This window comes from Ambystoma mexicanum, chromosome 9 (assembly GCF_040938575.1).
Source record: "Ambystoma mexicanum isolate Mex_15411 chromosome 9, UKY_AmexF1_1, whole genome shotgun sequence".
Lineage (NCBI taxonomy): Eukaryota > Metazoa > Chordata > Amphibia > Caudata > Ambystomatidae > Ambystoma > Ambystoma mexicanum.
The window spans coordinates 694386233-694674590 of record NC_090931.1 but is presented as its reverse complement, the minus strand read 5'-3'; the positions used below and the strand labels follow the sequence as shown (position 1 = coordinate 694674590).

The 288358-nt window shown below is 46.4% G+C and overlaps 1 protein-coding gene across 5 annotated transcripts; it reads left to right on the top strand.

The window, feature by feature from the left end:
- The first annotated feature begins 62031 nt into the window (after positions 1-62031).
- On the top strand, positions 62032-273212 carry CMKLR2 (chemerin chemokine-like receptor 2). 5 transcript variants are annotated; one of them, XM_069615569.1, is made up of 3 exons: positions 62075-62203; positions 154150-154232; positions 271120-273212. In XM_069615569.1, the coding sequence occupies exon 3, from the start codon at positions 271143-271145 to the stop codon at positions 272217-272219; it is 1077 nt and encodes a 358-aa protein (XP_069471670.1). In that variant the 5' UTR covers positions 62075-62203; positions 154150-154232; positions 271120-271142; the 3' UTR covers positions 272220-273212. The 5 variants fall into 5 exon arrangements, with proteins under 5 accessions (XP_069471673.1, XP_069471670.1, XP_069471669.1 ...); XM_069615570.1 differs by lacking the exon at positions 62075-62203 and adding an exon at positions 94118-94226; XM_069615572.1 differs by lacking the exon at positions 154150-154232 and having other exon boundaries at positions 62032-62203.
- The last annotated feature ends 15146 nt before the right edge of the window (positions 273213-288358 follow it).

Sequence of the window (288358 nt, the reverse complement as noted above, 5' to 3'; positions counted from 1 at the left end):
CCATTCATTCATACTCCTCATATCGACCCATTTTCTTGCTGATGGTGAAACTAAAATCCTTGCAAAAATGTTGGTGAACAGATTGCTCAAAGTGATAAACCTTTTGATAAACTCAGACAAGTGTGGTTTTATCCATGTCAGAGCTACCCGTATAAACATAAGGAGGGTTCACAATGCCTTGGCGAAATCTTCCATACTGCAAGGTCCTCACGCAATTATTTCACTAGACTCGGAGAAGGCATTTGACTCGGTACAATGGGACTCCCTTTGGGCCGCAATGCTAGAGGTATGGTTCGGCACCAGAGATATGCCATGGATGAAGCTATCATATGCTAACACACTGGCCAAAGTGCGGGTTAATGGTTTCACATCTCAACGCTTCCCACTTCAGAGACGTACTCGTCAGGTCCACTCTCCCATTAGTGTTTCTTTTAGCCATTGACCCACTGGCTGAAATTATTAAGTCCAAACGGTTGCTGAAAGGCATCAGATGGCCAGGAGATTGGGAAGACCGAATATCCCTATATGCCGATGACTTATTGATAAAGCTAGGGGCCCCCAAAGATCGGTTCCTAGAGTGATAGCATTAATACTTGAGTTTGCTACACACAGAGGCCTTCAAATGAACTAGGGCAAATCAATGTTTGTACAAGTAAAAGAGGGGCCTGGGGCAATCCCAGAAAACTGTCGCCTACAGGTTACCACCAATCCATTCAAGTATCTTGGCATTAAAGTACCCACAGATGAGTCCGTGTTTTTCAAAAACAACCTGAACCCAATACTTGCAGAGCTGCAAGGGGATGCTAAACATTGGGAAGGCCTACCACTATCAATGGTGCGAAGAGCCAATTTATTTAAAACAAGCTCTTTGCCCAAGTTATTGTATTTATTGCAAAATACACCAGCAAAGATCCCTAAACCACTGTCCTAAAAATAGAGACATTGCTTACAAGTATCATCTGGGGTCAAGGAACTCCACAAATAGCACAGAAGACCCTAACGAGATCAGTGAATCAGTTTGGGAAGGTGGATGGGGGTACCAGACATTCAGAAATATTATTGGGCTTTGCAGTCGGTGGTGGCGAATGAATGGGTATTTGGAGGGGTAATTAAGTCTCATACGCAACTAGGGGTGATAATGATGAATGATAGATATCCCCTACAAATATTATATAGGAGCCCAAAAGGGAAGGAAATACCAATGTCAATACAAAGAATCATAGAGATAAGAAGGGAGGTCACTAATGCAATGAGATGGAAGGGCAACGTTATAAGATGCTCACTTCTATGGGAAAATCAGAATATCCCGGGAATGACAGTATAAGCTAGGAAACCAAACACAATGGGAGAACAGGGGAATTAGAAAGGTTGGAAATAGCGTATATCAGAATGAGATGGCACAGTTTCAAGTACTAGTGGAGCATTTTGGGCTAACGCCAAATTACCTATATACGTATAAACGCCTAAAGCACACTGCCCAGAAGCAATTGAGAAGGGAACTGGATATTCAGGATCACACACCCCTGAAAATGAATCTGCTTTCTGAGAAACCTAAAGGGAAAGCAATTGGCATTACATCAGGTGACAAATAATTTGACCTCCCCACCATTAACTAAGTTGAAAAGGAAATGGGATATTGATCTGGGACCACTGGAAGAAAAAGAATGGGCCGAAGCACACATTGCAGTGAGAGAGGTTAACATGTCCAGCAGGCTGCCATTGGTAAAATACAAAATCCTGCACAGAATATATTAATACACGGAGGGGCTTCAACTGATGGGCAGGGTTACCAATGCTGCCTGTATACGATGTAAGAAGAGGTTGGGGTCCTTTTTCGATTTCATTTGTGACAGCCCAAGAATGAAAGTTGGGAACAGTGGAGCAACACATTCCAGTGGGTCCTAAACTGATTCTCCCATATATCTGGGGTGGAAATGAGCGGCAGAATTGGTGGAAAAAAAAGCGAATCTCCTTCGCTAGAGGAAATAACATATAGGAATAGAGGCTTCACAGCTAAACTACAGACGATGTGGGAAAAGTGGGGCATAGTCACCTGAGAGATGTGACAATCACTAGGAGATAGTGGATTGAGATGGCAGCACGTAGCTGATTGTTTCTCAATGTTGACTATATGCCAAAAGAAAGCGAGGGAAAGACATATTACCAATAGACTAAGCCACAGGGAAAACGGGGCTGGGAGGCGGGGGAACGAGGCGAGATCTGCTATTGTTCTGTGTTAATCTATGATTTATGACATGTTAAATGTTTTAAAAATCCAATAAAATTTGATTTTAAAAAAAAACGTTTTTAGCTTGCTATAACTATACTGACGGCACTCAACTAATTTTCAAGATGTCTACCTGCACCGACTCAAGCGACTCCCTCAACACATGCCTCAACAAGATAACATCTGGATGACTAAGAGCAACCTAAAACTAAAGCCAAGGAAAACAGAAATCCTGATGGCTCGGCGCAAAGAAAATGAACCCTAAACTGAAATTGCGGTGCCACCTGATATGGGCATCAGACAAAAAACATACAGTAATAGAGAACCTGGCAATACTCATGGAGAATGGGCCCCCCTAAATTTACTCACAATGGACACTCGCCATAAGCTCACTGATGTTGCCTAGAATAGATTACACAAACAGGAATGCTTGACTACCTCATCAAGAAACTTCAACGCATCCAAAACACTGTGGCAAAACTTCTGCTGAAATTAAACAGAAGGCAACAAATGACCCCGGCCTTGAGACGCATAGACTGCTTACAAGTGAAGAAAGCAATGCACTTCAAAGCACTCTGCATTGATCACAGAGCACTAAATAGGATCTCTCCTGGAAGATGCAGCGTGCCTGCTCTTTTAAAAAACTATGGCTTCCAGCATATGGAATGGTGTGTTTGTTTGTTTTGATGTTTCATATAGCAAGTCACAATTTGCCATATCTGCTTTGGAATCACAACCAGCCCTACATATAAAGGGTGCATCAGCCACTTTTACTTGCTAAAAATTGACAAATAGACCTGAAAAATAAAAGAGGCAGTGGTTCAGATTTATTCAATACCTTCCACCCATCACTTTTTTGGTTTCAGTTGGTCTCCCTATGTGAGAGACGGTATGCCCAGACGTAGGTCCCTTGCTCGCTGCGCCTTAGGACACCAGGCTGCACCTCACTGAGAAGGCCCAACAACGCCGAAACATTTCTCGGGTTGCTTGTGTTTCCGTGCACATGGGACCTGGCCTAGCAGTTCCGGCAGGGCTGCTCCCATTGGTGGCAGTACCTGTCTGATTTGCATATGGTTGGACCCTTTTGCGTGGCACAGACGGGCTAAAGAACTGTGGTGTGGAAGTTTTCCCAGACCAATGCCAGTGGTTCAGATTTATTCAAAAGCTTCCACCCATCACTTTTTTGGTTTCATTAAGAATACTCCCAACAAAAAATTGGAAAAAGACACATAAGAGCTTGTCCCTTTGCACCCACGTAGTTCCAACAATGATATTCTTCATCTTATTCTTATTCTGATTATTAATATTATAAGGGTATTTATTGAGTGCAGACCTAGCAGCGGGAAGCAGCAGAGCAATTTACAAGTCAAAGGGTCAAGGACACAGTGAGGAAAGCAGAGAGATAAAAGGGAGCCGGAAGCTAACAACGCAGAAGGGGGGATGTGGGCAATTTGGCAGCAAGGAATCTGCAAGCAACCCGGGCAGCAAAACATGTGGAGCAAATCACCAAGGGCCTTATTCACAGAGTGTTTTCCAATGGGGTTTTGCCACTATAAAACGCTTCTGTGAATTAGGCCCCTAGTTTCAAGTTAGGTGTGAAGCAGAGCATCTGTGGACAAATGTGTTTTGGGAGGAGCCATTGCTTGAAGAGGGGGATATTAAGCCCCTTCCTGAAATGTACATATGAATATGCTTGAACCAGTAGTACATGTAGTGCCACAGGAAGAAACTACTATTATTATTGCCTGATCCGAAGCGGTAAAAATGCATGTTTTACCATGCATGTATAACTTGGCGCACAGAAATATTTATTACAAAAACTATTTCTGTTTTACGATTTCAATCCTATTTTTTCTATCTTCTCAAGTACTACTCCCCTTGGGAATGGAAATTACTTTTTACTCCTAAAAAATCATTTTATTCCCAACTATAAAAAAAATAGGCAGGCAATACTCCCCTTTCAAAATCGTACGTGAAGCACTGATCACAACACGTTAGGACACATATGGCTCCTCCCTGTTGCTGAGCTAGGGTCCAAGACTGGCTTTCACCCATGCTTATCCGGCAAGGATAAAAGAAATCTTGAACCTAAAGACCCTGCAGCATGAATTGCTTGATATAAACAATTGTAAAAGGGACTATTACTAAACAAAGCCCCTATTCTGGGAGCCATGATGCAATGTATCCATTGAACTACTATCATGCATTCGTTTTTTCTGCATCGCATCTTTTGACACAGGCTTTTTTAGTAAATTAACCAAACTACATTGTTCTTTTGCTTTTTTTTGTCTCACAATATTTCTTTGTTCTGTTTTGAAAAAATTTCGTTTTTTACATGTACCATGTGGATGTACTTATTTTCTTTTCTGCCCTTGGTTGAGACTATAACCATGTTGATCTTTTGTTATGCGTTTTGCTAAAAATATATGATTTTCACCTTTTTGGAAGTAGGAGTTGACTGTCTCTTCTTCTTATTAATACTGTTTACCTATTTGTTAACCACTGTGAGTATTATTTAAACGTTTGCCTTTGAAACATATAGCAAGTTCACTACATGGGTGGACATTTTTGAACAGCGGCTGATCTTACCTTAGGATTTCCGCAGCACGGAAACCTAACTTTATCTCTAAATAATTTAAAATGAATTTTGAAAAAAAGCATTAGTAAAGGTACATTCTTCTGTTTAGATGTTTCACCCATGCTGTCACAATGCATTCTTCCCCTGCTGCATCCCTCACTGCCTTCCTGTGTTTGTAGCAGCTATTTCCCACATTCCCATCCTACAATCTTCCGCACGCTTATGTTCTTTCTTCCAGCAGACTAAGATCTAATTATCCCCAGAAGCGGAAACATACACCACACCAGCAATGAGCCAAGGGGCATTGAAACTGCTGTGATGGTCATTCGGCGCAGGATAAAAGCATATTGATGTAACATACCACTGATGTAGATAGGCAGCCTATAAAGCTGGCAAAACTAAGGCTGATATAGGCCCTTATGTGGTTGCCCTTTCCCATTCTCTTTTCTATACGACTGCCATATTTCTGTTATTGACGGGGACTTCCACTGCGGTCCCGCTGCCACTGAACCCGTTTTTGGCTCATTAAGACTATGGTACTGGGTTGCTCATAAGGCTGCCATGCCCAGGGGTGCATCTAATGCACCCCAGTTGCTCTTAAGGGTGAATCTATTATCCGAAATTGGTTTAGGGAGTTGGATGGTAGAAGGTGTCATTTACATTTGGCTTCACCAGATGTGCAAGCTAATTTTCTTGCATTGGTAGCTCAATGTATCTTTTTGGAAGCCATTCGGGAACCAATGTATTTTGTTCCTACTCTCTGACCTTTTGTTTAAAAGCTTCCTTTGTTCAATGAAGCCACGTGACAGACCTAAATTGCCCTTTGTACACACATGGGCTCTTTGTGAGCCCAAAATCTGAATGCACACTCACACGGCACACGCTTCAGGTTTGACCATTCAAAAACATGGAGTACTCAATTCATGACATAGACAGACGACATTAAGTATAATTAATTTTTTTAATAAATTTAAATAGAATACAATTAGATACATTAAAAAGGTAATCTCAATGCATTCCATGTATACATTACTCAATAGCACAACAAACACAGCCTTCTAACAGATTAATCAGAACAAACGTGTTAACTTGATAATGTTATGCTAATGCATAAAGTCTTGTCATGCCACAAACAATATGCAATTCAAAACATGTGGTACAAAAAATGATGATGAAATATTGTGTCATTATATTGCTTTAAATAATTCTGTGAATAAACATAATTGAAACAGTCCAACATTCAATGTAATTGTCCTTTATGTGAGATTCTGCGTGTTGTGAGCTGACGACCTTCTTCCGGAGCGGAACCTAAGCTCAAAAAAAGTAAATGACAAATGACAAAATATTTATTCAAAATTATGTCAAAAACATTGATGGCCAATAACCAAAGAAAAACAGCTGGGAGCAATGCCTTATTGTGTACAGATTCTTAAACATGAACCTCAAAGTATAGGCAACATTTTCTGTAGATACCACTAAACATAGGACGACTTTTACTAGGCACAGTGCATCTTTCCATAAGTGCACTGGTGTTCTCTGACTAAATATATCTTGCCTTTTGATGGCCTCACTGTGTTTTAGAAATAGTTCCCCAATCTACGCCCTACATTGAGTGGGAGATGAACATTTGTAAATAAATAGGTAGTGATTGCGGTGCCTGCTAGGTTGAAATATACATACAGAAAAAAGAGGATTATATTTATTCATCAAAATATTTGACACATTATAGGATAATTGCTACTTTGATTGTACAGTTGATGCTATTTTTCTAGAAAGGTTTGTCCTGTATAGTTTTTTTTTTCAATGTTTCACCTTTTATACCAGGACGGTAATTTCATGTCTGTGGCACTAGGTTAAAATCTGTATTCAACCAAGTCTGGGTGAGTTGTGGCACGGAATACATGTTATGTGCTATAAATCACACGGCAGTTTTAAAATTCATACGGATGTTTATCAACAGATTTGATCAAGCAGCGCGTTTGAATGTACACTACGTAGAATGGATTTGTCAGATGCTGATTGGCCGTGCCAGAGGTCTCCAGCTAGCCCCCGCTGCACTCTGTGTCACAGCCAACTTGCTTCTTATTCTCTGACTGAATCAAAGCTGTCATAGACTTCACCACCAGAGTTCCATTGTTAGAAAAAAGAACCTGCAAACGTGTCTCGCTCTGCACCAGTTGCTTTTGTTGCGCTCCCACAGCTGACGCTCTACAATGTCATAATTTCACTTCCGGGAACAGAGCTCTGCAGCCTTGCAACTCAACACTGCTGGCCTCCACCCTTCTTTGTCTGCCACCTGGAGCCTCACTTCTGCGCGGACACACACCACCTCCTCATGACACACCTCCATTTAAAGCGCACTGCTAACTGTTATGGGTGCCCACTATGGACACCCAGCGGGCCCCCTGAGTGTCATGGTCACCGGCACTCTGCAGGCCCAGTGCCTGTGGGGGTTGGAGCCTGCCCTGGACATCCGGCAGGCCCCTCTTGGTACTACCGGACATCAGCACCAATGGGGTTGCGGGCACAGCCAGCCATGCCCCTGACCGTGCGGGCCTCTGCCACTGTCTGGCACGAGGGTCCCACGGCATCGGGGCATGCCGGCCTGTGCCTCCCAGAAGAAAGGAGACACGGAGTCAGTCGCTCCTCGCAGGGATGTCATTTCACCAAAATGCCTGGGGTAGCGGAAGTGACATCATGCGACTCTTGACCCCTAATGACATCACAGGAAGTGATGTCATTTGACCCCACCCCAAAGTGATATCATGGGAAGCGATGGAACACGACCTTTCACCCATTGACAAAACAGGAAGTGGCATCACATAGCATTGTACACTATGGTAACGATATCAATATAATGTGATGTACATTTCATACCTGAATGGATCGCCAAATGTATCGTTAAGATCAGTGTCTATAGGCCCATATTACCAAATTACTGTGATTGCAAGCAGACGTCCATGACCAAATGATAATGTGTTATTATATAGCACTTACACTTAAGCGCTTTACATGGAAGAAATATGCACCCGATATCACCCAACCTTTGTTGGTACCCATTTATCGACCTCAGAAGGATGAAAGGCTGAGTTGAGGCGTTTGAGAACAGACTAAATCAGTGACTCACCCCCTGAAGTGTGCCTGAAATAAACCTTTAATGAGTCTAGCAATTATTGGATAGAATTCCAGAAAGACACATTTTTTGGCATTCCTATTCTTTCTTATTTAGGTTCAGTGCTGAAAGTGTTAGACTTCTGGCCCTCATGTTCTTATTTTTCTTCTTTTTTTAAGGGGCCTGAACAAGAAAGCTAGCCACTCCAGAATTTTTTTTTAGAGGTCGCAAGGGAGCCCACAGAGGTCGCAAGGGAGACCTCAGAGGTCACATTTGCGACCTCTGACGACCCCCAAATGACGTCCCTGGCTCCTCTTCTGGAGTCTGCAGCCTTCTCCAGCACGTGCCTGCAGGGCTCCCTTTTATTAGCTTGGGCCATGACAAAGTCATGGCCCATCTTAAAAGGGCAATACACTGGGGAGAGACACATCCCCTTAAAGGGGCAACACACACTGGAGGGTTCACTACACAACACTAACTATCCACAATGCTCCGAACAGTCCCAGTATGGGTTTGCTCACACCAGAACTAGCAGACATCTCAGTATGTCTCCAGAATGCTGCTCGAATTGTGCCAGACAGCCATGCCCCAGAGCTACAAGCAGATACCTTTGCCACTGTGCAGTAATGGCCCTTCTTCTTACAGACACCTTACTACAGTAACCTATTCCCACAGCACTGGGCCACTCTTCCTGCCCCTAGCAGCAATTCCTCTGTATTGCCTGCAGCAACATCACTGTCTGTCTCTTGCAGACCGAGATGGCCCCAGGCCCTGAATGCTGACTCCTACAGCACTCCTCTGGCTGCCCCTTGTATGATCCGGCTGGCCCTTGGGCCTGGCGCTGGCACTTACTTCAACAGCTGGTTCTTACTCACCTCACTGGCAGTGCTCCTACCTCGAGAGAGGATCTTCTCTTGGTTTGGGGGCCGGTGGGTGTCCATTTCCTGGTGTCCCTTCCCAGTGCTGTCCCCCCCAGCACAGCCCACGCAGGTTCCTCCAGCCCGTTGCATTTGTGAAGGTGGGGTCCTGGCCAAGCATGACACTGACACTGGTGTAGGAACAGAAAACATCTTTACTGAGTTCCAGTTCCAGGTACAAGGCATAGGAATGCATTTAGGGCACATCAGGTAAGTTACATGGGTAAACATCCACCGGCATCCTCTCTCAGTCACCCCATCTCCCAACTGACACTCACAGAACCATTCAGAACATAACATTCTCACGCACATAATTCCATGTCAGACACTCCTAGCATTCCATGCATAGAGGGCAGGGTGCAGGGAAAGACAAGACACAACACTATGGTATTGACAAATGTTTACAACTGCATTGAGCAACTGTGAGAAGGAGACACCTCAGGAATACCTTGTCTGAATGTGAGCCCCCCCCAACCCTCTACTAGCCCAACGAAAGTGTTAATGTTAATGTTAAAGGACATTTGTACCGCTCACTATCACCACCGGAGTGGACAAAGGAACTTTAATAGGAAGCCAAACCAACAAGAGGGTATCATGTCTTGGGTGGCAGGAACATCTGCCCACACACAATTCCCCTTTATGAATAAGACAGTAGGAAAGAAAAGGTGTTCACTCATTAGGCTGGCATCATGCTGGTGTGGCGAGACCAACAACTTTTGCAAGGAGGAGGGTTCTTAAGACTTCTCATGTAACCTGTCTAGACTCTGGCCCTAGAAGTGCCCAGTGGTCACTATGTTTTTAACACTGGAACCAATAAGGGCCTCTTTGTGTCACTGAAGTGAAGACTTGGTACCAGCCTTAGATTATCTTTACTGAGGGCGGAGGGACAGTACCCTGACTTCTGTAGCTTACTTCTAAACACTGTGATGGGAGCCGGCTGCAGTCCCTGTGCACCCGGTAACTCCACTGGTCAGAGGTACGTGGGCTGGGGGAGCGGGGTAAGTGGAGAAGCTTGCCCCCCCAGTGGCTTTTTCAATAGCCAGACCGGGACATTTGGCAGTGGGACACCTTTCCCGTTCGAATAGCAAAGGTGTCACGCTGGCAGGACAGAGAGGGTGCCGAGCAGCATGGTGTTCCTGCTCAGTGTCCTGGTAGCAGGACACCTTTCCCGTTCGGCACCTTCATTGTCAATGAGGGTGCCACATTGTGGAGGTGTCCCTCTGCCCTCTGCCAGGACAATGTCCTGCGGAGCTCGGGGCACCAGAGCGGTTGTCCCAGGACCTGACACTTTGCCCTGTGTTTCATCAGAGCATTACAACGTGGCCCATTGCGGACTGATGGGAGGGAGGGGGTCTAATGGCAGTTCAATGTGAAACCCTCTAATTATCAGTTAGCCTGAAGTAAAAGGTAACCCTGGGCCCTTCCAGAACATTCTGCAGTAGCAGATAATTTTGAATATCAAACAAGTAGAGTAAAGACGCAACTTGGGCACAATTCTCCTTTTCTGACATGTCAACCTGGGGAAACTTTCATTTTTTTAAATTTCATATAACTTTATTTTGATCAAACAGATCACAAAAGTTGCATGTGAAATTCATCACATAAACTGCAGAATAAAGGCGCAAAGAATGTTTAAAAAACAATAAAATGTAATGATTGATAGAAATGTTAAAAAACCAAACAGGTTGTTTTACAACAATGGCGCAACATTCGACAATCGGTTTATGTGCTTTCGTTTTTTCCTCCAGGCCTGGCAAATACAATTCCCTATGCAATGAGTCGCTAGTTCGTTCCCCCCGACAGGCATAAGTAAAGGATCTTACTCAATTCTCCTATACAAAGTTGTTTAAAAAGAGGTCACAGATATTTCTTTCTAATATGAGAATATTCGGGGCAAAAAAAGATAAAGTGCAAGGTGCTCTCAACAACATCTGGGCAAAAAGGACAGACTGATGAATTACTTGGGTTCCATTTGTGCTTCAGGCTAGATAGAGGGAGGATAGCAATAGGCAATCTAAGGAAGAGTATTCTCATGGATGTCGGCACATCCTATCTAAGTAGCATTCAAATCCCGGTTGGGTCTTCCACAATACATATGAGGCTAGACTAGATGAATTTGCTAAGGTCATATGGGTTTCTCTCTCCCATCTTATCACATAAGCCTATTTTAGTTGCAGCTTTAAATTATTTGGTATAAATTTGGGATGGTACCAATAAATTCTCGGACCCATAGCAATCATCTCTTTTTTTATAACCATCAGCCACAGTAGTTTTGAACTTCCTGGGTGGGATCGAACGTCTAGTACAGCTTTTCTTTAATTAACCAGATTACTGTTTGTCTACAGACGGATCCATTGGAACACTGGCCGTGCACTTCAGATGAAACCAATATTCTGCAAATTCATCTCTCAACAAACTGGAGAATTGGGAGCATTTGTAGGCAGGCCCAGAATGTATTTTAAGAATTTCCATTCTGCTATCTGTAGCAAGTTGGTATTACACATGTCCCAGAGCTCAGCCCCACAGAGTGCCGCCTGTCTGGCTTGGCTCTTATAAATCTACAGAGTTACACTCGTCGGTCCTGATCATGGTCCTGGATGAATCTTGGCACAGCCTCACAGTAAGTGCTACCCTATTTATCTAATCACCCCAAAAGCAGTTGACCTTCAATCATCTCAACCCCAGATAGTCATATGGGTATCCTGCACAACTGGGCTGTCCTTGAGTCGTATTACAAGACGGGGTTAGCACTTAGCCCAGTTTTTTCTAAACACCAATGATTGCATTTTCTGAACGTTAATGGTCAACCCATTATCCTTATAGAAGTTCTCAAAGGTGGCCAGCTGCTTACAGAGACCCTCGGGGGTAAGAGAGAGCAGAACAGCACAGTCTGCAAATATGAGAATCGGAATCCTCTCATTTACAACATGTGCATCGGTGGATTCGACCACAAGTGAATAAATAAACCCATTAATAAACAATCGAAACAAACTGGGGACCAGGACACAGCCTTGCCTGACTCCCACATCGATTTTGATTTTGCCCGTTGTGCGGTCATCTAAAGCACACCTGATTACGGGCTTGTTGTTACCGTACAGGAATTGAATCGCTCTCTGGATACCAGATGGAATACCCATGTTCATCAATACCTGCCACATTCTTGCCCTAGGGACACTACCAAAGGCAATTTTGAGATCAATGAATATTGCATAAACATTCATGTTCTTCAGTGTGACAAATTTCTCCAAGATTAAATAAAGCCTCATGACTTGGTCAATGGTACTAACATTGCACTGGAACCCCCTGAAATTAGAATATCTTTTCCATGCAGTACCACTGTGAAGGACTGTGATCTGGCAAGAGTACGGTAGCCCTGTTATTTTTATTTATTTTATTAATAATAAAACGATGTGGGTAATCCATCTCAGAAGAGGCGATCTTCTAAATAGACAGACCCCTTTTAACAAGCTCTGTACCAAAAACAGTGTACACCTGTGCCCAGCTCCATCAATCTCACTGATCTGCAGCGCCTGCTTTCCAGTGCTACAGAGCAGGGTCCGAGGTCACATGTATCCCCTTTGACAGCGGCTGTGAAACCAAAGTCACTGCAGAGGCTGCATTTAAGTAGGCATCTCTGTTACAAAACCATACTAATTATGCTAAACTATCACCTGGTGTCAGAATAATCTGGAACTATAAACCATTCTTAGGAATTGGTATGGTGGCTGATAGTTCACACAATTATTAAAGCCACATCTGATTTGTAGGATACCAGTGTCAACCCTGTGAGCTCAAACCAGCTGTGAGAGGTTATGTGAATTCCAGGCACCTGTCTGCATCGCAGTGAATGGGACAAAAGGTAGAATGCCTGCCTCTGTTGACATCAGGGAAGATGTTTAACTAATTAACTATATTGTGCATGATAAAGAGATTCTGTCATATTAAAACAACTGTCTGCAAGATTTTTCATCTAGTGATTTATGGTATATATACAAAGTCATCATCTATTAACTTTTTTTTGTAGTTTTCGAATACCAGGGAGCGCATAGTACCAATAAAGTGTTCCTTGGCCTTCTTTGCATTGCTTCAAAGCGCCTGACATCAGACATTAATATAAAATGACATAACAAAACATAGCAAAACATGACATAACCAGCTAGTATTACACAACCAACATCATATCACAAATAATAAAAAGATGTGAACACCTACATAGGGGAGCAATAGTGGCAACAACTGTGGACCCAGATACCTAAACTCACTAGATCACTTCAGGTCTGGGAGACCTGGCTTAAATTAATTTTCCAGTGGCACTTAACCCCGGTCAGACTGCATAAAATGTACCCAAATTCTTCTCAACTATGCTGGAGAGACTGTGGGGGGATGGGCATGTGGGCGCACATCTGGTGGGAATGTCCAAAGCTGGACACATATTGGGGATGCACACACCAGGCTATAACACAGGTCCTGGGGAAGGTGTGAGCGAAAGATAAGGGGCTAGATGTGCTTTGCCTGAATGGGATCCTGGCGGACATTCCTACGAAATCACTCTGCAAAGTATACGTAATCATGATGATGTCGGCAGCTATGGTACTGGCTCACAAATGGAAGTTGAAAGCACCGCCCCAAGAACATGAGTGGATAGCCAAAATATGGACAGTGGTAGCCATGGAATGGCTCACATACTCCATACAGAGAGATCACTCAAAATTTACAACAGACTGGTCCGCCCTACTGGCATACCTCGGAGGAGGGAAGTATGGTGCCCTAAAGCAACAAGTCTGATAGGAATCATTGGCTCACAAGAGGACTCCGATCCATGAACAGGAGGGAACGGAGACAAGTCCTTAACTACAAGCGAGTAACCAATGGAATAGGGACCTCTGACTCCACAATGGCAGACAAACAGAGAGAGAAAGACAGTGCATCTTGCTCCAGGATCAAGGGAAGGGGGGGTAGGGGAAGGGCGTAGGTGGGAGAGATGGGGGGACGTTTACAATGTTGATTGTTCTTAAAAAATGCCAATAAACACATGTTTAAAACAAAAAAGAAATGAAAATTAAAAAATAAACATAAAATCCCTTAAAAAGAAATTCAAATTTGTTTACAATTTTGCAATTGAGGAGAAACCCTTAAAAATGAAACACACAAGATCAGAGCAGGTTCGGTTTTAGATGCAGATGGAGGAAGTGGAATTCCAAACAGTGGTGTGTGTGACAGGGAGGAGGGAAACTCACATTAAAGGAAAAGTAAAATGTACATCACATTCAAATGTACATCATATTCAAAATTCAAGTCAACATGTATTTCGATTCATGAAACAAACTGTTTCATCGTGAGTTTAGTGCTACAGCAGTAAAGTAGTGCTAATTAATGCCACTTTACTGCTTCATTACTGCATCATCGGACTGCGCGCTTTGGTGGCAAAGGGCTGGCAGTACACCCTCCACTTTACCACTGAAAATCGTTGCAATTACCTAAGCAGAATTTTCCCAGGTGGTAACGGCAAAAAATACCCATGGAGTCCTATGGACTCCAAAAATGTGCAATTACACCACAGTGACACCACTTACAACCCTGTGGTAATGCCACACGTGTGAATGGTGGTAACAGTAAATGAGTTTGGCAGTAATTCTATGGATTTACCACCAGCTTACCCCCAAAAGCTTAATTAAGCCCTCTGATTGAAGCCGAAAAACATTGGACAGCATGCCACTGCAGATTAAACATGGCATGGTGAAGCATAACATAATACAGTGTAGCATAGCAAATGTAGAAGATCTTAGCATGTCAAAGCTGGGCAGAGCATAGCATAGATAGACGAACAGAGCCACATAGTAAAATCATGCCACAGCTTATCATATTGAACAAATAAAAATGTAACCCAGCGAACACCAAAGGCAGCATGTCCCAAATACGATGTTAGAGTGGTTGCCTCACACACACAAACACCCTGCTCCATACTCGCCGCTTCTGGATGTGAAGTCCGCTGCTCTGAAGATTCTGGCGAAAACCCTCTGTCTGGCTCGCCAGGCCTTTCAAAACTCAGCCCCTACAACATTATTTATCTTCTCAAGCACTAAGCAGAGGCGTAGACAGGGTAGGGCCTGAGCAGGCAAGGACCACCCAAAACCTGTAAATGCCCACTCAGCAGCGCTTTGTAGGCATTTGCAGATGTTAATGCCACTGTGGTGGGCCCAACTGCATTAGCTTCAGGACCCCCTTGTTAGACAATCCCGGCTCTGCCGCTGGCACTCAGGTCTTTTAACTCTGCTCATGAGCACTCCAGATAAGAACAGAGTGGACCTAGCTTTTCGGTCCACACCCTCGTCTCTGGAATTTACTTTCACACTTCATTCAGTTACTATTGACTCTTCTCTGGGTCTACTGAGCCGGCTATGCCATCCACTTATGTAAATGTATGTTTTCCTTCCCTTACTTTCTCCTGCCACAGCCTGAGATCTTTAGCTGTATAACTGCTCTGTGAATACCAACCCTAACCATGATTTGACATGTCATGATATGCCATGATATATGTAATAATGTAACATGTAATGTTATGTTATGATATATAAAGGCACGGCATGGTATAGCATGGCATGGCATAACATGATGTTGTTGAGGTAAGTCGATGCGGAGCAACACAGGTTCGATCCTTGGGTCTGAGCTTAGAAACCTCTGGGTATTAAGCGTGTTATAAATAACCAATTAAATAAATAAATAAGTTCCCAGATGGACATTTGCAGTAGGGTCGCAGTTTGGCATTCTGATTAATCCTAACAATCCCTGAAATATCCCGGTTTGACATTCCAAGAAAGCCTAAAATTCACAACAAGATCACAGTTTGAAGTTCCGAGTAAGCTCATTCACAGTTACCTTAACATTCCCAATATGGACCCAGTCTGATATTTCCAGTGCAAATGACATCTCTGATTACCACAGTCAATCTGAGGCTCTTGTTTAAATGGTAACAGAGAAAGAGAGAAAGAGCGAGAGTGCACAGCTTTTTTCGTTTCTTATGTTGTATTATTTCACTTTGATATGCTTTGTCAATTAAATGTTCATTAGTAGGGTGCAGCCCTCTATCCAGTGCCACCGTGTGGGGCACAGAAAGTAAACTGAAACAGAAGAGAGACCTAGGCTACTTAGCCTTCGGTGTGGGCCGCACACCCTTAATACGCACTATGGGTTGAACAATTTCTTGATACTTGTATATGAACTTCAATATGACTGTAACCATTTCAAAGTGGTTTTATTTTTCAAAAAGTGATCTGTATCTTTGAATCATCAAATTATTGATTCAATTTCATCAATTAGGCTAGCGCTGAGACAAACAGTAACTCATTGGGCTAATGCATTTCGGAAAGTTTCCTTCTTCAGAGCCCGGTTATCAATACTAGTTTAGTGGTATTCACATATCCAAAAGTATCATGTCAATTAGTGCATTGTAACAACCCCATATCATCATGTTGTGTTGTAATGCAACATAGGACAATATTGCACATGACAATTTTTCAAACCAACAATTATTCAAAAAGGCAATTTTTCAAAAAAACAATTTTTGAAAAGAACAGGGCACCCACAGGTACAAACAAATATTTAAACAATATATAGAGAGAAAAGGTGAAAGAATTGTCTTGGTTAATCTATATATTCCATGAAATCTCCAGTTGCAACTTTGAGCATGGCCTTAAACCGGTTAAATCAGTATTCATAGCTCAATATCTTATCTGCATGCATACGTGTGCTTTATTCATTCAATATTGGCCAATAGTGACACTGCGGCGTTCGCGTTCATTAGTGATTATGGCAATGCTTAATATAAAGTGACACTGGTCATGCAGTGCGCCCCATTGTTGTGATCAGATGTTTGTTCCGTTAGTGAACTATTCTATTTAATGGGTAGTTAACGTGACTGTGCATTGTCACTGACCTGTCTGCCATGGATTTTACGGGCACGGAGGGTTCCGTGTTATGCCGATCGATTTACACTGTTAGGTAACCAAATAGTCAGAGTTAGAGTTTCTCAATATTCTCTTTGTGTTGTCTATTGCCACATATGATCACACGTTCATACATTCAAATCATCTTACCTTAAGGAGTACGGAGCCAGCTCCTGCTAACACGACCGGCGAAAACTGATCGCGGTTCGTGGCGTTGCTATGGCAGCGTTGGGTACCAATATGGCCGCGCGTGTGTTGCCACGTCGGCCATGTTGGTGGGGGCAAAGTTTAAATGTTTGTGTGTAGTCTGTACCCTGATGACTATACACTTAAGTCTTTATCTTTAGTGCGGTCAGTGGTGCGGATGGCAACTCCTTACAGTGATCACGTCCTAAAACTAATTATGAAAATTCATTGCCATGTTATAAACTGTGACACGTGGGTTTGTCGGCAATGTGTATCACAAACAATTTTGAGTGTATAAATAAAGTAATTGAGGATCAAGTGTTAGTATTTATTCAAATCACGGAAATTTTAGTTATATTTGCCTGTGACAACATTGGTCAATGTGACCAATCAGGCAGTCTCACCATTCTTCCATAGCATAAATATTGGTTCCGCTGTGCATCATGGAATACCGCATATTCGCATTGCATTTGTTGTGTGGGAGAATTTCAAACTGAATGATGCTCTGACCGTGGTGCATTCATTCCTCTCACATTGACAGTGTTACATTGTGCTTGACATGAACAAAACAACGATATTGTTTCCCACAAACAATTATGTTATTTACAAAAAGCAATTAAGGTGAAACTCCTCATTGAGTCCTCGTGGCGATAGTGCTTCTAAACGGTCTATCCAGTATGCTTCTTTTTGCTGTCTTCTCTTCTTCGTGTCTGTGTGTGAGCCATGTGTTTCAATGATTTCTAAGACTTGAAATTTGACCTGAGAGATGTTATGCTTCTTCTCATTGAAATGTCTTGCGACCGCAGAGTTCATGTTGCTGCTGCGCATGCATGACTTATGTTCGTTCATGTGAATTCTCAACTTTCGTCCTTTTTCTCCTACATAATAAAGCCTGCATGGGCAACGTATGCAGTAAATGCAGTTTTCTGTGTTTGCATAGCATCTGATTGCTATTTTCTCTCCAGTGTAAGGATGTGGGACTAGTCCACCTTTAATGATATTGTTACAATTACTGCAATTAAGGCAGGGAAAAGTCCCTACCTTCCTTGGTTTGTTCCTTTGTTTTTTAGTGTCTCTGGTGTTCACGAGCAAATCTCTCAGATTACTTGATCTTTGATATGCAAATGTGGGGGTTTCTGAAAAAAAGAGTCTTAGTTCTCTGATCACTCCTGAGTATTGTCCAGTGTTTATTAATGCACCGTTTGATCTGCATACTTTGTGAGGAGAATTTCGATACATATACTAACCCTGGAGATTGTTTCTTATCTTTGTGTATGAGTGTGCTGGCTCTTGTTTTGGTGGACAACTTATCCTCTGCTGTTTGCAAATCCTCATTAGGATAGTCTCTTTCTTTCAGTTTTGTGCTCAGTTTCTCTAACTCTTGTTCACATTCTCTCTCGGCACTAATGATCCGTTTCAAACGCAACATTTGCCCATAAGATTAGTTCTTCACTGTGTTCTGTGGGTGAAAACTCATGCGGTGTAGTAAATTATTTCTGTCAGTTGGTTTAATAAAACAGGGAGGTTGTAATCTGACGATTGCCTACATTGACATTGATGTCCAGATAGTGTATTCCTAGGTTACCGATTTCTGAGGTGAACTGGATCCGAGGATCTATACTGTTAATGTAAATCATAAATTCATCAAGTGACTGTCCTGTTCCTTGCCAAATGCCGAAAATGTTGTCTATGTAACGCACCCATTTTTTCAATTTGTTTTGCCATTCTGCTTTTTGTAGAATATGGGTTATTTCAAACCTGTGCATAAATGCGTTCGCATAGGCAGGTGCCATTGTTGCACCCATAGCAGTGCAGGAAGTTTGAATATAGAATTCCTTTTTGTACTCAAAGTAAGAGTTCATTGAGATGAAGGTAAGTAGTGTCAGGATAAATGGTGTCAGAGCCCTAGGGGGGGCTATTTTAGGCAGACCAACCTAGAGGGTAAGCAGTCAAAGGGACCAATGTATGCACCCTTGATAAGGAGATTGGTTCCGGTCAAGCACAAACGCTCTGAGTAATTCAGGTTTTTCTAAAACAGAAATCTGGTTAAAGGGGATTGGGGGGAGTCCGGGGGAGAGGAGTCATAAGTCAGTTCCTTTCCTGGTGATGACAAATGAAGGAAAATCTGGTGATGCTGCCAAGCGATGTTGTAACAAACAGCCTTGTTCCTTCTCTTTCAAGCTATGACTTTCATGGTCACTCGGGGGCTAATCTGGGTGTTGTCTTTTTGCACGCGAATGCTGGATTGTTTAGTTGTGAACTCACACCAGGGACTGGAATAGAGTGGAACTTGATGACTTCAGTTTGCATCCAAATAGTGTTACTCTACCACATCTCAGGTTTAAAAATGATATCTCGAGAACAAATGAGCATTGACAACGCCAACAATTTTGGCTTTTGTGTAGGCATGGGAAAGGCATTTGCCAAGCACTGTCGTAGTGTTATTAACTGGCCATCAATGGGAGTAGATACTAAATGTTGTGAGTATGAGGTATGTAAAAACACTGCCTAGCAAATGCTTAGTACTTATATGCAAGAGAAACGGTTGGCTTTGCCATTGCTTCCTTTGCCCAGGACTTCAGTAAAGGACATGTGTAGTGATTTTAAACTGAGTGGCTGAAGGCAGACCTTGTTAAGACATTTGTATTACAATGGTAGTGTGTTTACAACTCCAATTAAGTAATTAGCCTGCAGACACTTTGAACACAATGTTTGATGGTAAGGCTTGAAAATGAAAGCTCAAAGAGATCCCAGAAGAATGTTTTTAGGCAAGGAGTGGGTGGGGATGGGGATTAAAATTGCCATTTGGTGTCAATGGATGGGTAAATAACCAATCAACACCTACAAGCTGTGTGTCCCTCCACACATGCCATTTCTCCCTAGCTGTACCCTAATGCAGTAGTTTTGTATTACAGGTGGTGCCTTAGCACCACCTAACAGGTAAAACTTAACACAAATGCATATCACTTTTTGTCTCACTCAAAAGGGACCTGTTGGATTTGCTGACTCCTATCGGGTGATGCATTCTGTCCTAAAATTTCTAAATAAGATTTGATCAAGCAATTTTAAGTGCTGCAGTCTCATGGGAGTCAGCAATCTGATATCCGACATGTTTCATGTTTCAAACAATGAACTGTAAACCCATGTCAGTTCTCGGCTCCTCGTGTTTATTGAGACTGAGAGAAATGCGAGCATGCATGAGGAAAACTTGCAGCTTTCAACAATTCGAACAGGTGCAGCCAGCCCTACAGATAAGGGGTGTAGTGGCTACGTTTACTCCATTAAAATAAGCAAATACTCCCAAAAAATGTAAACAGGGAGTAAAAACACTCCCAACAAAAATGGAAAACCGACAAATAGGAGGCTGCCCCCTGCTTCAATCCACACAGCTCCGAAGATATGTGTGGACCAGGGATGTGTGTGATAAAATCAAATCTGATTTTATCGCGGGTGAACTAAGCAAGGCTGGCATTTTCGCAAAACGAACATTTTGTATGTTCTTATCCCCACTACACACCACTTTACCCCTTATAATTACCCCTAAATACCCCCACTTCCCTGCATTCACCACTCCGCATTGGACTTCTCCCTGCCACGTCAGTTCCATCTCCCAATTATGGGTGGGAACTGACGCGGCAGGGGCCCTTACTCTTATTTTTCTGGTCCTCCGCTTTCCAGATAATGAATGGAAAGTGGGGGACACCCTGGCCACGCCCGAAATGCGATAATGTCGAAGAAGGGGAGCAGGCGATACCCCAGAAAAACCCTGCTCCCCCTATCCCCTTTTCGCGCCCTGAAACACTTGTGTACGAGCGCAATAGAAATAAAATATCAATTTCAATATCCGACGTTATCGTTTTTTCTTACATTTTTCTTGTGCGGAATTCGCCATTTTCTCCAATTCGCCTTCTTTTTAACAATGCTTTCTACAGGTTCCGTGGGCCAGTAGTACACTTAATTATTTCAAAAAAGGTAGCAGGCGCTCCTCTCCAGAAAGAACATGGCATGATAAGCTGTTCTGAGATGAGAGTTTGCAGCACACGTTTTTTGCTCACTGTACCTTTCACAGATGGGAAATATCCATTTGCATATCAGTCTTTGTCCCGCCCACATGGGCAGTCCAGCACCGAAATGCTATGGCAATTCCTCTCTGAACAAGAGTACCAAAAGCAACCCCATACACGTGTTTCAGCCTTGTTGGGCCTCATCAGTGAGGTGAAGCTGTGCCTCTCTGAGCACAGTGAGCAGGGAGTCCACGTGTGGTTGCCTCCAGGTAACTCAGGGTGACCAACCCCAAGTTCCTTTCAAATATTTCAAAAAAGGTAGCAGGCGCTCCTCTCCAGAAAGAACATGGCATGATAACTTGTTCTGAGATGAGAGTTTGCAGCACACGCTTTTTGCTCACTGTACCTTTCACAGATGGGAAATATCCATTTGCATATCAGTACACTTATTAAACATGAATAAAGTCTTCTAGTCTTGTTGCATGATCTGAAGATGCACGCATGTATTTGTTTAATGTGCATGAATAATTTGGTGCAAAGAAATATGTATTACAAAACATTTCAATTTTAGAGTTAAAACATATGTTTACCCGCGTATAAAATACTCCTCCTGTTCCGAATGGGACTTACTTTTGCACTCCCTAAAAAAATCATTTTACTCCCAACTTTAAAAAGTTGGTAGTAAAATACTCTCACTTCAAAATCTTATCTGCAGCCCCAAAGTAGAAGTGCATGTGTGAAGTGCGAGCACGAAGTGGTGGCCAAATAAAAGATTAAATTGCTTATTTTGCGTTTGTAATGATTGCGGCTAGTGGTATGCTAATGGGCTGCAGTGGTTGAGCTGCAGGTTGGTGCTTGGCCATGCTGCACACTAACATGCTCAGGCACATTCTGATGGATAGTTGGCATGCTGTCATTACAATGTCCGTCCATCCATGAAGCACGGACACAACTATGTTCTACCACATTGGGGTGGAATTGAATGCTGCTGCCATTGCAAATGGCTACCCCACTGTCACTAGTAAAGGTTGATTTTCCCACCAATAGAAAAATAGTCCTTACATCGCTGAAAGAGAAAATGTCATAAGGCAGCTACTCAGTTTTTTAATTCAAGGGGCATGAACTTTTCCCATAAATGTCTGCAATTGATTGACTGCAGCGAGGAGCCCCAGCCAATCAAGGTGGGGGTTCAGGTGCGGTTACCAACCTGAGACACCTTTTAAAATATTGGGTTTAAATATTGCATTTTACAGCACACTCTCTGTGAGAAATTAGCTAAATGCTGCACAGTTTTGTATTTATTTATGTATATATTTATTTATTTATTTATTACATTTGTTACACACCCAAACCCTTGGGTATCACGGCGAGGTTACAGACAGCATATGCATTCATATGCATTTGAAACAATTACAGTCAGATACAAGCAGTAAACATTATGGTAAAACAACATGTGACAAGTTGAGAGCAATCGGGTTGACATATGTACAAATACAGTGGTGTTATATTTTAATCAAATTGGTCAAAGAGCCAGGTTTTGAGAGCCTTTTTGAATCCCGTAAAAGATTCCTCTTTTCTGATGCCAAAGGGGAGGGAGTTCCAATGTTTATGAGCTAGGTATTGGAAGCTGCTGCCCCCTGCTCTGGAGTTTTTGTACTGAGGCGTGGTAGGAGGTTGTTGGATTTTAGGGATCGGGAGGATCTTGTAGGATAACAAATGAAAATATCAAATAGATGCCAGGGCACCAACAGTGCACAGGAGCATTTTCCAAAGCATTTTCATCATGCCTTTACCCACAATATATACCAGTATACTTCCAGTGTCAAAAAAACGTTCTTATGCTGTGTCCAAACATGTCCGTGCGTGCTGTGCCACTAGATGCCTGTATCCCCAAGTAAAGAAATACTCATGTTTTCCCATAATGCAATTAATGATACTGTAATAATATTTCTGCAGGTTGTTCCAATATAGGCCAGTATCCCCATGTTTGAACTATAACACGCATGCTGGTTTCACCCATGATGCCAGCAAAAATGGCAATGATGCTACAATAAAACATGTTCATGCTGACTGCACCAATGTAGGCCAGTTTCCCAAAGTAAGAATGCTCATCATGTTGTCTCTGCCAATAATGCCTGCAAAAATGCTATGTCACTGTAAGAAATTACGTCCACAATGTGTCCACCATTGCAGTCCAATATCCCCCACATCTGAACACTCATCATGTTGGCTTTGCCCATAATGACAGTAAAATTGCCATGCCACTATGATGAAATATGCTTGCAATGGCTGTAGGCCAGTATTCATATGTAAGAACACTCATCATGTTGGCTTTTCCTATAACACCAGTAAAATGCTTTTGTTTTTGAATCTAGAAACCCTCCTGCCCCATTCAGTGCTTCTTTGCCCCACAGCATGCACACTCATTCCTATACATCAAACAAATTTAGACAGATATGCATCCATATACACACATATGCACTCATACATGTAAGCAAACTCACACAAAAACACACATAGATACATGAGTATACATATACACGTATACACACAAACAAATAGAACACACTTGAACACAAACAGGCTAGAAAGGTTGCAATTTCGTTCCGTGGTCACATCTAAAGCAACATCTAGTATCATCAGCTAGGAGAAATAGGAGCAACCATCACTCTTTTGTGAATAATCAATTTTTGAGGGCATATTTTGTATAAATGTATAGCTTTCTCCACAGTGCATATAACTGTCGGTAATGCATAGAGGTGTTAGCCCACCCGAAGAAAACAAAACTTGCCTTTTCATGAAAAAAGCAAATTTCTAGGTTGGGTGATGTGATGTTCTCCCAACATCGGGTGACGAGGGGCAAGCACCACAAATGAGGCCCGGCACATATATAAACGGAGGCCACACAGATAAATCTTGGCACCTCACCCTTCATTCTCTCATTGAGGACTTCCTGTCCTCCAACGTCACTCCCCCTGTTCCACCCGCCCCGAACTCCACCTCTAAACATAACACGGCTGATTGCCAACAGCCCATCTCCTACTTTCGTAAACACCGAGTTACAAATCAGCCCATGTCTTCAATTGGTCTTGCAGGCTTTATTTTTGCCCTGGCAGGCTGCCCCTCTCTCTGATGGTCTGGGCTTCTTCTCAGTGTGTTGTGTTCTGATTCCTCTGACACTTCCTACTCCTCATCTTATGCCTCACTGCCTCATTGCTATGAATCTTTGGAGTGCCATGCACTTTTGTCTCCTCTGGATATACCCCATGAATTATTTTCCTCATGGCACTCTTTGAAGTGAGATATCTTTCTCGTATTGTCCTCCCTTCCTTGTATCCTGCAGTGACCATGGTACCTTTCTTCCGAGTGACTGTCCAGACGTCCGGTGCAAACGTGGATTCTTCCTTTCATTACTTTGATTGTTTTACCACCACGCTGTCCCCAATGATGAAAGACTCCTCTCGGGCACCCCTTCTGGGGTCAGCAATCACTTTCATCTTCCTTTATCCAGCAGTGTTCTTCTCATTAACTCACTGGTCACAGTTCCTCTTCTTACCTGGCCATTAACCTTGTGGGATTCTAGTTCTGATCCTCCTCCGAAACCAGAGATACACCGGGCACATACCTGTGGTGCTCTGGTTCGTGTGGCAGTAATCCCTCAGGAGCTGGTATAGCACCTGCTCGAACGGCTTGCCAGTGACCTGTGCCACCTGCAGTGCCCTTTTGATATTTCCAATGAACTGTTCAACCATGCCATTGGCCAGGGGCCAGAGAGGCCTAATTGTTTAGTGCTTGGACCCCCACGTACTGGGCAAAGTTGGCCAAATCTTGACTCGTGAAAGGTGGGCCATTGTCCGACTTAATGATCTTTGGATGCTGCATGTTGTAAGGATGCAGTCCAGTGCCAGTATGACGGAAGTCGGCTCTGTGGATAATATAAGGTGCACTTCTGGGAATCTTGCATGTTCATCCATTACAGCAAGGACATATGAGCCGTCTCTGATTGGGCCAAAGACGTCAATGGCCATTTCTTCCCAAATACCTTCAGATAGCGGCAACAGTTGTAGAGGGCTGGTACTAGGGCGCCAGGGCTACTACACAACATGTGGTGCAGTTCTTCAGTGTCTCTTCTACTCTGCTATCCAACCTGTGGAACCAGATATTTTGTTAAGCAGTTTCATGGTGCACAAAACTCCCTGATGGTCTTCCTGTGCCAAATCAATGACTTTCTGGCATAGCAACATGGACAACACAATCTTGCACCCTTTCATAATAATGTGGTCTTCCGTGACTGTGAGTTCCTCATGCACTAGGGTCATACTCCTGGTGTCCTCCTGGGTGAGTTGGCCATAGTGTTTTGCCATGTCCTTAGCGTGTCTCATCTTCCCTGTGGTTATGCATTGTGCGATGATGGCCAATGCAGGATCAACTTCAGATGTCTGTTAGAGTGTTGCCCGGGCAATATGGATTGGCTTAATTTGGTGGATAACGTAATTCAGGTACGCCTGCGCAATCAAATGTTCTGGTCATGCGGGTCCTGTGGTGTGGCGGGACAGGTAATCCACTGGAGTTTTGTCTTTTCCTGGTCTGTGGCAAATTGCACATTTATAGTCTTGGAGCCTGTGCCACCATCTTGCTATTCTCTGTGGCATCCTGGCCTTTGGGTTGCCATATATGGTGAGGAGTGCCTGGTGGTCCCTGATGATTAAGAAATCTTTCTCATATGGAAAACAGTGAAAATGTTTGCATGCCCAAACCACCAGTAGGCTCTCCTCCTCTGCCTGCTGGGCAAAGTTGGCCAAATCTTGACTCGTGAAAGGTGGGCCGTTGTCCGACTTAATGATCTTCGGATGCCGCATGCTGTAAGGGTGCAGTCCAGTGCCAGTATGACAGAAGTCGGCTCTGTGGATGATATAACTTCTGGGAATCTTGCATATTCATCCAGTACAGCGAGGACATATGAGCCATCTCTGATTGGGCCAAAGATGTCAATGTGTTAGGACACCCACCTGGAGGACTGCGGGACGACGTTGTCACTCCTGGCAGCTCTATTCCAGATTCCAGCTCGCCGGGAGAGGGATCTCCCGACGTCCGAACTGGCTGCCGTGTTCCAGTCGCGGGCACATGCATGCGCCGCGGACCACAGAGATTGACAGCTTGTGTGCCAAGCCTTGTTCCCGCTCCAGCAGGACCACGGCGCATGCGTGGCCCGATCTGCGCTCCAAGCCTCGGCTTCATGCGATCTGCGCTCCAAGCCTCGGCTTCATGCCGTGTGGCGTAAATAGCACTCGAGTGCAGAAACGAATCGCGTCTTAACGCGGTTTGTTCCTGACTCGCCGCTGCTTCACCTTGTGCTTGCCTGCTCCTGCTTTGCTTCCCTGGGTTCCTGTTTCCGTGTCTGCCCTCTTCTCAGTTCATGCCTTCCCCGGGTCTGGGTTCCTGGTACTCCTTGGGCTCCCAGCTTCCTTCTGGGGGGCTCCTTCTCTCCTGGGGCTCTGCCCTCCCTGGTTTCCCCTCCTTTGGTTCCCTTACTGTCTGCCTTGCTAGGGTACCAGTCTCTGGCCTGTTTTCCTGCCTCTGTTCTCGGCTCCATCTGGATTCCAGCTCCTGGACTGGGGTGCATCTCCAGGTTTCATCAGTCCCTTCAGAGACCAGTTTTAGACTGTTTTAGACTGTTTCCCTTTTATTCACATCCTGAACTGTGTGTGCTCCTCACTTCACTGCAAGGATACGGAGGGTCTCCTCTTCTGTCTTTAACCAGCATACCTGAACTCTTGGACTTGCCTTCAACACCATTTATCTTCCCTGTCACTGTCTTGAAGTCACGTAAATCTGCAGGGAAGAGCCCTCGTAGCGTCAGGAGGTGGCTGGAGGAGGTTGTGGGGGAGCAGGGTAGAAGAATCAAGCAAAACAGGCAACACCTGTGTGCGAGAAGGGGGGGCACAAGGGAACATCACAGGGGGATCTGAGGGAGGGGCGATGGCCTGTGGGGAAAGAGGGGGTAACACATGTTGGTGCATGCTTACGTGCTGTCTGAGCAGGGGGTCAGGCCCTGGGGAGTCCTGGTCGGAACAGAAATTGCCCTTTTCTTCATCTGCCCTTCACTGCAGACACCCGGGCGAGAGACGCCCTTGATCTAATAGTTAGGAACAGGAAGGAAGAGGCAGGGCTAAGAAGGTGGGCGGTGCTTGGACCAGGTGACCTAGATCCACTTGCACCTGCTCCCCATCTGCAAAGGAAAAGAGGCTGGAGGGCTCCTTAAGTAGGGAAACAGAGCGGCAAGCAGGAAGGCATCAGTGGGCGGGGCTTGCTAAGTGGTGAAAAAGTGCAGCAAGCTGCAAAGGAAAAGAGGCTGGAGGGCTCCTTAAGTAGGGAAACAGAGCTGCAAGCATGAAGGCACCAGTTGGCGGGGCTTGCTAAGTGGTGAAAAAGAGCAGCAAGCAGGAAGGAACCAGGTGGGCGGGGCTTGCTAAGTGGTGAAAAAGAGCAGCAAGCAGGAAGGCACCAGGTGGGCGGGGCTTGCTAAGTGGTGAAAAAGAGCGGCAGGAAGGAAGGCACCAGGTGGCCGGGGCCTAGGCCAGGGGACCTAGATCCACTTGCACCTGCTCCCCATTTGCAAAGGAAAAGAGGCTGGAGGGCTCCTTAAGTAGGGAACCAGAGCGGCAAGCAAGAAGGCACCAGTGGGCGGGGCTTGCTAAGTGGTGAAAAAGAGCGGCAAGCAGGAAGGCACCAGGTGGGCGGGGCTTGCTAAGTGGTGAAAAAGAGCGGCAAGCAGGAAGGCACCAGGTGGGCAGGGCTTGCTAAGTGGTGAAAAAGAGCGCCAAGCAGGAAGGCACTAGGTGGGCAGGGCTTGCTAAGTGGTGAAAAAGAGCAGCAAGCAGGAAGGCACCAGGTGGGCGGGGCTTGCTAAGTGGTGAAAAAGAGCACCAAGCAGGAAGGCAACAGGTGGGCGGGGCTTGCTAAGTGGTGAAAAAGAGCAGCAAGCAGGAAGGCACCAGGTGGGCGGGGCTGGCTAAGTGGTGAAAAAAGAGTGGCAAGCAGGAAGGCACCAGGTGGGTGGGGCTTGCTAAGTGGTGAAAAAGAGCGGCAGGCAGGAAGGTACCAGGTGGGCGGGGCTTAGGCCAGGTGACCTAGATCCACTTGCACCTGCTCCCCATCTGTCCCCCGTTTTAGTAAAACAATCCACCACCACCATGATACAAGTGTTGCCTTCGGAAAGTGGAAGATCCACAATAAAGCCTGTGGTAATTGTGTGCCATGGGTATGGTGGTCTTTCAGTCGGATGCAACGGGCCCAAGGGTTTCTTGCGCAGGGTCTTCTTGACTTGGGCACAAACAGGACATGACTCAACATATTGCTTAACTTGAGTAGCCCATCCTGGCCACCAGAATTGACAAGCTATTACTTTCTGCGTAGATTGAATATCACAGTGCCCTCCTATCTTGGAATCATGTAAACCATGTAACACGGCTCTACGGAGGCCTTCAGTGTGTAAATACAACTTACTTCGGAAGAATAGTACACCATCCTTTTCACTTACTTGTGGATGTTTCAGTAAGGTAGACCTCCTGGGGTCTACTGAGGTTTCTTGGGCAACTTTCTGTAGATAGCGTACTAGAGCCAGGAGGAAATGCTTCTGGGCTAACACAGGTTGATCTCGGCCTTCTTATTTGATATCATCCTCCAAGGAGCGAGATAATGCATCTGCTTTCACATTTCTGGTGTTAGGTACGTAGGTGATATTGAAGTCAAAATGCGAAAAGAAGAAAGCCCACCGAGCCTGTCATGAGGTCCTGCACTGAAGAGAATGCAGAAATTGTAAATTGTGATGGTCCGTGCGTACCTCCACTGGGAACCGGCCTCCCAAGAGGTGGTGACGCCATTCCTCAAATGCGGTCTGAATAGCCAGAAGTTCTTTCTCTATTACTGGGTAATTTCGTTCACTGGCTGTGAGTTTTCTGGAAGAATATGCCAGTGGGAATTCCGCTTCCAATCCCGGATCATAATGTAACAAAACGGCTCCTACTGCAAAGTCAGAAGCGTCGGCTTCCACTATGAAAGGCCTATCCTCTTGGGGATGATGAAGTATCGGAGAAGTGCTGAAAGCTTCCTTCAATTGCTGAAAAGAGATGGCGGCCTCCGGCCCCCACTCAAAGGTCTTCTTGACACTGGTCAAACTGGATAGTGGGGCAGTCAACTTGGAAAAACATGGTATGAAACGGCGGTAAAAATTGATGAAACCAAGGAAACATTGAAGAGATCGCCGATCACTGGGGGACTTCCATTCCAAAATAGCACGGACCTTAGCGTGGTCCATATGTATGCCACAGGTACTGATTATGTATGCAAGGAATTCAATATGGTCTTGATGAAAAAGACACTTCTCGGGCTTGGCGTATAGATGATTCTGTTGCAACCTTTTAAGAACCTCTTTCACCTGAGTTGTGTGTTCCTTAAGATCTTTTGAAAATACCAAGATGTCGTCAAAATACACCCAAACAGAAATTCCGATTAGATCGGCAAATACATGGTCCATGAGGCGCTGGAAGACTGAAGGGGTATTCCATAAGCCAAACGGCATAACCCGATATTCGTAATGTCCCAATGGTGTCTTAAATGCAGTTTTCCATTCGTCACCGGGTTTTATGCGCACCAGATGATAAGCCCCTGGGAGGTCAAACTTGGTAAACATTCAGGCATTATGCAGGGATTCCATGATTGTTCCTATCAACGGAAGAGGATATCTGTCTTTCCTGGTGATGTCATTTAGTTGCCTGAAATCGACGCATGGTCGTAGGGTATCCCCCTTCTTCTTGATGAAAAATAAGGGAAATCCCGCTGGAGAATTCGAGGGTGCAATATATCCTTTCTGGAGACATTCCTGTAGATACTCCTGTAATACCTCCTTTTCCTGTGTGGTTAGAGAGTAAACCTGGCCATGTGGAATCACAGAATCCGGTAATAGATCAATGGTGCAATCATAGGATCTGTGAGGTGGTAATGGAATATCTTTAGGTTCACAAAAAAAAACCTGGAATTCGAAATACTCAGATGGTATTGAAGCAACTGAATAAAGGCAAGATCTGCCACTTCCATCAGTCTGAGTTGAGGTAGATACTGGCATGACAGAGGAATCGCTACCACAGCATTCCTGGCCACAACCGTCAGAACAGAATACTAATGACTGAGTTTCCCAATTGATATTTGGATTGGGATGTAGCAACCAGGGTAACCCCAGGATTATGGGATACGTGGGTGTCTTGATAACATCCGTCCCTTAATCTGTAGTTGCAGGGTTCTTGTATGTTGGTGGACTGGGCCAGAAGACAAAGGAGTCCCATCTATAACTTCCACCATTGAAGCCCATTTCCTCTCAAGCAAGGTGATCCCATTTCTGGCCACAAAATCGATATTGATATAATTACCAGAAACTCCGCAATCCGACAACCCAAACACCTCGATGGGTTCTTTACCCGGCCAGGAGACCTTGTTACACAAGGCCATAAGTACCACTGGTTGCATGGGTTGTCTATCCAGTTTATTATCCGGAAGGACTGAAGAAAAGGGAGAAGGGCCTCTCGTTGCCTTCCCTACATACGACAGGCCATTTAGTTTTCCGACTTCCGGAGTGCTCGTAGAGGACAGGTGCTGAGGTAATGCCTGGAGGCCCCGCAGTACAAACATAATTGGAGGTCTCTTCTTCGTTTCTTCTCGACATCCGATAAGGGGCCTCTGACAGCTCCGAGTTGCATCGGTTAAGGTGCAGACTCAGAGGAACCAGAAGCCTTGGATGGTACCGGCAGGAATCGTGGAGTTGTTCTTTCCGAACGATGTCTCTCGCTCTGTCTTTCAGCCAACCTATGGTCAATTCGTAAGACTTGTTCTTGGAGGGACTGCAGAGTGTCGGGTTCAGGAACATGCAACAACTCGTCCTTGTATTCCTCTCTTAGTCCCCTTCGGAACAATGTTTTCTGAGTAACTTCTGGCTATTGAGAATCGGTGGCCAGTTGTCGAAAGCGACTAATGTAGGAAATGATGTCACTTGATCCTTGCTTTAAATCCATGAGCTGATTCTGGGCTTCATGTGCCAAATCAATGACTTTCTGGCATAGCAACATGGACAACACAATCTTGCACCCTTTCATAATAATGTGGTCTTCCGTGACTGTGAGTTTCTCATGCACTAGGGTCGTACTCCTGGTGGCCTCCTGGGTGAGTTGGCCGTAATGTTTAGCCATGTCCTTAGAGTGTCTCATCTTCCCTGTAGTAATGCATTGTGCGATGATGGCCAATGCAGGATCTACTTCAGATTGCTGTTGGAGCGTTGCCCAGGCATTATGGATTGGCTTAATTTGGTGGATAACGTAACTCAGGTACGCCTCCACAATCAAATGTTCTGGTCATGCGGGTCCTGTGTGGTGGCGTGACAGGTAATCCACTGGAGTTTTGTCTTTTCCTGGTCTGTGGCAAATTGCGCATTTATATTCTTGGAGCCTGTGCCACCATCTTGCTGTTCTCTGTGGCATCCTGGCCTTTGGGTTGCCATATATGGTGAGGAGTCCCTGGTGGTGCTTGAAGATTATAAAAGCTTTCCCATGGAGAAAACAGTGAAAATGCTTGCATGCCCAAACCACCAGTCGGCTCTCCGCCTCTGCCTACGAGCATGCATGTTTGATGGCTGATAAGCCACGACTAGCGTATGACACAATCAGCTTGATGTATGGCTTCTTCTTCTCATATTGTGTCAAAATGGTGCCCACACCCACCGGACTGCCATCTACTGTCACTTCTGTTTCTTTTGAGGAGCAGTAATGTGCCATGTTTTCAGCCAAAGAAATGTTTGCTCGCATGGTTTTGAAGCTCGTTTGGCACTCTTGAGTCCACATACATTCTTGCTTATCCTTTCCGAGTTCCCAGAGTGGGGCACTCACTGTGGCATAGTTCTCTTGATATCGTGAACAATGACTGGCTAAACCTAAGAATGATCTCAGATAGAATATGTTATTCAGCCGTGGAGCTTCCTTCAATGGAGCCACTTTGTCAGGGTCTGGCCGTATGCCTTGTTCTAAAAAAATATGGCCAAAAAATATGAGTGTTCATTTACGGAACTCACGTTTTTCTTTATTCAAAGTAAATCTGACTGCCTCTAGTGCCAGGCACACACGATGTAATGTGTCGTCATATTCTGTCATTGATTTGCCAAATATCAAAATGTCATCACTGTGATTTAGACAACTTGGTATGTGTTTGATGACCTGATTAATTTTTTCTTGGAATATTTCTGCTGTCAGGATATTCCAAAATTAAGCCGCTTATATCTGTACAACCCCATGGAGATTACTAATGTAGTAATGTATTGGGACTGAGGGTCGAGTTACAGCTGATGGTAACCTTTGTTGATGTCTAGCTTTGAAAATGCTGTTGACTGTTGAGTAGATGGATCATGCCCATAATTCTGGGAGCCTTGTGCCTCCCCTTCTGGGTGGCTTAATTTGGCCGGTGCATGTCTACACATAGGGCCTCATTCTGAGGTAGGTGGTAAGGGATTACCGGCACCGGTAAGGACACCGGTGCCGGTAATCCCTTACCACCCTATTCCGAGGTCCCTTAGCGGGTCCCTTCCTTAAAACCTGGTTTTACCAGGCGTTATGGAAGGGACCCGTTAAGGGACTTAAGAGCTAGTAACGGTACCGCAAATTGCAGTACCGTTATTAGCTCCATCCCCATTCCCATTGAGCCCTATGGGGGCTCGAATGGGGGGCGTGGCCAGCGCTGATGGCGTAAGGACGTGACTGTGTGGAGCTCCCGTCTCGATCCTGGCCTAGATCCTTTATTCGACCTATATTCTCGATCCGATCAAGAGCCACACTCACACCCAGGAGGGGGAAGTGATTCCGACTCCACCCGGCGTGGGATCGAGAAGAATCGGAACCGGCGTTCCCGAAAACGCAGCTTTTGTATCGGTGCCCCCGGGTGAAACAAGATGGCGGACGGCGGCAGGGCCTGACGGAGGGACGGATCGAGCAAGCAGCGAGGCATCAGGGAGACAATCCATTGGGCGCCGCCTCCCCTGTCCCTGTGAACTGAGCGGAAGGTCCCCGGTGAGGACACCGCCCGTAAGACCGGACACACTTGCATCTCCCTGCTCCTCGGGAGACGTCCCGCTGCCGGGGACCCCGAACACACGAGATACCCTCTGCATTGTCCAGGGGGGCGGAGGGAGCCATATCCGCGGCGCCGGGACCGTCGCGGAGGAGACACGAGGTGCCACCACCGGGGATACCCGTCGGCGATCTGCTGGCCGCGGGGTGCTGCGTGGGTCGAGGCGGCGGCGACCCAGGCGGGCCCCTGTCGCCGCGGCGTACTACGCGGGCCCTCCTCCTCTCGCCCTGAACGGTTGACCGGGCGGCCGAGGCGCGAACAGCTCATACAAAGATCCACTGGTAAGCCTGCAGACCCTAACTACTGGGGGAATATTCTGAACCGAGCCACACAATTACCTACACCCCTTGTGCCGCCAAAGAATACCGCTGAACTTCACTGAAACACGCCGTTCTGTGTGGCTCACTTTGCCTTACACTGCCTGGGCGCTGTTTGGGGGCCCATTCCTGCCGCCACAACACCAGGAGGGCCAAAAATGTCTACTTCTCGCAACAAGAACAGGGGTGCAACAATCATGGACTCGTTCTCAGGGGCTAAACCCAAACTGCCCAGCCAATTTGAGATCCCCACACAGACTGAACCCCCGACAACCGCTGCAGACCCCAGCAACGCCCAGGTGCTACAGGCTATCGCAGCGCTTCAAACGTGCATGGAGACCAGGATAGATGAACTCAAGGTGGACATGCAGCTCATCCGTCAAGACGCCCGCAACTTAGCGGAAAGAATGGGCAAGGTGGAAATAAACTTACAGGACACCACAGATACCGCCAAGGACTTAAAGCAAAAAGTCATCACACTTGAGAGACAAGTGGCTCATCTTGAAGCGAGATCGGAGGAAGCAGAGGGAAGGGCACGCCGAAATAACATCAGAGTCCTTGGCGTTCCGGAGGGGATGGAAGGCACAGACCCCACAGAATTTATCGAGTCCTTACTTATGCAGGAAGTCGGGGCTGGTAAGCTCACACAGAGCTTCTCTGTCGAGAGAGCCCACCGCGCCCTACAAAAGCGACCCCCTCCGGGATCGCACCCTCGCCCAATGATCGCCAAGATCTTAAACTTCCGTGACAGGGAAACGATCCTCAAATTCTCAAGGGAAGGAGGTGTGATCAGACGAGATGGCTCCAAGATCGTAATCTATCCCGACTATACCTCGCAAGTGCAGCGAGCCAGGAACTCATTCATTCCCGTCAAAGCCCAACTGCGGAAGCTCGGCCTCAAATACATGCTCCTGTACCCCTCGCGCCTCAAGATACTATACAAAGGCAAAGCCGTCTACATGGAGACCCCGGCCGCAGCCACCATGTGGATGGAGCACAACAATTTGGCAGAGGGAGAGGATTGCATCCCGACACCTAACGGCTAACTCCAAATAGTCCTTTTTACAGCGACAATTGACTGACTCCTTCAAGGACGGGAGCTCTACGGACCAACCCACGGGCATCGCCACAACCCACCCCAAGCATGGCTGGCCCAAGGCCTACACCACAAACGCACCACATGACCTGGACAGGCCGATGGGTAGCGGTAGCCCCCGAGCGTTGTCCTCCCAGAACAGCTGCTGGGGGCAACACACAGTTAACTTTCTTGTTCAATCCACCTGTTCGAGTGGGAGTTAAATTTGTTCATAAGTCTCCGATTGGCACACCAACGCAACAATCAAGGTCAGCAGGAAGATTGCAGAGCACAGACCCAGGGGGCAGCTGCACAGCACATGGAGCTGGTTTGAGGAGGGTTGAGACCGCCACGGGCTCAGTGCCCCAGCCCCTTTGCCACCATCATGTCCACACACCTTAAAATCGCCACCTGGAATGTGAGGGGTTTGGGTACCTACTTACGCCGGAACAGAATAAAATCCTACCTACACAGAAAAAAGATAGAGGTGGCCCTATTACAAGAAACCCACTTAACCAAGGAATCCATGGCGGCACTTGAATCATACTGGGGCGGACAGGGGTTCGGGTCCACATACTCCAAATTCGCCAGAGGGGTGTTCACCTGGATCAGCCCCCACATCCCCTTCCAGCTCACCAAGGCCGAACTGGACCCTGATGGAAGGTATGTTATACTCTTGGGCCACATTGAACAAACAGAGATATGCATTGTAAATTCATACCTCCCCAACAACAACATCCCCGCGCACCTCACTATGCTATGCACAAAGATTGCGCCCTATAGAGATGCATTCCTTATCTGGGGAGGCGACTTTAATTGCGTCAGCGACCCTGTGCTTGACAGGTCGGCCCCCCCCTTGGCGGGCCCTTCAACCGCTACCACCGCCATGAACGCCACGCTACACCAACTAGACCTGGTTGACATCTGGCGGGAGCAACACCCCGGGGATCGGGGCTATTCCTTCTACTCCTCGCCACATAACCTTCACACCAGAATCGACTATCTCTTCACCGGCAGAGAGAGATTCCCCCAGATTGACTCCTCTAACTACCTGGGTCGCACCATCTCCGACCACTCTCCCCTGGTAATTGAATGGAATATCACTGGACCCAGATCTCCCATACCTACATGGAGGATGCCCACCGAGGCACTTAAAGACCCGGAGTTCAAGGAAAGCCTCAGAGAATCTCTAGAGAACTACATCAGTGAGAATAAAGACAGTGTTGACCACCTAAGCACGGTCTGGGATGCCCTCAAAGTGGTTGTAAGGGGAGAGATCATAGCAAAGGCTGGAGGCACGAGGAAACGCCTCAGAACCGAACTTGAATTATTAGAAACTGAAATTGAACAGCTAGAATCCAACACCCTGGACCCCCATCCACAGGAGGACAAGCTGGCCAATGCTAGGGCCGCCTGTAAGGAAGCTTGGGACAGGCTGGCCAAATTTGATTATATCACCAGAACCAACAAAGCGCATGCCCATGCCGACAAGCCGGGTAGGCTACTCGCCTGGCTGTGTAAGAAAGAACACCCTAAGTACTCGACCACAGCCCTAAGAGATGCCGATGGCAAGCCACAACGTTCCCAACAGGGAATTAACGACACCTTCGGGCAGTTCTACACCCGACTATACTCCCACACTGATATGGTGCCCCCCGAAGAAATCGCAAACACCCTGGACGAAATTGGTCTGCCCCTACTCCCGCTGCCACATAAGGAGGCTCTAGATGCTGATATCAACATAGATGACATAAAAGACGCCATCAAGTCTCTGGCTACCTGCAAAGCTCCGGGTAGTGACGGGCTACCCGCCGAATTTTACAAAACCTACGAGCCAGAACTGTCCCCGCTGCTACACGAGGTGTTCCTAGAAGCTTATGAGTCGGGCATCCTGCCTGGGAGCATGCGCGAGACTTTGGTGGTTCCGCTCCTCAAGCCTGGTAAGCCTGCAGATGACTGTGATTCCTATCGCCCTCTCGCCATGCTCAATTATGATGTTAAAATCCTCACAACCATTCTGGCTAAGCGGCTGTCCAGGGTGATCGGAGAGGTGGTACACCCCGACCAAAGTGGCTTTGTGCCGGGCCGAAACACCACTGCCAATCTGCGCAGATTACAACACGTATTGTCACATCCCACTCACACAGGGAAATCCCACGCTTTGCTTTCTTTGGACGCCATCAAAGCGTTCGATTCAATTTTTTGGGAGTGGCTGATTGCGGTACTTAGGGAGTTTGGTTTCGGTGAGCGATTCATTCGATGGATCACAGTTCTCTACACCAAACCGCGAGCACGGGTGAAAACTGGTCGGCTCATCTCCACGGCATGGGATATACAAAGGGGCACAAGGCAGGGCTGTCCGCTCTCCCCCATGCTATATATAATCGGGCTTGAACCCATTGCCATTTACTTTAGGAAACAATTCTTTGATGCTGGTATAAGGATTGACGGGGTGGACCACATAATTTCCCTATATGCGGATGATGTTCTCCTTTATGTGAGGGACCCGCAGCTGAATGTCCCAACCATGTTGGAGGTCCTCGGCAACTTTGCCAAGGTATCAGGAATACACTTCAGCAAACACAAGTCTTGCCTGTTTCCGTTGGGCGCCCTCCGGAATACACATGTTGCTGAACTCCCCTCCCTGGGTATAGGTTGGTGTCCCACCACTTTCCGCTATCTGGGCATCAATATTTATCACACGCCTGAACTCATGCACGCCAACAACACGGTAGCGGCGCTGCCTCCCTTGCGCAAGTCAATTGGGTTCTGGGCTCGCCTCCCCCTATCCATGATGGGCAGGGCTGCCATCATTAAGATGATTGTTCTCCCCAGATTCCTCTACGGTTTCCAAAATATTTTTTACTACATCAGAACTCCCTTCTTCCGTCTTTTAGGAAAGATACTTAAAGACTTCCTGTGGGGCACTAGTAGGCACAAGTTTGCATTATCCACGCTGACCCTCCCTTACGAGCAAGGAGGCATTCGGCTCCCTGATCTGGAACGTTATTACCTGGCTGCCCAACTAAGCTTCGTGGCCAAATGGCTAGATGATGATGTTACCTCCGAAACACTGCTTTTACAACACCCGATTGCTCCATTCCGATTAAACGAACTCATTTGGGCCCCTCAACGTCTTGTAGACGGGATTCCTTTCTTAGCTACCCTGGGCCGTCAGGTATGGCAAAGGGTTAAAAGTCTTCTTCACTTGAAACACCGATATAACCCGGACATACCGCTCTTAGCCGACCTATGCCAGAACTCGGTGGACCTTGCCTCCATTCGACACTGGGAAAGGATGGGAGTATACACTTGGGGGGATCTATACAATGAGGGCACCTTCCGGGATTTCTCCTCCTTGCAATCTGACGATGGCGTCCCGGCTGGTCAATTCCTCTGGTACATAAAGATACGTAAATTGGCTAAGACTAAATGGGACACGTGGCCTGAGGAGCCTGAAACTGACCCCTTCATAACACACCTATATGGCCTGGGGGATGGATGGAGGCCTGTCTCCCGTATATATAGTCACCTAATTGACAGGCCCAACCCCCGTAGTCAAGATCTCAAAACCAAATGGGAGAGAGACCTGGGTCACGAACTGTCCGAAGCCGAATGGGGCAGAGCACTAGCGTTCCCTAATGCGGTATCCAGAAATTCCAGATTCAAATTGATACAACTCAACATGCTATACAGAACATACTTGACACCGCTTAGAATAGCCAAAATATATCATCTACCCCAGCATAACTGCCCATGGTGTGGCAGAGACGGAGCAAATCTTTTACACATGTTCTGGGGATGTGTCAAGGTCCGACGACTTTGGGCGGGAGTGGAACTCCTATGTAGCGAGGCAGGCATGACCAGATATGAATGGACCCCGAAAGAGTGCCTTCTTGGAACGTATCCCAGACTGGCCAAGTTCAAACACTCAGTCAAGCTCATGGACCTGGTATGCATTCTGGTCAAAAGGACCATTGCTATGGCTTGGAAGCGACCTGGAGGCCCACAATACCAGGTATGGCACAACGAACTGGAGCGCTGGATAGAGGCAGAAACCTCAGCTTGGGAGAACGGCCTCACCACATCCCCTGAAGACACTAGCTTGGGACTTGCTGCCTGGAAAACTCTTACCTGGGCCTTACTTAACCCCTCTAACGATGATAAACCCCCTTGAGCAACTAGCCCCTGTTGACACAAGATATCTGGTAAATAATACTGGCACAGCACCTAACCTGTGCTCACTCGCTGCTTGACCCCCCCATGTTGCTTACATCATTGACCATATGGAGACTTGTTAATGTTGTTATTGTTTTGTTTTGTTTTTTCTGTTTAATCATTAATGTACAAGTGGCCTATTTTGATTACTCCTGATTATTACCGTTGTGATTGCTTGACTCAATGATTTAACTGTTTTAATACATAAATCCCAATAAAGAAATTTGAAAATAAAATGGGGGCTCGAATGGGAATGGGGAATGGTTCCCGGAATGGGGACTTACCGGGTCCTCCAAGGTTGGAATGACCCGGTAAGTCCCTATTTCGGGAACCCAGTCCTGGAATGCGGTAAGGGGGTAGCCATGGTGCTAATAGCACAGCAACATGGCTACCTCCTACCTCGTAATGAGGCCCATAGTCTTATGGACCCTTACGCTGTCTTCTTTGGAACAGGCACTATCGGGGAAACCCAGGGGGTGGGCCGGTCACTAGCTCGATTATATTTTGATCCAGAAGATAGTGGATTTCTACCTCCACTTGTTTCTGGGTGTTCATTGGTATTCCCTGTAGTGCTGGGCCAGAGGTATGACAGATGGATCAGTGTGCAGGAGCACTTTGCAATAACAAAGCTTTCACAGACCTTTGAATAACATGGGGAATGCTTTCACCACATGGCCATCTTGAGCTATGTATTTGTGAAGTGATGAATCTGATGATGTCATCACTTCTTTCCCAGAGGTAGCCTTTTCCCATGTGGCCAGGGGACGGCAGCCGCTACCTCATTCTGACTCTGGGGGAGGCTATTTGAGGGAGGACCACATGGGATTAGGCGACCCTCAGGGAAATGAACCGGCATCATCAGATGAAAGCACATATCACACTTTGGGCCTCATTCCGAGTACGGCGCTAACCAATGGCGCTATTAACGCCTTGGTTGACGCCGTACCCGGACCGGCAGCGCCTTGGTGGATGGCGGAATTACCGCCCCATTCCAAGGTTGGCGGGGCGGTAATTCCCCATTCACCAAGGCTCTTCCCCATTCCCAAATGAGCCCCCATAGGGCTCAATGGGAATGGGGAAGATGCAAATAACGGTGACCGTTCATTACGGGACCGTTCATTATTGGCTTGGAGGCCCCTTTGCGCCCTCGACTTTAACACCTGCTCAAAGCAGGCGTTAAGGGCGAGGGCGCAAAGGGAACTCGGAGTATGGCGGTAAGGGATCACCCGCACCGGTCTCGTTACCGGTGGCCGCTATCCCTTACCGCCATACTCGGAATGAGGCCCTTTGCCTTTTAGGGATATCCCCTCTATTTCTCATGCCTTGATGGCATAATGTGACAGTCTTCTTCAACACCCATAAACCTACTGATGACATCTTTCAATATTCTGTGACTAGAATACCAAGGACTGTCTATCATTCTCATGTATATAGAGGCACTGGGATGAGGAGGCTGAATAGAGCAATGAGGATCGGTGAAGCTGAGAAGCCCAGGATGCGCTCCAGTGGTTCCAAGCATATGAGAGGTGCCGGGACATTTAAAAACCCTGACCAGCATGGAGTAGAGAGACACTGTCTGGAGGAGCTTCATCCTCTCAGTGCTGTCTGAGGGACTGTCGAGCTGCAGAGACGACTGTGGAGCCTGGAGAAGAAGAAGGACTGCTGGAGTGGGTTTGCCATGCTGGGTCCGAACCAGGAAGAGAAGTCTTCCAGCGCTGCCGGAACATGGACAAGGGCTCAGCAATAGAGTGGGAGCCGCAAAGGAGGTGGAAGCCGCTAGGAAAAACCGGTTTACCCATGAAGTGGACAAGGGACACCAAAGTGCTGATTGACATTTACCCCAAGAGTACAGGAGAACACCACAAAAAGCCGGTGAGTCCTGCAAATGGAAGCTGGAACAACAGGGCGCTTCTGCAATGCTATCAAGGACAGATAAGAACAAGTGAAGTGAATGAAAGGGATTTGAAACCCGATATGTCAAAAAGAATAATAATGGAAGTCAAGTTTGCAATTTTATAAAGTGAACTGTAAAAGAAAGTTCTTGCTGGAGAGTATAGCAGGCAAAGTCGAGTTTGCAAGTGTGTAAAGGGAACCACATGAGAAAGCCCTGGCAGGAGAGTATACCACGCAAAGTGAAGTTGGCAACTTTATAAAGTGAACTGTACCAGAAGGTCCTAGCAGGAGAGTATACCAGACAAAGTCAAGTTTTCAAGTGCGTAAAGTGAACCACACGAGAAAGTCCTGGCTGGAGAGTATACCAAGCAAAGTCAAGTTTTCAAGAGTGTAAAGCGAGCCACATGAGAAAGGCCTGGCAGGAAAGTACACCAGGCAAAGGCAAGCTTGTGAGTCAAGTTGCATTGAATGTGAAGATGAATCTGGGAGGGGAGTGTACCAGGTGTCCTACAAGCCTGAGACCCACATCCAAGTTGTTTTGCATCCAAGTTGGCTTGTTGAACAAAGAATCCCAAGGTAGACTCATGCCCTTAGAATTTTGAATTGTTTGAACAGACCTGGGGAAGGGAGACACTTCCCTAGGAGTGGAGTGGAATGCCAAGAGGAGGGCGCTATCCTCTTGGGCTATAAAAGCCTTGTTGTTTTGTTGATCTGTTGTATTGGAGAAGAGAAACATTGCGAACAAAGCCATTCCCTGGAACTGTGAACACTATCTATTGGGAACCTTTGTGTTGGTGTTGCACCATTCTTTTGAACTTGAACATATGTGCACTTTCAAGGCCAAAGACTTTACCCTTAGCACCTCAGAGTCACTTTTAGAATGTGAGGACTACGAAAGGATTTTGGACACAGGACATTTTGCTTTTTTCAACCTGACACAGGACAGACCCTTAGTTTTCCTTGGGAAAACACCCTTTGGAAACAGAGCTCTCTCTATGATCCCTTGATCTAGCACGTGTATGACACATGTGGCGGATGTGGTCTCAATCACCTGGGTGTCCGTAAAAAAGGAGAATGTTCGTCTGTCAGGACTAACACATATGACCCATTTTGCAGCGGTCCAAAGAAATCCGTGGCCAACTCCTCCCATATTCCCTCTGGCAGTGGAGACACGTGTAAAGGGCTGGGATGAGGTGGCGGGGCCACAGCTTGACATGTGGCACAGTGTTGTACTGTGTTCTCTACCATGGCATCCAGCTTGGGGAACTCGCTGCCACTGCATGCTGGGCAATATAACTCTACAGCCCTTCATGACGATGTGATCCTCCACCATGGTGAGTTCATCGTGCACTAGCCCCCGGCTGCGTACATCCTCCTGCAATGTTTTGTTGTGACTTTTAGCCTGCGATCTGGCATGTTTCATCTTTCCTTTGGTCACGCAAGTAGCGATGATATGTATAGCAGGGTCTTGCTCCGATTCATTTTTGAGGGTAGCCCTGTCAACGGGGAATGGTTGCATATGATGTACTACATAGGTGAGGTATGCATCTGCATTGGATGGCCCCCCCCTCGCTGGCCCCGCCGGGTGACTGGATAAGTATTTAGCTGGATTTGCTTCTTTTCCGGGGTGGTGAACAATATTAAACTTGTAATCCTGTAGGCAGAGGCCCCACCTTGCAATTCTCGGGGCATTCTTGCTTTTGGGTTGCCAAAGATAGCCAGGAAGGCCTGGTGATCATTAATGACTGTGAATGCTTTCCCATAAAGGAATACATTAAAATACTCACAGACCCATACAAGGATAGGCTCCTCTTCTCGGCCTGTAAGTATACTTGTTTGGTGTATGTGAGGCCCCAACTGGTGTATGCCACTATGAGCTGATTGTGTGGATTGTCTTGATCCTGTTGAGTCAAAATGGCACCCAGTCCTTCCGGGCTGGCATCAACAGCCAGTTCTCTGGCCCTCCCAGTGTGAATGTATGCCATGTACTCTGCCTTTGAAATGTTATTCCGGATCTTCGCGAAGGCATCTTGGCATTCTGGTGTACATTGGAACACTTGGTCTTGCCTTGTTAGTTGTCTGAGGGGTGTGCTGATGGTGGCGTAGTCCTGCAGGTATCTTGAGCAGTAGCTGGCTAGCCCAAGGAACAAGCGTAAGAGGTCAGACACATTTTGCGGTCTTGTTGCATCATTGAGTGCTGCCACCTTATCCGGATCAGGTCTCATGCCTTGGTCCGATAAAATGTGTCTGAAGAATCTCAGCAAGCCCATGGGAAACTTGCACTTGTTTTTGTTCAATGTCAGTCCAACTGCCTCAAGTGCTGAGTATTCGGAACAGCCACAGAGAACATGACACTGCACTGGGTCATGTTCCTCTGTGGCTTTTCTGAATACTAAGATGTCATCCGAGTCGTTCAAACAGTTAGGGATATGCCGTATGACTTCATGAATTTCGTCCTGAAAGATTTCGGCTGCAGACGATATCCCGAAACTGAGCCGTTTATAATGGAATAGGCCCATGTGTGTCATGAACGTGGTGATGTATTGCAACTCTGGGGTGATTTCTAGTTGGTGATATCCTTTTGTGAGGTCTAGTTTCGAAAACACCTTTGCTCTGTCGAGGAGGTGTATCATGTCTGTGATTCGTTGGGCCTGATGTCTCTCCCTTTGCATCGCCTTGTTTGCCCTTCTCATGTCTACGCATAGCCAGATGGATCCTTCATCTGCTTTTTTGTGGACTGGCACTATAGGGGACACACAGGGTGTGGGCCCTAATGCAGGCTCAATGACAAGATGTTCTAGTAGTTTCTTGAGTTCATCCTCCACCTGTTTCTGAATGTTGACTAGTATGCCCTGGTAGTTTTAGACTATTGATTTGACGTCGGGGTCTATGTGGAGTTATATTTTGCAGTTCCTGAGCTTGCCAAGACCTTTGAACAGTTTCAGGTATGCCCTGTCAATGTCGTCCACCTTTGCCAGGTATTTATGTGCCATCAGTTGGAAGAGGATGTGTACCAACCCCATGTCACCTGCAGTCTTGAAGCTAAGGATACAACCCGCTGTTGTCTCTGTCTTTAGCACATGTAACTGGAGGAGTACTGGTGGGATTGGTGTGAGCAGACTGACAATATTAGTCCCCTGCATGGCAAAGGTGAGGTGGACCCGTGTGGGTAGATATCTATGGTCGACGGTTTTAGCCTAAGAGGCTGTGGGAGACTGTTGTATGCCTCCTCACTGAGGATGTTGACTGTTGCCCCTGTGTCGATGGGGAACTCGGCGGGGGTGTTGTTGACGTGCATGATTAGCGTTGTGCTGTGCTCCTTATCCACGCTGTTGTTTAAAGTCCACATGTATCAATTTTTCCTCTGATCGTCCGTGGACGATGCTGAGTCACTGCTCAACAGTGATCCCACCTCTGTATAACCGACATGTAGCCTGGAGTGGCAGGGTCCATGCCCATCTGATGATCGTTGTTGATCCCAGCAGTGTGCTCTGGTGCTCTCACAGTGATCCAGTCTGTATCACTGCTGGTCCCAGTCTCATGCAGGCCTGTCTGCACGGCCCTCCATCTCTCGTTCGGCAGTCTCCTCCTTTATTTCGGCACAGGTGCGTTTTTGCAAACGGCCGTGGAAATGGTTGTCACCACTGCAGACTGCACATTTTTGTCCCAGTGCAGGGCGCACACCTACGTGGGGTTATTGGTAGCCACACTTGAAGCATGTTTAGTACCACGCCTGGCACCATTGGTAGTGGACAGGGCGAGTTTGTTCATGCTATCCCCTCTGCCTGTTGGGGTTGTATGCTCACCTTATTCGTAGTGTCCATTTGTTGGTCAATGGCCGATTCCACGCAGGCTAATGCAAGTATTTCCCTCGAGGGACCTTTGTTTATGCAACAGCTTCTTGCAGAACGCCTGGGACTCGCACCCCACAATGACTTAGGGGCGCAGCGCTTCATTGTTGGAGTATATGTGGAACTCGCAATGTTTGATCTTGATGCGTCATGATGAAATTGTCCATTGTTTCTTCTTTCTCCTACCGTGTCATGTGGAATATGTGTCTCTCATTGTGAATATTCATGCAGGGGCAAAATAGTTTGACAGTGTCTCATGTATGTCATGGAAAGAGGCTGTCTCAGTGTCAATCAGCTTGCCTATGATATCTCTCACTGCTGGACCCACAGTGAGTGAGAGAATGTACCTTACTCTAGCATCATTTACGGGCCCCGTGACTCCTACATGGAATTTAAAGTCGCTTAGCCACTGCACCCATCTTGGCCCCAGATTGCTGGTGTTCCTCAGATCAAATTCAAGCAGTAGATGCATTACTTGAGCTTCACTGGAGGGTGGCAGAAATAAGCCAGATGGCTGTGCGGGCACCTCACAGTTACACATTGTGAGCTCCTGTGCTCCTCCTGGGTGGTGTTGCAGTTATTCTGCCGCTACTGCGTTTCCCCTGTCCAGGCAGGCCTCGCCACCGTGCTGCACACTGCTGCTATGTTGCAGGCCAGGTGAATCCCATGGATCTGGAGGCCGCGTGCGTTTGATTCCTGAGCAGCTGACTGCTGCTTATATGTGGCGTGTCCTGACGTTTCACCTGGCTGGGGCCTCACAGCTCTGCTGCTTTTACCGCCAACATGCGGGAAGGAGGGGAAGCGAGGGAGTGCGCTGACACGCCGGTAATGATGCCCGGTAGCACTTTCCCTCGTCTCTGCCGCCAGCCTTCAGCGAGAGTGGGGCGTGCCGGTTTTGCCAGCAGGCTAGGCGCCTGCGCTGGCATCCTTCTGCCATCCTCCACACCTGCCGGGGTGCTGTAGTGAGTCACGGGCCGAGCGCAACGTTGTGCGGGTCCATTCCTGCTCGCCAATGTGAAAGTGTGCGACGCAGGAACAATAACGGAGGACAGCACTGTTACTTAATAAATGGCAGGACACCGCATGAGGTTACCAACCTATCTTTATTCGTTTACAAACGGAACTTCCCAATGGCCCGAACCCCTCCCTAGCCACTCGTCACTACCCATCGCCGCACTGTGGCCTCATACATAACCCAACGATGGCGATGGGCCACACCATTTGCACGACATCACACTTCCCTCTGCATGTTATTTGCAGGCCTTTAACCGTTGATCCGTGTGCGTGCGTGTGTGTGCGCGCGCACGCACGCGGACTAAGGAAAAGCACCAAACAGAAAGCTGCGTATGTGCCTAGCTCTGAAGCTATCGCTGGTACAGACACTGCTGCTCACGTACTGTGAGGTGTTTCACACTTTGTCATGTTGCTCCCCACTCCCCCTTACAATGGGAACAGATGTAATACTTTGGTGTCCAACATGGATAGCCCTGCTGACCCCCTACTAAGGGAATCCTAGGGAGCTGCCTACAATTATTTTGTAGCAGTTTCCTATCTGCATTGGCTACAGGTACTTTTCAACATGAAGTACAAGTTGGCAGTGTTGGAAATGGACACAATTAGTTGAGGGGCTGGGTTGAGGAGCAGAGCTAGGTGTCCAGTAATGGGGTGCCCTGATGTCAAATAAAGTGCATTTTGGGAACACAAGAGTGACAGCGAATCTAGTCATACAGCATGCTTTTGTTCTGAGCATGCAATGAAAATTGAGTATTGTACTAATTTCATCTATAAGAACACTCACCGTAACAATGAAACGTGTGCAAAGAATGAGACATACACAGCTTAGGAGCATTTCACTGTTAGTATTTGGAGTGCCTACATCAGCACGGAAACTAGGGGTACATTAGGGGCAGGGAGATTCCTCAGTTTAGTGGGGAATTGGTCCACGGAACGGCCCAATTCCTTCCCTGTGAATGGACTATTTTGGCCTTCAAAGATTTGCAGAAATAAGGATCACCATGCTATGCTAGAGGCTATCTATGAACAAATGAAGATTCTCATAGGGACTACGTCTCATTCTGCAAGCAGGGCTGGATCGGAAACCAAAAGAGGCCCTGGAAATAATGTTCACAGTGGCCCCAAATTACACATTTTCTGCAAGCCCAACCCTTTTCCTATGAGAAAATGTGGAAATAAAATAGGTCTCCACACAAAAGAGGTCTACGATGTAGAGGCCTATTGGGAAATCTCCAAAGTTCCCTAAAGGGCAGTCCACCCATGTGTGCCAGGGTGTGCCACATTATGCTTGTGTTTGGGGAGGTTGAGGCATTCTTGGGTGTATCTCACAAAGTGTGCAATGCCCTGCCCCATACTTTAAGAAACACACGGACACCAGCCCTGTTGAGGGCGCATTGTTCTGCCAGACCAGGATCATGCATGCTTGTCAAGTGCCTTGCCTTGAGGTTGTGGACAAGCGTGCTTGGCTTGGAGTGTTTTAGTGTTATGCTGGTGCAGAGAGATATGGTATGAGTTAGGCTGGGACGATGGAATATTAGTTGGTAATCCGTTTTAGCTTTCGGCAAGAGTAAGTCACAGGGGTTTCAATCTATCTGGCCAATTGATGTGGCTGCTGGTGCTTGAAACCTAGACTTGGGTATTGACTGGATCACGCAAATGGTGTTTGTTGTCGTTTGCCCATAAACAGGTCAACCTTTGGGTGGGTTGGTCTGCCTTTTGTCTGCTAGTTCCAAACTTGTCCAAGTTGTTTGGTGTCTGCTTGAGTGCATATTTACTTGCTCAAGAGTGAGGTGTTATATTGTATCCCACATGGCCCACATGGCTCAGAGTGCCAGCATATGTTGACCACTGCACCCAACCCGAGAGAAGACCACACCCATCTATTGGTATTTCCAGGGAACTTACTCCATGTGACCAGGGGTCTCAACGTTGGCAGTGCACTGCTTTCCTTTTGAAAACCTTTGAATTGTGGCTTTTTTAAACCAGGGGGTTCATTAAAAGGGACTGGACCACAACTCCCACTATTAAATAAAATGTCAAGACTGGTAAGCATGTGTTTGCAGATAAGGCTCATGACACTAAGGCACAATGACATGTTCAACATCATAGAGTATTGGGAAGCAAACCTGGAAGGGATTTGAATCCTAGGCATAGTTCAGCAAGGGAATGCCAGTCGTGTTGGCCTCACGATGGGGGTCGCCTGCAGCCTGTGGGAGAGGGTGCCTGAAACTCTTAACTAATGGGATGACCTGTGGAGGGTCGACACCCTCCCTTTTCTTTCTGAATAGTGGAGCCAACACCTGCCAGGCATCCTTTTAACAAAGAGATGCAGCGATTACCCCAGGGCTATCCCTGCATCTCTTAGTTAAAGGGATCTATCTATCTACCTATCTATCGGGCACTTGTAAAGTGCAACAGTCGCCAGAGGCATCATTGTGCTGAACGATGCAGATGGACAGACGAGACTTGGTTAAAAAGACAGGTTTTCAGACAGCTCTTGAAAAAGTTAAGGTCCTGAATGTGACAGAGAGACAGAGGCAGCGAGTTCCAGAGTCTGGGGCTAGCTACAGAAAAAGTCTGTCCACCAGTACGCTTGCGTTGATAAGGTGGAACCTCCAGAAGTACTGCATCTGTTTATCAAAGCATGCGACTAGGGCAGTAACGCCTGATTTTCTCTTGACGGGATTGACAACCTTTTCTATATAGGGTGCGATCGATAATGCACATGGATTTAAAGTCAATCCAAGCAGGGACAGGAAGTCAGTGCAAGTCGCGTCAAGATGAGGAGACAGAATGACCGTATGGAATACCATTTGCTTTTGTAGAGAAACCGCTCAACGCTCACACCAGAAAAAATGAAATCCACTAGGGAAAAAGGCACAGCACCCCTCTTGCAAGAAGAACAAGGTTTATTTCCACAAAACTAGAGATGCACCAGCATGCGCAATACTTTAAAAATGCATACAGCATCATCAATGACGTAGTTACATACAGTACAAATCCGAGTGGCTGGTTGGCGCGACCGTATACATAGGCTACCTGTTTCATAAGGGATACTAGGTCATTAGTCCCAGCCCCGTCTGTCTGTCTTCTTCCACATGGGCTTCTATTTTTACATCATCAGGCAGGAGGCTACAATTACTTGCTCGTTAGGTGAAGAAAAACAATACAATCTTTATCTCTAAGCTAGTCTGCACCTGGTACTGCAGACAATGGCTGAGCGGATCCTTCAAGGTCACCCTAACTCGAATCCAGACACGACAGCACCATTCCAAAGCTTCCCACCCTCGTTTTAGGTATGTTGCTTTGCCCCTCCCGGCACCTCACAGCACAAATCACATGACCCATGGTGAAGGCAGCCTGTCCCTGCTTTCTGATCTTTCTGATCGATTGGGGCTTCTAACAGCTTTATGGTCAGGGGTCTGGGTCTGATTGGTACCTTGGAATATTGAGGTCTTGGGACAGGGGCAGATGGGTGCTATTACTTAGAGCTGGGACGGGGGCAGAGGTTGGAGGTTTGTGCCCTCCTTCTCGTGGGATCAATTTTTGGAAGCAGCTCTCAACCCCCTCGTGGCCTTGCATGGCGCATTCTTCCTTGGATACGAAATGCTGGCAACATGAGAGAATGAAAGGTCTATGAATCTCTGCAGCTCTGGCCTTTTTCACAGATGCCCACGATAAAACCTATTTTACACTTATTTCCATGTTTGTGGCCTAGGCCTGCAGCCCTGGCTGCAGTGCAGTGTCAAGCCTCGATTTCAATATGGCTGCTATTACCTAGGATGCTGTCTGATTCCCAGTGTGTTCTAAACCCACAACATGCACTATGTTCTCCACGCAAAAGCTCCTGCTGCCACCCCTTCCGCCCTGTACCCTCCTTGAGCCCCCTATTGTACACTTCTGGGCCTTTGCCTCATTCAAAACCGCTTGGGGAACTGGGACGATCACCCCCCCTTCCCAACATCGCCCCCTTTCGTTAATACTACAATAACAAACTCTCATGTGAGCTTTTGCTCCTCCTTCTCCATTCTTTCCCGTTCCAATCTTTCTGCAGTATGGCAGTGAACCTTCCTTTGGCACCCCTGCTCTACATACGGACCTTAAACTTTCCCCCACTTAGGCATTTTGCTCAGGGGTACACGTCATGTATATACATCCCCAGCTAGATCTACCCAGTGTTCTACATAATTCTCAGGATCTGGTGGGGGAATTGCGTGTGTGCCTGGAGGGTGAAGGCATTGCTCTATTGCAGCCATGCCTGGCTTGTTTGGGTCATCAGTTTGGACTACACTATCTTTTGTACCGCGAGGTGCACCATGTACCACAATTGAGACCATCATCATTGCGCTGCTAGGCACGGCTTTGACATAGCATAAGAGAGCCAGCTGGCAAGTACAGTAGTTCACCAACAAAAACTCGATCACAGGAACCAGTAGCTTCACAATCGCCCCAATCCAGAATGGTGCCCAGGAAAAAAGGTTGTCAAACAAGTAAGTAATTTTGTAATTTGTAATGTGTTATTTATAACACGCTTAATACCCAGAGGTTTCTAAGCGCGGACCCGGTGATCGAACCTGTGCTGCTCTGCATCGTCTTGCTTCCAAGACAAGTGCGTTGCCCTTGAGCTATCCTCCCCAGTCTTCTGTTTGCCAGCTTCTGTTTGCATGTGAGTACCAAGGGTATGCAGGGCCCCTATTATATTGGTGAGGGACCCATTGTCTGCATTGTTAGGAGGCACGTAGGGGCAACAGGAATCGCACATTTTTCGGCAAAACCCTACTTCCATAACCACGAGGAGTTTCAGTAGATAACGGTTCTACAACGTCATCAGCTGGATTGCGCGCATCTCCATCTTGATTGTGTTTAGGCCTTGCTCAGTATCATTGGCCAGCTGGATCACTTCCCAACCCACGATCTGAAGCCATTTGGCGTTTGCTGCGGTTTGCACTCCTGGTAAGAGTAGCGATGCAAATAACGTTTCCTCCTTGCTGTATAGTCGATATTGATTTGGTATTTCTTTCATTAACTGTAAGGAATTTTGAGATAGATAATTAGACCTTCTCCTTCTTTGCAATGCTTCTCTTTTCTCCTTATCGGACATGTTGCGGAATATAGGCCGCTGTGGCAGCACTGTGGTGGGGGGCATCAGACACTAATGTTGGTTTTGGGGCCGACAAGCCAGCTGGTCCCACTATCAGATGTTCTTCAGGGACCACCAGGAGCGCTGAGTGCAGCAAGGCCAGTGAGCAGGTGCCCCTCCATGATGGCGGGAGGTGCAGAAAAGCCTGCTGCCCGCACACCCAGTAGTTATCCATCACGGCTGCTGTCCTTTTCTTGAGGTCTGGGATGTGTAATGTCTTGCTGCACCTGCTGTTTGTCCCCACAAGGACGCTCCCTTCATTATAAAAACACAGTTCCATTTCTTCCTGCTTTTGCAACTTCACTGGTTTCTCCATTGCCTCGACCCTTGTGAGTTTTGCCACATGCTCATTTCAATACCCACTACATACAGCATTCACCTTTTGGATCACTTCCTCTCCAAATCCTGCAAGTCATCCTGCAATACAGCTAAATGTAGTTTCTTGCCATTCTTGCCATCTGCTTGCTACGAACTTCATGCCTTCCGGCTTTAGGAACAGTCTTTGCAAGCAGTGCATACTTTTGGGGTTTTGGGCACATTGCAGTGGATCAGGATCCATCATTTCGAGCCACACGCTTCGTACCTGGAAAGTGCTTCGCAATCTGCACAAAGTCAGATGGAGTAAACATTGATCCTCCAAAATCAGAGATTCCTGTGGCATTAATACCTTGGGGGCTCCCGACACGTGGGGTATCAAGGAACAAACATAACAGCTTCCATTAGCCTTCTTTTTCCGCACTGAGCTCATGTCTGCGTACCAACTATTACTTAACTCTGGATGGTGCACATTTTCTATTGTATCTAACCCAAGTCCTTGGTACTGATCATACTTAGCCCTTCTAACTTGTCTTTTAAAAGTTTCGAACCCGTAACATGTGGAACACTAGAAGAGAAATTAACATTTGCAATCATGTCGGGAAACAAATTAGGAAATAATGACAACATTAGTACATTTCCATGTTTTCCCATGTGCTGCTGGGTGACAGATTTATTATTATTAGTAATTGCATTATGCTTGGTAGCCAGGTCCGCAGCCGCGGTACTATTAATTTCAGTCACTTTCTTTGATAGACATATATTTACAGCATCGTTACATGTTGATGAACCATTCCTTTAGGAACCATTAGTACTGTTTGCATGTCGTATTCCCCCCTTTTATATGACCACCCCATATAAAACTACACCTTAAAGATATACCTAATCCAAACATACAAATTGCGAAAAGAGCAGCTACACAACGCAAAACACAGGTATACGTGGAGGAAAACACTGTTATGAGATAGTATTCTCGAAAGCGAGAATGTTGCTTGTTATAAATTGAATGGTTGGACCTGTGTACATCCATTGCAAAGTAAAAGAAACAAACAAACAAACAAAGAAGGAGTGAGGGAGAGAGAGAGAGAGAGAGAGAGAGAGAGAGAGAGAAATAGCGTTTCTGCAAATATTGCATAGCAGCGTTGTTTTATTTATCGCAGAGGTAGATCAGTTGGTTAAGGTGCAGCAGCACGTGTTTGTTCAGAACGCCAGTATGGTGTGAGACAAGGTGCATGACCGTTCTTGCCACCTTAATCATTTACTGGACATGGGCGGGAGGTGGGGTCTGGGAGTGCTTTAGGAACATCAGACAGATGCACCCAATATTGTAGCTCTCAAACTTTCAACGCAAGGGAGTAGCGTAGACAACCTCATAGAGGCCGTTATATCTAGGCTCACTCCACCGGTGGACAAAGTTTCTTATGTACACATGGTCTCTTTTTATGCCTTTTGTTAGAGCAAAATGATAGCTTTTAAATTTGTCACCCAACACGGACACAGCCGTGTGAGCATCAGATGCTCTCCTGATGGGAGATATGGGCGTGTGCATCCGGTGTCCCATTACTACCTCATGGGGTGACAAATGGTGATCCTTACAGGGCTGAGTGTGCATGCTAAATAGTGCAAAGGGCAAGCAGTGCACCCAATTCTTTTAAAGTGGTGCAAAGCTTGGACAGCTTGCTCTTCAATACCCTGTTAATCCTTTCTACAACCTCATTGGCCTGAGAGTGGGAAATTGTACACTTGCATTGCTTGATGCCCAGTAATGCTGTTATCTCCTTGAAGAGCTCATTGAAAAAGTATGTGTGTTATCAGATCTTATTACATCGCACATGCCCTAATGAGAGAAAACCTCTCAGACCAAAATCCTGGCCGTACATTTAGCATCTGGATGTGCACAAGGACCAGCCTCCACCCACCGGGAGAAGGGACACACAACCACTATTAGATAATGCAGCCCAGTACATCTTCCACTTATGTCCGCATAGCCTATGTGAAATTCACGGAACGGCCCAGTAGGGCAGGCCAGAGTACCTGGGATTGTCCTTAGGGTATGACCAGTGCTGTAAGTTTGGCATGTGGTACAGTTAATAACAATTTTAGTTACTGCCTCCTGCAGATTGGGGACAAACCAGTCCTGCAGTATATCCGCAGCAATATGTTGTTTTGACACATGGGAAGGATGATCCAGCTGGACGAATGCGACCATCAGCAATTCATGTGGCATAACTGCTTTGCCCGAGGTTTCCTGGCACCACAATAAATCTGAAGGGAACTATTTACATCCACTCTTTAACGATAAATCTTTCTCCTCCTTTGGAGCCTGTCCCTGCAGCTCAATTAGTTGCGCGATCAGTATGGAATGATAAGAGTCTGGCAGCTGCTCTCTGATCTGCGCTACCACTGAGTACTCAGAAACATTTGGCACTGGTAGATACGCTGCTTGCTTGGCTATTGCATCCGTGGCAGCGTTACAGAGTGAGACCTCATCTGCAGGGTCAGACTGGGATAAGAAATAGGCCCGGACACCCAAAAGAAAGTGGCCCACCCCTTGTCTCAAAAAAGTGGCCCACCTCTCGCCTCACAACCCTTGACCTCTGAGGACATCACCGGAAGTGATGTCATTTGACCCCACCCCAAAGTGACATCCCGAGAAGCAATGAAACATGACTTTTCAACCCCTTGACAAAACAGGAAGTGGAAGCAAATAGCATTGTTCCTAAGTTCAGTACGAAAAATTTGGTTGTGTGTATAGATCCATAAAGTCAAATTACTGTGAATGCAACCAGATGTCCAAGGCCAAATGATAATATGTTATTGTATAGCACTTACGCTTAAGCTCTTTTTTATAGAACAAATATGCATACAATATCACCCAACCTATGTTGGTACTCACTTATCGACCTAAGAAGGATTAAAGGCTGAGATGGCCTTGGTGGGATTCAAACCTACAGATCACACACACATCACAGCAGCTAGCGCTCAACCCACTGAGCTATCATATCGGATATAGTAAAATTAGCAATTACTCTGTAGTGGATACCATTAAACTGGTAACTGCGATTTAACTGCAGACCAGTTAAGTGCATCTGCAGGTCTGGTGCAAAGTTGGCCGCATGTCAAGCCTTCATGCATCTACTTTCAGGCTTCAGAGGTTGGCAAAATAGGGAAAGCAGCACACTCACAGGACATTGCATACTCTGAGCACTTGTTACCTCATACATGCAAACAAACAACCTGAACAGCATGCCAGGGAGATGGGAAAGATAGACACATTACAACAAAGCATTCATTGTGGCACAATGAAGTCAGTGGCCACTTGATGTGCTATAGTCAAATATTTTTACACTGTACAGAAGCTTTTAGGCACAAGGATTTTGTCAAGTGACCGAGGACACCGAGATGGAATGTCTTGTGATGATCGTAACAGAGACAATGGCAGAAAAATTTAAATGCTAATAGTGCAACTTGCGAAAGGCAAAATATATGGTCCAAAATGGATGCTTATTCTACACTAAAATTGGTCATTTGTCACTAATATCACTAATACATATTTATTATTAATACAACAGCACAGACACTCCAGCGGGCACCGTGCCCCCTGGAGTGGCGGCTCAGTGATAGCCGCCAGCGCGGGAGCGGCCTCGGCCCCTCGGCCCCTCAACTTTGCATGCTGCAGCAGCATCTGAATGATGCATGCATCATCATTTTGATGCACACATCATGCATGCAAATCAATCATCAAAGCAAGGTAACATCTGTTACCTTGCTTTGATTAACTATTCTGTTGCAGGTGGGTTTTTTTTCAAGTTTTTTTTCAAACCGGCCCAGGCGTGGCCAGAAACTGGCTCCCACGCCCCAGGGACGATGTTGGCCCTGCCACGGGCCAAGAGGCCGAGGGGCCAATCCGACCCTGCTCATCTGTATCATTAGTATGGCCGGTGCACTTTACCACTGCCGTCAAGGAGGGTTGGGACAGTGCATTGATCACTTTGTCTAACAGTGCTGCATGATATACCAGGGACCCATCAGCCCTCCTAAACCCTCTCCTCTTCCATTGTGCATGACTTGCATGCTCAGTGGTGGTGACGTAGGCCAAATCAGAATAGATGATCACTCAGCACCCTTGAGACGCTACACATGGCCACCCTCCTATGCAATGGTGATGACATGGAACATCTAGACCCCTGCCAGACCAAGCACAAACCCAACATGCACCACCTGGACCTACCACTATGTCACCCATCAGCATGTGCCTTGCCCCTTCTGTCTCCCCACCACTGGACACTGCCCCCTTCATATCCCAGCTCTCCCGTTCCAGCAAGAACTGCATGTCACTGTGCCCTGCTAATTCTAAGTCACCATGCTAGAAGACCAAATACAGCTGTGTTGCATTTACCAACACCCACCAACTTTCCACTGACGCCCTGTAAAACATGCATGAGTTCACCATGCCATGTTCCACAACATGACCCCTCAACACCATGCCACACGATGTCCAATTGCATGTATCAAGGTAATGGGATGCCACAGAGGTGTCTAACGTCATGGCTTTCTTCCACCCTCAGGCACATCATCTGACAACAATGGTGCTGGGCAAGGCACTTCTAGCGGCACCAGATGTGGCAGGAGGGCAACTCCATGCAGCACCACCACCCGTTACATGCTGGCACAACACAAGCCGGCCACAAACCCAGAGAGAAGGCTGCCTGCCCAAGAGCCCACTCCTCTACCAGCTCAAATTGCAGAGGCACGGCTTGCAGCCACTGAAACTGCACCAGCCCAAACTGCAGAGGCATGGCCTGCAGCCACTGAAACTGCACCGGCCCAAACTGCAGAGGCACGGCATGAAGCCACTGACACAGCTCTGTGTGCCACAAGGGTTCCAGCAAGAGGTTAACCATTTCCCCCCACAACAGCCTTCACCATACATGCCTGCCTCCAGTGAAGAGGAAGCTACACAGGATGCTGGGGACTCAACAGAGGGCACCTCAGATCACACTGCATACCAGCAGCCAAGCTTCAGCCACTCCGACATCCACGGCCCTCCATGCCCACCCTTCCCAATGTCAGGGACATAGACAGCTGTCTCCGTCCCATGGAAGAACGACATGAACACATGGCAGGCCTCGTGCAGCAGCACCTGGAGGAGGCCTGTCTGATGCTGGAGGAGGCCACTTTGCTGCGTGCTGGGGCACAGCTCATTAGGGAGAGCGTCCAGGGCACTGTGCGCAGCAGTGCACTTGCCATAGGACGGGCTACCTTTGCCATGGTGCTGCTTGCTCGGAGGGTCTGCGACGGGAATGGGGCCATTTCGGCCATGGCCGAGTCTCTGTCTCTGTCCCTGCAGGCGGCCCTGGATCAGCGTACCATTGACACGTCCTCAACCAGCACCACGCCCACATGCTCACTGCAGGGCAGCCGAGGCGCAGGTCCAGGCGATTGTTGGGGGCACCTCAAAGGGGCAAGGCTGCCACGGAGAGACCAAGGATGTGAGCAGGGCCGATACTGTAAATGATGGCATTGGGGGTCTGTTGGTGGTGGGGTACCCTTGCCATTCTACTTGGGAGTGACTGGGTTTGGGGTTGTTTGTGAGGGGGCAGGAGTTGCATGGGTAGTCGGTTGTTGGGGGGAGTTGGTGGTAGTTTGCGTGGTGAGGGTGGTGGTTTGGGGTGTTTTTGGATTGTGTTTATTGGGCCACATGTTTCATTTCCGTTTTCATTGTTCAATACACATGGGGTAGCATTCATAATCACGACTAGATATTTCATTGTGCTCATGTATCTTTTTTGGTGTGCAGTAACATGTGCAGGTGCAGGTGCAGGTACTGTGTGCTCAGAAATGACCGGATTTGAGTTCATGGCGGGCTGTACATCCGTCCATGTCGTCCCTTTGACGGTGTGCATGCATGTGTGCAGAAGCTCTGTCATCACTCTCATGTACATCATCTGCTGGGGCATGTCCATGTCTGGGACAGGGGAATGTTGCACCTGATGCACATGTTATTATCTAACATGGCACAGGCTAGGACAATTTTTCTGACTTTTACGGGACTGTACATCAAGGCACCACCCGAACGGTGCAGGCAACGGAAACAGGCCTTCAACAGGTCGAAGGTCTGCTTGATTGGGGTCCGGGTTCGTATGTGTGCGTTGTTGTAGGCTGTGTCGTGGTGGTCATGTGGATGACTCACTGGGGTCAACAGCCATGGTATTAATATTGATATTGATATTTCATTTGTATTGCGCTCGTGTTTCAGAGCGCAACAAGGCAAGGGAGGGGAGCAAGTGAGAACAAAAACAACGATCTTACTAGGTCCAGTGACATTGAGAACGTGCAAGTGCATGGGAGAGGGAAAGGGGAAAAGTGCATGGAAGGGGGGGAGAAGTGGAAAGTGCGGAGCAAAGGAAAAACAGATAAATAATAAAATAAACAAATAATAAAAGCCACCAAACAGTAATAGTGCAGCGAGCAAGTGGCAAGTGCTGGGTTTAAGACAGCAGACAGGGTATGTCTGATAAGTGCAGGAAAAAAAGGGGGGATTGTATGATTACAGATACAGACCCCAGTCCAAGGGGTTGCCAGGAGTCAGTGTGGGTGGGTGGCAAGGTGAGCAGGTACCTGGGCCCGGAAGTCAGAGGGTAGGCCAGGTGCACGGGCTGAGAGAGAAGATCAGCAGGGGAGAAGAAGGGCGAAGGCAGAAGCAAAGAGGAAGGTCTTGAGGTGCTTCCAGATCCGTAGCTGGTTCACCTTAAGTTTCAGAGTGGCAGGGAGGCTGTTCCAGAGAGCGGCCCCAGCTGAAGACAGAGATCTACCCCTAGCTCATTTCTCGTAGCAATGGATATCCAGAGTCACCTGCATGGAAAGGGACACAGTGATGGACACATCAGTGTGGGTATATTGGAGTGTTTCAATGGTGCATGTAGATGTATGACATATGCACCTGTGTCGGTGCACTTGCTGGATGTGCGACACCTTGCATGTCACAGTGACCGGCACTGCTGGTCAGGACATGCGTAAGACTGGTACCCTGAGGTGACTTTTGGAGTTGGGTAATGGTGCGGTCGTGCTGTATTTTGTGCCTTGGGTGTGATGTCCTTCAACATACCCAGGTATTGCGTGCCTCTCCTTGTCAGTCATTCAAGCATGTGAGTGGGTCACTGGCTTTACTTGCTGCCTGTGTGACATGCACTCCTGACAGTCTACATCCCACTCCAACATTAACTGAACATGCAATGTGGTTGATGTTACTGTTTATACTCACGCAAGAGCCAGGTCTGCTGTCCAGCATAACGTGTCATGTAGCTGGGCAAGGTGCTGTTACGCAGGAACATTGAGTCATGAGTGGAGACAGGAAACCTGGCACAGCAATGTGTAATGGTCATGCCTGCGTCGCATGCCACCTGCATATTCAGGGAGTGGTACATTTTGCACTTGCGGTAGCCCTCATCTGTGGCATGCCATGACACCAGCTCCCCGTGTATGCAATTGAGGGCCCCAATCACGTTGGGCAGGCCACCAAAGCATAGAACCGTACTTTTGTGGCATTGACCTGGCCTTGTGTCATTGTCTGGGGAAATGTGCTCTGACACATGGCAGAGGAGGGCATCGAGGACCTGACCCAGCACTTTTGAAAATCCTGGCTCTGATATGCCATGTAACTCTCCGACTGTGCTGGAATGTACCAGTTACCAGGAAATGCAGCACTTAGAACACCTTCAGCAGGAGGGATATGGCAGTGCGGATCCCTATGGCACTGTGGATGTCAGCATGGATGAGCTGTACTAAGGTCAGGATGGTGTCCGTGTACAAGCAGTAAAGGGTATGGATTTGGCTGTCCGTCAGGTTCCAGGGTGGGCCCTTGTCCGGGGTATCGGTGTGCACCTACGTGGCACGGCTTGCTGGCCATTGTTCCACGCCATTTCCATTTGCCTCCCCCTCCTCCTTCTCCGCCATTGCCTGTCAGCCTGTTGCCAGTTATCAGCGTCCTGTGCATGTAGATTTTCTCCTGCATGGAGCACCTCTAACTCCATGGCTGCAGCTACGAGTGGTTTTAGTGTGTGTGAGGTGTGGGTATGGTACTTTTCAGCAGCCACAGTGCTCATGGTGTGCAGCTGGGCTGATTGGGCCCACCTGTGGCCTGTTAATGCACACCTGATGCTGCTTACCACCTGCCCTGCACTGCCAGTGTTTCTGGTGTGATTTTCACAGTGGCACTGGCATTATAGTGATGTTGTTTCCGTGTGGGCAGCAGTCGTGATGCTGCGTTGCTACAGTCGTGCCAGTGTTTCCGGGATGCCCTCTGGGGTTGTCACTATTTCCGTTGAAAGGGCTTTCGACGGCGGTAGCTATGTGCCCTGGGTTTGCGCCACTGTTGTTTCCAGCATCAGGGGTGTAAGTTTGCCGGTCGGGAAAGCGTGCCGGTAATTGATGTTACAGGTATATTGATTCCGGACCGGCAGACTTGTAATGAGTGCCATTGTTTCACACAGCTTGTTTTGTACCCCCATAAAATCTAATCACCCAACAATCACACTTAAATAGCTTATTAAAAGCTTATATAATTTAAAGAAAAAAGCGCCAGTTACCTTTTCCCATCATTAATCACTTCCTGTTTAAAATAATATGATGCCGAGACATGATAAAAAGATAATGCTTCACTGGGAGGGTCTGTGCAGCCCTGGCCGACTTTGAGAGGAGAAAGGCAGGGCAAGGGTGCCCCATGGGCATTTCTCCCTTGTCCGACACTTAACTCCACCTCTGATTTCACACTGCAAGACATATTTTAATACCCTTTTTTTAGAGTTAACAGATGTACATCGTTTATACTTTGCCAGCAACAAAATAGGATATGCTATTTTCTTGTGATATTTTCAAGGTTTCATGATTAATATTCTGACTGGCAAATATTGATTTGGGTGTGGGGGTGAGGTTAAGAACAATCCTCTAGTCTCACTCCCCCCCCATCTCTGTCAGCGGTGGGATCCCACAGTAAATAATTTTCACTTCCGGCACTGCCTGAACACCCAGCAGTTATATCATCCTTTTCAAACAAGACCCATAATACACATGAAGTATTCTGTTTCCACACAAACATTGTTAGAGGTTACTCCAACAGTATGATGTTATCAAGTCAGTACTCATCTGTTCATTTCATGAAAAGTACTGGCCAGCCAGCCTTGGCTTCCACAAAGATACATACTATTTTGGTCAGATCCCCACTGGTAAATATGCATGAGAAGAAGATCCGAAGCTGGTCTATACTTGCCATCCTAGTCTTGATATGTTTAGTTAGGTTCTTGTTGGATCAACTCAGTGAGGCTCAGTTTCATTCCATAGGCGTAGCAAAGAAGGCACCCACATCTGGGCATATATACCTTAACTTTGGGCGACAAACTGAAACCCACACGCATTGGCCAAGCCAACAGTTTGGGCTTTGGGCACACATGGGAAAGTCATGATAAGGGCACCACCTGGCAATAAAGTGGGAACATCTTGAAAATGGTGCAAGCACCTAGGCATATGATGTCATTGTCTGGCAAATGCCTAATACCTATACACAAGTCAAAAGAGTTGGCTTTGTGATTGCTTGTTTTAGGACTCCAGTGCAAGGAACAGATGCAAGGACATCCATATTATTTTTAAATCTGGCTAAAATCACACATTGTTAAGAGATTTTTCATTACAACAGGAGCTCATTTACAGAGGTAATTGAGTCATTACATTCTCAAAGGAATGCTTAGATATAACACAAGCAGGCCCAATACAGCATAACCTTTGATGTTACTTTGAGACAGAGCTAGCTCAAAGGGTACCCAAGAGGGTATGTTTCAGCAGGGTGGGGGGGGGGCAGGCAGTTAGTGGGAATACCATAGGGATTAACATGGCAATGGATGGGTAAACAACCAAACATGTCCATAGAATGTTCGTCCCTCCCAACATCCTCTCTCCATCCTATCTGTGGTCCAATGCAATCGTTCTGGCTTACACCTAAAAGCCTAATTCAAAGCCTTACATCAAATCATTTTTTTGATTTTACTACACTGTCCCATCCAGGATTACATTTCTCTTACTACCAACATTATTGTTTCACTTATACTCAAGTAGTTCATACAGCAGAATATATACTTCAAATGTAATCTGTAAGGGCCCTCAGCCTGATGGAAGTAAGTCTCTGAATCAATCATAACCACTGGCATTTCTTTGATTAGGCTTCCATACCAATGTTTGTAAATCCACCATGGCCTCCCTACCACTAATGCGAGTAGCCCTGCCCAAACTGCTGGACCACAAGGCCTAAAAATGCTTGCAGTGGGTGTTCCAGGGAATGTCATTTGTCAGGGTCTGCAGCCATTTATGCACCTGCTGAAGAAATCGGTGACCAAGCATCACCTGCCATTTATTGTCCGCTACAGTTCGCCATCATATTAAGCATGATGGGAATAAGTTATATTCCCACACATAGCTACCTTGTAAATGAGAGTTTTGAAATATGTAAGATGAACAGTGCAGTTAAAAACAGGCAACACAGGATTTTGCTAGATAGTTGTAGGCTGCCTGCTTGAGCTAGTGTGCTACCTCAGAGGTGTGAATGGCCCTCCATCTCCCTGGCCATTTGTGCTTTCATGTCTGTGGGGCATAAATCATTGTCTAGGGAAAGCAAACAAATCCTGGCCAGGCCTCCTGCAGTTCATCCTCTGAATGATGTCTCTGAGGTGAAATCCACCCACCACACCTGCACTCCCTCAAGTCCCTGTGGCGTTTAACCGCACTAGCATGGCCTCCATTCTAGGGGAGGACAACGGGGTGGCCTTGGGTGGGGGGTGGCCCCCCTGCTGGAACCGGTCCTGGTTGCCAAACGTAACTAAGAGCAAAGGACTTACATGACTAAAAAATACACAGTCTGGAGACTTGACAGCTTTTTTGTCACAAGCTTGGGATGGGCTCATATCCTCTTTGGGCGACCTCATGCCGGGAAAGGTTGTATAAATCAGAGCTTCCTCTTCATAAAACGGGCAAGTCGTCACTTCAATTAGCCAGAAAGTGCCTCCCCAGGAAAGGCACGCGCCTCTTAAATGCCCTCCCACAGGATGGAAAGGAGTAAAGGGAAGTGGCGAAGGAAGAGAAGAGTGCGTGTTTGGGAGGGGCACAGACAGAAGAGGTCAGTTACTAACAGGCTGCACAAAACACTGGCTCAGCAACAGAGCGCGGCTGCAACTCTCGAAAGGCGCCTGGAAATCTCCACCCGGAGGTAGGACCGCAGAAGCGTGTTTACTCTGTGCTGTCTTAATGGATGTGTTTAATAACTGTTCCAACCGTTTGTTGGCAAAGCTAGGGCCAATTGCAGCTAGTGCTGGGGGCATGCGCAGAGTGGGCGGGCTGGGAGGCCTTTCCCTGATGCCACTGTATATCAAGGGCGTACACGTGAGTCTAAAGGAAGGGGCCCTCCCCAGATTCTAAATGCTATCTATACCCTCAACCCACACTCCTCTCTCTCCCCAAACGCCAGCAGGCCAGAATGCCCTCATAGAAGACATGTTAAGGGCGGTAACAGCCTCTTCGTTTGCCTCCGAGAATTCCAGGCCGAGTTCCCCAGACAACGAGCCTCTTTAAATCCTCCGTATTCCAGTCTCGGTTTTTTTGGGTCCTTGGCTGTGCTCTCATTGTCTCAGGGAGCTGTGAATCAATCGCCAGCTGTCATGGTTGCTACACACAGAAAATGAAACGCATCTTTGAAAAGTATTTTATCCACTTGAGGAGCTTGCCCGCGGGACTCGGCTTAGTTTCCTTATTTGCCTTTGTGTAATGTATACACTCGCCTTTGTGTGCTTTACTTGTGCCCAGGGCCGGCCCTTGGACATTCATGTGTTTTTTTGGGTTAGTGGGTTCAAATCCTGGTGGGCGAAAACTTGAGCAAACAAGCTTTTTTTGCATGCTGGTCTCAAAAACACCCAAGTGGATGGAGCCGGCACTGTCAGCCCACATGTAATCTCAACTTGCATCCTGAAACTCATCACAGGACCAGGCAGAACATCTTCAGTCCAGCAACCTCTCTATCATCACAACAAATGTGCCCTCTGATCCTTTTCCCCCTTCACCACGACGTTTGGTTTTCAACAATAGTGTTTTAGAAATCGTACTTGAAAAATATACACATCATAACAGGCGCGCAACGAAACCTACATTTCGGGAGGGGGGCTAAGTGGTGATGGGAGGTGCCACTTCAGAAAATAGGCAGGGCAAATTTGGAGGCTCCACCCCCACTGTTCTACCTCCTACCCCCATGGTTTGGTGTGGGGACCAACTATCAAATAGTACATTTTAAAGCGCAATATGCTGAGAGGCGATGGAAGTCTTTCTTGAAAGTATCAGCTTTAAAGTTTTACTGCGTTTGTTCAAGGATATTTTTCAGAGGAAACATAACACCGCCAGTTTCAGGAAAGGCTTCCCTCACTACAGAGACGGTGGAGGAGTGTCAAACATACTTGTGTAGGGGCATCTAACTTCTTTACTCATTTTAATGAGACTATTTGAGTGCAGCTTTAATGTTACAATCAGTTAACTCTCTCGTTTAAGTCTAAAAACGCCCACTTCTTGTAGACACTGAAGGTTCTAGAAAGTGCGAAAATGGCAGATGGTGTGCAATTAAAGCTCAATATCATAGCATATCAGGACATAGTAGAGTGTGGGGCAGTACTTTGGACAGCCCAAGCAACTTCAGTGGCTGGGAGCAACAGGGGAGAAAACGTAATGTTGGTTCTATCACAGTTAGTCCGCTATACTCAAATCTCTGGTGCACTGACTGGCTGGTGAGAGTGTCAGTCTGTCAAATCAATTGATGCGAGACTGGGGGAGGGCCAGTGCAGCAATAATGCGACAGTATTGGAGACACTAGCAGAAGAGCACCAGGGTACACCAATTTGTCCCTACACTTATCAAAACTGTCCTATTGTAAGGGTGTAAAAAATGTATTTAACACACCAAATGCAGACATGTGAATACTATCACTCTTTTTCATCAACATATTCTTATTGTCTTCAAAGAAGACAGATTTGTGCAATAACTAGTGTGCTTTCAGAATAAAACGCCTCTTTTCAACCAACGGTTCTTAAATGGACCATTACTTTAAACAAATAGCGTGATAAGCCCTAACTGTGAGGCCCCATGGGTCTGATGGGCTGCTGGGAAGGTGAGCGGGTGGTATTTGTCGCTAGAAGCGCTTCACAGGGGGTTGGGAGCTGACAGCACAGCCTCGCTAAAACAGTCACAATGAGAAGCAGCCCAGCCTTCGTTACTTCTTATACTCAAAGCAGCAGGTAGCTGTGGGGCCCCTAAGAGCTCGGGGCATAGGGCGACGGCACAGACTGCCCATTCCTCAGATCAGCCCTGCTTGTGCCTTTTGGCGATGATCGCCAAACGTACTCTGTCGTGCAAAACAGATATTGTGAATCCTCCTGTGTCTTGTTTGTTTGTCAAATGGTTGGATGAAAGACCTGCACAGGTAAGACTTTTCTTAGAATACAAATATGGTCCCACCACAATCCATGCCCCTCCTGCTCAGTTCATATGCTGCATAAAACACAGGGCTTTAGCCGTAATATCTAGGTGCTGTAATTCTCACAGCTTAACGAGGGACCTATAACAGTGGCAGCCGGACAGGCAGTTTAGCTTAGGGCAACAGCTGCAAGATCTTGGTATTGTTAGTGCTGCGGGTGGGAATCCTGGCAGAAATTACCCTCGCTGTTCACCCTTCTGAAATCGAGACATTGGGTATTAACATTAGAGGGTTGTTAAAAATGGTTGCTTTTGTGAGAGAGAGAGAGACAGAGAGAGAGAGAGAGAGAGTGTGTTTTTTTGCATGTGTGCATGCGCGTCTGTGTGGTGGCGAGAAAGGGCATGAGAGTGAGAGAGTGGCGAGAAGAGACTTGCACTTTTGCTGCAGGAACTGTACCTGTTTTCTGTCTGTGGGTAAAGAATGCACTGCTGAGTCCTACGCTGCCTCTGGTCTGTTTGTCTGTGTGAGCGAATCTTGCACTTCTACTGCACTTGCTTTAAGTGCTCTGTCTGGGGCTGATGCATGTGCTATTCTTATTTTCTTTGTGCAGGTTAACTTTGAACTACTGCCTCTGCTTTAACTTTTATGGGTGGGTGAACCCTTACACCGCTGTTATCTCTCTTGCTCCAGTATGGTGTGTAAGAGCACAGCTTGCCTCTCTGCTGCCCTTGCGTTGCACGTTCCATTCGTGAAGGATTTGTGTGCGAACGCCACCTGTGCTGTACGTGCTCAGTGTGAGTGAAGCATGCAGTGCTCTTGTATTTCCGCTTGAATGGCTGCCACCTTTTATGTATTCGCTGTGGGGACATCATTCTCTGGTGCCTGTACTGTGGCTATTCTCGGTGAGTGAACCTTGCATTCCTGTTATCTGTAATCACAATGGTATATAAGAGTGAAGCTTCCCCTCTGCTGACCATGGTGTACACGTTCCATTTTTTAAGGATGCTTGCACCGCCGCTGCCAGTACTTGTGTGGTGTGCGTGAAGCTTGCCGTGTAGCTTCCTTTGTTGTACCCATTGTAGAGGGTAGCTTGGACTGTTGCCGTCGGTGCTGTGATTTTGTTTGGAGGAAGACGGCTGGTACCTCTGCTGCACCACTAGTTCTGTTTATTCGTGGGAAGCTTACACTGTTGGTACTTGTGATCTACATGTTCTTTGTAGTGGAGTTCACACTCTTACTATCCTATTACCAGTGCTCCACATGTTCACTGTGATTGAAGGTTGCACTGCTGCTGGCCGTTATTTACATGTTATGCGGGAGGGAAGCTTGCACTGATTCTGCCTGTTCTGCCCTAAACATTGCTGGTTTTGTTAGCAGCACCCCTCCACAAAACACCCTTAAGATTCTATCTTGCATGTAGTATTTGGCATGAAATGATAGACCGTATCATTGTGTCACTTTGAAGCGCCCAAGACAATTAATGTTTGCTAGTGGGCAACCCTTCAGGTAAGTGATGTACCAACCACTTTTACTCTCGAAAAAAGAAAATGCCCCCAGCAAAACAATAAAGAGTTCAAAAGCCCAGCCCAAAAAAAGAAACAACACATATTCTTTTTAGTTTTTTTGTTTTATTGTTTAAAAATGTATTCAACCTTTAACAATTTACAGTTTACACTAAAACGAAATGTAATATGTTAAACACTTTGCATACTCAAAATATCATGCAAACAAAAAAGAATAAAACAGAAGAAAATAAGAAAAAGAAAAAAAAAGATACAAGGCAATGAAAAAACCCAAAATTACTTGCACGAAAAAAAGGAGAGCTTTGCACGAGAGAAAACACGTCAACTTGCTTGATCAATCATTACGGAATCAATGTAGGATACAACTGCATTTACAGTGGATGTTGTGATAGCTGATAAGCAATAATTCCACTTTGATTCAATATCCATGGTGACTTTGCATCTAAGTTTGTAGAGCGCTTTATCATGCAGTTGTTTCAAGGTAACACAGTCTAGTAGAACATGCTTGAGTGTTTCTCGCACAGATTCATTTTTACAAAATCTGCAAAAGTCTGCGGCCTCCGTTATTAAACCGTATCTTAATAGTGGGTTCCTTGATTTCATCAGATGTTAGCGGAATCTCAAAAAGGTAGATCGCACAGCCTTGCTAGAATATATGGATAGATATGGGGCCAGACATTTCTGTCTTTTGGGGTCAGCCTTAAGATGATCAAGGACGGAATAGAAGTGGACCAGTCCGCCCTGAAAGCATCCTTCTGAACTTTGTCAGGGTTCCCTTTCAGGTCACTCTTAGAGCAGCCCGTTTCGGCCAATGATAGAAGTGCAAGCCCCCAAAGATCTTGTAGGGCTTGATAACCGCCCCTCTCACATGCCTCTGCAAAGTCCACCATCAGGGAATTGGCTGTTGGTAGGAGCATTTTCCTATAAAAGGACAAACATTGCCAAAGGGCTCTGGCCTTCAAGGAGGTGATGCCAAATTCATATCGAATAAATGTGTGCGGCAGAGAAGATGGTAAATGTAGAACTCCTTTCCAGATCACGGCTTCCAGGTTTGTTAGGTAATATATGAGGGCCAGATTATATATTTCTATTCCATAGAGCAACTTTGGGACAATCTTGCCCCCATACTACCGTAGACAGGGCAACAGAGAGAATTTGCAGAATTTCTAGCCTACCCTTTGGAGTTGGGTTGCGAGTTTGGGGGATTCAGTGTGAAGCCAAGCACACAGTGGAGCAAGAGAAGGTTTAGAATGAATCATAAAACCCAGGTAAACAAACTGATCAATCCTCTCCACTGGTGCCGATTGTATTTGCCACTCAAAAGGAACCTGCTTACAAATTGATGAAAATTGCAGGACCTTTGTCTTTGCGGGATTCTGGTGTAGTGAATTCTCACTTACAAAGGCAGAGAAGGTGTAGGCAACACATATGAGCCTGCACCGTGCTACAACCAACACAGCCCACAGATATAATGGATCAGTGGACCAGAAAAGCAGTTCTACAGGAAGGAGCTATAATCTAGCTTAACTAATGCCTGCGCTGAAGAGCATCTTTTGATTTGCATGGAATACAAGGTGCAAAGAAGTATGGGTCACAACAGGATCCATTTAATAGTTACAATTTATTTTTACTACCTAACAATATCCCCAATCACCATATTAATTACTTTTTACTCTGTAAAAAAATCATTTTATTTCCAACTTCAAAAAATAGGAAGCAACATACTCCTACTTAAATATACTATCTGGAGCTCTGTACACGGGACAATCAGCACTAAAAACTCCAAAGACCAGAATCCTATTGTACATTTACTGTTTCGGATATGCATATGATTCTCTTAGGATGTCTGTGCATTTGGAACTGAGTATGTGCATAGTCACCATTAGCATGAGACCCAACTGAAACTCTGCACGCAGAAAGGAAACATTGGGCCTCATTACAAGTTTGAAAAACCAGCATGCTGCCGCTAAACTTGACATTTTGTCCGGCGCCCTCAAATGGGAAATTACCGGGTCATTACCGGGTCATTACGGCCCTGCCGTACCCCATAGGGCTGAATGGGAATGGGGAGGTTGGATGTACCGGCACCGTTTATAACGGTACCAGTGCATCTGACGTGCTGTGCTTGCGGGTGCCTTTCTGTCCGCCAGGTCCGGCAGAAAGGCACCCACAAGCACAACTAGTAGTTTGCCGGTCAGAGAACTACATTACCGGCATGCTTACCGGTACCATAGTTCCTGGACCAGCAAAATTATAATAAGGCCCATTGTCTCAGGAGGATAGCTTAGGGGCAACGTGCTTGCCTTGGAAGCAAGACGACACAGAGCAACACAGGTTCGGTCCCTGGGTCCGCGCTTAGAAATTTCTGGGTTTTAAGCTGTTATAAATAACATATCATATCATATTATCCTAGGATGGAACTTGGAACCCAGTGGAGTGACTAATGTTGCTACCGTTCTGTCCTCAAATCCAAATCGTAAGGCTGTCTGAACCCGCATACATGTTTCCATGTGCAAACATTAATTTTCAAAATATATTTTTATTATTTTTCACCGTGCACACATAATAATCCCCATGAAACAACCAACTACAAAAGTCCCCCCGGCACACCCTTCCTCCGGGTAAGCATGGTAAAAAATGAAATGAGAACCAAGCTCAGTGTTCATTAGGTCTGTAGTGATTCATGCATGCCACCTTTTTATCACAGTCATGTATGTCAAATTTAAAGAGCACAGATAGACTGAGAGATGGGAAGAGGTAGCACTAGACCGGCAAATGATATGGTGGGAACAGTTAGTTTAAACATTCTTTGTGAAGTTGGTGCTCGTGAGAGATAACAGTAATTTTCAGGGAATTTCTAGGACTTTCAGTTATGCCCACTGACCCCCGATAGCCCCAGTGTCAAACGTCTCTGTTTGTCCTCTGTCCCGTGCATTTGTTGTCTTTTGTGTTGTTGTGGCGCCCCGATACCTGCGGGCTTTCGGCAAATTACAAATAAATAAATAAATAAAGATAAACAGTGAAAAGGGAGCAAATGTTAAAAAGCAAGCCACAGAAACATTTCAAATGACAGTGGCCCTCATTACGACCCTGGCGGAATCCGCGGTGCTAAATGCACCGCGGAGCATGGCGGAAAGCCGCCGATAGCGCCATGGGGGTTGGCGGATTTACCACCCCATGCCGACCTTGGCGGAGCGGTAAATCCCCAATCCCCATTTTACCCTTCCCCATTCCCATTCTTGCCCCATAGGGTATAATGGGAGTGGGGAAGGAGTTAATTACGCCGCCGTAAAGTACGGCGGCGTAATTAACAACGAGGTCCCTTAGCGCCATGGTTTTCTCCGCCCGGTAAAACCAGGCGGAGAAAACCTCCATGGCGCTAAGGGAACTCGTAGTACGGCGGACGGGTCCGCCGCGATTAGCGCTGGCGGAAACCCACTCCGCCAGGGTCCTAATGAGGAGTGTCCCTATAGCCGGCCCTGGTGCGCTAGTGTGGAGCAGGTAGGCATGTAGAAGTGCAGTGCATTTGTGGAAACAAAATCGTGTGGGCAGAAATCACCACAGCTTGCCCTGATCATTCTATATTATTGGGCTATGATCAACATGAGCCATGCCAAGCAGCTGGAGTGATGTGGAGGGAGTGATCTGCCAGTGCTACTTTTATATGAAAAATAAAGTCCTAATTGGCTCCCTCACTCACAGTTTTGGACTCAACTCTGAATAATTTGGTATTCTTCCCATGTGCTGGAAAATATATGTATTATCCATTCTTCGATTCAATACATTTCTCAAGGCTAGTTACATTTGAATCAACTAATAAAATAATCATAAAGATGAAACCGAAACATAGTAGCATAGCCTAAAGCAAAGATTGTTGACAGTATTATCATTTGAATCCAAATGTGTAATGAATTCATAATTATTACAATCTTATGATTTATCTTCAACATGTATCTTCAAACATACATTTCTAGTGTGTAAATATTAATGTGCCAAAGAAGATGAATTTCAATACGTTATCATGTTCCTTACAAATGGTATTCACATTGTTACTTAATTTAAAATAGCCTTTTCCCCTTTCAGCGTTTATTAAATATCATGTATCTTTTTGTCTGTGCTAATACAGCCACGACGTGTGAGGTTATGCCATTTATATTAAATGTACATTCACTGAAAACCATGTTGTCAGTTTGGCATTTGTGTTACCCCTTGCCACGTGTTTTTTTTATGTTAGAAAATGTAAATGACTGAATGCATACTTGCATGTCTGATTTAATGCTGGCTACATCTTTGTTACTTCCTTGTTTCAAAGTTAGTTATGCTTGTGTGCAGTTTCATTGCTTTTGGTGCTGTATTAGCATTTTAGGTCCATTTATACTAGCTGGAGTTATTTTTAAAATGCTTCACTTAAAGGATTTTTCAGGAGCTCTTGGATGGCTTTTTCACGTGAAATTGTGTCATCGTCGAGATACTTTCAATGTCAGAATTGGAGCATTGGTCATTTTAAATCACAGATTTTAATTTCTACATGAGATACGCGCATCACACAAACTCGTTAACCTTCCAGATATCTTGGAAGCATTTTGATAAATTCGATGTGAGAGCCATAGTCAACCCTTTTGGGGGATATTTTTATTTAGAGAATATTTATACATGTATTACTTATCAGATAAGATACATACTATCAAGTGCTTACATGGACACTGATCACATGAGTATTGTGAATGTTCTATTCGTTATCACATTTTGAATCAGAAATATAGCATGATATAATGTGCAATATGAACCATAGCAATTACATGTCAACAATACCATGTATCATTGGTCACACATTAGATTCAAAACCAATATTAACGAGACTTTTGCCATAAAATGTACCACCCAGGTCTTATGCATGCCTGGTTGGCAGCCATTGTAACCTGTTGTTTTTCTTGCACTTACTGTAACCGTATTATTAAATTAAAAGCTCCTAGATACCTCTGGGTTTTCTGCGCTATATAAATGATAAATAAATAAAAAAAATTATGTATTACTCACTTTGTCATACTTAGTCTAATAATACTGCCAGGTCAAGTGACACAAGAAATATTGCCATTTCTGCATCCTTAACTAAACCAGTCTTTACAGCACCAAAGAAAAAGTTCCAGTCCACTTCTCACAGCTGCAGGCAAGGTTCTCTGTTACTACCTCTGAGAAATGACTCTATATATTATATGCCTATGAACTTGAGATTGGAATAGTTGACATTGTGATGGTACGTGTTCCAATTCATTGATAGTGGATATTTGGATGTTCTTTACACTCCAGATATGGTTTAAGATTATTTTGTGAATGGGTCTGATGGTGCTACCAATGTACACTTTGTTACAAATGCAATATATTGTATACACACAAAATTTAGAAGTACAATTCATAAAGCAATTGACTCTCCTGTCTCCCAGAACATCAAACCAGGAGATCTTCACACGTCAATCATTAAAGCCAAACCTTGCTCAACATAATGCAACCAACAGAAAGACCAATAATTTAAAAGCACTTCGGAAACCCCAAGAACCCTCCCTACCTTTTCACGGTGTCCAGACATTTGGTCGACACAAAACTGGTCGAATGACATTTGGTCGACGCAATTTGGTCGAAAACCAAATGGTCGAATTTCTTTTTTTAATTATATATTTATTTTTCAGGTTTTCGTTTTTACAAAAAAGGGGTTTTTAGAAAAAAAGGGGGTTGAGGGCCCCCCCCCCCAAAAAAGGGGTGAAAATAAAAAAAATAAAAAATTCAACCATTTGGTTTTCGACCAAATTGGTTCGACCATTTGTCTGGTCGACCAATTTTTTTTTACCAAATGTCTGGTAACCCCTTTTCACTAAACCTCAATTTCTCTTCACTGTACCACACACAAATGCAAACCAGTCACGCGTGCACAGCTTTTAAGAAAGGTGCTCTCCACAGACTTCCAATATCACAAACCTACACCTGTATACAAATGACAAGCTCAGCCCTTGGCCAACACATGCCCACACATGAGACTTCCCCTCTGGACACAAATCCTTCTATGCCTTCTACACGTTACACCTAGAATTCCTACAAGCATGCAGAGCTCAGAGTGCATCTGATCTGAAACTTCAACATAATGCATTGCAATATCACCTTTCACTCTCCTCCCAATTTACCAAACCCACCCACTCTCTTCCAGAGCATCACAAATCCCAGTTACATAACATAGGCAGCCTATGGTAGGCCTAGGCAGCCTAGGCAGTCTTTCCGCAGCCTTCGACCTGGTTGACCACAACACTTTGTGCCGCCACCTAGCAACTGAGGCCAATTTCTCCTTGAAAGTATGTGAGTGGATCACCTACTTTCTCAAAGAGAGGGCTATGAAAGTCTTCTCTGACTCCGCCTGTGACACCCCCAACCTCAACAAACGTGTTGTTCCACAGGGCTCCTGTATCGCCCCCACGCTTTACAACCTCTTCAACAGGCTGCTGTTCAGCATCCTTGACTCCCTGTGCATCTCATATACCAACTATGCGGATGACACGCAGGTGCTCATCCCACTTACGGGTGACTTTGATGCGGATATGAACACACTCACCACCATTTACTCCACTATCCAATCCTGGATGGCAGACAACTGGCTCTGCCTTAACAGTAAAAAAACAGAGCTTCTGCTTATAGGGTCTCCCACTACTCTTGGCAAACTCGACAAGCAGTATACATCCTTCACCATTGATAATATTCCTATCAAGGTCTCGAAATATGTCAAAACACTTGGAGTTTACTTGGACTCGGATCTGACCATGGATAGACAGGTCAATGCCATCCCCTCCTCTTCAGCCTACTACTCAGAAGTTCTTAATGCAGCTAGACCCTTCATATCCCGCCAGAACTGCTTTACCATTGCTAGGGCGATTATTGGTTCAATGTTGGCTTACTGCAATCCCTCCTCGTAAGAACGTCTCAAAGAAATCTTGCCAAACTCCAGTTGGTTCAAAACAACGCCCTCAGGGCAGCCACAGGTACATCAAGAAAAGACCATATCTCCGAAATGAGAAGGCAGGCCCACTGGCTCCCGGTCAAAGAAAGAATCGTCTTTAAAACTCTTACCTTCACTCACAAATGCCTCCATGAGCTCGCACCTCCATACTTGTCCCAGAGAATCACAAAGCACACCGCCACAAGACCCCTCAGGGTGGGCTACTCTAACAAGATTCTCACACCAAAAACCAGGAAAGCCTGCGCAGGGTGCTCCAGTTTTCCTACACTGGCCGCTACCCATTGGAACGCACTCCCTACTCATCTAAGAATGGTCGAGTCCCATCAAGCATTCCACAAAGCCATTAAAACTAAGCTCTTTTTATGAAAGGTAAATATATATGTGCACATCCCTGTATAACTGCCTTACTCTTATCTTACGGATGCCTGTAACACTGATCATACTTGTACCTCACTGAGTCTGTATTTGCAACTAAGAGAACTATGATTTCCCCATTAACCTGTGAATCAAAACTTCTTACAAATTCTTGTAACAGCGCCTCGATGCCTCCGGGCTGCAAGTGCGCTTCACAAATGCAAATAAATAAATAAATAAGCGTGTGTTATAAGTGTCATGTTTTTCAAGAAACTCAGACTCACTGGGCCTCATTACGACCCTGGCGGTCCGGAAATAACGGTGGCGGTAAACCCGCCGCCACCGTTGTTTCCGGACCGCCTGATCCCGACCCCTGCAGGCGGGAGGTGATGTTCCCGCCAGGTCTGACCTGGCGGGTTTAACACCTCCCTCATGCAGGCGGACGAGGAAACACCGGCAGCATTACAAGATGCTGCCGGTGTTTCCATGATCCCGATTCCCATTGAGTCCCACAGGACTCAATGGGAATGGGGATTTACACCATTCCGCCTCCGTGATTCCCGGAAAACCGGGGTTGTAATGTCCCAGTAATTCCGGGAATCACGGAGGCGGAATGGTAATACGAGTCCGGCGGTAACCAGGCAGTTTTACCGCCGCGGTTACCGCCGGACTCGTAATGAGGCCCACTATGTTTTTAATGTTGATGCCCTAATGCGTTTATTTTTTGTTTCTCATCAATGCATTCAACTAAATCCTTGCCTTTTGTTATGCTATGCTAGTGTATATTAGGGATGAGGTGCAGTGTAGGCGTGTGTACTGAATATGTTTTAATAAACCTAATTTCGTTGATAATGAATATTTCTACCTGAAGACGAGCAGTAAGAGAGCTGTCTCCAGTTCTACACTCAACATATTTCACAGCTTTTCCAATTACATTTTGATTGTATCTGTGCCCTATGCATCTTTTTTAAGACCCTCCACTTGTATTTTACATTTATTTGGTTCACTGCGATTTCATTTCAGTAGTAAATAATACCCCATTTGAAATATTGCTGATTGTATTTCTCTTATTGCCAAGGTTAGCATGAAAAACAGAGGTTCCTTCAGTTGGCTTTCTAAATATACTGCTTTCTAATAGATTTCTATATGTGGATTGAGCTCCAGGGAGGGTGCCTTATAATTGCCGAATGTGATTGTCAATTTGATGTGAAATGTATTTCTGTTGAATGATTGTACATGTTCCTCTCGACGTTTTGGGTGCACTCCCAGATGGCTATGATATTGTCTGTTTATCGTGCCCATTAGTTTGCATGTTATATAGCTTTTTGTGCAGTGGCCTTCCAAGCTTGCTGAATCTCAAAGTTGACATGAAAATGTTTGCTACGGTCAGGGCATACTTCAATTCCACGCTACTGCCCATACAGTTAATGATTGAAAATGGATATATCGTTTTCCCAATGACTTTGATCACATGCAGTCCCACCAGATTATGATCATAAGAGCTTGCTGATTTGTCGTTTGTAAAATCGTTCACGGTTGCCAATTCTAACGAGTGTCGAATTGAGGTATGCAATTACCAAATATCTAATGTGTACAATAAGAGTTTGTGTTCCAATTTAATTTGCTGCAGGATGGTTAGTATATGCATAGTGTATCAAATATATGACGTTTGATTCATTGATAGTGGATTAAGATATATATCTATGTATTTTTAAATTAGTTCGCAAACCAATGCCACTTATTATGGGTCGAATGGTGGAAAGTGATATTGTTCTTTGTGTATTTTGGGAAACAGATTGTCAGCATAATTGGATATGTTACAGAAAATCGTTCTCATCAATTCTTAGTAAATCTCCCTTGTGCCATTCTTACATTTTGTTTTGTCGATATTCTTCCATCTGTGGTCCGGGCTCATTAGGCAATGGTTCATAATGTGTACATTCATTAGGTCTGACGTTTCTTGTGCAATGTGCTTTTTGCAAGTCCTTATTACTATATTCCCTGCTTTATCAGATACTTTTATGTTGTTCTAGGACCTTTACTAAGTTCATTCAAAATCTACATTAACTTATTGGAAAGAGTATGTCTTGTTGTTTTTTCAGTGTCTTATGTCAATAAACTTTTATACTGCACCCAGCAGAAACCTACTGGTCTTAAGGCTTCAAGGAGTGCCTGGGTAGTGGTGTACTGTGCCACTGCTCAGAGAAACGAGTTACTGTGGTCTGTGTGGCAAAGGAAAAGGTCAAAAAGGTCTCAAGAGCAAATAAGTGAGAGTAAGATAAAAATTAATAACAACTGGAAACGTCCAAGACCTTTTAGCAAGAGGGTTGATTGTGGTAGTAGGGATGCAGATGTAATCACTTGTTGTGGATCAAACAAATGTTGAACAGGAAAAATGGGACTAAACCTACCAGTGATGCTGAGCAATTGTCCGTGAGAGCATTCCTAATACATTGATTATGTGGTACTAGCTTTACTCAGATCATGGTTGTGTGATCGATTCGACAGTGCTGAAACCTGCAGTTGAAAAGTGACGCTCCTTCACCTGAACCGTTAGTTGTCTGTATTATGGTGAAAGTAGGGAAAACAAAATGGAAAGAGGGAAGGGGACGAAGGGATCATCTCAATCCTCCAAGAGTCGTATCTGTTTGGTGCTTGTGCAATGTAATCCTCTGCATTCCTGATTGCTAGCGATAAGTTTGAATGTTCAATGTTACGTGAAGTGAACAAAATGTACAGCAGAAGTTGGGAGTAGGCTATGAAATCCCATTAATATGGCCATCTATAGCAGAAAAATAAACCATGTACTCCCTATCCAGGTTGCCTTAACAGACAGAGCAAAGACATTCCTCCCTTTCATCACATAGAGAAACATCTTCGGTGTGTTCACACCTACTTTAGGTGATGCAGGTAAACTACCAAGTGGGTATTCTTATAATGCTCAAAACCCAAGTATGCAATATTGTCATAGATGCTCTACAAATTACAAGAGCAGACCAGTGGCTACATGTTGACAACTGTTACATGTTTTTTTTGTTGCAATGCATACAGTTGTCAAAGCATACAATTGTGCAATGGGGTGTGTCATGGTTTATTACGCAGTCATACTCATCTCAGGGATTTCCTTTCCCCCCAATGAATGTGGCGCACAACAAATAACTATGATTTTGATTCAGGTTCTAGTTGGTAAGGCCTCCAACTCGTCCCGCACCCAACTCCAACAAATACCTGGTGCCACCATGGACTAGGAACCAGGCCGGTGTGTAGTAAGTATATATATTTATATATTTATTTAAACCAAATTTGACATAGACTAACATCAGCCACCAATGCTGTGCAACACAAGAGCAAAATGACTTCCATAATGGCACCAACACAGAGGTAACACTAAGATATGCAGTCCCAGTTTCCCACAGCTTTCTTTTCAAATCACCCACCAATACAGAAAAAAGAACAATTAAAAAAACACAGTGATTGCTGATTCGGTTATAATACTTTTCTCTCAGCAACCCCCACCCTCCAAACATCAATTAGACTTGACCCCTCTGAATTGAAGGCCAATGGCAGAGATTGGGAACACATTGGGGAAATCGTTTGTAGATTCTGATCACAGATGCAATATGAGGGAAGGAAAAGAAATGGGAAAATTCGTTTTGCCACACCTTAAAAGAACAGACAGGGCTTTGTGGTTTGGGTCAGTGCACAGTGGGAACAAAGGGGCAATTTTGTTTTTCCCACCACAAATGCAAAGGAAATGCAAAGCTTCACACTTCTGATCTACAATTTAGGGCATCAATGGGGAATTTCATTTTGCACCCTGTACACTCAATTGGGAACAGGGTTTTGGGATTCATTATTTTGCAAATCTTTATGTCTATACCGACTCAAAACACACTGGGAAGGGTTTCTTGGTTTTGAATGCCAACAAAAGACATCCCATAATTTCTATAGGGGAATTGATTTACTTTAATTAAATATGCTAAGGATCTACACAAACAGGATATTTTGCTATGGGGAAATAAATAAAACAATGCTTGTAAAATGCAGTGCCTACACAATCTATGGCTTTGGGGATAGTTTTACTTACAGGAAAGGCCTTGTAATTAGCATCAGGGCAAAAAGGGCACCTCTGGGACAGCAAGAGTGTCAGTCAAACATAGTCTCCTCTGATTCCTCCAAGGGGTCCCAGTCCGCTTCTATGTCTCCTGGTCCCTCATCTCCAATGCATAATTTGGGGCCTCTCTGCTTGGATGTTTCTCGCAAGAGTTCAGCAGCAGGTTACCTCCCAGAATAAATGGAAAAATCCCAGTTCTAATGCAAACTAGTCTACTTATAGGGCAAATGACATCAAAAACTTGTTATGATTCGAGGCGAAAGGGATTGGTTGGTTTTCTCTACCCACCTCCCACCCGTGTGCTAATAGGACAAGGAGATGAGGGGTGTGAATTAGGAAAGTCGTCGGAGGAAAAAGCTTCATCATCCCAAACTGACACGTGGGCTCGGCATGTTCCAAACTCTAAAAATCTATCAACATGGCACGTACCCTAATTATTCAAATCTTTGCATGTATGAATATATTTTTAAGAACTATATTTTAAGGCAAATCAGATGATGCTATTCTGAAGTCAGCACACCCTTCCTATGCAGAGACATGTTTTTTCTTCAGTTACTCAGGAGCCGTATCAGTGAAGAATATGCCACTTCATAGTTCCCATGTTAATTATTTCATTCACCATCACACAAACTTCAAATCTCTCAGAATCAAGGGAAGGCCCAAATCAAATGTTCATTGATAACTTTTGTTATATTTATCACACAAAAAATCGTGTTAGAATGGTTTAAAGGGGGTTACTGTCACCTTTAATAAAAGTCTGGAATGACAAGTTGTGACATATACACTGCCCTTTTTATGTAATAATATGTATTTTTCTATTAACTGAACTCCAGCCTTTTCGTTTGTTCTCTTAAGTTGCATTTACCCTTAAGATTGTGATCAACCCGAGACTGGATCATGTTTATGTACGCCTCCCCCTTCTAGGCCTGTGCTGGCCTTGATTGCAACTCTAATGGACATTTTATGGGAATGGTGATCTCAAGGTCACTTCTGCTGAAAGAACAGGCATGGCCTTTTCTTGTTTCCACCATGGTTTAAATCTAAGCACTGTATTTTTTTCTATGTTTTTAAGCAATGGCCCTGATTGATGTTTGACAACCAGACCTCTCTCTCCAGGACAGCAGAGGAAATGTCTTTGAAGTCAAGTTTCATCTTTTAAGAGAAATGACCAGGTTGCATGTAAGATTCTGCAAGCAATGACTTTTAAACAATGGCTCATTCTTGCTTTCTTCTTTCTGCACTACGGAGGCTACCTTTTTCTGCTCCTGTAAACAGCTCTCCACCTTCAAGCCCCTCAGATTTTCTGCACACAGTGAATCATCGGTAAGCCCTACAAGTTGTGCTTTTACAGCGCGTGTTGCGCTCATCACAAAATTCACCCTAAATTGTGTTTGTCTGTGGGCATTGTGAAGATTGCACAGGAGCAATCATTTTGAACTGATTTAAAACCCATTTTCTGTTGTTTTTTTTTCTCGCAATGGGCTTCTCCATTCCTCATTGTTTTCCACATGTTTCTCGGCCCATCCAACATGGCCGATCTTGCCTAATTGCTGTTACCCTTCTACTTGGCCTGGACCTGGCTCCCTCTCCCATTGGTTGCCGGGCCTAAATAGGACAATCACAGCATCCGGGAGGCGGGAGCTGGCCCAGACCACTGGGGCCTTCATTAACTGTTCTGTTCATTCTTGCTTTCTTCTTTCTGCACTACGGAGACTGCATTTTTCCGCTCCTGCAAACACCCCTCCACCTTGAAGCCCCTTGGATTTGCTGCACACAATTAATCATCGGTAAGCCCTGCAAGTTGTGCTTTTACAGCACGTGTTGCGCTCATCACAAAATTCACCGTAAATTGTGTTGGGCTGTGGGCATTGTGAAGATTGCACAAGAGCAATCATTTTGAACTGATTTAAAACCCATTGTCCTTTTTTTTCGCATTGGGCTTCTCCATTCCTCATTGCTCTCCACGGGTTTCTCAGCATTTCCAACATGGCCGATCTTGCCTAATTGATACTGCCCTTCTACTTGGCCTAGACCTGGCTCCCTCTCACACTGATTGCCCGGCCTAGATAGGCCAATCACGGCCTCTGGGAGGCAGGAGCCGGCCCAGACCACTGAGGCCTTCATTAACTGTTCTGTTCATTTTTGCTTTCTTCTTTCTGCACTACAGAGGGTGCATTTTTCCGCTCCTGCAAACAGCACTCCACCTTCAAGCCCCTTGGATTTTCTGCACACAATTAATCATCGGTAAACCCTGCAAGTTGCGCTTTTACAGTGCGTGTTGTGCTCATCAAGAAATTCACCCTAAATTGTGTTGGGCTGTGGGCATTGTGAAGATTGCACAAGAGCAATCATTTTGAATGGATTTAAAACCCATTTTCTGTTTTTTTTCTTCACATTGTGCTTCTCCATTCCTCATTGCTTTCCACGTGTTTCTCTGCACTTCCTACATGGCCGATCTTGCCTAATTGCTGCTGCCCTTCTGCTTGGCCTGGACCTGGCTCCCTCTCCCATTGGTTGCCGTTCCTAGATAGGCCAATCACAGCATCTGGGAGCCGGGAGCCAGCCCAGGCCACTACAGGCCCACGCAAAGGCCCCTGTTTGCTCCCTGTCCACTTCAGGTACACCCCCATGGTCGCCTGTGATGTATTTGTGCATGTATTTGCCCACTGATTTGACTTTCACATCTGTGTGCTGCTATTGCCCTGCAACATGGGGTAGGCACCATTTATTTGGCCACTGATTTGGCTTTTGCATCTATGTGCTGCTGCCGCCCTGCAACATGGGGTAGGCACCATGTATTTGCCCACTGATTTGACTTTACATCTGTGTGCTGCTGTTGCCCTGCAACATGGGGTAGGTACCATTTATTTGCCCACTGATTTGGCTTTCGCATCTGTGTGCTACTGCCGCCACCCTGCAACATGGGATAGGCACCATGTGTTTGCCCACTGATTGGATTTTCGCATCTGTGTGCTGCTGCCGCCGACCTGCAACATGGGGTAGGCACCATGTATTTGCCCACTGATTTGACTTTGCATCTGTATACTGCTGCCGCCCTGCAACATGGGGTAAGCACCATGTATTTGCCCACTGATTTGACTTTCACATCTGTGTGCTGCTGCCGTCCTGCAACATGGGGTAGGCACTATGTATTTGCCCACTGATTTGACTTTGCATCTCTGTGCTGCTGCCGCCCTGCAATATGGGGTAGGCAACATGTATTTGCCCACTGATTTGACTTTGCAGCTGTGTATTTTGCTGCCGTCCTGCAACATGGGGTAGGCACCATGTATTTGTTTGCCCACTGATTTGACTGTGCATCCGTGTGTTGCTGCCACCCTGCAATATGTGGTAGACACCATGTATTTGCCCACTGACTTGATTCTGCATCTGTGTGTTGCTGTTGCCCTGCAACATGACGTAGGCACCATGTATTTGCCCTCTGATTTGGCTTTCACATCTGTGTGCTGCTGCCGCTCTGCAACATGGGGTAGGCACCATATGTTTTGCCCACTGATTTGATTTTCGCATCTGTGTGCTGCTGCCGCCGCTTGCCCACTGATTTGACTTTGCATCTGTGTACTGCTTCCGCCCTGCAACATGGAGTAAGCACCATGTATTTGCCCACTGATTTGACTTTCGCATCTGTGTGCTGCTGCCGCCCTGCAACATGGGGTAGGCACCATGTATTTGCCCACTGATTTGACTTTACATCTGTGTGCTGCTGCTGCCCTGCAATATGGTGTAGGTACCATGTATTTGGCCACTGATTTGACTTTACACCTGAGTGCTGCTGCCGCCCTGCAACATGGGGTAGGCACCATGTATTTGTTTGCCCACTGATTTGACTGTGCATCCATGTGTTGCTGCCGCCCTGAAATGTGTGGTAGGCACCATGTATTTGCCCACTGACTTGACTTTGCATCTGTATGCTACTGACACCCTGCAATGTGTGGTAGGCACCACGTATTTGCCCACTGATTTGACTTTGCATCTGTGTGTTGCTGCCGCATGGGTCAGGCTCAATGGATGTGTTCACCATGTACTTTTCTTTTGCACTTTGCTTATGATGTATTGCACATTCCACAATGTTGAATCCATGATTCTATACATTCCACAATGTTGTAATTCATCTCTTACGCTTCCTTTTCTGTAACCCGAAGCACTGAAACGAATCTCTTAAGTTCAAATGCCTAGAGACCTCAGGGTTTTGTGCGCTATATAGATAAATAAAATAAATAAATAAACTCACACACAATGCATTTCACATGACATTTTCTAAGGCACCTAGGCCTTATATCCATATGTAATTTACTTTTTTAATCTCACAGTTGCAAAATACATGAGTATCACTTCTGGATTATCCATATGTATAAGGGAGTTATATGAGAAAACCATGTTCAAACTCTGAAAGTCTAGTGAGCACTTCTCTTAGCATACTGTCATTTTGATCAGGGGAAAAGGAAGTTCTTTTACTTCTTATAATTGCAATAAGCTTGGTTTCAATTACTATTTCGGAATCACAGTCTCCTGTTACATAAGGATATTGTACACACTGCTGTCTGCCTCTTTAGGTAAAAGTCCTGCTCTCCATGGATTTAGTAAAACAGCATTGTCAGCCACATGTCTTTCTTTTCCTTGCTGAAATGCATTGCGCATGTCGTCGCACTTTTGAGATTCAAGCCCACTTTCTTTTTTTTTAGATTTAGGCCTGTTTTTGGTTCAGTAAGCCTTATGTCTGAGATCACCATTTCTGTGCTGGCCTTATACTTCAATGGGATTTCACAAATCACTCTGGCCTCTTTATTTCTGGCATTCAGGGGCTCTATTTCACCCCACACGTGCAAAATATGAATGACGTTATATAATATAAACAGATACCTGTGGGAATTACATGACATAAGAGCTGGCACAAAATGTTGATCCGACCACCAATTCAAACCACTGGAAGCCACCATGTCACATGCTGGCTCGACCCACTGGAACTATTGTCTCGACCCAACTCGACTGCTGACTCCAGGTTTTTGAATCCGTTGAACCACATTGACTTGAACACTGTCTCAAACTGTACAGTGCCACATCTTGGTGGGAACTTGATGCCGGTTCAATGCCACTCACATTGACTCGAAACCGGTTTAATCTCAAGGAAGGCACAATGAAGCCTAGTTTTGACTCAAGACAAGAGAATAATGTACAGCCTTCTCCCCAGGTCCACTTTCCGTGTCTATAGTGACTGGTAGCTCTCTTTTCAATCATTTTCTTGAAAGACACATTCATTGTACAGTGAATTTCTGCAATTTCTTGCTTGTACACCCCTGCTCAAGGACCCAGTGTGCTAGGATGTACAATGTCTGCATTTTCTGTGTTCTCTTTACAGGGGTGGGTTTCTGCTAGTGTTTTAGTTAGCTGATAGCATTTTTAATTGTTTAATTAAACACTCTAACTCAAAGGTGCTGACTGCACCTTCAAGGGCTGTTATGCTGTGGGACTCTGCACATTGATCTGTTTGAAGCTGCGTTTTAATATTTAAACGAACCTGCGATATATATTACTGGATGTTTGCTTTTAAATTCATGACCACACCCCTTGAATACCAAAGCCTGTTAAAAGGAAAGATGCAAGCGCACCAGCATGTGCGCACCTGCTGAGTGCACCTTCAAGTGCTTAGGTCGTTCGAGCAGTTGTAGTTGACTTTCTACCGCTCATTGTTCAGGTACCTGCACACTTATATTTGTATCCTATGTATGCAGAAACTTTTTGGGATATTTTTTGTCAGTTAAAATGTATTTTATAGGGACTCCTATCTGGACTGCATCTTGTGTAGCAGCACTTGCGTGTTTGAAAACTAGGTTTCACTGTACCCGCGTGTGTGATGACATACTTATAGCCATGCCAGCAGTTAGTAATAAATGCAGAATGCGCTGTTCCCTAAAAAAGACTTGTAAGTGCACTATAAATAAGACTGCTGGTAGCAAGGTAATTGCCAAGAAAAAACAAACGGGTAAAATGGACAATAACCTGAAATCAATTGGAGCTGCCATTGGTGTGATTGAAGCAGTTTCGAAGAAAAGAGGTGAACCCCAACCGGGCCAGGATGAAACAACTACTTATCTTAAACCAGTGAATACTTCAACTTTAGGAACCAACAAACAAATTGTCAGTGAAGTTATGATACACCCAGTAGGGTGCGGAAGCGACTGCTCTCTCTGAGGTCGACCCAATTGATAATAACTCGCTACTAAAACTGTGTCTTAACCTTAAGAGCGTTACGACTGAGAATAGTGTGAATGTTGTTCATAGTCAGACATTAGATATGCCATTTCATCAAATACCACCAACCAATTTGTAGAGATCTGCTGATCTGGCAGATATTGCCTTAAAGGCCTACGCGTCTTCGCCTATTGATGATGATTCGTACTCCTCTGCTGATGTATCAGATGATAGGGGTATTTCTGAACCTGAGTCTGTTAAAATCCTAAAGGCATTATTCACTCTCTAATTCTTTACAGAGAGAATAACAATCTTTGAAGGAGGGTGTAGGAAAGTTGGTAGATGTGGTATTAGACATGCCTACACAACTTGATACAATAACATCTGGGGTTGAAAGTAGAGAGGTAACTTGCACTGATGCAATCAGTAGTTGTCGAATCACAGGGGACTGATCTTAATGAGGACATAAATAAAACAATAGCACAAGATGTTCATAATGTTAGTTCAAGTCACAAATAAAGATACAGCCACTATAAATCTGAATAGTGTTACATTATTGGTAAGGATTAGGAAGAATCATGGACCAACTAAGTATAAAGTGAAGAGTTCTAAGAAAAAGAAAATTCCTACAAATACTTTGTCGCTGTCAGAGGTAGCCTCTGCTAAATTCGATTGCGTTGAGTTGGAAGATCATTAGACTATTGTTGAAGAAATTCAGCATAAAGATAAGAGATCTAGGGTGAGAAGAATGAAAAATACTGAAGAAGGTGAGCAAGGGACCATTAAGAAGTGGCTGAAAACGAAGATAGTGGATAAGGAGGAAATTAATAAAACTGTATCTGTCTCTAATGAAAAGTGTCTATTTGACATAGATAATGTATCCTTGAAGAGGCTTGGGATAAAAAAAATGAAGCGGATAAGATAGAAAACATTGCACAGATCAGTAAAAAGGATATTCCAAAGGTCCTTAGAATTGGTGATATTCTAAGCTCAGCTAGAAGTAGGGTCACCAAAATCAAAATTGTGGCCACATTTGCAACTGTACATAGTCCTTTCCTGAATAGGAGCAACATAATTGTTACGCTCACCTGGTATCCACAGGGACGCCACCCAGCCGGGTTACTCGCTGGTATGCTTCTCAGCTTTGCCCTGATGTGGTCTGCGGGGAAGGTTCTGCCTGAAAATACAGGAGGACTGTGTTCAAGACTGACCGACTGGTGTAAGTATCCTCCCTCCAACCCCGAATGCTTTCAGTCCCTCTGGCGCCCTCTCCTCACCTTGTGGTAGAATTAGGCGTGCTCTCCATCCTGCCTTCTTTGCAAGGGCGCATTGTCTTTCATGGGCGAGTGCGGTCCAGTTACTTCACTGACGCCGGCCCGTTTGATATTGTTCAGGTAGGTCTTATTGCTGTTCTTTAGTTTTGTTGCTATCCTGCATGCCTTTCTTTGTTTAAAATGTCTCCTTTTTCTCCATTAGGTATGCAGAGCTTCAGCGCGGCGAACTGGCTTGGTTGAGCCCCGTTGGTAAATGATGGCGCATTAAGAGCGCTATGATGCGGTAAGTAAGCGCTATGCGCAGCGCTGCAAAGTCTTGCCTTTGATAACCTGTGTTTTCCTTCCTTGTAGGTCGCGGTGTTCTTCAGCGTGAGTGTAATGTCTGGAGTGGTGCCAGCTGAGAGGCGACCAGCCAGGTAAGCCTTTTGAGCAGTTCGTAATTTGTAAATGTCTCTACAGCTTTCTTTAATGTTGCCTCTACGTTCCTCTTTCAGGTCGTTCTGTCCGGGAGGCGTGCAGATTCGAGGAAGCTGTTCACAGTAGCTGAGAGTGTTTAAAGATGAAGACTGCAGGTAAGATGCTGCTGCTAATGATGTTCCTTTTGTCTCCTTGCAGGTTCTGCTTCTCCGAGGTTCGAGGGAATAGCTGGACACGGTGAGCGTCACATTGCAAGCTGCAAAATAACACGAAGCATGTTCTGCAGTCAGGGTGTGGTTTATATAGCCCAGGTAAAGTAGTACCAGGGAAAGTAGTTCCAGGCCTGCCACACCCAAAACACTAGACCGCATAGCTTGGTTCTTAGGGAACCAAGCTATGTGGATGCCTCCATGTTGGCTGACAATACAATAAAGTAGTTCCCAAGCACATTGTTGTTCATGGTGTATGAGCCTGGCACCATAGGCGCCAGGACTGGCCCCATGAGGGCTTTTGAAGAGGATGCCAGGCTGTAGAGGCCCGAGTCCTGACTCCACCTGGCCAATGGGTTTGCCAGAGGAGGTTTTGGGCGAGAGTCGTGACAGTAATTGAATTATTGCATGAAGCCCAAGATTTAAAAGTGATTACAACAAAGGAGATAACGTTGGTTGAGATCCCCCAAACATTTAGGCAAGCAAATTGGTCTATGATACATTTAGTTTCTCGAATTATTTTGGAATGTATATTCGCGTATGCCAATTTAATTTAGGAGATGGGATACATACTTACAATGGTAGAAGATAAAAAGACTACGGGCCTCATTACGAGTCGGCCGGAAAATCCAGCACAATTACCGGCATGGCGGGAAGTGCGTGTCCGTGCCCTCGAGAACCCGCTACCAGTGGCCGATCACGAGTGCGCAAGCATGCGCGTCCCCCCATGCCGGTAGTGGAAAAACCGCCATCCCGGTAACGTCCCACCAACCCCCCTAGACCGGCATTGTGGCTTGCGTCCACTCTGTAACCGCCTTCAATGAACCCCTAAACACCGGCACGGAATAACCGTGTTCGCAAAACCGGACCAGGAAATTACGTCATCGCGCTGGAACAGGAAATGGGCCGGCGGCCATCTTTAAAAACACAATCCATTGCAATCCTCCACAACCAACACTCCTCCCGTGTCGTAGTGTGTCAGAGGAGCATCATCATGTCCAAGGCCAGCAGGAAATCCACATGGAGGAAGAGGAAGCAGCGTTTCTCGGACGCTGAGCTCACCATGCTCGCCAACACCCTGGAAGAGCATGCGGATGTAATACGCAGCACAGACCTAAAGCATGCGGCCCAAACCCGCAAAAAAGAGGTCTGGCTTGAGGTAGCTCAGAGGGTGACAGCAGAGGGGTGTGCCCCAAGGAGTGTGCGCGACTGCCAGGAAGCGGTGGGACGACCTCCGCCTCCGTGTTCGGAGGATAATGTCTGAGAACCGGAGAGCCGCAATGGCGACAGGCGGTGGCCCACACTCCCCAGTCCAATTGATGCCATGGGAGGAGACGGCAAGTGGCTTCATTGACCCCAAAACCATTGAGGGGATCGGAGATCAGGAGGTCGGCGCAGCAATCACCACAGGGAAGGTGAGTGTACCATCACAACCACGTATCACGACACATGACGTGGCCCAACTGGGGAAGTTAGAGTGGGCAAGGTGATGCATCAACATATCCATAGAATAATCATTGTCACTCCCTGTACCACATGGACGCTGAGTGACGACCCCAATCCCAACAGAGGTTCCACATGACCCAACCATGCCCATGCACCCACCACACAGAGACCAAACTAATGCTACCCCACCAGCCATGCATTGATTCCCCACATACCCCCTCAGTACACCTAAAGCAACAAACCAGAAATGAAATGATGGCTGAATGCATGAACATATCCCACCGCAATTCAACATAGCTGCCATTTGACAACATCACTGATGACCTGCATCTCTTCTATCCACAAGGCACCGATGATAAAGATGGACCACTGGACAGGGGTGCGAGCACGTCCAGTGCAGGCAAGGGGACCAGGGACACCCCAACACAACCGGCCAAGCAAATGATACCTGCCAAAGCCAGTGTGCCACGCAAGGCACCAACCCTGCAGGGGACACCTGCACCCACTGCCCAACAACAAAGAACCACAACAGTGGTAGCCCTGCCGCCAGCCAACAGGGACGTTGTGTCCACAGAGGTGGAAGAAGAATCAGACATGATGCCTGGCACACCCACCCCAAGCCACATTGCCAGTCCCCAACCTCTAGCAGAGTCTGAGTGCCTCGATGATCCGTGTCTACATGATTCCGACCTCGGGGAATCAGACAATGCGCTGTTTGAGGACAGTGCCCCGGAGGATGGCTCCGCACAGGCCCCTTCCTCCACTCTGCCTTCCTCCACTCTGCCTTCCTCCACCCTGCCAGCAACCTGCAGACCTGCGGACGACACCTCATTTGATGCCTGCCTGACAAGGGACGAGGCCCGGCAGGAGTACATGCTCCAGATCATGCGCCAGCAGGTGGAAGCAGGCAATGAGGCCATGAGTGCCATCGAAAGGGCAATAGCAGCCAATACTGCAGCAGTGGAGGCATCCACGCGTGCCTTCCGGGAGTGCATGGGGACACTCACAGAGGCCATCCTTGCAGGTAACGCTCCGATGCAGCGGCCACACCTTCACACAGACAGTCGATTGACAATAGACTGCTCCGCAACTACTAGCCCTACCACCTCGGCGCAATCCAGTCCGGTGCGTCACATAAGGAGGAGCCCACAACAGTCGGCCATGGCACCACCCGACACTAAAGTCCGAAAGAAGGGAATGCACAGACAATGACATTGTGGCAAAACACATTGTGGAAGGGAGCACTGTCCGTTGAACACATGGGGACACTTTGCATCTGTGGGGTGGGAGAGGGAGTTAACAGGGGTGTTTTGAGGGTTTGTGGGGAAGGAGAGGGAGTTAACAGGGGTGTTTTGAGGGTTTGTGGGGTGGGAGAGGGAGTTTGTTGGGGGATTGTGGGAGGGGGGAGTGGGCACAGTTTTGCACTTTCATATAATACACAAGTTTTCTGGAGAACAATCCATGGCTGGACATTGTTATTTTTGGTGTGCATCCATTTAATGTGTTACGGTGTTCAATGACCAAATTACAACATTCCCTTTGTGCATGTTCACATTGGCCCAGTGTCTGACTGACAAAAGTCATTCATGGTCCCTGTATCTTAAAAGTATTTGTCAATTAGTGCTTGGCGTACAGCCTGGCCGTCCCGTGCATCACGTACTGGCAGGGGGGCTCCTTCACCTCCGTCTCCATCCCCTTCATCCTCACCCGGGCCATGCATGTCAATGTCAGGTGGCAGTGGTACATTCCTTCGGACGCACATGTTGTGCAGCATGACACAGGCCATGGTGATCTTTGCCACCTTCTCAGGCCTATATAGGAGTGCCCCACCAGACCTGCTTAGGCAGCGGAACCACCCCTTCAACAGGCCAAAGGCCTGCTCAATCACAACACGGGTACGAGTGTGCACACGATTGTACTCCTCTTCATGGCTGTTCTGTGGGATCCGCACAGGGGTAAGTAGCCATGGCCTCAAGGGATATCCTCCATCACCTGCAAGCAGATACAAATAGGTGTGTGTCACTCTGAACTGACACCTTCAGGGAGCACGGTCCTGGCAGCAGCTATTAGGTGTGAGCATGCACATGTCCCTGTACGTGTACCAAATAGTCACCAATATGGAATGTATACTGTAAAGAGGTGTGGAACACTGGATGGGGTTGAATAGATGATGCAGGGTGTAATCATGCATGCTGAGGCATATGTGCTGTGGCAGTGCGACAATGTTTAGCCTCCAATTCATGCTGTATACTCTTTACTATGCATGGTCACACAGGCCGCATTGGCACAGTTGCCATCCTTTTCAGTCATGCATTGCTTGCCAACACCATGGTCCCGGTTGTGCCTCTTACTTGTTGTCTTCCATTTGCATTATTTGTGATATGTGGCCCAGTGATGTGTCATTTTCCGTTTGGCTGTGTCAGGTGAGGAGTGTTTAGCTCTGCATTCATCCTCCACTCACTGGCTATTGCCACCCAGGTAAACTATCCCCCCCTTTCCCAATCAGGTGTACTATCCCCCCCCTTCTGCATCCGCACACATGAGTACCCCACAGCATGGCCATGGGCCTGTTGTGCAACTCACCGAGCAGCCAGGCACGTGGTCCAGCATGTCGCTCCATGTGACAGGGTACCGTGGAGTTGCGCAGTACCATGGCATCATGTGTGGATCCACGAAATCGGGCGCAGCAATGGGTGATGATCTTGCTGGAGTCACATACCATTTGCACATTGATGGAGTGGTATTGCTTGCGATTGCGGTACACCGCCTCTATGGCATGGGGGACTACCAATTCCACATGGGTGCAGTCGATGGCACTGACACAATTGGGCATGCCTGCCAGTGCATGGAAGCCTACTTTGGTTTCAGCTATCTCCTGGGCTGTCCGTGGTAGGGATATGTGGGTGCTTGCATGCTTCAGGAGGGCATCCAGCACTTGGTTCAGCATGCGTGAGAATAGTGGGTGTGAAATGCCATGTAGCTGGCCCACTGTGTGTTGGTAGGTGCCTGTGGCCAGGAAGTGTAGCACAGACACCACCTTCAGTAGTGGGGGGGTGGCAGTGCGTATTTGTATGTGGCTGGCAATGTCGTTGTGTATCATGTCCACTATGGTGGTGATGGTGTCACGGTCCAACCGGTACAGGGTGTGGATCTGCTCAGGGGTTAGGTTGAATGGGCTGGGTCTGGTGCGAGGGATTGGTGGCTGCCTACGAGGCGCTGGTGGCTGGGCTGGTGGTAATTGCTGGGCCTGTCTCACCCTCCTTCTCCTCCTGCGTCTCCTCTGTGCTGCCTGTTCTTGCAGCTATAGTTGTTGTTGTTGTTGCTGTTGTTGCTGTAGTTGTAGCAGTATAAGCATGTCCTCCAGCGCCATGATTGCAAATGCTAGTGGTAGCATTTTGGTGTAGGAAGGGGTGTGGTGTGTGGGTGTGCTCCTTTTGTACTGGGCCACTCTGCATTGCCTACACCTGTGGGGGGGTGGAGGGGGGTGTGCTCAGTTCATACTGGCACAGCCTCCTTTGACTCCACCTGTGGGGATTGTGTGCACCTGTGGCAGCTGCCTTGTATCTTGGCTGCTGTTTGCGGGTGGTCCGCGATGCCTGTTTTTCCGGCATCATGCAGCCCGTTATTTCCGTGTTCGCGATGCCGGTATTTGCATGTTTGCGTGGGTTGTGATTGCCCCCTATTACCGGCATGCCGGTATTTACTACCCGAAGAGGCGCGTGTACGCCCCTATGCTGCTATTAACGGCACCGTAGATAACGGTGCCGTTAATGCCGGGTTTGCGGGTCAGAATGCTACGGGACGTTAAATGATGCCGGTATTTACATACCGGCATCATTTGTCCCTTACCGGCATGACTCGTAATGAGGCCCTACATCTGTAGTAAGTAAAGCTAAGGTTACCGGAAAAGAGTCGGGGGTAGACATAGACATTTTAGTGAAGAAGATTATTGCTGGCCCAAATATGAATATGTATAACACTGATAACAATGAGGGTTTTGAAGAACAATATGTGAATTGTGAAGAAATTGATTTACAAGATCGGAGGATTGTAAATAAACTATTGTTAACATCATGGAACTCTAGCGTATACCACTAATTTGTTTCTAACCCCACAGGGGACTGCATTTCTCTTAGAGCCTGATATATTTTTGCTTCAGGAGACATGTTTTCTCAATGATTTCGCTTTGGACAGCTTCACTGTTGTATAAAGGGAGGCCCTAAAGAATAATAAGGGCAGACCTTTTGGGAGACTGATGATGGGAGCAAGGAATCATTTGTTTTTATCTGAGTTCTACCCTTTATGTAAATGCCAATATATATTGGTGCAAAGAGAGATGACAAAAGTAATCTTTTATACTTAATGTTTACACCCCCCCGAATTATACTCATACAATTAAGATCATGGAAAAACTGGAGAAATTATTGGATTGTTAGAGAAATGTAAATCCTGAGGGTTCCTTTTTGTTGATGGGGGATTTGAATTATAAGTGATTCAAGAACAAGCACAATGTAAATTTGAAGCCTAACATATGTTCATTGAATAAATACGGTGCAAAGATTTTACTGCCAGGTGTGGAGAATGCCAATGAACTGGACCCCTGGTTAAATGTTATTAATACAAATTGTCTTAATCAATTGTAGGTGAACAATCATTCAGATATGTCTTTCCATTATACTTGATTCAGTGGGAAATAATCCTCTTGGATCGAGTATATATTATTTTCCAATTCTTTTCTGGACGGTATAGGTCAAATGAGCCTTATGCCCACATCTATTAGTGACCATGCTTTACATAAATTTGAATTTCCTGCTCAGGCAACAAGAAAGAAAAAGAGGTGATGTTGGGGACACTCTCTCTAAATAGACCAGGAAATTCTATGCACTGGTCTATTAATAATATATATAGATTTGTAGGCTGTTTTGAGGCTATGGTCTCAAGAATAGATGAAAGTAACTGTATTGACCTAAGAACTTTTGGTGAAATTTCTGTGGCTGCCAAGCAATACACATATGATCGATCCAGGAGTATTTCAGCCAAAATGATGTATAAAGGAAAGACATTTGATATTGTAATTGCTAAGGAAAAAAAGAGACACCACAAGGAAATTAATGCAGTTAAGAGTGAATATAGCAATGAACATGAGAATAGGAGGATAATGAAACATCTAAAAACGGGTTATAAAAACGATATGCACCGCGGGTGTATATGAACACTTTCATATACACCAAAGCAAGCAGCTTCAAAATTGCAGAATACAACGTGGAAGCTGCTTGCTTTGCAAACACCCGATTTGCGGGCTGTAATCAATCTGCGGGCTATATCAGTGCGTATAGCCCGCAGATTGATCAATCAGCTTCCCAGAAACAGCACTAGTGTTCTAATATGTGTTATTGTGTTAAAAGGTTTATGTAACCATAAGAACACAAATTAAACATTTTTTAAAATTAAAGGATATAGTTGCATAGAACCTTAATTGGACATTCTTTTTTTCTGGAGTTGTTACACTAGTGCTCTTTGGGTTGCTACTGTTATCACTTCACGCCCCTCCTCAGAGTATAGCCTGCCCTCAGCCTATGTTACCACAAAAGGCAGAGGCATAATACACGCTCTAACAAGTGCTCATCGAGGTACGTTGTTGAGCGTGCTTAAGATTGAGTGTTACCCGTAAGCACAATTATGCAAACTTTATCCACCCTATACACAGTCGTACAGTATCTGATTATCACAATAGCTGTGAGCATGTGTGCTTCTGAGAAGAGGCTCGCTTTATGCAACAAAATGAAACACCTGCCCCTTGGTCTGCCTCTTTAGTGGGTAGAGGCTACTCGAACCCTCAGGAGGTGCCAAAAGGTGAAGGCACCAGGGTAGAACCCAGCCATTCTCCCCCACCGAAGAAAGAGCCTTTTGAAGTTCTACAAAACTTGCCTCTCCAGCTGTCAGTTATGGTTGCATTCATACCCACACATTCCAGTCACTCTGAAAAAGAGTGTGGTCCATCACACGTTTGTTCTCCTCAAACTGTTGCACATTCACCAGTCACTCAGTAGAGTGATCCGGGGGCCACCTTTAGCCGGCAGGTTATGCAACCCGGGCCTTGGACCCTACTCTACATGGACGGCTGTGCATCCCGCTCCAGCTCAGTGTGGTAGTTCCATTGTATCACAACTTACGCACAGTAATAACCGCTTCCCTAGCCAAGTGACGAGGAGTCCACCCTGAGCTCCAGCAGCTATCAGAAGGCGGCACCCTCCCCACACACAAACCCATCACACTCCACATCACCTCTCTCATAATGGTTTGGATTGCAAAAAATTACATTAGCTGCTTTGCTAAGGAGATCAAATGGTTGCATGTGTTAATATCCCCGCAAAAATATTGCGATACAAAAATATTGCCATATTTTTGCGGCAATATTGAGGCATGGACCCTGCGGGGGACACCTCCGCAACCCTGCATTATTTTTAAATGTGCGGGGGACACCCCCGCAACCCCTGCTCCCACAAATTATCCCCCCGAAAAATATCGCCTATGGCGAGACAGGCGACCATATATGTGCCGATATTTTTGGTGGGGATAATATGTAGGGATACCGATCAAATGACTACATTTTAACTTATGCATCTTGGCAGTTGGATTCTTGGCTAACTTCCTATAAACAATGTGTAGATAAGCACGTGCCCCATCTCTCTTAAATATCTGTTTACAAATCAAGTGGTTTCCACGCCTACCCACACATTTTCCTTGATTTGTGTATAGGTTGATCTGAAATACCAAGTGTGGATACGGTTAATGAAATGAGTGAGGTCCCAGCACTGCCCTACAGGTTTTTAATTCCGCATGAATCTGTTTTCATTCCGTTTCAATGCACACAGTCAAAGGGATTTAGCGGAAACCGCCCCAGTCGCATAACATCAATTTACCCGGATTTGCGCACTGGAATCCCGGTTCGAGGACTTGTCGGGGCGGTGTTACTTGTTGCATGTCAATGTCAGACATGCCAATAAACACAGCTGCTTATTATTTAAAAATTCAGGAAGGGCGCGATGCCCCGCCCGTGTCAAAGTGGCAGTGACTCTAAATTTCAACCAGACGCCGTGAAGTTCCAGGAGACGACCAATAGCGTCCTGGGACTGCTAGCTCCTCAATTCTCATGTTTCACCACTGTCTGCATGCGGCCAGAAGCAGCTACACTACAAGGAAGTCTTCATTAGGCCGGGGCCTCCGAAAATCTGGTAGGTCGGAATCCTTCACAATGATTTGTTTGCTGTTGGTTTATCTGCGGTAGCGCAGTGCTTCGAACAGAAACACTGCACAGCAGGAACAGCACTAAGGCGAGCAATCCTGTTTCCAGCCGCTTTACAATAGTGGTGCATAGGCATCAATCTGAAGGTGAGGAGGGATTTGGGGAGGTGAAAGGGGGACATACTGTGGCTGAGTTTGTGTACACCATGAACATTAATGAGTACGCTGGGACTCTAATAAAATGCATACGTTTGCAATAATACACAGGTATATACATTTGGGACCTGGGGAGATAACAGATAAAGGCCTTTATGGGGTAGTGAGAATTAAACCCATCAGTACAGCTGTGCCTTCAGGAGTAAGCTGTGCAGTTTGCAGGCAAATTTGAATGGAAGAGTGCCAGTGATGTTCTGGATGTCTGGAAAGAGGGAGCTTTAGTGGTGTGGGCAAGAAGGGTGGATTTCCCGGGAGGATAGCTCAGCTGCAACGTGCTCACCTTGGAAGCAAGACGACACGAAGCAACACAAGTTCGATCCCCGGGCCAGCGCTTAGAAACCTCTGGTATTAAGCGCGTTATAAATATGCAACTGAGACATACTCCTGTAACAGCGCCTCCATGCCCCCGGGCTGTGTGAGCACTTAAAAAAGCAAATAAATAAACAAAGGGCAAACCCGGGTATGGGCACAGTGAGCTTAATCAGGCTATCAGTAACAATGGAGCTTCTTGGTGTTAAGTACCGTGATTATGCCATTGAAAAGGTCAAGCAGCCTTATTCCATTGACCGTCTAAGGCCCACGGGAGCTGCAGAGAAGCTTCTTGTGGGGCCCATGTGTGACACTGACGCTGTGTGGCAGAACCTTCATCATGCTGCGCTGGTAGAACACACGAGATGAAAAGGTTTCAGGGAAATCGGGTCAGACCTTTTGTCAGCATTATTACTCTCTAGCTTTACCCTGGCTGTGTCCCGCATTCTACGGCCCGTGGGTATTTTAATTCTGTTTCTGTGCAACCCTTTCCTTGTTACCCAGTGGGGCCTTCATTTATTTATTTATTTCATTTATTTATTTGGTCTTGTATAGCGCCAGGTGGCCCTTGGGCATCGTAGCGCTTGTTACAGAGGGCTTTTTGCTTACATTCTTAGTTGCATACAAAAGTTACATAGGTGCAAGCAAGCTTATCGGTTCCATGCAGGGTTACAGTGGAACAACGGCTTAGTTTTGCAGTTATGCAGAGTACTTTAAATAAACAGTTTGGTTTTAAGCATTTTTCTGAACACAGTGTAGGATTTTTTATTTCTCAGGGCTGTGGGGAGGGCGTTCCAGTTTTTTGGTGCTAAATGATGGAAGCTGGTGCCACCCGCTTTGGCTCTTTTGAAAGAGGGGACGTGGATCTGATTAGTGAGGTGAGATCTGGTGGGTCTGGAGGAAGTGGTGCAAGGGGAAATCCTTTCAGAAAGGTAGGGAGGAGCATTCAGTGAAAGGCATTTGTGGGTAATGGCCAGCGTTTTGAAGAGAATGCGCTCTTTGACGGGAAGCCAGTGTGCGTCTTTCCTTGTTTGGGATATGTGTTCCCTTTTGGGGATACTTAGAGCAGTTCTCAGGGGATTGTTCTGTATGACTTGTAGTTTGTGTAAGTTTTTGGCAGAAGTGCCTAGGAAGAGGGCGTTGCAATAGTCAAGTTTGGTACCGACCGTGGCTCTCGCAATGGATAAGCAGTTTTGTATGGATAGGAAAGATCTAAGTGCGTTGATGATTTTTGTAGCGAGTGCTGTGGATGAGGCTATGGCATTAATCTGTCGGGTCATAGTTAGGGAGGAGTCGAGGTATACACCTAGTGTTTTTACTGCTGAGGATACTGTGATAGTGGTGTTGTCGACGATAAAGGTATTGTATTGTGGAGAGAGTTTGTTTATATTTTCTTTGGTACCTACAACAAGGATCTCGGTTTTATCTCCATTGAGGCAAAGTCCATTGGCTGCCATCCAAGTTTGGATTGTAGCGTAAATATTGGTTAGGGTTGCTGCATCTTGCTCATAAATGCCAGTGAGAGGGACTAAGACTTGTGTGTCGTCAGCATAGTTGGTGTAGGCTATGTTGTGATTGTCAAGATCATTGAACAGTGGGAGAGTGAAGATGTTGTACAGCGTGGGTGCCATGCAAGAGCCTTGTGGCACTCTGCAGTGTATGGTGATAGGTGGAGCAGAGGCAGAGTCAGAGAACACTCTCATGAGTCTACCACGGAGGAAAGAGTCGATCCAGGCTGCAGCTTCTGGAGAGAAGTGAGCAGCATTTTTTAGTTGCTTGCCTAGGATATCATGGTTGACGAGGTTGAATGCTGCAGACAAGTCTAATAAGAGGAGAAGTGCTGGTTTGCCTTTGTCCATAATATCACTGAGTTGTATTTTTAAATCTAGTAAAGCAGATTCTGTTCCATGTCCAGGACGGAATCCTGATTGCCTTTTGCCTAATATTTTGTTTTCTTCAAGGTGTTGCTGTATTTGTGTATAGGCCACCTTGTCCAGAATCTTGAGCAGAAACGGTACGGTGGTGATAGGCCTGTATTGGGGGCAATTTCAGGATCGAGGGTGGGTTTCTTAAGTAGTGGACGTACCCAGGCTTCTTTTAGACAATCGGGGACTGTGTTCGAGTTAAAGGAGGCATTGATGAAGGTTTTGAGGAATGTGGCTAAAGTTTCGGAGCAATCTTTAACTAGTTTAGCTGGACATGCGTCGCCTTTGCAATTGGAGGGTTTGATTTTTTTGACTATTTCTATTACTTCAGGTATAGTGACTTCCCTGAAGGAGAATGGTTTTATTTTCACGGAATGGTCTTGTTTTCTGGGCTGGATGTGACATTGATGCGAGATTGATCCTTCATGGATTTGTGTGCTTACCATCTGCATTTTGGCTTCTACTCTTGCTTAAGAGTGGACCCTTCCGAGGAGGGATTTGCATTGGGCCCCTTCCTCTGCCCCTTTCCCGCCCTCGTATACTCCCAAGTGCAGCTGAGGCATCACTAGGGCTCAACTGCAAATGGAAGTCTACAGTTGAAGGAATGGTTCAAGGATATCTTAAGTTATGTTATTAAAGATTTATTTATTTATTTATACGTTTTTAGCTCACAGAACTTTTACGTATTTTTTTGTTTAGAAAGAAAACATTGCATACTTTCAGGATTTATACGGTGCCCATCACCACCATAGTGGTCTGACGGGGCCTGACTTTGACGGAAAAGCGGCACGTTCTGACCCCGCCAGGGTAACGTTAGACCTGGGTCCATGGATATACAAGAAGAAGGGTTGGGGGGAGAAGAGGTGGTAGGAATGGGGGATTAGCCAATGAACACACACCTTAGGGGGGGTTAAAGCACCTTGAGGTTTGAGGAGGGATCGGGTTTGTGTTTGCTGGGATGCATGTTTTTTAACTGTGTTTAGTTACTGTTACGCATGAGAGAAAGTTTAAGGAATATGCAGTCCTTTTTCCAAGCAAGACTTAAATGTGATGGAAATATCTAGAACAGATGATACCTGGTGCTAAACGTGGTTGGCGTGTGGTCGAATGAGCAAAATAAAGGTTTCTCATAACTTGTTTTAGGGTTGACAGATGACTCCAGGTCGTGGCGGACACCTTACTCCACCCCTGGGCTTTGCTTTTACCTTTGTTTTACTTCAGTCCATTTTGTTCATTTGAAGTGACCAAACACTCCAACTCCCAGGGTGCAATTGATGGAGAAGTGCAAGCCCAGGACTGGGAACTTGTATCTCTCCTGATACAGAGTCCTCTAGCAATCGTATTCTGATGCTTCATGTCTACCAGCTGCGATGATAAGGTTTTCCTCGACATAGTCCAGGCTTCCGTGAGTGCTGCGTGACTCTTTTATGAAGTGATGTGTTTATTATACTTGTAATTGACTCGCGGGTGATATAAGGCTGCCTTGATTTGATGTACGCCATAAAAACACTGCAGGTAATACTGAAGAAAAGAACGTCCTTGCTTTATCTCTTGTATATGTATTCACTGTGTAAATAATAGGCACTTTCCTAGAGTGTTTCTGAAGGTGTCGACGAAGGCACCACAAAATGGCGGAGGCACCCCCAATAACCCGGGCAGTGACCCCCTCCTGACCTCCCTCTCTCTGGGAAAAGGGGAGGTGCCGGGCTCAGCGCGGCAAACACCAGCAAAAGCCAGCGAAAACAAGGAAGCACAGCAAAACACTGGGAAAGCCTGCGAAGGGCAGACAAAAGAAAGGGGAGGGGTCTCCCTCTTTATAACGGGCTGGAGCTGCAAGGGAAGCAGCATCCAGCCTCCACAAAGGACACCCGCCTGTATTTGTGGAAGGAGCTTTTCGTTTGTTGAAGGAGCAGCGTTCCGTGCAGTCCAGCGTGAGGAAGGAGTCTTCTGGAGAGTCAGCGCCAGCGTGAGAAGACGAGCTGCTGGGTCGGAAGAGCGATCGAGGAGCCACCGTGTTACTGGAGGTGGAGGACATCAGAAGAAGACTCCTGGATCACCTTGCGGCTGGAGCGGGATCGCAGCGAATAGGGGGAGAAGCCGCTGGGTGTCACAGCGACCAGGGGGAGAAGCCGCCGAGTGCCGGAGAAAGGCGGGGCGACCGAAGATCTCACTCAGACAACAGAAGGCACAGCGGTTCCCTCCGGCAGTAAGTGGAGCAGCGTTGCTTTGCTGCAGGGTGCCACAGGGGGAGGCGGCACAGCAGCCGGCGCTCGCGACAGAGCGGTGGCTGAAAGGGCGAGCTGAGCGCAGACGGAGGAGGCGGCCGCGGCTCAGCAGGGCCACTCGGCTGGGAGCTGCTCGCTTGGATCCTTCGGCCATACCACCCAGAAGCTACAACAGAGCGGGGCTGAAAGGGCAAGCTGAGCGCAGACGGAGGAGGCGGCCGCAGCTCAGCAGGGTCACTCAGCTGGGAGCTGCTCGCACTGACCCTACAGCCATTCAACCCGGAAGCAACAACAGAGCGGTGGCTGAAAGGGCACCAGGGGTCGAGGAGTCGTGCAGCAGAGGTCGCCGGTGGGGCCATAAACAGCATTGTAGCAGGCATTTAGCTTGTTGCCTCACAAACAGCAGTAGATCAGACGGACTGGGGAACACGTGTACGGCAGGGGCAGCTTCACTAGGCAAGCCCACTTCGCTTCACCCGCTGTAAGGCAAGAAGGGGCTGAGTGCATAGCCCGGGTGGTCAAGAAGGACAGGCAAGCAGTGGCTAAAAAGCAGCCCCCGCCAAACAGCAGCGACGAACATGGATCTAGAGGGCTTTATCGCCATGGCCAAACTGGTGGTGGCCAAGCACGGCTTCAATAGGATGGAGGCGTTGACTGCACAACCTGAGGAGGAGCAGCCAGGTACAAGTGAGTGCCCTGATTCTCCATTGATGTTTCCGAATGAAGAAGACCTGCAGGAACAGGAAGGAGAGGGGTGCAAAGAGGAAGAGGAAGTGCCAACTGGAAAAAGGAGGAGAGTTATGACTCAGAGGGCCGTGGCGAGCAAAGAGCAGGCGGCCAGGAACAAGAAAGCCAAAGTGACCGGGGCAAGAAACAAGAGAAAGACACAGGAGGCTGTGGCCATACCGGCGCCTGGACCTGTGGAAGCACCAGGGAGACAGGGAGCTCCCAGCATCCCTGCAACCAGACCGGTGGCTGCGAGGGAAGAAGGTCCCACCTCCTTGGAAGCCATAAAAGGTATGGTGATGCAATGTATGCAAGCTTGGGGGAGCGGGGGCAATGGTCAAATGTTAAGCAGGAACATAAATGCATTTAACCAATTGGGAAATGGGGCTGTGGTATTGCAACAAAGCGGGCTGGCAACGGGCCCGGCGGTAGGGGGCCTTGGGGGCTATCAGCAACCAGGGAGCCTCCCCAGCATGGGAATCCCAGGGTTTGGGAACCAAGGGCTGGTGGTATGGACAGCGCCAACGAGCCATTCCAGCATGGGGGTTGCACAGTCAAGGAGCCAGGGGCTGGGAATGTGGCCAGTGCCTGCAACTTTGAATGGGGAGTACAGCAGCCAATCAACCCAGGAGTACTAACTGTGGTTAATGACAGTGATGGGGGCGTCAGTGCGTTGCAGGCCCCACAGATACAACAGTCCACACCGGTGACTGACACAGGTTCAATAATTGGGGGTGGCCCAGGGAATCAGCTAGGGTTAGCTGCTGGGGGGACAGCCCAGCCCCCCGCAGGGTGGGGGTAGGATGTGACTAACACAGGGTTACCCCCGGGGACTAGTTCCGTTGTCAGCCAGGACGGGGTATGGGGTGCAATGACGCAATATGGGAGAACAATGCCTGGGTTCGCTCCGGTTAGGGTGGCGGTCAATTCTTTATCATGGCACATACCACTATCAGTCAAGGAGAGGGTATGGAGGAAGAAATTCATAGAAATTCTTGAACTAGTGGGGATGGAACCTCTGGGTAACGGGTTGAAAGAATTATCTGAGAAGGAAAAGGAAAAGAGGGATGAGGAAACACCAAAGACAGAGGCTACCATGCATAACTGGTTAAAGGCTTTTTTAGTTTACACTTCAATAATGATAGAGAAATACCCTCAGGATGCTTTAGCAATGTTGGCATATGGTCATTACATCCAGGACATTTATTTGAAACGGGGTGGCGATGGTTGGCTACAATATGATCGTTCATTCCGCTTGAAAATGCAGGTATGGCCAGCGCAATCCTGGGATGAAATGGATGTGGGTGGGTTTTTGGATAAGTTGGTGCTCCCAGGAGAGGGAAACGAAAAAACCACGGTAGAGAAGCCCCAGGTTTGGAGGGGCAGGGGGGGTTTCACCCGGCGGGGGAGGGCGTCCTTTCGCGGGCACTCCTCCTGCAACAGCAGAGCCAGCTACCAGGGGGAGCAAGCAGAATGCTGGAGGGTCAATTCAGAGGAAGGGTGCCCTTTTGGTAAAACTTGCCGATTTAGGCACCCTCGCAGAGCCAGCGGCAAGGAGCGCTACACCGCATCTAGCGAAGGGAAGCACAGGAGTAGTCCAAAAGGGAAAGACAAGGTCAAAAAAGAGTGATGTGGACAAAAGAATGCCAAAAGCGACCCCGAAAGTAAGATGTAATGGTGTGATTAAAATTGGGCTGCCAACCCCAATTAATTTGCAAGCAATGACTCCATGGTTAAATGTTTATCATAAATATAGTGATGCCAGAATGTTGTGGGAAGGTTTCAGGTGGGGGTTTAAGATCCCATGTACAGAGATAAGAAAGGGCACAGAAGCGCGCAACCTGCGCTCGGCACTGGGGTTGCCTGAAGTGGTGGCCCGGTAGGTGGCCAAAGAAGTGGCTTTAGGGAGAGAGGCAGGGCCCTTCAAGCAGCCACCGATGCCAAACCTAGTGGTATCACCTCTAGGCCTGGTGCCCAAGAAGGAGGAGGGGCAATTTCGGTTGATCCATCACCTCTCGTTCCCCGAAGGGGAGTCGGTCAATGATGGGAATAGCGAGGAAAGGTCCAGAGTGCATTATAGTTCTTTTGAGAATGCAGTAGAAGTGGTGAAAGCGGCCGGGAGGGGAGCCCTTATGGGGATGTCAGACATAGAGTCAGCATTTCGGTTGCTACCCATTCATGCAAAAAGCCAACATTTGTTGGGTTTTAAGGTGCAAAATCTATCTGTGTTATTACGATAAATGTTTACAGATGGGGTGTGCAATCTCTTGTGCCTATTTTGAAGCATTTAGGACCTTTCTGGAGTTTACGGTGAAGCAAGAATGCCCGGAAGGGGCAGTGGTCCATTACCTCGATGATTTTCTGTTTATCGGGGGGGAGGGGTCTAAAGAGTGTTAAAACCTCATGGGCACATTTGAGAAGCTGATGGAAGTCATGGGAGTTCCTCTAGCCAAGGAGAAAATGCTGGGCCCAGTGACTTGTCTTACCTTCTTGGGGATAGAGATTGATTCTGTGAAAGGAGAATGCAGGCTGCCACAGGACAAAGTAGCAAAACTGAAAGGGATTATCAAGGGGCTGAGAGGGAAGAAGAAGGCAACCCCGAGGGAGCTCCAGGTCCTGGCAGGTTCCCTTAATTTTGCAGGGAAAGACATCCCGGTGGGCAAAGCATTCGCAAGGAGTGTGGAACTGAAAACAATCGGCCTGCAGCATGCAGGTCAACACGTCAGGCTAGGGTCAGAGGTACAGGAAGACCTGGACATGGGGGGATACCTTTTTGGACAATTTTAATGGGGTATTAATCTGGCGTAGCAAGGGTAACAACGAGGACAGGCGCAAGTTGTTCACAGACTCATCGGGAGAGTTGGGGTTCGGGACAATCCTTGACAACAAGTGGTGCGGAGTGGCATGGCCAAAAGAATGGCACCAGAAAGGGGTCACGAAGGACATCACACTTTTGGAGCTGTTCCCCATCGTGGTGGCATTCAAACTGTGGGGGGAACAGCTGGCAAACAGCAGAATCATACTCTGGTCAGACAACTTAGCGGTGGTCCAAATTATTAACCAGGGATCCGCCAGTGGCAGAAGGGTTCTGCGGCTGCTAAGAGAGCTGCAGAGATGCATGTTAGCAAGAAATATTGAGGTACAAGCCAGGCACATTCCGGGGGTACCGAACGCTGATGCTCTCTCTCGTTCACAGTGGGAGAAATTCTGCGAGAGCTGCCCGGGAGCAGAGAAGGTGATGCCCCCGTTCAAAACTCAGTGGTGGGACATAATTGGGGTAATCTGAGTACCCTCATCCAGGCGGCTCTGGCACCAGGCACAACAAGGAGGTATAAGGCTTGCTGGGAGCGGTACCTGAATTTCAAACAAGAGGTACTGGAAGTAAAACAGCAAGAATCACCGGTAAGGGCCTTTGTGGGCTGGGGGTGGCGTGAAGGCAAAACAAGGTCTTGGATGGCTTACCATCTAGCAGCTATCGCCCACTTCAGTAAACTGAAGGGGGTGGACGACCCGACTAAGGAACACTATATTGGGATGGCGATGAAAGGGTGGGCCAAACAGGTAAAAGTGGGAGGGGATGAGAGGAGGCCCATTGATGTGGTCAAGTTACAGAAGGTGGTATGTTGTCTAGGGCAAATCTGCCACGGAGAGTACGAAGCGGCATTATTTAAAGCTGCTTTTACCTTGGCGTTCTTTGGGGCATTCAGGGTAGGTGAACTGGTGCCAGAGAACAAAGATACAAAAGGGTTAGGTTTTTACAAATACAAGATGTACACTATTCAGAGCTGCAAGTGACTATGGTTAAAGAAGTCAAAGACAGATCAGGAGGGCAAAGGGTGCATGGTGTCATTACATCTCATTGCAGGCAGCACGATATGCCCAGTCAGGGCGGTGTCAGGATACCTCAGGCTGAGACCCCCTTCAGGAAGCGAGGCTCCACTGCTCATCCACCAAGATGGTTCAGCTCTAAGTCGCTTCCAGTTTAAAAGAGTGATGGAGCGGGCATTAGAAGGAATTGGTGAGACGGAAGGGGTTTTTGGGGCACACTCATTCCGGATAGGGGCTGCCACATCGGCTGCAGCTGTCGGCATGGGGGAAGTGGCGATCAAGCAGATTGGGAGGTGGAAATCAGGTTGTTTCAAGAGGTATATCAGGCCCAATAAAATGTAAGGATACGTTTTTTCCTTCTTTTTTCACCAGCGCCTGCTCAAAGAAGGAAAAGATTGGTGTGGGTGGTAGGAAACTCTTTTGTAACTAGAGCAGGGGCAAGCTGGACAGAGGAGCAGAAAAGCTGATGGCAGGCGAGTTCAGGATAGGCTGGCACGTTGTGCCAGGGATGAAAAGGGCACAATTGCAGAAGCAGGTGCATAGGTTGTTGAGCAATGAGCAAAAGCCAGACATACTGGTTATCCACTTAGGGGGTAACGACCTCACAAGCTTGGGTATGGGGGCGCTGATGCGGCAAATGATGTTCTCATTGCAGGAGCTAGCAGGACAACTGGGGGAAACAGAAATTGTTTGGTCTGAAATCATCCCGAGGCCGGAATGGAGAGGTGCAGTTAAGCACGCAGCAGTGGAGAAATCCAGGAGGAAGCTGAACTGCGCAATGGCAAAGTTCTGCAGGGGCAGGGGCTTTGGGCAGATCAGGCATGGGCTGATTAATCTGAAATCCCCAGAGTACTTTCACAAGGATGGGGTTCACCTGGCCCTGTTGGGCATGGAGCTATTCTTCTGGAATATCTGCACAAAAATCCTGGAAATGTAGGATTTAGGGGGAGCCACGGTGGGCGGTAACCCACACGTGGCGTGGCAGTGTTTGGCCGGACAAACACATGAGACAGACTCCGGATGAGCCAGGGGAAAGCAAGAAGGGTCTTCGCTCTTCTCAGACCCAGCACCCCTTGGGAGACTAAGCGGCAGGGGCGTCTGGGGGGAACAACTAAGGCTCAGCTTCCCCCAAGGAAACGGCACTCTCCTCACCCAGGAGCACCTGCAGGGGCAGGAGAGGCTCGGACGCAAAGGTTGGGAGAGTTGGGCCTATTCTGGATGCTTGGGGAAGGAAAGCGGGAAGCAGGTAATTTTGGACACAGAGCAATTGCCGCATTTTATGAGTAATTGTTTCCACAAATGTGTGCAGTGTGGTTTTGGTTTGCTGTTATTGAGGAATAAATCCGCGGCTCTTTATGCCAAAAAACAAACAGGTCTCATTCTACAGTTTTCTGGGGGGAAAAGGAATGAGATATGAATATGTTGGTGATGAATGGACAGATGCCAGGGTTATGAAGGTGTCGACGAAGGCACCACAAAATGGAGGAGGCACCCCCGATAACCCGGGCAGTGTCGCCCTACTGGCCTCCCCCTCTCTGGGAAAAGGGGATGCGCTGGGCTCAGCGCGGCAAACACCAGCAAAAGCCTGCGAAAACAAGGAAGCGCGGCAAAACACTGGGAAAGCCCACGAAGGGCAGACAAAAGAAAGGGGAGGGATCTCCCTCTTTATAACGGGATGGAGCTGCAAGGGAAGCAGCATCCAGCCTCCACAAAGGACACCCGCCTGGTATTTGTGGAAGGAGCTTTTCGTTTTCCCACCCACCAACCCTACGGACAAGAAAAGCAGAAGGGTCTGGTCGTCGACGTCGCAGGACGACAAGGCGGTGTGGCGGTGTTTGGCCGGACAAACACATGAGACAGACTCCGGATGAGCCAGGGGAAAGCAAGAAGGGTCTTCGCTCTTCTCAGACCCAGCACCCCTTGGGAGCCTAAGCGGCAGGGGTGTCTGTGAGGAACAACTAAGGCTCAGCTTCCCCCAAGGAAACGGCACTCTCCCTGCCCAAGAGCACCTGCAGGGGCAGGAGAGGCTCGGACGCAAAGGTTGGGAGAGTTGGGCCTATTCTGGACGCTTGGGGAAGGAAAGGGGGAAGCAGGTTATTTTGGACACAGAGCAGTCACCGCATTTTATGAGTAATTGTTTCCACAAATGTGTGCAGTTTGGTTTTGGTTTGCTGTTATTGTGGAATAGATCTGCGGCTCTTTATGCCAAAAAACAAACAGGTCTCATTCTACAGTTTTTTGGGGGGAAAAGGAATGAGATATGAATATGTTGGTGATGAATGGACAGATGCCAGGGTTATTGCTGCTGCGCTTGCTATGTTTTGATCATTTCACTTTCAATTTAAAGTCTAGTAAGAGCCATTAATCTTTCCTCAGCCATGAAAGGCTCTGCAAAGGTTTCTATCGGCCTTACTCCCAGAAAGCACTGTCACAATTAGCAACAGCAACCGGAAATGTATCCAAAATCCCCACAGAAAGCCACAAATTTGGAAAAAGGTTTCCACATTCACTATGTTGAGACAAAGACAATATTGTCACTATGCACAAGCCAAAATTGTTGACTTTGTCAATGAGATTGCTCTACCTTGCCTTTTACATGTTTTCCCGCTAGAAATTACACAGAGTCGGGGAATTTCACCCTGGCATTTGCACCACCAAACATCACTGGCAGTTACAGGATCTCAAGTGCACGCCCACCAGCCTTCCAACCCATCGCCCACCCATTTTTTCTAACCTCCGTCTCCTGTCTGCTTAAAAATTCAAGAGCAGCACATAACACGAAGTGTCAATACAATTCTTTTTTTCCTCGAATTAAGCAAATATTTGTTGTCTTTCGTTTCGCGGTGCACAGTCTAGGTGTCCAGAGGACTCCATAACACCATCACACATGTATTTACAGTCTACGGCTTGCATTTAGCAAATCAATGCATTCTGGGAGTTGGGGTCAAGGTTATTGCATTTGGACTAAACTACCAAACAACAATGATTTTCAATCGAAAACTCATGTTTGGAAAATAATTGTCTAGATGGCATTCATCTGGCAGTTGCACAACTAGACCGTAATTTCAGGATTGGGCAAACACATAAAATGGCGGGCAAGCATCAACCTTCAAAGACTTGGTGTGGGTGGGGCAAACTAACTTGTATGGGGGCCCCCTTCCTGTTCTCCTCAATGAATGTTTGTGGGAACTAGTGTCAAATTAACAGAACATGGTGTAATTGTCAGCACATTGGGACAATAACATTGCCCAAAAACACGAGAAGATTTAAAAGCAACATGCGCATGTTTAATGGTATCTGCCGTGGTTGTGGTGTGGTTTTTGCGATTGGCTTTGTCACTTGCTTGTTCATGGTGCATGCTTCATTGTACCATAATTTTGTGTAAGATCAAGTGGTGTGGCAGTTAGGGTTTCTTTGAGGTGTCGGTGTGCTGTCAGAAGGGTAACTCGGAGCAACTGACCAAACTGTGGGCCCTGGAATAGTGTCACCTGATGTAGCATCGCTTATCCTAACGTCTCGGGAGGATAGCTCAGCAGCAACGTGCTCGCCCTGGGAGCAAGAAGACATGAAGCAACACAGGTTCGATCCCTGGGTCTGCATTTAGAAACCTCTGGGTATTGAGTGCGTTATAAATAACCTATCGTATCACCTAACAAGGCATAAAAGCTGGAGAAAGGATGTTTTGCATATATAAACAACTAACTGTGATGTTTCCACAGTGTAAAAGGTGGCCCTCAGCTGTTAATGAGAGGTATGGTAAAAACACCACCTCAAAATCGTTCTGCCTCCCACCCTAACCGATGACGCACAACTCCAGCAATGACACAACACAGGTTACACAATGGAACGTACCCCACCTAAAGACACTGTTTACTGTAAATGTCCCTAAACACCACACTGATCCACCACAAATACACCAACACAACTCTACATACTCCTTTAACCCCACTCTGACAGACACAACAGACAACATCGCAAAATATTTAAATGAGCAATTTGGAGATCACATTAAACATTGCTCCAGAAAAATTGCTAAATATGTTGAACTTGCAAACTGGAGAGAGCTCTGTCTTTTCAGATATGCACACATCCGCATTACAGCACCACACTCCTGCTTTGCTTTCCTGGCTTCCCCTGCTCCTTTGCCGCCTAGCTCATGCCCTTTTACACAGTACCCCTCCCACCCTATCCCCCTGCTGCACCTCTTGCAGATCTTGAAGCTCCAGGAATCCGTACAAACGTGCCATAGAAGATTAATAATTTAGCAGACGGGGCAGGGGAAAGATGTTCACTCATTCTTTTATGGGACAGGACTGTGGGCGGCCCAAGCAACTTTGGTGATTGGCCAGAACAAGGGAGGGAGGATAGCTCAGGGGAGGATTGACACAGGAGGATAGCTCAGGTGCAACGCGCTCGTCTTGGAAGCAGGACAACGCAGAGCAACACAGATTCGAACCCCTGGTCCAATTATAACCAATTATAATAATTATAAAGGACATGACTGTAGCACCTTCTGCAGTCAATCCACTACACTAGAATGTCTGATGCACTGACTTGCTGCTGAGACTATATATCTGTCTCTCTGAAATGGGACTCTGGGCAGGCAGTGCAACAATAACAAAGTTCTAGGTGACAGCCTCAGGGGGGGTGTCATAACAGGGGACCACAAGGGGGCACTGTTCTGTCCCTGAAATCATTAGATATGTCCCATCATGAAGGAGTATTTTTTCCAATAGTATGAACATAATCACTTTAAAGGACTCTCATTTTGCTGTTGCTGGGATTAAATTGTGTGTCCAGAAGCACACAGTTAAATTAAGCAATGACTCCAGGATTTTAAGCCAATCTGCAATTTGGGCACCACCTACATTCTGAGCTCCTTGGTACAAATATTTAAGTTTTGACTTTCAAGGACTACAATGATACTTGCACAATACACAACTCGCTTAGTGAAGCCACAGGGCACTTTGTAAATCCTTATAGAAACAGTGTAAAACAAAAGAATATAATTGCAACTTTATTTTCCACATCCTGAATGGACAACTGCAAGTTCCAAATTGTAAATGATTGCGCACTAGAAAAACCACTTGTTTTACACCACTGCACCTTGAGCACTTTAAGATACGCAGTAAAGGAAAGTGTGTTCAAAGGCTGCATGTGTACTATAGAGATTGTTCGTTTCAAACTTCTAGCTTGCTGTTATGCATGATGTTAAAAACATTTCACTATCCACATCAAAGCAAACTTTGTGAGCATGCCAAGCTAGTGGACTTCATGGATATTAAAGGCATGATCCGGTACAAAATGTTATTGTCCCTACGGGTCGGCCATGTTTTTTTAAGCCTAAGTGGCTCGATTTTAGAAAAATTTCCTATGGACCTTTCCCGAGTTTTTGTCCATTAAACACACGCGAAAACAGGCACCTGGGCGCTGCCATTTTGTGATAATTCTATCATTTCCCCCATTGCCCTGGATGACCTGCTTTTGCGGCACTAAATCAAATTCCCCGCCCCTGAGCCTGTCATCAGCAGACGCGTACCGCCCATTTCCCAACGCCAAAGAACGTCTCAGGGTAAAAATCGCTGCGCCTCAGCTAATGACGTGTCGCCATGGAAATGGCAGGATGCCTCTTTCCTCAATAAGTATAAACAGACCGTTTCACAACACACAGCAGCAGATTTTCGATTCCATTCCTCTCTCTGTGTTACTTTGAGTATTCTGTGACCCGTTTCTGTGCTCTGGTCAGCTACCTTCGCTGCTTGTAGCCTGTGTGAACACCTGTAACAACCCTATAAATTATTGTACTTTGTTTACCACACAATGGCTACAATAATGCCCTACATGTACGAGCCCGAGTATACCGAGGAGGAACTACTGGAAAGGTAAGCACACGAAAACGATGGGGATTCGGACAACAGTTGGGAGGACGATTCAATAGATGAAGCGCCTGGGCCTAGTCGCATGGACGGCGTCTCCACCTGGTGCACATGCAATCGGTGTGAGCTAATGCCAACAGAGGATGAGAACTGCTGCTGCCGAGAAAACTCAGGATGCCTGGCCTACATTTCGGAAGGCGAGCCACGACCGCAATGCATCACCGAGCTGCCAGACTTCAGGGCAGCCTGCCTCACACGGGCCGTTTTGAGAATAATGATGGTGCTTATGCACGAACTTCGCGCAACTGTTCGTCCTCGTAATCTGAGTAACGAGTAAGTATACTCTGCTTGTCATGCCACTCCTATTTCATGGTCTTCTACTATATCCAAAATTATATATTCATCTCATAGTAACTCATGAAAGTCATTCAATAGTGTGCATTGTCTAGATAGCATTTGTCCGTGCTTAATGCCATTAGTTACAAGAATTGTCATTGACAACAAACGCTTATTAACCTTTTAAGTGCCAAGGACGAGATATCTCGTCCTTGGGATTACCTCCACAGTGCCAAGGACGAGATAGCTCGTACAAATCCCGGTTTAAATAATTGCAACACGATTGTCTTTTTGTAAATAAATGTTACTGTACAGTGTACCTGGAACCCTAACCCCTACCTTCACCATCATGGGTGGCGAAATTGCTGGGTGTCATCTTTGAATTCTCTCTCTATTCACCTCATATATGTGTATGTATATATTTTTCTCATGTCTCATCTCATGTAAATGTAAATGCTGCGCACTGTTGCGCACTGTTATTGGAGGGGAGGCTTGCGTATTGCAAACAATAAAACAAACAAACAATAAATCTCACTTTTAACTGAACTCCTCTGGTACTTTATACTTTCCCTGACCTTCATCCAAAAATTAAATGTCTCCATAGTTAGGATTCTTTGGGGCTGCAAAGCTCGCAGACAACGGGGACAAAATTGGGGGCCTTAGAATACGCCAAGCGTGCCGTGGCATTTGGGAGAGAAACCAGTTCGCATTTTCACATTGAGGCGCACTACATAGATGGATTTGAAACTTCAAGTTCTCACAGATCCCTTTACTACGGGATGTTGCAAATAAAGAATGCGAAGGACAGCAGCTTTGATTTTCAGCTCGCGGCCAGAAGAGGCCCACAAGTCGCACTGGAAGTATAAGGTTGTATTGTTTTTTGACCTTGAGACAGGGACCATGGCGAAAGAACTTCATTTGAAGGGGGTGTGCAATAACGTAAGAGACGATAAGGCAGAAAATTCAGAAACTAGACCGAGTTTCATTTTAGTTCAGTATACGAAAAATCGTTGTCAAGAGCACGGTCCGTTTTACAGACTGCATTATGAAGAGACACAATGGAAATTTCAAATATAATGTGAGTAAATCTTTAGACGCTTTTATACCGGAATGAAGAATTAATGAATGGATGCATGAATAAATGAATGAATGAAGAGCTAGGAAAAGAAAGGGAAACGTGTTCGTAGTGGGCACATGGGCATGCAGGTCCACAGGTCTCAACTATCTCGTTCCTTGGCCCAGCCACTCTTCCCTGCACTGCCTACCTGCACTACGGGACTGTCTCTGTATCCTTCAGCCCCTTCTCCCGGCACTTACCTTGCACTTGCCACCAGCTGGCCCTATTATTTATCTTGTATCCTACTAACCATGTACAGCCCTTTTGCCCCCCTCTCCCCTTCCCCTTGTGCGATCTGAATGACACCTGGCCTAGTTGTATCGTTGTCTGTCTCCCCTTGTTCCCCCCTGCCTCGTTGCGCCTTGAAACACTTGTGTATAGGCGCGTTACACATGCCATATCATATACCATATCATTACACAGGCATGTAGACAAACAGTTGTTTCTCATTGTGTGTTGGCCTCGATTTATCTCGTTACTTTTCGCATTGATTTTAGAGACGAACATACTCCATTGAACTATCCTTGCAAGCAAATAGTTTCTGATCGGCCGTAAAAAATAAAATGAGTAATATTAATGAAGTTCGACTAGCGTGACTAATTATAATTTTTTTGTTTTCATAACAGGTATTTGATCCCATTCTGCCACTGCCATCTGTTTGAGACACCGGCGGATGGATTCTTCAGCAGACACCTGCAGCTTCGTGTCAACAACTGGAGCACGATCACCATATTATGGGATGATCGCCAAGGGCCCACATGCCCTTACGCTGTACTAGTGGCTAGAAGCAACATATCAACCTTTACGCTGGACTAGTGCCTAGTTGATGGAACAGCCTTGCGGTTCACCGTGCTTCCAAAGTGATTCTTTTTACGAAAATGAACACCCTGTGTACCATAAAGGAACAGCGCGTGACTCAAGATGAAACGGAAAAGTTATTGCGGATACAGATAAAAGAAAATAAATGGCTTTCGGAGTTCATATGGAAATTGCTGAATATTCTCTAAACATTTAATGTCAAATAAATGTACTTTACCAAATGTACCGTGTTGCTGTTTCATTTTAAAGTACAGTTTCATATTCCGGATTGTGGCGCGCTGTGTTGTGAGTTGATCTGTGTTGGTTTCTGGGTTCTGTGTGAGTCGCGCAGAAGACGACTGGGCGCGTTTGCCTACGCAGCACAGTAACGTCACGGAGAGAGGCGGGGAATATGAATTTTTTGATAATGTCAGGCTCAGGGGCGGGGGATTTGATTTAGTGCCGCAAAAGCAGGTCAGCCAGGGCGATGGAGGAAATGATAGGATTATCACAAAATGGCAGCGCCCAGGTGCCTGTTTTCGCATGCGTTTAATGGACGAAAACTCGGGTAAGGTCCATAGGAAATTTTTCTAAAATCAAGCCACTTAGGCTTAAAAAAACATGGCCGACCCGTAGGGACAATAACATTTTTTACCTGATCATGCCTTTAACTCTCCTTTAAAAGGAGGCTTCATTGCGCTACTTGAATTATCTTGGAAGCAGACACGGAGTTTATAGGCCTGGGGAGCTGTGTGTAGTTTTTTCAGTTGGAAATGTCCTGTTACATTGCCAACTGACATTTGCACATAAGAAAGGAGCTGCTGATAACCAAGCAATGCCATTAACTGGTAGGCTCTTGGTAAGATGCTGGCTGGCAGGCCGAGATGCTGTTTATTGCCAGCATTTGGACATGCTCCTGGCAGCTCTGAGGGTGAGTGGGACCCTGCATCCACTGCCCAGAATTGCAGGCGCTGCGGGGGCTAACGCCCAATTAGCCCAATGGTGGTGAGCTTGATCTGATCTGATCGCCCTAAATCAGCAAAAAGAAGGGGGATTTAAACTAGTTCCCTGCTGTAAAATCACAAAGTAGTAGCATTTCCCCACTTCCCATATACTATCCCTTTCCTTGGAACTTACCTCTGTCTTCACTCTCAACCTGCTCTTGGCACTTACCTCTGTCTTCCTCCTCCACCTGCTCTTGGCACTTACCCCTGTCTTCCTCCTCAACCTGCTCTTGGCACTTACAACTGTCTTCCTCCTCAACCTGCTCTTGGCATTTACCTCTGTCTTCCTCATCCACCTGGTCTTGGCATTTACCTCTGCTATCCTCCTCAACCTGCTCTTGGCACTGTCCTCTGTCTTCCTCACCAACCTGCTCTTGGCACTTTCCTCTGTCTTCCTCCCCAACCTGCTCTTGGCACTTACCTCTGTCTTCCTCCCCAACCTGCTCTTGGCCCTTACCTCTATCTTCCTCCTCAACCTGCTCTTGGCACTTTCCTCTGTATTCCTCATCCACCTGGTCTTGGCATTTACCTCTGCCATCCTCCTCAACCTGCTCTTGGCACTGTCCCCTGTCTTCCTCCCCAACCTGCTCTTGGCACTTTCCTCTGTCTTCTTCCCCAACTTGCTCTTGGCACTTACCTCTGTCTTCCTCCTCAACCTGCTATTGGCACTGTCCTCTGTCTTCCTCCCCAACCTGCTCTTGGCGCTTTCCTCTATTTTCCTCCCCAATCTGCTCTTGGCACTGTCCTCTGTCCTGCTCCTCAACCTGTTCTTGGCACTGTCCATTGTCTTCCTCCTCACCCTGCTCTTGGCACTGTCCTCTGTCTTCCTCCCCAACCTGCTCTTGGCACTTTCCTCTGTCTTCCTCCCCAGCCTGCTCTTGGCACTTTCCTCTGTCTTCCTCCTCAACCTGCTCTTGGCACTGTCCTCTGTCCTCCTCCCCAACCTGCTCTTGGCACTTTCCTCTGTCTTCCTCCCCAACCTACTCTTAGCACTTTCCTCTGTCTTCCTCCCCAACCTGCTCTTGGCACTTACCTCTGTCTTCCTCATCCACCTGGTCTTGGCCCTTACCTCTATCTTCCTCCTCAACCTGCTCTTGGCAGTTTCCTCTGTCTTCCTCATCCACCTGGTCTTGGCTCTGCCATCCTCCTCAACCTGCTCTTGGCACTTACCCCGTCTTCCTCCTCAACCTGCTCTTGGCACTTACCTCTGTCTTCCTCCCCAACCTGCTCTTGGCACTTTCCTCTGTCTTCCTCCTCAGTCTGCGCTTGGCACTTACCTCTGACTTCCTCCTTAACCTGCTCCCTCCCACAAACCACTTTCTGCCCAATGCAGCACCTGGCCCCCTTGCTTAATACCCCCGACAATATCTAAAGCAGACCATTTTATTGGACACAAACATCCATTTTAACAAGGCATTGCTTTTGAGAGCTCCGGTAACCTATAGCACTACCATGAATAAGAGTCTAGGACTGCTGTGCATGCAGGGAGCTGGACAGGTTACATTCCTCTCCAGGACCATCTTGCGCTAGAGGTAGTTTACCTGTGAGTGGCTATATTCAGAAATGTGCAGCATACAATACTTATGATGCACACCTCTTCTGGTGTGTACAGTAATTCTCCATCATTGACAAGCAGAGACCAAATCTTATTTTGAGTAGGCCAAGTGTACTTTAGATGGTATTCCTGGTCTGTATGAGGGCCACATTGTAAGCCACTGCACTGGGTCTTTATGGTGACAGTACATGGCTGAGTAACCGCAGCTGCAAGGGGCAAGCACACCCTCACCTGTCGAACTCCGGAGTATAGAAGGGAATGATTGACCTTTGCAACATTATTGCCTGCTGTTTGTCATGACAATTTCGGCATTCAGATCAGAGCTTGTGGGTGCAGCCCGTGTTAGGAGGGCCCACCCAAGTTCCAGGGCCATGCACACGGAAGAAGTGGGGATGGTTACTGAGATATTATAGCGGCGGCGCAGTGTAGAATTCTGACATAGCGACACTGCTTCTGGGGCTGTACGATCCCTGACTGTAGCAATGTGACATGTGTCTCATGACTACATGAGCGGATGCTGAGTATGCATGTATGGTGAAACATCCTTGGACCACGGTGTCTGACATCACTGCAATGAGGCAGGTACCATGTGAAGACAGGAGCTACGTTAAAATAACGGGGGTAAATGAGGCCCAAAATACTGACTGTTTTTTTTCTAATTTCAAAAATGCTTCTGCGTGGGTTATCTGCACTTTTTTTTATTCTTTAATGCCGGGAGAGCCCCCCGCCTCTCCCCCCTTAACTCCCTTTCCACTCTTTTTTATTGCCTAACCCAGCACCCATTTAATTATTCAGAAAACCTGTGAAAACATACTGAAAAAAATACATTTTCTTTTTAATTACGGGGGTCGCCCCAATCCCCTCGTTTCCCTTCATTTATAATCCCACCTCAACCCTCTCCCCACTCGTCTTAATCCCTTAACTCTACCACCGTATATATATATATATTTGTAAAGGTTTTTTTCTGTAAAAATGTTAAGGTAAAAATCTTGTTCGTTATTTTAAATTCGGTAACATCACTGCATACCGTGACACTCATGATCCAAACAGCAATAATACTAACGTTTGGTGTGAATACATCTCGGAACTTGCAGGACTGTTCTTCGTTTAGGAGGAGCACCTTAGGTACCTGCTCAGTACTCTGGTTACTCTTCTGCAACATTTGCACCCTTTTCGCCTTCTATTAGCTACAGCAGGCCTTTCATGTACTGCCTGCTGCACATCGCTGACGTCACCAATGTCCATAGCATTCCCTTTTTTTTGCCCAATATTATGATATGATATGTTAGGTTATTTATAACGCACTTAATACCCAGAGGTTTCTAAGCGCAGACCCGGGGATGGAAGCAGTGGTGCTCCTGAGCTATCCTCCAGAGCCATAGTGAGAAAGCAATTGCCATTGTGGCCATGATGGATACCTATCCTGGACTGCACAGTGCAGCACTTCTAGGGGAAATCATTTGCAGAATACACCTCGTTCACCCAGATTCCCCTGACTTCCCTGATGAGAGAAAGCTGATACGTGGCAGCAGTCGAATGAATTCGGCCAAAACTACACATTTTCTAAAATAAGTGTGAAATGACTGCTGTGGCGCCTCTACACATGCAGGCACATTTCACAGATCCCACGTCACCTACATCACCGGCTTGCGATCGTATTAGTTAGTGCAAAACAATCAACGAATCACTCAAATCTCCCCCCCCCCCTAAAAAACAATGTTTAATAAGGTGCACTATCTGTCTCAAGCCCAGAGGCGGAACAACGCGATTCACTTGCCGGCCCGCGTGACTCCAGCTGACAGTTGCAGCTGCTCCTTTGCCTGAACATCTAGATCAGGAGTCTATTTGAAGGATTGCAACCGACACCGGCCACTGTTAACACGACACCGGCCACTGTTAACATTTGCTTTACACGGCCTGATGACACAACGTCCTTGAATTACACAGACATTTCCTTCTGTGGACCTGAATAATGAGCCCAACAGACTTCCTGGTAACCACCAGATTGGTCCGGACACCTGGCATACTCCCTGTGCAGGCAGAACCCGAGCGCTTGGGATCAAGCACTGGCAGGGTCCCCAATTAGGAGCCCTGATGAAGGCGGACTTACCACTGTGCATCACCGCCGAAACATGAAGAACACAGGGGATATCCGAACATCTGCACCCCTGTTCTCTGATTCTTATGTTTAAGCAAAATCTCATCACGTCGGCAGAGATTAGATATCTTATGTTTAATGACCCTGCAGCATTTATTGCTCTCCCATCAAATAACTCTGCTATACTAAGGATAACTAAAGTATCTACCTTGGGATCAATGATGCAATGGGCCTACTGAACTTTGCACGTGCATCTGCATCCCTTCATGTCAATACTACTTTGTTAGTGATTTAACTACGAAGAACTATCTTTCTATTTTTGCTATATGCTTTTTCTCTAACACTTTCTTTGTAAATTCTGCTTATCACTCTGAAAGTATCTAACCAAATGTATCATGTGAAATGTTCTTTCTTTTCCTTTGACTGTTATTTTAAGTGTTGCAAAAAATTATATGATTGAACTCTACTCTTGCTGATTCATAGTTTTTTCTCCTTCTTGAATTTAGAAATATACTCTAGAACCATTATGTACAACTAGTGATTGGTGACACGTTTTATGCGGTCAACTCATTTAGAGGATCTCTAGAATCAAGAACCCTACTTTCTTTTCATAAATACTCCAGTGGACAGGTCTAGTGCCTATGTTTACCTGTCCACCTTAAATCACTGTGGTTTAAAAGAAACAAGCAAGGGTACATTCCTTGTTTAGCTAATAAGGTGCAAACCACACATTTTGCAGTTTGCACGCAAATGAAGGAAAATTGAGGAAATGCCTGTTTTTTCGGGTACTGCACACTTTTCACGCTACAGCACTACTTAACAGGCCACAATATACCACCTGGAATATGCACTACAACAACAAAAAACAATGCAAAATTGTGCAGTAACCGAGCCTAAATTGGGGCCTCGATGGGCCATATAGAGTTTTATAAAAGCGCATGCGTGGTGCCACCCCACTAAGCAGTCAGAGCTGATTGGTGTGGAATTGCAACCGGAACAATCAGGCACTTTATCATATACTCAGAGTACCTTGAGTGAAGCCTTATCAGTGATCTGTAGAGGAGGTGGTGTTGCAGGCCCTTGTTGTCCCCAGTGGCAACATGCGATGCAGATGGCCTTGGGCTTCACAGCAACAGAGGCTTTGCCCACCCTACTGGTGGATCCAGTGGGGAGTGGAAGACAAGAGTGGATGAGTGCTGAGGGCAGGCAGATCTGAGGGTGATCTGAGTGCAGCACCGCATGTTCCAGAAGTGCCGAAAGCTTGACGAGGTGAGTTCTTGAGCAGTTTTCCAAATGATACAAGGTCTGTGGTATCTCTTACTGAGTCTCAGTTCGTGGAGCTGCAGGGGTGTTGCTAGGTCTGAAAAATATCCAGGGCTAGGCTAATGTCGGGACTCGGGGCTAGCTAGCCTTTTGGTTGTAGCCCCTGAGCTTCTATCCGGGGCTACAGATCCGGGGCTGTAGCCCTCCAGTCCACAATTAGCAACGCCTCTGGCTAGTGGAGATAAAATGTCTTTGATATTGGAAGTCAGTATGAGTTACAACAGACCCTTTTCAAGTTTCATCTGACCCTTCAGAGGAGACAAACATGGGAACAATTGAAGAGGAACTGTCAATGTGAGTAGTGAGCACCGGTAACTGTACAACTATTCGGTACTGTTTGTACAACACAAGATATTAGGTTCACACCAGAGCCCTCTTGCAGCCAGAGGACATGAGGAATCCGCAAATACTGCCTGGCATGTGTCTGTCAGGAACCGGGTGAACCCATGTAGTAACTACTGCTTCGAATTCATTCCATTCAATTAGAATATTAAACTCAATGCCCTTCATATGCTACACAATATGTATGTATAAAATAAGTATTTTTCACTGCAGACAAAGACATGATAGTTAGTCCAATGCATTTCGGATATTAGAATCCCTTCTCAGGAACATATATTCACCGGTTTACTATGACAATGTAGACTTTTAGGTGCTCATCGCGCAAGGGGTTGCATGACCCCAAAAGTGTGCCCAGTTTAGTCGCGGGCTCTCTGCTGGACTTGCCAGGGAACCGCTGACTCATGGGGCTGCATTACAAGTTTGCCGGTCTGGAAATAAGGGTGCCTTTAGCACCGTACCAGCACCCTTTTCGGACCGCCAAACTACGAGTCTGCCGGCAGGGGTACGGAACACCCGGCAGGCCTGACCTGCTGGGAGTTCTGGCCCCTACCAGCAGTGTGTTCACTATGGGACTCCACGGGGATGGCGATTTACCGTTCTGCCACCTGCCATGATATCCCGGTGGCACCGGGATGTCAGGCGGTAGAAATGAGGTTACGGGGTCGACGGCAGCCCACCACCTACCTGCGGGTTCTACCGCGACCCCGTGAAGAGGCCCATATTGTGTAGCATATGGAGGACATTGAGTTTAATATTCTAATTGATTAATTCTTCACCTACTTCATGGCAAATATATGCCAGGCAATATTTGTGAACACCTGAAGAGGACCGATAACTGTATTCCACATCTGCACACATTTACAGTTACTCTATTCAACCTGTACCTTTGATCACCTGATGTACTGGCCTAGTACCATCTTCTGTGAGAGGGGGCACGGTTGTGGGCAAGCGGAACATCTAAGGGGCATTAGCATAATTTCCATATGAGAGTGTTGAGGGCTGGCTAATGGCAGCGGATGACATAGGCTCCTGCGTCCTTTGGTAGGGCAGTGTAAACTATTACATTTGTACTTGAAATCTTGCATTAGTTGCTGTAAAAGCGACTCTTGCTGAAAAGCAGGTGGCCAGTTGCAATGCGCAGCACGAGGTAAGGCCTTTGGAGTGTCACCTCCCTCTTTACAGTTACTATGGGCAAAGTATTTCTGCCGATTTTTGGAGGAAAACTGGAAGGTTTACCTCCAGATTATTGCTGGGGGTAAAACCTCCACTTTTCCTCCAAACTCAGAATTGGGCGGTGCAGTAATAATGGGGGTCATTTCATTATTGAGAAAAAGTGGCAGTAACGAAATTACCATTACTTTTTGCCGACATCACCAAATGTATATTAAGGCCCTTGTTTAAGAAAAACAGGGTGAAACCATGCAGTTCACAACTGGTTGTCTCAGGTAACATAAGAACAAATCCAGTTCCGTGTTCCCCACAATTTAAACCAGCGTTACTTTGTAAATAACTTTAAAGGGATGGTCTAGTAAACATTTTTATTTAAAAAATAGATAGGCAACATAAAAAAAAATACTAGCATTCTCCGTTTTAAAACTTCCTATGTAAAATTTTGAGCTATTCAAGCTCAAAATTCGCAAAAGCAAGCACAGGGGCGCAGCCATTTTGTGAAATGGAGGCCCTCCTGTGCTGGCTTTTGCTTTTGCGGCACTAATGAAGGAAAAGCCAGCCAGCTGTAGTAAACAAAGGCTACCGCTGGGTGACTTTCCCTTCATTAGTGCTGTAGGCGGAGGACGGGGACCGGAGACCATAGCAGGAAAGCTGCAGCTGAATCTCGGTAAGTGCTATTTATTTTTTTTACAAAAAATAAGCACTAGCTGCGTTTTTTTTTCTAAGTTTTCCGGGCTAGAGGAGCCCGGAAAACTTAGAAATAAAACCGCAGCTTTAAAAACGTATTTATGTTTGCGGTCGCTTTTGAAGCGACCGCAAACATAAATACAACGTTATTGTGTTGGAAAACGCTGCAGTTTTTCTTTCCAAGTTTCTCAGGCTCCTCGGAGGAGCCTGAGAAACTTGGAAAGGAAAACCGCAGCTTTTTCCAACACAACCGTGTGTGTTTCTGCCTGCTGTGGCTATCACTTTGGGTCTCCGGTGCTCCAGGAGCACCGGAGACCCAAAGTGAAAGCCACAGCAGGCAGAAACACACGCGGTTATGTTTACATGCCGCGTAGTGTTTCTACCTGCAGATGATTTCCCATTTGGGGCTCTCGGGCTCCCCGTGGGGAGCCCGAGAGCCCCAAATGGTAAAGCAGATTCAGGCAGAAACAACGCGGTTGTGTTGGAAAACACTGCGGTTTTTCTTTCCAAGTTTCTCAGGCTCCTACGAGCTGGAGGAGCCTGACAAACTTGGAAAGAAAAACCGCAGCGTTTTCCAACACAATAAAAGCGACCGCAAACATAAATACGTTTTTAAGGCTGTGGTTTTATTTCTAAGTTTTCCGGGCTCCTCCACCCCGGAAAACTTAGAAAAAAAAACGCAGCTAGTGCTTATTTTTTGTAATAAAAATAAATAGCACTTACCGAGATTCAGCTGCAGCTTTCCTGCTCTGGTCTCCGGTCCCCGTCCTCTGCCTACAGCACTAATGAAGGGAAAGCCACCCAGCGGTAGCCTTTGTTTACTACAGCTGGCTGGCTTTTCCTTCATTAGTGCCGCAAAAGCAAAAGCCAGCACAGGAGGGCCTCCATTTCACAAAATGGCTGCGTCCCTGTGCTTGCTTTTGCGAATTTTGAGCTTGAATAGCTCAAAATGTTACATAGGAAGTTTTAAAACGGAGAATGCTAGTATTTTTTTTTATGCTGCCTATCTATTTTTTAAATAAAAATTTTTACTAGACCATCCCTTTAATGGACCAGTGCCCATGATATATACAAGCATTGCCACTGTAAATTATTTTCAAGAAGCTGTTCCCACAATATATGCTATCATTCACAGTGTATATCACTTCACACAATGCATAGCAGGATTCCCAGTGTTAAACACTCAAGAAAATGAGCCTCAATATATCCCAAAAATGTCACTGTAAATCACTTGTGTGATGCTGCACCCCTACAATATATGCTACACAACACAAAGCAGCATTCCCAGTGTTAAACACTCAAGAAAATGAGCCTCAACATATCCCAACAATGTTACTGTAAATCACTTTTGTGATGCTGCACCCCTACAATATATGCCAGCATTCCCAGTGTAAATCACCTTCATGATGTTGCACCACCAATATATGCCAGGCAGCATGCACACAATAAATCACTTTAATGTTGCACCCCAATACATGCCATCATTGCCACTATAAATCACTGCCAAGAAGCTGCACCTACAATGTAGGCCATCATTGTCGGTGTACATCGCGGTCATGATTCTACACCCACAAAGTATTTGTCATCAATGCCAGTGCCACTGTTTATCACTTTCATGATGCAGCACCCATAATATATTCCACAATGCCCACTGACAATCACTTTTATATCTTGCTTACATTATATACTTGCATTACCACTGTTAACGTCATGATGCAACTGACCGTCGCAAAACAAATATACACATTGCTTTTGCAGACACATAGATGCTATCAGTCACACTCACACAAAACATACACTTGCATAGACACACGCATACAAACACCTTTTTTTACTTCTCTTCATGTGTTGTCTTCTGACTTCTCTTGGGCTATACATGGCACTGGTGATTCGTCAGAACAAGCAAGAGACCGGGCATGATCGCAGATTGGTTTCCTACCAAGCAGTGGGCGCCAGCAAGCAGTGTCTGTATTCTACCAATGCCACTCACACCTGCATGTGTTTTTTCAGTGATTTGTTCCCGACTAAGGTGAAGAGAGGGTGCAAGGAACGCCCCCTCGTCCCCATGAACCTGACGGCCTGAAGAGTCAAGAATGCACAAAGACACTCAGTATTCGGACAGCCCCCAGAAGCACCAGTGACTGAGACGTATGTGGAGAGATATTCTCTCAGACAGCCATTCAAACCTTATTCAGTGAAGGTCTTTATGGATACAGGTGCTTCAACAGTGGTCAAATGCCATGATGGATGACATTGACTAATGCCAAGAAACCACTGTGCTGACGTCATTAGTAACTCTACGACATAGCCACTTAGTTATAAAGTACACTCGCAACCATGCACAATTCTACACAAATACACACTAGTGTACATGAAGAACATGCTTACAGTTCTGTAGATAGAAGCGGATACATGTTTATACTGTCAAAAGCTTTTATTATTGTTCTCATTAGCCAAGTGCAGAAACGCTGAATGCAAGGCAACGAAGATATGCAGAGCAAGCTTGCAGATGCTTATGTCAACTAACCCTATGGAACTACAGGATCACATAAGGGGCCTGGCAGGACCAAACACGACTAACCTATAGGAAATGTAGCACTATATAAGTGTGTAGAAATCATAGTATAAGTCTAATGTAAATCACATGAGGCAACAAGCGGCGGGACAAGAGACGAGGGGAAGCAGGACTGGGCTGCACAGAGCAGGAGGGCCATGGCTCACAGCCAAAGTCAGAAACAAGCAGCACATTCCAAACTTAAGACAACAAGGGACCCTCTGCAGAAAAACAGAAGAAATCCTCATAATTGAAGAGCAGGAGAGCTGCATTTTGTTGCCCTCAACCACATGATGCGGCCGAGCTAGACAATGTAATTCACTGCGGTGGGAAGACAAACAGTTCTCAGCAACCCAGACATGAAGTGAAACACGAACAAGTTAACAACGTTGAAACATGGAGAGCACTCTCACAGGCAAAAGTGGTGTTGCTAACAAATACATTGGGAACACATAGTCATTGACATCAGCTTGAAGAGGTGCACAGAGAGCTACAAACAGAACTGGATCCCAGACCAGAGGAGACCAGTTCAAGCCAATCAGCGGACAGAAACCCAGGGGTGGATGGCAGGGTGCAAGGGCCAATGGTAATCCTGTGACCATGCAACAATGTAATAGATAGTTTCTCGGGGAAGGAGCAAGCTAGCCACCTGACATGTAAGGGCCAATTGAGTAAGAACTACAAGGGCAATCCATATTGTATACCACTCCTTGCACCCCAGTACGTGTGATAGGTTTTTGGGTGAGCACGCATGTTGTGACGCCATTCTGTACCAAAAAGGGTGGACATGATTGTGGGAATGGTGACTGCTGATTTTTGAATGTCCTGTATGATCCCTGTCGGTCTTTGTAATAAACGACACTATAACTTGCCCTTGGCTGAGTCCTCCGTTTGTTCTGGGGCAGGGTTGTTGGGCCCTTGGGAGCTGAATGGGGAAGCTTGTAGTAACCCCCAGACCTCTGGCATACCAGACCTCACCAATAAAGGCAACCCCATCAGAGGAGGGCCCCAAGGGGTTGACTTCTTCCTCTCCCCTTGCCACTAAGGGCACAGCGTTGACAGAAACCTGTAATCTTTCATGACAACACAAATATATATCACAATCGCCCGAGGACATTTTTTATTTTAATCCTTGAGTATTGTGGTATGGAATGGTGATGTTATAATAAACATTGGCCTCCTTGACAGGTCCCACACACTGTACCATTTAAACAATGGGCCTCATTACACGGTAGGCGGTAAGGGTTTACCGGTACCGGTAAGGGCACCGGTACCGGTAAACCCTTACCACCTTACTACGAGTTCCCTTTGCGGGACCCGACCTTAACGGCTGGTTTTAACAGCCGTTAAAGTAGGGTGCCGCAAAGGGACCTCGATGCTAATTATGGTACTGCAATTTGCGGTACCGTAATTACCACCTTCCCCATTCCCATTATGCCCTATGGGGGCAAAAATGGGAATGGGGAAGGGCCTTGGTGAATGGGGAATTACCGGCCCCGCTCACCTTGGAGTAGGCCGGTAATTCCGCCACCCACCAAGGCGGACACGTTAAAATACTGGCGGCAACCATGGCGCTAATGGCGCCATGGTTACCTCACAACGTGTAATGAGGCCCAATGTGTTTAATAAGAATGTATATGGGATTACGCAAAAGGATGTATGTATGTATTGGATTTTATATGGTGTGAACCTAAATGTGAAGCAACGGAGCGCTGTCCGATAAGGGGATATAATAAGAGGATACAATCATACGGATACCCCTAGAATGATAGACTATTAAGGATAAAGAGGGAGGGAATGCAGAGGATTACCAGCAGGGATACAGTTTAGTCACGGAACCGTTGACCCTTTCTGGGTTCAAGAAAGATTCTACAGATTATCGTTCTGCGAGATGTTCTTTGAAGAAGTTCAACCTCAGCATTTCTCTAACTTGCAGGATAGAGAAAAACAGTCTGATGTCAAGTGAAGTGTTGTACCATATTCTCTATGCTTTGCTGGGGAAAATGTGCTTCCTAGCCTTTTCATGCTTGCAGTGCTTTGTTTGCAATCTGGAGATGTCCAAGCTTCTGGTGTTGTACTGGCCTCCGTGACCAAATGCTTCCCTAGATGGAAGATGATACTGGACCATCCAATAGGAAACTGGGTACAGTGGCTATGCATGGGCAAATACAAAATGGAAACACAACAGTTTGATATGAAATTGGCTACAAGGGGTTTTCTATATCTTGCAATTACAAAGGGGTAAGGAGGGTGCATTTTAACCATTGTGGTTGAATACTTCCTCCTTTAGAAACATAGCAAAGCACTTAGTTGGGCACTATCATATTGCAATCTTACCATGCAAAGGGTGCCATGACCTGCTTTGTTCCAGTCTATATTACGATGTTACTGTGCAAAGGGTGCCATGACATTCTTTGGTCCGGTCTATGTTACGGTTACTATGCAAGGGGTGTCATGACCTGTTTTTTCTGGTCTATATTACGGCATAACTTTGCAAAGGGTGCCATAACCTGCTTTGTTCCGGTATATAATACGGTTACTGTGCAAGGGGTGACATGACCTGCTTTTTCCGGTCTATATTACGGTTACTGTGCAAGGGGTGACATGACCTGCTTTTTCCGGTCTATATTACGACGTTACTGTGCAAAGGGTGCCATGACCTGCTTTTTCCGGTCTATATTACGACGTTACTGTGCAAAGGGTGCCATAACCTGCTTTGTTCCAATATATATTGTGACGTTACTGTGCAAGGGGTGTCATGACCTGCTTTTTCCGGTCTATATTACGGTTACTGTGGAAGGGATGAAATGACCTGCTTTATCCAGTCTATGTTACGACGTTACTGTGCAAAGGGTGCCATAACCTTCTTTGTTCCAGTCTATATTACGACGTTACTGTGCAAGGGGTGCCATGACCTGCTTTGTTCCGGTCTATATTACGGCATTACTGTTCAGGGGGTGCCATGACCAGCTTTGTTCCGTCTGTATTATGACGTTACTGTGCAAGGGGTGCCATGACCTGCTTTGTTCTGCATCTACTTCTAGTGAACCAACAATAAAAAAGGACTCTGGAGAGAGATGTCTGAAACAAACTTGGAAGGGTAAGCTATGAAGACTTTTTTCCAAGCATGGAAATTGACAGTGCTGGACAAAGTTTGTCAGCTAAAGTTTAAGAGCATTTAACGGCCTCCTGTGCCTGGAAAAAGAGGATGATGGCCAGGTAACTAGGGAACTCTGGAGAATTCCCAGGAGCATAGCGCTCGAATGGTCAAGATGGGGCCTTCTAGTTAGCCTCAGCCTGTTGTTGTGCAAGTCTTGCAAGCAGAGCCTTGCCCTGACCTTGTAAATGCATTTTAACACGTCTGAAATTGAGCTGTTTACGTTTTGTTTTGTCAAAAGTTGTCGACCAGATGTTAATGACTCAGTGATTACAGTTCCTATGTTTGCCTTGCCTGACTCAGGCTGCACACATTTCTACTTAGATGGTAAGATGGCTCAGCCGGTTAAATGCTGGCTGTGATATGTGTTTGATATGCAGGTCGCAGGTTGATAAATGAGTCCCAGTTTCGATTGGGTAATAATAGTAATGTATATAAATATGTCCTATGTAAAGCGCGATACAAAAACAAATTATTATTATACTTGGCTATCATTTCTTTGCTTTTTAAAAAATCTACTTTAAACTTTAGTCCCAAAATTGCACACCATTCTTTAAACTGTCTTTTGTTTGGTGTGTTTGTCTTCAAAGTTGGCACAAGAGTAACATCCTAGAAAACATTTTGTTGGCTCCGGTCAATTATATAAATATGGATGTGTTTAATATTCTTAGGTCAGATATATAAAAGTAAAGTTATGGTTCTTGAAAAGAAAACGTGAATAAACAATTGTATCTTTTTGTACAACTAGGTCTTAGGTTTTATGTGAGCAAGTAGCTAAACAGCCTGGACCACTTAAAGTGTGGGATCTGGGGCATATCATTGAATCTCACTGTGCCTTCCCTTTCCAAGGCTGAAACATGTCTGGGGATGCATGTGCTCTCGTGCAGAAGGATGTGACCTAGCAGTTCAGGCGGACTACCCTTTAGGGGTGGGACCAAGCCTGATTTGCATATGGTTTTTCCCCTTCTGTAATGGCTTGTCAGGCAAAAAAACGATGGTCTGGAGGGTTGCCCACAGCAATCCTAAACCTTCCATCCATCACCTCTTGTGTTTTCCGTTTGAGGAGATAAAATTGAATTGAAGGCTAGGTTTGGAAAGAAAGTCAACATTTTCATTCCAAGATCAAACTTACTTACAAGGAGTCGAGGGTTCAACAAGACGATTGATCACTGAGTTGGCGCTGGGAATGCTTGCAGCAGAAAGCATAATTGAGGAAATGAAGTTGGACCAGCTATTGGAGGGTGCCATGCACACCAGCATATCAGGGATGCTCCACTCTCTTATTTTTTGTCGTTTTGATAATATTCAACAAACTGGGTGACCACTTTAATAAATGAACAATTCGTCATTCCTTCAATACCTGTATACATTTATTTTACTACACACATTTAACAATTACAAACAAAATCAAATTCTTTTTAACAGCAAATGTTTCACAAATAGTGTAAAAATGGGTGCCTCCAGGTATGTGCTACCTCTTAGTCTTCAAACTAGGATCAATGTTTCTGTTTGGAAATGTCAAGATGAACAGTCTTTACAGTTGTCAAATAATTTCCCACTGAAGTTCATTCTCTCAGTCAGATCTCCACATCATCTGCTGTTGTATCCTCTCAACATGTTTTGGCTCATTTACGGTTTCATTGCAGAACCTTCATCATGAGTACTATACAAAAATCATACAGCACATCCTTGCACTCTTATTCCATTAAGAACATAGGGCATCTCCCTTGTGTTACCCAATCGATGTGATGTACCCACCACTGTTCAATTCTACAAAGCAGTCCATGTTATACGCTATCATTCTAATGGTCATTCAATGTGTAGATATCTCTTCTTTTTACCTCACTTGGTCACCTCAATATTATAGAGGACCTGCACAACGACAATTGGTTCTAAATTAATAATCACCATTAAATCACATCGTTTTATATGCATTAGACTGCCATTAGCTAGTGTTTATTCTGCACACTTATGAATCACTAGTTATGTATTTGAAACATGCGTCTAAACTCAATCTTCCTTCGCTTTTCATCAAAGCACCGGAACTCCAATCTGTCAACAGCACAGATGAATAGCCATGAGTGTAGAGACCTTCAGCACACAGCACCCCAGTGCTACCAAAGTCCATTGTGCTCATCAAGCACATAAGTTAGCTCTTTGATCTGTTCGCCTCTCTCTGAGGATTGCACGCTGCTTGTGCCTTCAATCTGTGTGCATCAATTGTAATTATAAAAGGCTTGTCAGTGCTCTATAACAAGATATGTACTCACATATAACACCAACAGTATTGCACATCGCCTCTGCCAAAAGAATGAAGCTACTTTTAATGACAAAAATTCGAACTGTAGCTTCCCACATAACTCTCCTTAGACAAAATCCCCCCATCCCCCTTTAGTCCATATTATATCTCTGCTGCGCCCATACACATTTCATTTAGACATGGGCGACTACCAGGGTCTGAGCTCCTGTTTTTATCACCTCAAACTGTACCAACGCATCTTCCCTTTCTTTTCTTTTTCAGACACACTCGCCACTATCATTATCCTGCCTCTCTTACTGCACCGGCCCATAAAGGTACCCGGGCATCCGAATGGGCAAACTGCAATGCCTCCCTCATTCAAAATGCTACAGCCAGAATTGTACTATGCATTGACCAGCATGGCCATCTCCCCTGTCCGCACACGCCCACATAACTTTACCAACAGAGTCCAATTAAAATCAGTCTGCATCATTTACAAATCCCTCAAAGCGCCTGGTTGGAAATTCTTATGCTCCAAATTCCCTTACCTTAGCCCACCCATATCACTCTGCTCGCTGATACCTGCAAAAAGAAATTAAGAAGAGGACAAAAGTAGACAGAGCATGTCTGTGCTTTGGAGTCAAGTAAAGGAATTCCCTCCATCTGTGCCTTTCCATGGAGCCCGTTCCCATCCCAAGAGTGCATTTTGAAGCCTTTCCTGACATTTGGCACATGACCAGAAGGAACATGAATTCCTGCTTTAATGTAGAACCTTGTTTCAGTGCTAGTTAAGAACTCCTCGAGATTCATGAGTCAGAAAATAAAATGCCCTCGTAATTGATATTATATGAAAGGGTACAGCATCCACGTGGCAGGGAATCACCAATACATAGCCTAGCGTTTCTCAATTACTCAAGGGTTCTGTTATAATATCAGGGTGTTGCTGAAATAAGCCAGGTTGAACCTAGTGATGGGTTCCCCATTGTGGTAACCTGCCTAGGGTGCTGCTCACCTACAACATGGTGCTCTGCAATAGACCCGATTTCTCAGCTAGATATGCGAAATGCCAATGTCCACATTGCCATGCCAGTTTCACATTGCCACAGAAAACCATGCATTGCAAGTCAGCTAATACATTCCTCTCAGTACTGCAGCACATATTGACATGCCAATTTATAGATATATCGCCCGCACAAATTTGCTGTGAAAGTTTCACATTCCAACAGAAAAATGTAATCTCCAATTGTCTTGCTAGTTTCAACATTATCATTCCCTATTCACATTGCCCAGTTAAGTGCATATTGCCCTGTCAGATTTTGCATTGCCCCCAAATCATTTCCATGCTAGTTTCAACACCTGCTTGCCATTTTCACATGCATTGTCATACCAGATTCTTCCTTACCTACAGAAATGCACCGTGTCAGTTTCACATACTCACGCTAGTAAAATACACATTAAGGCAGTTTCTAATTTTCAGTGGAAAAAGTGAAATGCCACTTTCAACTTGGCACCAGGAAATGACATGTCAATTTCCACATTTTTATGGCAGTTCCTACACTTCAGGTACGAGCTGAACAACCCTTCTCTGTAAAGAACATCTCGCCAATCACTAATCGCTGCACCCAACTGTAATACTCTTCCTCTGGACCGGAGCTCACCCGACCATGCTTCCCCTTTCCATCCAAACTCCTCCAACAAGGCATCCTTACTTATAACCACCTGGGCGTGTACCCTATTTACAGCTCTCTATTGCTTCCCTGCTAGGTTCGCTCTTTCACATTATCCGTCCCCAGAATATTGCCATACCTGTGTCCATTATGTCACTCCAGTTTCACATTGGCTGATGCCAAATTCAGTCCCCCCCCAAAACAAACACACACACACACGTGCCATGTACTTAGGTTGCTCTGTGGTGGTGGTCCATCGGACTGGTTGAGTCAGTAATTAAATGTCATCCTCTGGCCCTGATTTGGGGAGCCATGCAGGCCTCATACAGAATGGAGTTAGCCCTGCTTATGCCACTAGCAATACCTTTATTACAATTCATACACTTAACATGTACACATGTCGGAAGCACAGAGTGGCATCCCGGATAAAGAAGGACATGTGCAGTTATTGTCTAGCAACAGAGACACTGCCTGAATGCCTGCAGAGCAGAGAACGAGCTCATCTCACTACTGATGCTGTTCTGCGGCTGAGGTTTCTCTATGCACTTGCCTCGTACTAGGTGGACTAGAAGCCCACCTAATACTCTGAAATCGCCGCCAGAAGAGATGGGACGCATCATTTCAGACATGTGATTGTTCTTGCATCTGCATTTTGTGTCATTTGAAATAGGTAAATATTTGACTCTTTCAAGCTCTGGCATGGTGGCAGAGGGCATTGCATTACTCGCACGTGGACAGAACTAGGGGTTTGATGGCTGCCCCGTGGTGATCTAGGAGGTGGAGGAGTGTGAATTTGCTTAGCAATTTCACAATGTTTTATCAGAAGCCAGCAATTAGTCGAAGGAGAAGTTACAATTATGAAATTGGGTGCCCCTTGAAGCTTTGTCACTATCAATCCATGCCAGCTATATCATTATACACCCCAACTAACCTGCATTTGGTTGGTCACGCCCGCAATAACCCTGCGTTAATCCTCCCACCTGCCAGCTGTGAGCTTTCAACCAACCTGACTTCAGGTGAGCAACACAATATGGGCAATTTTGAATGAGACGCCACCATCCCGCCCTCCTGCTGAAATACTGTGACGATGATCTAGGCCCCTCTTTGATTTACAGAGCTGCCATAAAAATGATTGCTCTTCTGCTGTCTTCTGACATCTTGCAATACACATCTTTATCCCGCACAGTGATGCTGTTCCCAGTATCAGCCCTCCAGCTAGTACTTTCAGGCCATCAGCCAGCCAGGAGGGCATCCAGGACCATAGGTAGGCGAACCAGCTCTTGTCCTTTCCCATCCCCCTTGCTGCTTCTTCCATTTTTGCGTGCATGTGGGCCAACTGTGCTAATGCGTCTAACAGTGTCCTGTTATCTTCGTCGTTGGCAGGTATGAACGTGCACCAGGAACTTCCTATTTTCACTCAAACTTCTCCTTCCATCGCTGTGAGGAGGTCTATGACATATCTGTTCTGGAGTGCCACCAACCTTATTGCTCTGACCTCTTCTTTTATTGCGTTGAACCCGTTTACCGTCAAATTTATGGTGACCATCAGCTCCCAGCGTGTAATTTGCAGCCATTTGGCATTTGCATACGCCTGTACTCCAGGAAATAGTGATGTAAAGAACATTTGTGTCCTGCTGAACAGGCTGTGAGAGGAAAGTAGATCGTCCAGTGCTGCTTCTGATCTTCCCCATAAGTAGTTTCCCTCTCTCTTCACCCTGCTGAGCGTCTCGTGCTGGTTGGCGTTCTCTGGTTGGTCAGTTGCGGAAGTGAGTGACCTTTTCTTCCTCTTGTTGGATTGCATTTTTGGAAATTCATCGAGTTGAAGGTCCTTCCTTGGCACCACTAAAGAGGGCATGTTCACATGTGCTAGGGAGCATATTCCTCCCCAGTTCGGTGGTAGCTTGTCATATGCCTTCTCTCCACAAACCCAATTGTCATCCATTAGAACAACCATCGCTGTTCCCATTTCTGGTATTGCTTCTATTCTCTTGCATCCGACGTTTTCTCCCACTTCCTCGTCACCATTGTGTTGGAAGCACAGAGCCGGTGTAGTTAGTGGAATTATTGACACAGGTCCAGCTTCGTTGTCTACCCATGTCACTAGTTTTGCGCTTTTGTCCCACTCCTTGAGGCACTTGTCATTTTCCTCTTGCACCTTATTCACTGCTGCTTTTGCCAATGTTACTGCTTTGCTTCCCACTACTCCGTCCACCCAGCCATTCTGTTATTGTCTTTGTCTCTCCTTTCTCAGGTCCTTCTGTAATTTACTGCAGGCCCTCAGCAAGTTGCCAGTAATTGTCCATCATGGGTAACGTCTTAATATAATTGTCTTCATATGGGAAGGTCGCCTTGGACATCCATTTTAAGGTGGCTGTTTTTCCTTGGAATCTTCCCCATGTTTGGAACATTGCTAGATACATAAGGCATTGTGCTGTTGCTGCGGGTACCTCTCTTGCTACAAAGGTCCTGGAGGCTCTCATGGCATAGGAGATCAATGAACAAACATATTAGCTCTCCCCAGTTGTGTCCCTTCCAATTTTGGACATGTGCTTATACCAGATGTTGTTTGTTATATGTGCAGTGTCTGTAAAATATGTTTCCACTGCCTTCATGTCTGTGCCAGCACTGCGCTTACCTATCCTTACCTATTCAGCAGTGTTGTCTGTACCACCTGACACAGTAGTCCGTGCAGCTTGGGTCGGGAAGTGTTAGTGTGGGATACAGCGCAGACATGCAAAGCAAGGTATAGCTGCCAGAGGGCAGTGGCTAAGAGCCCAGTAGATACTAGTAACCACACAGTAGACATGACTATTTTAATTACATTTACCATTGTTACTTACACTGCTGTTGTGCAGCTGGTGAGATGATAAGGTTGCCCGCATGAAAATCGCGATAAAAGGCATTATTCTGTTAGTATTTGTAAGTACAGTCAAGCTCATGCAAATATGTCTTCCCAAAACTTCTGTATAGAGGGATTTCGGAGTGTGGGCAGGACAGGATATGCACTCTGCTCAAGTTGGGGGTATGTTTAGGCTAGGTATTCTATAAACACTAGGAAATACATTTCAGGTGATAGGTCTCTAAAATGTCTGGTCTTCTTATAGCATGGACAAATTCGTTGGAAAATGCTTCAGGGCGGTCAACAGGAGGTAACATCAAGGAATTCTGTAACATTTGCACTTCCCTAACAGTTTACATCAACTGTTGCCGAACCCTGCATGTGCGAGGAAGGAGAACTGTTAAGACAGTGTTACTACTGTAGTCGGTAGTACGAACTGTGTGTGCGGAATGACAAGTGAAATCATGTTGCTACAATGTAGTTGTCTTATTTGTTCCAGGTTATGGGAGGGGATTTGGGCAGGGCAATATTACAAACTTCAGTTACTAAATGTCTTGGGGATAGGGGCAATGGTCGTCACTGGTCAATTTGCACCAGTGTTGCTGTGGGAATTTCAGTGACTTGGGAGCGCCTGACCAGTAGTCTCTAATTTAATGGAGTTGGGGATATTTGTGCTTTCTTGTTGATTGTTGGTTGATGCAATGTTGGCCCTGTCAGTTTCTGCAGTTACATGTTGGTGTGAGGCCCATGCTTTATTTGGCACTTTAAGAAGCAATTCATATGCTTCTTTCATTTCTTTCACCTTTTATTTTTTACTATGGGAATTTTTTCATTTATTACTTTCAGTTTAGAAATTATTGATTGCATTCCCAATTATGTTTATTTTTCATCAAAAAGCTTTTCAACTTTTCTATTGTTAACTTGTTAAACTGTTCTAATATGTGTTCTTATGTTTTTCTAAACACAGGTTTTTTTTTTATGTCAAACAATGTTTTTTCAACGTTCGATATAATTTTGCAATTTTCTTTACTTTCCTTGCAATTGAATAAAACGATAAAGTCTACATGACACAGTCGATTTGATTACTTTCAGAATCTTAGATGGCCTAAATTTGAGATACTGGGCTACTGTGATATCATACAAAGATATACATAACATTTAAAGTCTCTAAACAATTGAACTTCGTTTCGTTAGCACGCTGGTCTTCAATGCTTTTGGTTTCAATGCTTTATAGGGCTTGATGTCCTGCTGATGGATCCAGACAGTTTTGCCTTGCAGCTTCACTGTCTTGTCAGTCACCGCCTCCACCCGGTGAAGTGGGGTGCGTTCCAGGGGCCAGGTGAAGTTCTTCAGAAGTACGTAATTCCCAATTTGAATGGGTGGTTCCTTGCGTATTTCCTGATTGCTAGTGTCTACTTGTGTGTCGTCTTCCGGCCTTCCCTGTGTCTGCTGTATCTGGCGAGAGATAAAAGAAGCGCTAGAAACAAGTGAAGTTATGTAATCATACATCTCTTGTCTTAACACATCAGGTACATTCTCATAATCCCTTAGGGCCCTTGTGAGAGGAGCTAACGGGAGGTGCATTCTGCATCCTGTCACCACCTCGTGGGGTGTTAAATGGTGGTCGGACCCTGGTTTATGAGCAATTCGAACAAGGCTAAGGGCAGGCAGTGGAGCCAGTTCTTCTTGGTGCTGTGCTGAGTTGTGGCAATGCAATCCTTCAGGAGGTCATTGAGGCATTCACACATCCCGTTTGCTTGCGGGTGGTATGCACAGGCAAATGTGTGTTTTATTCCAAGAAGGGCAGTGATGTGCTGGAACATTTCATTGGCGAAGTGAGGACTATTGTCAAACTGCAGGACCTCACAAATGCCCCATCCTGGGAATACTTCCAGCATGGGAACATGGTCCAGCCTCTATCCATCTTGAGAAGGGACAGACCACCACAGACCACCACAATCATGTAGCGGTACCCTTGACATACCTGGATCATGTCCACTTAGTCAACATGGAGGTGTAGAAACGGGCCTTCAGGTCTGGGTATTGTTCTTCTCACTACTCTCAGCGTGTGCCCAGCAGTAAACTGCTGGTACGTCAAACAGTTGCTTATAAAGTATGCTACATGGGCGTTTAGGTCAGGACAGAACCATGATTCCCCAATGCGTGCTGCAATTACCTCTTTCCCTGTGTGCGTGGGATAGTGCAATTGTTTTAATGCTGTTTTCGGTAGTGCAAGTGGCATGACCACATTCCCTGTGTTGTTTTGCTGCCATAGAGCATCAGTAGGGGACATTGAGCATCCTCTCTTTACGCAGAGTTCCTTCTCATCTCTAGGTGCAGCCGCCTGTAATTCCATTATTTGTGTTTCTGGTAAATGAGTGTATCCTTCCTTCAATAGCAACTGTCTTACCCCTCCCCTTTGTTTTTGCTTCATCTTTAAATCCCACAATTCTCCAAAATATGATGCATATTTCACCTGATAGTCTGCAGCTTCATTACCCCTTGAAATTGGGTCCTCCCCATTTATTACACAAATGGGGAGGACCCAATTTCAAGGGGTAATGAAGCTGCAGACTATCAGGTGCTTGGAACTTCACCAACGCTAGTTCTTCTGGGTATGTTATTACTTCAATTAGTTCTCCTAACAGCAGAGCATGCTGAACTGGGGTCCCATCTGCCCTCCTGAACCCTCTCCTGGGCCATCTTGCCAACCCTGAATGTACTGTGGAGGTAATATAAGCACTATCTGAGTAAATTAGTACATTGTCACTGTTTCCTACACTATGTTGTAGTGCCAATATTAGTACCACTAGTTCTGCTGTTTGTTTTGAGTAATGAGGAGGTAAATGAGCGCTCTGAACAACCTCACTTGTCCAGTCTTGCTTCAATCTCACTACAGCTACTCCAGTTCTCTTGATCCCATCACTTTGATCGATAGTTGAAGACCCATCAATGTACAGTACCTCTCCCCCCTCACGTGCGTCTTCCTCTACCTTACGGGTTTCAGTAAAGAACTCAATGTTTTTAGTACAGTCATGAGCCCATTCTCCTGGTTGGTAGACATCTGCCATGAATAATGCTGGATTGACATTTTTACATCTCACTATCTTTAATTCTGGTCTTGATAATATTATCTCGCACCCTTATAGTCTTTGTGTTGTCAGTGTGCTCTTTGGCTTGTGCAGTATCGCAAAGTGGGCATGTTCCACATAAAGGGTGGTCATGCACCCCATTTTTATTGATGAAGCCCTTTCTACTGCGAAGGCTGCAGCAGCCACGTGTTGTTCAAATGGAAAGTGCTCTTTCATTACTGAGTCAAGTTGTCCACTGCAATAAGCAATTGCTTATCTTCTGAGTCAGTACTGCTTTCATAACCACACCCTCGGCGTGTGAAAACAGGAATAATTCTTTTTTGTGATCTGGGGTCCCTAACACTGGAGCTGTGCTTATTGCTTCCTTTACCTCGTTGAATGCCTCAGTCATTTCTCTTGTCCGACCCAGTGGTTTTGCTCCCTTTTGTGCTTCCTTAAGGGCAGTTAGAAGTGGACATGTGGAAGTGCTGTAGTCGAAAAGCTCATGTTCTGCAGTAATCACACAATCTGAGGAACTGCTGCAATTCTCTTACTGTTTTAGGTTGTGGTGTGTTCTGTATTGTCTGAGCTCTTTACAGTGTTATGTGCCTACCATCTTTGGATATTAACTGCCCGATATATAGCACTTCCTTTTGAAAGTACTGGAGTTTGGCCTTATCTACCTTGTACCCCGTTTCTGCTAGTACTGTGAGCATGTGTACTGAGTCTTTTCTGCATTCTTCCTCTGTCTTTCTACAGAGAAGTATGTCATCTACATACCGCAAAACTGTGCTTTCTGTCTGGACAATTCCCAGATCCATCTGTAGTACTGTGTTAAAGATAGAGGGTGATTTGCAGTACCCTTATGGCAGTCTAGTGTGTTTCCATTTCTGGTTGCGGTGCCTCATCTGCCTCTTTCATCAGGGGGCATTGTTTTACCCATGGTAGTATTGCATCAGGTTTCAATGTTATCTTCACTCCCCCTATGCTCTTTATGCACCTCACATCATAGGGACTTGTGGTCCATAAATTGTCGGGTACCTTGGCCAGGTCCTCCTTCCAGAATGGCGGTGGCACTTGTAGTGCCATTGCCATTTTCTGTGCAACCTCTCTGTATGTTATGTGTAACGAGAAGTGCACACTCATCTCCAACATCATCTCTGCCTCCTCTCTGTCTTCTAAGAACAGTTCCTCGTCCGTTACTTGTATCAGCCAGCATCCTTCTGCTACTGCAATGATGGCCTTCTATGCCTTCCCCTGGTCATCTATTGCGTACACTGCAATCCAATCCTCTCTTGCTACAAACCCTTTGATGTCTAGGGATACAACTGTTCCTTCTGTTTCATCTGAAGGTGTTTCTGGTCTGAATAGATACTCACCTGGTCTCCTCCATACTTTCCCTGCAATCCCTGGCAAACATACAAGGACCATCTCTGTCCCGTACTGGAACAGCTCAGGGTCAGTTGGCTCCCCCTTCTGTACTGTCTTCCCGCAATATGCCTGAACAATTTGTCTTACAGTCAGCATGTGTATTCCTGGTGTGGAGCATATTATGCCTTCGTCTGTGAATGAGATGGTCATGTTTAGTATGCTCATTATGTCGCGTCCCAATATGTTTACAGGTGCTTGTTTGGAGTAACGTAAAGGTAGAGATAAGTCATGATCTCCTATAGATAAGGAGATGTTATCAGTAAAGGGGACCACTTCTTGAGCCCCAGCGAATCCCTGAGTGTTCTGGCATAGCCTGACAACGCAATGGTCCCTTCCCGGATACATGACCTAGTGGACCCAGTGTCAACAAGAAAGGAAAAAGTTTGTCACTTATCGCCACCCTTATGAGCGGTTTCTCCGCAGGATTGGGTGTGACTGACAGGATGGGACACAACAAGTTTGTATGTGGGCTGTCCTGTTGGGGGGAAGAGGGATAACTCGTTCCCTGTGTAAGGGTTGTTCCCCACTATGGTTACTCCTCCCATACTTCATACTGGTACTATTGCCGTCGTGCCCATGGGTTCTGGGGAGTGGATGTGTATTTGGGTTAGCTGTTGTGCTGCTTGTAAATATTGGGCCTGTGGTATGGACGTTTGGGGCACTGTAGCTTGGGGTGGTGGTGCTGCCATGGGTGGTGCATGTTGGGGCAGTAGTATTTGTTGCTGTGTGTTCTGCGGCTGTCCTTGTTGTTGCATGTCTGGAGCATAATAGTCGTTCTGCCCTCCCTGATAGCCCTGTTCTCCCCACCCTTGGTGGGTGCCCCTATTTCTGCATGCACTGGAAATGTGTCCTAGCTGCCCGCAGGTCCAGCACTGTGGTGGCTCCCTTGCTTGCCATGGGAATCCTCCCCCTCTCTCACCTGGTCCCTGAGACATTTGCTGTGGGTATCCCTGAAACACCCCTATGTATTGGTGCAATAGTGGTCCAAACCCCCACCCTCTTTGGAAGCCTCCCGTCCCTCTCAAATTGTGTTGGTAGCCGCCCCTCCACATGTATCCTCCTTCCATGGGTGGCACGTATGGTGGCATGGTGCTGTATTGCTGTTGCTGTTGCGGTTGGTACTGAGGCTGTGGCTGAAAGGTCACCGTCTGTGTGTGTGGGCTGAGGCTCGTTATTAGTGCTCCTTCTAGAGTGTATTTTGACAGTTCCCCTTGAATTAACTTTGCTTTGTCTGCCTTCCTCTCTTCTGCCTTTTGTTTAATCGTTTCTTGCCATAACCTGCAATGATGCACTATGGTGAGTTGTATTTCCAGCCAGGCCTTTGCCTCCATCCCTAATAGTTTTTTCACGTTTTTCTGTACTGGCTGTGATAGTCCCGGCAGAACCCTTTTTTGGACTAAGGACTTTCTAAAAGACTCTGAGGATACAGAAATTCAACATAACTAGTTTGCTGTACTATGGCATCATTCCACATGATGAAAATGTTTTTCATTTGAATGTCTTCATTTATGTTTCCACATGATGAAAATATTTCTTTATTTAATGTATCTACTTGTGCTTATGTGTAACTATTACTTTTTGGCCCTCATAGTTACTTCATACTGGGGTCTAGACTTTTGACACATTTTTAGCCTTTTTCATTACTAACTTTTGGTTCTTATCACCATTTCACATGTTATCTTTGTTAAATTTGTGCACAAAGTGTTTGCAAAAAGCAAACATATAACTCTTTTTTAATCAAAATACCTGCTTGGCCATCTGTGTGTTTTCTTCTGACACCTAATGTGAATGATTTGTTCCTTAGTCCTACTTTAATTACTGGTTGAACCAATTGGGCTTCAAACAATACAGCCACTTCGGTTGTACACCCCTAGGTAGCAGCAAACCCTTTCTGCTCACACTTGTGGTAGTCCTTGCACCAAGATATGATATAATATTGCTATTGTTTTGTCCCATGGCTCTCAAGTTTCGAGGCGCCCAAGCTGTTGCATCACCTGAATGTAATTAACGGGATCCTCATCGTCACACATCTTGCGTGACATAAAAGCTCCTTTGTCTGATGTGTCAGAGTATTGTGTCTGCAGTGCCATACTGCGGCTCTGCAATTTGCAAATGGTGACCCGTTGTGTGCTGTGTTTTGTGTAGTCACCCCCAGAAACCCTGCCCTCTTCCAGATGTCATCAGCTGCATCACCCAGTATGGAAACCAGCAACCCCTTGACGTCACCCACTGCCATATTGTGCCCCGCAGTTAATTTCTCCATTTCGTAAATCAATTTCCCAGCTGCCCCACTTAGTGAGGGCAACCTGTGTGTTTCCAGGGCACATACTGGGGTCTTGTCCCTCCCCTTTCAAATAACGGCATCTGTGAATATGCCCCCTTTTCCTCCGGTGTCCGTCTGTACTGCCTGGCCTGGATGGGCCCTCTCTCGTCCTCAATTTCCGCACCTATGTCTATTGGCTCTATTATGTGTGTTTATTGGGATGTATCCTGTGCCCCAGACAGCCCTCCCCTGGAGCAGGAATGTCCTCTGGATTGTGTGATCGTTGCCCCGTCCCTCCTGCGCCCCGGGAGGTCTCTAAGTCTGTTGCTGTACATTGTCTGAGGGGCTACTCCTTCTGCTAAGTCTTGGTTTGGTTTGTCTATGTTCATGTGACCTGCACTCCCGGGAGGTCCCTTTCACCAGTGCTTGTTAGGTAGAGTTTGCTGGGCCCCTCCCTCTCCTCGTCACTATAGTCATCGTAATGTTTAGATACGTCGTCCATGTGACTGCAGAATCCATTTGAAAAGTTTAATTTTTGTGTTACTAGGTTGGGATCGTACAGTGCATTAAGATCAATGCCTGTTAATTTGCATGTGTTCCCCTTCTCTCGCACCCCCAGGCGTGCCGTGCCGTGTCCTCTTGGCCCTCCCTTGTGTGCACCTGCTCTTTCCCTTTCTCTTTGTTTCTCCTCATCTCACCTTTTCCTTGCCAATTCCACCTTAATTTGGTCACTTACCCGTTCGAATGCCCGGGCATCCTCATCCTCTCTATATTGTTCCCTTGCCCACCTTTCTGACCTCAACTGATTCAGCTGCTTCTCCTTATAGTTACGTGATGCCTACAATAATATTTCTTCCTCCATAATGTCAATTCCATCTCCTTTTCCTCTTCTCCCATCTTCTCTATTTCTTCCCTCTTCTTCTCCATCTCTTCCCCTTGTCTGTCCTCTTTCGCCTCTCTCTCCACTGTGTCTCTTCGCTCTCTTTCCAACATTGCCAAATGCTCTCTCCGTCCAACTCCAAGCTTTGTATTGCTTTTGTTGCACCTTCTGCTTCCCCTGTTGTGGCCCCTTTTAGTTTTAGTAGTATCTGTGCAGCTATCCATTCTTCTGGTCCTATACCTGCAAATACATTTTTTGCGTGCCACAGCCCTTCCTCATTGAGGTCAGGGCCGCCGGCCGCCTGCCCTATTCCTCGCGGTTGTTCACTTTGGGCATATGGGGGTGGTTTGTATGTAAGGTTTGAGTATCCCTCTGCTGCCTTTAGTTCTCTTAATTGGTATATGCCCTGCTCCTCCTCTGCATCATTGGATATTATGTTAAATGGCGCAGGAGGTGGAGCAGAAGGATCCGATCCCTTCTCCTTCATCTCCCGTAAACTCATCATCCATAGCCTGTCCTCCTGGAACATACGCCACAGTTCAGATATTTCCATATGGTTAGTTAATTTCTTTCCCTTGTATGTGCTCTGTAAGAGGGTCAATAGTGATTGCAGAACATCTTTGGAGAAACTGCCGGTAGGCGGCCATGGCCTTGCTGTTTTCCCTTCCGTGCTCTTAGACCATTGTATACTATATTTCACTATCTTATCTTTATACAGGTGCAGGGTCTTACAAAGGTGTTGTATGGGTGTTACTGCCCCACTACACACGGTCCCCGTCCCACCATATGAATACATAACAACTTTTATCTGTTACCTGACCTCTAGTCGAGGTTTTCGATATTCCGCTGTCAAGGGGGGGGGAAGGGTTATAATACAATCTTTGTCATTGTGCTTCACTACGAGCCTCTGCTGCTCTGCACCTTAGACTGCGGGCTCCGCGTACAGCCCCGCCTTCACCAGCACTGCCATTGGCCTGCAAACCACCTCAAACCTGTGCAGGCGCCTTCCACGCACTGCCACTTGTTCACCTCTCCTCCACTCCCAGTTCCACAATGCTAGCTCCACACCGTTGTAACACACTGTCCTATGCACCAACCTATGGGCAACGTCACCAAGCTAAAGTTCAAACAGATGAATAGACAATATGTGCGCGCAGAACAATGACCTGTTGATTCACCCCCACACCAAAACCCCACAAACCCAAAATCCCACAGCTGTCTGCCCACCTCTCCAGGGTGGAGTAAACGCCTTATTCTTGTGATTAACTGCACACGCTGTGTCGCCTGACGTGTGATACACCTCTCTCCAGGAGGCTTAACCAGCTAAACACCTTCCACAATCTAGGATAGCTCCAGCTAGCCCGTACAGGAGTCCATCATCTATGCTCCGAACTAGAATGTCCAACTCATAGGAATACCACATATACACATATTTTCACAGTCCGAGCCTATCGAGCCTATGGTCTCTGCTTAACACCGGAGCTCTTTGCCTCGCAACTCAAATGTTTTCTAAACATAGAAAAGGGACTTCTACCTCCGCACAGGTCCCTACCATCATGCAAGTGCTAACACTACTCCAATACCGATATTGATCACAAGTTACACCTCCCTAATCCCGCATACATGAAACCCACCCACATAACACATTGCCTTTTATGTGGACCGCAACTTACGTTCTTCTGCATTCATCGATGTTGCTCGGCCGCTGGCTCCCCGTTAACCATACGTCTTGCCCCTCTGGACTGCATGGACACCTCGCCGACTGCGGGCGGATATATTCTCAAGACAGCTCCCGACGGCCTCTCTCTGGTTGCGCTGTCTGGTTATCTCACAATTCCCGCGAGGGTCGTGCAGTCTTCTGGAACCGACCACTAAGAAGGCAGATTCTGGCCGGGCTGACGTCACGAACAATCTCAGCAGTGCCTCCCACTTGTTAGGGGTGGACCCCCAGGCAGGCCGAGCTGTGCTCTTAGTCCGCGGGTGCAAACTCGTGGAAGGCCTAACTCCATCCCTTGCCCAAACCAAGAACGCCAGGTCCACACAAGAAACAAGGTACGACAGAGGTTTATTACAACCAGCAAACCACAGGGATCACATGCGTGGAGGAAAAGTCCATGCATCTCTTCACTAACTCTGGCTCGCAGACCAGTTTTGATGACATGTGACGTCACAATTCGCGTCACTTTCTAGGACCTTCTCCAAAACCTACCTCTACTTGGGATAGGTTGCTGAGTGGTAAGTCCCATATAGGAGCCTATAGAGAAGTGGTGGTATTTGACAAGGATGTGTCAGGTGCTATGCTTGGACCATCCCCGAGAACTGTTACTTCAGAATTGTTACAGTGAGTGAATGGTCAGTGACCCTGCTATCCACCCCTAGGGTCCTTGATTTAGGTTGGCTGAGCCACAAGCCCGCAAGCATGGGACAAACTCTGTTCCCAGCCCGCAGGTCACCTGTGAATGGTGCATGTGCAATTATGTGTCTGCAAGGTGCAACTATGTGTCAGCATCATAACCGTGTGTAGCCCATAGCTGCAATGAGCGTGCTCCATTTCCCAACGCAGAACTGTAGCGTGAATGTAACAACTTTTTTGCGATCATTGTCTGGTAGGCGAGACAGGTTGCTCCTCTCAGCCACCAAATCTTGGCAGATCAGCTCGACCAGATCACATGCTTGTAGACCACGTTTGAGAGCACCTCTCCAGCAGCCGGTGTTACTTTGGTTCAGAGTGAGGAATGTCATTTGCAACATTAAAACCTTGCCAGTGACTTAATTCCCGCTGTGGTGGTTCTGCTTGTACAGCATTCTGTGAGGCTTGTGGTCTCTCTGAGTCGATCGTGGCCTACTAGATTTCCTAAGCCATGGTCTGGCTTCTATTATATGTGCCTTCCATAGTGTCCATAGGTTAGTGCGTCATGGCTGTCAGGTCCCTTCAGTGCTCCTGTCACACCATGGGGTTGTTTGCACGAAAGCATCTGCAAGCATTTACACAAGCCCTTCTTGCTTCTTGTGTTCCTGTGTTGCTGTAGCGAGCCTAATGGCAAAAATAATAAACATGCAGAAAGTATGTATATGTCACTGTCCTCTAACTCATAGAGCTGTATACCTGTGTTCTTTGTGTAGTTGGGTGTGTGAATGTCCTGAGTGTGCGGGTAGCACGTGTGCTTCATGTCTAATGTAGCTATTTCGTCATGATGTCTGTAACGACTCGTGGCATGGCTTCTTGGTGCTTTAGTTGATTCTGTCCATGTAGCTGTCTCCTGCACCTTTGTGTGTGTCTTCGTCCAATCTGGGTAGGGTTTGTACTGCTGCAGGGTTGTAGGTCCTGCTGGGAGGGTACCTTTCGTGATAATTGTCATCATAGGAGCAGTGGGAATTGACATGAGCTCATACGAATGGCAGCCATATTGTCTTAGGTGCTTCTTCCGGTTGGAGGGTATTTTGGGACAGAAAGCATATTCTGGCCTTCCCTCTTCAGTGAGGCAGGCTCTTCCTGTCTCTTCATGCGTACAGAACAGGTTACCATTTCTGGACGGAAGCCCCAGAACCTGTTCTGGATGGTAGACAGGAGACCCATGGTTATGAAGGAAGGGTACCTCGCACCCAAAAGGTATGGATGGGGAAAGAAGCACTATGCATGTGGTCCCATTTTGCATTGCATTTCGCAAACACTTCCTGTGATGCCATAAAAGGATGGCTGAGTCAAAGGTCATGTGGTGCCTGCTATTCTGACCAGGCTCTTATCCACCAAGCTGGTGTAAAAGTTGGAAACTATTAAGAAAAGCGAGGGTGCACTGCTGTTTTAACCCAATTTCAACAATTCACATACAATTTGAAAGAAAATATTTCAGGTGCAAACGGATAATATCCCCAACCCAAGGGGATACAAAAACAATTACCAAACCCAGGCTCATCAACATTATGAGCAACCCAGGTGCACTGCTAATAGGATAATGGGCCTCATTACAAGCCTGGCAGTCTGGAAATAAGTTTGCCGGTAGCAGTGTACCAGCACCCTTTCTGGACCGCTAGACTACAAGCTTGCCTGCAGAGGCCGTTGCTCCCGGGCAGGCCAATCTGCCAGGGGCTCTGGCCCCTAGAGGCATGGTTTTCACAGAAGCAGCGGCACCGTTAGCAACGGTGCCAGTGCTTCAGTGTCCCCATTCCCGCTGAGTCCTATCGGACACTTTCCGCCACCTGACATCACGGCCCGGGACTTGTAATGACGTGGCGGAACAGTGTTACAAGTTCAGCAGCAATCCGCGGGTAGCATCGACGGGTTACCGCCAAACTCGTAATGAGGCATAATGTCCCTTCTTGAATGAGTAAATACAATAGTTAAAATTAAATCAGCATCAAAAAGCAAACGTTAGGAAAATTCCCACAAGACTTTTTGGAAAAAAGCTTTTATATAGCATTTTCAAATTATATGTAGAGCAAGTATCAGACCACAGTCTGACAATTTCCTCACAATCAACATAGAAAATGTAAGCGTTCAAAAGAATTAACATTCAGAAATAATAATATAACAGAGTGTTCCACAAAGTGTCACAAACACATTTACAAATGAAAGACTCTTAGAAAATCCATAAACAAATTATTAACAGGGACTAAGTACATATTATCCCATACACTGTATGACTCGTGTGTTGTTCAGAACACAAAACTACATCAAAGTAGAAAGCAACGTCAGTGGAAAAATAGACAGGTTTCCTGTCTTATGTCCATTTTTCAGATTTTCCCAACGTGTTTCCGATAGAAAACGGTACCTTTTTATAAGGGCCACACACATGATGTTATCAGACTCAATTACACCATCCCATGAATTCCTACAATGAATCAAAAATACATTCAATTCCCCCAACTGAACTCAAGCATCAGTTCCTGGACGTCCAAAGTTAAAATTAAACAACATAGTGACCTTGCCGTAAGTCGTATCACTCTTGGCGAAGCCTACAACCAAAAGCAGAGGTTGAAACCAAAACTCAATACTCCAAAGCATGTACTCATACAGAGTCAGGTTGGAAGCTATGACATCAGTGTTGAAACACGAACAGGCTGTCAGTCCATGGCCCTCATTTCACAAAGTTGTGGTCAAAATGGTATTAAGGGCGTCTGTCCTTAATACCATTCGCTGCAATGTCCCTTCTTTGGACTTATTGTGACTGTCCACCTTGAATCACTGAAGCTTAACATGGTGCCTGCCGCAGGGATCATTTGCTCATTCTTTGCTGCTGCTTTATTTGGGAGGGATCTCCTCAGCAGGGGTGTTGATAAGTCTGAAAAAGGTCAGGGGCTAAGATAATGACAGCACTGGTGGGATTCGGGGCTAGCTATAGCCTTTTCGTTGTAGTCCCTGAGCCTCTATCCGGGGCTACAACCAAAAGACCCGGGGCTATAGCCCCCTCAGCCCCTCCCCCTAGCAACGCCTCTGCTCCTCAGATAGGGAAATAGAGACCGTGGTGTGTAGATGAACCGGAAATGTATCTTTGCATTGTACATTTCTGTTCCAGTCAGAGAAGGGAGATCGAGTCCATTCCAAACGGCTTCCACAGTTGCCCTTCTGTTAAGTGAGATATTGGGCCTCATTACGACCCAGGCGGTAAGGGGTTTACGGCGGCGTAAACAGCGCCGACCCTTACCGCCTGAGTACGAGGTCCCTTAGCGCCATGGCGGATTTAACACCTGCTTTTAGCAGGTATTAAAATCCATGGCGCTAAGGGACCATGGAGTTAATTACGCCACCGTAATTTACGGTTGCGTAATTAACGCCTTCCCCACTCCCATTATGCCCTATGGGGCAAAAATGGGAATGGGGAAGGGTAAATGGGGATTGGGGACTTACCGCCCCGCCAAGGTCGGAATGGGGCGGTAAGTCCGCCAACCACCATGGCGTAAACGTAGTTTACGCCATGGTGGTAAAGTCACGGCCCAGGCGGTAATTTACCGCCTGGGTCGTAATGAGGCCCATTGTGTTTGCCGCTGCAGCGGAAACGCCTGGAATCCCCATCCTACCCCCCACCCCCCATGAAGCCCTCTCTGCCTTCTTTCATGCTGGCTGGAACTAGTCCACTCCAGTTTAGGTCCTGGGGAGGCAATTAAGAAATCTGCAACAGCATGGCTGGGAGTCACTTAGAATGCATGTTATAAGATAACATAGGAGGGTAAGGAATATCTCAGAGCCCGAGGGCGAAACATACACAAAGCAGTGAGCCAGGAGAAGGACTGACATCAAACTGCTGCGAACGAATGCAGCAACAGATCGCTAGTTCGGGATCTTCACGACGTTACTCGATAGAATCAGAGGTGACTGACCCATAGGGAACTCTGGAGATTTTTCCCGGTAGGCCTCTTCACCCTGGTCCTCTTTTTGTGGTAACCTATTTTGTTTCCAAATGTTCTCATAGGTAAAGGGTTAGCTTGCTGACAATGTGTAATATGGGGCCACTTTGAAAACGAATTCCAGGGCCTCTTTTGGTTCCCAGTCCACCCCTGGATAGAATGCAAAACTGCACATGTTTTTTCAGAAAACCGATGAGCTGTTCTTGAAATCACTCAACACTCCTTGTGATTGCTGTGTAGCTCGGGGTGCTTGGTATCGGAGGGGATTTGTGTAGACTGGAAGGAAAGCTACCATTCTACGAAATCCTGGTAGTCATTTTGGCAGCTTAATGCAAGGTATAATTTCTACAATTACCAGGCTAGCAAAATCTCTCCTGTCTGGGCGGATGCGGCTCTGTCTGGTGGGCGACTTTGAGAGAGTAATTCCACAGTGCATCGGAGCATGCGTTAACAAAGCCTGTGTGCAAACATTTCAAAACTGCAGGCCTTTCCACATGCCTACAAGCACGTGTGCACATTCAGGCGCGGCTGAAGAGGTGTTGGCGTGCATTTCAACGTCATGGTTTGCCCCCCCTCCAGCCCTTGCTTAGAGTGGAAAACAGTCTGTGGCAACCGTGGGGTGCATACATTATAATGGAGACAAAGAAATACAGCTGGGGGTTAATAGCTGTCGCTTATCAGAAGACGGGCAGCGAGCATGAAGCCGAAACACTAAATGCACACTGAAAAGCTATAAACCCTTCTTTGTTAGCAAGTGGCTGATGTGGAGGAAGCTTCGTTACAAGGTCACGAGGAGATACCACCTTCTGTATACCCCCAGGGAAGTGACAGCCAGAAGGGCTCCAGTAAACGCAGCTTGTAAGGTGAGCGCTGCAAAGGGCATATTTCAATCCCCAGGATGAAAGTAATTTAGAAAGGACTATATCGCTCTGTCATAAGACTGCTTACTGGAAACACGGGGCAGTTGCTGGACTCAAGGCCCCTTTCAATTGAAAACTTTGAAAGGCCCTGATGCTGCCCCTGTTAACAGATTTTGTCATAATATGTCCAGTCACCCTTTCTGCAGTCCATGTATTTGTGTAAAAAGTAAGGAATTCTCATTCTACACGTGACCGGCCCTTGTTGACCTTTTGATGGTTTGTATTTCTAAAGCACTTTTGCCAAAGTGGCGAACAAGATCCTAAAATGACACACTATCTCAAAAGGAAATAGTGAAAGCATAAAACAGATCAATGATTGGGGGAAAGTGGCTAAGAACAGTTAATATTTCCATAGTGTGGGAAGAATATGGAAGATGAAAGAAAAGATGGGCAGGGTGTCTGTAGCAAATTTTATGCCACAGCCAGAAGGGCAATGCATTGTGGTTATGCAAATTAGCGCAAATGTCAAACCTTTTCTCCATGAAAATGTCTTTGTCTATAGGGCAGTGCTATTTTATACATAGCATTTTTCAGCCAAACACAGTATATATATCTAGAGGCGTTAGCACTGATGGAATGGATGTGTGAGTGTGCATTCAAGCTTGACAGCGTGTGATCTTGGAGAAAAAAAGAGCAGAAAGTGTGATGTGGTGAATAGAGAGGGTCAAAGAAACACAAGTATGGATTGTCAGAGCATGACAAGATTTGAAGTCAAGCAATAATACTTATAATCTGACACAGAAAGAGATGGGAAGTCCGACAGAAAAACTGTGTCAAGGAAGTGTGGGAAGAATATGGAAGGTGAAAGTATAGATGGGCAGGGTGTCTGTAGCAGATTTTATGGGAGACTGAACGTAGAATTTATGTCTGATGAAAAGAGAATAGAAATAGTCCAGGTGAGCAAACAAGAGAGTTTGAATATGGAGTTCAGAAGCAGAAAGGCAACTAAAGGTCTTGACTTACCAGGATGTAAATGTTGAAAACCATACGAGTAAGAAATAGAGAAGGTTTGTAAAGAGAAATGTAGGCACCTCATTTAGGACTAGGATGCCTGCAACCCCTACAATATAGCCTTTCAAACTTTTGATCTTTGAAACGTAGGAATGCCAATAGCTTCTGCTATTCATAGCTATTTTTCATTAACTTGCTTAAGCCTCAAGTTTGCAATACATTATTTTTTAGTTTTAGCTATTAGGCGGTGCTGAAAGCACTACCTATAAACCTGAGACTATTGTCATAAAAATAAGAGCTTTAATATAAGAGCTTGAAACAGGGGCTCTGAATATAGGTGTGTTTAGCTTTTCAATGCAGATGACATATGAGGATCGATTTATGTAGTTTGGCTATGTGTCCCACCCATTTAATGAAGTGAAATCTAAAGGATTGTCCTCCCATTCCCACCCATTTTCCCTCCAACCACACCTCTTTTTGCACTCTTTCACCGAATTTGTACTGTGTGATGAATTAGTCAGCCATTTTACTTCCAAAATGGCAGCCCCCTGCTGTTGATGTTAGTTAAATGATTGATGATTTTAAAAATATTTACTACAGCTTTTAATTTATGTTAAACATTTTAATGTATTTTTTATCATAAATAACCAAGTTACTGTTCTAGTTATGTTTTTATATAAAAAATGGCCATGGAATTCCTTGTGGATGTGGAGGTCTAGTGTTGTCCATTGTAAGCAGTACCTTATTGGCAGTACAGTATGTTGTGATGTCAGTAGTATTTGATTGGCTGGAGAGTAGGCGCATTTTTCCCGAGGGTAGCCATTTTGTTACAGCCTTAGAAGATAAAGATAAGGCTGTGCCCGGGTCCCTGCACACACTTTCCCTGCTTGTGCCAGTCCCAGGGTTGGACTGGCCGCATCGGCCGATCGGCCACTGGCCGGTGTACTTTGAGAACCTGGGGGCCGGTTTTTTCGTGAAGCCACCCCCTGGGCCGTTTTTTTTTTTTAATTTACACAGTACACTGTGGCACAGCAGTGCATGAGTGCAGTGCCATGGCGCTGCGCTGCTTGCGTGAGAGTGTGCCAGCAGTAGACAGTGCCACACCACCACGGGACTGGGCTGGGCACGGGCCGCCCGTGGGTGGCCCAAGCTGCCGGGCCCGGGCCGTGTTTTTTTTTTACATGTTTGCATCGACTCAGGGCCTGGGCCAGGCTGGCTGCTGCTGCCTCGCTCGCAGGCGCAGCACGGATAGGAAACTGACACCGACTGCAGCAGGGGGCGGGCAGGGGTCAGGAGGGCTGTCACGCATCATCAAAGCAAGGTAACAACACACACGTTGTTGTTACCTTGCTTTGATGATTTGATAAAGCAGCACATTAATTAGCAAATTTGCATGATGCCAATCGATGCATTATAATTTATGCATCATGCAGATGCACCGTGCCAGCCATGGGCGTAGATGGTGCTCACTGCTCACTCGCCTTGGGCCTGGGGGGCCGCCCCCCCCGGCTCGCTCTGCTAATGAAATTAGCAGGCCTGCGCCGGCTGCGGCCTCCTCCTGCCGCCAGGGCTGGGCCGGGGGCTGGACTTGGGCCACAGCACACAGTCTTGCGCCGGCCTCCACGCCCGCCCGGGGCCGGGCCCCAACAAGTTGCTTTCAACTTTTCAGGAAGGTGTTGCCCTTTGTGCAAAGTTGAAAGCAACTGTTGTGCCTGGGGGGCTGGGCCGGGGGCTCTGGGAATATGGATGTGGCTCAGGCTGCGGCGCTGTCCCAGACTCTGTGTCGCCGGGCGGCAACCACATAACTCGAGCTAGAGAATAAATTGGGCGTTCGTTGGGCCTCTCCTCCATCCCACCACGAGTACGAGAGACTCAGAGACAGCGAGACCGCAGACCGAAGTTCAGCAGGAGGAGCCACCGAGCCAGGCTGTGCTCAGGTAAGATGCACCACAAACCTTGCGCCCCCCCCCACACTTCTTTGCAGTTGTGGGTGGGTGTTTGTACAGACTGCCTGCCTGGTTGGGGTTTCCATTTCCCTGATCCCTTTCTTTCTTTTTGTAGGGAGTCTTTGCCACCTTGTCCCACCGCCTCTCTCTCTTTCAACTTCTTGTGGTGGGGGGCTCCTGGGGCCTGCGACCCCTGCCCCCTTTACAGCCGGCCCAGGCGGGGAGGTGTATGTAGGCTTGGAGTGGAGCCCAGTTTGAGCTTAGCTAACTCTCTTCTTGCAGGTGGCGGGTGCTGGCGGGCACTGGCTCGAAGTGGGGCATATAGCATTGTCTCGGGCAGACGGGCACGCACCAATGTGCCCACAGCTGGAAACGGAAATGTGTTCCTTTTGTGGCACTGTTTGAATAGTGCCCAAGGCGGAGTTTTCTGTTAAAATGTGATGCAAATTGTGCAATTTAAGGAACAGGGTGTGCGTGCGGGGCTGGGGGCTTGAGCTGGAAACGGCAATGTGTTCCTTTTGTGGCACTGTTTGAATAGTGCCCAAGGCGGAGTTTTCTGTTAAAATGTGATGCAAATTGTGCAATTTAAGGAACAGGGTGTGCGTGCGGGGCTGGGGGCTTGAGCTGGAAACGGCAATGTGTTCCTTTTGTGGCACTGTTTCAGTCTGTTTGAATAGTGCCCAAGCCTCTTGTCTATGTAGCAAGCATTGAACTCGCTGAGCCTTTTTAATATTGTATTTGGTAATGTATATGCTGTTGCCTATCTCCAAATGCACCACAGTATCCCTATCTAAATGATATGTGGAAGTGTACTTTTTCATGAGCGTTGTCAACTTTTTACATAACTGGCCATTTTAAATATGTAGAGTGTACTATTTTAACAAATACAGTTGATTAACTTCTGTACATCTCGCTTTTTACTGTGGAGAACGGCATAGGCACATTTAAAATCCACTTTGCTGGATTGCATTCTAATTGCGCATACATACGTTATCTGTCGGGCTCCTTTGCCTTTTCTAAGTGTATAGCTGGTTTGCCTAATGTTTAGCAGTAGGTGGTCCACTGCCTAAATTGCAAACTCTATAATCTGAACACCTGGGTTCAAACTCCTCCATGCCAACTTCACTATTTTACATGATACATAGTGTTAATGTTCCTATTTCACTCATCCCGGCATCCATTGTGACCCAGGGTTAATGAACGACGCCACACCGTTGGGTGGGTTACGGGTAAGAGGGTGGAGGTGGGGCAGCGCCCTTCAACAGTGTTCTGTCAGTGCGGCCGACTTTCAGAAGTACACTGCCAATGCCTTGGGGAACTCGCAGTATGAGCAGTCATACGTAAGAATGCACAGTCACCGCTAGAGTTTATCTATGGTTTGCCAGTTCTGTAGGACTCTTAACTGTGCGAGCTTACTTTACCGTTCGCTTGACAGCCGTGAAGTTTTCTGTTAAAATGTGATGCAAATTGTGCAATTTAAAGAACATTTATCCATAACAATGGAAAACTAAGAAGTAACCCATGCCCCTTTGACTCCCCAAAAAGTGGGCACACACGGCTCACACACACCACTCACTGAGACACCATTATTTTTCGTGTTTGGTTTTGGCATTGCCCTATTGTCCTGTAGGACAGTCCGAGTCTGTTGCTGGGGGGCTAAGCCCTCAGTTCTGCGCCCCGGTTTGTGGTTTTAGGGACACGGGAGTAGTCTGACGAGGCTGCTGCCCCCCCTCGTTCTGTTTCTGGGCGTGTACTGGGCCCGGGCCCCTCTCCCGTTTCTCAGGAGTATGTCTGGGTGTCAGGTGTGCGTGCAGGGCTGGTCACAGTACGCCCCCCCTCCCCGGACCTCACCCCTCCTCGACGACGCTGGCCCGCACACCTGGTAGCGGCGACCTCGTGCCTTATTTCAGTGCCCGTTTCCACACACCTGTATTGCATGTTGATATTGCTGTGCGACATTCGTTGGTGTTGTTGGGGGTGTAGTGGTAAAAATATCAGTGCGCAAGGTTTTCATTTTTGAAACCAAGGGAGTGTGGGGGCAAGCGGGAGTCTAGACCTTCACATTTTGGGGGCGGGGCTAACTTGAGAGACTGTGTAGGAGGGGTCAAACTTACTTGTGTGCTGGCATCTAACTTCTTTACACAGTCTAATGAGACTATTTTGGTTCAGCTTCAATGTTACAAGCAGTTAACTCTCTCATTTAAGTCTGAAAGCGCCTACAGAAAGACTGCCGTGTGAATCAGCTGTGTCCTGTCCCCCACCACCCTTCCAATCACTCCCTTGACATTTTAGTACTAACACCCCATCACGATTTCAACTGCCTAAAAATGTATGCATTCAAATGCAGTTTCCAACAATGAAATGCTTTGCATTACTAATTGCAGGCCTTTGTTAACTGTGCAGCTGCAGGCGTTGTCTGTGTCTTGTTCTGCCAACGCTGTGTAGATCACCCAGGACAAATCAACTTAACCCAAAATTTAGGGGGCGACTAAACCCCAATCTGCACAATGGTCGTTGCACCACTCGAGCATGTTGTGGCTTTGCTGCATGTCCACCACATACATGCCAACATGTAGGACCCATTCGATTTATGAGATGGTAGTCCATTCCTGTTTTTATCTTTGCCTTCTGTACCTTGTAGTCTTGGAGTCATAAGGGGCAATCCTAGACTACAAGTCCCAGAACGCTAAGAAACAAGCAGCACCTGACTACCATCTTCTGAATGGAATGGGGCATATTGACATGTATGACCATACCCTGTCTCCCCGACCATGCTCCACTGCGCCGGGTTCCCTTTGTAGGGCTGAAAGGGAGAAAGATGCCTTGGTGGTGTATGTTGTTCCAGAAACAGGGCCTTTACTGACAGTGTTTTACTGACGTGATGTTGTTGTTTTCAGGCTGGCTTTGACATCCAGCTAACATCAGCCTACCATCAGGTGCTCAAGGCCCTGGGATTGGCTGGCAGCTTGTCATGGACGTGATTTACTAGAGACTGCACGTTGGGATCTTAGAAACTACCCTCAACAGTCAGGCGCCATTGCCTTGTGTCATGCACTTGTATTTGCTGAGGCCCTTGTCACACAAGCACTACCGTGGGCAGAGCCTGAAAAGTAGATGCATTGCACACAGTCTTGAAATGCGGCCAAATTTGCACCAGACCTGCAGATGCTCATTTTACTATAGCCGATATGATAGCTTAGTGGGTTGAGCGCTCGCTGCTGTGATGTGTGTGTGATCTGCAGGTTCGAATCCCAGCAAGGTCATCTCAGCCTTTCATCCTGAGGGCGATAAATGAATACCAAGACAGGTTGGGTGAAATTGTATGCATATTTATTCTATAAAAAAGAGCTTAAGCGTAAGTGCTATACAATAACATTATCATTTGGCCTTGGACGTCTGCTTGTATTCACAGTAATTTGACAATATGGATCTATAGACACAGATATTAATGATACATATGGTGATCCTTTCTTGTATTAAATGTATATCACATTAGTGAAATCATAACCATATTTTTCATAGTGTACTTAGGAACAATGCTATTTCATGGCCATTTCCTGTTTTGTCAAGGGGTGAAAGGTAGCGTTTCATTAATGGCACTGATTCTGTAGAAACATCTGTGTTTGCGCAGTGAGAACCGTGGTAGGCAATGCATTCCTTTCTATAGCATTGCGCTTTGCTGGGCACAGATTCCTCAGTCAGTGTTCACTCTGTATCAAGTCTCACTCACACACATTGTTTTTTACAAGCCCTTGTAGTTGATGTCTAGTTTAGAGCTTATATTCAAATGACCTTTACCTGTTTACTGCAATCCCAGTTCCCTGCAATAGCACATTACTATCTGGAAATGCTTTAGCAATTTGCATCCTCCAAATGAAACAAGGAATACATCAACACATCACAAATCATCCTCTATTGTTTTTAGCTCAATTTGCATATAGCCTTTATGGACCTGGATGCTCTACTCCTTTTTTTGTGACAGACTACGGTTTAGCCCCTAGCTATTGGGGGATGCTTCGGTGCCCATCATATCTTTGTTACAAGCCCTGCACTGTATTTATATGCTATATACTGTGTTTATTGGCTTTTCGTCATCTTTACCTTGTTTCTTTTTGCAGGCAGGTCACTGTTCAAGTATCCACTCGAGTCAGGCCTTAGCGCGGAGCTACCAACAGCCAGCCAGGCAAGCTCACCCCTGTGGGTAAGTAACCACTAGTGACTGTACATATTCAATGCAGTGCAATGTAAGGTGGTCCTGTATAGCACACTCAAACTACTTTGGCAGCCTTTATTGTGCACACCTGTTGTCTCCCCCCAGATGCACGGCCACCCTAGGCTCCAGTCCAGCATATAAGCAGAACAGTGACCAGGCAGAACTCCTAGCCTATTCCTCCTGTTTCAATCTGGCCACGTTTTGTTATTGTGAATTTGCATCCAGGCCTAATGTATGCTAGGGCAAAAGGAAAACCTGGATTATACCACTCTCAAACACTGGGGTGGAGGGTAGGAAGATTACACAAATGTGTGCATTTGTGTGCATGCAGCAGGCATTCACTTGCTATATGTATGTTGCTGCATGCACCCTTGGTGTTTTTCATAAGTTAATTACAATGCAGCTTTCCTTTTTGGGTACTATTTTTTTCTGAGACGTCATGCCATAATACAACGTCCAGGCCACTGCTTGCTCGCCTGGAAAAATAAGATGCATGCATCCAGTTCATTTACCATGCCATGGGACTGGATTACTGTTAGACTCAGCATTTTATAGACCCAGCTGGATATTGTTCTCTTTTTTGGGAGGGAGGTTATGGTGAGGCTGGGGACAGTCGCATCTGAAAATGCTGACAAGCACTTGTTTCCTCTTACTGAAATTATATTTTGGATGTTGGCACTGGCAGCCAGGTTACTTAGACCTACTGTGATAAAGGTAGGAATCCGATGCACAATTAAGCTAATTTTATTTTTTAGGGGAGAAATGGATTCAAAAAAAAGAAAGGGAGGAGCAGATAAACTAAGAGAAAAGAAGAAAAGGCGAATTGAAGAGGAAATCCGGCAAAACAAAAACATTGAAGATCTGTTTACAGGTCAGACCATCAAAATGTCAAGTGGTGTTGCTGGGAGAAAAGTGGATGAGGGTTACCAGCCATCTTCTTCAGGTATAAGTGTTAAACCTGGTTCTTCACTGGACCCATCAACAAGAGATCAAGATGTGAGAAGACTAGAAGCCAGAGTCTCTGCAGTTATTGGAGACATCTCAACAGAGGCAGATGCTTCAGCAACTACAATGTCAGCAATCATTGAATGTGCCCCCCAAGAGGAAGTGTCGGAATCAAGTCTGCCAGAAATAATTGAGGCTGTACATCTCGAGGAAGAGGCAGTCGGTGGTGGTACCAGTCTGCCACAAACAATTGAAGATTCCCCCAAGGAAGAAGTTTTGGAATCAAGTCTTCCAGAAATAATTGAGGCTGTCCATCTCGAGGAAGAGGCAGTCGGTGGTGGTACCAGTCTGCCACAAACAATTGAAGATTCCCCCAAGGAAGAAGTGTTGGAATCAAGTCTTCCAGAAATAATTGAGGCTGTCCATCTCGAGGAAGAGGCAGCCAGTGGTGGCACCAGTCTGCCACAAACTAGTGAAGATTCCCCCAAGGAAGAAGTGTCGGAAACAAGTCTGCCAGAAATAATTGAGGCTGTCCGTCTCGAGGAAGTGCCAGCCGGTGGTGGTACCAGTCTGCCACGAACAATTGAAGATTCCCCCAAGGAGGAAGTGTCAGAATCAAGTCTGCCAGAAATAATTGGAGACAACATCATCTCCCCAGAGGAAGTGGCAGGTACTAGTCATTCGGAAGAATCTTTATCTGCTTTACAACATACTGAAGACTCAGGGAACGGGGGTGTGAAGCACAGAGCACGGAAAGATGATCTACAGGTGGCAGACTACTTGTTTCAACGTCCAAAACCAGATCAACTTTCCTATTTCTTTCAGCACCATCCAATTCAACCTCCCAAACATAGACACATCAAAGCCAGCTTAGCCTTTTGGAGGAAAGATGGGGGAAAACGGTATTGGTTAAGTTACTCTGAAATACAAAAGGCCCTTTTTTGCACAGTTTGTTTAGCGTTTACTAAACGTGGAGAGAGGGGTCTTTTCATCAACGGGATGAAAAACTGGAGGCGTATTTACCAGCGCATTGCAGAACATGAGGCAGGCCAAGGTCACCGGAGGTGCACAGATTCATATATGTTAAACTTTTCAGGGGTTGACATAGGCGGTTTACTCTTTCACCGACAGAAATTAGCTCGAAGTGAGCAAATCAGAAAAAGGAGAGACATATTGGAGCGCGTTATTGATGTTGTAAAAGTCATTGGGAAAAGGGGGCTCAGTTTTCGTGGGAAATCAGAGTCCATGTCCGAGCTGGATAATGAAGAGCTGGATCATGGCAACTTCCTTGAAATCCTTCTGCTCCTAAGTAAATATGACAGACCTCTAAAGGAACATATTGAGGTAATTCAAACCAAATCCAAAAAGAAAACTGGGCAAGGCCGGGGTGCTTCTGTGACCTTCATGTCAAAGACTACAATTGGGTATGTGATTGAAGCCATTTCCAAACTGATCGAAATGGTAATCTGTCAAGAAATAAAGGAAGCAGAGATATTTTCCATTCAGATAGACTCAACCCAAGATGTGAGTGTTACTGATCAGTGCTCTATAATTATTAGATATGTTACTGACACTGTACATGAACGCCTACTAGCAGTAACCAACTGCACTTTGTCTACTGGAAAGGGGCTGTTTGAGTTGGTGCAGAGTGTTATTAAAGATAATGGTCTGGACCTACGCAAGTGCATTGGGAATTCAACCGATGGTGCATCCAATATGCAGGGGCAGTACAATGGTCTCACATCCTGGCTCAGTAAGGAATCCCCTGGTCAAATACATGTCTGGTGCTATGCACATGTATTAAATCTTGTACTTGTAGAGGGGACACAAGTATCAAATGAATCCATGGCTTTGTTTGGCCTGTTAAACTCCTGTGCCGTTTTTTTCAGGGAGTCCTACAAAAGGATGGATGTGTGGCGTGAGCTGTCTGTGGAAGGCCGCACAATCCAAATAATAGGAGAAACAAGGTGGTGGGCAAAGGATGCAGCACTACGGAAAGTTTTTGGCTCCTTTAATAACCCAAACAAAGCAATGTTCATTGATGTGGTTGTTGCACTCAATAATATTGGCTCAAATACAGATAAATTCAATGCAAACGTCCGTTACCAAGCTTTAAACTTTTCTGAATCTCTGTGCAAATTCCAAACAGTGCTCACAGCTCAGTTATATCTCAGAGTATTTAATTCGACAACTCCATTATCTAAGTACCTCCAGACAAGTGGAATGGACATCCTACAGGCACAAAGAATGGTCTTGGACACTACAAAAGCGCTTGCTGCACAGTCAAGAAATTTTGATTCTGTGTATTCTGCAGCTGAAAAATGTGCAGAATGGGCCAACGTGGGCTTGGAAGAGAGAGGCTATGATAAAAGAGTAGAAACTGCACTTCCAGAGGGGATAGTGGCCCACAAAAAGAGGATGCCTGGAATGAATGCAAGGGATGAGCCAATCACCTTGGCTAAAGACCGGTTTAGAGTTACTGTACATAATGCCATTATGGACAACATTCTTCAAAGCCTAACTAGTCGTTTTAAAACCCACTCATCACTTGCCGCAGATATAGCATGCCTGGATCCCAAAAATTTCAATGAAAGTCTACCCGACAATGCTCTTACAAATATGTGCTCCTTGCTTGAAAGACTGGATGACTCCATAACGCTACAGGGGTTAAGGGAAGAACTCTCAGACTTTGCAAGCAAGTGGACTAAACTGAGGAGGACACTACCAGAAGAGTATGCCATTGAAGCCCTACACAGTGAAGATCTAGCACTACAAGATTTTGGAGAGCTACCTTTAGTACAGAAATGCAATACATGCCGTAACTGTGCAATATGTTGCTATGCAATTCTAAAAAGGTATGAACTTTTTAGTAGTGCTTACCGGCAATTGTATTTGGCATACAAGTTCATCTTGACCTTATCTTGCACACAGGTAGCATGTGAAAGAAGTTTTTCAAAATTGAAGAATATTAAAACCCGCCTAAGAAACCACCTCTGCCAGGACAACCTCGAAGCCTTTATACTCATGTCAGTGGAGCGTAATGTGCTTGTCCAATTGCAAAATCCAGACATAATCGACCTGGTTGCACATAAAAGTGCATTGTTGCAGGAACTCTTGATTGAGTGATTTCCAGGATTTTCATGAAGCTGGAAGCAGGATTTCCAGGAGCTGTGGACCCTGTCACAGAACTGTATGCAACGTTATGTTATTTTATGAGTTGTGTTGTTATTGTGTCATCATTTGGCTGTGTACTGCTTATTAAATGCAACTCTATTTTCATTACTGGTGTCAACGAGTAGACATGCTTTGAGTCTGGTTCTGCAAAATAAGTATTTTACTAAGTGATGATGTTTTTATTTTTTAAAAAGAACAAAAGGAATGTTATAAAATAATAATAATAATGATTTAGCATTTATATAGCGCTACGAACCCTCAGGTATCTGAGCACCGCTTATTAATACCCACGGTGTGTGGTGCTCATTTATCGACCTCGGAAGGATGAAAGGCTGAGTTTGATCCTGCCGGGATTTGAACCTGCATCAGCAGGCTCTGCACAAATGTCAAAGCAAGTGCTCTAATTCTAATTTTTTTTTTATAGTGCTTTACTCGCTGTGCTATCGGACCGGTTATCACTTTCCCAGGCGTTTTACATAAAACATAACATGCAACAGACACATGAACCCTCCATAAGTAGCATTTTCTGTTAAGTTGTGAATTGACGCGATTCACGGATGATGGTTTGAGGGCCACTTTTTTTAGGTGAGGGGTGGGCCACTTTTCTGAGGCGAGGGGTGGGCCACTTTTCTGAGGCGAGGGGTGGGCCACTTTTTTTTGTGTGTCCGGGCCTATTTCTAGTCCCAGTCCGACCCTGGCCAGTCCCCCCTCCGAACCCATTCTATAAAGTGAGCTAAATGTCTTTTTGGTTTTGTTGTCGAGTAACCCTCTAGTATATTTGTGCAGACTCCTGTTGTGTGATGTCCCAAGATGCCAGCTTCAAAATGATGCTCCTTTTTCGATTTCCTTTCCCCTAGTTAGTTGACCGCCACAAAGCACATAGATTAACCTGCTAAATAAAGCCGGGACACACTGTCCAGGATGCTCCCTCTGCGGGCCCCAAGGGGAACAATACGTACACCCCCACTTTACCTGGTTGCAGAACCACCTTTATTCCGCCTTGGAAAACCAATCTGGAAACCTTCCATTAAATCCGCAGGGTGCCAGGAGAGCGGCTGCGGAGACTAGTCCCACCCCGGTGTCTGTTATTCTCACACTGCCCATTATCATCTGATCAGAGTGAGCTTTCAATAATTATGGTGGAACCGCTATAACAGCAAAAGCTCACAGCTGCTGGCAAGTCCGTTATCAAGCCCAGAGAGCAGCACTCGTCAAGCTCTGGAACAATGCACTGAGAGTAGCTTTGCGCCGCTGGCTGCAAATCACACAAGAATATCTACTTCTCCGACAAGTATACAGACTAAGCCTTTAAGTACAGGTAGCCATCCATGTCCATGCATGATACCTCAGAGATGGTGCAATCCTAGAGTTAAGGCCGTGCAAAGTGATTTATTGCACAGAGAGCTGTGGAAACTGCGCGCTTGATGTCGTTCTTGAGCAGCGGAATCCAGATATATTTGCCATCAGTCGGTCATTCCCGAGACCTCAACGTGAAAGCTTGAATCCTGTGGCAGGAGCATGAGCCTGGTCCGCCCCTCCTGAGGAAATGGCAGCCTGCCATCGCTCTCCTGGGCCGGTTTTAGCATTTCAGCAGCAGCCGGGGCACATGACACAGCCTATTTGGGGGGCGGTGTACAGTTTTGTTGGGGTCACAGCTGGTTGCAGTCACGTAGTGCAGGGACTCAACGTAGCGTCAGTGCTCTGTAGATTACTTGCAGTGCAGAACTAGTAGCTTTCAAGGCTTATTCCAAAAAGTGTACTTTTTTGTATGGCAAGAGTTGCTAGAGATCTGTCAAATACCTGTGCACGTTGCAGCACTTGACCCGTTAAGTGGGGCTTGCTCCCGTTTCCGTTTTTGTATCTAAACTGTTGGACAAGGATCTTGGTCACTTATCTGAGCGTAACATTTAAAAAAGCACACTGTGCCCCATCATTTAGTTGTAGGGCTTTTGATCCGAGATAGATCCCTAGTACCACCAAGCTGACCTTTTTTGAAGATCCCATTGGCAAGTTTCATGGACACATGATGCTTGGGGCAGTGAAGCCTGAAGACTCGATGACAAGGATGTACGTGTTGGTGGCATGCGATCTCCATGTTTTCCCAAGTCCAATACCATATGGCTCTTTGTGACTGCTGTTGCTACTGTGGAACATCAACTCCAATGCAAAACATTGGCCCTCATTACGACCCTGGCGGAATTCGCGGTGCTAAATGCACCGCGGAGCACGGCGGAAAGCTGCCGATAGCGCCATGGGGGTTGGCGGATTTTCCACCCCATGCCGACCTTGGCAGAGCGGTAAATCCCCAATCCCCATTTTGCCCTTCCCCATTCCCATTCTTGCCCCATAGGGTATAATGGGAGTGGGGAAGGCGTTAATTACGCCACCGTAAAGTACGGTGGCGTAATTAACAACGAGGTCCCTTAGCGCCATGGATTTCTCCGCCCGGTAAAACCAGGCGGAGAAAGGCTCCATGGCGCTACAGGAACTCGTAGTAGGGCGGACGGGTCCGCCACGATTACCGCTGGCGGTAACCCACTCCGCCAGGGTCGTAATGAGGGCCATTGTGTCTAACCCACCCACCCCACTATATTTTAGTCGACAGTGACTTAGTAATGCCATCTGGGTTCAATACTGCCGACAAATGCTCAAACTGTATATTCATGGTTGGGGTAATTGTAAGAGGGGACACTCATTGACTGAAGTATGTTCGCTTTGTTTCAATCAAAGGATAACTGGGAAAATCAAACTTTATTGAAGCTGTTTGTGCATTCTGTTTCAGGCAAACGGTAATCTGAACTCATGTTTTCTGTTTTGATTGTTTGCTGTGAGCGGCTGCTTAGTTTGCACACAGAAGTTTTGACCTTGTGTGCATGAGCCACGTTGTATCTAAAGGTGCAACGTTTTTCTTCTTTTAGAGATAGCTCAGTGTATCAAGCGCCTGCTGCCGGATTCACAGGTTTTAAAGACTCAATTATCTTTATTTGCTGATTGGTTAGCTAGGAAAATGCATCCATTGTTACTGCAGCGCCACGTCAATGGATCCCATAATACCCCTTCAAAAGTCTGAAGATGTTGGATGTTAAAATGACTACTTTAGGCGCTAGTGCAAAAGGCAGGTTTGGATTGGGTTTCCTTGGGTCAACTTGAACTGTGGTCTCGCAGCCCTTTAAGATGAGGTAGCAATACTTTTGAGATGGATGGGGATGCAGAAATGATTCAAACATCAATAATCAAAACGACTCAGGTAGTTGGCAAAAGGATAACTTTTTCAATATCAATTATCTAAAACAGGGAGTACAACGGACATCAACGGACGGCTCAGCGTAAGAACTCTCAATGCATCTTGAAAAAAAGCTTTCTTTTATAGCAAAAAATCATCATAGGTGACGTCAACCTATGTATTACTGATGTCATCCTACGTGGCAAACTACAAAAACCTATTGAAGAAAGTGATAGGGTCTAAGGGAATATCTAAGTATATGATCCATACTCGTCTAAGGAAGTGAAGAAATGTGATCGGTTTCTTAAGATCAGGTGGGGCAACTAAGCCCTCCCCTAAAACAGGTCACTATGAACGTCACTAAATACACAACGTCTCATTGGCTACACAAACTATAGGACCCTTAATCATGCAGTCCTTTACCATTGGTTGGCACTCTTACCTCCATCAGTACTTTTCCACCTACGTTAGCAGCATGCAGACTGGGCTTCCAGGTGCTGGTGAGCTAGTCTCCAACCATAGCTTCCCACTAATTAGCATATTCATCCATCATCATCTCAGTGGTCTGCTGTCAATTAGGGCTTTGAAATTATCCTTGGGAGTGTTCTTTGCCCTGGAGAATTCAGGGGAGTGAAGGCACGCTCTGCCCTCATGCGTAGGTGTGACCATCATGTTCGTCCAACTTCATCCCTCCACGTGACTGAAGACCACAAAACCGAGTCTCTCGTGTATTAAAAATACTAATTTCTAATAGACCGCTGACGTCTTTCTTGTTTTTGTCCATCCCTCCTGAACTGGATCTCTGTTCTTTCACACGATTTCTATCCAATATCTGCTCACTCCAGCGTGATAAGACCTTGGCTTCTTGGCCCATCCAGTCTCGACTTTCTGAGATTCACTTTGTAATTCACTTGTTTTCTAACTGCGACACACTGAAAACGAGGCCTTCTTTCTTTAGACCAGCTCTACTATAACACGTAGTGGAAACATCCATTCTTTATTTGCTTTTATATATATATATATATATGTATATGTTGGAGCATGCCGCAATCTAGTCACTATAAAGCTAGCCTCAAGAATACTTTGTCTGCTTGCATTTCTTTGCATCTGTACACGTATAAACTGACTTTACCTCTTCAGTTCTGTAGCATATGTTTCTTCATCTTGATCCCGAGATGCCACTTATCTTCAATACCTTCTTGATGCCTTATAGAATATCTGCATTCTTTAGTCTCTGCAACTCTTTCATGTGCATCAGCTCGACTCTGCAAGACGTCACCATTCATCTTCATCATTCATTGGTCCTGCTTCTTCCGGACGTTCTTTCAAATGGCCATCGTACTGTCTCATATGCAGGTATGGTTTTCTCAATGGGAACCTCCAGGATTCTCCTTTGTATCTGTATTTTCACGGGTACCGCAGGTGTCTCACACTCTGGTTCCCAACAAATAGGCAAGATGGGCGAGATGATTGAGGTGGGGGTACTTAGCTCCTTCTCTACAAACTGCTTTGCTTGGTGCTGCTGTCGTAAACGGCAAAGGTGTGCCTAGTTCCACGAGGACTGTGGCATAAGAAGGCCCCTCGGAAGCACTTTCGGTTCTCCATGTTTCCCATTAGCTATTTGTTTTTTATTATTTATTTATTTGTTGCATTTTTCACACGGCCATACCCAAGGGTATCACAGCATTGGTTACTTAAAAACTTCACTTCATTATAGATTTAGGATACAAGTTACATACATACATTCTGTTACAACATATTAGGAGCATTGACAGAGTTAGTTACGGCCTTAATCGAATTTGTCAAAGAGCCAGGTTGTAATCATTTTCTTGAATCACTGGTGCGATTGCTCCTTTCTAATATGTGCTGGTAGAGTGTTCCAGACCGCTGGAGCAGCTACTGGGAAGCTAGAACCTCCCACCTTTTTGTTCTTGTAGCATGGAACGATCAGGTGTGTGCTGGTACATGATTTTAGGGATCGGGTTGGAACCTTTTGGGTAATGCTGTTGTTCAAATAGGAAGGGGCGTCATTAAGGATGCATTTGTGCACAGTGAACAGGGTCTTGAAGAGGATTCTCTCTTTGACAGGGTGCCAATGCACTTCTCTTCTAATACAGGAGATGTGATCATTCTGTTTTAAGCCAAAGACAGCACATAGGGCTTTATTCTGGCGTAGTTGCAGTTTGGCAAGATTAGTTGTCGTGGTACCCAGTAAAAGGATGTTGCAGTAGTCTAGTTTTGAGAGGATGAGGGCTCATGCTAGTGTAAGGCAGTTCTGGGGTGTGAGGAATTGTTGGTTGAGTGAGATAGGTTTAGTGGTATAGGCGCTGGAAGATGTCAAGGCGTTGATGTGCTTGGTCATGGAGAAATTAGCATCTAAGTGGACGGCTAATGTTTTTACTTGTTTCAAGACTGGGATGGATGTTCCATCAATATTTATAGTGGTATAGCTATCATCTAGAGATTTTAGGCGGGCAGGGGAACCTACAGTGAGGATCTCTGTTTTCTCATCATTCAGGCACAGGCTATGGGTGGCCATCCAGTTTTGGAAGATATTAAATCTTATTGATAGTGGCAGTATCTTGTTTGTGGCCCCAGTGATAGGAATCAGTATCTGGGTGTCATCTGCGAAATTTGTGCAGATGACAGCCATGGTATTGAGTGCTGCAAATAGTAATTTCCAGTGCTTTAAGTGGGGTAAGAAATTGAGGGGGGGCCCTCGTTTGGGGGCGTGGCATTCACTGTGGGCGTGGCCTAAAAGTGCACAAATCATAGTGAGGTGCGCAAACAAATATATAAATGTATGTGAGCATTTATATGTTTGTATGCGTACTACTATGGTGTGTGTACTTTTCAAACCATAGTTTATAAACATAGCAATGTTACATATTTCTATGTTTATAAAAGGTGGCTTGAAAAGTGCACAAACCATAGTATTTTACGCACACTTGTGTGCTTACCTTACTATGGTTTGTGTACTTTTCAAGCCACCTTTTATAAACATAGATATTTGTAACATGTTTCTATGTTTCTAAAAGATGGCGACACGTAAACAATTCAAGGCATCTTTTATAAAGCGTTGATGACGGACAAAACAAACCGCAAGGTGGCTTTGTCCATCGACAAAGCTTTATAAAAGATGCCTTGAATTGTGCACGTTTCAAGCCGTCTTTTATAAACATAGAAATATTTCTACCTTTATAAAAGATGGCTTGAAACGTACACAGTTCAAGACATCTTTTATAAAGCTTTGCCGACGGAGAAAGGCACCTCGGGCTCTGTGATCCATCTGCTCAGAGCACATAGATCACTGAGCCCGAGGCGTCTTTCACCCTCTGCGAACCCGCGGGCTCCGTGATCTAATCTGCATATTAGATCACGGAGCCCGCGGGGGTCAGTGACCTGGGGAGGGAAAACAAAGGGACAGTAACTTCCTCTGATGACCCTGATGAGGGGTCATCAAAGGGAGTTACACTAACTGACAGAAGTGCCGCCAGCCTCAGCATCGCTGTGGCTGGCTGGCACTTCTGTCAGCTTGGCCGACATAATGACGGGCGCATCTCCCGTCGCGGCTGCGGCCGCGGCGGGATAATGCATCCCGCCAATGTTGTGTGGGACGGGGGCCCCGGCTGGGCCCCGGCTCAGCCCCACTTTCTGGAGACTGCCGGGGCCCGGCCCACTTTAAGCACTGAGTGTATGTATTGTAAAGTGTAGGTAAAAGGCAGGAACCTTGGGGGGCTTCACCACTTATGTTATGTTATGTACATTTATTGAGTGCCAAAGCCCGTAGGCATCAAGGTGCTAAAAGAAACACACAGGAGACAAACATCAACCGAAACAGTCCAACAAGAACTAGATGGGTCTAGGAAAACAGAGTTTTTATCTTTTCCTAAAAGTAAGGTGGTCATTTTCTTTGCACAGGGTACTCGCGAGCTTGTTCCAAGCCTGTGCAATCAGCACAGGGAAGGAACGACCATTTCCTCTAACTCTCCTAAACCGTGGTATTGTGAGACATAGTGCATCGCACAACCGTAAAATGCAGCTAGGTTTATAGATTGCCAATCTCTCCTCCAAATAAGAGGGAGCATTTCCAAACAGACACTTGTGGCCCATAGTAAGAATCTTAAATTGTATTCTTGCTGTAACAGGGAGCCAATGTAGCTCTTTCCGGGCCCTCAATATTGGCTCTCTCCTTGGAATGTTACATACCACACGTTTTGCATCGTTTTGAAACCTCTGCAGGTAACCGAGGCACTTATCCCACCAGCAAGGAGTTGCGGTAGTCAAGTCTTGGTAGCATAACCACTCAAACAAGCTGCTGGCAGTTTTTCTGGGTAACCAGGGAGCTAATCTGCCTCAAGACCCTCAGGTAGTAATTTGAGTTTTTGACTACTTAGTTTACATGGGCTTCAGCATTTACGATGCTTCCATGAACATCCCAAGTGGTTTACCTTGTCCAGGACAATGATACTACTTCCCTCTATGTCAAAACTCTTGTAGTCATGATTTAGCAAACCTCTTGCATGCACCCAGAGATCAGCAACCCAGTTTTAGAAGAGTTTAGACATAACCAATTTGTGGACATCCAATCTTTCACATTCCTGTATACTTGGATCAGCTTTTGCTGATCTATTTCACTATTCCCACTGAATTCACACCATTATCGAGGTGATATGATATGGCATTTATAACGTGCCTATACATAAGTGTTTCAAGGCGCGACTCGGCAAGGGAGGGGGAACAGAGGGAAGACAGAGATAGTGATCCTACAAGGCCGTGTGTCATTCAGATTGCGCAAGGGCAGGGGAAGAGGGAAGAGGAAAAGTGCAGAGTGGAGGGTGGTGGGGAAAGTGCAGTACAGGGTGTAATAGAATAAATAAAACAATAAGAGAAGTAGGGCCAGCTTGTGGCAAGTGCAAAGGGTAAGTGCAGACAACAGGTGTCAAGTGCAGGTGGGGGACTGTAGGGATACAGAAAAACAGTCAACAAGTGCGGGTGATGCCAGTGAGGCAGTGCAAGTGTGTAACTGGCAGGGTAGGGGACCTGGGCCAGAGATCAGAGGGTGACCAGGTGACCAGTACAGTTTCAACCAGGAGTTCAGCAGGGGAGAGGAAGAGAGAAAGCAGAAGCAAAGAGGAAGGTTTTGAGGTGCTTCTGGAACCGGAGATGGTTCTCCTCAAATTTCAGGGAGGCAGGGGAGGCTGTTCCAGAGGGAGGCCACAGCCAAAGAAAGAGATCTGCCACCAACTCGTGGTGTGTGATCCTGTGTGATTATGTTATTCTTAATGTGAGACTGGTGGTCCCTATGAGTGATTCACGTCAAAGTATAGCCTGTTTAAAAAAATATTAAAAACTCAGTCATGTTCTAATTTGCAATATTGTCGCTACATACAGTAACAATTGTGAACATTCATATATTGGGCACAACAACGTGCGTTGACTTTTGGCTCACTCTTACAAAGCCACTTGAAAACCATGGTCGTTTCAGGCTGAAAATTTAAATAAATTGTTTATTACACTAGTGGTACCTTTGTTTTAATTATGTGTATATTTAGGAATAAAAACACATTGGTCCCTCTGTGCCACCCGCATCCTCTTATGTGCTCCCTAATCAAGGCCATGGGTAGATGGGGTAAAGGTTCAGTATATAGTGAGGGGGGAAGAATGGGGTTTATATACATGGAGAAGCGCCCCCTGGCCTACTATATATTGATGGTGGAAGGAAGCCCAGTCCACCAGAGATGGGCATTGGCAGATCAAAGGTACTATGCAAGGGGCTATTTTGCAGTGCAGACCATAGACAGGCGCTCTCTCCAAATGCTTGAAAAATAAGTTGGATCGCCCTACACAGTCATATACACAGGGCCAGTTGATCGTTTGTCAGGGCTAATGTGGGCCATTTCTACATGATGTTTGGGGCCTCCTTGCCTGCAGTTCAGGAAAACCGTCCGAGGCACCCCTGGGGGCTTAAACAACAACGGATACAAAGGAATGCAGGGAGGATGTTAATGGCTTCAGGTCGTCATGAGGCAAGCAGCGAGAGGGGAGCTGAAACATTAATGTCAGCTAACAAGCGAGTAATTGGTCTTTGTCAGCAAGATGCTAATGCAGACGAAAGTGGAATAAAAGGCAGCAAGATGACGCCACCACTGCTGGACGCTGGGCACCAGCAAAGGCAGTCTGTAACGTGTGTGGGCTCCAAAGCACACATTTAACAGACTGGATCAAGGGGAAAGCAGCCAGCAAACTGTAGCGTGCGGCAAAGCACACATTTAATGTCATGAATAAAAGAAATACGTTGCCTGTCAACATGGGAGCGTCTGCACGGCGGCCTCCCTGAATTCGAGCACATTTTAGCTGAAAAAGGTGAAAGGTCCTGACGCCACCCCTGCATGTACGCTATCATACCTTGGACACAGCAAAGGCCGAGCCAGCCAGGACTCCACACATACTTGCCAACCCTACAGATTGAGGCAGTAGGCTACTGCTTTTGAAGCAGCCCTACCGTCTACAGATTTCAGTGACAGATCCTACTGCTTTTTACAGTGGCAAGTAATTTATAGGACAGAGAATGCAACACATTAATTAGTCTGCCTATACAGAGGGCTGGTAGGTGATTACTTTGATTGCACTCAGGCCAATCCACTGACCCGACAGCTGCGCGACTCTGTCCTGCACTCTTGCCGGGACAACCCTTAGGTGAACCAGCAGTGAAAGCAAGTGGCAGAGTGTAACACCATCACACAGCATCTGCCGACAATTTGGTGTTAGCATTCAGAATTATACATTTTTAACATTTCGACATCTTTCCATGTTGTGCTGTTTGTATGTTTTGTATTTTCCTGTGATGTCATTGTTATGGGAATGATTATTTTTCAAGCTTGAAAGATGCTGCATCTCTTTGCTCACAGAATGTTGGCGAGTATGCTCCACACTGTTATTTCAGATGCAACGTTGGCTAATTGTGCTGACCTTCCCTGGTGTGATTTCACATTATGTAATCTTCCTTCCCATGACTGCATCCAGAATCAAATACTGATGTCGCTTCCTGTCACATCACGTTTGGGAATTGCTCTTCTGGTGACATCACTCCCGGCAGAGGTGTTGCTAGGAGGGGGTTAGAGGAGCTAAAGCCCCGAGTCTTTTGGTTGTAGCCCCGGATAGAATCTCAGGCCCTACAACCAGAAGGCTAGCTAGCCCCGTGTCCTGACAGTCCCAACATTAGCGTAGCCCTGGGACTTTTCCAAACCTAGCAACGCCCCTGACTCCCGGTTATGTCACGGCATATGTAAATTAGGGGACATGCATGCACTTTGCTGCACAGGCCTCGACGCCTCATCTCCAGAGGAATAGACGCAGAACTGAGACAGTCCAGAGGTGCGTAAACATCATGCAGAAAGAATGCGTCGATCTGTGAATCGCGTGAGGACGTCTCAATAACCTAAACATTCACTCTGGAGGGACGGGGATTGGTAGAAGCATCCATGTTCACAAAGGGTATAAATAACGCAAAAGGAAGAGAAGTGCTAGGAAACGTAGTCACAGCATTAGACCGGAGTGGGGGGAAACGTAGTCACAGCATTAGACCGGAGTGGGGCAGAGGGGCTCGGAAGTAACATACATTGTAGAACTTCACTTCACAAGACTGCACCCAAAACACCCAGGAGACCCACAGGGGGACAACACACTTCTGATGAAGCCAGGGAAAAGCTGGAGATCATGTACAGCCAGATTTGAAATGAGACAGCCCGGTGAGGCGTAATGCTTTCACGCCTTCATTTAAATTGCCGCCTCATTTTTCAAGCACTGATGAGTCGGTAAAGGAGCACGGAGCGGAGATACGGTCTCTGGGGCGCAGTCCTCTTTCTAGCCAGTGCACCATGTGTATGAAATCTTCATCCCGGCATAAAATGAATGGATTCCTATGGAATCCGCCTCAGTTTGGCACTTGGTCAAGACCAGGTGGCTTCCATAGCAATCCGTTAGGAACGCTACCTGCAAAGCCGCGTGGAACCTGGAAAGAGTGCCCTCCACCCGGCAGACCTGTAAACTGCGCGTGCAGGGGACCCCACACGTCGCCATTGCTAACGTTGGGGGTCCCCTGGTGTGCAGTCCTCATAGGGTTTTGTGAATAGTTATGCACGAGACTGGCAGGCGCAAAGGTTCTTTTTTGACACCGTGTTTTCTGTTACTATGATTTCCTATCCAGGCAACTTGGAAAACATGCCCACTGTCGCAAGGACAGGCACACCCTGGGCGTAACTATCCAGAAAAGCTTTCATTAGCTCAGCTGTGCCGTTTTTCTTGGGTGAACCATGATCTTTAAATAGCCTCGACAAAAAAAGTTACATATACAAGGAAATTTGGACGGTGAAACTGGTGGCTTTGACCATTTTGCAGCTGCGGTTGTTCCGCCCGCCTGTAGCTGGGTGAGGCAGGCAGCCTCTGGCGTGCGCGCTCTGCTGGGAGGGCGTAGTGCAGTGCTGTGCTCGCAGGGCTGTGCGCGCAGGCCTGGGGCGCAGAACCTCTCAGCTCCTGTCCCCGGGCCGGAGGAGCAGCGGAACGGCAGAGGTGAGTGAGTACCTTTCATTATTACTTCAAGTCCCCAGACTCCCCGCTGCAATAGGACCGGTCCGCCCCTGGCCCCAGCGCGTACTGATAAGCATTGGATGTGCTCAGAGTTCCGTGTCTCGGGAGAGTTTTAGGGCACGCCGCCATCTGCGAGAGATTCCCAGGCTCCAGCGGGGCAGGCTTTCCCGTGCCTTGATTTGCATGTGAAAGCGGCAGAATTACAGCCCGGTAGAGTTCCTTGAAGAAGGGGAGACCAGGGCTTAAGGAATGGGGGTTGGCGAGTGTGTATGGGCAAATACGCGGTTCGCAATATAATGTTTTCATTTAATGAACAAAGAAAAAATAACACGGCCCGGGGCGCTGCTCGCTCTCTAGGGCAGCGTGTTTCGCACTGTGAGCAGTTACCTTATGGAATAGGCTCCAGACAGACGCACCCCCTCATTTTAAAACGGTAAGTATGTTAAGTGAATCAGTCTTACGCCTCAATGTAACACTTCAGCCCAAGTTCGAGCATTGATGAGATGGAGGACGGATTCGGAGTGGCGACAAGATATCTGCGTGCCTTTCTCCCCCATCTCGCCATTGCCTTTCCTTTCACGCCGGCACGATATCTAGGGGCTGGGACTGCTGATGGGAGTACTACAGCCCAGGGTGGACTGGGAACTTAAAGAGGCCCTGGAAATAATTACTGGGGGCCAAAAGAGGCCCTGGAAATAATTACTGGGGACCAAAAGAGGCCCTGGAAATAATTTTCTAAATGACCCCATATGATGAGAACATTTGGAAATACCACACAAAAGAGGCCCAGGGTGCAGAGGCCTGCCTGGAAATCTCCAGATCTCTTTTATGGGCCAGCCCACCCCTGTCCAGGGCGCAGAGGCCTGCCTGGAAATCTCCAGAGTTCCCTAGAGGCCAGTCCACCCCTGTCTAGGGTGCAGATGCCTGCCTGGAAATCTCCAGAGTTCTATTATAGGCCAATCCACCCCTGTCCAGGGTGCAGAGGACTGCCTGGAAATCTCCAGAGTTCTATTATAGGCCAGTCCACCCCTGTCCAGGGTGCAGAGGCCTGCCTGGAAATCTCCAGAGTTCCTTTATAGGCCAGCCCACCCCTGTCCAGGGTGCAGAGGCCTGCCTGGAAATCTCCAGAGTTCTTTTATATGCCAGCCCACCCCTGTCCAGGGTGCAGAGGCCTGCCTGGAAATCTCCAGAGTTCTTTTATAGGCCAGCCCACCCCTGTCCAGGGTGCAGATGCCTGCCTGGAAATCTCCAGAGTTCCCTATAGGCCAGGCCACCCCTTTCCAGGGTGCAGAGGCCTGCCTGGAAATCTCCAGAGTTCCCTATAGGCCAGCCCACCCCTTTCCAGGGTGCAGAGGCCTGCCTGGAAATCTCCAGAGTTCTTTTATAGGCCAGCCCACCCCTGTCTCGGGTGCAGAGGCCTGCCTGGAAATCTCCAGAGTTCCCTATAGGTCAGCCCACCCCTGTCCAGGGTGCAGAGGTCTGCCTGGAAATCTCCAGAGTTTCCTATAGGCCAGCCCACCCCTGTCCAGAGTGCAGAGACCTGCCTGGAAATCTCCAGATCTCTTTTATGGGCCAGCCCACCCCTGTCCAGGGCGCAGAGGCCTGCCTGGAAATCTCCAGAGTTCCCTAGAGGCCAGTCCACCCCTGTCTAGGGTGCAGATGCCTGCCTGGAAATCTCCAGAGTTCTATTATAGGCCAGTCCACCCCTGTCCAGGGTGCAGAGGACTGCCTGGAAATCTCCAGAGTTCTATTATAGGCCATTCCACCCCTGTCCAGGGTGCAGAGGCCTGCCTGGAAATCTCCAGAGTTCCTTTATAGGCCAGCCCACCCCTGTCCAGGGTGCAGAGGCCTGCCTGGAAATCTCCAGAGTTCTTTTATATGCCAGCCCACCCCTGTCCAGGGTGCAGAGGCCTGCCTGGAAATCTCCAGAGTTCTTTTATAGGCCAGCCCACCCCTGTCCAGGGTGCAGATGCATGCCTGGAAATCTCCAGAGTTCCCTATAGGCCAGGCCACCCCTTTCCAGGGTGCAGAGGCCTGCCTGGAAATCTCCAGAGTTCCCTATAGGCCAGCCCACCCCTTTCCAGGGTGCAGAGGCCTGCCTGGAAATCTCCAGAGTTCTTTTATAGGCCAGCCCACCCCTGTCTCGGGTGCAGAGGACTGCCTGGAAATCTCCAGAGTTCCCTATAGGTCAGCCCACCCCTGTCCAGGGTGCAGAGGTCTGCCTGGAAATCTCCAGAGTTTCCTATAGGCCAGCCCACCCCTGTCCAGAGTGCAGAGACCTTCCTGGAAATCTCCAGAGTTCCCTATAGGCCAGCCCACCTGGAAATCTCCAGAGTTTCCTAAAGGCCAGTCCACCCCTGTCCTGGGTGCAGAGGCCTGCCTGGAAATCTCCAGCGTTCCCTATAGGCCAGTCCACCCCTGTCTCGGGTGCAGAGGCCTGCCTGGACATCTCCAGAGTTCCCTATAGGCCAGTGCACTCCTGTCCAGGGTGCAGAAGCCTGCCTGGAAATTTCCAGAGCTCTTTTATAGGCCAGTCCACCCCTGTCCAGGGTGCAGAGGCCTGCCTGGAAATCTCCAGAGTTCTTTTATAGGCCAACCCACCCCTTTCCAGAGTGCAGAGGCCTGCCTGGAAATCTCCAGAGTTTCCTATAGGCCAGTCCACCTCTGACTACAGCCATAGAGCAATGAGAAGAACTACTGTAGCAATACTGCTGGGTAAACCCAGTGAGAACGTAACGAGCCCAAGGGTAAACTCATCGGGTCAATGGGCACACTGTATAGCTGAAGTGAGTGGTGTGGGTCCTCTTCAATTTGGATGGGCACAGGGACGGTTGAGATCAGCCAATAGGCCGGCTGGATGAGTCAATGGGTGAATTGCATTGGCCAATTGCTAGATGATTGCGTTGGCAGGTGAGAAGAATAGATGGGCCTATGGACAGAACGGATGGACAAATGGATACTCGGTAGGTGGGAAAACTAGAAAAACCTGGCAAACGTCATCTGCTGTAAAATACATGTTTTGTCTTGTACGTGTATGGTCTACGGTCTTGGAAACCTGGGGTAGCTTTTTAGCTCAGTTGATAGAAGTGCTGGTGAACATTGTTCTTCACATTAAGCCAATGCCACTATTTCATTTCGTCCCCAGATCCATCACTCTCATTTTAAAGCACTACAGCTTTTCCCAGACAATGCGTAAGTATTCCCCATACCAGTATATCCTAGTACCAGTTTCCAAAAGGGGGACAGAACAATTCTGGCTCTGAATCACCCTATTTCTTTGCTTGATGTCAGCGCCAATATGCAGGGGAAGGTCTAGCTGGATCACCCTCCGCTGTTGGAGGCGGGGTGCCCAAGCCTTTGCTCCTAGGCAGGGGGTAGGTGCGGTGGAGCAGTGCTTCCTCCTTTCCTCGATTACGGTAAAGGCTGTCACATTACAGAAGGGCAACCCATTTGAGATCATTTATTCATCGAAGGCAAGCTTTTGACCTGTCTCTATCTATGGGCTGTCTAGCACAGGTTCAGAGCCCCTGCCCATCGTCTCATGGCCATCAACATTTGCCAAACTGGCACTCAATCCTCAAAGCCATAAGGACGGGCTGGATGGATCCAGATTGTCTGAGGAGTGGCCCAGGGTGTATAAAGACACAGCTGTTGTTCAATCTATATATGAATTGGCTAGTCACGGTGTTGTCTGGCATATCCACTGATTTGCCCATAGTGGTCAGGTGGCGCATGCCTCGCTTACTCTTTTCCGAGTATGCAGTGATACGCTGCTTGTTGCGGGAGGGGTTTTCCAAGTATGCAGTGATACGTTGCTTGTTGCGGGAGGGGTTTTCCAAGTATGCAGTGGTACGCTGCTTGTTGGGGGTATGAGAGATAAGATATTTCTTAGATTTGTCTAGGGAGGATAGCTCAGGGGCAACATGCTCGCCTTGGAAGCAAGACGACGCAGAGCAACACAGGTTCAATCCCCGGGTCCGCGCTTAGGAACCTCTGGGTATTAAGCGCGTTATGAATAACCTATCATATCATATCATATAGAAAGCTCCAGATGAACACAACAAAGTCTAAGGCTTTAGACACGTGTCCGTTTCCCCTTCACATCATTCCTTCCTACGGCTGCCATGGTGTCCGGTTGTCTGCATCTCATGGTCCATGGGCTCGGCCATGAGTCCAAAGCAGAAACATCCCTCACTCTTGAGGCCAGGGGAGTCCTGGTTTGCTAGCCCTGTGTTTAGCAGGATGATTGATGAGCAGTGAGCAAAAACTGTGGCTGGGGACGCCAATGGGTCTAAAATGTGGAGAATGGGTCTGTCATGGCCCTTGATCAATGATGAGAACTCTTTTGTCATAGTCTATAAGTGATGGCGGGGGGCGGGGTGCTCCTTTAGAGGCCCCAAGTGCAGTACCTGAAACCAGGTTGATTATTGATGCTGTACACCCAAGGCGTCCTTTTGGGGCGGAGCACTTAGACCAATCCTTTATGTATTTATTTATTTATTTGTTTGTTTATTTCGAATTCAAACAATTTTTATTGGTATAATTCAATACATAACAAGATAAAACCAAGCAACATGACAGCGCATAAGTCAAAAAGGTCACAAACACTTAACAGCTTTATGAAGAAAAGACAAACTCTGTCTTGTCAGCCCTATCTGAAGTGATGGTGCTGGGCGCAATCACAAAGGCTCCCCGGCTTGCTCAAGTCAACAAATGTTTGACTAATGTGGGCCTGCAACATTTTTTTACAGGAGTATGGAGAGCTAGATGGGTTAGCTGCCAAAGTCATAGAGGAGTTCTAATGGAAAGTAGCGACTCAGGCCTTTCAAGCTGTTTGGCCTCAAGTCCAGTTAACCTCCATTACTTGGAATATAAGATACATTCTGAAATTCAATATGACCTTTTGTTTGTTCAGAATCACACAAGCGGGCCACTATTTACTCTCTTATAACTTGAGCAGCTATGCATACTTACGGGATAAGGCACAAGGCCGGGGCTTTACCAGTTGGCAATGGCCCAGGGATGACGTCAGAGGCCCGAGCACAGCGAGAGCTTTAGCACACTCCTCTGTGTCTTTACTAACAGGTAAAGTTCCCCACAGGGGGTTTAATGATTAGCACACTGGTACAGACTGCAGTGGGTGATGCATCTTGAGGTGCTAATTAGGAGAGGTGGCTAGCAGCAGGTGGCAGAGCCTCTGAGCAGGGAGGCGGGGCAGAAGTGCACATCTCCAGTATCATTAAGGGCTTCCGCGGAGTAAGTGAGCGTGGAGGTGGGCCGTTGGGGGAGCCAGAAGACGGGTGGGAAGTGGAGACCATCGAGTTGGAAAAGTGTAGCTGTGAGATGGCAACCTGCAGCGGATCCAGCACAGCAAAGTGAGGGAAGGTTGCAGAGAGCCCAGTGAAGTTGGTGGCATTTCCACATTTACCAAGAGGTAAAGCCAGGGTTTTAAGAGGGCTGGGGCTAGCTGGAGCAGAGCCCGGGTAGGCTCAGAAATGTGGTTATAAGATGGGGCCCTGCCAGGCCTCCCTAATGTCCCCTGGCAGCCCCGGTCGCTGGAGGACAGTGCATTATTTTTCTAAAGCCTGAATCTCTGGCTTGTGTATGAAAGGCCTTTTCTCCATAATGGTGGTGCCAGCACCTGCATGGCATCCCTCTAACCAAGAGATGCCTGCAGGCCGGTGCCATCGTTATTGATGAAAGCGTGAGGCCACAGGCAGCCAAGACCTTTTTTTTTCTAAAGCCTGAAGCTTCTGCTCATTCGCGGGAGCTCCAGGCGTTATGAAAAAATGCATCGACTTTCTGCGGCCTCAGCTTTTCAGCATTAATGGTGCTGCTAGCCCTCGCCAGGCATCTCTTTAGCTAAGAGATGCAGCGACCACCCGAGGGGCAGCACCGCCATTAAGGCTGAAAAAATGTGGCACCTCCCCCCGCCAAGCATCCCTTTAGTTTGTAGATTCAGAGATCAGAACCCTCTTCTGGGGGGGAGAGGGGAGAGGGTGCTGATCTCTGCAAAGGGCCACCTGTTGGGGGTTCCTGTAGCCCATTAAGCCGGGGTTCATCAAAGGGGCGTGGCCTAACGAGCCAGCAGGGGAACTCAGCCTTTAGGCCATGCCTGCTTGATGAGCCCAGGCTTTTTTCCCTTGCCCCTTAAGGCACTGGGTAAAGCTCAGAGTTTAACCAATCAGATTTGAGTATGCCACTAACCGAGGTACTAATTAGCCTGCTGGGTCTATGGTGACAAAGTGGAGGACTGGCTGCCTGTATCTTTGCGCTAGGGAGGAGATTGCGAGAATTGCACACTTTTTCCTGTTCTATCACTGGGATACCTACTTCATTCGGACCAGGTCGGTGCCCATCTTTGGGGATAGGGGAGTAGGTTCAGTCCAGGACACTCTTGTACCAATCAGCAACGCAGAGGACCAATATGTCAGTTTTGCATCACTAAATCAGATTTAGCACCGTTTAAACCATTTCTACCATAATGTAATGTAAGTGGTGTTGTACAGCGCCTCTCTGCCACAATTGGTGGCTTCTCTGCACTTGGCTCTGTAACAGAAAAGGAGGTGGAGGGGTTAATTGCCCCATTTCGAGAAATTGAGTACCACATGACCCCCTAGTACTATGAGACTACATTCATGGTGAAAGTGCCAGAATTATTGTTGAAATCGCTAGAATCAAAATCAGGAAAAGGCAGTTGGTTTGCACTGGAACTAGTGCCTTGCTTCCATTGGTGGAATAGTGCATTTCCTCTCTCCAGGCGGAGAAGGTGTCATTTGCCCGCAAACGATAAGAAAGCAATTCTGCATTTCCTGATGTTTCTCTTTCAAGATGAACTTGGACTAGCAAAGCTTCCTTTTCCTGTGCTTTAACCTTTTGGGAAGTGCGCCTGGAGTTGAAACCCGGTTCTCTGCTCTTCTGTTTAGCAATCATTTTCTGCCGTTCATTACCCAAAGGATTCCATGGCCTGAGGCTCCCGCCAGAAGATCAAGCCCCCAAAATATTAAGCAAACCTAAAGACCCATTTTATTATTGTACGAGCATGGCCTGCTTTTCCACATGGACAGCCCAAGGCGCACTGGCAATGAAAAGTAGCCCCAAATGTTTAAATTCAGTCCTATGACCTCCCTTTTCCACCACTAAGAAAGCAGGTATGTTGAGCATGGATATGGTTTCCTGTGCTTAATGTGAAACACGTGGCCATCTTTATTCGGAGGACCCTCGCAGAGTCACACTGTGAGTACACATTGCCCAGACTCGCCCTCAGCATAGGCGAGGAAGGGGAGCGAGCCGTTGCCTAAAGAGGGGGCGTATGCAACAGACTTGCACGTGCTGCTACCTAATATGTGAAGATACAGGCTTTCCTCGGCCACGCCCACTCTTTTTCTGAAACCATATTGCATATCCGAATATATTGCATGCCCCTGGCTGGGCCATGCCATCAGTTGCTCATAAACCAATTTCCAATGGAGGCTGGTGAATCGAACAGTGACGTGGGGAGCGATCTATTGCACTTTCCATTTTTTTCTTTAAAATGGGAAAGTCAAGACTGTTTTTCAGCACGTAAGAGCAGCAAACAAATGATACAGTTAGATATTCTTTGGTTTCTTTCTCTTCCCCTTTTCTGTTCTCTTTTCAATTTTTTTCTTCTACTTTTATTTCTGATTGTATTGCAAACTTTATTGGTGAAAATAAAAAATGAAAATGATAATCTGAGGTTTAAAAAAAAAAAAAAGAGTGGCAGGCAGCATAGTGGGGCATTGCACTCATTGCCTTCAGTAAAACAGGATCCCAAAGACGTCTATGCCCTTGGGAAGGTCCCACTGCACCGGCTGCTCCCAGGCTTGTATTGGAGGCTTGCGATGGGAGGAGTTTAGGGATATGAGGAGCCGAAGTCCATCAGCGAGGAAGAAAGCGTCTTGAGCATGGAGAGTGGCCAAAGGGGAGCCCGGTTTAACACTATATAAAGAGGTGCAATGGGAACACAACTGTATGCAGAGGCGTTGCTATAAGCCCTGGGTCTTTTGGTTATAGCCCCAGATAGAAGCTCAGGGGCTACAACCAAAAAGGCTAGCTACCCTCGAGTGCTGACTGTCCCAAAATTAGCGTAGCCCCGGATGTTTTCCAAACCTAGCAACACCCCTGGTATGGAGCCGCATTCACCTGGCACGACATGGAATGAACCTTCGATAACACCAATTGGCAGAGCTCAGAGGTGTCATTGAAGGGTATTCTGGAGCTGCGGCCGAGTACTGAAATCTAAACCTTTCTTTCTTCCAGAGAAGAACATTTGATAGGTTTTCTGTCCTATGATTTATTGCACTTGGGTCTAGCAGGGTTCCATGTTCTTTCATCGCCTGCAATTACAACGCTAGGCATTGGAACGTGTACATTCTAACGAAAACGTTAATTGACATTTTTTGTTTTTGTTTTTTGGGGGGGTTATCCCCAAGCAAGTGCGTTGTTAGGGGGGGGCTAAGAGGGCTATAGCCCCTGATCTTTTGGTTGTAGCCCCGGACAGAATCTCAGGAGCTACAGCCAAAAGACTAGCTAGCCCCCAGTCCCAAAAGTTCTGACATCAGCGTAGCCCCGGGTCTTTTCCAGACCTAGCAACTCCCCTGTCCCCAACCCTCCTCCTCCCCCACCCATCTTTACCTTTTCCCTACCCCCCCACCACCTTATCTGCCCTTTCCCACCCCCCCTAAAAAATGCGATGAACGTTTTAGTTATAATATACACTTTGAAATGCCTGGCGCTGCAATTGCAGGCGATGAAAGGACATTGTACCGTCTTTAGCAGTGCCTGTATATTTGCCCAAAGAACTATCAGTCTGTTTGTGCTGCTTTCAGAACCATAGCCTTCTATCTGCTCCCTCTCTCTAAACCTTTCCTTCCACTGATGACAAAGGAAGGCTTGATTTGTTCCAAGAGAGGACCAAAAGCTCGCTTTATTCTACTTGTTGCGGTATTACCAAACAGCAGTCTCAGTCTGGCCTATAGGGCAACAGGCCCAAGGCCAAACCAAAAACCCAAAGTGCTGGTGTGGGCCACTTTTATTGGTCAAAGTTTAATGAGTTAATTCACTAGTAGTTTTGACCAGTGTTGTTGAATAGTCTTTAAAATGCACAATTTGCATCACACTTTACCAAAAACGCTGCCCTTGTTACTGTTCAAACAGTGTCACAAAAGGAATGAATTGACATTTGCAACCGTGGGCCACTTCTTCATTGGTCCCCGAGACAATTGTATGGCCCAGTCCGACCCTGCCTAACAGGCATTGACTGCCCACAGTCATTGTTCACCCAGCTACGCAAGAGAACCTAGGCCATCAGCAACGGTCACTAATGTGTCATGGGTCAGGAATTGCACCCTGTACACTCTCTTCTTCCCTAATGACGCCTTCTCAGTGGCCACCTAACAACTTGAAGGGAAGTCCTGGGATTGGTAGGTAAGTGTCTTCATCTGCCCACTCCATAATCCTAAAAAATGGGATTCCTTTAACTCTTCACTCTGCAGGTCATCCAGATCTCCTGATGGCGAGTTATACATTATCAGAGGGGAATTTCCTTTAATGTACAGCATGGCCTAATGTGAGAGGACAGCAAACAGATACAGCTCCCATACTAGGGGTATAATGTGTACATTATTTAGGATTCAATATGTGGAACAGTGCTAGGGGTTACACCAACCACTGTCAGAGTTATAATGAAAGTTGACTCTCACACTAGAGAAAAATGGCCGGACCCACAGTGTGATGCAGCTTAATGTTTTTATTCTTCTTTGATTGCTTATAGTGAATCGTCTATAATGTACCAGGATGTATGCTCTTGGGGTGTCTTTGGAATGGAAATGCTTGCCCCCCTCCAAGTTGAACTTTTTTTTATACTCTGGGATTGAAGTAATTTTTGTTGAAGCACCCTGTCTTTACCCTTGTTCACAACAAGCACCTCTGCACCCCACCTTCGTTTGGATCTCTGTCTTCAGTCGTTTTCACTGTCAATCGGGGTTGTGCGGTTGATGGTTTCTGGTTAGGAAAATGCAATTCCCCCGGAAGGTGTTCCCTGTGGGACCCGCCCACACAGCTCATCTTGCCATTGGAATATGCCTCTGATCAATCGGCCTATCCTTCCTTAGGGACTTCAACAGAAAGACTTCTTCTCAAGAGGGGATTGTCTCCTTTGGGCCCCTTGATAAGGGAGCACCACCTGAGTACCATCGCCAGAGGTGGTACTTCAGGGCGAGACGATGTGCATATTATTGACCACTCTCCCGCTCGCTTCGTATCAGACATCATGGCACTGAGGATGGCCGAGCACTTAAGAGAAAGGGGTTGGCCGCACATATCAGCCATTACAGGTTCATTGCCCCTATCTAGTGTATTTGGATGAAGGTTTTTTACCATCGAAGCATGTGTATCAGCATCAGCCAAGCACGGCTAACCCGTCCCGTGTTGCTCTTCACCGTGATAGAGCACGGCCCGCCCGTCCCGTGTTGCTCTTCACCGTGATAGAGCACGGCCTGCCCGTCCCGTGTTGCTCTTCACGTGATAGAGCACGCCCCGCCCGTCCCGTGTTGCTCTTCACGTGATAGAGCACGGCCTGCCCGCCCCTTGTTGCTCTTCACCGTAATAGAGCACGGCCCGCCCGTCCCTTGTTGCTCTTCACCGTAATAGTTCAGCCCGCCCGTCCCGTATTGCTCTTCACGTGATAGAGCACGGCCCGCACGTTCCTTGTTGCTCTTCACCGTGATAGAGCATGGCCCGCCCGTCCCTTGTTGCTCTTCACCGTAATAGAGCACGGCCCGCCCGTCCCTTGTTGCTCTTCACCGTGATAGAGCACGGCCCACCCTTCCCATGTTGCTCTTCATTGTGATTCTCTGAAATCAGATTGCTTAGACACTTTATAGTCGGCTTTTTTGCCTAATGATGGTTCGTTTTTATTTTTACATCATAGTAAGTTGTCAGCATTGACCTTTTCTTTAGAAATTTCAGTGGTATGTGCTTCGATGGCCTCAGTGTATTCTACTAAATTAAGAAGCATGGATAGAACCGGCTTTGAGTATTACAGACTCCAAGGCAGTGGTATTCAAACATGTTTATGCCAAGCGCCCCCACTTGAGTACAAATATTGCTGCTGGGCCCCCCTTAGATGTAATTTCTGCTTACACTTTCTATCACCGTACTCCCTTCTGGAAGAACCTCGTGTCCCCGTGGGACACCGTTCTGGCCCCCGGCCCAAGAGGGCCAGCCCCACAGTTTGAAGACCACCGCTCTAAGGGAAATCCTGCATATATGCGTTCCATGAATACGGATGTTTGCTTAGTTAGGGAGAAAAAGCTGGGTCGTCCCTTTGTGTCTTGTGCATGATGGCTGAATCCCTCGTATGTGTTTTTCCGGGCATCCGCTTGCCACACCCTGCTCTTTGCATTGGTGTGAGGATTTTTTTGTACATTTGTGTGTGCCTGTTACTTGGGACAGAGAGTCTTTCGTTCCACTTGCTCCCGCCCTGCCCTACTCCCGCCACCCAGCGCAGTCCGATCCAGAGGATGGCTGTGTTAGAACGTGAATCCTTTAACTCCGGGCATAGGGCCATGCCAGGCTCCCGCTGTTGGAGGATGCCCCGGTGTGGCTAATCTAAGCAGGAATGGCAGTGACTCCTTGACGAGGGGAGAAGAAGAAACAGCAGAAAGAAGACTGCACACCTGTTTGGGCGCGGTTGCTCTAGCCCGTCAGGAGGGAGCTTGAATGTTCGCTTCAGCCAAGAGTTGTGCTTCACCCTGCAGGCTTAGGCCCTCTGAGGATAAGCACTGATCTGTTTTCAGGAATTGATGAAGAGTTTCTCCTACCAGTTCCTGCTTTGGGCCTCCACTCCCACTTCGGCTCCCGCCTCAGTGTTGCTTTGGCCACATCTACTGGGACATCCATCCATCATTAAAAATCTAAAACAGTGCCACGGCATTGAATTGTCAATCCATCTGAAGTGGGTGACCATATCTCCGCAAATCATTTTCATCCCTCTCCGAAATATCTACCGTTAACCATAATCCTCCGGAAAATGGTTTTAAAGAATCAGTACAGCTACTAAGGTAGCTCAGTAAGATGATGTCAAAATGTGTTGTCGGAGTTGCCGACTGACTGCAGTGGTTCTATGGTTTTTTGCTGCATATTTTTGGCCAAAAAAACTCACCGACATTTTTTATTTTTGTATTTGGGGTGTTCCCCAAACCCCTGTTCCCTATTATCTAGTCCCTATCCCCCCTACCAACTGCCCGGCCTGAGAAACAGAAGCTACTGGGGCTCCGGCCACACTTCAGAAGCACTACTCAGTGCCCATCAAGTTGCCAAGCACACTACTACCCTAGACTCCAGTTCTCCCACACTATCCACTCGTCTTGATAAGGTCCCCCAAGTGGTCGAAACACGTGTCGGCACCCTAGTAACATTAAAATACTATGCAAAATACATCGGGCCGTGACCTTTTGTAACCACAACATGACAATCGCAATTCAAGTTTTCTACATTATATGAATTGTATGTACAGCGCCTACTTCGTAAAAATTCACAACCCCTCTACCTATTCCCCCTACCCATTTTATTCCCATAACCCCCCACCCCCTATATTTTTCAGTGAGTTTTTTCAGCCAATAATGTTCAGCAAACAACTCCGAAAAAAAACAGCTTGGCGATGTAACAATGTCGTACCAGCCGCCATGACACCAGGGTCGCCGTTTCACAGTATGATTTTAACATTGCTTTGCATGCTGGGGCCAAAGTTTCATTTTTCTCATTACAAGAAGTCCCAGCATGCAAAGGTCTGCTAGGCAGAGCAGCATCAGATCCCGCAGCCTGCCGCCCTCCGAGTATAAGCACCAATTAGAAGTTGTGTCTTCTGCTGTCGGTGATTCAAAGGTGTGTACAATGTCGCCAGTCATGGCCCGAAGCACCCCCTATACCCCTGATGAAGAGGAAGGTCCTACTGCTTTGCTTCTGAATGGCTTGCTCAGTCAGTCACACTGAGCTGCTTGTATATTTTGTGTTAGAGATGAAAAACGTTTGACACATGGGGCCTGTCTCTAGTGCCCTTTTGTAAATGCTCCCATTTATGCCTTCCACTACAGGAACTCCATTATGAATTCCAATCCCCCACCCTCCCGCCACCTCTGGTTGGCTGTTTGCGGTGCAATGTGAGTGTGGGCACAGAGCCAGGCCCCCAGGCCATAACTTCGAAATAAAAGGCGAATTAGTCCAGTGAAGGCTGATGGGCAACGAACTAATGGCACTGGGGTCCTTTATGGGACAAAAGACACATAACTCCCAACTCACACGCTTTTGGCGGGTGTCACCCGCCTTGTAAACAGCGGACTCACCCGCCAAACCTCATGCACGCCCATTCATTTCAATGGGCCTCTCACCCGCCAAAAGTAAAATCGGGTGGTTTCACCCGCTTTTGCGACATAAATGGTTGAGAGCTATGAAAGACAGCATTTAAAGGGGTTCCCTTGGGTTGCTGTGCTTATCAGAACGCGCATGATTGAACCGGCCCGAGGGGAGTGACTGGAGTGCGGTGCTGCATCTGCACCCATATCTCTGATAAAGTTCAGCTGCCAAAAAGCGTTCGCGCTGCTTGGCAACATTCAGTGGTGGAGGCACGTGACAGATGCCGCGGTGGGTCACTACTAGAGACGCAAGCGTGCACGCAGCCTCGAAGTCACGTGGTGCCCCCGACTCGGCCTTTCGTCTTTCTGATAGTAATTCGCTACGTCCCATTAAGATGAGAGATAATGGCCCCTTTGATTCTGTTACAAATAGATCATTCAATTGTGGTGCTTGTTACAAGTATTTGATTATGTGGCATGTGTGAAACTTGCTGCTCCCAAGTTCACTTGTCTCTAGGCAAGAGAGAAGCAAGCCAGTCTTGAGGGGGGCGGGGAATCTGATAGAGGGGAGGGAACTTAAAACCAGTAATGTCTTTAAGGCAACGGCCCTGTGCACAGCAATGACAGCGAGTATCCTGCGGAAAAGAGGCCCGTGATGGATGGGGTGGGGAAATACACAATAGTGACCTAATCCAGATTGAAACCAGTGGCCGAAGTCTACGAAAAAAAGTAGTGAAATATGTCCCCAGCTGGTCCGCCCCACACAAACCCAATCCCCACACCCCTCCCACACCCAATACAACCCCACACCTGAGTCCCCCGCCTTTCCTCAATTCTACCCCCACCACTGTGTAAAGGCGGAAAGAAACACAGCCAAAGAAAATGCAAAATTCATTTAAAATGACCCCATTAACTTTATTTGTTGCCCCCACGGCCTGCAGCTTTACGCACCCTACCCTTTATAATTACCCACCATTCACATCTCTGAAGGGGCATGCTAAAGATTAAAGCCACCCCTCCCACCTATCCCTGATGCAGTGCACTGAAGTGCAAGTTTGAACTTCTTCTTACACTTTTATTTTAAAATGAAACCGTTCTAGAACGGTTTCTTTTTAAAATAAAAGTATAGGAACAGTGAAGCTTATTTTAAAAAAGTAGAGGAGCACCGCTCCCAACCGCTCCCACCCACTTTGAACACTGACTGAAACCTTGTTATATAGTGCATTTTACACAGGAACGTTTCAATGGATCTTGTCCAAGGACGTCATTTGGGGGTCGCCAGACCTCTGAGGTCTCCCATGCTATCCCTGTGGTCTCCCTTGCTACCCTTAAAAAACAAATGTTTAAAACATTTTTTCCCCCTATGTGAAAACAAAATCAAAATATCGAGGCTGAATACCCCAAAAGGAAATACACCGAACATGGGTTACAAAGGAACATACAAAGATCTTTATTTTATACTGAATAGTTTTCCAAGAAAAGTAACAGATAGCTATCGGCCCTCAGTACAACACAACGAACTCCAGCGTGGTTCAGTGTGCTTAGTGAGAGACGTTGTACATTAGAATTTGTAACCCTTTTATACCATTTGCGAACATGATGTCCAAACCTACTTCGGGTTAATATTCCTCTAATACATTACTGATCTAGGGTTCATGCCGAGTTCGCATATCCACATGCAACTAGTTTCCCTACACGGCAACTGTGTATTTTGGGATTTCCCATACAGGTCTTCTCAAACATTAATACAATGTAGTTAAACAAGTATTCTTAGTTCAGTATATGGATACATTGTTCTTAACATATGCTCGTGGATTAGTTTCATTGGCGCGAGTAATCCTTTACACACAGGTCAACGAAGGACAAGGTCTCAGTTCACGACCTCAACAGGTGGCCTGCAGGCAAGTTACATATTAATTACACACAGAGGTCAAGACGGCCATGTTGTATTTCGAAATGACATCGTCCACCATTTTAACTCACAGGGTGACTTTACAGAGAGAACCTAAAATGGCGGATTGACCTAAAATGGCGGATTGACCTAAAATGGCGACTTACATTGATTCTAAGGTCAGGACCTTGCAACATGGATTTCTTCGCAAGTGGTTTATAAGCAGCTTGGCGTAGGCAATATACACATATTTGTTGCAATAGGAGGCACGCTATAATTTCCCATTTGACAAACCCTCCTTTTGGCCTATGCCAAGTGCTAAACTACTTTGGATCTCCTTGCAAATAAATCCATGCATCATCTTCCATGCACTCAGAAATATCTATTGCCATCAGATAATTCGCTAAAATATCCTTTAACACGTATTCCTTGGAGGTTTTATCCGGGGCATACACTTTGTGTCACATCATACATATACTAGGTAGACACTGGATACAACAACAAAGGAACAACATAATTCCCAAAATGATCAGTAAGATCAAAAGTACCTTCCAACCCCAAGATCGCAAGAAGTCCCAGAACCAAGCGCTAAGATCCCAGTTTCCATCGGGAACATGCACTTCTGAACCAAGGACGTGCAGATTCTGTATTGCCTTGAAGATAGTTGGGGAGGAATCTGGCCCAAAAACACAGCAAGCGGACCCCACTAATCTACTCACTCCACCACATTCAGCCAGAATGACATCTAATGCCATCCGGTTCTGAAGCGTTACTAGTCTTATCGCTTTCTGTTCTAATGACATATTACAGAGTATATCCGTGGTCCAGTTGATGGTTCTCTCCAGTACTCTCGCTAGTCTTCTGATATCTTCGGAATTCGCTATCTGTCCCCAAAATGGCACAAATGATTTTGCTACATCTCCCAAGATCTGTGCTGGTGTGTCACCATTCTGGTCCCGCCGTGGACGAGCCTTTGAAACCTCTACTGTACTAGCTATAAATACCCCAGGTAACAGGATCCCTAAATAATAGGTTCCCTGCCAATCCCTGGGCAACCATGGAAATGCTACATTACCGCAAACAAAGTAGACAGGTTCGCTTACATACAAAGGTCTGTCTTCACCAGTCAAATTTGCAACGTTGGCACAACCTCTAAAATCTCCCATTGACTGAGTACCATTCCTCTGTATGCAAAAAAGAAACTGTAACAGTGTAAGAAGGCGGCATGGCATCCTTATTGCCTATCGGAGCCCTCTTGAAGGAAATCAAAGATTGGAAAGGACGAGACAGTCTATCAGAAGGCCTAATAGAAGCAACGTTAAGCTTACTCCTATTTGCGAACAGCGAGCATCCCAGGGGAGTCAGAACACATTTCTCAAAGCTATTCAAATTAGTGCCATCAAAGTTCCCTGAGATGCTATCGTTCCAACGGCCAAAGAACAGTGCTCTAAGAGAAGCATAAAAAGCAGTTGTGAAAGGTAAAGGATGAATATACTAACCTAGCCCCTTATCCCTGTGTTGCGGTAAATGTGAGCAGACCCAACAGTTGGACTTATTAAAAATGGCATGCATGGTATTCATGATAAGTAGCAGAGTATTATTGTGGTACCTTTGTCTATGCTGGGAGTCCCTAGGGGACAGAGTATGCAAATATACAAAGGGAGTAGGAACAGTAAGTACATTTTCAGTCGGTAACAAGGACTCTAAAGGATGAGTTTCCTCAAGGTAACATAATCCTAAAACAGTGACTATTATAAAACCAAATATTATTATGAAAACGGTATTACCCAAATTGTTCGAACACAATTGTTTGAATTACCTAATTGACCGAAAGTCGAGGGTCCGAATTGACCTTTGCACAATTGACCGCATATATATATATATATATATATATATATATATAGGTTTGGTTTATATATATATATATATATATATATATATATATATATATATATATATATATATATATATATATATAATGGGGGATTGCGGGGGGGTTTCCCCCGCATATATGTAACAATTGACCTTCACAATTCGGTCAATTGTGCAAAGGTCAATTGTAATTCGAACAATTGTAGTTCGAACAATTCGTATACAACCATAAAAACACAGCAATATGTTTTCGGGGTCCAAGTGCTTTGTCCATTATCCTGGTTGGTCACACAATCATTTATAAGTCCCATACGAGCAGTGGCAGGCATTGTAGTCTTCAAACGGAAACCCCCAATGTTCGTTGCTGGTGACCTCCTGGCCGCGTGACTTCTTAGTCCTTCCACAACCCTAGCCAACAGAATCCCCTTTCTCAAATTTGGGCAAAAACAAGCCCTCGATGACCCTTTCCTTCTCCGAATGCACAGCCCAACCGTGCCGTAAGTCTATCAGATGCACAGCAAAACCGTGTCATAAGTCTATCTTCTTGGACGCAGATTGTACCTTGCTTTTCCCGGTACTGATTGATCCGGAAACAATGTGTCGTCACTTACCGTTGGAAGCAACGTATCAAGAGCAAGTGAAGATGCTGAATTTGAAACAACTATTTCCGGAAGCAAAACTTTTGGAGAGTGTGGAGACAAAATGGCAGGTTTCCCAAGCCTTGCACGCTTAGAAAGATTCTCCGATACACTCTCAACGCTATCTACTGCTTTGGGATTATTGGTTGCAACGTTAGCGAGCGGTTCTGTTTCTTCTGTATCGTGTGGCACTGGGTGAGGAAGTTTCTTGATGTGCGACGCGTAGATCCAGTTCTTTCTGCCAGAAACCCGCACCGCCATCTGTGTGACCAACAGGACCTGGAATGGGCCCCGCCAATGAGGTGCAAGGCAGGATGAGCACTCAAATGCCTTGATGAGCACCCAGCTCCCAGGCCATATGCTGTGGCCCAGGCCCTCGTATCACACAGGGAAAGCCTCTCGCACCTGGTGATAAATCAAATACAGGTTTTTAGTCAACTGGCTGCAATAATCTGAAAGTAATACATTTTCAACATTTCTCAAAGATCTACATTTAGGAAGGTTCCAGATATTGGCAGGTCTCCCCATTACCACCTCAAATGGAGAGAGCCCAGTCTTAGTTTGAGGGGTTGTACGCATGGCTAATAACATGATCAGTAAGGCATCCGGCCATTTTAATTTATTGTCGGCACACGTTTTAGCGAGCTTGTTCTTGATGATACCATTGTGTCTTTCTACTGGTCCGGCACTCTGAGCGTGTCTGGCCAAGTGAAACCATTTGTCGATCTGTAATGCCGCACGTATCTGCAGAATTACATCAGCGACAAAATGTGGACCATTGTCCGACCAGATAACTCTTGGTAGCCCGAACTGCGGGAAGTAATCTTTTAACATGGTTATCACAGTAGTCATGGCTGTAGCATCTTTGGCAGGGAAAGCCTCAACCCATTTACTAAAAGCACAGATGACCACTAATACATACTTCATATTGTTGCACCGTTCCATTTCAATAAAGTCGAAATGGATGACTTTAAAGGGGACAGAGGGTGGCCCAAAACTTCCCCTTGGAGTTGCTGTCCCCTTTCCCACATTATGTTGTAGGCAAATCATGCAGTCCTGAACATAGCGCTGGGCAATTTTCAAAATTTTGTCATTTGCCCAAACTTTCTCTAACATTTTCGTAACTTTCTGGGCACATATATGCGTAGGACCATGGGTCATGATGACCATCATCATTACATAAGCGTCATGGAGTAGCCATTTCCCTTGAACTATATCCACCTAATACCCGTCATCATCGAGTTTCCCCAAGCCTTCAGCCCACCTCTTGGATTCTTCTAATGTGGCATCAGCTTGGATATCCCGTACAGACCCATCACCCTCGTCCATTGCATAGGCATTTACAGTCTCCCTTGAAACATACATCTCCGTAAAGAGATCAGTAGCAGTTTGTCTAGCTACCTGATCAACAAAAGCATTCCCTTTTCCTATGTCATCTGTAATCTTTCGATGTGCTGCACATTTTATGACGGCTAACTGAGTAGGGAGCGCAAGCACTGAGAGCAGTTGTACTATTAGCGAGCCATGTTGGATTTTGGTGCCATGTGAAGTTAAGAACCCTCTCTCTGACCAAAGTCGTGAACCACCCCAAAGGCATACTGACTATCAGTATATATGTTTACTGTAAGCCCTTTGGAAAGTTCACAAGCTCGGGTCAATGCTATAATCTCTGCGGCCTGTGCTTAATGTGGTGATTGCATAAGCAGCTGTGGATGTACCATCCAGAAGTTTGAAGCAGGAGCCATCACAAAACAGCTCTCCTTGCGGATTATTCAAAGGAGTGTCTTTCAAATCAATTCTACCCTTTGTCTCTTGTTCGGTAGTATACAGTCATGTGACTCTTCATTGCCGCAAGCAATACCTTGCGGGAAAGGTAGGAGTTCAGCCGGATTAAGAACACAACACCTCTTAATTTGGATGTGAGGAGCAAACAAGATCAATTCATATCTCGTCAACCGTGCGGAAGTGAGGTGTTGCATTTGGGTTCGGTTCAGTAGAACATCTACAGAGTGAGGCACCATCAGGGTTAGATCATGGCCTAGGACCATTCCCTCACTCTGTTTTACAGACGCAGCAGCAGCAGCGACAGCTCGCAAACATCTTGGCAAAGCGCATGCTACAGGATCAAGGGCGGAAGAAAAGTAACCACACGGCCTATTCTTCCCTCCATGTTCTTGCGTTAATACAGCCAAAGCACATCCATTACATTCATGCACAAACAACACAAAGGCCTTTTCATAGTTTGGTGTGCCCAAAACTGGTGCCGAGCATAATGCAGTCTTGAGCAAGTCAAACGATTGCTGGTGTTCCGCGTTCCACGGCAATGGCGAAGAAATGCCCTTCTTTGTCAAAGCCAACATCGGTTTGATCACTAGTGAGAAATTCGGGATCCACAACCTACAGTAAGAAGCCATTCCTATCAAGGCTCTAACTTCCGTCTGTGTATTTGGGACAGACATGCCAGAAATGTGTTTTATATAAATTCAGGTGTCAATCTTTTTCCCTCCTTTGACAGGAGATAGCCTAAATAGGCGACCTCCTGGCAACAATATTGAAACTTTTTAAGCGAAGCTTTGTGACCATGTTCAGCTAGATGGATAAGCAACAATACAGTGCCCTCCTTACAGGCGCTCTCAGAATCAGCAGTTAAAAGCAAGTCATCAACATACTGAAGCAATGTACAAGTAGAGGGCAATTCAAGAGTATCAAGCTGTTCTTTCAAAGCCCTACTGTAGATGCTAGGACTCTCTGTGTACCCTTGAGGTGCACAAGTAAATGTGAACGAGCGTCCCCCTAAGGTGAACGCGAACAAGTATCTACTATCCTTGTGTATAGGAATACTAAAGAAAGCATTCTTCAGATCCACAACACCAAAGTAAGTAGCTGTAGCTCGAACCATGGTCAATATTGTCGTCACATAAGGCACAATTGGAAATTGCGGAGCGACGACTTTATTAATGGCACGTAAATCAATTATGAAACGGAATGGAATTGCATTATCGCCTTTCTTGTACACGGGTAAAATCAGACTATTACACAAACTTCCTGAAATTTTCTGAATCACCCCGCGATGCACAAAATCGGAAACAATGCATTTCAAAGCTCGCTCGCCCTCAACTGAAATCTTATACTGGGGAATGCGTGGCAGCTCAATTCCATGTTTCAAGACTATCTTAACAGGCTCAATCTGCAAAACGCCGACATTATTGTCATCAACAGCCCATAAGCACTCTGGTACATCACTGAATTCTGCCAGCAAAGGTCTAGTTAAGAATTGAGAGACAGAAAGTTGCTGTGGTGAAATCGTCAAGCGCACACCATCGGAAGAACAATACATTATTGCATTTAATTCTTTCAATAGATTTAAACCCAACAAATTCTCTCCACAATTTGAAGTCAAAAGGAATGGACAGTGGTCCGTAAAGGGACCCAAAGAAATAGGTACCGGAGAAGAAACTGGACAAACAACTGGTGTGCCAGAAAACCCTACAGAAATATTGGTTTGCCCTGACAGTGGAATGTTTGGAACCCGAGAATGATCAATGGAACACTTCTGTGCTCCAGTATCTATTAAAAACAGATGTTTCCTATTTGCCACTACCATTTCAACATAGGGACCTTTCTGATTGACGGGAATAGGTGTAGGTTCCAAATCCTGCTTCGGGCAATCCTAATGAAACAGAATATCATCAAAAGGAAGCTCTTCAGATAGATATGCAGCAGAAGGATGATCAAATATGTTCCTAGAATCCACACTCGGTGTCTGATTATCCTGTGAAAAAGGTTGCTGAGGATCCTGTGCAAACTGACCTCTACCAGGGCCCCCGACACCCAGGCGACCTCTGGATCGTCTACCCATATTCCCAAATGTGTTATTTGACCTCTGTCGAAGGACGGGGCATTGTGCACGCCAATGACCCTCTTGTTGACAATAGGCACACTGGTTAATGTTCACAGGACCCAAGGGCACATTCCCTTGCGGAACATACTGACCTATAATCTGCGAACTACCCCCTCTGGGGCCTCTAACAATTTTCTGTAATAATACTTTAGTCTTTAAATCACCTTTTCGTTTTTCAACTCTATCTTTTTCATTGTTGACACGATCTCGTAGTACTTAGCCATGTGCAGTGCTTCTGATTGAGACTTCGCCTGCCAAGCGCTCTCAGAAGACATCATTTGTGACTGGATGTCGGGCAGCAATCCACGCACAAATTTGTCCACAAATAATCTTTTCCCTGACTCTGTGTCTAAGTCTTGTCCGCTGAAATCTGAGAATACCTGTTCAAACCGATAAAAGAACTCGGTAGCACCCTCAGACTTCCCTTGGACACAGGCCGTAAGTTTGTCCCAAATAATTCTTTTCTCAGGAATTATGGTTTTCAATTTTGCAATAATTCTATCAGGCCAATTTAGTATCACCTGGGGCGATCTTTCACCAGCTGGCCTTTCTCCATCGAGTCTAGTTATGTTTGCCCATGTATCTCCCAACCCTGGTACGTCGTCTATAGCCCTAACTTGTTTCCACAAATCTACGGGCAGGAGTACAGGAAATAACAAATCAATATCGCCTAGGGTGAACATTGATGACTGCAAGACGGACTCCATTTCTTTATAGAATCCTGTCGGATTTTTCCTAATATCAGGAATAGATTGTCTAATAGTATTCACTTCCTGTCTTGAGAATGGGACGGGAACAATCTGTGATACATAATGTGCAGAAATGCTCACAGCAACTGGATTTGTTGCAGGATCAGCCGCAATCTCAACCTTCAGGACAAATGTCAGAGGAACCTCTCTCATAGGCAACTGAGAAGTAGGCAACTCCGAACGCTTACTAAGCAACAGAGCTAAGCCGAGCGCTAAAGCAGTCGAAGAAGTGTCAAGTGAAAAAGCTCTCTTATAAATACTCAATAACTCTGTGGGACAACAAATTTTTCTCTTTACTCAATCGTCCTGTAGGTACTCTATCATTACCTGTATCACTTTCCTCTACATTTCTGGCGTATACTAACTGTATGTGTCATATACGTCAACTGGAGTTATCGACGTATCTGAAATCCATCTAATTGCGTCTTTCGTACAAATTCGTGCTTCCTCAGATATCGGTTTACGACAAGGAAGGAACCGTTTCTGTACATACATACTTTCCCCCTCATCAACCTCATTCTGTAACCTTTCCAACACCTTTCTATACTCAAATAACCTCTCTACATGCTCATTAACTTTCTCCACAGTGTATCTTGAAAACGCTAAAGTGTTTAGATCCCTTAACCCTTGCGGGAGATTTGTTATTTAATTTGCCCCACATTACACATAAATGAATCCCTAAACCTTCAATAAAAACATTTTTCTCAGGAAAATTATCCATATTAAAAAGTGTGGCAAAAACATTAGCTTGATCATCTCTCTCCATACAATGCTTAGCCCATGCAATCAAATCCTGTTTCTTCTCTGTCGGTACAGTATTGCAGGTGACAACCCTTGACCCTGCACCCTGATCGGCTACAAGCGGCACAAGACCACTTGGAAGAGGGGGAGCAGGCAAATTCAATGGAGGTACTTTTACTGGTGCAATAGGAAGGGGTGGAGGAATAGGTGGAGGAACAGTAACTGGAGCAAGAGGAACATTAGGAGGAGCAGGAACAACAGGAACAACAGCAGGTAGAGCAGGAATAGCAGCAGGAAGAGGCAAAGCAGAAGGAAGAGGAACATACGGAGGTGGCGCAGAGGCACCAGGCCTTTGTTCATTTAACAATTTGTCGATGAATTTGTCGGAAACATGAAGGTCATTGAATACATTTTCTGAATTCCAAGTGAGAAAGCCCTATCCATGTTCCTATTCGACCCCGAATGTTTATCTTGGTCATACAATAATGCTTTTTCGGCATTCGTCTTATGACGGCACGCATGTTTTTCTCTACTCTTAAATTGCTGCAATGCTTATTTTTTCCAATTCTGCAAAACATTGAATGCTGCAGGTCTAGCCTTTTTCTTTAATAGAATTGACTCTAAATACTCAATACGAGGGATTTCAAAACTACCATTGGTTGGCCAATGAAGTTCAGAGCTATATCTGGTTTGTCTGTGCCAAATATCATTAAACACTATACTTCCAATGCCATGCTTACAGTACATAGTACACGCCGGCGACCCCTCCTGTGGTGCTGGTACGGCTAAATTCCAAAGATTGTCTATCACTGCAGAACAACGCCCTGAATCAGGTAGACAATTTCCCGGGCATATCAAATTATTGGTGTGACCTGGTCAATAATTGTGTCTGCAGAAACAATACGCCAAAATCAAATTATAAGGATTATTTAAGAGTCGGGTCATGACTCACCTGATCGATTCCTAAGGAGGTCCGATCGGATTACAAAGAATCTTACCTAACTAATCTTACCTCGTGTTTGGTGATTTCGGCAAATCTGCCCGCCTCAATAAGTGAACCCTCGTCAAGATGCCGTCTCGGACTACAAGCTAATCGTCCAGGGATCGGGTCGTACAGCGCTGCTGAGGTGTCGCGTCTCGTTCAGAAGGGGACCCTTATTTTGTCACACCGTCCGATCCCGGTCCAATAGCGTGAGTCAACCTTTGACAATCCGGCATCAATCTTCAGGGTCCCTATTCGGGCGCCAACTGTGAAAACAAAATCAAAATATCGAGGCTGAGTACCCCAAAAGGAAATACACTGAACATGGGTTACAAAGGAACATACAAAGATCTTTATTTTATACTGAACAGTTTTCCAAGAAAAGTAACAAATAGCTATCGGCCCAAAGTACAACACAACAAACTCCAGCGTGGTTCAGTGTGCTTAGTGAGAGACGCTGTACATTAGAATTTGTCGCTCTTTTATACCATTTGCGAACATGATGTCCAACCCTACTTCGGGTTAATATTCCTCTAATACATTACTGATCTAGGGTTCATGCCGAGTTCGCATATCCACATGCAACTAGTTTGCCTTTAATACATACGTCAACAAGCCTAACCAGCAACTGTGTATTTTGGGATTTCCCATACAGGTCTTCTCAAACATTAATACAATGTAGTTAAACAGGTGTTCTTAGTTCAGTATTTGGATACATTGTTCTTAACATATGCTCGCGGATTAGTTTCATTGGCGCGAGTAATCATTTACACACAGGTCAACGAAGGACAAGGTCTCAGTTCACTACCTCAACAAGTGGCCTGCAGGCAAGTTACATATTAATTACACACAGAGGTCAAGGTGGCCTTGTTGTATTTCGGAATGACATCGTCCACCATTTTAACTCACAGGGTGACTTTACAGAGAGAACCTAAAATTGCGGATTGACCTAAAATGGCGACTTACATTGATTCTAAGGTCAGGACCTTGCAACACGGATTTCTTCGCAAGCGGCTTATAAGCAGCTTGGCGTAGGCCAATATACACATATTTGTTGCAATAGGAGGCACGATATAATATCCCATTTGACACCTAAATCGAAGCTCCTGGTCTATGGCAACGCCATGTGGCTCTTTGTTTCTGGAGTGGCTGGCATTCGTGTCCAGGCCTCTTAAAAAATAGGGGTTAGCATAATTGTAACACTTTGAGCAGGGACCCTAAATAAGAAAGAATAGGAATAACAAATAATTTTGTCTTTTCAGGAACACTTCAGGGGATGAGTCACCAATTTAGTCTGTTCTTAAACACCTCAAATTCACAATGCAGACAAAAATCTCCAAAAGCATTTAGAGTAGAGTAAGCATCCATTTCGTACTTTGTATTTTGATTTTGCAAGTTGCAGTTATAGCATGTTCTTTCTTCCGTCGTTGCTCCACTCCTCACAAGACATTCCATTTCGGTGTCCTTGGTCACATGACAAAATCCTTGTGCCTAAAAGCTTGCGTACAGTGTAGAAATGTTTGACCATAGCACATCAAGTGGCCATTGATTTCATTGATATGATATGATATGATGATATAATATGGCATTTGTAACGCGCCTATACACAAGTGTTTCAAGGCGCAACGAGGTAAGGAAGGGGGAACAGAGAGAGGACAGAGACAATGATCTTACTAGGCAATTGTGCCACAGTTAATGCCTTGTTGTAATATGTCTTTCTTTCCCATCTTCCTGGCATGCTGTTCAGGATGTTTGTTCGCATGTATGAGGTAACGAGTGCACAGAGTATGGGATGTCATGTGGGTGCACTGATGTCCCTATTTTGCCAACCTCTGAAGCCTGAAAAGTAGATTCACTCAGGCTTGACATGCAAGCAACTTTGCACCAGACCTGCAGATTAACTGGCCTGCTGTTAAATCTCAGTTACCAGTTTAATGGTATTCACTACAGAGTGTAATTTGCTTTTTTCACTTTGAGAATATTCAGACATGTAATTGCTCATTTTACTATAGCTGGTAAAATAGCTCAGTGGGGTGAGCACTCACTGGGGGGGTGTGTGCGTGTGCGAGAGAGAGAGAGAGAGAGAGATCTGCAGGTTCGAATCCTGGTAAGACCAACTCAGCCTTTCACACTTCTGAGGTTAATAAATGAGTACCAACAAAGGTTAGGTGATATTGTATGTATATTTGTTCTATATAAAGTGTATAAGTGTAAGTGCTACATAATAACACATCATCATTTGTCCTTGGATGTCTGCTTGCATTCACAGTAATTTGGTAATATGGGCCTATACACATTGATATTAACGATACATATGGTGGTCCATTCTTGTATGAAACGTATATCACATTAGTGATATCGTAGCCGCAGTGTTCTTAGGAACAATGCCATGTGATGCCACGTCCTGTTTTGTAATGGGGTGAAAGGACGTGTTTCATCGCTTCCCGTGATGTCACTTCGGGGTGGGGTGAAATGAAATCACTTCCTGTAATGTCATCAGAGGTCACCAGTCGTGTGATGTCACTTCCGCTACCCCGTGTGATGTCACTTCCACCCATGGCATGTTGGTGAAATGACATCCCTGATCGTGTTGTTTCCAATGCTATTTCTGATTTGGAGTTGGGTGGGCAGATTGAAACCTCAGCTGTGACCTCTTTGATTTTTTTTTTTCTGAATGTTTCCCAGTAACTTTGGTTGAAAGGCTAAACACTCATTTGTACTCCCTATGTTGATTTTGAGTCTTCTGGGTAAGAGAACTGATGCTTTAAATGGGGATTGGTGTTGCTCAGAATATATGGTTTGTCATACTTGCATCTGTGTCAGGAACTACAACGTTCAATATAACAATATTAATCGTTCAATATAACAATATAAATGTCCTTTGCTTCAGGATTTAGAAAGCTCTGTCTGCATCTTTCATCATGCAGTTTGTGTGCATGTCAGCAGTAGAACAACACCCCCAACTGCCAGAAACGTCACCCCAAGGGATAAGAAAGGTCCATGTACATGGCAGATTTTGTATGAATTAACATCCCCTCCAATTAACATTGCAATAATATTAAATGTCACTGAGGCATTCTATGCGGCCTCTTGGGTGACTTTTAACATCCTCATGATGTGAATTTTTGGGAATGCCTATCTTTATGAAAGAGAGTGAAAAATTACAAATGATTGTGTGTTTTCATTATGCAAAATAGCATTGTGGTGGTAACACAGTGAATCTAGACCTGTTCGATGAAACGCCATTTTATATTGTTCCCCAATTCTGTGAGAAGCAAGGATGAACCTGAGGGCAGGCATGGGCCTCAGGGTGGGAATGGGCTTCAAAGCAGAACCGGGCCTTGTGTTGGGAATATGCTAGTCCCAAGATGGGCTTTGGAATGGCAACTGACTTGGCTGCTGGTGGTAGTAGACACAGAGATGGATCTTGGAGTGGGGATGGGTCTTTGGGCAAGGGTAGTTCTTGAAGTAAGGATAGGCCTCAGGGCAGGTATGGAGACTGAAGCAAGGATAGAAATGGGGCAGAGGATGGGAATTTGAGGTGGGGATGGTGCTTGGGGCATGAGTGAGCATCGAGAAATGATGTGGCTTGAGTGGGGAAATGTCTCAGGTGGGGATAGGCCATATACAAGAAGCAGGGATGGTCTTGGGCCTTAGGGTAAGGCGCCACTGGGGGCCCAGGTTGGATGTTTGTTGAGGTTAACTTTGACTGGGGCGAGCAGTGAAGCAATTGGCCTGATTTAAAAAGTGTTTTTCAATGGGATTGCGCCATTGTAAAATGCTTTTGTAAAATAGACCCAATGGGCCTCATTCCGAATTCAGCAGTGTGGTAAAAGATTGTGGTAATGCAGTGATAAGGGAGTTACCACTGTGTTACCACTGCATTACCACACTGCCGAACTACAGGCTTGGAGGTAAAGGAGAGGAAACATCACCAGCAGAATGCAGGAGGTAATTCCTCCACCTTACCGTCCAAACACAGCCAAATTGGTGGTATTACTACGAGTCATAATTCTGCCAAAATCCCCATGGAGTCCTATGGACTCCAATTAATGGGGACTAACACCACCTACCAACACTTGTAATCTGGTGGTAATAGCGCTGTACCCATTGGTGGTAATACCGTTTGTTGGTATCTCAGTGGTATTACCGCCAAGATACCACCAAACTCATGAGTCGTTTATTGACACAGTGATGAGATCACAACTAGTTAATATCAGAAACGGATAGTGATGTCATAAATATCTATTTATCAAATTATTCTGAACTGTAAATTGTCTTTTACATTAGACATGATGAGCCTCATTACACGGTAGGCGCTAAGGGATTACCGGCACGGTAAGGTTACCGGTGCCGGCAATCCCTTAGCGCCCTACTACGAGGTCTCTCAGCGGGTCCCGTCCTTAGCGTCTGGGCTGACCAGGCGTTAAGGACGGGACCCACTGAGGGACTTCAGAGCTAATAACGGTACCGCAAATTGCAGTACCATTATTAGCTCCTTCCCATTCCCATTGAGCCCTATCGGGGCTCAAATGGGAATGGGGAATGGTATTTGGAATGGGGACTTACCAGGTCCTCCAGGGTCGGAATGACCCGGTAAGTCCCCATACCGCCTACCCGGACCCGGTAACCGGTAAGGGAGTAGCCATGACGCTAATAGCGGCATGGTTACCTCCTACTGTGTAATGAGGCCCGATATCTACTTACAATAAAAGGCCAGATGTATGTTTGTCAGATTACGTCATGTGCGGTAGAGGCTGCCCCGAACGCACAGTATGCTCGATAGAGGGAGCTGTTGCCTTAGGATATACAGCGGTCCAAGTCGCATAGCTTCACCTGTTGTCACCACTAGAGGGAGCTGTAGGCTTAGGATGGTACAGCAGTCCTCCTGTGTCAAAGAAAACCTGCACTTTGGCCTGTGGCTACGTACACTAGTTATTTCACGGTCTCTCAATTGTGACTTCCGAACTGGCTGTACGAGTTTCCATTTTTTCCTCGACTTGCGCAGGCAATGCACACTTGCAGGCAGAGATGCTCATGGCAGAGGGCCGTTACTGTTACTATTGGGGGCCCATCCCCCACCCAGGGTAAAAGAGCCAGGAGTGCTAACTCACAGACAGATGCACTTTTCAAACACAACAGGCAGCCTTTCTAAATGCTGCAACAGTGGCATAACCTGAAAACGCCCACCAAGTTCACAAGAGTGGAAAGACGCCTTTTCACTTGTGTATAAGGAGGCCACGTGACATATGCTTAAGAGCTCATTTCCTAGTCAGTGACGTTAGCACCCAAGCTTAACTCCTTTTCGGCCACATCTCAGACAAGTCTGTAGATCAGACCAGACTACTGCCATCATCAAGAGCTTGAGAAGATGCACCGGGGACCATCAAGCCAAGGAAGGGCTTGTGGTGTGAACCACAAACACTGCACGCGGCTGTTGCAGCATGTACAGAGCAGATGTCATGCTACAGAAGCCCAGGAGGTGGGCTTAGGGCCTTTGGGTGTGTAGCTGGAGGCATCACTTCATCCGCCGAAACCCCACTGCGTATTCCACAAACATTTCCAGATGCTTTCACAGAATGTGTCTGTGTGCAGCAGGACGCTGTTAAGACTGGAAGGGTGGGGCCTGAGGAGACCAGAGACCAGCCCAACAGCGGATTACTCCAGATAGAGGATAGGGCAGTACAAGGAACAACACTGCTGCACCGCTGCAGGCATCTTCGGACTGGGTCAGAAAAAAAGGGAGGCCACAAAAAAAGCAGCCCCCTTTTGTTACCTTTTCAAGTAACTGGTTAGAAGGGGTATCTTTCAAAACGTTTGCTGCACGGTGTGTGTTTTAAAGCACAATTTCCCAGTAACATTTGGTGCAAAGTGCTAAATCAAGAAACTAAATCATTAAACCGGCCATCACTGACCTGTTGGGGGTTGGCCATCCGGCAGGCAACCCTGGTGCTATCATTTATAACACATGACAGGCCCAGTGCCTGCGGGGGTTGGGGCCCCTTGGTGCTATGGGGCATCAGCACCATCGGGGGGTGGAGCACAGCCTGCCAGGCCCCTGACCATGCGGACCTCTGCCACCGTCCTGGCACGAGGGTCCCACGGCATCAGGGCCTGCAGGCCTGGGCATCCACCCTACATCATTAAATGAGACACGGACTCAGAAGTTCCTCTTCTGGAGTCTGCAGCCGTTCGCATTCACGTGCCTGCAGGGGCTCCCTTTATTAACTTGGGCCATGACGCAGCCATGGCCCATCTTAAAGGGGCAATACACGTGCGAGGGACGCATCCCCTTAAAGGGGCAATGCACATGGGAGGGTCACACCTAACACTCCTCCTTTTTCATAACGAAGAAACAAACAAACATTGCTAAAACATACATGCATCCCACCCGCTACAGAACAAAATACTTATCCCTTAGAACTTGCAGCGTAGACCAACAATAGGATATGCCACTAACACATACATAGCTAACTCCACCAGTTACAGACATAACATATACCAACCATTTTCTAAACTCACTCAATAGGTGACAGTCGTGGTCGGTGAGCTGCCGGAGGAGTATAGGCAGGTCCACCAAAGTTTGCAAAACCCTTTATTAACCTGGGATTCGGAATGGCAAGTACACAAACAACGCCCCGGCTGGCACTACATGCACACCTCGCGACTGCGGGATCACAGCCTCACCTTATTGTTCTTTACTGAGACCACTTAAAGCATGTAGTTACTATGCAGGTTCACAGCATCAAAACCCACAGGATTACTGAGCCCTCTTTAAGCATTTGCAGGACAGCAGGAAGCCAGTTCATCCTCCCTCAGCGTCTGTTCAGGAGTCACTTCCCGAGTCCAGGTCCATTGATGGTACAGTTCACGGCCGACAAAGCTGCACCTGGCGGCTGCCAGGGGCCACCTAGGCGTAGTCCCTTGATGTTCAGAGCAGAGCAGCGAGACACCGGTCGCAGGACATCCAGGCTGCTCCATGTGCTGTTGATAGGGCACGGTGTTGTTGATGGGGTGTGGGTCGATAGGACATCGCTAACTCCATCCATCAGCGATGTTCTCCCGATCTGGCACATCTCTTTCCTCCAGTGCAGGACCCTGCCTCACACGCAACAGATGCACACCTCCTCTGAAGTGGGCCCTACTCCTCTTGGTGGGGGAAGGGCAGCTCACCTCCCTGATGCAGCAAATGACTGCACCCTACTTTGTGGGTGAGGCCGCTGGGCAGCCCTCTCCTTTGTCGGAAGGGGGGGGCACATCCTCCTCTGCTGCACACGCAGCCTCCTTTCTTTTGTGGCAGGATGCCGCCTCACAGCAGGGTGGCCCGGGCCTTCACCGCAACACATACGGTGGGGGGCAGGCCAATCCTGGCAAGCGGTGGGGGTCGGGCATTGCAATTCTCGCTACCCACCTTTACTGGAGTCCACGAGAGCCGCAGAGATTGCACTTCATGTGCTCGGCATCACTCTTCCTTTCCTTATGAAAGAGCGACTTCCTCGTCCCCATTGTTGGGGGTTGCCTGCCATGGCCATCCGGCAGGCAACCCTGGTGCTATCATTTATAACACAAGACAGGCCCAGTGTCTGTGGGGGTTGGGGCCTGCCCTGGACATCCGGCAGGCCCCTTGGTGCTATGGGGCATCAGCACCATCGGGGGTGGAGCACAGCCTGCCAGGCCCCTGACCATGCGGACCTTTGCCACCGTCCTGGCACGAGGGTCTCACGGCATCAGGGCCTGCTGCCTACATCATTAAATGAGACACGGACTCAGGAGTTTCTCTTCTGGAGGCTGCAGCCGTTCTGATTCACGTGCCTGCAGGGGCTCCCTTTATTAACTTGGACCATGACGCAGCCATGGCCCATCTTAAAGGGGCAATACACGTGGGAGGGACGCATCCCCTTAAAGGGGCAATGCACATGGGAGGGGCACACCTAACATGACCTACAAAAGCAGCCGCCATTGTTCTGTTGCTGCGGCCCTTTGGGCATTTCCCTCCTGCCCCAGAGGCCAGACCGAGCCCCCTGCTTCCAGGCATTCGCAGAGATCAGAGGGGAGTGGCAGCACAGGGCAAGCTACCAGCACACATGGAGCCAAAAGCTGCGAGTCATCATCATCGCCATTTTAGTTCATTCAATAAAATCCACCTACCATAAATACAATGGGCTATGTCATGTTACTGGGATGTGGGAAATCCAGAATCGGCATCAAAATATGAACTCATAACATACTAAAGAATAGATAAAAGCACAGAAAATATACCTTATGTTACGTCAACGAAATCTTTTCTAAGGCCAGAAATATTAACGGGAAATCGTGTTGTCGCCGCAAAGCCTCTATCGCAGAGCCCACCTGTGTTCATAAGTAGACACACACAGGCCTGGCATGGACCAAACAGGGAGGAATAGTACTGAACAACCCTTGCCCCCAAGCATCAATAGATATGGGGGCACTGCTGTGTGCATTTTAGAGGAGGAGCCAGAAACTATGTTGGCGCAAGAAAGCTCCGAGAGTTGAGCACGTGATGCCGCGTGATGCCTGTGTGCGTGTCATCCGCAGCTTGCATGTATGCTTATTTTATTTTCCAATCTGCTATAGATGGAACATGGGGGAAATACATCTGAAAATTGCACAAGAAAACACGTATAATAATGACAAAAACAGCAACATAGCACACCTCCTGCGGGAAAGGCAAGCGTGGATTGGTGTAAGAGGTCAGGTGAGCTCGGCAGCCAATGGGGGAGTGGGATGGGCGAGAAAGGCACTGAGCAACCAGCCCTGCATAATAAGAACATGCAGAAGGAAATGAAGGGTGTAGGTTGTAGGGATTAGGTCACAGAAGGAGCTTAGTAACCAGGTGGAGGAAGGACAGTGGAGCGGAGTGTTTGAGAGCTGGTGGCACAGCTTAGAAAAGGGGAGGTACTTGAGAGAGAGTGGTATCAGTGATGTATAGTGTAGTGTGTGTATTGTAGAAATTTGGCAGGGAAGGTTAGGAGATGAGAGTGAGAGAGAAAGGTGGAGGATAGTGTGGAAGATGGCAGTAGTTAGAGCTGAGAAGTACAAGAGAGTGTGGGTAGTAGAGAGGGGTAGAAGTGGGGTGCAAGATGACAGGCTTAGTAGAGAAGTGGGGAGGATGTGAGAGTAGTTAGATTAGGTGCAGTAGAAGGGTGAGCAGGGTACCATATCCCTGAGTTTTGTGGAAAGGAGATCAGCAGTAGTGTGGAAGGAGTGGAAGTAGTAGGGCGGACAGAGTAGTGGCATCAAATGGTGGAGGTGAGGACTAGGAGTGAGAGCCGTAGCTCTGAGAGTAGCAGCCGAGAGCGTAGTAGTAAAGAGAGCAGAATTAGTAGTGAGCATGCTAGAAGTAAGGGTAGTTGAGGGGGCGCAGTAGTAGTGTGTAGAAGGGAGAATAGTAGTAGTGTGGAAAAGGGAGAATAGCAGTAGTGCAAGAAGGTAGAGTAGAGAGTGGAGGGTTGCAGGAAGGAAGGTATTACATCAGAGGGACAGAAGAGAAGGACGGGGAGAGGAGGTGAGGTATATGGAGTTTTAGGACGCTTGAGAGTAGTAAGAAGATAGAGGGCTGGAAGATCAGACAGCATAAACATACACCACCCCTTTTTGGAACTAACCACTCATCGTTGGGGCCAGTTAGAAAGTCCCCAAAGGAGTCGGTGAGCCTGCTTTTAGAGAACCCATTAATAGTACAAGATCAGTGTTTTAGACAGTAGGGGTTATGGGTTGGTAGCACTAACTGGGGGTACGAACACCTGGGCTAGGGTGGGAATCCCACGGGTGATTAGAGAGCGAGGGGCGGCCCTAGTGATACTCCTCGTAGCCCTTTCCCAGCACAGTGCAGTTCACTAATCTATCCGCCTCCCTGATTACTGAGATCAGCTTGTATTATTGTCAAACCAGTTTGCTCATATCTGGACAATTTGTGTTACTACCCATTAAAAACCCTTGAATTCTATTGGAGGCTAGGTGAATTCGTGTGTCATCTGTAAGACCCTCTAAACTGGAAAACCAGGAGCCCTGAGCTTATATCCAGCTTCTATATATGCCTATGTTATGTAATCCCGGGCAAATCACTTTTCCTTGGATGGCCCTCATTTTCTTAACTTTTATAAAGAGATGAACTCAAAGTAATTCACTTCCGTTTGCGACCTAGACAAATATAAGCTGATCAATTGAACTCTAAATACACTATTGTCACACCGATGACCACCTGAAACCAGCACACCCCGATCACTTGCCACACCTCCACATGCTGTCCACCGCAGGTCCTTTTTGAATTGTGTTTATGTGACCCTTTGATCACAGCTGGGACTGACGCTGGAGCATTTTGTATCTAGTTGCACAACTTTGTGCCTGGGCGCATGCGGCTACAATTTAACCTATTTGTTATGTTGGCAGTACCTGTGCATGAGAGGTTGTATCTTACACATTAAACCTATAATTGATACATCAAGCTTTACAAGGCATAAGAAGGTTGATTAAAGCTGTACTTTGTCTATTATGACAAAATATGCCCAAAGCAATAGAGACTGTTTATCTTTCATGGCTATACCGTCCATGTAAGGCCTTAACTGACAAAGGATGGCAGTACGTTTGCTGTTTGGCTGGCATATGAAGCCAGTTACCTTGGTCTGTGATAGCTCGACTCAGTATTGTAAAGGAGCAGACGTGTAAGTCACTGATATTTCCCCCCCCCACCTCCGTCATACTGGATGAACGACAGGAAGACACTGTGCATGATACCAGGTATCATCCCAATATCACATTGAGTGCATGAGAGACATTATGCACTCAGACAACCGTATCGAATGTACCCTCGTACTGAGGTAGTAGCAGGAGATTTGCAGACACCACTGAATAGCGAGGAGTTGTGAAGAAGATTTGACAAGTGCAAAGTCATGTCATAAGGAGAAGATACAATGATGCACCAAAACGATATGAGAATACTTAACGAAAAAAGATGTAATTGAAGAAACAAGAGTGAATATACGCACAAGCAAGAAGAAACCATAAATATCAAAAAGATAAATAACCAGATGAATAATACATATACATATAGACAGAAACTCTAGTTGAGCCATTTAGAAGCTTGCTGTAGTAGAAAACATAACACAGGTGAAGCGGTCATGTTGAAATAATGGACGCCGGTTCTCAATGATAGTAAGCAAAGAGCTTGAAGGAGTGAGATCAGAGCTACAGAGCTGACAGAGGTTGGAAATACAAATTCATGCATGAATAAAGAATAGCTGCTGGCCAGAGATCAAGGATGCCACAGAGAGAAGCTCCTGAAGGATGCAAGGGGCATTATCGCGCATAAGCAATTTACATAGGACATATTTCTCTTAGAATAAGTAGATGAGTGAATATTTGCAAGTGCCAAGTATTGACAATAAAGATGCAAAAAAGCCTATGTGAGACGGAGCAACCAAGTCTTTGGAGACCAAAGAGGGTAATGACACCTGAAATCATTGTATCAAATAGCACTAAATTAAAGGCGAAATAGGCAGAATCATGGTCTCTTCACACGTGGTGCAAGACCAGAAAACAAGGCCTATTCATAGGCCCTGGCCAAAGATAACGATGTATCTTAACTCCCTTTAAAGTTCCAGAGAAGAGAACGTCCAGCAAAGTCAAGTACTTAGGAAAGGCCTTGGCTGATGAGAGATGATGGAACTAATTGGGCAAGTGGGCAGTAGTCTGACGTTGTTCTCTGCACCTGAGTTTCATTCTGCTTACGTGCTGCTAATGAGCCGAGTGTCTAAGGTTGGGAGAAGATGCCAACCTATTATGAGGGCCTATGCAACAATGAGCATACAATGCTGCATGAGCCAATCTGCTACTGTTATGCTACTATAATCCGTATTATACATAGTTAGAGGGAAGTTCGAGACTTGCCTGCCAGAAAAGGGGCAGACAATAAGGTTACTAACACTTATTGGGCCTCATTATGACCCTGGCGGAATGGGGTTAACGGCGCCGGTAATGGTGCCGGTGCCGGTGCCGTTAAACCCATTCCGCCCTATTACGAGGTCTTTTAGCAGGTCCCGCTAAGGGCAGCTGGTTTTACCAGGCGCCCTTAGTGGGAGCCGCTAAAGGACCGGGGAGCTAACAACGGGCCCATTATTAATGGGCCCGTTGTTAGCTCCCTCCAAATTCCCATTGAGCCCTATGGGGGCTCGAATGGGGATGGGTAAATTGAATGAGGAATTACCGGGTCCTCCAAGGTTGGAATGGCCCAGTAATTCCTCATTCAAGGAACCCGGACCCGAGTTTGGAGGCAGCCATGCCACATATAGCGGCATGACTGCCTCCAAACTCGTAATGAGGCCCATAGACTCTATAAGTAGACATGTTCCCCCAACCAATCCTCAAGACCGACATTGAGGCATATAGTCTTTGTGTACCTTTAATGTAACTGTGAGTGTGTGGACTGCAATTCGTTGTTTGCCAGATTGCCCTACTTTATTGAATTGATAATACATTTTTATTTTGCCATATTCTTTGAGTCTGTTTGGTTATTTGGGTCCAAGATTATTTGTTATGGTAATTCCATTCTGCACCTAGATATGCCCAAAAAGTGCCATTGCACAGTATGCTCTTGGTATTTCTCAGATGCATTCATGGCACAGTAAGGCTTTAATAAATTAATAATGCCTGTTATTTTAACAATCTGGCGCTTATTGTTGGTTTTTACATGTGGGAAGCCACTTCCTGTGATGCTATCTATCATTAGTGGAAGGGGGTCAAAGGTAATGTGATGTCACTTCCCATGATTTTGCCTGGTGTGTGAGGTTTCTTCTGCTATCCCTGATACGTTGGTGAAATGATGTCCCTGGTCCTTTATCTGAACATTATGGAATCTGCCCTCTGCACTCTTCTACCTGTCACCACAATAAGACTCTCCCTCCAGCACCTGAATACAAAAAAATCACCTTTTTACACCAGTTCAAGGCACCACTTCCATAGTATCACAGGGTTTAATGTTCAGCAGAAACAACTGTGAGATTACAAATAATGCCCAGTTGCCCCATAAGTGCCACCCTTTAGAAGCACATGAAAGTCAGGTTTGCTACAACTGCATGTCATTTATGGCATATCTATTTTCTTATATATACATGAATGAGTATAGTCTTAGCATATGTCACAGTCTATCACTGACATTCTCTACTTAGGAATAATTGGCACTGTGTTATAAAACGTGTGCAACACACTGCAGTACCCATCGCAGGCACTGCGTCGTGACATTCCACACTCTGCTCTAGGCCGACCACAGCATCAACTCAGAGCAAAGGCCAAAAAGGCCCGACTAGAATTGCTTCCTGATCCAGACATGCATACCTCAGTGACTTCTAAATGGGCAGCGCTGAGAGTTCTGGGCCTGCATTTGGAGAATTAGCATTCAGGTAATAGCCGTGAACAGTCTTCAAAGAGGGCAGGAGAGGTTGTGAGCAGTGCTCCTCTACGTTAAAAAAAAGGGGTTTCTTATCCTATACCTTTATTTTAAAAAGAATCCATCCCCGAATGGTTTCGTTTTAAAATTAAAGTGTAGGGAGAAGTTGAAAGTTGCACATCAGTGCAATGCACTGAACGTTCCTTTAAACAGCAGGTGTGTTTGTTTGCGGGTTTCGTTTGCGAGTGGGAGGGTTTGTGGCAATGGGGTTTGTGGTGAGCTGCCGCAGGCCAGCAGGGAACAACGTTTCACTACTTCTTTTCGTTCTCTTCCACCACTGGCCGTGCAGCATTTACTTTTCATTTTGAAACGCCACACTTGTAGTGCTCGGAGCACTTCGTGCATAATACATTCCTCGCGGCTGATGGTAAGTTCCTGTTGATGTCTGCGGTGTCCAGTGACTCAGTGGATGTGGGAGCTTTCATACAATCCAGACCTTGGAGTAAACAGAAATCTGGGTTTGTCAACCCGCTGAAGAAAAAACAAAATGGCGCCCTCGGTATGAGGAAAGTGAATCAAGGAAAACAGGGGAAGGCATGCGGTACCATCCGACCCCTGCTTCCTTCTGATGGTAAGGCTTTGCTGCTTATGGCCTGCAAGCAGACTCGTTGCCCATCTTTTAGCTTACATGGGTGAGAGAGGGTCATGCATTCACCATCAGTATGAACAGAGCCGTTCAGGCAAGGTGGAACTGGATTTTGTCCCAAAACGTCACAGAAAAGTGGCCCACAATTGCAAATAGCAATTGGTGGCTTTTATTTTGTCTACAAACTGCAAGAATAGTAGAAGAGGGCACATATTTGGTACAATCTGTTCTGAATTGTACATTTTAAAGCATCTTGAGTGAGAAACTTTGGTCACAAGTACTTGCTGCACAGTACATTAAGTAATCAAACTAGCCAAGTTGTCCACAAAACCACCCTGCACAACAACCTGTGGAGCTTCGGGAATTGCCCAAGACTGGTGTTGTCCCTGTGCGCTGTGCAGCCACCCTCAGGGGCAAGAAAGAGAGATACCAGATAAAATGCAGACTGGGGCCTTAATAGCAGAGGAGTGTCTGCTAGAGAGAGGCAGAATTGTGGGCCTTGAATAGGCAAATAAATATGAGTCCTCCCCACGAAACACATGAACTAGGAAACAAAAGGCAGTCAGATACCACTACATTTTTTGAACGAGGCGCACCGTTAGGCCTTAGGACAGGGCCACACAGGCGACCACCCCGGCCGACATTCGCCCCCAGCCACCTCGGGAGAATCTTTCAAGGTCTCCCCCGAGCTGGCGTGGGGGGAGAAGGTGAAGGCAGGCGCCCTATTGACGCATCAGCGCCTATTGAAAAATGTGGTGCCCCTCAACTCCCCACACATGACATGGAGCACACGGGGGAGGGATGCCACATTTTTATTTTGATGTCTGGTCACTAACGCTGCTAAGGCTGACCCTGCACACCATCAGGGGTTGTACATAGTTCAGTACAAAGATAGCTCCAGTCTCAACAAGTGAGTGAGTGTATAGTTTAGTATCTAGTTCTTTCATTGACCTCTGTAATTGTGTTTAGGAACTGGTTGCACCTTAAATGTCAACGTACTGAATCATGGGCCTCATTACAGGTGTGCTGGTCTGGAAACAACGGTGCCGGTAAGGCTACCAGCACCATTGTTTCCGAACCGGCACACTACGGGTTTGCCTGCCGGAGCCGCTGTGCCCAACAGGGCTGACCCTGCCGGGCACAGCGGCCACGGTAGGCAAGCCGTCACGGAAGCACCGGCACCGATAACAAAGGTGCCGGTGCTTCCGTGGTCCCCATTCCCATAGAGTCTAATAGGACTCTATGGGAATGGCGATTTCCAAATTACCGGCGCCTGAATTCCCGGACCACCGGGATGTAATCCCCAGTGTTACCAAGAAGTCAGGCACCAGTAATCTTTTTCGGGTATGGCGGCATCCTGCCGGCCCCGTAATGAGGCCCAAAGTCACTTAATCATCCAGTAGAAACAGTTGGAAAATGTACTAACATTTATTTCAATTTATATAATGGAGAACAAGTGAAATAAAGGGTCCAAAAAGGGCAAGGGGACAGGTGTGGTGATGGGTGAATAGAGCAGGCGGGGGATCAAAGAAGGGTATGGCGTGTAGAACCCGTGTTTGTATGGGTAGTATAGTTCAGTGGCAACGCGCTCGTCTTGGAAGCAAGACGATGCAGAGCCACATCGGTTTGAATCCAGGGTCTTCGGTATTAAGCGTGTTGTAAAAAAACAATAATAATAACTCTCAATAATCAAAAATTTAAAAGGAACGTCAAAAAAGGAAGGTTGCACATTTAGCTCATTTTTCAGGTAGTCACAAAAAAGGCAATGCTAAGCCAGTGGTCGAAGTGTATGAAAAGAAGTAGTGGAACTCTGTTCCCTGCTGGTCTGCCACCGCTCCCCACAAACCCGAAAGCCAAGCCCGCTCCCACATGCAATACAAACACCCAAACCAATGCGCCTCTTATTTTAAAACAAAACCGCCCACTTTGACCACTGTGCTAAGCAATTGCTCAGATGTAACAAAATAATTGCTGAGACTAATTTGATTTGCATTTTTTAAATTCATAGGTCAAATGTATAGATTGCTCGAAAAGTTAAACAAAATAATTGTATATCATAAAATTGAGGTCAGTGAAACCACATAGAATCATATAATTCACCTTTTGGGGCACCGTTTTTTTCTTTGTCCGTTTCAATGACTCCTTTGACATTAATGGAGAAGGAGGCATCATTTTGTTTTTGTTCATAAATCACAAGAGCATTCATTCTCTTGGTCCCCGTGTTGAACTACCCAAAAAGATGCGCACAGTGTTGGAGTAGCAAATTACAGGGAAACAAGAAAAGGAAAATATAAAATCCATGTGCTTAAAAAAAAACTAAAAATGCAACAAAGGTTCTAAAAGTGACTTAAAGCACTATTGAACCAGAGCTGTTACTCTCTAGAAATAGCAGAAGTACATTTCTTCACCACTCTTCCTGGAGTCTGAATAAATGTGGTATTGTATGGTGTATAACCTCAAAATGACATCTGTTAACAATGATAACAGAAAAAGCAAATGGTAGCCTACATAAGCTCTTTCTTTGACACATATTTTTGTAATTCTCACCACCAAAGTGAGTAATGAATGCCTATTTGTAAAGCAAGCAAGTTGGTTGTAATCTACTGCTAGATTGCTTGACTGCACCACTGTGGGTCCCAACTCCACTGGCACAATGCACTGTAAGCATCTACCTGCATACCTTTCGAAGAGAACTTTGAAACAGCTCGTAAACACTAAAGAGAACAGAGGTCTATCGGTATAACGTGTTTTAAAAAACAGCGGGTTGTAGGTTCTTTGTTTGATCCCTTCCCTCACCATGCCATTTAGAAATGTTTAGCATACAGCACGGGTTTTCAATTTGTGGCTCCAGGGAGTTTTGGACTATGACTCCCATGATCCCTCACGATTCATTATGTTGGCCAGGGCTGATGGTAGTTTTAATCCAAAACATCTCAAGAGGCAGAGGTTGTAGACCACTGGTATACAGAATAACTATCAAAACACAACAAAAATATACCCCTCAAACCGTTCAAACTACGCAGGACATTTAAACAAATTTTTTTGTGGAATTCTGGGGATGAGAATCTAGCATTTGAAGGTGTTTGTGAACTGCGTCTTCAGACAGCTATGTGTGCCGTTTGTGTGGCGATCCTCTTCTGTCTGGCATCTGTGTACCAGGAAGACACATCTCTCAGTTAGTGGTGCACAGTATAAATCTCAATAACATTACATGCGGGTGGGGAGGGAGCGCCTTCTGTAAAGGAGTGGTGTGCTGCATAAGGAAATGTGTGGTTCTCAAATGTCATTTAAACAACAGAGTATGAATTTGTGAATGAGGGTCGATAACCCATTTAATCAAGAGTATATAACATTGTGAGTGAGAGTTGATAAATGAGTGACAATTAGATGACTGTGTATGAATGTGGCGTTAACACACCATTCCAAGGGCTGGAATGGGGGGTAACACTAACAAGGACTCTGAGCCGTTGCCCCCCGTTCAAAACCTTGGAACGGGGTGTTAACGTCATTAGCACCCCAGGTTACCAAAGTGGAAACACGGAGCGCTAAAAAAAAATATTTTCATTCATTGAACGGGAAGCCGCGCGCATCCCATTCAGTGAATAAAAAGACTATGCCAAGATGGCTGCCATGGAAAGGGAAGGCAGTGCTCTGCACAGGGCCCCTCTTCCCTTTGAATGATGGGCAGCTGGGCCACTGAGGACTTAGGGGCAGCAGCAGCACTAGCCGCCGCCGATGGAGCAAAATTAAGCAGGAGTCAGAGGGGGGTTGGGATTTGGTTAAAAAAATTAAATAAGAGAGGGATGGTAAAGATGGCAGCCCGCAGTGGGGAGGCAGTCGGCGGTTCTGTGGAATGCGGGCTGAGATCAGAGATTTCAGCCTGCCTTCTGCAGAACCTGATTGGCTGCGCCCCCCGCCCCGGGTGCTAATAATGAAAGAAACCCGGGTGGGGATTATGCCAGACAATTAAGTTCACATGGCGGTATATTGTTAGCTGTGTATGAGCACAGATAACAATACATTAATGAGAGTACATAATTAGGGGTCTTTGGGGGAAGATTATTGGCTGTGAATAATGGTTGGAAGTGCCATGCATATTTGTGTGTAAAGCAGAATAGAACAGTGAGTGCGAGTGAGGGTAGACAACCATTTTTTAAACCAGACTAGAAACTGCATTCGAATGTCAATGCAGTGGTGCAGGGGATCGGATCAAAATGAGAGATGATAGTCAGGTGTCATTTAGAATGAGTGCAAATAACTAGATATGAATTAGAGCAGGAAACAAAGTTTCTTTAAGACTTCAATTAGAGTAGGTAACCGGATGTTAACGAGTATTGGTTTTGTAGTATGAGGCACATAGAAGGTGATTTATCACTAATAACTAAGACCGGACCTTTCACCAGAGTAGACACACTGGGCCTCATTACGAGTCCGGCGGTAACCGCGGTGGTAAAACCGCCTGGTTACCGCCGGACTCGTATTACCATTCTGCCTCCGTGATTCCCGGAATTACCGGGGCATTACAACCCTGGTTTTCCGGGAATCACGGAGGCGGAATGGTGTTAATCCCCATTCCCATCGAGTCCTATTGGACTCGATGGGAATGGGGATCATGGAAACACCGGCAGCATCTCGTAATGCTACCGGTGTTTCCTCGTCCGCCTGCAGGCGGGCGGTGTTAAACCCGCAAGGTCAGACCTGGCGGGAACATCACCTCCCGCCTGCAGGAGTTGTGATCGCTCGGCATGGAAACAACGGTGGCGGCGGGTTTACCGCCACCGTTGTTTCCATACCGGGCGATTTGTAATGAGGCCCACTGGCTTAAATAGGGTGTCTTACAATGTTAGGCTTTAGACCACGTTGGGGTAAATTGTGCAAAACAAAGAACAGTAATTTACACACTGATTCTAGAAACGTTGATCTCAATAAAAGAAGCCAAGGGAATCCTAGTAACCTTTTCAGGAAATTGCCTTGACAATATAATCATCATCAAAATAAGTTTATTTGGATAAAATCCATTAAACGTTGTACACAATAAAATAGCAGCCGTGTGTCAGCATTAAAACAATTCATATGTTAAAACAATTACATCATCTGATTTAAAATTATACACTGACTAGAACATTCCCATTCATGTGATCAGCTGGAGCAGCCTGCCCCAAACAACCTTTACTAGCACTCCAAGCCCTCCCTTATGCAGTTTAGAAACGCCCAGGCAACAAGAACTGGCTCTGTCTGCAATAAAAAGGTTAGTGCCGGCCGACATTGGGTACATTTCTCTCTTTTCAATATTGGAAGAATCGTTTGCCTTCTCAGTTCCATCTAATACGGGCAAAACAGACCAAAATGCAGGAGATTTTCAGCTGTTAAATTGCTGCAAGGGCATTCTGAGTCCTGCACATAGTCCTGCCAATTCGCTGCGTTGGTTCCCAGCAACAGAAGATCAAAACTCGCTCTAGTAACAGCCCAGCGATCTATTGGTTTGTTACTATGTGTCATGTATGATTGCATGGAATCTACTTTAGTCACAATGGCATGTTTACGATTTGAAACCAAAGACAGACCCATTATTTCCCATCTCTCCTTGCTTAAGGTACAAACATTCCTATTGTGGGTATTTCTCTCCCTCTGGCTCAACACATTATTTTGTTGATATAGGCTGGGGACATTAAGCTGAATCACACAAAGAGAAACAAACTTCAGCCAAGGTATCTTTCTCCAAACATCACTACCCCTCAAAACTTGGATAATTTCTTGTGTTACTACTGCTCTGGGGTTTGCCCAAATGTTCAACCAATATTAAAAATAAAAGAGCCTGATGCCTTTCATCTGCCAGATGTTTTGCTCCCAGCTCAGCATGCACCGCAAAGGTCGGGGCTGAGCACGGCAGACCCAATAACGTCTTATAAAACCTGTTTTCTATATCTGTGTAATGAGGAGACATTTTCGTGCCCCCATAGCGAGGCCCCGTAATTGGTTGCAGCCCTTGTTTGTGGATTGTAAACTTTCATTATCAACTCAAGTGGTTTCCCCTGACACAACTGCGTAAAATTATACAACTGCCCACACCCCAGCGCATGGCTCAGTTTATTTCTTTGTTTGTTTACATGTGCAACCTCCCTCCAATTTTCTGCAAACCGAATTCCTAAGTAGTCGAACTCTTTTACCTGTGGAATTATGGAACCATTACTGTGCATCTTGATCATTTCCATTTTCTTTTTCCGCCCGTCAGCACAGATCATGACAGCAGACCTCAGTGTGTTTATTTTCAAGTCCAACGTTTTCATGAAATCTGTGTAGGCGTTACTTAATCTCTGAAGGGCGTTCGGTGTACAAGCAACAATCACTGTATCGTCAGCATAAGCTAACAGAGGAAAACGTTTTTTGACGACCCGGGGGTAATCTGCCTTTGTCCCTGTGCAGGGACAACAAGGGCCCTGTGCAGACCATGTACAGACCGTTTATATATAAAGTGAACAGGATCAGTGCCAGGAAAAAGCCCTGTTGAACCCCTGTATTAACTTCAAAATATTCAGTACACTGACCCTGTTTCCCAAAATGGACACAGCACTGGTACCTTCATGTGTCAACCACAAGACCCTCAATATCCCTGCTGGGCAACCCATGGATCCAAGCACCGCCCAGAGCTTGGCTCTATTTACCTTGTCAAAGGCGGTGTTTAGGTCCTTAGGTGCATGAAGACCAGATAGATTGGTTCACCCTTCAAAAAGACGCATTCTGTTATCACCAGATATAACTACAATGCCTGATCGCAAGTTCCCATGCCGGGTCTAAAACCATATTGGACGCCTGAAAGCACTGAGTGCAGTGAAATCCAATCCTCAGTGCGACCCAGTATAATACGTCCAAAAAGTTTAAATGAGGTATCTAAAAGCGATATGGGTCCGTAGGCCAAAGGGCTCTTAAGATCACCCTTCTTAAAAATTGGGTATATAATGGAATTTTTCCAAGACTGCAGGAATACCTCTGATTGCAAAAATGCATTAAAACAGATGGTCAACAGAGGCGCCCATAGTTCTACCGACACCTTATAGAGGTCTGCAGGGGCCGCATCTGGGCCCGGAACTTGATTACATGCTTGTGAATCAATCGCAGCCTCCACTTCCTTTAAGGAAAAATAAACCATTGGGCCACGCACCTCAGGGCTATTCTCATCAGCCCTAGCCCCATGCAAAAAGGAGACATTATCCACCCATGCCCTTGCCTCCACATACGTTTCCTTCAGATTGTGCTTGTTTCTGTAAGGGTGACCTCTTACGACAAACTCCCAAAACGTTTTAGAATCATTTGAGGAAACAGCTAAGTGTAGATCTTCCCATGTTTGATTTTCCAAAAACTCTCTCCTGGTTTTTAGAGACATTTTGTATCCTGCCCTTGCCCTAATGATCCCCCCCTGCAGCTATCCTGTGCCTTCAGTACCTTCAATAGATCCCTCTTTGATATTCTATATTCTTCATTAGACCAGCTTTTATCCCTGCATTTTATCTGTTTAAAATCATACTGCAAAGTATTGATTGGAGACTCCATCAATTCCTTAAACAATTCCACCACCAACTCAGGGATTCAGTGTGATCAAGAATGGGAAGAATCAAATGCAGATGGTAGTCACCATTTCTGATGAAAAATCAAAGGGTCACCATTGGCCCATTTCATTCTTCTTTTAGAGTATGGAGGCTTATCCTCAGAGGGAAATGATCACTGCACATTTCCTTTATAACCTCAAATTCCTTTATCAAGTGACAGTGGCACACATGCATGAAGAAATAATCAATTGTGGAAGACCCCTGAGTATTTCTAAAATTCACTGACCCTGGAACATCAGATGCAACTCGTCCATTCAGGGTCTGCAATCCTGTTCCAGCAACCACAACCCAACTTGTAAGCCCTTGGGGCAGACCCGAGTATCCAACATACTTGCATGAGAAGTGTCATATGCGGCATCCTCACAATCATCATACAAGCCTCCCGGGATCCCTTTTCCCAGTTTAATATTAAAGTCTCCTCCCATTACTAGGACTGTCTGATGGTCTAATTTTTCAAGTATCCTACCCTCCACCAGATCTTTCAGCAAGCCGAGCCTGTTGGATTCAGATATATGTGGGCTGTTATAAAAAATTCACAATCAGCAAGTCATTACCTGAATCGGGGGTCATTCTAATATACTGCATACAGTTTGTGCAGGTATCTATCATGTTGGTGCAATAACTCATAGATGCTTTGATCAATATCGCTAGACCCCCAAAACAACACCCTAGTTTATTTTTACTTGCCGGCACTGAAAATTAAACACACCCATCCATCAACAGCTCTTCAGTAGCCCATGTTTCCTGTAGTAGGATGACATCTTGTTTCAGACATGCCAATATGTTGGGGTCCCTCAGTTTGGAACTGGCCCCCGCTTATTGCAACTAAGAATGGCAGCAGAATGTATTACCATGGGACCAATCTGTTTTAATTCAGAAAGATGTACCACTGGGTCTATTGCCGCTGCCAGTTCGATAGTGGTCTCTGGAGGCGCAATCCCCAGTCAATCTAATTCCTCAATGGTGGATAGAGCTTCAAACCGATTAGATGTTATAACCAATCCCGTCCCACTTGCTTGTTCCTGTCCCTTGGCAGTGCCCTGGTTCTTGTTACAAACAATCTCCCACCTCTTGTCCCATTCCCTGATACTGTAGAGAGTAATTACTTTTTCATCGCCTCTCTTTAGGGATGCACTGGGGTAACCACCTCACTGTTGGCATGGATAAAAGGAGGCAAGTGAGGCAAATTGGCTCTCAAAGTTCTGTTTATCCCCCAAGTTACAACTAGGTTTCAGTGCATTCACCAAATAAGTTAGAGTCGCAGGGTTGGAGAGCATGACAATCACACAATCCCCTTTCACTGTCTTTTTCTTTCTGGCCAACCCATGATAATCTTTTGGCCATTAAAATGGAACAGGGGTTGCTTTTGGGGCCTGCCAAGTGGGTGTTTATCCAGTTACTTGCTTTGTTAATTGGTGAAATGGATGTCTCTTCCGATTTACCCCCAATGGTGGGATATCCATAATCTACCCAACCAACTGGGCTGCAGCCAGAGAATGATCAATAACTGTCTGATTGCCCTCCATTTATGTCTTCCTTATGTTTTGAGTAATGGGATGATCCGGCCCTCTACCCGGGCACAAAACCTGTTTAATGCAGGAGGCCTTTATGATGTGTTTATGGGTTTCCACCCCACCGACCGCGTCTGTATATGTATTGTCCCTAATGGTCTACCCTGTGTAGTGCCACTAGGACCTGAATCAGGAGTAACTTGTTTTTAACTCTTGTTTTAGCTATATTAAGTCCTTTTTTATTCCCCTAATGATGTCATCCAAAATTACAAAAGAGGTATTAAACAGTTTTCTGTATACCATCTATAAGGGGACTCAATTTCCTATCCAAGACTTCCTCCAATAGCCTCACATCACTGGATACTGAAATAGAGCTGATATCCACATGTGTATCTTGAGACTCAATACTGTCTTCTTCTATCGCTATAATTCATATAGCGATGGAAGCCCGGAATTTGTACTGAAAAAATACACTTTGTACACGGTTCCATGAATCAGGGTTTGTGTCGGCAGTGCAAAGTCACTTTTCAGCAGTGCAAATTCACTTTGAACCTGGCAAATATTCCATGATTCGGACCCTTAGTCTTTATCCCATAGATTTGCTGAGTGCTCAGTGTTTCACTCTAGTGCCAAGCTCTTCTGCATGGGCTGACCCATGCAGCACTTGCCAGCCATAGCATCGTCCTCAGCCATCGGGTGCCCTTAAGGCTAGAACTGCACCTCCATTCTTACTATGCTGGGCCATGGTTCACAGCCCAGCGGCAGCTATGTGCTCTGTTCTCTTAAGCAGCTGTCACGGTCTACAGCCCTGTGATTGGCCATAGCCTCGTTATCCTCTGAATCATGTCCTTCACGCAGAGGGTTGTCTTACTTGCTTAATACATTTCACCCACAGGCACTGATCGTGTGATAGATGACGGGGTCTCACAGTAAAAAAATGTGTTAGTGCCATCTGTAAGTACTGTGTTTTTGTTGGAAAAAGCCCTTTTAAGTTTATATATTCCTGGGGCAAACAATAGACGCAGGGAAGTTGCTAGAGTGAAATGTGTTGTTTATCATTTGGCTTGCAGGCCTTCCCATTCCTTTCTCAGGAATGTATATGCCTCCACTTCCATCATCATTACATTTACATTTGTATAGCGACTCTAAAGGACTCTATGGGAATGGGGACACGGAAACACCAGCACCGTTGTTACCGGTGCCAGCGCTTTCGTGACTGGTCTGCCTATCGTGGCCACTGCGCTCGGAAGGGTCAGACGTGTCGGGCACAGCAGCTCCGGCAGGCACACTCCTAGTTTGCCGATCTGGAGATAAGGGTGCTAGTGAGCTTACCGGCACCGTTGTTTTCCGGACCTGCAAGCTTGTAATGAGGCTCACAGTGAAGGACTTCCTCTTCTGCAAGGCCCTATCTGGACACGTACACACCCGCATCCACCCGCATCCGGATGCGGGTGTGTACGTGTCCCCATAGGGTGTAAAAGAAAATCACAAAGCATACTTCAGTATGAGGTGGGGACCAAAGGACACTCTTCTGGCAGTGGTGGAAATGGAAAAAATGTGGTGGGGGATCCCATAACACAAGGGCCGGGGTGGGGGAGGTGTTGGGAGGGCGGTGCCTGAGGGGGCGTGGTCTAGAGGGGGCGGGGAGCATAGTGGACATCCAGATATGCTGGATTTTTTTTTCTTTTTCAAAAAGCGCCTGCGATCGATGCATTGACTTTTACCGCCGGCTTTGGCAATGGTGTTTAAAGCACAATGATCGCAACATGTACAACTGAAAGGAATGGGTTGTACAAGTAGCGACCATTGTGCATTACACACGAGTGCCAATGCCGCGTAAAAGGCAATGCTGCCGTCGCGGGTGGATATTTTTTCTTCTTTTTTTAAGTTTTCCAGCGCGGTTTGGGCGGCTGACTCTGTCCAGATCCCGAGATCCGGATCTTGGATCCGCCGAGAGCCAGCCCAATGACCAGCACTGCTTATGGGACCGTGAGAGGTGGAGAATTTCCCTTGTGCATGTCACACTCCTTGCGGTGCGCCGCTGTGCATTATGGGCGCATCCTGGACTGTGTAGAGAGAGAACACAATGAACAAGCATGACACTGTACAGAGAACAGATTGAATATGAGTGGTACAGAAGCAGGTCATTTCATTGAATGCAGGAGATCTACTCCAAGGGCCGCAAACGGAATGTCCTAAATGATCTGCAACAAGAGAGAAAAAAAAGAGAGATGAAGATACAAGGGGGCGCTGTTGAAGCTTGTGCTTCCAGCTAATTTAAATTCATTGCAATACAAGTACAGATAAACCATAGAAATCTAACCATGTTTCCTTTAGATGGCATGTCACCCCCCTCCAATATTTTCAGCAGTTGCTCCACTGCTTCCCTCACCTGGCTACACCTGTCAATACCTGCCCGCACTCATGTGAGGCCGGGGCAGGACAGTTTGATTTAGAAAGACCGCTCGGAGCAGTCTCTGAGTGGTCTTTCTAAACTGATTTTTTCTCTTTTGAGAAAATAAATCCCTTTTTTCAATCCACACCACATGACTACGGCCCCTATTTAGGCAGACTCTGAAATGCCGGGGAGCACCAGTATTTGTTGAGAATATTTTTCTATTTTTTATTTTTATTTTCTAAATTTATAAAGCGCGCTTGCAGCCCAGAAGCATCGAGGCACTGTTACAAGCAGGTGTCTTAGTTACGTGTTACATAAGTTGCTATAGGTTACATTCAGTGTAGCGGTTAAGATGAGACATGGTACATATGTTGCGTGGTACATAGGTTGCTACCGGTTACGTTCGGTGTAGCAGTTAAGATGAGAGAATACATTATTTCTTCATTTAGGTACATGATCAGGTAAGGATACAGTTAATGGATTGCAAGCAGTGAGCAGCCCGTCAAAGTGGGTGATGGCAGGTTCAGACGAAGAGCATGCTCTTGATAGCTTTTGCATGTCGCAAAATGATGGCAGTAGCACGTGCCTGGGTGCAGCTGATCTTGCCCAACCCATTGGCACCGTCCAATAAAAGGTACACCTGAGCGTAGCTCTGAGCATTATTACATGTTGTTTTAAAGACAGTGGGCCTCATTCCACGGACGGCGGGGGACCAAGGAGCTATTAGCACCTTGGTCCATGCCGGTAAAATACCAGCACCTCCTTGGAGGAAAGGGGAATTACCGCCCTAGTCCAAGGTTGGTGGGGCGGCAATTCCCTCTTCCCCCATTGCCCTTCCCCATTCCCATTTTTGCCCCATAGGGCTCAATGGGAATGGGGAAGGTGCTAATTATGGCACCGCAAATTGCGGTACCGTAATTAGCTCCCTGGTCCCTTTGCGGGTTGGTTTTTAACGCCTGCAAAAAGCAGGCGTTAAAGTCTCCAACCTGCAAAGGGACCTCGTAGTAAGGCGGTAAGGGTTAACGGTCACCGGTACCATTACCGGTGACCGTTAACCCTTACCGCCTTCCGTGTAATGAGGCCCAGTGACACAGCATGGCACAGGTAGTCAATGTTCTAATGACAATTGTTTCTGTGCATTATTGATTGTGACAGCTGTCATTAGTATACTGACCTTTCATTTAGGTCAGGCAGCTCACTCAGGTACAGGCATTTTGTGCCATAACTTTTGAGGGAGCCTCTCTTAGACTGCTGACCAAATATTTATTATCATTTTGAGTGAACAAGAATTGGCTCAGCCAATATTTGCATGTTTTTTGGATTTTTCATTAAGATACATCTATTTGTGTTGGCCTCATAAAAACAGGTCCAGCTCAAAGAGCATGCATGCTTGAGCTGTTTGCCTCTGCATTAAATACTTTTGACATCGGCAGCTGTGGCATGACACCTGCTACAAGAGCCAAAAAAGGCTTTTGATCTCTGTACCATCTGTCATGGCATCATCAATATTGTTAATACACTCCTTCCAACCCCAATTACCAAGGGCTGTAACCTATGTCCAACAATGTAACCCCTAACAATCCATTTGCTACATGGAAGGGGAAGAGCGACTACGATGAGGAAGATAAAGAGGGACAAGGAAGAGTTAGTAGGACAAGGAGGGACACAGATGAGGAGAAGTGACTTGGACAAGGAAGAGGGGGGGAGGAAGAGGCACCACGACACAGAATAGGAACTAGGACTATGGAGATGACTAGGGACAAGGGAGAAGGGCTAGGACAAGAAGGAGGGACTGGGACAAGGATGGACTAGGACACAGACAAGCAAAAGTGTCTAGGGTGAGGGCTACGATGAGTAAAAAGGAAGACAATGAGGGTCAGAGGAAAAGGGATGAAAAAGTGCAATAGGAAGAGGGTCTGGAATGAGAAAGAGGGATGATGAAGGGGGAACTAATATGAGCAAGAAAGAGGAATAAGGCCTGGGACGAGGAAGAGTAAGAAGGAAGAGGGACTAGGATGAGGGAGATGAACTAGGACAAGGAAGAAAGTCTAGGTTGAGCAAGAGGAATGTGGAGGAGGAAGAGACATTAGGGCACAAGGAAGAGGGACTAGGATGAGAGAGGGCAAGGTACAGGGACTAAAATGTGAGACAAGGAATGTGATGAGGGACATAGATTAGGACAAGGGACTGGGACTAGGAATGGGGCCTTGGATGAAGAAGAGTGGCTAGGATGAGGAAGAGGGGCTGGGATCAGGATGAGGGATGGGGACTAGGTAGATGGACTAGGACTCGAATGAGGGATTGGGATGAGGAACAGTGGGGAGGAAGAGGGATTAGGATGAAGAAGTGGGACGAGAAAGACAAAGAGGAACCATGACAAGGAAGAAAGACTATGACGAATATGCAGAAGGATGGGGTAGAGGCAGTGGCAGATTTAAGGCAAAGGGCCCCGTGGGCAGCACCTGACACAGGGCCCTAGGTGGGCGGGTCATGGAGGGGGAGCTTTGGGTGGGCGGAGTTAGTTGTGGTCACAGTGCACAATGGCAACCTTTATGGACAAAACCAATTTTTTATTAAGTAGTCTTCATTACAGTTACCTAGGGGTCTGACTAACTGGAAACAGCTGGGCCTCCTCAGCAGGCTTTGCTATTAATGCTAAATATTGTAAACCTAGAGAACATACGTGTCCTTGTAGAGAAAAGTGATGTCATTATGTTTGTGCGGGTGTTGCTGCAGCCATGCATTGCAAAACAGCAGAATTGCATAGTGTTAAGCTTTTGCTGCACGGGTTGGAGAGTGAAAAACTTGTATCTGTACAAGGGTGTACTAGTATGGAATTACAGAGCCCTTTACAATATGTTGTATCTGGTTGTACTTTAGGTGTAAAACAGATCAATGTGGACGGTGTTAAGAAACAAACAAGAAGATCACTGATGTTTGTGGCAATAGTGTGAGGACCTGCTTGTGATCGCTGCAGGACCAGATGCTGTATCTATTAGTTTATTAATTAGATTTTTTTCCCGAAAGATTATAGAATGCTATGACACTCCCCAACCATATCACACCCCTATGTGCCCGATTTACATAACGTTTCCAATGGGATTTTTCCATTGAAAAGTGCTTTTGTAAATCAGGCCATATGGCGCCTTCTAGGGTAGGACTGTGCTCCGTAAACTTCCTAAATAAAGGAAGAGTAAAAAAAAAAAAAAAAAGCAACACAGAACAACGTGCTGATGTGGATTGTCGTCATATTTAAAAACCTTCGAATTGCATGCAGCATGTATTTTTAATGAGATACTGACATTTGTATATAACAAAGCCTCTGACAACTAACATGCAAAACACACCACAAGAACTACGTTTTTTTTCCTTCATCAGTGACCAAACCCCTCTTCATTTCGCACCAACCTTGTTTGGCTTTGTTTATGCTGTGAAAGCTGTCACATAAAAGCCTGCAATGTTCCCTCAGGGCTGACAAACAGTGTTAAGGTCCACACTGAGCCACACGGCTGATGGCACGTGTGCTCTCTGGCAGCAGTCAGGGGGAAAGCGAGCAGAGAACTCGCCACTGCAAAGCAGGCCCGCCACAGCAGAAAGGGGCCCGCTCGCCATTTGTCTGGCTGACGACCGTTAGATCCTCCTCTGGGTAGAGGGTCTAGGAATTGGAAGAGGCATGAGGAAGAGGGACAAAGAAAGGAAGAGAGACAAGGACTGTGACTCAGACTAAACAAACTGAAAGCACTGCTTTCTTCAATTGTTCCTCAGCTGCAACATACTGCTAGAAGAAAGCATGGCGCATGGCAGGATACAAAAGCAGGCTATTATGAACAGACCCAATATGCCAATGGCTTTGCCATTTGCCATGCCGACCAAATAATCTTAATCTCAACGCCCTTTTCCACCATCTGCCCCTCGGAAGAAAAGTGTCGCCATGTGTCAGAATGAAAAATTGCCTGTTTCCTGTGATGACTCACCAAAATATTCATCCATTATAAAGACTTTGGAGGGAAACAACAGAGTGGACTAACACTGCACTCCACCACTTTAAAACTCTCAAAGAGTGATAGCCGTGCAGTTAGATAATCGGACAGCACCCAAACTCCATGATGGCAGTTCGTCCGGGGAAAGAACACATCTACTGGCTCTGGAGATTCCTAGTGTAGGTGGCAATTACTAGATAGAATTCAGATTCCCATCTCATGGGCTTGATAGCTGCCTGCCCGATCGCTCCTCATCTCCCCGTCTTCCTCTAGTCATCATTCCCTGTGAAGGATAAGATGAAGCCTGGAGCATATTGGGAAGTTCACAAGTATTCCCTTTGACCAAAGTCGGCCTGTCTGGTGTGTCACCACGGTGATGGTCCTGCAGTGGTGTGATTACCAAAGGAGCTGGACAGTGATGAGACTGTGAGTGATGTCTGCAGTAGCATAGTGAATTTTACCCTGCCACATGTTGCAAACTGCCTGACTGGATCCACACTACTATCCCGGGGGTCAAGTAGTTAAGTAGCGTCATAGAGGCCTTTTTCTGGAAGAAGGGTTTCCAAGACTCCACTGCCCTAAAGGCAAGTCCATTCTGGATCTCTTACATCTATTTCTGTTAGCTTTGTTAGTTCGCCTTCATCAACAGGCAGATCATGCACAGTTTAACTTCAAAGTGATCAGTGCTCAAGACTTCTCATGCCTCAGAGGGTCTTGCTTCCATTTAAGTATGGGTACCAGCACCGACCTGAAGCATAATCCTACAAAAAATAATTAGTCCTACTGGCTATCTACTAAATAGGAGACCACTGAAGGGTGGATAAATGACATGAATCTTGCTGGATTCACTCCTCTGCTTGGCCCCAACCTCCAAAACACTCTGGTACACTATTGACATCAACCTCTCTTTCCAGATAAACATTAGCAAAAAAACAGACCTCCTGGTGTCAAAAAGCTCTTCTCTGGAAGATAAAACCTTCCTCCCGCCAGTGGACTTCAAAACCACGTTCTAAATCCTGGTAATCTCACACCTTGATGGAGGGAACGCCCACCTCACTGGCGTCTCGGCTACACACCGAGAAAATCAACCACATCTCCCCCATCCTAAGAGAATTGTGCCAGTTATCTATCCCAGCCAGTATACTCTGCAAGATAGCCTGCCCCACATACAAAGGCAACTAATACCCAGACACCTGCCTACCTTGCCACAACACTCACCTGCTCACTTAGTGCTTGCACCTCCAGGTGTCTGACCATCACAGGGCTTGAGACAAAACTGGTTCACAAAGGCAGAAAAGCAGGAAAGATGTATTTTCTTGCTGCACGCTAGGGTACAGGAACACCATCCCCAAAATTAGGATGGCCCCGGCGCTCTTGCAAATCAGGAAGGACCTCAAGACACTACTCTTCAGTCAGAACCTATGGAACACCCAGGACCCCCAGCTGCATCTCCCAGGAGAAAGCCGCCACTGTGGGACAGGACCTGCCGCCCCTGTGGGACAGGACCTCCCAGATCCAATGCCAGAACCTGTCCCTTTTGCGGTCAGCTTAAACCTTAGTTATAATGCTCAGCCAACATTGTACAGAACTTCTTGCTCCATAGGTAGGTGTGGCTTTCTAAGCAGAAACACAAGTACACATTTAGTACTAGAATTAAGAGATGTTTTTCAAAGGGCGCAGTTCAGTTCCTGGTTGGAAAGGAGGAAGGAAAGGAAAGGTGTAGCGTCACCCTTTGAGTCAAGTGGCAAGCGTTTTAATTGCGGCTTTGCAAAGCTCCACTTGACTTGCTCCAAGAGTGCAAAGTTATGACCAGGCCTCTCTGAATTCCCTTCAATCGCATTCTGGGAAATCCCATTGGGGAGATGTCAGAATAGTGCAAGAGCAAGAATTGGAGAATCCAAGCCATTTTGACCCATCATCAACCTCCCAATACCTGTAAAAATCACACAGTTGCAGAGTTTTCAGGAAATATTTGATTGACAAAGTGTACAATTGGTTTCAGACCAGGGCATGAAACAGAATCGCCCTTTTAGTTACCTGAAATCTACAATAAAAAAAAAGACTCCAACCTCTCAATGGTCAGACAGGTTAACGCCATAGCGTCTGCTGCGGCCTACCACTCGAAATTGCTCAATGCAGCTAGACCTTTTCTGTCAGAGCAGAACTGCATCACCATAGCGAGAGCAATAATCGGGTCTCGGCTTAATCACTGCAACAACCCTCCTAGCAGGCACCTCCTCTAAAAACATCAGAAAACTCCAGACTATCCAAAACAATGCCCTCAGGGCTGCCACCTGCATATCCAACAGAGACCACATCTCAGCATCCACTGGCTCCCCATCAAGGAACGCATCATTTTCAAAACTCTCGCCCTTACGCACAAATGTATCCATAACACTGCCCCCCTGTACCTATCACAGAGAATTGCCAAACCTACCACGGACAGACCCACCAGAACCGCATCACCATTCCCAAGACCCTGAGGATTCGCGCAGGAGGCTTTAGCTTCCCGGTCATTGCCGCAACCTACTGGAACTCCCTACCACCGCAGCTTGGAAGCATTGACTCGCGCATAGCCTTCCGAAAAGCTATCAAAACTCTGTTGGTTGCATAAACGGGGCCCGACTGGCCTTGCTTCTTTTCCAGTGCTGGATGCTACTTCTCTCCATGCTTTGTAACCTTCACTGTTATTGTATGATATACGTAACATGCAACCACTCATGTACTAGCCTTGCATCATTCTGCTCGGCTTTACGCTCTCTGTAACCCTGAGCAAAGCCTTCGTCCATGTAACTAAGACACTTTCTTGAAACAGCGCCTCGATGCCCATGGGCTGCTAGTGCGCTTTACAAATCCAAAAAATAAATAAATAAGCGGCACTCGAGCACAATAGCCAAGATGGTCGTGAGTACGAGGAGCTGTGGTCCCGGAGTAACATCATTTGTGTCTACTCTTTGCAGGTCATGGAACACACAATATCATTGGTGGAGTATCCGCTGCTGGCGCCTGGGTTGTGTTGTGCCTGTCATGATCACGTAACTGCAGTTAGTGCTTTCGTGGAGGTCATTAAATAATCTATTTGAGGAAAGCCGTTGTATGTTGTGAAGTAATATGTGCATTTATTTTTTAAATGTATTGATATAGCTGAATAAACATCAACTTTTCAATTTTATATTAAATCATAAACTTATTAATAGTCACATCTTCAAATATAGAACATTAAACATAAAATGACATTATTATGGAGTATTGTCAAAATGTCAATTACTGCGAAGCAGACATTGTACATAAAAACAGATTTACATGTGGCACATCATTCTACACTATTGTCTACCAAGTTCATAATTGGAATTGGATAAGCACAGTATAGAACCAATGATCGAGAACAATTGATATCATATGACAGTTATCAGTCAATTTAGTTTATATGTATCAGGAACAAAAAGGTACTGATTGCAATTCTAACTGCTACACGTTTAGAAGAAAACATTTCATGCCAGAAAATATCAGGAGAAAGGATTAAAAAATAGATAAAATATTTTTTCTGATAAAAGGTTCGCTTATGGCTAAGTTTCTGACATTCTATTAATAGATGTTTCAAAGATTCTGATTGATTTGTTGCTTTACAGAAAAGGCAAACAGTATCCGCCTTTGGAATCTTTTGCTATTTTGCTAGAATCTCATTTGTCGGCCACAGATTAAGCCTAAAGCATAGGAATGCAATTCTGAATAAAGAAGATGGAAATCTCAGCAAATAAGATTCAGTCCTGCGGTATCTTTTATGATCAAATGATTTTTCTTAAAATCTGCATCATTTAAACGTGCTTGACCAGTGGTAGAAGTGCACCAAAAAACGTATTGGAGCTGTGAACCCGGCCGGAGCAACGAGTAACACATTTTTCAAGGTTTGCAGCCATGCTGGTTGACAGCCAATTGAGTTGAAACTTATCTAATTTTAGCTCTAACTTCTGTGAAGTGAAGTGTGTTTTAACTTCACAAAGAAGAGCCGAGGAATGGTGACAAAAGTAGTGGAGCTGTTAAATGTAAAAAATAAAAGTATTGCAACGACGGTCCTGAGCGTTCCCACTCACTTCGACCACTGCAGTAAGCTTATCACAAAGGGCATTATATTTATCAGAAATATCAATATTGGAAAAAGGGGAATCTTTTGTGCTACGGATGCCAAATGGTGAATTTAAAACATTCATTGAATTGCACAAAAGTTTGAATGAGATCAAGTTAAAACTACATTTCACAGACAACCAATCACGCAACAAGAAAATCATCCTTACAAAAGGTTCCGCCGTAGATGCTATTTAATGCCCACTTAATGAAGTGCTTGACATGTTTTGGTGGGAATATATGTAGTAGCATTACCATTTCAGAAATGCAAATACAAACACAACCGAAGGGAAACAAGAAGCATTGGAAACTGTGCAGCAGAATACCACCATTACAATAAATGGCACTGAAAAAGGGCGGGACTATTGTAATTATGGGCAAAAGTTGCAATGAGAATGGAGTGCTACGATAAGACCTGCAGACAAATGAACCGCGATACTACCCTAACAATCAACATATGACGTGAACTCCATACTCTGTAGCAGCAACGCTTTGTCAAGAGCACCATTCTGCTACACAAGCCTTATACAAACTTCCAAAACTTCTTAAAGACCCGCACATACTGTCACATTGTCCTATCATTAATTAATGGAATAGCCTATTGAAAACAATTTCAAAATATGCATATTGTGCATTTAACCACAAAGGATGTACTTTACAGAACGGACTCGACATTAATGAAAACTTAAAACGGACTCATCATCTGTCCATGTGGGAGGTGATGTCATAATCATTACTTCGGATGATGAAATCGAGGCCATTTTTTGCGGCATCTACTTGAGTTTGTTTCATGCACCCCATCTTTTCGTTTCTGAAAATAATGCTATTCAGAACATGGAGATGTGGCTGGCAATGGGCCCTAGACTAGCAATTCACTAGCAAACATGTGTATGGACTACATGGAGAAACACACCACCGAAGCACTGTTCTCTGTCATGAGGGCAGTATGCAATTTGCAAATTTGATTCCCCCGACAGGAGTGACTTACACTTAACTTAGCAAGGTTGGTTGATCGAGTAAAAAATCGCAACGGGGTAATTATGAGCACCTGTTATTACAGCGGTTCGAAGCTGGATAAGTCTGTCGTGAAGTGCTGTATTAAAACACATTATTATCACCATTCATATTGTATTAACAAACAAGCACTGGCCAGTAGGCGCTATATTTCAGAGTGTGATACATTGATAACATGTTTGTATTGTGGCAATCGTCACAGGAGGAATTCCAATATTTCTCAGCTTGGCTTAATACTATTGGCAGAGCCGACAGTATTTTATTTCTCATAGAGCCGAGAATGTGCAGTAGCCATGAGCAGAGCAGCACTGCAGCCCTAGCAGAGGCGGTGATGCAGAGAGGATATTAAGAAGATACAATTGGTTGGCACAAACACACCAGCTTCTAGGCTTTGTGGCGATGATGTTGGTATCTGCTCAGGGAGTGTGTAGTCGAGGTATCCTTTCCCGGAAAACTTGAATGACAGTAACGTCGGCGCTCGTCACCAGGACAATGGCGCATTACATGCAGTGGAAATGCATGCTAGAAGTGAATACTGTATCGCGTGGATAGGCCCTGGAAACCTTCAGGTAAAAGATGCTCGGAGTCGGGAAGAGAGGCTGGGCACTGAACCGTCCATCTCTCCCGACCCACTAGTCGCCTGGCCTGGCCCTGACATCCCGCCCGCACCCTGCACTGCAGTGCAGTAGTACAAATCAAAGATGCTCGGAGTCGGGAAGAGAGGCTGGGCACTGAACCGTCCATCTCTGCCGACCCACTACACTCGCATCCGTCCACCCCCCCCCCCCCCCTCACTACCTACCTGGCTGGCAGCGGCAGCCTGCAGGAGGTAAACACGAAATTCCAGGCATGGGCCTGGCGGCGGGCTCACTCCAACAGGAGACAGAGGCTGCTGGGTCACTGGCCCACTCTTGCGCATAGTGAGGGGCACGTGCAGAAATGAACGGCACTGCACCTCTATACGCAGACGTGGGCCAAGGCTCTGCCAAGCTACTGTCTGCAGCCTGCAAAGACAGTGCATTGCTGCGACCGTACCTATACTTTTATTTTGAAAAGGAGCGCTCCGGAGCGGTTTCTTTTTAAAATAAAAGTATAGGAATGGTAATGGAGAAAAAAATAAGTAAATCCGCTCCCCCTCACTTCGATCACTGTGACGCGTGTTGATCAATATGTGCATTATTCACAATTCTGACTAAAACTGGGCGATATCCAACCATGCTCGAGCTTCCGAGCGAGGATATGTCTCTTTGCATATCCACAATCACGAACCAGGTTACACTGGAGTTAAATTATTGAAGTCGATGCACAACATCATTGTTGACAGACGGGTTGTTGGTATTAGGTGCAAAATATATTTAGGCGTTCAGTCACTGGTGTAACAGGGGTCCCCGCAGCCCCCGTGGTGCAGGGGGCCCTGTGACCACATGTCCTGGGAGGGGACCCCACTTGAAGTCAAAATAAATATAAATCCTTTTTTTAATTTATTTTTTCACATTTCTTTTTTAATTCACTTTGCATTTATAAAGAAATTATTTCTATAACAGAAATCATTTCTTTATGAAGGCAGAGTGAATACAAAAAGAAACTTGTCCGTGGGCTACCCCCAACCCATGACATGAAGACCTTAGGCTGGAGGCCTTCATGTCATGGGGTGGGGGAAGCCCTATGACTTCAAAAATAAATAGTTTATTTTTTAAGTCAGTCACTCTGCCTTCATAAAGAAATTATTTCTGTTATAGTTAAGTCCTTAACGGAAATAATTTCTTTATGAAGTCAGAGTGACTACAAAAAGAAACATTTATTTTTGAAGTTATATGACTCCTCTCAACCCCATGACGTGTGTGTGTGTGTGTGTGTGTGAGTGTATGGTGAAAGAGTGCACACAAATGTATGGGTGGCTGGGTATGCATGTGTGTGTGTAGAGTGAAAGGGTGCACACTTAAATGAATGGGTGGCTGCCTGGGTGTGCCTGTATGGTGAAAGGGTTCACACTTAAATGTATGGGTGGGTGCCTCGGCGTGTGTGCCTGTATGGTGAAAGAGTGCACATTTAAATGTAAGAGTGGCTGCCTCGGTGTGCATGCATGGTGACAGGGTGCACACTTAAATGCATGGGTGGATGCCTGGGTGTGCCTGTATGGTGAAAGAGTGCACACTTAAATGTATGGATGGCTCGGTGTGTGTATATATGGTGAATGGTGTTTGTGCTTGTGTTCAGGGTTGCAACAAAACCTACTTTTCAAAGGGGCTAACCCTTCAAATGTTGGGAGAGGCGCTAACTTCACGTGTGGTGGGGAGGAGCAAACTTATTTGTGTGGGGGCATCTAACTTCTTTATGCATTTTAATGAGACTATTCAAGTGCAGCTTCAATGTTACAAGCAGTTAACTCTCTCCTTTAAGTCTGAAAGCACCCACTTATGGACTGCTTTGAGAATGACTGGTCTCCTGTTCCCTCTCTACCCTTCCCCTGGCATGCAAGTACTAAACCCACATCACAATTTCAATTGCTTAAAAAATTTGGCATTTGAATGCAGTGAAATACTGTATATTAGTAATTGCTGGGCCGGGCCTTTGTTAACAGCGAAACCTAGGTGCTGTTTAACATCTGTGTCCTTTTCTGTCCGGCAACTGCTCTGTAGGTCAGCCAGGTCAAGGCAACATAGCCCACAATTTCAGGGTCGGGGGGTTGGGGGAGGGAGTGCTGAAGCACAGTCAGCTCAATGGTCTTGCACCACTACTTGTGTTTAATGCCTTGAATACTTATTGTTAATCTTCATTACTCCTAGCCCTATTCTTCCTCATCCCAGTACTTGTGTATGAGGCAGTACTTGTGTATGAGGCACTATGCCTCACACACAAGTACTGAGATGCGGTAGAGGTACATGAAGGCAATGCCTGTCTGAGCTACCTGTAATCTTCATTACTCCTAGTCCCACTCGTCCTCATCCCAGTACTTACCTATGAGGCATGGAGCCTCATACATAAGCACTGGGACAAGAAAGAGGGACGTGGAGGTTTTTCTGGGCCAATGAGATGATTTTGGAGGTTGGGGTAGGGAATGGGAATGTGTGGGGGATGGAATTGTGCAATAAATCAAAATGGTCGTCTATGTCCATGCTAGGCAGACATGATATGTGGTATTAGTGGCATGTTGGTGCAGTCAGTCTAGTCATTCCTCAGTTTGGTGTGATTTTTTTAATTGGGCATTTCTGATAAAGCAGTCCTGCTAAGTGTAATTACCTGGCTAGACTGGCATTTGGGTTCTGCCAGTCTAGTTGTTTCTTACTGTGGCACTGTTTATTTTTCTGGGCATCTGTGATAAAATGATATGATATGTTAAGTCATATATAACACACCTGTACACAAGTGCTTTTAGGCACGACAAGACAAGGGAAGGAAAATAGAGGGAGGACAAGACAAATGATCTTACTAAGCCTTTTGTCATTCAGATCGTGCAAGTGCGAGAATAAGAAGTGCAAGGGGAAAGGGAGGGGGGAAGTGCAAGGGAGAGGGGAGGGGAAAACAGGGCAGCAATGCTCTGAGTAAATGCAGCCAGGGCAGCGCGGCTCTGGGTAGTGCAAGGTGAACAAGGGACTGTAGGGTTACAGTTACAGCCCCTAACTGCGTGGTAAGTCTGGAGGCAGTGCATGGGTGACTGATCAAGAAAGTGCCTGGACTCAGTGAGACAGAGGGTAGCCAAGCAACCAGTTGGTACAGCAGACAGGTAGGTCAGCAAGGGAGGGACAGAGAGAAAGCAGAGGAGAAGAGGAACATCAGGTGGTCAGGCTCAAGTTTGGGAGGGGCAGGGAGGCCATTCCAGAGGAAGGGACCTGCAGGGGAGAGGGATCTACCCCCCCCCCCTCTTTTGGAAGAGAGTGTTGGATGTAGTGCAAATCCCAGCGCCAAAAAGCCTTGTGGACAATGCAAAGGGTCTTGAACTTGATCCTTGCAGCCACCGGGAGCCAGTGGAGAGATTTCATGGCTGGAGAGATACGGTCCTTGGGCTTGAGGCCAAGGATAAGTCTTGCAGTCCTGTTTGGATTAGTTGCAGAGGGCAGAGAGTAGAGGAAGGCAGATTGAGAAAGTGACTGTTGCAGTAGTCCAGCCTAGAGAGAACCAGAGCTCTGGAGACAATGAGCTTCTGGGGGAAAGTAAGAAAGAGAAGAGTCCCTTTGAGGAGGTGCAGCTGGAAGTGGGACTTCCTGGTGACGTCCGAGATGTGAAGAGAAAGAGAGAGTGGAGTTGAAGATGATGCCAGAAATGAGCGAGAGAGCAGAGTAGGCTGAGGGGAGCCTGAATGAAAGCTGAGTGTCATCCGCATAACATTGAAAGTTAGAGGAGAAGGTAGAGATCAGGTGGGCCAAAAGGTCCAAGTAGAGGTTGAAAAACCAGGCTGAGAGGATAGAGCCCTGAGGAACGCCACAGGTAGAGAGGTGGCAGAGTGAAAAGGACCAAGTTGGACCTGGGAGGGGCGGTCCAAGAGGAAGGAGGTCAGCTACTCCAGGGCTTGATGGATGATGCCCAGGTTCTCACTGAGTCGATTGATCAGGATGGTCTGGTAGACCATGTCGAAAGCAGAGGAAAGTTCAAGGAGGATGAGGACAGAAGGAATGCCGGAATCAAGGTTAGAGATCAGATCTACACAGTGTTCAGGAGAGCAGTTTCCGTGCCTCTGGCAGCTCTTAAGCCAGACTGATGGTCATGGAGACAACCAACAGATTCAGTGTGGAGAGTAAAGTGGCAGTTGGCCAGCTTTTCCAAGAGTTTGGGAGAGGGGAAAGTTCCAGTGGCAAAATAATGATTACAGAAATCAGCCAAGGCTGGATCAAGGGTGTCAATGTGGTCCTTGATGGTTCTGGAGGAGCAGGCGAGCACCTGTTTCAATGACACTTCCATAGATGGGACTGGTCTAGAAACCTCGTCAGGTGTTAGAGAGAAAGAGGAGAAAGGAGGAGGAGAGGGAGAGATGGCCAAAGGCGGCCGAGAGAGGAAGAGGAGATAGGGGACAGGATGTCCTGAGTTTTAGCGGAGAAGCGAGAGGCCAAAGCCGTACAGAGGGCCTGTTGGGGAGACCGCAACAGGATTAGCCAGTTTCTTGCAGATTTTAAAGAATTTGGCTGTTTTAGAGGCCGCAGAGACGCAGCCTTGAATGTGTGCTCTCTTCTTGATGAGTGTTATTGCTTCGACTGGCATTTTGGTGCAACTAGTCTAGGTATGTCTTAATGTGGCCAGGCATGCTTTACTGTAATGTTATTATGTGTCTACACTGGTCTACATTGTGCAGCCAGTTGGACATGTTTTCATTGTGGCATGGCATTTTTAATAGCAAAGCATTCATGTTCATGTGCACTGTTGGTGACTTGCATGTATTGGAATGGTGTTACCCTACAAAACAATAGCAAACACGGTGGCTTTTCAGCCAATTTTTCTCAAAGTGTGCTGTATATTGCATTAAAACACATATATTTATATCTTTCTCCTAGTGCAGTGTGTGGCATACCCCTTCAGCAGCACGTTAATGCGTATTTTGCAAGCGTGGTAATCTAGGCCGGCCCAGAGTGTTGTGTGACCCGTGATTTGTTGCCGAGTTTGGGGGTGGGGCCCCCTCATCATGGCTCGCAGGGTGGCCCCCAGATCTTGTGTTACGCCACTGCGTTCAGTCTGCAGAACTGCACTCCCGCTGCTTTAGTTGGGATACAAAACCGAGGGGGTGGGGTTCTTGAAAGTTAGCCTGGCCAAAGTAAGTTTGGCATGGCCCAAAAGAGAGGCAGGTGGCTTGCTCATGTGCTGCCTGTCCCAAACAATGCATAAATAGGCCCTGTAAACAGCCATTTTAGGTCAGTGTGGGCTGTGGCTTGTCTGCATACTTTCTGGTTCAGTTTCATCAATAAATTGCTCTCTGTAAAACACTAGTTTATTACTCTGTATATTTATAAAAAATCAGTGAGTGAATCACCTTCACTATTTAAAAAAAAAAAGGACCCAGGCCCATTTATCAAGTGCTCATTTAGGGTTTAAGCCCCCCCTGCTGGCTGCCTGTGATGTGATAATTTCTAGCTGTTAACCCACTGGATCCAGTACCAGAGCTCCCGGTTTTCCCGTGACAGTCCCGGGAAATCGCCCTCAGTCCCGGGGTCCCGGGAGTTTTTTAATTTTATAAACCCCGTCCCGGGTTTGCAAGGGTGGGTGGCTATGGTCCCAGTTTTTGCCGGGACCTGATTTCGAAATCCCAAAATCGGGTCCTGGCGTGACATTTCCTGCTCAAATGGGGGCGTGAAAAGCATTTCCTCCCCCTTCCCATCCACTGCCACTCTCCTCCAATGAGAAGAGTGTGTCTGTGAGCACACACCCTCCACGCCCCTCCGCCCGTAACAGGCCAGCAACATAGAGGTAGGACTACAGTTTTATTTGTATTTACTTTAGTCCTACTTCTATGTCTGTACCGTCCCGCCTGGGACAGGAGCGCGGTGCACAGCAATAAAGCGCAGAACCGGAGCGGTGCTATCAACGTCCTCTTTAATCAACTTCAACATACGAACCCCCTAACTCCGCCCCCCCTCGTCACTTCCCTTCCCCGCACCCCAGTTCCTCCTGCCTGGATACGTCAATGTGACATCTTCCCCCTTTTCAAACAGTTTCCCAAACTCTTCGCAACGATTGGCGGTTTGGTGAGTCTCTAGTCCATTTCCTCGATCCACCGGCGGGGTCGGCTCCGTATTCGCTGTGGTCGAGTTGGTCCAAGTCCTGAAGGTGTCCTGCCACCGACAGGCTCTGGCTCTCCGTCCTGCTCGGACTCATCCGCTTCCCACAGATCGTCCACCAGCTGATCACCGAGTTCATCGTCTGACGGGGCCTGTACTCTGCCACTCAGATGTCTCGTCCCACCTTGTGGAAACTCCTTGAAGTGGAACGAGTGGCGGGTTACAGCTCCCGTTGATCCTTGAGCGGTGATCATTGTTCCTTTCTTGCTTGTGACGAGAAGGGGCTCTTCTCGAAATGCAGGAGTGTGCTTGTGTGTCGATGGTTGACGAACGGCCACTATGTCACCCACAGCTATTTGAGAGGGTTGAGCTCTTCTGCGGGTGTCAGCATATTCTTTCATTTTGTTCTAGGCAGCATCATCTCGCTCCCTGACCTCGGTGTCCACGGCTGGTTGTGGTGTGATGGCGTCCGCTTGTGGGAGTCTAGTTTGTATGTTTCGCCCGAGCATGAGCTCTGCAGGTGTCTTCCCTGTCGTGCTGTGGGGTGTCCCCCGGTAGTCCCGCAGCAGCTGGTTCAGCACTTGTTCATACGGTTGTTCCGTGATACGCGCGAACTGCAGGGCACGTTTGAGATTGGCCATGAATCGTTCGATCATCCCATTGGCCTGAGGCCATAAAGGCGTGACCTTGCGGTGTCGGAACCCCAAATAGTCTGCAAATTGGGCAAACTGATGTCCACAGAAAGGGGCACCATTGTCCGTCTTGAGCACCTTGGGTACGCCATATGCCGAGAACATGTGGTCCAATGCTGGGATGACGTGGTGTGCCGCCGTGGAGGAGACAAGTTGTACCTCTGGATATCTTGAATACTCGTCCATCACTGCTAGGACGTATTTCCCTCCTTCGATGGGCCCGAAGAAGTCTGCAGCCACTGTCTCCCATAGGTTCTGCGGATGTTCTGACATCCGCAGGAGTTCGGGGTGTCTATTGGGCGTGATGAGGCAGCATGTGGGAGACGCTCGTAGTGCTGTCTCTACCCGAGCATCCATGTGCGGGAACGAGACCTTTTGGCGCAACATGCGCTGGGTGGAAACGATGCCTCTGTGGGTCTCGTGCGCAAGGTTGATTATTTTCATTCTCATGGCTTCTGGGATCACTAACTTGCAGTCCTTGAGTAATAGGTGGTCTTCCGATACGGCCAGCTCTTCCTTCACTAGGAGGAGTCGTTCTTCAGACGTTTGTCCCCCTGCTGCTTTCCCTCTCTCTTTGGCCCTTCGCCACTGGCCGGATTCTAGGCCTTCACAAATGATGCGGCATGCAGGATCATTCTCCGTCTCCCTCGCTAGTTCCTCTATGTTGACACCCTCCGGCGTGGTTTGATGGACCAGGTATCTGAGGTAGCGGTCTGCGACTGATGATTCAGGAGTGCTTTCACCTCTTGGTCATCTCGAGAGGAAATCGGCAGGGTTTTTGCCTTTCCCTGGCCTGTGGACAATGTCGAAGGTGTAGTCTTGAAGTCTTAGTCCCATCTGGCAATTCGTGGTGGCATTTTGGCTTGGGGTTGCCATAGAGGAACAGCAGCGCCTGATAATCCGTGACCACTTGGAATGGCTTTCCGTACAGGAACACATGGAAATGTTCACATGCACATACGACGGCCAACCCCTCCTTCTCGGCCTGAGAGTACGCTTGCTCCGTGTTCGACAGGCTGCGACTGGCGTAGGCCACAATGTGTTTCTGCAGCGGCTCTTTTGGGTCAAATTGAGCCAAGATGGCCCCCAGACCTACGGGACTGGCGTCGACTGTCAGTTCTGTTTTTCTGTTGGGGTCGTAATAGGACATATTTTCCGCCCTTGCGACTCTCTCCCTGATGGTCACGAAGGCTTCATGACAGTCGTTTGGCCATTCAAGTTTCTTGTTCTGGTGTGTCAGTTTCCTTAATGGCTCGCTAACTGAGGCGAAGTCCTTGATGTATCGGCTACAGTAGTTGGCGAGCCCTAGGAACGATCGAAGCTCCGATACGTTGGTTGGCGCTGCCGTGTCATTTAGTGCCGATACCTTGTCCGGGTCATTCCCGACTCTGAGAACACGTGGCCAAAGAACTTTAGAGTGTTCTTTCGGAACTCGCATTTGTCTGTTGAGTGTGAGGTTTGCATCATGTAGGGCTTTGCACACTTTCTCGTTGTGTTTGTTCACATCAGTTCCAAACACCAGAATGTCATCAGAATAATTGAGGCAGTTCGGGATGTGCTTTATTATATTGTGGACCTCCGCTTGGAAGATTTCCGCGGCTGACGACACCCCGAAGCTCAGTCTCTTGTATCTGAAGAGGCCAACGTGGGCGACGAACGTGGTTATGTTGCGGCTCTCGGGGTGCAGGACCAACTGATGGTAGCCTTTCTATAGGTCCAGTTTCGAAAAGACTTTGGCCCCATTCAGCAAATGAATCATGTCGGTAATTTGTGGTGCGGGGTATCTCTCTCTCCTAATTGCTTGGTTTGGTTGTCGCATGTCGACACAATCTGATCGCTTCGGACCCTTTTTTCAGGATGGGGACGATAGGGGATACCCAGGTGGTGGGTCCCATGGCCTTTTCAATGACGTCCTGTTCTAGCAGTTTCTGCATCTCATCTTCCACTTTCTTCTGACTGTTTACTGGGATCCCACGATATGGTTGGGCTACTGGGCATATCGAGTTGTCTACATATAGCTTGACTTGTCGGTTCCGGAGTTTTCCTATTCCCTTGAATATTTTGGGATATAAGTTATTGATCATGTCAACGGGATCTATATATTTGTGTACCATGATGTTGTATAGTATGTGTATTAGACCCATGTCTGCGGCTGCCTTGAAACTCAAGACACAACCGCTGTCTACTTCAGTGGCCAGAACGTGAATTGGAACCTTCATTTCTTGTCCCTTGTAGTGGCAGAGCCCGCTGAACAGTCCTTTACATTTCAGGGGAGTCTTGGCTCCGTACGCATAGATGTCTACTGTGGCCGGCTGGAGTTTGGGTTTTGGTGTTAATTCGGCATATACTTGTTCACTCACCACGTTGACCGTGGCGCCGGTGTCTAGAGGAATTCAGTGGTCTTTCCTGCAGCTTGATGAGTGTTGGGCTGTGGGCAGTCACTGTGGGTGTGCGATTGTTCTACCAGGTAGCGTACGTGTCATCGTGATCTTCTTTCTGGCCTAACACGCATCACGAACCTTCTCCTTTCCCTCTGTCTTTGCCGATCGTCTCCTGAGTCCTTGTCTCATTGGTCGCTCAGTACCTGATTTGGGGCATTCGATCTGCTCGGGGTCAGGTTGGTGTTGGGCGTTCCTCCATGGCGACTCCTTGTGCGGGTAGCGCTATCTCTAGGCCGCTCTCTCCCTCGATCTCTGAACAGTCTACATACCGCCTTGAAGTGGCCCTCCTCGCCACATGATGTGCAGCGTTGCCCTATGGCTGGGCACGTCCCTTCATGTGGGTACTCAAACCCGCACTTATAACAGAACAGTTCTTCCGACTTCCTTTCTAGATGTAGTTTGTTTAAGCTTTCTCTAGCTGTGGGGGTCCCGGAGCTTTACGCTTGAGAGTCAATGGCCCTCTCAACTCTGGCCAACGCCAGAATTTCCTCTAGTGTGCAGGATTTCTGTAGGAGTTTTCTGCGGAAGGTTTGAGATTCACATCCTGATATTATTTGAGATCGTAGGGCTTCAGTGTTTGAATAATTGGCAAAATTGCAGTGCTTGAGTTTGGTGCGAAGTCGCATCACATATGCGTCCATTGTCTCTCCTTTAGCTTGCTTTGTGGTGTGGAACAAGTGTCTCTCGTAGTCGACATTGGTATGGGGCGCGAAATAGGCTGCCAGGGCCTCCTTGAGATCTTGTATGGAGTCTATGGAGTCCTGTGGCATCTTATCTATGATGTCACGGGTGGCAGAGCCTACGGCTAGTTTCAATAGACACACTAGTCTGGCATCCGTCACGGGTCCTGTGGCCCCCATGTACAGGTCGAAGTCTCTTATCCATTTGGTCCACCTGGGGCCCATGTTGCTAGTGTCTGTTACGTCGAAAGCACCAGACATCTGCGCAGCCAGCGTCTCTGGCAGTTGATATGGTACGTGATCTTGTGCCAGATTTGCGGGTGTTGGGGGCCCATTTCCTGGGGCCTGTGCGCCCTGGCCAGCATCCTGGTCTGACATGGTGTGAGGCGTGTGTTCTATGGATGTAGTTCTTGGCTGTAGTGGGGTGGCCGCCTATTGAGGCACGAGCACCAACCGCTGTGGCCTTTCCTTGTCTTGGGCGTCCTCCCCAGGCCTTATCTGGCGGGTGGCTCTCTCTTTCTTCACCCCGTTCCTTGTTGGAGCCGGGGACATTGTGTGCGCTTCCTCCCCTCCCCTCGTGGGCCTGGCCTGAACTGACTCAGGTTGGGGCAAGGAGCGGTGCTGCCTGTGACGCTGTGTGCCCTTGAAGGCTGCTGTACCTGGTGGCTTGTCTCTGCGTGGGGGGCGGGCTTCCGGCTCCTCCGGGCGTTCACCGCCGCGGCCCGATCATCTGCTTTGGGACACGGTGGACTGGGGGACAACACGGGCGGACTCCGGCTTCCAGCCGCGTGTGTCTTCTCGCGGCCCGTGTGAGCCGGGCGGGTCTTCCGGGCTCCTGGGCCTCCACGTGTTTCTCTGCGTCGCTGCTATCGTTCGCTTCGGCGAACGCTCGGCTCCGGGTCGCTGGTGTGTGTGTGGGCGGCGCGTCTTTCTCTCGCCGGGGGGGGGGACACGAAGATTCTCATCCCACCTTCGTCGCCATTGTACCGTCCTGCCTGGGACAGGAGCGCGGTGCACAGCAATAAAGCGCGGAAACAGAGCGGTGCTATCAACGTCCTCTTTATTCAACTTCAACATACGAACCCCCTAACTCCGCCCTCCCTCGTCACTTCCCTTCCCCGCGCCCCGGTTCCTCCCGCCCTTGTTGCCCTGGATACGTCAAAGTGACAATGTCTATGTCCTGTCCCGTTCTTTTTTTGTACCTGGTCACCCTACCATAGTATGAAGACACAATGAAGGACTGGTGCCTAGGAAGGCACTCGTTTCCTCAAACTAAAGGCTATACACTTTCAGGGCCTGATTGTGAAGCCCAGCAAATATGCTGCATTAATCTGACATTTCGCTCGCCTGAACATTTCTCTGGTATTGCGAGGGAGACCAAAGGGATGGAGGGAAGACTATATGCATTGCCCACACACCTCAAATGCACCATTCAAAGACACTACATTACACGTTTTGCCATGCGTCCTGCTCTTTGCACTGTCCGTAAAAGAGAAACCCTGTTTTTTTTAGGACACAGCTGCAGAATTCATCTGGTTAACAATAACGTTAATTACAATCCTTCATTAGCTTTTCACTGGACATGCCCCGCATATTTCTCGCCTGTGCTTGCTTACAGATGTATGAATCTTCAGTGATTGCCGTCACATTCTGTGCAATATGCTTCACAGCGGATCACAGTGCCATCTTGTGGCCAATTTCGGAATTGTTTTTAAGTTAAGTAAAAATAGTAAAGTTGTGCTTCCAGTCGATCAGGGGTCCACAGCTCAAGTCGCTTTCCTCGAGGGCCAGATGTAATTTGCAAGTCTTCTGTGGTGGGCTGGACATTGGAAATGTCCAAATGATGTGCGAGAAAAGGCGTATCCTGAAATGTATTTACTCACTTAATTGTTCTATTTCTTAATTTTCTGAAAAAATCCTGTAATATTTCATCGGAACATAATGAAAACAATGTTTGTTAGAGGAAAGTACTTGAGGCCAGGATGACAAAATAACTCCTAAGATGTACTAATCTCCTAACTGTGATTGTTTTATTTTGGGCGATTTTTAAAGAAAAAAATGCACAGTTCCACTTATCCAATAGCATGTCCCATGTGAATGGTAATGTTTATCATAACTACAATACGAAAAACGAAATACAAGCATCTGAAGGAAAAACGTTTTACCTATGTAGAGAGTTTGAGATGCTGACTCTTTAAAATGCAAGTTTTGTGTGCTTTAGGAGATGTAAACGAGGTTTGTGAAAGGCCACTGCAACTTAAGAAATTGGCAATTTATGCAAGTCCATTTGACAAGCACTTCGTTTGGTGATATTCTTCGCTTAAATGTAAAAATAAATAAATAAACAAGCATGAAGATGTCAGCCTCTGTTATTTCTGTGTTGCTTCATTTTCTCTCTAAAGTTTAGAGAGGAAACCACCAGAAAAGGGCTGCACCTTATTGTTGAACTCCACTGCCCTGGAGGGCCATACATCAAGAGGTTAAGGACTACATCTGGCCTGCCTTATGTTGTGCACTCTTGCAGTAGATCCAGAAGGCTTTGGAATGAAGCCGCAGCTCACTAACGACACCCCCCCCCCCGGTGCAGGTGCCGGTCTTTAGAGCCTCTTCATTTTAGCGCTGAGAAGATCTAATGGCAGGAGAATTGTAGTATTGAGCTTGCATTAGCACATCAATGCAGGCCACAGAATATTTACCCGGCTGAAACCTTCATGTGTGCGCAAGGGTCCAGCAGTGACAGTTGGGGATTACAGGATGGGAGATCAACTGGAAAGGATGTAGCTCCCTACCTCCCTTTCATACTTGTACACGGCGACAATAAAGCAACTCTCTTATTTATACCTACTGGTGTCAGTGCCTGCTGCTTACCTGGTTCTGCTGTCTGACTCAGATGCTGCAAGAATACAAAGAACTTGAAGCTACATATGCTGTGACTGACTCCTCAAAACAGGGGTTTATTGGTGGAGATTAAAGAAACCCTTGATAGCCTTCGCAAATTAGTTGAGCAGGAGGTACATTGTTTAGATGTTAGGATTCATGCCAGAAGGTGTGGTGAAGGGGCTAGGCCTGGTAGACAAACGAAATGGCAAGGGGTGCAATTACAGCAATATTGCATCATACAGGGCACCGCTGTTTGCAAGAACAGGAAATAGACAATACAGATCTTTCATCTTATAGAGATTTATAGTCATCAAAAATCGTCTGCAGGGAACAAGAAATTGGGGAATGTTTAAATAGGTTGCACTAGGGTGACTTAAAACAAGCGACCACTCTGAACATTACTATCAAGTTTGAGGATATAAAAGATGTGATTCAATCATTGGCCAAGGGTTGGACCCCTGGAATGGAAGGATTGCCCTCTGAATTTTATTTTATATAGCTTATGTCCATGTTACATTCCCATACTTGAAAGAGATGTATAAGGCTGTCTTGTCTGCTGGAGTTTGCCTGAATCCATGTACAATACAATTATACTATAAAATAAAACATTGGCTTGCTTCACGCAGACGATACGCTACTGTATGTTAAACAAGCAGAAGAAAATTCAGCCCCGATAGTTAAAGACATAGGACCTCATTACGAGTTGGGCGATAAGCCCTAAAAGTGGCAGTAACGAAATTAGCGCCACCAATACCACACTGCCGGAGCATGAGCTGGTGCAAATTCCGCTGACTGTAAAATCAGCCGGCACTACTACAGCTGGCGGAATCTGTGCAACACGAAGCGCAATCACTGCCACATTACAAGTTCATGTACGGCAGTATTAGCACCAAAAACCGGCGCTAATACTGCCCAAAAAACAGCGTAATTAGCGCCAGCCTCCAGGTGGAGGTAAATGAACACAGGTGGCAGAAATGAAGCCACTGGTAATCCCAATCCACTCCAGAGGGCTACATAAGGCACAACCCTTCCCCAAACACTGTTTCCAACACCATGCTGCCACTAGCCACTGTGAGCTGGGACATGTAGCTTCTCATTCTGCACCTGGAAGTAGAGATGCAGGACAACCAGGTCAGGGCACAGGGAGTACAGGGGGTTTGGAGGGGAGGGGGGAAGAGGAGAGCCCAAGCAAGGCATGCACTGATCCCTAGGGTCAGGCCCTCACTGACAGGCAAGTGGTCACCCTGTACCGCCTCAACAGGGAAACCATAACTGAGCTGCTCACCACAATACAGGATGACATAGGGAGCAGGATTAACATCCGGACAGGTGTGCCCCCACTGCTGAAGCTAGTGTCCGCCCTACAATTCCTAGGAACTCACACCTTACAGCACTCAGTGGCCATGGTGCATGGCATGGCACAGCCCACATTCTGTGCAGTATTGGCCCAGGCGCTGGAAGCCCTCCTGCGGCATGAGCAACGCCACATGTCGCTGCCTAACATCCCAAGTCAACGCCATGAAGGCAGTGTTCTATGCTGTTGCCCAAATGCCAGATGTGACCACAGCCCTGGAGTGTACCCATGTTGCGTTGGTGGCCCCCCAGGCTCACAAAGCAGTGTAACGTAACCGGAAGGACTACCATTCCCTGAATGAGTTACACCTTCGACCTGTCCATCACCCATTGCTATGCCCGCTACTCTGGTTCCACCCACGATTCCCTGGTCCTACGGAACAGTACACTGCCAGGATACATGGAGAGGCACAGAGGACAACGGACGTGGATAGTGGGTGAGGAAAATCGCCTGCACGCATGCGCTGCTAAGCACCTGACAAAAAGGGGGGGTGCGAATAACTTCACAAAGCATGGCATGACAAGCAAATGCAAAAGTCGTACCTGACCACCTCCTGCACCAACATCACAGTACAGCCCAGGGAGCATGCACTTGTCAGACATACCTGCATGGAGAAGCTGATGAACACATACAGTGGCAACTCCAAACACAAACATGACTACAGCTACCACAATGGAACATGCACAACCCAAAGCAATGCAAACAAATTGCCACATCGCCCCACGCAACATCAAACCTGCCAGTACCACAGCCATGTACCCATGTGGGCCCAGCCTGCAATGCTGACCCGCTGGCCCCAGAAGCCCAGGGAGCGCCGATAGGAAACCCAGAATGCCATATGCACTGCCACAAGACAGCCACCATGTCAGCTGCACATGTCACTGAGAGACACCTTACGTAACATCTGCTGCAAGGGAACAGGGTGCTTGTGAAGTAAAAACAAAGCATGATAAGAGTGACACAGCATGCACAGACATTGTACAGACACATGCTACGAAATGATGCCCCATATGCATGTACATAATGTCCATTGCCCTGATCCTGTGAAAGGCCACCCTCCACACATTACAATGTGACTAATGGCTGTGCCTCCCCCCCATGCAGTTGACGCTGGATACCCGCAGCTGCCCTGGCTAATGACCCCTGTACTTGAACCACAGACACCTCAGGATATTGCATACAACCATGCTAACAGCAGGAACCATGTGTGTATGGAGCATACCTTTGGAATCCTAAAGGCGCGTTTCCGCTGCCTCGACCGTACTGGTGGAGCCCTGATGTACGCTCCAGAGAAAGTGGGTAGAATTGTGCTGCACAATATCTGCCTATGGAGAAATGTTCGGCTACCCACTGACGTGGATATGCCACACATTGCCAGATGACGTGATGGGAGACTGGCTCGCCAGGGACTGATGGACAATTTCTTCTGACACATTCACATGGCAAGCCACGCATGACTGTGTAACACTCACCTCAATTAATAAACAAGACAATGACACAATCAGGAATGTCCTTGCATTGATGAAGTTCAATAGTTTTAATTAGCCACCAACTCCCCCACACACTATCCCCCCTCCCACCACCAACTCCCCAACACACTAACCCCACTCCCCCCACCACCAACTCCTCAGCACACTATGGGCAAAATGTGCCTCAATGTTATTTCTGTGGCCTCTTTCTCCCCATCCAGGACCTGGTGATCTGAGACCCAATTGGCGCTGGGACCGGCACTTGGGTGTGCTCGGCTGCGACCCCTCAGTGGGTGTCGTGGAACTTGACCATGCCCCCGGATGTGCTGCAGTGTGACCTGGGTGCTCTGACGTATGGCCTCTGCAAGGGCAGAGACCCCTTCAGTCGACTCCCTGCCCATACACATTCGGGGCGGCAGTACTGGCAGCTGCCACTGACCGGTTCCTTCCCATGGCTCACACAAACCTGCGGGTGTCCTCTTGCAGGCAATTGCCAGGAGGTGTTCCGAATGGCCTCCATCTCCCTTTGTCAGATCTCAATCTCATTCAGCCTCTGAAGGATGGTGTTGCTTGGTGGTGTGTGCTGAATGAGAGATGGGCTGTCCAGTGGTTCTGGGCTATTGGCCGGTGAGCCATAGGATGGCCTGTCCACATCCAGCTCAGGTGTATGGGCACGCTGGCAGTGGTGAGGGCTCTCGGGGGTTTGTGGCCCTTCTTCAGGCTGTGACTCTGGGCTGATATCCCCCTGTGACTCGACAGTGAACCTGCTAGGAGGTGTGGCCTCTGTGTCGGACACTGCATCTGCGGGAGTGGGGGCAGCCTGATGGTCTTGTCACCTGCAGGCTTGGCCTTGCTGCGTTGAGTTGTATCACGGCGGTCCATGTGACTAGGCGTAGGTTGTGTGTGCCTTTGTGGGGTGGTGGTGGCTGACCTTAAGGGCCTGGAGGGGCCACTTCCAGAAGGGCCTGCCCCCTCATCCTCCTCTGATGCCTCTGGTGATGCATGAGTGCCTGTAGGGGACATAGGAAATGTTGTCAGGTAGGATTACTCCACATGTGTTGGCATGCAAGACACATTTGCTATGGTACAGAGTGGGAACCCCACACATTTGGGCAGTCTTTTTTGAGCTGAGCGTGATCGAGCGGTCGCCCGCAGCACTGCATGGCCAGCTGTGAGGGTTGCCCTTTCCAGGCCCCGTTGAGCTTCCAGTGAGTTGTGCAAATTCATTTTCTTTTTCAGGCACTGTTTGTTGTCGCGCTCCGTGCGCTTTGTGCTGCCCCCTGCCCCATCCCCCCTGTAGCCACTTCCTGGTCCTCCTCTCCCCTCTCCCTTCCCGCCTCCCTGTATGCCCACACCCCCCTCCCCTTCCTCTCCTCCTCCTTAAATCAAACCCCCCCCCCCCAGGCAGCCCCCCTGCCCGGCAGCCCCCTCGGCTAAGGGCCCCTTAGGCAAAGGGCGGCTCCTACAGCTGCGGCTCCCTGTGTGTCTGCAGGTGTCCGCAGGGGACGCCAGGCGCCGTTCTGCCACCCCTTATTTGCTCCCCTGCTCTCCCAGCCCACCCTCCTCCCCCTCTTCACTTCTTTCACATCTACTCTTTGCTGTTTTCCGAAATCTGTGTCAAAATTAGGGCTTTTTCTCCCCCTCGCAGGACTCTCAAACTTAGGTGGCCTCTCCACTGGTACCGAAATATGCATTACTGTGTGTTACTGTTGTTCTGAAATTGTGGTAAATTAGGGCTTTTTCTCCCCCTCGCAGGACTCTCAAACTTAGGTGGCCTCTCCACTGGGTACCTAAATACCCATTTACTGTGTGTTACTGTGGTTCTGAAATGTGGTAAACTAGGGCTTGCCTGTCACTCCTGTCCGCTTGCTCTCATCTGTCTTCCCCCGACCAATCCCTCCTTATTCCATGGTGCTCTCTATCTCGCCTATCTTCTCTAACTGCTTCTCCATTGACTATCCTGCTCTCCTCACTAAATCTGGTAGGAAAAAGTTTAAAAAGGACATCCTGGTCTCCAACCCAGGCCTCCCTATCGCTGACACCTATACTAGTGCCTCCTCCAAGGAAACTCTTACTGACATTCTCTTTTTCGTGCCTTCTCCTGACCTATGGACCCTTCATATGGTCTCGGTGCTCTCTCCTTTCTCCTCTTTTCCATTAATGGTGGCACCCGTTGGGATGTCTTCTTGGCCCCCTTCCACTCCTCTAAAGCCATCATTAATGTCTACGGTAATGAGACCGTCCTGCTCCAAGGCCCTCAGGCCAACCTCCACCTCTTTGATAGACGCTTCCCGTGCCTCATCAACTTCCTTTCCTCTCCTGCTGTCCCCCCTCCTCTGTCCTCGGCTACCTTGCCTCCAACCTCCCACCCTGCTGCCCCTCTGGCTCCTTCCTCACCTCCGCAGGGCGTACCTCTGATCTGTACCCCTCCCCAGAAGTCCTTCAAGGATGGCAACCCTCTCCTCATTGCCACTCTTAACTCTCGCTCTGCCGTCAAACATTCTTCTGTCACCTTCTTGAGGAACTGGACCTTGACATCCTCGGTCTCACTGAGACATGGTTCATGGCCAGCTCTGTCACCAGCTTTGACACACTCCTACCTGATGGTTACAAGATCCTCTCCGTGCCCAGGCCCAACCGTGCTGGGGGGGTGTGGCCCTTATCTTCCCTGAGTGGATTCCTGCCATTGTCATTCTTACGCAGACCTACTCCTCTTTTGAATGCCTTGTCTGCCGACTCTCTCTCTCTCCTGGCCATTCCCTTACCGTGGCTACTATCTATTGGCCACCTGGTCAAATTTCCTCCTTCCTCTCCGAGTGGGCGGACCTCTCCTCCTCACTCCTGTCCTCTACCACTCAACTCCTTTCTTGGAGACTTCAACATCCACCTGGATGCCTCCTGTCCTCCCTCCGGACTCTTTCGCGACCTCTGCGACTCTCTCTCACTCTCTATTCTCCCGTCTGGGCCAACTCATTCTGCAGGGCACACTCTTGATGCTCTGATCTCTTCGCCCCCCCCCTTCGGCTGACTCCCTCCCTGACACAGCCCTCTCCACTTTACACTCTGCTATAACTGATACTCTTGATATCCTTGCCCCTGTCATGAGAATCCGCCGGAGCCCAAAGCCAAATGCAACTCCTGGTATGACTCAGATCTTGTCACCCTTAAACGCTTCAAAAGTTCAGCGTGGCAGAGAGGAAATGGCGTGCTTCACGTTCATCCTCTGACGAATTGGCCTGCCGCCTGCTCCAAAGGCAATACCGGCTCTCCATTCTCACCAAGAAGAGAGCCCTATCCAAGCCCGCATCTCTGCAGCATCTAACAATTCGGCCGAACTCTTTAAAATCTGCAAGGAGCTGGCCAACCCTGCTGCAGTCTCTACCTCTCTTGTCCCCTCCCAGGCCCGCTGCACGGCACTGGCCTCTCACTTCATCTCAAAACTCAGGACATCCTGTCCTCACTCTCCTATCACCTCCCCCCTCTGTTCCCTGCTCTTCCTCTGGCCCTTCTGCAGCCACCCCTCCTCCCTCCTTCTCTGCCTTTCCCCTTTTTTCTGCTGACGAGGTTTCGAGACAAGTCCGATCTATGAAAGTCTCGTCAAAACAGGTCCACCCCTGTTCCTCTAAAAACTATCAAGGACCACATCGACTCCTTCGATCCTGCCCTGGCTGACTTCTGCAATCACTACTTTGCCTCTGGAGTCTTCCCATCCCCTCTCAAGCACTCCCTTGTGCACCCCCTTCTTAACAAACCCTCCTCCGACCTCTCCTGCCCGGCTAACTATCGCCCAATCTCTATCACTCTCTTCCTGGGCAAGCTCCTGGAGAAACTGGCCATCTCCCAGCTTAATCTACATGCTGAATCTGTTGGTAGTCTTCATGACCATCAGTCTGGCTTCAGAGCTGCCAGAAGCATGGAAACCGCTCTCCTGAACATCCGTGAGGACCTGCTCTTGAACCTTGACTCTAACACCCCATGTGTTCTCATTCTGCTTGATCTCTCCTCTGCCTTTGATACTGTCAACCATACCATCCTGCTCAACCGTCTCCGTGATAACCTGGGTATCACTGGTCAGGCTCTGGCATGGCTGACCTCTTTCCTATCCAATCGACCCTCCCAGGTCCAATTGGGGTCCTTCCTCTCTGACATCTTTTTCTCTACCTGTGGTGTCCCCCAGGGATCTAACCTCTCCCCCTGGCTTTTCAACCAGTATCTGGCACTTCTTGCCAGATACCGCATCGCCGCTCTCTACCCCAACTTTCAGTGCTATGCGGATGATACCCAGCTCATCTTTAGGCTACCCCCGGCCTCCTCTTCCCCTTCCCTCATCGCTGACTGTCTTATTGCTATCCAGGAATGGTGTGCCGCCAACGACCTCTGCCTTAATGCCAGTAAGACTGAGATTCTACTCATCGGTACACCCACTCCCTCCTTCCCTGCAGCTCTCTGGCCGGCCTCTCTTGCCCCTCTTCCTGCTCCTACCTGCAAGGCAAAAAACCTTGGGGTTATCTTCGACTCCACACTCTCTTTCTCTCCTCACATATCTGACGTCTCTAAGAAGGCACACTACCAGCTTCACCTCCTCAGAGGTATCCTTACTTTCCTCTCCTTCTCCCACAAGCTCACCGTCTCTAGAGCCCTGGTTCTCTCGAAGCTGGACTACTGCAACAGCCTCTATCTAAATCTGCCCGCCTCTACTCTCCGTCCTTTTCAACTCATCCAGAACAGGACTGCGAGACTTGTCCTTGGCCTCAAGCCCATGGACTGTATCTCTCCAGGACTGAAATCACTAAACTGGCTCCCAGTGGCTGCGAGGATTAAGTTCAAAACCCTCTGCTTTGTCCACAAGGCTTTCTGGGGCCTTGGGCCAAAATACCTTCAACTCTCTCTTCCTAAAAATCTTCCTTCTCGAGCACCTCGCTCATCTGCCTCCAACTCCCTCAGGGTCAGCCGCTTCTCCAAGCAACGAGTTGGGGGTAGATCTTTCGCCGCAGCAGGGCCTCCCTCTGGAACAGCCTTCCTGTCTCCCTGAAACTTGAGGAGAACCATCTCCGGTTCCGGAAGCACCTCAAAACCTTCCTCTTTGCCTCCGCTTTCTCTCCCCCTATCCCCTGCTAAAATCCACTGAAACTGCACTGAACCTGCAACTGGGCCACTCTCCGATCTCGCTCCTTGGCCTAGCCACTCTTCCCTGCACCCCCTCCCTGGCAACCCCTGCACTGTGGGATTGTTCTCTGTATCCCTACAGCCCCTCCTCCTAGCACTTGTCTGCACTTACCTTGCACTTTCCACCAGCTGGCCCATATTATTTATCTTGTATTCTACTAACCCTGTTCTGCACTTTCCCCCTCCCTTTCCCCCTGCACTTTTCCCTTCCCCTCTACCCTTGCACTTGCGCAATCTGAATGACACCTGGCCTAGTAGGATCGTTGTCTGTCTCCCCCTGTTCCCCCCCCTGCCTCGTCGCGCCTTGAAACACTTGTGTATAGGGGCGTTACAAATGCCATATCATAGATGGGCATGGTTGGCGGGGACATTGCATGTGGGCACAGCACTGTGGGGCTGGTTGCAGCAATGTGTGTGTGAGACACATGTCCAGGTGGCCTTTGGCCTGTGTGTGGGGAGGGCAGGGTGTCCATGGTGGAGCAGCTGATGTATAGCCTGCATGCTTGTGGTCCTTAATGCCCCCACACCCCCTTCCCTGGTGACACACCTTGTGGGTGTGGTGGCTTCGTCTATGGCACTGCCATGGCTCTGTGGGGTGCTGGTATGCAGCCAGCAGTGTCTCACGGTGGTGTACAGTGATTGGCTAGCTGCGCCCATGTTGGTGTAGGGGGACATGTACTTCCATGCGGCTCGTCTGCCATACCAACATGCGGCAGGCCAACTGTGCCTGCAACATGTTGGTATGACTGCTGCACAGTGTTGTGGTTGCTCATGCACCACAATCCAGTGGCACAGGGTGCACCAGCAGGAGTGTGGTGTGCATGGGACTTGGATAGGTAACGTGCCGCCCCTTCACACTACTGTAATGCTCAGGGGTTGCCCTTGGTGCCCTGCCCCATGGCTGCTGTGGAGGGTGGCTGATGTGGCACCCATCAATTCACCCTGATTGGCCTGCCCAGCTGCTGCGTCTGCTGACATGTGTCCCTATCCACTGGGGCGATGTGTGCAAGGCTGACATTTGTGCATGGACTTACGCTTGGGGGGGTGGTTGACTCACCTCATGCCTCCTGGGCACTGGCACCCACCTCCGCGCCCCCTGACTCTCTCAATGCCCTCCATGTCAAGGACCATGCTGCACTTCTCTTCCCAGGCAGTCAGGACTAATGGATCAACAGTATCATCTCCAGTTGCTAGGTACTCCTGGTGGTGTTAGGACAGGAGTCCACGCACCCTGACCCTGAGGTAATTCCAGTGCTTTCTACAGTCCTCGCCATCACAGAGTACGCTGGATACCGCAGTCACCTTCTGGCTGATGGCATGCGTGGCCTAATGTTTTTCTATGCCTGCTGCCATACAGTTCCTCGCAGTGGGCCACCAGTTCTCTCTCACTGAACTTGGGTTTCCGTAGATGATTTTCAGGCACCTTGCCTCAGGTCCTCTCCTGTGTCATTTTAGCTGTCTTTCAGGTCCAGATAGCTGCAGGAAGTGGGAGATTTTGGTTGGATTGAGTTTTTCAAGATGGCCGCTGCCGTGCTTCCCGTTCCGGTATTGACACACTTTCCGTTAAAAGTGCTGGGGATGGCGGCGGTAGCGCTATTCGCGCCGATATTCCGGTGGTGAGCCTTATTTCACCACAGTTTCTGCCGGGCAGTATTAGCATTACCACCGGAGTGGCATGCGTGTTCATGCCAGTTTGTGATGCAGCCCTAATACTGCCGCACAACCCGGCAGTAATGCTATTTCCACTGAGCAGAACGTGTGCCGGAATACCACCGAACCCGTGATGAGGCCCATACACACCTTTATGGTAATGTGCCTGGGCTAAAGATCAATTGGTCAAAATCTGAATTAATGACCCTTACTTCCTGTATAAGAAGAGCAGGTGAAAACCTAGGGTTTGTATGGCAAGAGGAAGACATTCGATACGTAGGTGTCGTTTCTTTGAATGTGCGAGCCTTGTGTGCTGAAAATTTCATTAAACCATTTGAAATGTTGGCGGGGGAAAGTAATAAGGTGGATTCACTTACAATATCCTTTATTGACGGAATAACACATGTCCAAATAGTATTCCTCCTGAAACTGTTGCATATTTATTAGAATGTTCTGATTGCTGTCCTGAAAGCATACCTTGCATGGGTCAAAAAAGTTATTTAGACCGATATGGTTGGAGAGAATCCCTCGGTAATCCTTTGATATACTGCCACTGCCACATGATTCAAGTGAGGCGTCACTACCTGGCATGGAAATGTATCAATGTACCGCACAAATACAATATGCAGTACAGTGGTATGTTGGCCAGAGCAAATTCCTGCACCTGTATGTCAAAAAAGTAATCATCCACCTGTGGTCAATTAGAGCACAGCTTTTGGGTAAAAGAAAGATACCTGCAAGAGAATTACAAACAAGGCATACAACATAACATGGCTAGCAATTGGTATGGAGAACAAATATGCTAAGATTGTTTTGAACTATTCCCCTTTACTACATTTTAATATGCCTAGCCTTCCCTTCGCCTTCGAAAAACAATTTCTGATACACTTTGCGATATTGGGTATTGATAAACTAGACATCTGGTTCCTTTGTTATATTTGATCAATTATGTAGAACATGTACTGTGAATAGTTTAACAATATTCCTGTATCACAGACTGAGATACACATTAAAAGAACATATCCCCATATCTCCTGGTGAACCGCAAGTCTCTGAACTTCTTCAATATGGAGTTACGACCACTGACTTAAGACATCTTGGGGCTGAGATTCACAGAAGCCTTGTATTATGGTGCAATCCCATTGAAAAACGCTCTATGAATCAGGCCTTGTGTATCTAAACGATACCATAGAAACAAGGGCAAGACATTCAGCATAGACAGAAAGCAATAATAAGATGGCAATCCACCTTCCGACATAGAATGTTACCTATCAAATGACTGCAGCAAATGTATTACACACCTCAAAAGGTGCCCTCCTTCTTACCTTCTGCATTGATGAATGTGCTGTATGAAAATGGGTACGACGTTCATTCATCGGCAGGTGTTTTTATGGAGTTTTTTGCTGCTATTTTTGGCCAAAAAAGTCAATGAAAAATATGGGTGGTTGGGTAAAGGGATGTAATGGATAGGGGGGTTTATAGTGAATATGTCGAATGCAAAAATGTGGAAAAAAAAAATGTCGAAAACAAAATGTCGAAAACAAAATGTCGAAAAAAGAAATGTCGAAAAAAGAAATGTCGAATGTGTTTTTTTTAGTTTTTTTATGTTTTTTTTTTTCTTTTATTTACAATACATTTCTACTAGCTAAACCCCCAAAAAACATACAAATAAATAAAAAATATATATATATATATTTGACATTTTTTTTTCGCCATTTTTGCATTCGCCCAAATATTTTTGACTTTTTAACTGGATACCGGATAGGGAAGTGTGGGGGAAAAGGTAGTAAATAACTGGGAAAGGGGGATTCAGGAGGGCAACCCATATATTTTTTTAAAAATGTGATGCATTATTTTGGCCCAAAATTGGGTGCAAAAAACTCAGCGAAAAAAAAAACTGCCGATGGAATGACAGAGCATGGGTGCACAACATACGGCCCGCGGACCAGTTGCGGCCCGCCATGCTGTTTTGTCCAGCCCGCGAGGCACAAGACTTTCCTAATGGAGGGCAGCCCGCAAGCAGCATCGGCCGCCCTCCATTAGGAAGGTCTTCCGGGCCGGACAAAACACTGGCCCTCATTGGCTCAGCACACACGCACCACATCGCTCCTACGAGCCACGTAGTGCGTGTGTGCTGCACCAATGGAGGGCCAGCACTACAGCTGGCGTGGTCCATAAGGCTTGATGCCGGAAGGCATTTCAGCCTTGGACCATGCCAGCCGTAGTACGATTCCAGTTACCTCGCCAGCGTTCCAGCGTTCCAGCTTGCCTGCCTTCCTGCCTTCCAGCACGTCTCCGGTAAGTGGTCTGTTTGTGTTTGTGTGTCGGGTCTGTTTTGCTGTATGTTTGTGTTGTGTATGTTGGGGTGTGGGGGGTTGTCGGGTGTGTATGAATGTTTGTTTTTGAATGTTTTTTTGTGTATGTTGAGATGCGGGGGTTCGAGGGGGGGTGTTGGGTGAGTATGAATGTTTGGTTTTGAATGTTTTTTTGTGTATGTTGAGATGTGGGGGTGGGGGGGTGTCCGATGTGTATGAATGTTTGGTTTTGAATGTTTTTTTGTGTATGTCGAGATGCAGGGATGGGGGGTGTCGGGTGTGTATGAATGTTTGGTTTTGAATGTTTGTGTTGTGTATGTTGAGATGCGGGGTTGGGGTGTCGGATGTGTATGAATGTTTGGTTTTGAATGTTTGTGTTGTGTATGTTGAGATGCAGGGGTGGGGGGATGTCGGGTGTGTATGAATGTTTGGTTTTGAATGTTTGTGTTGTGTATGTTGAGATGCGAGGGTGGGGGGGTGTCGGATATGTATGAATGTTTGGTTTTGAAAGTTGTTTTTGTGTATGTTGAGATGCGGGGTTGGGGGGGGGGGTGTCCGATGTGTATGAGTGTTTGGTTTTGAATGTTTCTTTTGTGCATGTTGAGATGCCGGGGTCAGGGTGGTGTCGGATGTGTATGAATGTTTGGTTTTGAATGTTTTTTTTGTGTATGTTGAGATGCGGGGGTGGGGGGTGTTGGGTGTGTATGAATGTTTGGTTTGGAGTGTAAGTATGTTGAGATGCAGGGTCTGTATGTGTGCATGCTTGCTAGTTTGTATGATGATTTGGGGGGTGGGGGGTTCTGGTCTATATGGTTGCATGCTTGAGAGTGTGTGTGCTGAGTTGGGGGTGGGGGGTTTGGGCCTGAATGGGTGCTTGTTTGAGAGTGTGCTGATTTGGGGGTTGGGGGTTCGGGTCTGTATGGGTGCATGTTTGAGAGTGTGCTGATTTGGGGGGTGGGGTTCTGGTCTGTATGGGTGCATGCTTAAGAGTGTGTCTGCTGAGATGGGGGGTGGGGGGTTTGGGTCTATATGGGTGCATGCTTGAGAGTGTGCTGATTCCGGGTGGTGGGGGGGTTCGGGTCTCTATGGGTGCTTGTTTGAGAGTGTGCTGATTTGGGGGTGGGGGGTTCTGGTCTGTATAGGTGCATGCTTGAGAGTGTGTGTGCTGAGTTGGGGCGTGGGGGGTTTCGGTCTGTATGGGTGCATGCTTGAAAGTTTGTGTGCTGATTTGGGGGGTGGGGTTTCGGGTCTGTATGGGTGCATGTTTGAGAGTGTGCTGATTTGGGGTGTGGGGGGTTCTGGTCTGTATGAGTGCATGCTTGAGAGTGTGTGTGCTGAGTTGGGGGTGGGTGTTTTGGGTCTGTATGGGTGCATGCTTGAGAGTGTGTGCTGAGTTGGGGGGTGGGGGGTTTGGGTCTGTATGGGTGCATGCTTGAGAGTTTGTGTGCTGATTTGGGGGGTGGGGGTTCAGGTCTGTATGGGTGCATGCTTGAGAGTTTGTGTGCTGATTTGGGGGGTGGGGGTTCGGGTCTGTATGGGTGCATGTTTGAGAGTGTGCTGATTTGGGGGGTTGGGGGTTTGGAGTTGGGGGGAGGGGGGTTCGGGTTTGTGCCTGATTGAGAATGGGCTCCAAAAGTGTATTGGAACACGAAGGAAGTCCACACATTCAGAAATGTCTCACAATTCCAAATGTAAGGGCCTCAAACATGGTACACATCCATAGCAGAAAATACAAGTGAAAGATATATTTCATTCCAATTCGATTGTAAATCTGGATGGGAGAAGAGGGCTGTTTGGCTTGTGAATAAGCATTAGACAGGCATTTGCTAGAAACTGCCATCATATACCCAGATAGTCACACCATTTAACAGCGGTTGGCATGCTACTGCCAGGTAAAATTGTGGTAGTGCCTGAGAAATGGCTATCCCCTGCCTACACAAAAAAGAAACCTGTTGACTTTGCCAATGCTTATTTGACCTCTGGGAACTTTACTGAAACATCTCACCTTCTACATTTACAAAGCCACACCTACTAGCTTGTTTTCGTTGTGACTGCTTTAAACTGTATACATTATGTAATTTGATGGCATTATTATTGTTATAAGTCCTATATTACTATATTTGTATGCTGCTCCGATCCACTCATTTTATTTGCATCTAATAAAACTGAAAAACATATAAACATATAGAGATCTATGTGCATTAAGCTCAGTTTCATACTGTGTTACTCCCCCTCACAGTGCTCGTTCACAAACCTTCCAGCCTCACATTCTGCAAGGCGTTGCAACTAAACCTCGATCAAGCGTTTGAGACCCATTGAGTGTGGGTAATTGTTACCTTTCTACAACCCCATCAAGCATTGTTCAGGGGGATAGATGCACAATGAAATGGATTAGAGAAGGTAACTGCTCTTTGAGGGCAAGCTTAACTGCAAAAGGACACTTGCTGCACACTACGAATCATACATTCAAGTGGACAGTTTGAGTTATTCGATCCAGATTTCATGGAAGGAAATGGCTTGCAATATTCAAACTGGTAGTACTCCCAGAAGAACCTATTTCTCTGGCGCAATATGGTAGAGCTCCTGTCAGTTTTGCCATGGCCAGGAAGAAACTGAGATCAGTTTCTTTGTATGTTCACTTAAGTAATTGGTCATCCTGTGATAATTCCTTTCAAAAGCTCATAATTTGGGAACAGCTTGTGCTTTGAAATGTTATATTTTTTTTAAAGAATGTCCTCAATTTCCACCTTAATCTCAAACATAGCAGTTTGATATGCTATGCAGCCCGCTATTCCTGAAAGTATCTATCAATAAGTGCATGAAAAGGTATGCTGGCAAGGATATGTTCTTTATCTGATCTTGTTCTTTTGTCGCTTCTAGGATTCTCAAAAAATTATATAATTTGTATATACTCTAGACTTGGACCGTCGTAGTGGGAGCATAACAGTGGAGTTTGTATCTTTATCCAAGATGTCCCTGCCAATGTTCAGTGCAGTAAAAAAAAAAAAGAAAGATTGACCAGGAGCACCGTCAATTTAAGGATGAGTGGACTGAGAAGTTTTTTTTTATCGAGTCCAAACCTAATGTGTACTCGTTTCTCATTTGTCTCGAACGCATAGCAGTCCCCAAGGAATATAATATCCGCCACCATTGTGAAACAAAACATTCACAATATAAGGATTTGCAGGGGGAAGCTAGAATTAAGAAAGCTGGGGAGCTAAAATCACAGCTGACTAAGCAACAGGGTGTTTTTGTCCAGAAAAAAAAAAAGAATCTGAATGTGCCACCTTTGCGAGTTATAAGGTTGCAGAGCTTATTGCAAGGTCAGCACGTCCTTTCACAGATGGGGATTTCGTTAAAGACTGCCTGATGGAGATTTGCGAGGCAGTGTGTAAAGAAAAAAAAGATGCTTTTACAAATGTTCCCCTTTCACGTATGAGTATCCAGCGGCGTATTGTAGACATGGCTGACAATTGTTACAGCCAACTGAAAATGCGGTATAAGGATGTCAAGTTCTTTTCAGCTTCTGCCCTTGATGAGAGCACAGATGCAAGTGACACAGACCAACTCTTAATTTTCATTCGGGGGGTCGATAATCAATGCAAAGTATTTCAGGAACTGGCTTCCCTGGTATCTTTGCATGGCAGGACTACTGGCGCTGACATTTTTAATGGCTTTCAAAAAGTCATTGATGATTTAAATTTGCCATGGGATGCTTTGGTAGGCGTGACGACTGATGGGACGCCAGCCATGGTTGGGGAGCAAAATGGGTTTATTGGCTGCTTGAAAAGGCACTTGGGCGAGAAGGCTGTCCATTAAAAAAATTATCACTGCATCATCCACCAGGAGGCATTATGTGCAAAACATTTGAAATTCACTGAAGTGATGGACTTTTTTTGTGAAAACGGTTAATTTTGTCCGTGCACGCTCTTTAAATCACCAATTGTTTCAGGCGTGTTTAGAAGAGATAAAGGCGGATTATGGTGATGTCCTATATCACACCGATATTCGATGGCTTAGTCGTGGCAATGTGCTGAAGCGATTCTTTGCTTTACGGCACGAAATAAAAGCATTCCTTGATGAAAAGGGAATGGACACTTCTGTCATGCAAGATATTGACTGGGTAGCTGACTTTGCTTTTCTGACTGACGTGACAGGCCATTTCAATGATTTAAATTTAAAGTTGCCTGGAAGCCAAAATCTCATATCGGATCTGTTTGAGACCGTTTGTGCCTTTGAAATAAAGTTAAGGCATCTGACAGCACAACTGGAGAAAGGGAAGCTGGTACACTACCCCGCATGTGCAGAGGTTTCGCCCCATGACAAGTATGTAGGATGTTATCGGCATCTGAAGGTCCTGAAGGAACTGCAAAATGTTTTTGAGAATCGTTTCTCACAATTCAAATCCCAGCGAGCCTTCACATGGAAGAGTACTATATTAATTTGAGTACTCAATTGTGGAGACTAGAGGCAAAAAAGAGAAGGAAGCCCAGTCATACATATTCACGTTTTCATTTTTAATTTATTACCATTATAAAATAGCATAATATGCAAACATCACGACAAAAAATAAAATAGATGAATTAATTTGTAGTATAAAGTACTTATCAAATCTAATGCTTTACACCATTCAATCGCAATTTGATTGCCACAGTTCATAACCTCGTATTACTCAAGGTAAAATACCACTGTCTCATTTTTAAATTTCATTCAAATAGTGGAAATGCTGTGGAAAAAGCGAATAGTTAACAGTTGGATAAAGTGCTGAATGTAACCAAGTGCTAAGTACCAAATTGTTAATAAGGAATAAAGTACTGAATGCAAAAAAGTGCAAGGTGCCGAATGCAAAAAAGTGCTGGGTGCCTACTGTGCATACATGATCTTCAAATATCATAACAGTTTCGGCGAAATCAACCTATCTGGCTCAATAAAACGAGCCAGTAGTCGCCTTCTTCAGGGCGCACTGAATATTGCAAATGTGAACCTGGAACATACTAATGCTTGAATTTTTGTCTATCATTCAGTAGTTCTCACAGGTAAAACTTTGTACAATTCATGAGGGCTTGATTGTAGATCTGGAAGTCTGTTTAGAGACGTTAACCCTTAAAACAATAATGTCGACATTTTTTCGAAATTTTCTATTTATTGTATAAATAGATAACACTGAGTATGAGGGGTGAGGGTGGTGGGGGGTTTGGGGGTGGCAGGGGGTGTTGGGTGAGGGGGGTTGGGGGGGACACTCCCATAGTAAATGATACTATTTTTATTTATTTAATTATTGAATAAATAAATAAATATATAATTACTATGTGTTGAGAATGAGGGGTGAGAGGGTGGTGGGGGGTGTGGGGGGTGGCAGGGGGGTGTTGGGTGAGGGGGGGTTGGGGCCATGGGGCATAGTGTTTGGTTGGGGGTGAGGGGGCCATGGGGCATGGTGTTTGGTTGGGGTGAGAGGGGCCATGGGGCATAGTGTTTGGTTGGGGGTGAGGGGGCCATGGGGCATAGTGTTTGGTTGGGGGTGAGGGGGCCATGGGGCATAGTGTTTGGTTGGGGGTGAGGGGGCTGTGGGGCATAGTGTTTGGTTGGGGGTGGGAGCCATGGGGCATAGTGTTTGGTTGTGGGTGAGGGGGCCATGGGGCATAGTGTTTGGTTGGGGGTGAGGGGGCCATGGGGCATAGTGTTTGGTTGGGGGTGAGGGGGCCATGGGGCATAGTGTTTGGTTGGGGGTGAGGGGGCCATGGGGCATAGTGTTTGGTTGGGGGTGAGGGGGCCATGGGGCATAGTGTTTGGTTGGGGGTGAGGGGGCCATGGGGCATAGTGTTTTGTTGGGGGTGAGGGGGCCATGGGGCATAGTGTTTTGTTGGGGGTGAGGGGGCCATGGGGCATAGTGTTGTTGGGGGTGAGGGGGGCATGGGGCATAGTGTTTGGTTGGGGATGAGGGGGCCATGGGGCATAGTGTTTGGTTGGGGGTGAGGGGGGCCATGGGGCACAGTGTTTGGTTGGGGGTGAGGGGGCCATGGGGCATAGTGTTTTGGTTGCGGGTGAGGGGGGCCATGGGGCATAGTGTTTGGTTGGGGTGGGAGCCATGGGGAATAGTGTTTGGTTCGGGGTGAGGGGGGGCCATGGGGCATAGTGTTTGGTTGGGGGTGAGGGGGGCCATGGGGCATAGTGTTTGGTTGGGGGTAAGGGGGGCAATGGGGCATAGTGTTTGGTTGGGGTTGAGGGGGCCATGGGCAGTGGTCGAAGTGTACAAAAAGAAGTAGTGGATCTACGTTCCCTGCTGGCCTGAACCCACTCCCCACAAACCCCATCACCACACCCCCTCCCACACACAATACACACCACCAAACACTTGCACCTGCTGTTTAAGGAAACGTTCAGTGCAGTGCACTGAAAGGACAAGTTTCAACTTCTTCCTACACTTTTATATTAAAACGAAACCATTCCAGAACGGTTTCTTTTTAAAATAAAAGTATAGGAGCTGTAAAAGGTCATTTTAAAAAGTAGAGGAGCACCGCTCCCGACCGCTTCGACCACTGGCCATGGGGCATAGTGTTTGGTTGGGGGTGAGGGGGCCATGGGGCATAGTGTTTGGTTGGGGGTTGAGGGAGCCATGGGGCATAGTATTTGGTTGGGGGGGTGAGGGGGCCATGGGGCATAGTGTTTGGTTGGGGGTGAGGGGGCAATGGGGCATAGTGTTTGGTTGGGGGTGAGGGGCCAATGGGGCATAGTGTTTGGTTGGGGGTTGAGGGAGCCATGGGGCATAGTGTTTGGTTGGGGGTGGTGAGGGGGCCATGGGGCATAGTGTTTCGTTGGGGGTTGGAGCCATGGGGCATAGTGTTTGGTTGGGGGTGGGAGCCATGGGGCATAGTGTTGCACTCCAATAGTAAACCCAATAATAAAGCAAAAACAGGCACAGTTAGGAGATGTACATCCTTTGCTTTTTGAGGAAACCTGACTCAACGAAGGCCATACTCCTCTTGGGCAACCCAAACAGCAAACTATAGCAGTCCAAAATAACGGAATGTCCAATCAATGGTCAATAAAATATATATAATTTAATTAAAAAGACGATATACAATAACTAAATAGAAATAAATTATAACAATGGAAAATGTGTAGTACAAAATGTAAGTTTGAAATGCAAATAAAAATCGTTACCCCTCAAAAACATATTCTTTTTCCATGTGTTTAATACAAATTGGGGGTTGAAAAAGCCTCCTGCCAGGCCACGCCTACCGCCCCACCCACATTTACTTTTCAGCCCACTATAGCCCTCATGTAAGGTACTTTCGGCCCTCTGTCAAAATCAGTTGTGCACCCCTGACATAGAGCCATGAAAATGTGAACAAGCCGACTTTATTCAGTCGATAGGGGGTGCACGCATGTGCAGAGTTTCTGGAATAACATCTGCAAAATACTGTCTCTGAAATGGTTCAGATAGACCTACCATTGGACCCTCGGAACTGTGGCTGATGGGCCTTTTCAGCGAGCAATCCCAATAATAACCAGGATTCTAAACATGTCTTCGTGTGGTACGACGTCTTTTCATCAGAGGATTTTTTTTGCGGGGATTTTTACTGCTAGTTTTTTAAGGAAAAACCTGCATTACATTTTTTGGGGGGTGGGGGCAGTCAAATAAATATTTGGTGTTTGGGTTTTTGAGAATACCAAAAAAAATAAAGAGGATGGGGGATTGAGGTGGGGGAACCCCCCCAAAATATAAAATAAATAAAATTCTATGAGTTTTTTTCATTCAAAAATCTGCGTTATAACCCACCGCAAAAAAATCCCTCGATGAAACGGCATGGAACCCATCGTGGCTAGATGCAGGATTTCTATGAACAGGGGCCCTGCACAGAAAGGGAAATGCATCTTAGTGATTTGGTGTACTGCAATACACAGGCGGACCCTTACAGCGATCTACTCCCATCAATAAGTCTGCATAAAGACATGTGGTCACCTGTGTGATGGTATTTGGCCAACAGATCACATCCCGATGGATAGACGGTAGGGTATTACCGTAACAAGCCACAGAACTGCAACCCAAACAGCAAACTATAGCAATCCAAAAGTGCATTCAAAAGCGGTAGTCGCTGTATCGCAACACCTAGATTCATGTTTTAGTTTCTGTTGCGGCGAGCTGTTTATTGGCGTACCTTCTCAATGTTATGTTTTGTTGTGCTAATTCTTCTCAGATGTATGAGTAGGTGCGGTTGTCCTGGTATTGTGACAGATGTTACATTGAAAATGCTTAAATAAAATGTGAACAAAATAAAATGTAAGTATAAAGCTAGCAGAGGTCATATTGTTCGTTCTGGTTTGTGTGCCAAGGTCCATGGGAACAAGAAATAATGGAATAAAGGACATGTGAATGTAATCAATGGGTCAGTCAAGACTAAAGAACCAAGATTTAACATAATGAATTGGTCACTCACATTGAATGTGAAAAGATTAAATCATTGTCAAATACATACGTCTATTCCATTTGTTTGATATTAAAGGGTGGGGAGCGTTTTTGACACTTACGGTAGGGTTAGGATTGCTGCTTCATTTATAATGCAGACACACATGAAATTATCGTTGTTGGCATCAAAATTAGGTGGGCATTACTCCATGTTTAAAGATTCAACTGTTTGTGAGGAATCCAACTTCTTGCGGGAGCAGAGTTGCATCTTAAAATGCACGTTATAAAAGCTTTCAAAAATCTATTTACCAATGTTGGAAATGAATGCCCATCCTCAGGCAAGATGTCAACCAACTATAGCGGGGACATAAGTCGACTCAAGATTGGACTACTGTAACTCTTTGTATTCTGGGTTTTCTGGGACAATGTTGTTTTAAGCCATAGATTGCCCACAATGCCAAAGTGGGACTGTTTTGGAATTTGAAAAAGAGGGACCACATGTCAGAAACCATAGAGGATGCTGCACTGCTAGCTAGTGACTAGCAGGGTCAAACTTACAGTGCCATGTTTGAGTATTAGAAGAAAGTGGGAAGCAGGAACTTGTTTTTCAAATGTATAGCATGTATATATCGGCCAGGATCAATCTCACCAGGAATGGTGGGCTTGACCTTTAAATGCAAGTCGCTCACACCTGAAATTACCACTCACACTACTTTACTGAATTGCGAAAGAAATCAAAATCTTCCTTGTTGGGGAAGTGCTCTAGGAAAGTGGTGTATCTGCCTTCATTCAGGATAATACACCTACAATATGCAGGCGTCTGCTCCTTCGTGCCACTTCGGCTGCTCAAGAGATGTAAATGCTGTATCCACAGCAACCCGTCCTTCACATGCACAATAGTCGGTAGGATGCCGGGTCATAAGGCTATCCTTTACCAGGCATTAGCAAACCTGCCCCGCTGACATCTCAGATATTCATTTTCAGCAGGATTCAATCAGCTATAAATAGGCCCAATAATTCACATTGATTGTGAGTAACCTACACGTAGCTAGCTGGTTTAAGGCCATCGCCAGAGGCCACATCGTATCATATCATTGCTAGGGGGCACCAAGGGACCTATAGCCCCTGGTCTTTTGGTTGTAGCCCCGGATAGAATCTCAGGAACTACAACCAAAAGACTGGCTAGCCCCCAGTCCCAACAGTTCCGACATTAGCGTAGCTCTGGGTATTTCCCAGACCTAGCAACACCCCTGGCCATCACACACAGGACAAACACCCACTGGACCTCATCATGTCCTAAAATACTTCTCTGTCCATAGCTAACAACATCCCTGTCACATGGTCTGACCCAGGTGTGGGCTGGGAAGGGGAGTAAGGGGGCAAATGCCCCTGCTCTCTGGGCCAGAGATGCAAAATGTAAAATCCTTCAGAATCTAGCCTACCTCGAAGGAACTGAGCGCTGCAAGACCTGCTCCGCTTGCGTGTAGATGGGGTGAGACATTGTTCTTGATTTCAGCAATGTTGCAGGGGGGCCTGGGCACCTCCACAGGGGGTGAGTGAGAGGGAGAAGAGCCTGGGCACAGGGCCATGTTCATACCACCCAGTGGCAATGCACGCATTTGATTGAGAGTCAGTGATCCTAAATGGTAATTTTGAGACCACTGCGGCCCATACACTATTAGTCTGTTACAATCCTCAGCAGCTTATCATGACTCCGACTTGCCATATCCTATTAGAGTTAGCATCAGGAAAGCTTTCCCTATTCTCCAGTGAATTTCTTGATCACTGGTCAGTTCCTTAGAAAAATAGTTTAATAGCACCCTGAATAACACCCATGGATGTTACTTTATGGTGCTTATAGAACAGCTGTTGGATTGTTTGTAGTACTCACGTTTTGGACACAGTTGAAACACGCACGTAAAGATGTACCTTTCAGATATTCATTATTTGTATTCTAAAAACTAAGGATGTCACTCAGAGTTGGGCAGATTTATTTATGAAATACCACTGGAGAAAGTTACCACCTCCACGAGTGGTATTTCTGAAAATCCGTCCAATTCAGAGTTTACCACCAGCAGAGGTGGTGTTTTCGGAATACCTTCTGAGGTATTTTAAAATACCACCTTTGCAGTGGTAACATAAAAAGGTGTTTTTGAAAACATTTTTTCAAACCATTTCCACCTTCATCGTGAAGGTGGAAATGGATTATGTGCAGTAGTGTTTCATGCCACTGCTGTAATATTTTGTATACACAAAAAGGGTTCATTCTGACCCTTTTTTGCATTACACGGTTGTGTTTGAGAGTGGAGGCATCAGAGATGTCTATCTTTTCACCCCCTTACCATGGCCTTTTGTAAAAACTGTTTTCACTGTATTGAAATTAAGCGCCTGCACTTAAAGTTTTCAAATATTGGGGCCAATTTGTCTTTTTTAACTCCACCTAGGAGGAGGTAAAAATAGGCCAATTTTCTGCGGAAAGTCTGCCTACAATGCTGCTGCTGGTATTCTCATGGAATACTCCAAATGATATTTGATCAAACCCTGAATTGGGCAGACAGTAAAATCTGCATTATTTGCCATATGCCGCTGATTGTACCGTTATAATCCAACTCTGAATGTCCCCCTAAATTTTCATAATTTTGTCTGGTCCAGAGCACTCTTATCTAACCGACAAAAGACACAAATATAAATCAACATAGTCACATATGTAGATCCATAGTCAAATGAACACAGATGCTTCCTTCCACGTATATTCTACCCAGTCACAAACAGACTCAAAAACATCATCACAGTCACACAAACGTAACATACACACAATGACACACATACACACACGCCACCTTTAAAACACTAATAAATATGATAGGTCACTCTTAGTACTTCTCCATTACCAGATCCCAGACAGACGCCCCTTGCAGTTCCCCCTGTTTCCATGAACTGAAAGAAGTAGAGGATTTTCCAAGAAAGTGCATTTTAGACGATCAATAAAAGCCAAAAGTCCACTTGACGTCTTCTGCTCTGCATTGTCCAAGTGCACACTCCATAGCCATATTTACCAGCAAGACGCCACCCATAGCTTCTTGTCAGGTCTGGCACAGGCTGAATAGCAAATCAAGGTGGTCTACTATTTACATGTGAGCCAGGCCAACGCGAGGTGGTGAGCGGCAAGAAATTGGCGAATAAGCAATTTGGGCAAAGGAAGCAGGTGCGAGCGAGGTAAGGGAAGGGTATTGAGTTAAGCTATGGCGCAAAAGGGGAATGGAAGTCTGAAAGTTAACTAAGGAAGGGGAGAAAGGGCATTGAGGATGTGGTGGAAAGGGAGGACACCCGAGAGTGATGGGTAAGGAAAATAGGGTCAATGAGACAGAGGTACAAATCTGAAAAGGCAGGTCAAGACACGGATGGCCCAAAGAACATGTCAAATCCCAAAGATGGCTCACCTGTTTTTTTAATTAAAATATTGGCTGGACACTAAGGGCTGTACCTCAGTGTCTTGTCCAGAAGATTTAGGTTTCTCCCTAACCTAGGCATCCTTACTCCTTAGGTTAGTTAGAGCTTAATTAAGTTTCGACTTTACTATAAATGAGGGCCTAAAGGCAATTGCCTTATTTATGCAGTATGCCTCTGGGGCTTCCTAGACTAGGCCTTCTCTATCCTTGTTGTGGTAGGGCTGTGCCTTCTCAAGCCCCACTCTTTTTCCTCTCATGCCGATCTTGCTATCCATATTTCTCATTGCTCTTCTACCTTCCGCCCGCTACTCTCCTGCTTCCACATCTACCCCACCTTTTCTCTTAATACTTCCTTCTTCTGACCCTCCAATGTTTCTCACATGCTCTCTCTATCCTCTACCTTCACCCTCTGATGTTACTCTCCCACTCCCTTCTGCCCATCTCCTCTCCCTGCACTCCTACTACTCCTGAGATGGCAGGAGATGTAGGCTACAGTCCAATTGCAAACTTGGACACAAGAAACCTGTGTTCATATTCCAGCTTTCCCTTTTCACTAGAAAATACCATCCTGGTGAAATAATTATACTATGTTTTGTATGTGGTGGAGGTTCCCTGGGGCCCGGGTCGCTAAGAAACCACAAACATAACTGAATGATATGTTGCATAAAAGGTAAGTAATGGCAGTATGTCTACTATACATACTGGAGTATGTGTAGGTGGGGTGAGAGGTTGGCATTGCATTTAGTTGTTCTGGGAGTTGAGTCATCTGCATCGTGGACTTGAGCCACTGCACCATGGGCCAGAAAATTGTACTTGCCTGCCAGGGCAAAAGTTGTCAGTCCTCCCCCGGTGACCTCTAACTAATCCTGAGCTCATGGACACACCAATCTAAAACTCAACCATCCAAAGATATTGTGACTCCTCTAGCCCTTTTCAGACCCAGGATATAAGTGAACAATTTCAACTTCCAAGAAACCTTTAATTCCTAATTTGTATCCAGCATTCCTGCTTCTGATCCTAACCCTTTAATGAAGGCGTTCAACCAGGACATATCTTGCACCTTTGTCATCCTGACCTAATTGACCAAGAAATAATTCAACCCCACAAATGGGCCAAAAGATGTTTTGAAAGTGATCTTAACATTAAAAAAGTAATCCCTTGAAACCTAGAAATCAAATGGAAATGTACCCAGTCCATCAAGGACAAAGTCACATTCAGATTTCAAACATTTGTGAACCGTTCCTAAACGTTTTCAAAATATTCAGAGAAATAAGAGTGCCTGGCCAGATTATCTCCATGCTCGCATATTCTCAAGAACTAACAGACAAACTGGCCAAGGTCTTTACAAACACAAATGACAACATTCAGACAACTATCTGCAGACAGCTAACACCCAAAAATAATCTAAACACCCAATACCCTAAACCCTTCTCCCTCCTGTCATGCTTCAAGCAGTGCTCACATGATGACATCGCACAGCTGGTTAAAACAATGAAGACTCAAACTGAAGCCTGATGAGAAACCTTCCTTAAGGAGTTCATAAGAATCCTAGCACAGGCCATGGCCAATATCTGTAATGCTTCCATCACATCTGGTTCAATACCCTGATCATTCATTGAAGCCTCCATCACTCCCCTTCTCAGGAAGCCTCCCTCACCCCCTTTAGCTTAGAATAATACTAACATAGCTTTTAATGACGAAACTCAGCAAAGTACTCCATGACAGTCAAACAGGGTACAGACCTCTAAGAAGCACAGAAACCACACTCCTCTTTATGAGGGAAGAAATATCTAACTCCTTTGAAAAAACGATCCCATGGATTCTCATATAGCAAGATCTATCAGCTTTGTACGATAGTATATATTATATATATATATATATATATAGATATATATATTGTTTCAACAGGTTTGAGTGTTTCAATAATGCATGGGGTTGGCTGATCCCTTTTGCCCTTAATTCTAGGTCTCCTGATAGGCCAGTGCTTCGTGGGGGCCCATCTGCTCCAGTCGTTTCCTCTTCCCTTGTCATCAGGGTGTTGCTGGGTCTGGAAAAGATCCGGGGCTACGCTGCTGTCAGGACTTGGGGCTAGCTAGCCTTTTAGTTGTAGCCCCTGATATTCTTTCCAGGGCTACAACCAAAAGACCCGGGGCTATAGCCCCCTAAGCCCCCTCCCCCAGCACCGCCTCTGCTTGTCATCACACTTTTCTGTTTTGGATCTCTTGTTTGTCTCTTTTCCCTGTGGGAGGTCAGAAGGAGGAGACAGAGTCGTTTTTGGCATTCTTACAGATGTTTTATTAAAATGATAAGTAAGAGGCCTCACTGTCCCTAAACTGTGGATTTCCCTGCCTAACAATGCTAATTAGGGTGCTAGTCATCTGTTGCAAAGTCCAAAGCATATAGGCGGTCCTCCATTCAAAACTAAGTTGTGTTGACCTTTCCACCAAGATAAAAGAACTGACGCCCAGGAGAATGACTCCCTGCTCCTGAAAAGGCTTCCCTAGCCGAAATATAACATTCTTAGATCGTTTTTGGCTATGTGCTGTATCCACTCCTTCAGTTCCTTTAGGGGACTTTTCCAACTCCCTGCTTCCCCTTTCTCTTGACTTTGTAAAGTCCTCTTCTTCGGTGTTCTGGTTCTTTGAGTTTCTCAAGTGTCTCTGAAAGTCTCTCTCTAGCATCACCGGGGAAATCAAACCTGTTTTATGTTGTTCCAGCTCTCTGTCTTCCTATGGTTCATTAACAACTCATGAGTAAGATATTCTATGTCAGAATTCTCCTTTTCTGGTTCACTAGTTCTCTCACTGGGCCCAATACGATAGACCCATTCGTTGGTCTTATTCTGTTGGCCACTTTGTGCATTACTGAGACGAGTTATGTAATGATTCTCCTTCTCTTGGTTATTTCTGATCCAATAATTAGTCTTACTCTCTATGTCACTGCTTATATTACTGAGACAAGGAAGATGATTTGGGTATTGATTATCACTCTCTTTTAATTTTGGTATTACTGGGATGAGTAGGATGAGTCCTGCATGATTCTCACTCTCTCGGTTCTGTCTCGTATCACTGGGATGAGTAATACGAGTCCCGTGATGATTGTGCCAATAATGTTCTGTGCTTGACTTTCTTACATCGAAGCTACTGTGACAAGTATGATTCTGGTACTCATTATACTCATTTTCCCTCCCAAATCTCGCACCATCCCCGTCATCATTCATTCCACGGGTTGGCGTCACTGGGCCTGCTTGCAGAATAAGGATTTCTCTTTGTTCAGTCAAGACAGCTTCTGTTTTCTCTCAGACTCTCTCTGCTTCTTTTCCGTGGCTCAATGGTGCCTGCATCGCAGTGGTCTAAGCATAGTTTCCAGACTGCACAGTCCCCCTCTCCTGGGTCATGCACCACTCATGACTGGCTCTCTTCTTTGGGGTTTCCTTCCGCTGCTCTCCTCTGCCTTCAGATCGCCTGGTGGTTCCCTTGCACGCTACCTGGTTGCTTCCTCAACACAAAGGACCTCCCGGTCTCGATCAGCTTCCACAACAACGCAGGTTTGAAACTCCCGGGGTTAACTTCTCACTGATAATGGTCCCTCTTTCCTTTTTATGATAAACTGCTGGGCCCTCCCCAGCGGAGGATTATAGTCCTTTTTCTCTTCCAGTTGAGCGCTCTCCATTACTTGCTCATTCCTCCTTGTCACAGTATTTCTACCCGCCGAGTGATCAGTATTACTTGCTCACACTTCTTCTTCATGCTAGTCTTACACAGTATTTCTTCAGGTTGGATTTTGGATCCTATGGCACAATAATCAACAGTGGCTTGGTCTGCTGGGCCTTTCTGAATTTGTAACGTTACTGTTGGTCCAAGAGTGAGGGATTTTGGGAACGGGAGTCCAGGTCCTTAAGGGGGAGTCATCCCTGTGAGGTCCCACTTGCCGCAACACCTAGAGGGAATATCACATAGCGGGATCACTTCCCTAGCCTCACAAGGAAAGGCTTTCCCTTGGGGAGAAGTGACTGAATCCCATGATTCGTCACATCTCCCATGGTTTAATTGCTCCTCATTCTGCTGGCTGGGTAAGGATGCCAACTGCCATATTGGAATCAGGTGGAAGCAGAAAACATGACAGGAAGTTCTGCAGGCCAGTTTACGGATCTGTGTATGAGCATTGCCCTTGTTATAACTCTCTACAAGCAGTGTGGATCTACACTTTTTGCTCTTCTATGTCCGCTGCCCCAGGCTATCTTCCTGCATCCCTGTCCACGATTGCTCGCACAGCTCCTGAGCATTTAGGATTCCCAGTGAGAACTTCTCCCACCATGCATGTGGGCTTGTGAATTGTATTCTTAAGGACCAGTGAGTCCACTACACTCGTTATATCTTTTAAAAAGTTATTCTTGCATAGTCTTTGAGGATATTGTGCATCCTCGTAAATACTGTACCAACCTGGGGTCTGGTGTAGAGGACCCATTCTTGCTGCCTAAATAATACATCTTAGAAGTGTCCCGAAAAAAAGAGAACTTATCGAAGGAGTTTCATGGCTCCTTGCTGGTGAGGGTTGGGAAGGGTGAGTGAACTCTGGGTTCATTCCCATTTACCACCTCCAGAGATTGCACTGCTTACCTGGTGGGTTCCTCTGGCCCCCAAAAGCACACGTCCTATCCCAGAGAATCATTAAAGAACTACCAACGTAGGTATATACTCAATGCTCCTCTTTTGGCACTATGGTTGTACTATGTCGAAACTGATCACAATAATGTTTCTGTGTGCAAAGGTTTACTCCATGTGGAGGTGCGGCCTGAACTCTCTGGAGCCATATTACATCAAAACACTCCACTATCAGAAACATGAAAGTCTATCTGCAAAGGTACAGTTTCTGTTGATTGTTTTCTAAATCCATGTTGTTTTTCTCACTTTCAGATTTCTTCCGGAAATCAATCAAAATGGCCGAACTAGGACTAATTGTGAACCACTCCTACATAGAGTTTGAAAATGATTCCTACTTTTATGATTATGAGTATGAGTGGGAAGAAGAACCTCAAAGTTCAGCCTCGCCTCATGCTCTGCATCTGGTTTCCATCGTATTGTACAGTGTGGCATTCTTTCTCGGCGTGCCTGGAAATGCCCTTGTTATCTGGTTTACAGGCTTCAAGTGGGAGAAAACGGTCAGCACGCTCTGGTTCCTCAACCTTGCCATTGCAGACCTAATCTTTGTACTCTTCCTGCCCCTGCACATTACATACGTGGCCCTCGACTTCCACTGGTGCTTCGGCCAATTGCTCTGCAAATTGAACTCCTTCGTGGCCTTGTTGAACATGTTTGCCAGTGTCTTCTTTTTGACAGTTATCAGCCTAGACCGCTGGATCCACCTGGTTCACCCCACTTTCTCACAGAAGCACAGGACCCTTAGGAATTCCCTCTTTCTAAGTGGTGCGGTCTGGATGTCCTCGGCGGTGATCGCTGGCCCAGCTTTGTACTTCAGGGACACAGTAACCAGGGGCAACAATGCAATTGTGTGCTACAACAACTTCCACCACGACAGAGACATCATTATGAGAACGCACACGATCCTGAGCTGGATGCGGCTGCTCTGTGGCTACCTGTTCCCCTTGGTGACCATGATCCTTTGCTATGCCTCCATGGCCATCAAGGTGAGGAAGGGGTCTGTTGTGACACCTGGCAAGTTCTTCTGGACAGTCTTTGCTGTCGTGATAGCTTTCTTTATCTGCTGGACCCCTTACCACATCTTCAGCATTTTGGAGCTGGCCCTTCATCACAGCGACCGCTTCCATCACCTGGTTCGGATTGGCATGCCCCTGGCCACCAGCCTGGCATTCATCAACAGTTGCCTCAATCCGATCCTGTACGTCCTGATCAGCAAGGTGTTCAGGGTCCACTTCAAGGCATCGGTGGCTGAGCTGCTGAAGCACACACTGAGGGAGATCAGCCAGTCAGGAACAGTGAGTGAGCAACTGAGGGACTCAGACCTGAGTGCAAACCTATGTGAGACCGCCCACTGAGAGACTGCTTGATGTCTTCCTAAAGGCAAAGGATGGTTAGCGGTTGTTTTTGAAGGCACTTACACCAGCCATATTTTCCTCCGAACTGGGATTTGATCATGTTAGTAAATTGGTTTAGGATAGGTATTGCAATCTGATTTCTCATACCCAACCAGAGAGCCTTGACTAGCAAAGAAACGCAACATTATCACCTGCCTTCTGTGACACAAGTGTTATTCGCTAATTGGTTATACGCATATTTAGTCATGTTAAAGATGACAATTTTAATGCCACACCAAAATATGACTTTCAGAACCAGATCTGGTTGCCTTCCTCTGACGGCATGAGTAGGTTTCAGAATCACTAATGCAGGGCCGCAGGAATATGACGTCATCCGGTATAACTTGATAGATGGATTTACAGTTTTTTACAGGGATGACCTTCAGACTAAGTAGATCCTTTACAGATCTCCAGGGAAAATGTGTTTTCAACCCCAAAAAGGCACGAGAGATTAATAATGGACATAGTATCAAAAGGCTGCTTGCCATGAGGTTGTGTATGCCAGCCAGGTAGGCAGGTTACCAGCTAGAAATACAGTATGGGCAAACTGCATTAAAGGGCCCAGCTGATACTCTGAACAGGACATTTAAAAAAAAAAAAGTTAATCATCATTAAGCATCATTTTGAATGGTGGGTGTCGAGGTGTCTTCTTGTCACCCTTTGGGGCCATTTCGTGATTGTATTGTTTTTACTTGTGTGGCCCTGAACAAAGATTTGTTTTCAAGTGACCAATGCCCTGGAATGTAGTTATGAACCAATGGCTGGGAGACCCAGACTCAGTGTGACTGATGACATTTTGGCAAGACAATACGTGTATATTCATGTCATTTCCTAATGAATTATTTTGAAGGGTACATACAGATTTTAAAAAAAATAAGATATATGCTGTACCTAACTATTAATGTTTTATATTCTCCCTATTTCTCAGTGGAAAAAAAGAACATTTCCATTTTTCATATTTGCCTGTGCCCCTTTTCTTGCTATGGTTTTTCTACAGTGTTTAGCTACTTGGAAGTGACATAAGAGGAGAAGGCGAATGCAGTCTGCAACCCCATTATAGCAGCACAGGGACATGTTGCTTTTCGTTGACTTTACACAAACACGTGTACTTGCCTACTAATCCTGAACAATCAATAGTATTACTAACAGATGTAGTAGTGCTTCTATTAGTAGACACAATAGGAGCACCTTCAGTAATTATAGCATTGTTACCATTACTAGCTCCACTAGTAATACTAGTACAACCACTACTAATAGAAGCATGAGTACAGTACTAGTAATAATAGCAACAGCAGTAGTAACACTACTACGAGCACTAGTTGCAGCATCACTACTACCAGTCGTATTACTACTATTAGAACGACCAATACTAACACTGCTGGCAATATTAGTACTACTACTACTACTAGTAGTAGTACTATTGTCTGTATGCACTAGTAACAGTAATACTCCTACCATCAATATTATTACTACTGCTACCATTCTACTAGAAGCAATACGATTTCTAGCACCAGTTGCACTACTTCTTTTACTGATACTATTGTGATGATCGTTCCTAGGGTATTTATTGTGTTCAGACCAGCTTTGGGAAGTAAAGGAGTGGTTTGAAAGTCATAGGAGGGCAGGTCACAAGGGATCAATGCAAAGAATCAGAATCTAACAATGGGGGAGGGTGGGCAATTTGACAGCAAGGGATCTACAAGCAAGCACAGGAAGAAACAGGGGGGGGCGCAGATCACCAAGTCTCAGGTAGGGTGGGGGAGTTGAGGGTGTGTGAACCTAGGTGTTGGAGAGGAATCATTCCTTGAAGAGTAGGGTCTTGTGCGCCTTCCTGAAATGTGAAAGTGAGGGGGGCCGGGGGGATTCTGGTGTTTACAGGGAGGACATTCCATAGTCTGGGCTGTAGACATATAAGTCCTATCTTCTGGTGCTTTCCTTCCTGAACTGGTTAAGTTCAAGTCTGCACATGACCTTGCTTCTGGCTACTATCATTACTAGTACTACTGCCACTATCTGTTTAGCACTACTACTACTACTGGAAGTTCTAGTGCTACTTCTGATGCTTATAATAGTACTAAGACTGCAATTTATACTTCTGGTAATAATACTGCTGCTAGTATACACAAGGCAAGTGTTTCAAAGCACTCAAGGAGGGAGGGAACAAGAGGAAAAACAACAGTTGTTCAGAGCCCTTGAAATTATGAAACGATAATAGTCTGCACAGGCGGAATAAGTGCATATACTACAATTAACAGTGGAGAGAACAGCAAATAGGCCTGACAACGATTTAGCAGTTTTTCCAAGTGCATTAAGGCGCCACCATGCAGGGAATGAAGACAAGGGGGAACAGACAGACGATCTTCAGGCATGGTGCATTTGGTTCGCGCAAGTGCACAGACGGTTACAGGGGAGGGGGGAGAACTCCTGTTGGGGGTCCAAGTGCACCCAATCGGTGGAGGCTGGGGTAAGTGCAGAGAGATGCCATTCTCTTGGGTCATTGTTCAAGAGCAGTGATGATGAGGTGGGTGTAGGTCCCAGAGGCGAGTGCAAGAGGACTGGCGGGGGTGTCAGGGATCTGTGAGACTCTGAGGTACACCAGGCAGCCAGTCAGCAGGCTGTCCGGAAAAAGAGGAAGAGGAAAAGAGCAGAGCAATAGGTGAGCAGGGTAGAGGGAGAGAAAAGGAAGAGGAGAAGAGGAAAGTGTTGAGTAGCTTCCGGAACTTAAAGAGATCAGGCTCAAGATGGAGGCCGACAGTGAGGCTATTCCAGAGGGAGGCCCCTGCTGAGGATAAAGCTCTCCCTCCAAAACTCTGCTTGAAGAACCGGCTCACTCGCAGAAGGTTGGAGGTAGACGAGCAGAGGGCTCAGGAGGGACAGTATTTAGGCAGGCATAGTTGCAGATAGGTAGGTCCCAGGCCCCAGAAAGCTTTGTTGACAATGCAGAGTGTCTTGCACTTGATCCTTGCAGCCACAGGGGGCCAGTGGAGGGATTTCAGTGCCAGAGAGATGCAGGCCCTGGGCTTGAGGGCAAGGATAACTCTTGCGGTTCTGTTCTGGATGAGTTGCAGAGGGCATAGAGCAGAAGCAGAAAGTTTGAGAAAGAGGCTGTTGCAGTAGTCCAGCCTAGAGAGAACCAGTGTTCTGGAGACAGTGGGCCACTGGGGGAAAGTGAAAAAATTTAGAGTACCTCTGAGGAGTTGTAGCTGATCGTTAGACTTTTTAAAGATGTCCGAAATGTGAGAGGAGAAGGAGAGAGTGGAGTCCAAGATGACCCCATGATTTTTAGCCTCGCAGGTGGGTGCGGGCTCAGGGCCAAGGGAGGCCGGCCAGAGTGAAAGTGGATAAGTGGCATCATTACTGTGACTACATCCACTGGTAGGGATAGATTGTCCACTACCCTTCCTTAGGGGTTCTACCTGAGCCTGAAGCCCACCAATACGCATATGCCAGAAAGGCATTTAAAATCCACGCCTGGACTGTATGTGTCCCCATTTTATCTCTTTCATCCACAGGTAAGGGTAACTTGTTTACCCTTGCATTTTGAAGTCCCCTGATGAAATTCACCAGCAGCCCTTTTCAAACCTGCCTGGAGTATATCTGACTGCATTCTGTCTTTCTTGCATCCACTGGTAGGGGTACATTGGCCCTCTCCCCCTTGCGGGTGCCATTTCAGCCTGAAGACCCTCAATACGCATGTGACAGCAGGCCATTGTAAACCCCAGCATGGACTGTATCTGCCACAATGCTGCCTTTCTTTCATTCACAGGTAGCAGTAGATTGTTCCCCACACTCTCCTAGGATTGCAGCCTGAATTACCCCATTATGATGTAATGTGCCAGCAGCACTTGTTAAGCTATCCTGGGCTGTATCTGCATTCTGTCTTTCTTTGGAGAGGTAGATTGCATCCCCCCGCCACCCTAGAATTGCCCTGTTCCAGTCTGTAGCCCCCAATATGCAAGAGTCAGCAGGCCATTTAAAACCCATGCCATTACTCTATCTGACTGTATTCTGTCTTTCTTCATTCACAGAGAGGCATAATTGTACCGCCTGTGCCCCACACCACCCAAATTATACAGGAGCAAAACACACGGGATCAACCATCCTGCATTCTTAACTCAAGCAAGATGTGCCAGAAATTCACAAATTCTAGCCCACACGAGCCGTGATTCACGATCAGCGACGCCCACCCAGGCCAAACATTTTTTTCTCTCTCTCCCCAGTACGCAAGCAGAAGCTGTCCTTTTTAAACCCACATCTAGACTGAATCTGTCTGCATTGTGTCTTTCTTCCATCCACAGTTAGAAGTAGACCCCTCACCCCCTTAAAGGTGCCATTTTGCACCCTATATCCCCATGATCTACCGGACATCATGGGAGTGGAAGGTTTACGCCCCTCGACAAACATCGGCCGCCCGGAAGTGATCAAATGCTTTTATAACCTGAAGTCAGACATAAACAACAGACTCTCTTATAATGAATGGTTTCATTGTTTTGGTGGGAAGTGGGATAAAGTGCCAGAAGCCCAAGCGTTGCTTAGAGAACCATCTACAAGTTTGCGAAACACGTAATAAAGCAGCCTCTGGTTTGGGATCACCCAAAATTGAAGCCCGAGACTGGTTTCTCTGACAATTCTGGTGCCACAACTCAGACCTCTTACGCAATGCAGGAGCACTGCCAACCTTGTAGGCTGCCTCCTCTCAAACGGTGTGGTGCGCTCAAAAACTAACAGCTAACGAGTACTGTTTAAAATACTTCAAGGAGTGGTCAAGAGAAGGTTGACATTAAGTGATGCACTTGCACTCAGGGGGACCTGGAGTTTTAATGGCGACTAACAAGATGTAGCCTTTTCTCATGGATATGTTAATATGGGTTGTTGATTCTGGTGTTCTGTTCATTGTTGCTCTACTCATTATCCTCATATTAGGAGTGATACATTTTCGACTCAGCAAAGTATAGGGATTTGAATTTCTAGTGATTTGGTCTGGTTTCTAGTACACTGGTTTGGTAGTGTGTGTTGTCTCTCTGTTAATTCTATTCTGGTCTGGATTTGGCTTACTATGAATAACTTTGGAAATAAAATAAGGATGGGGTGTTATTTCGGAAACTGAATGGTTGGGGATTTTGCCTGTGAGATGGGGCGAGTTCAGAGTGAGTGACCCGAACCCTTTCAGAACCACAAAGCGATGTCTTTGTAAAACCCCTTCCCTCTCAGGATCATATAGAAAGTAGATTTGTGGCATAATTGGAACAGGGGTAATAGAGTTTGAATATGTGGTGCTACAAAGAGGGGCAGTCATGGGCAAAGCACTGTCCAAGCAGGTGCTCATACCTCTGAAGGGCACACCTGCGCATTATATGTTCACTAACTGTAATAGTACCACATGCACGTTATTGGACGTTTGGCACCATTCAACGTGGAACAATACACAACCAATGTTTCCACTGGAAGAGACCTCTTAATTGGGATCATTAGCAGCACTGAAACGTTCCTTGAAACGTTCCTTTAGGCACAGAAAAAGAGAACAATATGTCCAAGACAGTGCGGGAGGGCATTCCACTGAACGACAGAAGGCCTCAAAGTTTAGGGGATTGAAAGATTCTAATGATAGAGTAAAGGGCCAAATTAAGTAAAGAAGCGAAGGATACTTGAGGCTGCTAAGACTTCTCAGCTGATCTGCCCCTAAATCGTAAATGACAAGCAAGATGATCACACATGGATGACCAGATTGTATTCACTAATGTGTGCACACCGGCTCCGGGAGCTGGTGCGGCTGCTCTGACCACGCAGCCTCAGTGACAGTGCAGGCTCTGGACCCACAGACAGCTCTCATAGCAACAACATTTCAACCTGGAGCAGCAGCTATAGAGCTGTGTTCCCCTATAGAGAAAGGTGATTTATGTCCCAGGTTTGTACCTGCATCTGTTTCGACTCGCTCTTAAAGTCCATCTGTGACGAGGGGGGGCATCAAATATGGAGGGGGCAGTTCAGTTTTCCAGGTAGCCCTTGGGCAGGTTGCAGAGACAGCAGGTGGCGAGGGAGATGATAATCAATGGGTTACTGTTCATGTACCATGGACATCCGGGCATCTGAGAAACCTGGCTTAATCATTTCTAAAAATACAGCAGGTCCTCCCAACATTGTATCATGGAGTTCCAGGTCAGGGCTGATTTGAATCAGCTTATTAGGATGGTTATGCCTCCGAAGGTTACACAAAGGCTTGCACAGCATGCCAATCGATCAGTGGCTGGCACTGGTACCCGCTCTAGAGGTATGCCACAGGAAAACGGATTGGGGCAAAATCAGCAATTGCAGGCGGAAGAAGGGGGGATCTCCATAAGATTACATGGAGTAGCTGAAGGTAGTGTTTAGTCAACCCTAGTGTATTACAGGGCTTGATGAGGCAATGTATTACAGGGCTTGATGAGGCCGCACAAGAGGCAATTGCTAATGTCTTTGCCTCCAGTGTCCAGCCTAGATGACAGGAACAGTTAAAGACTATTTGTATAACGTGGACATATACAACATTACCCGAGTTGGTTGTGGTAGCGAATCACTGTGTCGCGTGCTAAGAGCAGAAAAAGGAAAACACTGAAAATAAACTTATTTCAATACAACTAGAAAACATAATTTTACCAAGAAAGATGGGGTTCCCTGCAGGAGGCAAGTAAATTATCAGACCCACGTGAATTTTGGAGGCTTGTCGCGGGCATGTCCCCTGATGAGCACAATGTCTTGCAATGCAGAATTCCCCCAGATATTGGGTGGGACCATTTTTCAAATGTGTACAAAGTACTGGAGGTGTATAGTGATCCAAATAATGTGGGTGCCCAAAAAGGGGATTTACCAATGCATGGACCAGATTTTGTAGTGAGCATTAATGAGGTAGCTAAGGCCATTGCAGTGCTGGGAGGTGGAAAGGCACCAGGGCCTGACTACATACCTATAGTTTTAAAGAAAAAAGAATTAGCAATATTGAGTCCGGTCTTGGCAAGATTCTTTAATGCAGTAATAGAGACAGGCTCAGTTCCAACCACCTGGTGAGAGGCAGTGGGCAGTGATTGTGCCTATATATAAGAAAGGTAGAAAAGCTGTACCAGAAAATTACCGTCCCATCTCTTTGCTAGATCAGGCATGGAAATTGTTTGCAAAGACCATTCTGGGACACTCAAGAATGATCGGACTCAACCGGCCTCATAAAAACTCACTTGAGGTGGGCTTCCAACAGGGGATGGGTATCTTGGAGCAGTGTTTGAGACTTGACCTATTTGTTAAAATATATATGTGCCTGAACAAAGCAAGCTGTATGCTGCATTTGCTGACTTGAAAACAGCATTTGACGCTGTTCCACCTAACAAATTATGGCAGGTTTTTCAAGGTTACAACATTCCCGCCGGCCTATTCTCTATCATCCAGTCATTATACTCTAATAACAGTGCATCTGTAAGATGGGGGATGAGTGGAGAAAATACAGAGAAGTTTGGGGTCCAGCGTGGGCTCAGGTAGGGTTGTGTACTTGCTGCATCACTCTTCTGTATCTATGGCAATAGCCCAATAGAGCGGTTGGAGGCAAATGGTATGGACCCACCTAGGATAGGTAACCTTCGCATTCCAGCTCTTTTCTTTGCGGATGACTCATAAGGCACACCATGTCGGTTTGTGTGAAGTAAAGCAAAACAAAAACCCTAATCTTCAGACATAGAACAGCCAGTCATGTGAAGGCACATATAGAGATAGATGGGGTTAAGTTGGAGCAGGTCACTACTTATAACTATCTGGGTTTAAGGGGTGACCAAGTTTCCAAAGCTACCCTGACATTGATTTAGTATTGTGGGGGTATCAGAAAATGTTATTAATGGCATGGCAAGGGCACTTTGATCCATGCCCTCGAATTACACAGATTAAAGGCCATACCTGCAGCAATCTATGGTGCAGAGAGTTTGGGTTCCTCAAAGTCCAAAGCCCTAGGAGTAGCAGAAAATATATATTTAAAATCAATCATAGAGCAGCCGAATTGTGCTCTGAATGCCATATTGCACTTAGAATGCGATGTGTACCCTCTTGAGCATCTAATAGCTGCTATACCTTTGCTTGTTTGGGTTCGTAACTGGACAGCGACTGGGCTTCATACGTACAAAGAATTGTTGAACATCATCTTTTCATTGGAAGGCAGTCACTCAACCCCATGGATGAAGCATATTAAACTTTGGTGCAGAACTTTGGGTCTTGATCAGTATCAGGACCAGTCGTCAAGAATGAATCTTGCTAACAAGGAAGTGGTCCAAACGGCCTGCAGGACCAAACCAAACGAGCTATGGTGGCAGCTTGCGTAAAGCTCTCCTGTGGCCAGCAGTACATGCAGGCCAAGGAGACCCTTGGTTTTGAGCATTATCTAGCTTGCTCACTATTATATGACTTGAGAGCAGGGACCTTGCTAGTGGCCCACTATACGACAATTTGAAGTAATCAAAACCACCCAGAATATTTTGCCTACAGGGCCCAAAACGAGACTGTATCCCACTTCATGTTGTTTGACCCTAGTTATAGAGACTTTAGAGCCAAGCACCTTATGTCAATTCTTGGATTAAAAGGAGTTTGGAGGGTGAATGAGGCACTGGAATACTGCAAGAGGAACACAGATCTTAATGCCTCGTACTTTGTAGGTGGCGAAATCGATTCATAGGGCCTGGTTGAGTAGAATGAATATGCGGCATAATGAAAAGGATTTTAGCCAATAAGCTCCTTATAACCAGGGCATTTTATGAAACCCTGTTTTTAACGTATGATTTAGACACTATTTATTAGTTTTACCTAATTGTAACGTATGGGCTCTGCAATTTGTAGGACTTGTGCTGACTTGAGTAATGTCTATTCTAACTATACGTCACATAATAGAATTGTAGGGATTGTTTTGTTCTAATGAATGCTGTACTTTGTGTATTTGATTGGTGGCACTTTTGGTTCAAAACCGAAATTATTCATTCGTTCACAATTGCTGCAAAGACTGGGACCTCCAGTGACAATGTATGAGTTCTGTGAAGGGTTTGAAAGTAGAGGCAAGGGAAGAGGAGTTCAAAATGTAAATGTAAATCATGAAAGCCAGCCTGTGGAATATACAGACCCAATGGCTTGTAACTATTGTAAGCAGGTAGGGAACTGGAAGAACAAATGTCCATATTGGCCACAAAGAAATAATCGTATTCCACCCGAGGACAGATTACATCCCAAACCCCAATGACCCTAGGTTTACTCTAAATAAGCCACCTCAACCCCAGAACGAAGAAGAATAATCTTATTAAGATAGCGGCGAGATAGCGTCACTATTTATCCCATGAGAACCGTAGACCAAGATGGATCCTGTGGTCAAAGTGAACTTGCAAGGAAAGTCTGTACCATGCTTGGTAGACACTGGAGCTAGTGGGTCTGTTATCCCGTTAGAGTGCTTCATAAATCTTCCTCTGAAACCGTGAAAAACCTAGATATCCAATGTCCTAATAATACATAGGGTCACTGCACTGCTATGCTTTCAGCACTGCTATGATTTCATTAGGACCAATCACTGATCAACGTGCATTTCTTCTTAGTTCTTCTACTCCTGTCAACTTACTTGGAGGAAATGTGTTGTGTAAACTGAACTGCACTATTTACTGTACTCCAGATGGAGTGTTATTGAGTGTCCCCAGTAACACTGAAGTAGTTTTGGCTACGCTACAGATGTTGCAGGAGAAACCAGGCACCGCTGTAACAAGAGACTTGTCCCCACACCAACAAAGAAATGATTGACGCCGTCTCTCAATCCCTCTGAACAAAACATGACATTGAAGGATGCCGAGCCAGCTAAGATCAGAATAGATTTATTGAAAAGGTTGCCATGTGTTTCCAAGTACCCTTTGAAACCAGATGCTAATGAAGGTATTGTGCCAGTTACAGACTCCCTTTTGAAGCAAGGCATTATTATCCTGACTTGTAGTCCCTATAATACTCTGATTTGACCTGCCAAAAGGCCAGCGAAGGATAGCTATAGATGTGCACAAGACCTTAGGGCAGTGAACTCAATGGTTATTGCAGGCTTCCCAGTCGTAGCCACCCCTGCTAGCATTATGACCTGAATACCACCCACTGCTACACACTTTACTGTTGTGTCAATCCTTCCTATCACAATACATCTAGAAGTCAATTCTTTTTTGAAATGCGGCATCCAGTACATGTGAACTAGGATTCCCTAGGGGTATTCAGAATCGGCCATCCTCTTTTCACACCAGTTTAAAAGGGATCTATATGGTATGAAATTCTCTGGTCGAATTAGGATTAGCTCCGTATATGGATGGCCTCGTTTTAGCCTCTCCCTCTCATGTTATGTTACTTGGCATTTATATAGCCCCTTATATATCATTGATATGACCTCAAAGCGCTGATAGGTTGAACGCCCTCGGGAACCGCAGTTCAAGTCAGTAGAGAGAGATAGAGTGTCATATGGTGCACGGGCTCACCGGATATGTGTGCAGCTGGCGTGGTTGTTGCATGATAACTGCTTCTTAGCGGTAGGTGTGCTGCTGAGGAAATCAGTTGGATGTGTTCAGTTTGGAGGGTGGACACCCAGACTGAAATCTGGCTGCGTTAGGCCCGAGGAATGCCTAAGCCAGCCGGAATGTGCTCAGCTAGCTGTGTTTTATTAGGGTGATGAGGTGTACGTGGGGTCATGTTAGTATGTGAACAGCTAGGCCGAATTTATCATGGTGTAGCGGTGTTCTAGTTGAATGATGGTGTATAGGAGAGAGTAAGTGTAGTAGTGTGATATGGTGGTTATCAGCTAAGCGCCAGAGACCAGGCACGAGAGCAGGACATTGGGGGCATACATAGCGGCATACGCATATAAAGCGACAGGATGGATAGGGGTAAACATGGGATGCAGATAAACATGGGGATACAGTTACATAGCATATATGAGATACAGATATGTACCATCTGCCGCAGCAATCGCATCGTCCGCAGCATCCGCGGCATCAGCGCCATCCGTATCGTCGGTAGCATCCGCACCATTCGCAACTTCTGTGATATTCCCACCGTTTATCATTGTTGTAAACAAGATAGACAGGTGTTAACTGCCCTGGCTAATAAAGGACACAAAGCTTCTAAACAGAAATTTCAATTGTGTAAGGAAAGGATAAATTATTGATAATTCATTATAAGGGGGACCATGGCCGTAGCCCCTTCTTGGAAAGAAGCAGGGTACAACCACAAAATTCCTTCATCACAATCAATTTCCGAGATCAGAGACTCCTTAAGTATGGTTGGATATTGCACAGTGCGTATTGGGTTAAGCAGAGATGGTGAAAACATTACAATACTATACGAAGGCCAACACAGTAGAACCCTTACAATGGACACGACAGGCAGTGGAAGCATGTAACATACACAAACGATGCAAGCTAAAGCATCAGCTTTAGGCCACCTAGATTATAAGAAATTCTCTTTGTTCTGTCATTAAAGAAAGTGTTTGGCATCTGCAGTATTGGCCCAAATACATGGGCAGTATCAAAGACCAACTGCTTACTATGGTTCCCCTCTGGAATGTGCAACTCAGTGGTTGCTTTGTAACACCAAGCCCCAGCACATGTGTCCGGTGAAAATAAATGCAAAGTGTTATAATTGAACTCCTCCAACATTACATGGACACAGTGCCCCGTGTTAAAAGCAGTCTCTCAACTACCTGCCCTGATAGATGGTGACCCGCACAATATTTAATCCAGTCATTGTGGGATGGTTGCAGATTTTCTTTTGATTTATAGGCCAGATCCTTCTGACATCTCTATGCATAATGCTGATCCGATATACTTTGTGAATGGTTCTTGCTACTGAGATACAGGTGGTGGGATATTCAGTATGTGCAATGGGAGAGGTGGTGGAAAGCAGTCAACGACATACTGTCTCTTCGGCCAAGTAGAAGACTTGGTATGTATCGACCTGTACATGCAAACTTGCAAACCAGCCATCAAATAACATGTACACAGATTCCCGGTATGGTTTGGGGAATTTGTGGTAGAAAAAGGACTTTCTGACATTTGGCTCACCCATAAAGAATCATCTGCATGTGGAGGCCCAGATAAAAACAATCAAATCACGCAAACCGATAGATATGTATAAATACGCTGCACACCAGCCTTTAGATAGTGAGAACCAGTTGAATTTCATCCAGCTTCCCAGATGTAATAATCTGCAATATGTCTTAGTGGTCCTGGAGTCGAGGCAGATACGTGCCAGAGGGCAGATGTTTCTGTGGTGAATGCTCAGCTCAAGGAGTGTGTGTGCAGATCTGGAGTTCCTAACAGTATTGTAGTGACAGAGCAACTCATTCTGCGAATCAAGGGATGAAGGAACTCTATAAAGCCTTATGCATTCAGCAGAATTGACACTGCTCACACCATCTCCAGTCGGCAGGGGCACCAGAGAGGAAGAAGGCGGTTATCAAGAATCAGCTTGCAAATGGGTACACAAACACTTGCCTTAAGTGGCCAGGCACCTGGCCTTTGGTGGTGTTCAACATACAGAGTAGTCCTACTAGAAAAACTGGGTTGAGTCCCTACGATATTCTGTTTGGACATTCAATGCAAATACCTTCCTCAATGCCCCTAAAAAAAAATACTATTAAATCTCCATCTCTTAGACAATAATCTTCTTGATTATGTCAGACAACTGATCTCCTCCATTAGTTCTGCTCTTGTGCAAGAGGCCTTGACTAACGAGCCGACAGAAGCTAGACATTCTCTGGAGCCAGAAACATTCAGCTACATCAAGTGCTACCAGCAGAAATCAGCATTGGCACCCAGATGGCATGGCCCTTTTCAGGTATTACTAGTTACTAACACAGCTGTTAAGGCTAGAAGGGTCCCCACCTGGGTGCATGCTTCTCAATGCAAGAGAAGTGTATCACATGAAACATTGATCTTAAGAGTCCATTGGGACCATGTGTTTCCGGAAATGCTCTTCCTGCTAGTTATTGAAGGACCATTTTATTTCAAAGCAGTACAAAACTTCCCCCACCTACATTGGAAAAACTCTCTTGGGTAGTAACTCCTTTCCTGGGTAGTACCAACTGGTAAAGTGGAGTTATGGCCTTGAAACAAAAAATGTTATGTTGTGACCAGACAAGGGTCAACATATTGCATACGCCATGAGTAATTGAAGGAGGGGGCATTGGGGTGCTTGCTGGGGCTCAGCCCCAGTACTTATTTCTGATCCCAGCTTCATTATGTTATGTTCCGAAACTGTATTATATTACTATGACTCACTCACAGTTGAAATAGTAATCATCAACAGTGTGAACTGGCCTGGGCTCAGTTATTCACAAACCTAATTACAAAGGTTGGCATAGCTATTTATCAATTTTCATTAATAACAATGAGTTTGAAGGTGACAATGCTGGGCACCAAATGCCAATCATGCCCACACACTGCTCCGCTCAACCTGTATGACATTGCTACAAATTATCTACTGTAATGAACAGCACCGTGGGTTGACAACAACAGAAGCAGTCCCAACACAATGGCAAGGTCAGTGAAAAGATCTTCCTTCAATGCTTGACAGGCAAGTTCATCAGTTGAGTATTGATTTTGCTAACATTTCTCCATCAATTTACCATAGGAGGAAAACAGGTTGGCTCTTTTGTCTGTGTTTACATGGTTTTGTTCTACTTGCCACCGACAGGATCAGAGCAAAATATGAATGTGTTTTAAAGAAACACCTAAACATTTATTTTATTTCAAGACACAACTAATATATCGATATCTGTATATCACAGTGCATCCACCCCCCTTGAAAAACCTGTGTGAGTTACAGCCTTAACCCGAAATATGAAGACACACTATGGTACAGCCATGGGTGGGGAGCTGCCTACCCTGATGTGTCAAAATATTTGCACCCTGGTACTTTTCTTACAAATTAAGCACTGGGACTAGGTGGCGGATGGGGTTGTGGGGTGGAGCTGTTCTTGGGATTTCTTCCTAAACAATCAGGGTGTCAACCTGGTCAGATTCATTACCCATGTGAAGCCCATCTAAACTGGATTGCTGCTCAAAGCTATTTGCATGCATTAGCAGCTGAACAATGGGCTTTAACACATACCACTCTGTTTATACAAAACCCTTGTCTACCCCCAATCCCTCAAGTCTTGACGAGTCTGCAGCCAGAATGTATCCTTTTTCTTTGAGTTGTATTTTAATTGTTTTTGTCTTATACTTTGTAGACAATGTTTGTTGAGAAGGGTTGCCAGATGACAAGGGTGTAGATGCCTTCACTTTTATTATTTTTATTAATAAAATGATGCAGGTGTTCCATCTTAAAAAAGGTGGTCTGCTGAACAGACCCCACCATATCAGAAAGCTCCCTGCCAAAAGCATAGTCAACACATGTGCCCTGCTGCATCACTCTCCTGATCTGCAGCTCCTGCTAATGAGTGACAAGGAGCAGGTCAAGTGTACCATAGTTCTTCGCCTGCCAAGCCATTACACAACAGGAAAGACTATATGCAAATCTGGCTTGGTGCCACCCCAGAAGGAGCAGTCCAGCCCCAACTGCTTGGTCACATCCCTTCTGCACGAGAACACAAGTATCCCCCAATGTTTCGGGCTTGTTGGGCCTCTAGGCCCAGCAGGCACGGGACCCATGTCTAGGAATACCCGAACCACTCAGGGTGACTTGAGCAAAACAAAAGACAGTAAATGTCTGGCTGGACTCACTGACCGCATCAGTTTAGGACAATTCCTGAGTTCCTGAGTAATCTAATGCGGCAGACAGCAATCAAAGATTGGCTCTGCATAGATGACAAGTATCACTTCACTTGGTTCCTTAAGATTTTTACTACACAGGAGGCAAATACATTTGTGATTTAGTTTTTTAAACAACAGGAGCCATGAAGTCTATCAGATATTGCCTTTCTTGCAGACTTTTATTGTTAGCTCTACTCTTGAGACAATTTGACTGTAGACTCCTCCATGCCTGGCACTTGATTGAATGTTTGTGCTTCCTTCCCTGGTTTATTTTACCACTTTGTCGCCCAACTCTCCTAGATGGAGGAGTTTCATTGTCCACCTCTTCTGGGGCCTGGGCCAGTGTTGACTCTAGCAGCAACACCAATCTACATTTCTTCCTCTGCTAGTGTTAAGCGCAGCACCCCATTTTTAAGGCTTCTGTCACCCACATCATTAACCGTGAGCATCACTAGGCACATTAATAGTGGTGTTTTCTGGCCTTACCCATAAACATTTGGTCAGCAAAACAGAATTTGCAATTTATTTGAAAGATATGTTACACAGGCTTCAAAAGGACATTCAAAGCAAAATGTGCTGCTTCAGTATCTAAAACAGGCAATAGGTTTGCGTGCACGTTCCTGTCCTCCCAAGGAGGCTAGTATCCACCTTCTCACAGTTCGAGTCTGAGATTCGATATAATCGTTGATTGGCAGTAAACGTACAAGTGCTCTCTTGAATGGTCGTTTCTCTAGCAACCATCCTCCAGAGTCAGGCAGGTAATGATCAGCTGCCGGTGAACATCCACTCGCAGCGATAAACACAAGGTTAATAAACTGTCTATTTCAATGGATTCACATGTCATGACCGGAATTTGTCCCTGTTCAGGCTCCATAGTCTGCTTGATGACCCGTTCCCTGCATAGAGTAATAGATTGTAATGCCTGCCACGGACTTAGATAGTTGAGCAGGGGGTGGGGGGGAACGGTATTACTGTACTTCTGCCTGCATGAAAGGTCTCTCTTTGAGCCGTTTCAACTGCCTTTGCTGGTGTGTTCTGCAGAGATTATAATTCTGTTTAAGGCATTTTAGTTGAAATTCACAATAAGACTAACACAATAGACAAGTAAAGAAAAGTCTAGATTCTATGTCAAGACAGGAGGCTTCATATTATGCATTATTCTTGTGGAGTCCACGCTATTTTCAGTGAGCGTGGAATATCGGCTACTTTGTTTCCAGTTTCCAGTCTGTCAACTACCTCTACACTTTGAAGGCGGAGACTCGTGCTTAAAACTTAGCTGACCTGGGGGGGCGCTGTTGCGCGCAACTAAAATGGCCGCCTGATTGGAGTGCTCCAATC

Bases quoted from the DNA above. Each gene is read 5' to 3' on its own strand.
- CMKLR2 (XM_069615568.1), top strand. From the start codon at position 94,145: ATGTTTCACCACTGTCTGCATGCGGCCAGAAGCAGCTACACTACAAGG. The intron at 94,227-271,119 runs GTAGGTCGGAAT...TCTCACTTTCAG, and splicing joins CCGGGGCCTCCGAAAATCTG to ATTTCTTCCGGAAATCAATC.